Source organism: Dendropsophus ebraccatus, chromosome 3 (assembly GCF_027789765.1).
Source record: "Dendropsophus ebraccatus isolate aDenEbr1 chromosome 3, aDenEbr1.pat, whole genome shotgun sequence".
Lineage (NCBI taxonomy): Eukaryota > Metazoa > Chordata > Amphibia > Anura > Hylidae > Dendropsophus > Dendropsophus ebraccatus.
Window position 1 is genome coordinate 76,735,840 of NC_091456.1, and position 246,820 is coordinate 76,982,659.

The following is a 246,820-nucleotide window of genomic DNA, read 5'->3' on the forward strand; positions in this document are numbered from 1 at the left end:
CTGCAGCGATCGCGCTGCCGCGTGTCATTAACTCCTTAAACGCCGCTTAACTCCTTAAACGCCGTTTAAGTGTAAGTGACAGGGGGAGTCCCCTGTCACTTACCGATCGGGACCCCCGCAGTGTGACTGCGGGGGTCCCGATCGGTAAAACAGGCCGCCGGAGGTCTCTTACCTGCCTCCGTGCGGTCCGATCGGCGATCTGCTACACTGAGCCTGCACAGGCAGGCTCAATGAGAAGATCGCCGATAACACTGATCAATGCTATGCCTATGGCATAGCATTCATCAGAGTAGAAATCAAACTAATCTATGTAAAAGTCCCCCAAAGGGACTTCAAATGTGTAAAAAAAAAAAAGTTAAAAACACTAACACACTACCCCAAAACCCCTCCCCCAATAAAAGTTGAAATCACCCCCCTTTCCCATTATATAAATAAAACATATAAAAATAAATAAATAGATAAACATATAATATACCGTAGCGTGCGTAATTGTCCGATCTATTAAAATATAACAAGCGTCATTGCGAACGGTAAACGGTGTACACGACAAGAGGGAAAAAAGTGCGCGGATTACCGATTTTATGTTACATTATATATAAAAAAAAATATAAAAAGTGATCAAAACGTCCGATCTTCACAAATATGGTATTAATAAAAACTAGAGATCATGGCAGAAAAAATGACACCCCATACAGCCCCGTAGGTGAAAAAATAAAACCGTTATAAGCGTCACAATAGGCCCATTTTATTTATAATTAATTGCCAAAAAAAAGGATTTCATTTAAAAAAAATATATAACATTAGAGAATCTGTGTAACTTGCATATGGTTGTGTTCAGGCTGACCTATAGAGTAATAGTATCATGTCGCTGTTACCATATAGTGCATTACGTAGACACAGGAACCCCCCAAACGTTACCATATTGCATTCTTTTTTGCGATTTCACCAATTTATATCTTCATAAATAATATATTTGGAATTCCATCATACATGTTATGGTAAAATGAAAGAAACCATTACAAAGTACAACTTACTGTAACAAATAAGCACTTACATGGCTTGTAGATAAAAAACTGAAAGTGCTAGAGCTCTTAGAAGGGGAGGAGGGAAAAACGGAAACACTAAGATCAAAATTTGCGCGGTCCACTGGGTCATTTTGGGCCTGGTCCTCAAAGGGTTAATGCATTTGGTTTCTTTATTTTCTTTTAAAAAAGACCAAATGGCACTATCTGAACTGGTCCTGAAGGGGTTAAACGGATAGCAAAATCGTTATGTGAACCTAGCCTAACTATATCCAGAACATCAATAGGCTTGCAGCAGGGATTCTGACAGGTAGTTTTCAAAGTTTTGTGAAAATATATATTTACAGCTGTTCATAATTCCATCCACCTTGACTAAAGCCCCAGTTCCATCTGCAGAAAAGAGCCGTAAAGCATAGTGCTGCCTCCATTATGCTTCACTGTGGGTATGGCAATCTTTTTGCGTTGGCTTTGCACCAAATATATCTTTTAGAATTATGGTCAAATAGTTTAACCTTAGTCTTATCCGACAATGACACATTTTCCATCATGTTTTTGCTAGGTTTTAGCAAAACGTAGCCAGGTATGAATGTTTTTGTTTCTAATAAAAGGCTTCATCTTGCCTACCTATCCTGCAGCCCAGACATATGAAGAATACAGAAGATTGTCACAAACATTACACGTCCAGTACTTGCTATTTATTACTCCAGCTCTCTTAGCAGTCTCCCGAACCAATCTTCTTTTCTTCTCTTTTCATTACTTCAGTTATTGGTAATGTCACTGCCAAATTCCATCCACTTTTTGTTGACTGTATTTACTAGGTTCCATGGTATATCTAATGCCTGACCTTTCAACAGCAAAACCTCTTTGATGTGTTGTAAGCTGTTTAGGGACTGTGCCTTTTCCTGTAAAATGCAACAAAGAAAATTTCAAGAAAATTCTACTAGGATAGCTGAACTTAATATGAGGTTAATCAGAATAACTCTAAATGAGGGCAACTATATTGACTACCTGACTACTTTTTAACATGGATTTATATGTAATTGGCAAATTTTGAAGATGTTCAAACGTAGGCAACTTCATTATTTTGTTACTTTTATTTCCCCCTCTAAATTATTTTATTTTGCTTTTTAATGGGGCTGGGGTGGCAATAAATCTGAAATTATTATCGTCTGTTTTTTGGTTTTTTTTAATCTGCATGACAAAAAATTGCAATTTTATCAGGAGTGGGTAGGCTGAACACTCTGCATTTGATTACCAAAGGCTGGATGCAGCTCTGAGGCTTCCTGGAAAGCATGGATACAGCCATAGGCTTTGCTCACACACAGTATTTCTGTCAGTCTTTTTGATCAGTATTTTTAACCAAAACCAGGAGTGAAACTGACAGGGCAAAATGATAATGGAGAGATTTCCACACTTTCTGTGTTTTCAACCCACTCCTGGTTTTGGTTAAAAAATACTGACCAAAAGATTGACAGAAATGCTATGTGTGAACATAGCCATAGTCTCTATACATGTTTTCCAGAACTTCCTAGCGATGCATCAAATTTCTTCAGCCACCGGTAGAGATTAGCCAACCTGCCGAGGTTCGGGTTCATATGAACCTGAACTCTCGGCTTCTGACTGACGCTGTCTGCCCGCTCCGTGGAGAGGGTGGATACAGCCCGAGGACCGCCTGGAAAATTGGGATACAGCCTATGGCTAAGGCTGTATCCCAGTTTTCCAGGCGGTCCTCCGGCTGTATCCATCCTCTCCACCGAGCGGGCAGACAGCGGCAGTCAGAAGCCGAGAGTTCAGGTTCATACGATCCCGAACCTCGGCAGGTTCGCTCATCTCTAGCCACCGCTACTGAAATGCAGAGTAAAATTTAAAAAATGAATAATTTCAACCATGTTGAGGACATTTAATAACTTCTCTATAGGTTATAGCACATTGCTTAATAATGTGAAATGGCTATGTTTAAATAGTGACTTGTAGAATCCATACAGAAGCATGACAAATAAAGCATGCTCAGTTAAATAACCATTTTATTCTCTTTACACAACATATGTATATCAGTCAACAGAGGATATTTTTACAGTAATAAAGATGCTTAATCCTGTCACCGTTTATGCCAAATAAAAGACACAAAAAAGATTAAAAGAAATCATTTCAATGTCACATCTTCTTGCCCATTACTCATCATGTGGCAAGGATAACTCCAAATTTTCTTTTAGAATGGGAAGAAAGACGAAGAATTTCATTTAGGTCCCCAATAAAGTCTGAATAGGTTGTAGAATAAAACTTCTTTAATTCTCAGTCGTAAAACTTGGGTGGGCAGAATTCCCTCAATCCCTAGAGAGTTGACTGTTTTGAGTTTTTTACGAGGATGGATATACTGGTCTGTCTTTAGAAAGTGCTATTTTATGCTGTGACCCATCTTTCTCTATAGACAGTAAACATCTCCCTTCAAATCTTTCTCCTCTAAAACTTTAAACATTTATAGAGCTGGCTGGAAGCCATTGACCTAGATGGTGAATTCTTCATGATGGCAGCACAACAGCTCCACAATTTATGTGTATATCTTTTGTATTTTCTTTTCTGTCTTTCTTCTCCAATTTCCAAAAAATTGAAATGTAATCACAAAAATTGGTAACTGGGGAGTTTGTTTTTCGAAGGCTTCAAAACATCAATTTATAAATATGACATTTTAAATAATATATATTTCTGTTACTATAATAATAGTAACAGGAACAAGAATAGCAATATACAAATAGGAAATAGGAAAAAATAGGAAAGCCAAATCATCTGGCTACATCAGAGCTAAACACAGCTAAGTTATAGTTAACTACTGGCACAATTATTGGTGTCTATTATCTTATACCAATATACAGGGCAGTTTCTTGGTCATTTTGGCAACAGGGCGAATAAAAGCACCCCCCCCCCTTATCCAGTTCATCCCTAGGGAAAGAAGGGGGGTTACTCAGGTTACTAGGAAGAAGCAATGTAAGTATTATTATCATAGAGGTGGTGTTGCACCCCTACCAAATAATGTTCTATTGAATACAAAAATGTAATTCAGTGACTCACAGGTGACGTCTTCTTTGATCTGAAGTGTCACTTTCCTTTTCCTCTCCATCTGGCCCAGACCTACTTGATTATTTCTTCCAGCTACAATTCATCTCTTCAGAACCTGCCAGACAGACATTTTAGGCTTCACACTTTGCCAGTGACTTACTTCCCTTTTCCCACTCATAGGGTCCCAAACTGTAGTAATTCCACTAGGTGCAGTAAAGTCAGTAGGTATGTGGGTTGCCCCCTGTATGTAGCATCTCCTGCTGTGTCCCCATATAGTAATAATGTTTTCCACTGTCCTTTCATGTAGTAATAATGTCCCCCTACTGTGCCACCATATATTAGTAATGCTCCCTGCTGTACCTCCATATAGTAAATATGCCACCTGCTGTGCCTCCATATAGTAATAATGTCCCTTGCTGTGTTTTTTCCATAGTAAAAATGCCTCCACTGCTGTGCCCTATGCCTATATAGTAATAAGGTGCCTGCTGTACCCACCATAGTAATAAAGTTCCCCCTCTGCCTGCAATAAACCTACCCCCCCATACACACACTACCCCCACCTTACCCCTCCCACACACTATCCCACCTAACGCCCCCTACACACACTATCCCACCTAACGCCCCCTACACACACTATCCCACCTAATGCCCCCTACACACACTATCCCACCTAATGCCCCCGACACACATTATCCCACCTGACGCCCCCTACACACACTATCCCACCTAAAGCCCCCTACACACACTATCCCACCTGATGCCCCCTTCAAACACCATGCCACCTAACCCCCCCTTCAAACACTAAGGTGATAGATCTAGGTGGTCTTCCCCCTAGAGTTCCTAAAGAACTCAGATCTGCGATTGCTGCCCCCTGATGGATCTGTAAACCCAATCTGTATACCTGTGTTCCTGATGACTTGAGAATAGCCCATGTTATATGTATCCACAAGATTGGTAGTAAAGCCCAGTTAGATCAACATCTGTAGTAGTAAAAATGAAACACTTCTAAATAAGATAGGATCACCTAAAAAGCGACAATTTGATGGATCGAAACAACCATGGTTTTATTTCAGGCAGATTGTGTCAGACTAATCTCATTGATTTCTTTGACTGTGTCACAAAAGTACTGGTGTGGTGTCCCACCACAGGTGTTACTAGTATGATACACCCCTCGCAAAAGTCTGTACTTCAAGTAACTGTGGTATTGAAGTAGTACCTAAGTTTTGCCACAAGATGCCGCTTTTGTATGTAGCTGTACTTGTATTTTGCACAGCTCCAAGTAACTAAAGGGTTATTGTTTATTGTGATCTGTAAACCAATGAGGACCTTCTCTTCTTCTCTACCTAACCCTGAGCTTCTTTCTTTCTATGCTTCTCCACCACTCACAGGGGATATTACACCTTCTGTAGGAAGTTGTCACATGGTGAGAAGAAGTATACAACCACACTTAGTCCGTCTTAGTCTGGTTGTTGAGCAGAGAAGATGCAAAATAAGTTGGTCCCTGCTGTGGTCCAGCTGGGCCCTGGCTAATGATGAAGATGGTGGGGAGGAGGGACAGAGAGGTTGTGCCAGCCTGATGCGTACACAATATAAGCCCCGACCTTTGGGCACGGGGCTGCCAGTTTAAAAGTTGTTTTTCAGGACAATAACTGCATCACCTGCCGAACGGACCCCAGGACAGATCTTGGATTAAAAACAGCTATCCGAAGGTACAAGTGGTTTGGGGGGGGGGGTCAGATTGTGGGTACAGAGTCACTTTAAGCTACTCCAAGGAGAGGACAAGTCAGAGAAACCCCAACCTTCTTCGAAAACACATCTTAAGTTGCAGGACAGTATCCTGATAACAAGAGGAACTGATCCGGATAGAGCAAAGTTGCTAGAAGTCCAAGTACTCTATCTCGCAGCGCGGGTGTAACCAGGAAACCTTGGACACTCTGATACATGCACTGGAATTACAGTTCATTGAGCAAACACCATATATAAATATATCTATACCCTTGCATAAAACACATAAATAATGAACAGAAGAGGTATTGCGTACAACAATGAAAGTTTGTTATTTACAAAAATAGCCTATGACTGACAATAGGTAAATAGTATATCTCCAATCAGCACAATAGACAGTTAACTGACTCTGTTAATCAAAGGCTGACAGATCTGCCATTATTTGGAAGGTGAGGGAGACTTCCTGGGTCAGAGTAAAGTGCTGTAGACCACGCTGTGACGGCCATGCCCCTCCCCCACTCCTGCTCCCACCCAGTACAGGGAGCTCCTAAACCAAAGCAATGCTCTTAAACCAAGTCACAATTTTGAAAAACTGTGAGCTCTTGTTGCAAAACACTCTTAATCCAAGTTACTCTTAAACCAAGGTACCACTGTATATGTGATCTAATGATCGCATATTTAACTGTAAAAAAATTGTAAAAGAAAGGTTTAAACATTTTTTTTTAAACCCTTAAAAATAAACCCCAATAAAAATTTTAATTGCCTCCTTTCCCATTATAAAAAATAAAAATATGTAAATAAATAAACAAACTTAATAAATATTGTGGCATACGAAATTGTCTGATCTATTAAAATATACCAATATTGTTGTGAATGGTGTACATGAAGGGAAAAAAGCATACGGATTGCTGATTTTTTTAAATTATATATTAAAAAAATGTATAAAGAGAGGTAAAAAAATTTTTCTTGTACACCAATATGATACAATAAAAACTAGAGATCATGGCGCAAAACATGAAAAAAAAAAAAGCGTTACGGCTCTAATAAGGTGAGGAGGATAATGCTGCTTTATTGTGACCTGGACATCCGTGCATCAATTACCTTTGGGCATGAAGAGGTTAATGGAGTGTATAATGAGCAAAGACTGGTTACAAATGGTGGTCACAAGGGTCTGTTCTTGGTCCTATTCTTTTTAATATGTTTGTAAGTGACATAGGAGAAGGTTTGGTAGGTAAAGTTTGTCTGTTTGTTAAATGACACCAAATTGTGCAATAGGGTTGATATTCCTGTAGATGTGAGTAATATGAAAAATTATTTAGCAATACTAGATCAGTGGCAGACATATCACTTGTGCAGCCTCTTTAGCTGCACAGGGGCTCAGGCCAAAAGAGGGGCCCACCAGGCTCAAACTCTAAAGTCAGCTCAGCATGGCACGTGTCTGTAGTGGGCCTCCCAGGAGGTATTAGCACCCGGAAAGTGCGGGCCCCCTGCTCCTTGGGGGCCCACTTAGTCACCGGATGCTGTGTCGGGCCGGGGCTTGTTCTCCTCTCTCCTTCTGCATGCTGCTGCTGACAGCCCCTCCTCCTCCTGTACTCCACTGTCTGGCATACCTTGTGTGAGGAGGAGAGAAAAGAAAGCATATGATGACATGGGTCACCAGTGCAACCAGGCAGTAGGAAAAGCTAATCGTATGCTGGGCTGTATAGCTAGAGGTATAACCAGTAGGAAGAGGGAGACTGAATTGTTTAATAAAATAAAAACTGAACTCAACAAGAGGACACAGTGAGAGGTTACTTGGGGGAAAGATCAGAAGCTACATGAGAAAATATTACTTTACTGAAAAAGTAATAGATGCTTGGAACAAACTTCCAGTAGATGTGATAGATAAATCTACAATAACAGGATTTAAACATGCCTGGGATAAACATACATCTATCCTGGGATATTAAGAAAGTAAATACTAAAAGGGCGACTCTATGGACCAGGTGGTCTTTTTCTGAAGACAATCTTCACCTGCACATTCATCAGCTGCCACCACCACAGGTACTCTCCTCCATCGCCACCAGCATCTTAGCCTCTGGAGAGGTCACAGAACACTTCAGGTGCCTGAAAGCTCTTCAGATCAGAGTAAGAACTAGGGAATTCCTCACCACAATCAACGCTCTACACAAAATTGCTAGGAAAGCAAATTAATCCTGCCTGTCCCTGCAGGAAATCCACATAGGAGACAAGAATTGTAAATATAGTGGGGGCTATTTTATTGCACACATAAAAGAAACCTCTAAGTGTCCCATCTCTAATATACTGGCTGCCTATGCCTCCTCATTCTTATTATGCACGCTAGTGACCGACAACCATCCAGTTTAAAAGAACCAGCAAAACCCACAGTGACGGACTTCCGGATCCGGCGCTATGCTGTAGGGACATGTGGAGTTACAGCTCCGGGCTCGCTGCGCCTGATCAACGGTCATATACCCGCACAACTGCTTCCAACACCCTTAGCCATAGCCACACCGCTCCAGAGAGACTTTATGGACCGCTTTGTGCCAGCGATGGGACCTAAAAAGCGAGGCAAGTCGCTGGGCAAAGTCATAAAGCAAAAGGCGGAGGCGCCGAAATGGCAGACAGGCCGCCGTCCATTGCATCCCGAGACAGCTCTCCTGCACATTCGGGCAGTCAGGCCTCAGATGGAGAAGACTCCCAGAACTTGGACTATGAACGACTGTCCGTGGCGGTTGCTAACCGCCTCCTACCTACGATCCAGTCCAAAAACATTACCACGGTGACGGCCACCCTGAAGAAATTACAGGCGGAAGTCACACAGCATGGCGGACGCCAAGATGAAGCAGAAGCCTGCATCCTATATGTAGAGGAAGGTATGGACTCTGTTGTTCCCACGTTAAGAAACCTGATTGCAGACAATCGTAGATTCTGGAATAAAATCCAAGATATGGAAGACCACTCACGGCGGACCAACCTGCGGGTTATAGGGGCCCCGGAAACGGTAGCCCAACAAGATCTAGTGGCGCTGTGTGAAGCCACAATACCCTCCCAATTGGGACTGCCTCACAAATGCAAAGTAGAACGGGTTCACAGACTGGGCTCAGACACGAGAAACCGGATAAGTGGAGTATCGCTACCAACTCTCCAACAACGTACACGGCCTCGCCAGGTCATTGCCCGTATTTGGATTACTCCTATAAGGCAGAACTACTCCGGGCATTCCGATGTCATTGTGATGGGATACTATATGAAAACGTTAAACTGTTAATCTTTGCGGATTATTCCGCGGAAACCACTAGACAACGTAAGCAGTTCTCCCTGGTGTGCTCAATCCTCTACAAAAAGAAGATCAGATTTGCCCTCCTGCACCCTTCCACACTCCGAGTTTTTCATCAAGGTGGCTTGTTTTCTACATACTGATCCCTGGAAAAGGCCAAGGAGGACTTAGGCCTCTATGATGGTCCCCAACCGCGGGACAGGGACAGATCCACCAGACGCCGCGCTTCTCTGTCGCCCAGACACCGTGATGGAACACAGGCATCTACCCCTCCAGGAGATTGAGTGGTTCTCGGCACCCAAAGAACAGCGCCAAAGGAGATCTTCTTTGCCACCGTGACCCCTCTGATGATTCTGGAAAGAGACGACATTATGGAAGCAGTGCTGCAGGAGGGTGACTGTTAGTTTACGTGGGAGATTGTTTTAGGCTCCCTTGATTATATTTAGGATTTACCTAGTTTAGGGTTGTTTTCTGTTCTCTTACCTGATGGGCGTGGCGAGCAGTAGCTGTTTATCTGAGATAATTAGTATAATGAGGACAATGCCTTACACCATGGAAAAAAGTGGAGTCAGTAGACGATGCTCTCTGGTCACTACACAGCAGCTACAGCCACCAGAGCAGCTAGTCAGGTTGTTTATGTTGGGGGGGAGGGGGAGGGTCCGTTGGGGGTTTGTTGGGTGGGAATGGGGTGGGCTGCTCGCAGTTGGAGGGTTTCCTTCTTGTTTCCATAGATATAACTTCTGTATTGCTCCGGGCAGGAGCTAAGCTTAATTTCATGGAACGTAAAAGGGCTTAGGTCACCCCACAAGCGGGTTATGGTCCTCAAATAAAACCCGATTTGGTCTTGCTGCAGGAGACCCACTTGGGCGAAGAAGATTTTTTCCGCCTTAAGAAACTTTGGGTTCGAGACGTCTATGGGTCTCCTGCAGTAGAACGCAAAAGAGGAGTTGTGATTTTGACTAGTAGAACTTTTAGTGGAGAGGTTCTGGGCTCTGATCAGGATACTGAGGGACGCATTTGTTCCTTACAGGTGAAACTGTTAACTGAGGAGGTGATGATTTATAATATTTATGGCCCTAATGGGAATAATGTTGCTTTCTACACCATGCTTACCTCCCGACTTCTTGCTGATCCCACGCCTAATAAATTAGTAGCTGGAGACTTTAATGAGGTAATGTCCATTGCAGAAGACAGATCACGTCTCCGTCTGGATTCTGCGCCATTGTCTCAGAGAACTGCTCCACTAGAACTCCTAACCCTAAATGTGGGACTGTCTGACACGTGGAGATACCTGCACCCTGATTCACGTGAATTTTCCTTTTATTCCGCCCCTCATGACTCTTGGTCTAGAATAGACTATATCTTGTCATCCCAATCTTTCCTACCTAAATTGTTGTCCCACACCATAGAAGACCTGGTCATTTCTGACCATGCTCCCTTATTATGTACCTTCACGACAGATATGCCTCGGGGCAGTGACTTCCTTTGGAGGTTTCCGATTGGGTTGGCTAAGGATGACAAATTTAAAACATTACTTAAATGCTGGTGGCTGGAGTACAGTACTCATAATGCGCCTCACGCTGACCAACCCCAGTTATTTTGGGACGCAGCTAGGTCTGTTTTGTGGGGCCGCATTATGGCCTATAAGTATTCCCTCCAGAAGAGGCTCACGGACAGCATACGCAAGTATAGTACAGCACTTAGGTAAGCCTACACTCAGTTTTTGGCAGCTCCATCCAAAATGACTAGGAAAACATGGCAGCAGACACGAACAGACTATGAACAATGGATGGAGAGGAAGGAGACACTTAACAGGTCATATTTTGATGCCCTTCTTTTTAGGCATGGCAACAAGGCAGGCCGTATTTTGGCCAGATTTGCTAAGGGCCCCCTTCCTCCACAACGTATTACTGCATTACAGGATACTGTAGGGACAGTACATAAACACCCAAAAGAATTAGTGGCCATCCTCCAAGGCTTTTATCAAAACCCCTATGCTGATTCCACCTCTCCACCTGATGGGGATAAGGCCTCCTGGTTAAACTGTAATTTGCCTTCCCTGGAGGAAATATCAGGAGTCATTAAACATCTAAAATCCCATAAGGCACCAGGCCCTAATGGGTTTTTTGGAGATTTTTTAAAAATCTTAAACCAGGAAATCTCTCCCACTTTGTTATCACTATACAAAACCTATCTGGACGGGACCCCAATTCCAGGATCATCTAATACAGCACATATTAAGGTGCTTCTAAAACCAGGTAAGGACCCCATGATGCCGGGATCCTACCGCCCTTTATCCTTATTAAATCTAGATTTAAAAATAATCTCAAATGTTATGGCAGACCGGTTGTCTTTGGTTATGCCGGACCTCATATCACCAGCTCAAGTAGGCTTTATTAAGGGTAGGGCAGCAGTCATGAACATAAGAAAAGTATTGGTGGTCCTAGATGAGGTCAGATTTCGACCCAGAACCATCCATCCCCAGCTCTCCTCTTTTGACGCTGAAAAAGCTTTTGACAGTGTGAGCTGGGGATGGATGTTGGAGGTGATGGGGACGATGGGCTTTACTGGCCCTTTTCTCGCATATATCAAGGGCCTATATAAGACTCCTTTTGCGAGGATCCACATCCCTAGCTTCTTATCTCCATCCTTTCCTCTTTACCGGGGTACATGCCAGGGGTGCCCACTGTCCCCATTGCTCTTTAACTTGGCTATAGAGCCTCTATCTAGAAAACTGCAAATGGCCCCAGACATAACCGGAGTGCGAATAGGTGCGGGAGAATTGCGAGTGGCTTTATTGGCAGACGACTTGCTCGTTTTTCTGGATGACTACACGAAAGACATAGATAATGTGCTCAGATATCTAGAACAATTCGGCAGCCACTCTGGCTTTAAAGTCAATGTAGACAAAAGTGAAATATTATCCCTGTCCTCCGGGACGCTAACCCAGTCGGCACCTGCTAGGAACCTGTCAGTTAAGTGGGCGTCCTCTTCAATTAATTATTTGGGGATTAAAGTGGGTAGGGACTCCAGCTCCCTCTACACCATGAACTTCCTTTCAATAATTAGAAAAATTCACGGAGATCTCCAGAAATTGTCAAAACTACTGCTTTCTTTATTAGCACGTGTCTCTCTGCTAAAAATGATGGGCTTTGACAAGCTTCTTTACCCGCTGCAGACAGTCCCACTACTCCTTAAGCATACAGATGTTAATCTATTGTCCAAGGCGTTCAGCTCCTTCATATGGGCCTCAAAAAAAACACATATATCACAAAAAAATGACTCTCCCAAAAGATAAGGGAGGCCTCACCTTCCCTGATGTGTGCCTCTATAACTTGGCCTGTATACTACATTATGGAATAGATTGGGTGAAACATACTAGCTCGTACTCTAATTATGATTTAGAATCTCAATTGGTAGCCCCTTAGGACATTAAATAGTCTAAGTTTTAGGGCCCTACCCTCTATGGTTAAACAGAGCCTCCTTCTGAGGGATACGGTAAAGGCTTGTCAACATAGCCTGAAACTTTTGGATCTTCCGTTTCTGGTCAATGCTAATATGGACCTCTGGCGGCACCTGGAATTTTCCCAAGATCAAAAGAACCCTATGTTCCGAGTCTGGAGAACGAGGGGGGTGAAAGGGGTTGAACCGTCTTTGTTTAAATATTGGGGGGACAAGTTACCCCTTCCTGAGCTACCAGCTAAAATCCTTGGGCCATGGTATGAAGGGCTATTATATGTGAACAATGAAGGGGAATCCCAGTTTTGTATTCTACACCACGCTACCTATGGGTTTACATTTCCGAGAACTCCAGACCATCTGGACCGGATCATTGCATGCCCGAATTGTGGGGAACTCAGACCTGTACCACGGGTTATTCCCCTGCCCTCTGATCCGCATGTTCTCGGACGAACTTGTCTCGTTACTTCAAGACAAATTACATATAGCTATCCCCGTAGATCCTCATTTAATGATATTACACATCCCTCCTGACGGGAGTAGGTTGTCCTTATTGATTCATACATTTATTATGATTGCGAAACGGTGTCTTTTGTCTAGGTGGCTAGTCCAGAACATGCCTACAGTGGGACAGGTGATAAAACAGGTAAAACATTACCTACTTATAGAACAACTGGAGGCAGAGCCATCTAGAGAACAGAGGGCTAAGCCTTTCTTCAAAAAATGGAAAAGGTTCATAACCTCTTTCCTAGACTCAACTGAACGCCAAAAGGTGGTCAGACCCTTCCGCAACACTAAATGGTATCTTATGGCGGATATTGCTGCCAACCTTGGCAATTTAAGACTACAAGACTAAGGTGTTGGTATTAGTCTGTTGGGGGCAGGGAAGCCCTTTACCGCGAGCTGGGGGAGTGGGGGGATGTTTACTTGTTACGATGATGTCATGCTGTATAAGTTGGCAAAGATTGAGACACACTGTTTCTTTCTTCTCTTTATTTCATTATATTGTAAAATGAGAAAAATTGGAAAAAAAAATGATGTTTGGGGGAAAAAACTCACAGTGACAGAGCTCAACCTGTCATCTTTAGGGTCTCAGATGCAGCACAAGCCCATTGACTACATGACAACAAAGCTAACTGAAGGAGCTCAGTGGGATCGAATGCATCACTTTTTTACAGTGCCGGCTCTAGTTAGCAATTGCATTGCTTAGTTTACAGAATGCTACTATTTTATTAATCTTTTTTTACTCTAAGGAGGCTGCTTGTTCTTGCTTTAAGAGTCTAACCTGCTGATATCTCCCTTTTGCGCAGAAGGCGCTGAGGATGAAGGTAAATTTCGTACCTTCATCTTCTGCGCAATTTTCACTCTATTAAGAGTTTATTCTTTATGCTAAATACTGTAGATGTTTTGGTGCCTGCCCAACCCAAGCCAGCATGCTCTTCTGATATTCATTTTAAAGGGGTGGCTGGCGGCGGATGAGTGCACTGGGGGGTGATGGTCCCAACCCCAGTGCACCAAAACATTTAATTAACATAAAGATTAGATGGCATGAAAATGGCACCAAGGATGAAGGTATGTAACCTTGTGCGCAATAGGGACATATGACCAGGTTAGATTATTCTAACCTACTGATAGTTTCCCCTTCATTGAATACATTCTGTTTTTCTGTTTTCAGATCACCCCCCTCCATTTGCCCTCAGAAGAAGTAGACCACCATCCCCACATCATCTTCTGTCTGTACTTGCTCACTGTGATGTGGACATAAACTTGGAGCACATGATCCTTGTTGATTAACAACTGGAATAGGAGTAGTACCTTTACCATACCTATCCAGCAAATATATCCCTTGACTTATGTCTCATGGAACATGGCCTAATTTAAAACCCACTGGAAATGGGACAATCTTGGCAAGTTACATGCCCAGTGGATAAAGCAACATATCAGAGATTCCTACGCTACTAAAACTTAAGGGGTAGAAATGTTATTGGGGATTTACTTGCATAGACCTTAAAAAATATGCATACACAGAAGATATATGTACTTTCTCCTCTCTTACTATTAGAGACACCCCACACACCCACCCAAACACTACTTCATCTATCCGACATGGAGAGAGAGGAGCGGCTGCACATCACACCTATGGCTGATACTAATGCTGCTAAGCCTATTTTAAAAAACCAACTTCAGGATGTTGGAATATGAATTGATCAAGCCATATTCATCCATTCATACAACTTCATCTATCCATCCATCCATCCATAACTCTTCCATCCATCTACCCCCTCCCTTGGTGGAACCTGATGGACATATGTCTTACTATGTAGCTTCCATATTAATTATTTTCTGATTGGGGATATTCTGTTTTGGCTGGTGTCATTCAGTATTGAGACCATTGTGGAGTCAGACAATATGCTCATAAAACTGTCTGACTCTTGAACATTTCTAAAGCAGGCCAGTCCTGCCTCCCTCTGATGCAGCAAGTATACAGTGCTGTAATCATGCCCAGAGAGGTGTGATTACAGCATTGGACAAGCCCAACGACCATAACTAATTTAGACAGATGGACTGCTTAAATGTCTAGTTCACCCTAATTTACATATGAGGCAGGAAATTATCAAAGTAAGTTTTGGGGGCACAGCGGGCAGGAAAAAAGGGTTAGTTATAATTTTGGGCAGTGTGTGCAATCATGTATTTGGAATGTTTAATAGCTTTTACAGTGCTTTTGTACATAATTGGTTCCCTTTAAAAAAGTGAGCTATTTGATTATAGTAAAAGATTTCAGAATTAGGTGTTTTGTTAACCATTTGCAAGTAGGATAGAGCCCTAAACCCCTCGTCTACCAATAAAAGCTACTTTGCACAGAAACCCCTTATTCATCCATATGAGGAGATTTAAGCGGAAAGGACATCTGCAACTTATCAAATAATGCCAACGAGTGGGACAAGGAAGTCCGAAAATCACTGGAATATTTTTAGAAGGAGACTAGAGCATCAAATCTATCGAGAAGTCAGGGCATACCATGTTATCTATTGTAACCTATTGGGGGCCTGAGGTCCTGGATGGATTTGTTCAATTTGGGACAGATGGGCAGCCTGATCGTGTTTTCCAATCTTTAGCATTTCCAAACCACTTTATGGAGTGTCAGCAGCAACTCTAATTACCTTGGGTCCCCAGACAACCTTATATAAGCATCTGTGAAAATGCCCAAAAGAATTTGAGTTTAGACCGACTATGCAGGTCCTCACAAAGCACACTAAAGAGAGGCAGATAATTTGTTTGAGAGAGTAGATATATTATAGATATTATAGAGTGCAATGTTAAAATAGGACAATCTTTCCAGGTTCCACTTCAAGTCAAAGTTCATTTTCAGCAGTTTACTGTCATTTGGAATAACTTTCGTCATGTCATTAGTAGTGATGAGCGAGTACTAAAATGCTCGGGTGCTTGTTACTTAAGACGAATATCTCCCAATACTCGAGTGCTCGTTTCGAGTAACGAACCCCATTGAGGGTCGTGTGAAAACCTGTCAACCTCAGAAAATGATGGAGACACCACGGAAATTGACAGGAAACAGCAGGGGCAGCATGTATGGATGCCTCTGAGGCTCCTAATCGCACTATTATGCCTAATTCTGGGCAACAACTGTGGGATACAAACTGTTGGTGGCTGCACCTATACAAACTCTGTGACACCCCCTTTACACTGAGCAAGCAGTAGTGAACTTAGATATGCCTTGCGTAAGAAATACAGAAATCAGAAAATATAGTAGAGGGCCCACTAGTTTTTAGGGGGCTGTGGGATAAAATCTGTTGATGGTTGCACCTATACACACTCTGTGACACCCCCTTTACGCTGAACAAGCAGTAGTGAACTTAGATATGCCTTGTGTAAGAAATACAGAAAATATAGTAGAGGGCCCAATAAAATAGTACTGAGCACTTCTTTAGGGGTCTGTATGCAACACCTAATGTTCCCTTCCTGCCAGCAGCCGATCACCACAGTGTGCTGCTGAAATCGTGGTAGCTGCACTGCATGTCCCAGCCAGCAGTCTGCAGTAATACAATTTAAAAACGATTTGAAGCCCTTACAAGGGCTGTTTGATTGTTTCGCTAGTATTTCCTGCCTACTGGAGCGCTATTTCCCTCCCTTAAGCTCTCCCTGACCAGCAGCAGCTCTGTCCCTAATCTCTTTCAGCATACATGTGAGCCGAGCCTCGGCGGTTGAGATTTTTATATGGCAGGGTCATCTGATCTGGCCAACCAATCGCTGCTATCGACATGTATGGGTCCCACGTGATCGCAGGATGTACCAAAGAGTGTCCTGCATGTTTATTGGCTGAGAAAAAGCACCAAAACTTACAGGAAACGGATGATGAGATTTTCTCTAGTATCGCGAAATGCTCATCCGAGTAAAGAGTACCCTAATACTTGAAGGAGTACCGAGCATGTTCGCTCATCACTAGTCATTAGACAAATCAAAACTGTACTTCCTACAACTAAATTATCATCAAAACTTAGCCCCACCACAAAAAGTACAGCTCATGTTTACAAACAATTCATCCTCCGTGTCACTCTCTAGTCAGATCTCCCCTTTAGCTCCTTTAAGCAAACTCCCTTTCTATATCGATCTTCCTTATAGCTAGAAAGAAATCTGGTTGGACAACCGGAACCATACTTTATCAGAGGGATATGGTCCAGACCTAGCTGACCTATCATCTTCATTTCCAGATACAGCACAACACAAGCTCAAGTTTCTCTCGCTCTTGTAAGCATTAAAAAAACTTTAAAAAAGTACTACCTACCCTTCCTAGTTGCACATGGCTGGATAAACTGCTTTTACTTTACAAAAGGCCTAAAGGCTTAATGTCCCACATTTATAAATCGCTCCTATCTGACATATCTTCAGGAACTCCAAGCTATATTTTTGTTTGGAAGAAAAAGCTAAATATGAAGTTGACAAAGGAAGACAAAACTTTTGTGCTTACTCATTCCACTGGTTTCTCAAGATGTGTGAGAGTACAAGAAAACTTCTTTAAACTGAGTGCAAAAGAACACTGCAGAGACACCATCACATGTCTCAACGTCAGTGAACTAGCCAGACCTTCCTCCGGGAAAGAACAAACAAGCCAAGGAATGTCTCCAAATCAAGGAAACCACCCAAGCAAGGTATCCATCCACAGACAGCTGTTTCGGGGGATTTGCCCCTCATCAGTGTGGAGTAGGAATCTGGCTAGTGGAAGCAATGACTAGTAAGTGCATGCACAAGGATGCTAGTTGACCTCAGAGAGATCAACCAAAACACCGCAGAGACACCATCACATGTCTCGATGTCAGTGTATTCTAGAATATTGCCCTCTGGGAAATCAAATATGCAAAAGAACACTGCAGAGACACCATCACGTCTCAACGTCAGTGAACTAGCCAGACCTTCCTTCGGGAAGGAACAACCAAGCCAAGGAATGTCTCCAATCAAGGAAACCACCCAAGCAAGGTAGCCACTTACAGACAGCTGTTTCGGGGTATTTGCCCCTCATCAGTGTGGAGTAGGAATCTGGCTAGTGGGAGCAATGACTAGTAAGTGCATGCACAAGGATGCTGGTTGACCTGAGGGAGATAAACCAAAACACCGCAGAGACACCATCACATGTCTCGATGTCAGTGTATTCTAGAACATTGCCCCCTGGGAAATCAAATATGCAAAAGGACACTGCAGAGACACCATCACATGTCTCAACGTCAGTGAACTAGCCAGACCTCCCTGATTTCCCAGGGGGCAATGTTCTAGAACATCAGAACTCCCCATAGGACACAATAAAGCAAGCAGCTGGAGCCGCTCACTTGATTGTGTGAACTGACAGGGTTTTTCTATGGCCGCAATTCCCTGAATTGCGGCCGCAGAAAACTGACATGTCAGTTCTTTGCGGCCCGGCATGGGATCCCGGCCGGAGCGAATACGATGTGTATACTTTTACGTAGTGTGAACATAGCCTTAAAATGCACATAACACTGTAAGGCTAGGTTCACACTATGTATCTGTGCGGCTGTATTGCGGGCGGTAAATCATGCGTACGCTGAAATGAACAAGACCATTGTTTGCGGCTGGAACTGTGCAAATTCATGGCCGTGGATTGACAGGCGGTCCGTACGGAGTACTTCAAAAATAGCCGGCAATAATGCCGATGCCTCTAATAGTTAATATATTTAATTAATAAAACACATTTATTTTCTTTGTAATAAAGTCCCTTTCGTTGTTCAATAATTTAATTCTAACGAATCCATCATTGTGCAATTACATATACTCTTAAAATAAATATATATATATAAATAAATGTATATTTATATATATTAATTTTTTGACAGTATATTAAATTACACAATGATGTATTCGTTTAAATTAAATTATTGAACAACGAAACTGATTTTATTACAACGAAAATATGTTTTATTAATTAAATATTAATTAGTACAGGAAGCTCCATTAAGCCGTTAATTCATATTGCCGGCAATAGAGCATTCTGTACTAATCATCACTTTACTTTAATGAAAACATCAAATGTTTCTTCTAATTATGTTATCACAATAGCATTATTAGAAGAAACATTTTGAATTATATGTGCGCTCAGCTGATTGGCTGATCGGCTCAGCACACATATAATTAGCGGGTCCGCAGCACAGTGACTTCATTGTGCTGCGGACCAGCGAAGAGGCAACATCGGGGTGAGTATAGAGCTCTCCCCACCCCCTCCCCAGCACTGCACCCCTCCCAGCAAGGAAGGGGGGGTCAGTTAACCCCTTCCTTGCTGGGATGGGTGCAGTCTGACATCAGTCTGGCCCCCAAGGGGTTAAGGGGGATGCAATACATCCTCCCTTAACCCCTTGGGGGCCAGACTGTAAGCAGCCATCTGTAAAGATGCTGCATACTGTAAGGAGCACAACACCGCTCACAATGATGGGTGTTGTGTTTTTTGTGTGTTTCTCCCTTTTTGTTTTTCAGATATCGGTATCCTGTGGATTACGTCGGATTCGGTGGACTACGTCGATGACCAGGGGTTGTTTGGTGTTTTTTTTTTTATAAAATAGTCAATGAGGGGTGTGGGGGTGTTTTTATTTGAATAAAAAAAAAATTTCACTTGTGTGTTGTCTTTATTTCTTTACTTTATAGACTTAGTATTGGAAGCCGTCTAATAGATGGAATCCATTACTAAGTCGGGGCCTAGTGTTAGCCGGTATAAAATGGCTAACACTAACCCCCCATTATTACCCCAGTACCCAATGCCACCAGGGGTACTGGGAAGAGCCGGGTGCCAGTGGTCCCAGAGCGTCAAAATTGGCGCTCCCAGACTGGGCGGCAGCAGGCTGGTAAGATTTAGGCTGGGGAGGGCCTAAAACAATGGCTCTTCCCACCCTGGTGTTACCAGGCTGCTGTCGTTTGGTTTTTAACCCGGCTGGTTATAAAAATAGGGGGGACCCTATGCAGGGTTTTTTTTAAATAAATAAATAATTTAAAAAAACCGCATAGGGTCCCCCCTATTTTTATAACCAGCCGGGTTAAAAACCAAACGACAGCAGTCTGGTAACACCAGGGTGGGAAGAGCCATTGTTTTAGGCCCTCCCCAGCCTAAATTTTACCAGCCTGCTGCCGCCCAGTCCAGGAGCGCCAATTTTGACGCTCCGGGACCACTGGCACCCGGCTCTTCCCAGTACCCCTGGTGGTATTGGGTACTGGGATAATAATGGGGGGTTAGTGTTAGCCATTTTATGCCGGCTAACACTAGGCCCCGACTTAGTAATGGATTCCGTCTATTAGATGTCTTCCACTACTAAGTCTATAAAGTAAAGAAATAAAGACAACACACAAGTGAAATTTTTTTTATTCAAATAAAAACACCCCCACACTCCTCATTGACCATTTTATTTAAAAAAAAACACCAAACAACCGCTGGTCATCGACGTAGTCCACCGAATCTGACATAATCCACAGGATACCGATATCTGAAAAACAAAAAGGGAGAAACACACAAAAAACACACAAACAGGAGCACAACACCCATCATTGTGAGCGGTGTTGTGCTCCTTACAGTATGCAGCATCTTTACAGATCGCTACTTACAGTCTAGCCCCCAAGGGGTTAAGGGAGGATGTATTGCATCCCTCTTAACCCCTTGGGGGCCAGACTGATGTCAGACTGCACCCATCCCAGCATGGAAGGGGTTAAGTGACCCCCCTTCCTTACTGGGATGGGTGCAGTGCTGGGGAGGGGGTGGGGAGAGCTTTATACTCACCCCGATGTGTCCTCTTAGCTGGTCCGCAGCACAATGAAGTCACTGTACTGCGGACCGTCTCTTTATATGTGCGCTGAGCCGATCAGCCAATCAGCTGAGCGCACATATAATTCAAAATGTTTCTTCTAATAATGCTATTGTGATAACATAATTAGAAGAAACATTTGATGTTTTCATTAAAGTAAAGTGATGATTAGTACAGAATGCTCTATTGCCGTCAATATGAATTAACGGCTTAATGGAGCTTCCTGTACTAATTAATATTTAATTAATAAAACACATTTTTGTTGTAATAAAATCAGTTTTGTTGCTCAATAATTTAATTTAAATGAATCCATCATTGTGTAATTAAATATACTGTCAAAAAATAAATATATATATAAATATACATTTATTTATATATATATATATATATATATTTATTTTAACAGTATATTTAATTGCAAAATGATGGATTAGTTTAAATTTAATTATTGAACAACGAAAGGGACTTTATTACAAAGAAAATGTGTTTTATTAATTAAATATATTAACCATGAGAGGCATCGGCATTACTGCAGAGGATCGCGAACCCCGGTAATAGCGATTCATGTAAACTGTTTCCCTGCTTTCCCAGATGCATTCCAGAGGTGTTTGCATCACTTTCTAAAGATTTTATTTGTTATTTTTAGTTGAACCAGATTTCCAAGTAAATGACCGTATGTTTTCAGCCGCATGTCTATTTTTTCCCACGGCCGTAGTTTCAGCCGCACATTTCCAGCCGCATAAAAAATACAGCCGCACACATACATAGTGTGAACATAGCCTCATGGTGCGTTTACACAGACGGATCTTTAAAGCCAAAGCCAGGAACAGGCTATAAACAGAGAACATGACATAAAGGAAAGACTGAGATCTATCCTCTTGTGATCCTCTTGTTAAATACTTTCCTGGCTTTGGCTTTAAAAATCTGTCAGATAAATCTTTCTGTGTAAACCCAACATTAGCAGTTCCTATTAGAGCTGCTAAAGCGTGTTATTACCATACTTAGTGTGCAATCCTCCTAGGGGCGATGCAGGGATTATTGACAGGCAAAGAGGCCCATTAGAAGGCTCTTTGCCTCTCAATTATCCCTCCAGAGCGTGCCAAAAGGCAGAAAGCCATGACTAGCCACTGCCCAGACACCACCCAGATGACTAATTACGGCCTCACCTCTGAAGCGCACACCCTACAAGGATGGCACACCAAGTATGGTAAGACAACACTTTAGCAGCTCTATTAGGAGCTGCTCACAGCGTTATTTGCAATAAAATTATTATTGCTTCCCTTTATTGTCAAGAACCTCAGAGTTTGTGGAGTTGAGCTTCAGTCCATAGATGTCTGTGAACTTTACATAAGTTGGGCAGGTAAATCAATGGGGAGGATACAACAAAGGCTTATTAGCAACAGAACCACATTTATGCTCAATAGACACCTTAAAGGGGACCTGTCATCCCGGTTACGAGGGTGAAGCCTGCCCGAGCCCTTCCTCGAAGTCTCGGACCCCCTCCCGCCACCGAGAAATCCTTGTCGGAAGCCGTGCGTGTGCTCACCAGAGATGAGTCTGACACCCATAGAGAATGACTGCTCCAGAAATTCTCTATGGGCACCGGACTCATCTCTGGTGAGTGTGCGCTCGGCTTCCAATGGGGATTTCTCGGCGGTGGGACAGGGTCTGGGACCAGGACTTTTAGAGGGGGATAAGTATAAGGGGCTCCACCGGGGCGTCGGGCGGGCTTCACCCTGGCAGCCGGGGTGACAGGTCCCCTTTAATTCTTTTGATGTTTGGGAGAGTCCCAATAGCAGCTGCCAAGAGCTACACTTCTAGGCATAGGGCCAGATTCAAAGCCACAGATAGTAATTTTAGCTGCAGGGTTAGCATGAAGAGCCCTCAACAAGGCTAAGAAACCATGTCTCATACCCATTTTTGTAAAGTACAAAAGAGGTAGTCCACACTTATCGAATAAAGGGGCAGGCTCATTGACAAGGATACTAGGTTTAAGTGATCTTATAATGAGACTTTTGCTCAAAGAGAAAGAAAGTATTCAAAACTTTTGCTGCGCCGCCCCCCCCCCCCTCATTTCCATTACCTTTTTGTATTAAGTTGGGTTTTACTTCATATTTACTATGTACAATCTGATAATTTGAATATTATAACTCCTTTTTTTTTTTAATACTTACATTAAATAAACGAGATGCAGAACACAAAAATCAAGACACGTGGAAATATATATATAATTTAAATAGATACATAAAATGGTAGCAAAATAAATTTTTTTTAAATAATATAATTGTATATATTTTTATGTTTATAATAAACACCTGGTTTAAATAAAATGCAATTTTCTGATGGTATATTTCATTTAAGTTCATGGGAGTATTTTTTATGTGTAACATATGTATGCCGGGCTAAATGAAGAATGTTCATTTACAAGTCAGTAACTTGACTACAGAGCTCCAAAAGAACCAGAAATAGTTTTCTTTGCACTAAAGCCAGTATTAGTGACAGGTGCAGGTGCTCCCGAGTCATGGGAAAACAACTTTATTAGTAAATGAAGCTTTTTGACAGGTCCTCTGTCAGTAAAATATAAATGGCCTTAGACTCAGATAAAAAAAAAATACAGTTGTAAAATTTCAAACTAATCACATAAAGAATGCTGAAGGAGAACAGAGACAACTTATTCTTTGTGATTTTGCATTACAATTGCTATTTTTTTAAATTAATATTTAGTTAAATGTTTTTTAGTTTACGCAAAAGCCAAAATAGCCTTACTTCACTAAACAGTAAAACCCACCGAATTGCTAACAATAAGGCTATGTTCACCCATAGCATTTAATGTGCGTTTAATTAGCATTAATTAGGGCTACTTTGCAGCGAATTGCACAATTAACGATAGAATATTGTTATATTTGCCACAATTCCATCACAATTGCGGCAAAAATATTGCTATTTTACAGTGAAATTGCACAAATTCATAGCAAAATAGCACTAATTAACGCTAACGCTAAATGCTATGAATATAGTCTCATATAGGATAACATTAGAAATGAATACTTTACTTTTATTAAGGTTGTATTATTAGATTATTAGTTTAAATAACAAAATGCAGAAGTCAAAATTCCTTCTCACTTTATTGTAATACCAGCTAGGAATATAAAATATAGAAATTACAAGATTAGTAGTTAAAAGTATTTTACAAACACATTACAAAAAAACATATTACCTTTTTTTATCCAGAGATGTGTTTTCTTTATAATTACACCAATAACAATGGTAATGTGTGTTTGGCTGACATGCATTGTCACGTCTGAAGAGCGACCTCTACTGCCATAGAAATAGTAATGCAACACAAAATGTAATTGTGTTTATTTTACATACCCCAGAAATAATGTGTAAGAATTTTATTCCTATAAAAAAAACCAGCACAGGTTATATTAACCACAATACACCATTAAGTGTTACTTTCTTTAATAAATATAGACACAACCACCATTAAAAAGTTAAAATTAAGAAGAATAAGAGTTATAGCAAAAGAAACATATATAAACAATGTATATAAAATAGGTAGGAAATTAGTAATACCAGGAAGCAAGATACAATTAACCAGAATGATAATATAATACAATAAGATACTTGAGAAATGAAGTGTAGCTACAGGATACTACTGAGTAAACAGAGCATTTTTACCCACCTGGCATAGACAGCATGCCCTTAGACCACAATGCAAGTTTTACTATTGGCTTCATTTTTTATGGATATCAGGTATATCTGTTATGTTTGCACACGTTGGAGTGGAGCGAAGGATGGCAGAACAGCAATTAAATGTTTAATTACTGCAAATAAATGATGCCAGTGATATGCAATTAAGTGATGCCGTGTTAACACAGCTTAACCCCTTAAGGTCAAAGCCACTTTGTTTTTGCGCTTTTGCTTTTTCCATTTTATGTTTAAAAATGCATAGCGCTTGCATTTTTTCACCTAGAGACTTATATGAGCGCTTATTTTTGGCTAAACCAATTGTACTTTGTAATGACAGGCATTATTTTTCCATAAAATATGCTGCGAAACCGGAAAAAAATCATTTGCGCTGTCAAATTGAAAAAAAAAAACGAATTTGTTTTGATTTCGGGGAGTTTTGCATTTACGCCGTTCTCCCTATGGTAAAACTGACTTGTTATGCATGTTCCTCAAGTAGTTACAATTACAACGGTATTTAACATGTATAACTTTTATATTATCTTATGGCCTGTAAAAAATTCAAACCATTGTTAACAAATATATGTTCCTTAAAATGGCTCCGTTCCCAGGCTTATAGCGCTTTTATCCTTTGGTCTATGGGGCTGTGTCCGGTGTCATTTTTTTGCACCATGATGCGTTCTTTCTATTGGTACCTTGATTGCGCAAATACGACTTTTTGATAGCTTTTTATAAAATTTTTTCTGGATTTGATGCGACCAAAAATGCGCAATTTTGCACTTTGGAATTTTTTTGCGCTGACGTCGTTTACCGTGCGAGATCAGGAATGTGATTAATTCATAGTTCCGGCGATTACGTGCGCGGCGATACCAAATATGTTTATTTATTTGTTTATTTATTCATTTATATTTATAAAATGAGAAAAGGGGGGTGATTTGGACTTTTATTAGGGGAGGGGATTTTTTCTTAATTAAAACACATTTTTACTTTTTTTTTTTTTTACATAAACTAGAAGCCCCCCTGGGGGACTTGTATATAGACAGCACTGATCTCTCATAGAGATCAATGCTGTGTATATACACAGCAAAGATCATTGTAATCGGTGATAGATTGCTGCAGGCCATAGCAATCTATTGCTGAGCCGGGATCAGTGTCATTGCGACGCTGAGACCTGGGCCGGCCAGAAGAACGGATCTCCCCCCCCCCCCGCTATCGCATCGCGTTCAGAGCACCCCCCGCGGCACCATGACGTACCAGGTACGTCATGGGAGGCTAAGGGGTTATAAAGGGCCTAACTAATGAAGGAAAACTATTTCATAACAGTGAAACCGACTAGAAAACAACTGAACCTCGAACTTATATCAACATGAAAAAGTCTTTATTGTTTAAAACTACACATATAGACACAAGGAGCAGGAAAAAGCAATGAATCACTACTGGACAAGATATTAAAAGAAACAACAATAACGAACATACAAGCAGGGGGTAATGCAGGTGGGCCACAAAAAGGTGTAATGTAAATAAAGGTAAGAGTAATGCCCTATCTACTGAAATCAGAGGAACATACACCTATGTGTAGAATCACAAAGATAGTAAATATAAGTATAAAGTATCAAAAATAGGAAAGGTATATTACCAAAGTAAAAGTGGAGTGAAATGTCCACCGGCAGCCCCCACCCCTTTCACTCCACTTTTACTTTGGTAATATACCTTTCCTATTTTTGATACTTTATACTTATATTTACTATCTTTGTGATTCTACACATACTGTAGGTGTATGTTCCTCTGATTTCAGTAGATAGGGCATTACTTCTACCTTTATTTACACTACACCTTTTTGTGGACCACCTGCATTACCCCCTGCTTGTATGTTCGTTATTGTTGTTTCTTTTAATATCTTGTCCAGTAGTGATTCATTGCTTTTTCCTGCTCCTTGTGTCTATATGTGTAGTTTTAAACAATAAAGACTTTTTCATGTTGATATAAGTTCAAGGTTCAGTTGTTTTCTTGTCGGTTTGTCATTTTGTAACTAGAACCCCAATTATATTGTTCTTTTCACACAATACCTATTTCCCCATTCAGATTTGAGACAGTAATAGTCACTGATTGAGGGAATACTGCTTAACTGAATTTCGGTGTATATTTAATAACAGTACCTATCTACATATTTAATATGTAGGGACAAACCTACCTACCAACCTAATGGGCCAATTACCTACAATCACCAAATGGGGGTCATTAACCTACATAATAAATGGGGGTGGCCAACCTACCTAACAAATGGGGGTCCTACCTTTCTAATAAATGAAACCTACCTTTCTCCATGCAACCTTCAAATCTCCTCTCTCTTTTTATGTGGGACACAAAAGTGGTCTATTACTCTGTGTGGTATTGAGAGGGAAATTATTTCCCTGTGGGGTACCATTGGATATTGCGCTCCCCCTTGCCACATCCCTAACCTGACCATCCAACACACATCCCCCCCCCCCTCGTGCTACCCGCCCGATCTATTGCTCTTGTGCCCGCAAGCAGTGTTTTGCTTCCGGTCATAAGAGTCCGTGTTGGACTGGCCCCTTGGCGATGCCCGGCTCCCTAGGGGTGTCCCCGGGATTTCGGGGCAGCACACGCACCAGGGAGCTCAGTGTGCACCAGGGCTGTTACTTCTGGCACAGAGAGAGAGAGCGTGTTATAGACGCTCCCTGTGCCGGAATTAACAGCCCCAGTGCGCACTAAACTCCCTGGTGTGGGTGCTGCCGGGGAATCCCCATGACACCCCAAGGGAGCCGCGTATCGGCCAGGGGCCAGTCCAATATTGCAGAAGAAGAGATGAGAAGGGAGCTGCAATGGGGGAGCGAGGTGATAGGTGAGTTGTGTTTTTTTTCTTTGCTTTTATCTGCTTTGCAGGGAACAACAAAAGAGGGCATCTATAAAGGGGACAACAAAAGGGGGACATTTATATGGGGGGCATCTACAAGGGGGACAACATAAGGGGGGCATTATAAGGGGGGGCACTTATATGGGTAAAACATAAGGACGGCATCTATATGGGGGACAACATAAAAGGGGCTTGCTTAATGGGGCATGTAGAAGGGGACAATACAGGGCACAGGGGCCATCTATTAGGGGGGCAACATAAGGGGACAACACAGGCGGCATCTATAAGGGGGTTGAGGTGGACAACACAGGGGGTATCTGTAATGGGGACTACACAGAGGGGGCCATCTATAAGGGGGAATACACAGAGGAGGCAGTCTATAAGGGGGAATACACAGAGGAGGCAATTTATAAGGGGGAATAAACAGAGGGGGCCATCTATAAGAAGGAATACACAGAGATGGGCCATCTGAAAGTGGAAAAACACAGAGGGTGAGCCGTATACTATAAAGGATACACAGAGGGGACCATTTGTAAGGGGGCAACAAAGGGGTGATCTATAAGATAGACTACACATTAGGGGGCGTCGACAATAGGGCATGCGCAGAGGGGGCCAGTCTACTATAGGGGGACTACACAGAGGGGGCGCTCTAGGAGATGCACATGGGGTCATCTATATGGAAGACTAAGCAAGGGGCCATCTATAAGGTGGCTACACAGAGGGGGGAATATACAATCTTCGAATGTAGAAAATGCAAGGGCACTCACCAATTTGTGCAGTAGTCTTTATTATCTTCTTCTTAAAACATAGTATAGGTGTTTGGCGTCCTCGCCGCCTGCTATACTATGTTTTAAGAAGAAGATAATAAAGACTACTGCACAAATTGGTGAGTGCCCTTGCATTTTCTATATTCGAAGATTGTATGTGAAAGTGCTTGACTGCCGTTCAGCAAGTGAGCACCACCGTGCACAGCATAAAGAGTATACTACTTCACTCATTCTGGTGTGGATCCAAGCCGCATGGAGAGAGTTGTAGTGCCGGTGTCTGTGGCTTTGTAAATAGGAGGGGAGAATGTACAGTACTATAAGGGGATCACATAGAGTCAGCCTACCCACTAAATGGAGGCATAAAGGGAACAATACAGATGTGCAGTTTGAAGAGAGATGAGAATGGTGCCAGAGCGAGGAGTCTAATATGTTTGTCTGGCAGATTCTGTGGATTTGTGGCTCAGAGAAGTTCTCATAACTGCCCAGAGCAGATCAAGAAGAAGATGAAAAGGAAACAACTCTGATCAGAGAAGACGTCCCCTGTGAGTCACCTGATATAACTGCACTGTAATTTATATGGTGTACAGAACCTACCTCTATCTTTATATGACTGTATGAGGTAATAGTGATCTGTGTACTGTGGATTATTCAGTAGCAGCAGTAGCTTAAGTCAGTATGTGGTGGTATTATCTTTTACTTTTAATCTGGTACTGTGTTTTAGCTGATTTAGAAACTGGATTTGGTCAGTAACAATATAGTGGTGATGGTAGTGGTTGTGGTGTGGCAGTAATATTTCCCCCTTGTATACTGGTATTATTGGTAATATTTGTCTCAGTATACAGGATTTAGTCAGTAACAGTATTATAATAATATGTATGGTGATAATATTTCCTTCCTATATACTGGTATTATTGGTAATATTGGTCTCAGTATACAGGATTCGGTCAGTAACAGTATGGCTGTAATATGTATGGTGATAATATTTACTTCCTAAAGGGGGGACCCAAGTTGACCTCTTGCACCAGGGTCCAAGGGACATTAGTTGAATTCAGGTGAAATCCAGGCTTTGTTCATTTTAATAAGCGTCGGCCTGTCAGCGATGTCAGTTGACAGGTGGGTACGCTTATCAGTGATGATGCCACCAGCTGCACTGAAGACCCGCTCTGACAACACGCTAGCGGCAGGGCAGCCCAGCACCTCTAAGGTGTAAAGCGCCAGTTCAGGCCACGTGTCCAGATTTGCAACACAGTAGTTGTATGGAGCAGAATGATTGGGAAGGACGTTGGTATGGTCAGCAAGGTACTCCCTCACCATATTTCTGAAGGCCTCCCCCTACTCTGTCTATACTGGGGACGGGTCTTGCTGGGGTGCCATGAAACTGTCAAAGGCCTTGGAGAGTGTTCCCCTGCCCCATGACAAGCTGCCTGCTCCAACCCATCTCTCCTCCGCTTTTTGGCCCACAGAACTACGTCCTATAGCGCTAGTGGTGTCAGATGGGAAGTAAATTTTCAGCTTCTGCACCAGGGCCTGTTAATATTGATTCACTCTCATACTCCGTTCCTCAGCAGGAATGAGAGTGGAAAAGTTCTGCTTGTACCAAAGGTCCAGGAGGGTGAACAGCGCGTAATCGGTGTTGTCAAAAATTTTTTTAACCCGAGGGTCACGGGAAAGACAGCTAATATGAAGTCAGCCATATGCGTCATGGTTCCAACACGCAAGAATTCCCTTTCCTCAATAGGCTGACTCTCAATTTCCTCCTCCTCCTCCCCCAATTCCTCCTCTTCAGGCCATACATGCTCAACAGCTAAGGATTCAGCATGGGTACCCTCTTCAGTCGAGGCATCAGTCTGTTCCTCTTCCTCCTCCTCTACTTTGTGCTGAGAAACAGAAGTGAGGGTGGTCTGGCTATCTAGCAGCAGATGTTCTTCCCCTGTATCCTGAGATGAAGGCAAAGTCTCAGACTTCAGGTTGAGCAGGGAGGTTTGAAGCAGACACAGCACGCGAGATGGTGAGGCTGATAATGCCGGCATCGCCGCGGACCATCAGTGTTGACTCCTCAAAGGAGCCCAGTACCTGACAGATAGCAGACATTCACGTCCACTCCTCTTTCTAGATTTGAGGAAGCTGACTGACTTGACTACCGCTTCTTGCTGAGCTTGACATCTGGCATTTCACAATGGCTCTGCGTTGCTGGTAAACCCTGGCTACCATATGGAAGGTGGAAATCCACCGTGTGGGCACGTCCCACAGCAGTGGGTGAGCTGGCAGTTACAAGCGCCTTGGCACTGCTCTAAGGGGGGCAGCATCTGTGGTTGACTTGCGGAAATGTGCACAGATGCGCCACACCTTGGTGAGTGAGTCAGCCAAATTTGGGTAGGTTTTAAGGAGCCGCTGCACCACTAGGTTGAACAAGTGGCCATGCATGGCACATGTGTGAGGCTGGCGAGTTGCAGATCCGCCACCAGGTTCCGCCTGTTGTTACACACAACCATGTCTGGTTTGAGGTTTTGCGGCACGAGCCAAAGATCGGTCTGCGCCGTTATGATCTGCAACAGCTACTGGGCAATGTGCCTCTTGTCGCCTAGGCTCAGCAGTTTCAACACCGCCTGTTGGCGCTTACCCACCGCAGTGTTGATGCACCTAGCGCTACCAAATGGAGGCGACGTGCTCATGGAGGGTAATAGAGAGGAGGAGGAAGAAGAGAAGGAGGAGAAAGAGGTTTTGGAGGAAGAGGTATAGAAATCATGAGACACTGTGGCCGGCGGTAGGCCCCGCAATCCTCGGTGTGGGCAGCACATGAGCGGCACCAGGTTCAGACTGTGTCCCATCCTCCACCAAGTTTCCCCAATGTGCCGTCAGGGAGAGATAGTGTCCCTGCCCGCCAGCATTTGTAACCATGTCAGTGGTTAGGTGGACCTTGTCACTGACCGCGTTGGTCAGTGCACGGACGATGTTATCTGACATGTTCACCATTTTATGGACACTGCACTGAGATAGCTGCACTACAGATCACAGCAAGCCAAGAAAATATATTACTCAGACTAGTTTTTGCAGGTTGTCGTATAGAGTCTGTGTGTAAGTGGTGCTTTATGGTGTATGGCACCTGTAACACAGGACAATGAGCAGTGAGGTTGCATATGGCTGCACTAAGAAAGCAACCCTGTAGACTGGCTGCAGATGACAACAGATAATGGTCAGACTAGTTTTTGGAGGTTGTCATATAGACTCTGTGTGTAAGTGGTGATTTACAGTGTATGGCACCTGTTACACAGGACAATGAGCAATGAGGTTGGATATGGCTGCACTAAGCAAGAAAGCAACCCTGTAGACTGGCTGCAGATGACAACAGATAATAGTCAGACTAGTTTTTGGAGGTTGTCGTATAGAGTCTTTGTGTAAGTGATGCTTTAAAGGCTGGGTTCACACTATGTATATTTGAGGCTGTATTTGTGAGGCTGTATAGCAACCAAAACCAGGAGTGGATTGAAAACACAGAAAGGCTCTGTTCACATAATGTTGTAATTGAGTGGATGGCCGCCATTTAATGGCAAATATTTGCTGTTATTTTAAAACAACGGCTGTGGTATTGAAATAATGGCCGTTATTTACTGTTATATGGCGGCCATCCACTCAATTTCAACATTGTGTGAACAGATCCTTTCTGTGTTTTCAATCCACTCCTGGTTTTGGTTGCTATCAGGACCTGACATGAGGACCAAATACAGCCTCAAATATACATAGTGTGAACCCAGCTAATGGTGTATGGTGCCTGTTACACTGGACAATGAGCAGTGAGATTTTCTGCAGGTGTACTACAAATCACAGAAATACAATGTACAACAGCAGCAGCAACAGCCACAAAAAAAAAAAAAATAGTACTGAGGACTTCTTTGGGGTCTGTATGCACCACCTGCTGTGCCCTTTCTGCCAGCAGTCGATCACCACAGTGTGCAGCTAAGATCATGGCATCTGCACTGCAAGTCCCAGCCAGCAGTCTGAAGGACTCCAAAAAAAAAGAAAATGTTAAGCCCTTACAAGGGCTTTTGGGTTCTTTGTCTAGTATCCCTGCCTACAGGAACACTAATTCCCTCCCTAATGCTCTCCGTGACAATCAGCAGCTCTCTCCCTATGCTCATCCAGCATGCATGTGAGGCGAGCACCGCCGACGCAGATTCTTACAGTATATGCCCAGGTCATCTGATCTGGCCAGCCAATCACTGCTATCGACATGTAGGGTTCCCACATGATGCTACAAGCTCCCAAAGACTCTCCTGCATGATGATTGGCTGAAAAACATTCAGGAAGAGGAAGATGCTGTTGACTCGAGTATCGCGAGAGTAACAAGCACCATCGAGTATCCTAATACTCGAACGAGCACCAATCTCAGACGAGCATGCTCGCTCATCTCTACTTAGGATCAAACTACAGAAAAACAGCTCCAAGGAGGGAAATAAAATGGCTGGTGCTGAAATGCACAGCTCTGCCCCTACAGGAAGAATTTCATTTTTTCTTAAACAAATAATAAATCGGCAACACAACCAGCATGATACCAGCAGAGAGTGCTAAAGTCTAGCTTCTGGTCTTTCCAGGAATAAAGGAATGGATGTGCTGACTGGCAGCAGTCCATCAGAAACAATGACCATAGGAACAGAGTATTTTTTTCAGTGAGATAACTTAACTATAGACCATACACTCACACACTCATACAGGTACCCTCCCACTCACAGGACACGTAGTAGCACAGAGTTAATTTAGACAACTGTTACATCTAACATGAACCAATAAATTAAAATTTTGTCAAATTTCTTGGGGCATTTCTGGTTACTGTATAAAATTTGGTGTACTGGGACATACTTGTTCACAAGTTGTAGTCATCTGTTCATAGAGGGAACCCCAACACGCTTCCATTCCATGTTGATAAAACTAACAAACAATCTATAATAAAAATGGTGGTAATATGTCACATCCGCGGCCACGGCACATACCTCTCGCCGCGCCGCTGCTGCCCCATCTCCTGCTCTGTGCCGGGGCTCCTCCTTCAGCTCCCTGTCAGCCCGAAGGACGCGTCCCTGTCTCCTAGGGAGCGCGCGCGCCGGCTCTGCTATAACTTAAAGGGTCACTGTGCCTTTAATTGACTGCTGCTCTGCTCTGAGATTCTCCTATAAATTGCAGCCCTGCCCCACCACAGGTGTTGGAGCCTCTGCATGCTTCCTAGTGTGTTTAGTCCCAGCTACCTGTTTGTGCCTATCCTGTGTTCCTGCACATTGTTTCTGCTACCTGCGGTTCCCTGTATCCAGCTGCCTACCTGCCTGTCTGCCTGCTTGCCTACTGTTCCAGCTACACCTCGTCCGCCGTCACTAGCAAGCCAAGCCAGGGGTAGCGAGCTGGGGGTCGCCTGCCGCAGCAAGTCCATCCCACCTTGCGGCGGGCTCTGGTGAAAACCAGCAGCCCCTTAGACTCCGCTCCCTGGTGCAGCTTACGCCATCGCTAGTGACGGTCCAGTGGATCCACGACTCCAGTTGTTACAGTAGGCTCCAACCATGGATCCTGGCGAGGTGCCTGACATCCGTGACATCGTCAGAGTGGTCGCCCAGCAGGCTCAGCAGCAGTCCCAGCAGATCCAACAGCTGACTGCTGCCTTACAGCAGCACACCGCAGCTCAACGGCCGCCTCCAGCATCACCGCCTTCTGCGCCTGTGCCGTCTCCTCTTGGTCCGAATCTACGGCTTGCACTTCCATCCAAATATGGTGGAGATCCCAAGATGTGCAGAGGATTCATCACCCAGTGCGCTATGCATATTGAGCTTCTCTCCAACCAGTTCACCACTGAGCGCTCCAAAGTGGCGTTTGTCATCAGCCTCTTGGAGGGGAAGGCCCTGGCCGGGGCTACACCGCTGTGGGACCGAGACGACCCGGCTACTGCCAACCTCTGGGCCTTTTTGGCGGAGTTTCGCTGTGTCTTTGAGGAGCCAGCCCGAGCTTCGTCAGCAGAGACCGCTCTCCTTATCCTGCGACAGGGGAACTCCTCCGTTGGCGAGTACGCTATCCAGTTCCGCACGTTGGCGGCAGAACTTGACTGGAATGAGGCTGCCCTGTTTGCCACCTTCAAGAAGGGTCTGTCCAGTCGGGTGAAGGATGTGCTATCCACCCGAGATCTTCTGACCTCTCTGAACGACCTCATCCTTCTGGCTACCCGGATTGATGTCCGTTTCTCCGAGACAGAAGAGGAGGTCTGGCAAGAGCGACGACAAAGCTTCCGTCGTCGCACCTTCCGGCTGGCACCGGCCTTCCAGAACCCAGTTACCTCTGCACCCCAGCCTACTTCTGAGGAGCCCATGCAGGTGGAACAAGCTCGCCTGACCCCTGAGGAAAGAACTCGCCGTCGGGAGCTGAACCTCTGCCTTTACTGCGGTGCCTCTGACCATTTCCGTCTGAACTGTCCTCAGCGTCCACAGCGACCAGGAAATGCCCGCACCTAGGTCCGGTAGGAGAGGCCTCCCTAGGTGTGAATGCTTCCTCTCCAAAATTGTCCATGCCAGTTTCCATTTTGGCTCCTTCTGGGGAGAGCTATCAGTCCACTGCTTTCCTTGACTCGGGGTCTGCTGGCAGTTTCATAGCGGCAACGTTGGTCCAGAAATGGCAGCTACCTGTGGTCCAGCTTGCAAGATCTCTGACCATCTCTTCTGTCACCGGTGAGACTCTTACTGACGTTGTTTGTTGACCTCCTTCCCGGGACCTATCCCCCTCGTGGTAGAGTGTATCCTCTCTCCGTTCCAGAGTCTGAGGCCATGTCCTCCTACATTAAGGAGAATTTACAGAAGGGCTTTATCCGCAAGTCCACGTCTCCTGCCGGCGCAGGATTCTTCTTCGTCCAGAAGAAGGACGGTTCTCTCCATCCATGTATCAATTACCGGGGCCTTAATAAGGTGACGGTGAAGAAACGGTATCCCCTTCCGCTCATCTCCAAGTTATTTGACCATCTCCGTGGAGCTCGGGTCTTTACTAAATTGGATCTGAGAGGAGCCTAAAACTTGATCAGAATCCGTGAGGAGGACGAGTGGAAGACCGCTTTCAACACCAGGAACGGGCACTACGAGTATCTGGTCATGCCCTTTGGCCTTTGTAATGCCCCCGCGGTCTTCCAGGAGTTTGTCAACGATATCTTCCGTGACCTTCTCTACGTCTGTGTCATCGTGTACTTGGATGATATTCTTATCTATTCCTCTGATCTGCAGACTCATGTGGCTCAAGTACGCCAAGTGCTACGTCAACTTAGGGCTAACCGCCTGTATGCCAAATTGGAGAAGTGCGTGTTCCACCAGCCCAGCCTTCCCTTTCTTGGATACATAGTCTCCGATTGTGGACTGCAGATGGACCCTGTGAAGCTCTCATTAGTGCTTCAGTGGCCACGTCCCGTTGGACTTTTTCATTTTTCCACCCTGGTAGTGCCCATTGTGGCTCTTACAAAGAAAGGAGCGGACCCTAAGCGATGGCCTACTGAGGCTGAACAAGCCTTCACCAGTCTGAAGTCAGCCTTTGCTTCTGCTCTGGTTCTGTCCCGTCCGGATCCCACCAGGCCTTTTTCATTGGAAGTCGATGCTTCTTCTGTAGGTGCTGGAGCTGTTCTCACACAGAGGGACTCTTCGGGCAGGGCCAGGACCTGTGGATTTTTCTCTAAGACTTTTTCCCCGGCTGAACGAAACTACACCATAGGGGACCGTGAGCTATTGGCGATTAAGTTGGCCCTAGAAGAGTGGCGCCATCTTCTAGAGGGGGCAAGACATCCAGTCAACATCTTCACGGATCACAAAAATCTTCTCTACCTCCAGTCGGCCCAGCGACTTAATCCCAGGCAGGCTCGATGGTCGCTCTTCTTCTCCCGGGTTCAATTTTGTCATCCACTACCGTCCTGCAGAGAAAAACGTGAAGGCCGATACGCTCTCTCAAGCATCTGATGTCCTGGGACAAGCGGAGACTCCTTGCCACATCATACCCCCTCTCCGCCTAATGCCGGTCGCCACCTCAGCCCTTCGGAATGTTCCTCCCGGAAAGACCTTCGTGCCTGCCGCACTCCGTAAGAGAATCCTGAAATGGGGACATTCTTCCTTGGTTGCCGGGCACCCGGGGGTCCACAAGACTAAGCAATTGATCTCTTGTCTCTACTGGTGGCCAAATTTATCTAAAGATGTCAGAGATTTTGTGGCTTCCTGCACCATTTGTGCCCAAAATAAGTCCTCCCGTTTAAGACCAGCCGGTTTGCTGCTCCCCTTGCCAGTACCAGATCGCCCCTGGATGCACATTGGCATGGACTTCATCACCGATCTGCCCCCTTCTGCAGGGAACACAGCCATCTGGGTGGTTACAGATATCTTTTCTAAAATGTCTCACTTTGTGGCTCTTCCTGGTCTGCCGTCCGCTCCTCGTCTGGCCAATTTGTTTTTCCAGCATATCTTCCGTTTGCATGGACTACCTCAGCATATCGTCTCTGATAGAGGGTCACAATTTATCTCCAAATTTTGGCGTGCTCTCTGCTCCCAGCTCCAGGTGAAGTTAGACTTTTCCTCGGCTTACCATCCCCAGACCAACGGGCAAGTTGAGAGGGTCAATCAGGTCCTAGGAAATTATCTAAGGCATTTTGTGTCTGCCCGCCAAGATAAATGGTCCAGTCTACTTCCCTGGGCTGAGTTCTCATACAACTACCTGGACTCTACTTCCACGGGTAAGTCACCATTCTTCATTGTCTATGGACAACACCCATGTCCCCCATTGCCTCTGTCCTCTTCTTCCAAAGTACCAGCTGTGGACGAACTGGTGACTGACTTTAAATCCATCTGGGAGCGAACACAGCAATCCCTCGTACATGCTACAGGTCAGATGAAGGCTCAGGCAGACAAGATAAGGAGACCAGCAGTAACTTTCGCTCCTGGTGACAAGGTTTGGCTTTCCGCCAGATATATACGCCTCAAGATCCCTAGTTACGAGTTGGGCCCACGCTTCCTAGGACCATTTGTAGTGTTGAGGCGCGTTAACCCGGTCACCTACAAGCTTCGCCTGCCTCCCACCATGCGGATTCCCAACTCTTTCCACGTCTCTCTCCTGAAGCCGGTGGTCCTTAACCGGTTCTCCCAGAAGACCATCTCTATTCCTCCGCAAACAGCATCTTCTGACATCTACACTGTTAAGGACATCCTGGCAATGAAGACTGTTAGAGGAAGACGCTTTTTTTTGGTTGACTGAAGAGGTTTTGGCCCAGAGGAGAGATCCTGGGAACCTGAAGCCAACATCTTAGATCGGGATCTCATTAAGAACTTCCTGCAGGCAAGAAAGCGGGGGAGACCAAAGGGGGGGGTACTGTCACATCCGCGGCCGCGGCACATACCTCTCGCCACGCCGCTGCTACCCCATCTCATGCTCTGTGCCGGGGCTCCTCCTTCAGCTCCCTGTCAGCCCGAAGGACGCGTCCCTGTCTCCTAGGGCTCTGCTATAACTTAAAGGGTCACTGTGCCTTTAATTGACTGCTGCTCTGCTCTGAGATTCTCCTATAATCTGCATGCTTCCTAGTGTGTTTAGTCCCAGCTACCTGTTTGTGCCTATCCTGTGTTCCTGCACATTGTTTCTGCTACCTGCGGTTCCCTGTATCCAGCTGCCTACCTGCCTGTCTGCCTGCTTGCCTACTGTTCCAGCTACACCTCGTCCGCCGTCACTAGCAAGCCAAGCCAGGGGTAGCGACCTGGGGGTCGCTTGCCGCAGCAAGTCCATCCCGCCTTGCGGCGGGCTCTGGTGAAAACCAGCGGCCCCTAGACTCCGCTCCCTGGTGTGGCTTACGCCATTGCTAGTGACGGTCCAGTGGATCCACGACTTCAGTCGTTACATAATATCATTTATGACACCTAAGAGGCAGACCAGTGGGGTGCACACGGAGGGAAACTCAAAGTAATCAAATAAGAATTGTATAATAGATTACCAGAAGGGATGTATTTTGGAGCATTCCCACACAACATTCAGGAAATTTTCAACCGCTATCCCCCCACCTAAAACAGAGAGTGGATATACCCATCCTCAGTCATCGTTCTGTGGTACAGTCGTTTTTCTTTTGTAAAAACCTAAATAGTATTAGGCGGTCCCTGAAACTCACCACTGATGGATAGTATGTGTGGTCAACCACCTCTCAGAAACTCCAGGGGGAGACACAGACTGCCAAATTGAGCCTTGATAACATGTTGTAATTAAGAATATAGAAAGAAGGCCGTACAAAGGATATTATACAGCTCTCGTATTTGCTCAAAGAAATTTAATATGTGATCTGCTGAAAATAAATTTGTAAGATATGTAACACAATTCTTACCCCATAGCACCGCACCAGGGAGCAAAAGGAGGTGATAGAGATGTGGATTAAAGAGTAACTGTCATGTTTTTTTTTTATTGCAGAAATCAGTAGTATAAGCGATTTTAAGAAACTCTGTAATAGGTTTCATCAGCCAAAAAAGCCTCTTTCTGTACTCAAGAAGCAATCTCCCAGCCTCCCCCCCCCCCTGACTTCTTATCTGTGCATTATCAGGCAAACACGTCTTCATTACAGAGAAGCCAGTGAAGACGGGTTTTGCTCTCTCCATTGTAAGCCTATGAAGGGGGGAGGGGCTGATGGAGATGAGGGAGCAGGAAGAGGTGACATGAAGGTCAGCTGTTTCTAGACTGTCTGGGCACCTAAAACGCTAAATTCAGGTGTCAGAAAGGTGAGAAGATTGCAGGGTGTTGTGCTTTGCAGAAATCCTCCGTGCTCAGTCACTCCTAACAGCCCCTCCCCTCTCCATAGCCACATAATGGACACAGAAATCCTGCTTCATTTGATGTGAGGGGGGAGGCTGAGAGATTGCTTTTTTACTACAGAAGGAAACTCTTTTAGTACATAAAACCTATTTCAGAGTTTCTCAAAATCGCTTGTACTGTTGATATTTAATGTTTTCAGAAAAATGACCCTGAAATGACAGTTACGCTTTAAGCCACAAGGGGATTTCTAAAAGAGGCATGAGTGGGCCTTTGTGTTTTCCAATCCCAGTCTAAATTTTAGTCTCAGTCCTGACTAGGGATGTACGGTACCAGGAGTGTTGCCCCCTGCCCCCTGGCGTCACTTCCTCCTCCGTCCGCCCCTTCCTCCGCTCACTGCAGGGATAAGTTATAGCCGGCACACAGCGATCGCTAGTGCCGGCTATATAACTGTGCAGATGCCGCTGTCACAACTGACAGCGGCATCTGACCCATCCTGAGCCTCTCCAGAAGCAGTGGGGGTCGGCTACTATGTGTAACAGACCCCCGCTGCTAAGGACCAGCAGCCTGTCACACCTCAGCCTCCTGTCCCCCCTGTCATGCAGCCGGTGTGAGGAGCTGCGTCTAGGGCTGCTCTTCTCAGTGTGAGGTTGGTGAGGCTCTGATGCCGGCTTGCTCTCTGTCCATCCGCGGCGCTGTTCCTATGCATATTCATGTATGCACACTTTCGGTGGCTGCACTTCCTGACCGGCCTGAGTGTGCACACATGAATATGCAGGAGGAACGGAGGCCTGACAGCTGGGAGCTTCCCAGAGCTGAGGGGAGGGGGATTTGTAAAGGGAGCTTATTAGTTAGGGTAGCTTCACACGGGCGGGCTCGCAGCGAGATTCTCGCTGCGAGCCCGGCAGGTCCTGTCAGTTTCCATAAACTACATACTTGCTGCGGACCGCAGCGAGTATGTAATTGTACCGCGCTTAACCCCTTCTACTCCCGCCGGCTCCCCCGCTGTAAGCAGCATACATTACCTGTCCTTGCTGCACGGGTCCGGCGTCCTGCTCTCCCGCCCGGCCAATCAGTGGCTGCGGCTGGGCAACACACTAATTGGCCGGACGGGAGAGCAGGACGCCGGACCCGAGCAGCAAGGACAGGTAATGTATGCTGCTTACAGCGGGGGAGCCGGCGGGAGTAGAAGGAGTTAAGCGCGGTACAATTACATACTCGCTGCGGTCCGCAGCAAGTATGTAGTTTATGGGAACTGCCAGGACCTGCCGGGCTCGCAGCGAGAATCTCGCTGCGAGCCCGCCCGTGTGAAGCTACCCTTAAGGTGGAACAGACAGCCTGAATCTTGGCCAGCAGCAAAGGTTAATCTTCCTGCTGGCCGAGGTTCAGGCTGTCTGTTCCACCTTAAATAAGCTCCCTTTACAAATCCCCCCTCCCCTCTGCTTTGACAAGCCTCATGCTTTGAGTGTCCACAGGTACCGCAGTAAGTGAGAGCAGGGGATGTGTGTCCCCTCTAGTGTGCCCCCCACATCCCTGCCCTCTAGTGTGCCCCCCCCACATCCCTGCCCTCTAGTGTGCCCCCCACATCCCTGCCCTCTGGTGTGCCCCCACATCCCTGCCCTCTGGTGTGCCCCCCACATCCCTGCCCTCTGGTGTACCCCCCACATCCATGCCCTCTGGTGTGCCCCCCCACATCCCTTCCCTCTGGTGTGCCCCCCCCACATCCCTGCCCTCTAGTGTGCCCCCACATCCCTGCCCTCTAGTGTGCCCCTAACATTCCTGCCCTTACACCCCTGCCCTCTGACAGGAACTGACCTGCCAGGCAGAGTAACCCTCTCTTGTCTGTCCAGACCTGGCAAACTTCACCAGCTCCCTGCAGTGTGGGGGTTGTAGTCTGTACCCAGTGGCGGATTAAATGTACCCTGGGCTGTTCACCCAACCTGGACCCCCCCCCGTCAATCCGCCCACATTATAATCCACTACTGCCCCCCCCCATGCTGTCCCCAATAAACACAATGTTTGGTCCCTTGCTGCACAGAGGATGTCAGGAGAGGAGGGGGCCGATCTTAAAGGGGAGGTCACAGCAGCACAGAGAATGTCAGGAGAGGAGGGGGCTGATCTTATAGGGAGGTCACAGCAGAACAGAGGATGTCAGGAGAGGAGGGGGCTGATCTTATAGGGGAGGTCACAGCGTCACAGCAGCACAGAGAATGTCAGGAGAGAAGGGGGCTGATCTTATAAGAGAGGTCCCAGCAGCACAGAGGATGTCAGGAGAGGAGGGGGCTGATCTTATAGGAGAGGTCACAGCAGCACAGAGGATGTCAGGAGAGGAGGGGGCTGATCTTATAGGGGAGGTCACAGCGTCACAGCAGCACAGAGAATGTCAGGAGAGGAGGGGGCTGATCTTATAGGGAGGTCACAGCAGCACAAAGAATGTCAGTAGAGGAGGGGGCTGATCTTATAGGGGAGGTCACAGCAGCACAGAGGATGTCAGGAGAGGAGGGTGCTGATCTTATAGGGAGGTCACAGCAGCACAGAGGATGTCAGGAGAGGAGGGGGCTGATCTTATAGGAGAGGTCACAGCAGCACAGAGGATGTCAGGAGAGGAGGGGGCTGATCTTATAGGGGAGGTCACAGCATCACAGCAGCACAGAGAATGTCAGGAGAGGAGGGTGCTGATCTTATAGGGAGGTCACAGCAGCAAAGAGGATGTCAATAGAGGAGGGGGCTGATCTTATACGAGAGGTCGCAGGGTCCCAGCAGCACAGAGGATGTAAGGAAAGGAGGGGCTGATCTTATAGGAGAGGTCACAGCAGCACAGAGGATGTCAGGAGATGAGGGTGCTGATCTTATAGGGGAGGACACAGCAGCACAGAGGATGTCAGGAGAGGAGTGTGCTGATTGATAGGGGAGGTCACAGCAGCACAGAGGATGTCAGGAGATGAGGGTGCTGATCTTATAGGGAGGACACAGCAGCACAGAGGATGTCAGGAGAGGAGTGTGCTGATCGATAAGGGAGGTCATAGCAGCACAGGGGATGTCAGGAGAGGAGTGTGCTGATCGATAGGGAAGGTCACAGCAGCACAGAGGATGTCAGGAAAGGAGTCTGCTGATCGATAGGGGAGGTCACAGCAGCATAGAGGATGTCAGGAGAGGAGGGGTCTGATCTTATAGGGGAGGTCACAGCATCCCAGCAGCACAGAGAATGTCAGGAGAGGAGGGGGCTGATCTCATAGGGAGGTCACAGCAGCACAAAGAATGTCAGGAGAGAAAGGAGTGTGCTGATCTTATGAGAGGTCACAGCAGCACAGAGGATGTCAGGAGAGGAGTGTGCTGATCTATAGAGGAGGTCACAGCAGCACAGAGGATGTCAGGAGAGGAGTGTGCTGATCTTATAAGAGAGGTCCCAGCAGCACAGAGGATGTCAGGAGAGGAGGGGGCTGATCTTATAGGAGAGGTCACAGCAGCACAGAGGATGTCAGGAGAGGAGGGGGCTGATCTATGGGGAGGTCACAGCAGCACAGAGGATGTCAGGAGAGGAGGGTTCTGATCTTATAAGGGGGGGTTGTATTTTTTTTCGAGGTATCGAATTGGTATCGAGTATCAAACTAAAAAAATCGAGTATTGGTATCGAACTCAAAATTCTGGTATCGTGACATCACTAGTCCTGACCTGCTTTATAATATTAATGTATTGAAGCAGAAGTCTGGACGTTGCAAAAATCTCACAGCGGACTCCCCTGGTAGGAGCAGTGAAGAGAATAACAATCAATTATTGCTTACCTCTCCTCGTGCCACAATGTGCCACATGGCTGGACCCCGGGATCCCTGCCGGAAGGCATTTTCCTCAAATTGTAATGATTTCACCACTTGGGAGAAAATGCCTCTCCCGATTCAGTCACTGGCTGGCGAGCATGCAGTCTATCAACCAGGTCGTCAAAGTAATGATGGTTGACCACAGCTTGGCTTCTCAGAGCGATAGCACTTTTACTTTTTCCATTTTCCATATTTTACAGGCCTGGTTGAGGGCATCATGTTTTGCGTCACAATCTCTAGTTTTTATTTATATCATATTTGTTAATTTTTTTAAATATTTTTCTAATTAACTTTTTTCTGAAAGATAATGTGACAAAGGAAATCGGCAATACTGATGATCTTTTTGTTTACAATGTTCACCGTACGGAATAGTATTAATATATCTTAATAGAACGGACAATTGCACACGCTACAATATACTGTATAATATGTTTGTTTATTTATTTTTACATGTTTTATATGTAACTGGGAAAGGGGGGTTGATTTAAACTTTTATTGGGGTAGGAGTTATGTTATATGTTTTTTTTTAAATTACATTTATATTTATCTTTTTGTGTCCCCTTAGGGGACTATTACATGCAATGCGCCTCCACTTCCATGCAGCTGCCTCCACTTCTGAGATTGGCCACTGTGCTGTGCCGTCTCATCCAGTGACAGACAAAAATCCAACAATATTTAAGAAAAATGAAAGCTCACTAAAGAATGAGTCCATTTGTTTTCCGAGCAGAGTCTGCATTTAACCATCGTACTTCTTTTTGCAGCCACATTTATAGTCACCCCAGTAGCAAAGGGGGCAGGGCAGAGGGGGCCAGCTGCTTCCTAGGCCCACCAAGGCAAGGCACACTGACAGAGGCCAGCTTGTCCATGTGGTATTTGCCCCCGTGGGCCAGTCCCCCAGTGCTGTTTAGAGCCGCCACCTTTTGCACTGACCAGGCCATCAGTTTAAAGGGAGCCCTCAGGGGTCTGGAATCTAAGTTCCGGACCCATGGGCCAAAGTGACCTTTAGCTGTGCGTATATCTTTAAGATGAACGCACAATGTCCCAGAGCGAGGTCCAATGTCTTTTTCTAGCAACAGGTATAGGTTCGATACTGTGTGTTATATCCTTTGAGACTGAATTTTGTGTAATGCTGCTCTCCTACCACTAGAAGTCAGTTTATTACTGTCTTATCTGCATGGCTGATGGTGCACTACACTAAGGGTTAACTGATTTCCTCTATTTATTGTATGAGTTATGCCACTGTACGCTTGCACTACACTTTGTCCAATCCCTGAGCTAGTTACCTCAGGAGCTACTGGTCTATCATAAACTGCACTGGGTGGGCTGGCCCAGGAGGTAGGATGACATTTTTCCTCCCGGACTGGTCCCCCAGAAGATGTTTCAGGCCCCGAAAGTATAGGCCAGGGCCACCCACAGTAGTTTCTAGCAAGTATATATCTCTTGTTGTATGAGTTTACTTTAGGTTTTTTTCACAGTTGATACTAGTTGATTTTTTATATTGTTCCTTTATATCATAGGTGATAACTAGTAGGTATACATCATTTTAATATGCACATATATTCTAGGTTTATCGATAGTTTTCACCATTTTGGGTTAACTTAACCCCTGTGTGCAATAGTGAGGTCCATGGGGTGACAGTCTGGTCCACATGGGGTTAAATGAACCCCCTGTGGTCCAGACTGTGCTCCATTCCAAGTAAAGAGGGACAGCAGGGACACTATTTCAGCCTTTGATTGGCTGGAATGACGCTGGAGCATCGTCATATCAGCCAATCAGCGGCAGCTGATTCCCAGGCTCTATCTTTGAACGGTAGAGCCCGGCACAATTGTAGCTCGTGTGTCAGGCTCTGCAGAAGAACAAAGACGTCAGGGTGAGTATCAATACTCACTACACTGCACTACAATAGTTCAGCAATGCCACTTTGACACTTGAAACTGGGGAAAAAAAGCTATTTTATAACTTTTAGAAACATTGCCCACCAAAAAAACATTGGTTTTACTGTCCCAACAGTATATACTACAGTGTCTGCAGATCGCAACCTAATCTTAAGGTGGCAGGCTCCCTTTAATAAACCAAATGATGTTTGATTTGTTATAAGTTGGTATATGTTTTATTTTTTGGACATAAAAGCATAATCTGCCATAATTTTGTCTTCTGCAAATAAAAAGTGTACACAGAAAAGAAAACAACTGTCTGCCAAAAGGTTTCACCTTCTGCTTTAACCCATGCAAAATATTTAATATTATTTAGTATTTCCACAGTATACCCGCAGTGACCTCCCTTTTACTCAACTAGTGACTATGTTCTGTTTGCCAAACATTTTCTTTGCAGTCTACTAGTATATTATACTGTATCTATTTTACTTATTAAAACAAAACCTTTGGTGATGATAGTGATTTAGCTAAATTTACACATAAATTTACGTTAAAAGGTTTCTGTCCAGAAGATAGTGCTATAACTGTTAATATGATCAAAGAACAATCCAAAATTAGTTTGTTACAGTGAGTACAGTGTGCACTTTTGATAACCAGTGGATTTAAATTAGAAATTTGTAGATTTAGCTAATTAGCATACCTAAGAATAATATAGTCTTTATAATGCCAGAGATTAATAGCAATAGTTATGTCTTCCCTGTAGCAGTCAGTTAAGCAAAGCAAGTTGTAGTTACAGTATATGATGCACCCTACAAATGACTATAGCAATATATTTTGGTTTTCTCATAATAAAAGTGAATTTTTTACAATTCTACTGAAAATCCTGTTACTCTATGAAAAACTGTTCTTTTTTTTTAAAAGATTTTTTTAAAATCTGGATCTAGAGAAAGAAAACATTATGCAGTGTCTTCTTCCTACTTCTGCTGCAATTACACATCTGGCCACTAGCGTGGGCACGCAGCCAACTGCTCTGGGTTTATAGAGGCAGCTTGTCTCCACCTACTACTGCCATCTGCCAATCCAGAGCCACCTGCACCTATTTAAACCAGCTCCGAATCCTGCTTTCTGAATTCCAAGTGAAGATGTCTGTCTGCTATTCTGCTGATTCTCTGTGGATTCTGACCTGTGCCTGTTCCTATGCTTATTGTCTGACCTACCTGCACCATCTACCTCTGATGTTACCAGCTCAGATTGTCTCACCTGCCTCTGAAGCCACCTGCTCTGATCCTTCACCTGACTACGATACCTGGTCATTCCAAGTATACTCAACATGTTCCCTGGTGCCTTGGGAACCAGCTGCTGCTCACACCAGGACTGAATTTGTGGAGCGACCTGGTGACCTCTAGCTGCAGAAGTCCAGCTTTGTCATCCTGGATCTAGATCTGGATCTAGAACGGGTGAAAACCTAGAGGGCACTTAGACTTCGCCCCCTGGTGTGGTCCAAAGCCAAACCAGTTGAGTAGCCCAGCAGGTCCACGCTCACTGTCTGTTACACTGATTCAATGATGTATGCACTCCCAAAGACCTCAAAAGGTATCTTGTGGCACCAAGATGATAGCAGCTGATTCTTTCAGAGGTGATCCTGTTCGAGGTCTGCAGAGTGAGACGGACGCTCCCTTTCTCACAGGAGGCCAAATTAGCTTGCTATTAGTTTATAATTATTTTTTGGCCACAATGGGCATTGTTAGTACAGGGCCACAGGGAGCATTGTTGCTATATCGGGGCACAAAGTGGACTATTATTGTACAGTGGCACAAGAGGCATTATAACTGTATGGGGGCACAGGGGGCATTTTAGTGAGGCTACCATTGGGACATTGTTAGTGAGTGGTATGCACATTTGGGGTATAATTAGTGAAGAAATGTCATGGTATGGTAACCCCTATTTAGTAATGGATGCTGTCTATCAGACGGCTCAACTACTAAAGTGTAAGTATAGAAAATAAACGTAGAATTACTGCAGCATTCCAAATTTGAAAAAATGTTGTTTACTCAGAAAAACATGAGCTTTTAGCTCAACATTAGGTTTTTCTTTTCAAGCAGCACATGGTTTAATTCAAGCAATTTACTTTCACTCAGTATTTTACATTGACATCAAATCAATGTTCAGTTCTTGTAAGTGATACTGGCTGGCAGTAGTCAGACATCTGAGGTGTGTTCAAGACAACGCGTGACTAAACAGTTGTAGGGTATATTCAAAGAGCCACTTGCCTATAACAAAGTTGACTCCACCAGATTGTATTGATATTTCTTATGTGTACATATAGATTTCAACTCAACATTTGAATTAAGATAACAATCACCTGCCGGATTTACTGAGATGTGCAAACCTCTTAGCAAATCCGTCGGCACCTGTCACCGGAAGGTGCAGAAACAGGGGAGAAACTACCACTATAGCAGCCATAGCAGCTGCTACGGGCCTAGTAGGGGCAGCCTCCTAGTTTAGCAGTTCCCTGAGCCCAGCCTCTCAGTATACTCTTGCCTGTCATCCCAGTCACAGGCTCTATTCAGTAAGCTGGATAAATACCAGCATATTTTATTGAGACAGTGATCATGACAGGCAGGATGGTGTAGAGATGCAGGGCCCCCTCACCTGCACCTCTGCTATTCCCCCATCTTCTCACTATGTGCTCAGGCTTCCTCCTGCTCCCCTCCCATGTCAGAAAAGAGGATAAGGGATGATGAAGCCACACACAGGCAGCTGCTGATACAGGGGAAGAGGAGTCACTGTAAAAAAAACTGAACACCCCAGAGTTTCCCTACTTAACAAGTGAGCATACTTGTGTGTATGTACATGTGAATGTGTACATCTACTTATATGTAGTGTGCCTGTTTGTGTGTAGCTGAGAGGGAGCCCCAATCAAAAGTTTGCTATGGGGCCCAGCCATTTCTAGTCTAGCCACTGTGCAGAAATGTATACTTGCTCCTGAGTAAGTGTAGATTTCTGCCATAAATCATGATAAAATAGGTGCAGAAAGATGCCACTCCTTCTACTCTCTGCCTTGCATCCCTGCATAGCTTACTGTGATTAATCCTTCCTGCATTATAGAGTGCGGACACAGCCAAACAGAGATGCTAATTACACCCCACCCCACCAACGGGCACCCTCCCGGCGCCCACACCCCACCCCACCAACTCGCACTACCCCGGCGCCCACACCTCACCCAAGCAACACGCACCTTCCCGGCGCCCACACCCTTCCCCAAAATCGCACTACCCCTGGAGCCCACACCCCACCAACTCGCTACCTCCCGGCGCCCACACCCCACCAACGCGCACCCTCCCGACTCCCACATCCCACCCCACCAACGCGCACAATTCCAGCGCCCACACCCCACCAATGCGCACCCTCCTGGCGCCCACACCCCTCCCCAACAACACGCTACCTCCTGGCGCCCACACCCCACCCCAACAACACACTACCTCCTGGCGCCCACACTCCACCAACGCGCACCCTCCCAGCGCCCACATCCCACCCCACCAACGCTCACCCTCCCGGTGCCCACACCCTACCCCACCAATGCGCACCCTCCCGGTGCCCACACCCCACCAACGTGCTACTTCTCGGCGCCCACCCCCCACCCCACCAACCTTCACCCTCCCGGCGCCTACACCCCTCCCCACCAACGCGCTACACACCCCACCAACGCCCGATTCTGAAGGGGTTAAGGATAAGATGTCCTGTGTATGTATATGAGGAGAAGCACTATATCTGCCAATTTTGTCCCTAGTATATGCCATTTTTGCCCCACCCTGCCAACTCCATCCCTGTGTTTGCTTTTCCCACGTTCGGCTGCAGTTAGACTAGCCTCCCTGCTGGCTTCTATACACTATGGGTGAGATTTATCAGACTGGTGTAAAGTAGAACTGGCTCAATTGACCCTAGCAACCAATCAGATTCCACCTTTCACTTTTCAAAGAATCTGTGGGGAATGAAAGGTGGAATCTGATTGGTTGCTAGGGTCAACTGAGCCAGTTCTACTTTACACCAGTTTGATAAATCTCCCCCTATATGGACACTAAAAATGAGATCCTGCAATCCTACCTTACTGTAGCAAACCTTCGGATGTTCCCAGACCAGCACTGAGCAGTCTAACCTGTGAATCTAGTATTTGCTCTAGGCAGAAATCCTGCAAACTGCACAGGTGGTTTCTCAGCACTTCCTGCTCACTAATCCACCTTTGTCTCTCGCTTTCCAAAGGCTTTTAGGAAAAAACAGAAGAGCAAAAAATAAAATTAGCTTGGCCCTTAAAGGGTTACCATCCTTTTACACAGGCCGAATAGCAACATGGATTGTTTCTAGGAGCACTCAATTAGCCGATAATCAGGCTGCACATCTATTTATAAATAGGAGACGTGTGGCCAATAGCAATGAAAGTTAATGGCCACATAAACAATACAGTAATCGTTTGTGCAGAATGGCCATGGAATTTATATCAAAACACTGAACCCTAAACCCTGAAGCTACAGTGATGGCTCTGCCTAATCAGATACAGCAGATTATGTGAGGGCACACCATTGACCAATCTACTACTAAATTCTAATACAGTAGGGCTGGACAAAAGCAGAAATCTTAATAAATATATATTAGATGCCATTATGTTAATATTTATAAATAATCTAGGTCAGTTGTAGCATATATTATTGGAACAAAATCCATTTGTATTTTGTTTGAGTAACTTGGTGATAACTTTAAGCTGTGTTCTAGTGTGTCTAAATCTGGGCAAATCCAATTAGCACTTACAGCAGGGTTTTTAAAAAATATCATTTAAAAGAACTGAGACATGTGGACACTGCGGGTTTGAAATGAAGTACATTTAGATCTATACATGATTCTGAAACCCAAGCAGGAATGGAGACTTGACTACTGAGAGGTATTCTTTGAAATTACATACACTCACCGGCCACTTTATTAGGTACACCATGCTAGTAACGGGTTGGACCCCCTTTTGCCTTCAGAACTGCCTCAATTCTTCATGGCATAGATTCAACAAGGTGCTGGAAGCATTTCTCAGAGATTTTGGTCCATATTGACATGATGGCATCACACAGTTGCCGCAGATTTGTCGGCTGCACATCCATGATGCGAATCTCCCGTTCCACCACATCCCAAAGATGCTCTATTGGATTGAGATCTGGTGACTGTGGAGGCCATTTGAGTACAGTGAACTCATGGTCATGTTCAAGAAACCAGTCTGAGATTACTCTAGCTTTATGACATGGCGCATTATCCTGCTGAAAGTAGCCATCAGATGTTGGGTACATTGTGGTCATAAAGGGATGGACATGGTCAGCAACAATACTCAGGTAGGCTGTGGCGTTGCAACTATGCTCAATTGGTACCAAGGGGCCCAAAGAGTGCCAAGAAAATATTCCCCACACCATGACACCACCACCACCAGCCTGAACCGTTGATACAAGGCAGGATGGATCCATGCTTTCATGTTGTTGTTGACGCCAAATTCTGACCCTACCATCCGAATGTTGCAGCAGAAATCGAGACTCATCAGACTAGGCAACGTTTTTCCAATTTTCTACTGTCCAATTTCAATGAGCTTGTGCAAATTGTAGCCCCAGTTTCCTGTTCTTAGCTGAAAGGAGTGGCACCCGGTGTGGTCTTCTGCTGCTGTAGCCCATCTGCCTCAAAGTTCGACGTACTGTGCGTTCAGAGATGCTCTTCTGCCTACCTTGGTTGTAACGGTTGGCTATTTGAGTCACTGTTGCCTTTCTATCAGCTCGAACCAGTCTGCCCATTCTCCTCTGACCTCTGGCATCAACAAGGCATTTCCGCCCACAGAACTGCCGCTCACTGGATGTTTTTTCTTTTTTGGACCATTCTCTGTAAACCCTAGAGATGGTTGTGCATGAAAATCCCAGTAGATCAGCAGTTTCTGAAATACTCAGACCAGCCCTTCTGGCACCAACAACCATGCCATGTTCAAAGGCACTCAAATCACCTTTCTTCCCCATACTGATGCTCGGTTTGAACTGCAGGAGATTGTCTTGACCATGTCTACATGCCTAAATGCCGCCTAGTTGCCGCCATGTGATTGGCTGATTAGAAATTAAGTGGTAACGTGCAGTTGGACAGGTGTACCTAATAAAGTGGCCGGTGAGTGTATATTGTGATGCTCCATAATTTGAAACCCTTTTGGGATACAATATTTTAAAGTTTCCTATATAAATCATATGCTGCCTGGTCTTTAAGCATGGCTTTATATTCACTAAGCTACATTGGACCGGCAGCCTCTTCATTGGTTTTAGTGTATCAGATTTGCTCAGTCAATCGCAGCTGAGCAAGCTGAGTTATCCAACGAAGCTGTAGATGGGGGGCTAGCCTGACTGAGGGGTGGAAGAATTAGGCCAGCCTCAAGAAGATCAAACAAACCAAAAATAAAGTGCCCTAAAGGTAGGTAATCTGGATGGTTCAAATATCAAAACAAATTTATAAGGGCCAAAAGGCCAGATCACATACAGTAAACCTACCACTAAGTAAAACGTAACTTTTAATAACTTTCAAATAGAGATAATAAGTATAAAGTTGTGCTCATTAAAATCACAGAGCTTCCATAACCTTCTACAGTGAATCAACCTATATCTGTATAGTCATAGTAGCTGCAGACTACTGACTAACTCAGGGCATAAGCCCTCCTCCTGATGAAGCCCATGTGTGGGTGAAACTAGTTGAGGGGCTGTGCGGTTGATTTTAAATTCATTGCTTTCATAGCCCAGTTAGATAGTAATATACTACGAGTTAGTCAGTAGTCTGCAGCTACTATGACTATACAGATATAGGTTGATTCACTGTAGAAGGTTATGGAAGCTCTGTGATTTTAATGAGCACAACTTTATACTTATTATCTCTATTTGAAAGTTATTAAAAGTTACGTTTTACTTAGTGGTAGGTTTACTGGATGTGATCTGGGCTTTTGGCCCTTATAAATTTGTTTTAGCCTCAAGAAGAGTGACAATATTAACACAAAATGGCGCCAGGAGAAGAGGACTTTGTAATGTGTGTTAATTAGCGATAGAAAAGGTTTTACTGGAGTTGTCTTTTAAAGAGGTACTCCAGCGGGGGGCACTTTTTCGCTGGGACCGGGGACGAGGTGGCTGAGGGAAAAGACGTCCACTCACCTCCCCGGTTCCAGCGGCGGGTCCCGCATCGAGGCACTCCGGTGCCTGGTTCCAGGCCACTTCCTGGTGTCTGACGCGGGCCCGAGACATGACGTCTCAGGTCCGCTCAGTCAGTCAGTGAAGGAGGCGGGATCTGAGCGGACTTGCAACGGATCCCGTCTCCTTCACTGATTGGCTGAGCGGACCTGAGACGTCACGTCTCAGGCCCGCATCAGACACCAGAAAGCGTCCAGGAACCGGGCACCAGAGCGCCGCGATGCGGGACCCGCCGCTGGAACCGGGGAGGTGAGTGGACGTCTTTTCCCTCAGCCACCTCGTCCCTGGTCCCAGCGAAAAAGTGTCCCCCCACTGGAGTACCCCTTTAAGTTATACCTTAGACTTGTCTGCACAACACATGAAAACATGCAGCAATGAAGCAAGAAATGTCTGTAAATATATAAACTTGCTTGTTATTGACAGCCCAACTGGCATCATTGTTTCACTGACAGAATCTTGCGTATACTCTAAAGAGCCATAACATGAATTTTTAATAATGTATCGTTTTTTTCAGTGTTTAATATACCATCTTCCATATGTTTCCTTGAAATTCTACTCCATGTGCTGTATGTGGTTTACTGGACATGAAGTCTACAAATGGATTTTAGGATCAATTGTCACTTTTGTGTCCTTTCTTGATGATTAAAGATAAGCAGTATAAAATTTCTTGATGACAAAACAGCTTCTGAAAGTACTTTCCATTCCTTATGCAGATAAATATAAATAAACCATCTCAAGGAATATCTTGTCTATCTATGCAGCTGAATTTGTAAGCCTTGACAAAAAGAAAAAAAAAAGATGAATTGCATATACAATAGATTCTGTGGTAACTACAGGGAACAACTGGTATTATGTTGCCCAGGGCTAGCTAGGTGCTGTAGGGCTTTGTACAGTATGTGTCACATTGCAGGGTGATGTTGCTAACCCAATGTCCTTATACCAACATACAGCCCTAATATTTAGTATCTGTAAGCATTATAACCAATGACACACCACCTAAGAAATGCTGGACAAAAATATAAAATAGAATATACTTTATTGAATCAATCAAATATTAGGGAATGTGCACACTAAGGAATCCGGGCGGATCACCCGTCAAGGATCCTGCCGTTCGTCCCCGCTCGCATCTCCACCTGTGCCATAGATCAGTCACATGGTCAGTTTGATAACGTGACGTTCCCAGCTGTGCCCATAAACAAACAAAACTTAGATGATTATAGCCAAAAATGGCAATGACGTAGATGATTATAGCCCAAACCAAAATGGCCAATGATTTAAAGTGACAGTGCAAAATAAACATAGTGGAAATGAAATGTGCATAAGCGATCCACCAATGGGAAAAACAAAAAAACTGTGAAAATGAGTGTTGTGAAATTTTATACTTACCATGCAACATTGTAAGAATTTTTTTTATGTTTACAAGAAAAATCCAAAATATACATAATTATATTCAGATATAAGATATTAAACATTATTGCACACAATCAATCAGTTTATGTTTACCTAGAACATTAGGGCATGCGGTGGCAGGAACAACATGTAGTTGTGTTCCTTGTAAGCATAATATATTAATACCTTTTCTGTGCCAGTAGAGTATATATAGTCGAGGGTCAGCCCAGTTCTCAGTACATGTATATAATTGTTTACATATTTGTATGATTATTTATTTTGTATATACTTATATCACAGTACTGTAATATAAATGTATAGACATCATGGTTTACACACACCTTCAAGTGGTCTGTTACCGCTTTATTGCTGCATTTTAATTAATTGTATATTTTATCTTGTGTAATATTTGATTGATTCAATAAAGTATATTATATTTTGTATTTTTGTCCAGCATTTCTTAAGTAGGTAGGTGGTGTAACCCAAGTCCTTGTAGCAATGCACAGTCTTTATAAGTCTAATAAGTTGTTTCTGTGATGCAACGTGCAGGCGAACGATTTCTAGGATCCTTTGAAACAATTGTAAAACTGTACTGAACAGTCTCTGAGTAGCAATACAGGCAAAAACTGACTGAGATGACACAGGCTGTGAAGTATAAGACTTAGAGCCCGTTCACACTGAGCAAAAATGGCAGAATATCAAGCAGAGCTTGCACTGCTGACGCTACTTGAAATTCCGCCTGGCCTATTGTTTCAATGGTATTTCTCTCCGCTCTGCTAAAAGAATTGACATGTCAATTTCGGGGTAGCAATTAAGTTAAAGGGACCCCGTCTCCATGGAAGTGCTATCTTATCTATTAGCATCATGTTATGCTGGTTTCACACGTAGCAGGTTTTTTGGAAAAAATTAATTTGCAGTTTTGGGGCAAAACCAGAAGTGGATTCAACAGAAAATAGAAGTACAAGTGCTCCCTTGATGTTTTTTCCCTTTAGCAGTTTTTTGGAAAAATTACACTGCAAAATTGGATTCAAATGGTATGGAAAATATCACGGAAGGGCTTGTACTTCTCTTTCCTGTTGGATCCCCTTCTGCTTTTGGCACAAAAACTGCAGTGGCAGTTTTCCCAAAAATTGCCATGTGTGAAACCAGCATTATAGAGCAGGAATATTTGAGCAGATTAATATCCAAATGACCCTGTACAAACGTTTACATACCCCATTTCTTATTACCATGCATTGCCCCCTCTAACATCAAGGACAACTTGGAAGTCTTTTTTGGTAGTTGTGGATGAGGCTCTTTATTTTCTTAGATGGTAAAACTGCCCATTCTTTTTGGACAAAAGCTTCCAGTTCCTATAAATTCCTGGGCTGTTGTGCATGAACTACACACTTGAGATCTCCCCAGAGTAGCTCAATTATATTGAGGCCAGGAGACTGAGAAGGCAACTCCAGAACCTTCACTTTGTTCTGCTGTAGCCAATGACAGATCGACTTGGCCTTGTGTTTTGGATCGTTGTCATGCTGGAACGTACAAGTACGTGCCATGTGCAGCTTCCAGGCTGGTAAGTTCGCTGATAAAATGCTGCATTCATCTTCCCTTCAACTTTCCTGTGCCTTTACAGCTCACACATCCCCAAAACATCAGCGATCCACCTCCGTGGTTTTCAGTAGGAATGGTGTTCCTTTCATCACAGGCCTTGTTGACACCTGTCCAAATGTAACGTTTATGGTTGTGCCCAAAAAAAATTCGATTTTGGTCTCATTGCTCCACATTACCTTGTTTCAAAAGTTTTGAGGCTTGCCTTTGCGCTGTTTGGCGTATTGTAGGTGAGATACTTTGTGGCAGTAATAACTTTCTTCTGGTGACCATGGAGCCTATTTTCAAGTGCCTCATTATTGTGCATGTTGCCACACCGCTATTTTCCAGAGAGTCCTGTATTTCAGCTGATGTTATTTGTGGGTTTTCCTTTGCATCCTGAACAATTTCCTGGCAGTTGTGGCCAAAATTTTTGTTGTTATCATTCATATTCTCTGGAAAAAAAAGGACAAGAAAGCAAAAATTCTGCCAGGTAAACTGTAAACTTTTAAGCACAACTACATAGATATACATATATATTCAGAGTAACTTGTAACTTATTCATTGGAATCTCAACTCATTTCTGGTTAAGGGTTACATTCACGCGACTTTTTTGCTTTACCATTGGGCTCTACATCTGTATCATGTTTTAACAGCTTGCTGATGTGAAGCAGACACAGAGCCCTACAGGATATAAACTAGAGATGAGCAAATCTTTTAAAAAGTCTGTTTGCGTCGTTCACAAATCTTAAGCAAATATTCACGATTTTTGTGAATCTAATCATAACAAATCGCAATAAAGTAGTTAAACAATTGTAGCAACAATAGCGGGACTATTACAGAGTATAGATCCAGCTGTTGCTGTGACAGTGCTAAAAATGGAAAATGTCAATCTTCAGCCAGTCAATCTTTACATTTTCTGGTGGATCAGTGCCGTAAAATCAAGTTTTTTTTTCTAGGACAGCAGTTGATGGTGGATCAGCAGTGTTTATAGTACTTACCTTTTCTCCCTGGACAACAGTGGACATTGGTGGATCAGCAGAGTAAAATGATGCTTTCACCCAGAACAGCAGTGGATGTTGGTGAATAAGTGTGGTAAAATCAAGTTTGATCCCAGAACAGAGGTGGATGTTGTTGGATCAGTGGGTTAAAATGAAGTTTTTTCCCAGGACATCAGTTTGCCGTTGGCGGATCAGTGCCATAAAATGATGCTTTCTCACAGGACAGCAGTGGATGTTGGTGGATCAGTGGCATAAAATGATGCATTCTCCCAGGACAGCAGTAGACATTCCAAAGTGGCAGCACCATCATCAGCAATCTCTTAGACCTAAAGGGGCCTAGAACAACCACATGGAAGTGACAGCACCAGCAGTGGCACTTTTATAGACCCAGAAGGGCCTAGAACAGACACCTGGAGGTAGCATCGACAGCAGTAGGACCTTCTTTGACCCTTCAGGGCTTAGCATACAGATGTGGGGGCGGCAGTAGCAACAGTAGCACTCTCTTTGACCCTGAGGGGTTCGGCACATAGACCTGCAGGTGCCAACAGCAGCAGTAGGACTCTCTTTTACCCTGAGGGGCCTAGCACAGGGACCTGGAGGTGGCAGGACGTTTGTTGATCCTCAGGGGCCTAACACTTAGAACTGGAGGTGGCAGGGGAAGCAGTAGGACTCTCTTTGACCCTCAGCGGCCTAGCACAGAGACTTGGAGGTGGCAGCAGCAGCAGTTGGACTCTCCTCACTCCTGCGGGGCCTAGAACAGACACTTGATGCTGGAAACTGTAGTAGAACTTTCTTCAATTTTTTCAACTATAAAGGAAAAGAAAGCCCCCCCATGAACACCTACACTTAATACACTTAAATAGACAGGAAATCCCCCCTGCAAAAGCACGACCCATGTCATTGAGAAAGGAATAGAGAAACCATAGTCACAGGGATTTGTGTATGTATAATAATGTTCTTGGGGCATGGGTTGCACAGTGCACTTTGAAGAGTCAGTAAGCTAGTGTGGATACTATATGCCTGTGTTGGAAATGGTTTAATTGTCTTACAGCATTAGCACTAAATTTGAAGATGGATTTCTTTAAATATATCCGTATTGACTATGAGTATTTTCTATGGCATTATAGTATTAATTGTAGGTGAAAAGTTTCCTTGCCATCTTCAGCAGCTCCTTCAATTGTAGGAAGGAGCGAAGGAAACATTGTCCAATACGGTTCAGCAGTGAGCCATGCACTAAACGTGTGTCAGCCCTCCCTGTTGCGCTGCCAACAAACTATGTGGGGGGTGGAGACTATACTATGTGGGGGCTATACACAGTAAGGGGCTATACTATGTGGGCACTATATGGGGGCTATACTGTGAGGGGATTATACACTATGTGGGCGCTATACTGTGTTGGCATTACACACTATGTGCGGGCTATACTATGAGGGCACTATACACTATGTGGGGGCTATACTGTGTCGGGTTTACACACTATGTGGGGGCTATACTATGTTGGCACTATTCACTATGTGGGGGCTATACTTAGTGGGGATTATGTAATATGTGGGGGCTATGCTTTGTGGGAATTATACACTATGTGGGGGCTATACTATGTGGGCACTATACACTATGTTGGGGCTATACTGTGTGGAGATTATACACTATGTGGGGACTATATAGGGAGCACAGGGGTTGGCCTTACTACTTTATGGGGCACAGAGTTGCATAGTTAATACTACAATACAATCCTAGTGACTGGAGAAGACTGATGCAGCCTATGTATCCATCTTCTCCAACCATCAGCATTCAAATAAGGGGGGGGGGGGCATTTGCCCTCTCTGCCTAGGGCTCTAAAACTCCTTGTCCCAGTCCTGCTGCCCTTGGCTATAGCTTGAACTCCAGATGTCTGCGCTTAGGTGCACCCAATTAGAGACAGGAAGGCAAGGAGTTGCCACTTTTCTTCTGCACGTATGTGTGCAGAGCTGGAATTGCCTTGTTAGCCAAAAATGGCGACTTGGAACTCTCCATCTTGGTTGGGCACAAACCATGAGCTCCCTAAATGGCTTGGACTGTACTAACTGGAATGGGAGAGACTGCAGGGCAATCAACTTAGCCAGGTGTCCATTTAGCAACTGTCTCGTAGTGTGGGTGTTGACGTAGTGCTGTCTTTTCATCATGGCTTCAAATAGCGGCAGCTGTCTCAACAGTGGCGGTGTTTACTCATTGTGCCCAATGGAGAAGGCAGAGGTAGATGTAATGGACCTACTGCTGACTCTTAGTGATGGACTAGAATGTTGTTGAGTGCCACCACTGCTTTGGGGAGTCCTTTGAGTGCCTGGACCTTCCTGAAGACTACTCTGGACCGAGGAGCAGTGGATGGGACCTGACAATGGCTCAGTGGAACAAATACATCTTCATCCCCTGATGATGATGACCATGACATCTGTGGACCAAGATTCCATGTGGCCACATTTTAGATGGTTTTAATTTGTCTTGGTCTTTTTGCATACTGTAATAAATAAAGATTTATTTAATTTTTATTTATGATTGCTTGAGTGTGAAGTCTATTACGTAACATAGTCACTTTCTTCCTATTAGAAGGAACTCCAGGTAGAGGTAAAAAAAACCTGCTGCAGAAGCATATAGCATTGCTTACCTGTTTAACCCAATTTTGAAACTACCAAAATCCATTTGCTTTGAGGAGTTTTGTTCTGTATTGTGTGGCTGTACTTCCTGGTTGAGCAGTTGTACATGGTACTACGGAATGCATTGCTTTCCCTCAGCTGTTTATCACAGTCCTCAACCCTGCCCATTCCCTGCCCTAAATGGTTGTAGAACATCTTGGCTGTGTTCACAAATTGCAGTTTCATTGTGTTGCTGAATTAATTGCAGTACCTTATTAGGTCATTGTGGTCCCACATTGCACGCTGTTACTACCTATAATGCCGATAGTGGAATAGAGTAAAGAACTTTTTGAATTTAATTTAATTTTTTTTCTTTTTTTCTCCATGCACATATTATGATTGAGCATCTTTTGTCTTTGAGCCTGAGCCCCATAATAAGGACTTTATCCGATATTATCTTACATAGGATATACTGGTTATGCCTCTTTTGTATTTCAAGGTGGGATTGGCAGTGCCGACTCTGATCCTCTTTACCGTTTAGCATCATTTAATTGTGTTACTACATCAGATGCTGCAGTACTGCAATGAAACTCCAACATGTGTGAACATAGCCCTAATTTCACTGCAGACTTTTGCACAATCAGTGAAGTTGCAGCAGCTGTCACTCCTTGCCTGCTCAGGTGTAGGCTAAAGGCTAAAGAAGCTGGTCAGAGATGGGTAATCACTCAGGACATTGGGGGATCCAGCCAAGCCTCCAGTGACATCACGCTCTGCCCCCTGTCTGCATCATCAGCTGTTCTCAGCAAACACACACAATGTGAGACAGAGGCATGTAATCTTTTTCTCGTAAACGGGGAGAGCACAGGGAGCAGGAGGCAATATGGATTGGCACAGAGGCCAGTTTTCTTCACTTCCTGGATGTCAATCAGCTACCAATGTGGCAGTACCGCACAGATATGGTAATACATTATATAGACACATGTATATAACTTTTAATAGAAAAAAAGTTTTCCTTATCTGGAGTTTCCTTTTAAACTTCCATGTGGCATCTGCGACATCATCATTGTAGTCTGCGACAAATGTATCCTCTCCAATGCTTTCTTCGTCTAAGGGCATGTGGTACAATCCTGTACTTTTTGCAGAAGCTGCCCCTTCCTAACTATGCCCTATAAACCCCTGGAGTCTCAATGCTTCCTTCCAAATGCTGACTGTCCAAACATTCCTCAAAAAGATCTTCAGAGTACAGTGGCTGAGACTCTGGAGTGAGTGCTAGGCTTGCCAGAAGCTGTCATGCTAAGTGTCCTCGAAAGCTGACTTGCAGCCGAGACGCGACAGGAGACGAGGTGAGGAAATGCCCTGCCTTTGCCACGGAATGGTGGTAGCACTACTTAGTGATCACCCGTCTGCTCACTGATGGCTTTGGGATTGGCTACTGGCTGCCGTGGAGCTGGAACTTTGAAAGATCCATTCCACAATACTAGCCTGGCTGGTATTCACCTGACCACTAAGTGTTACTGGGAGCTGCACCCTTTGTCCAACCCTGTTGGGACCATTTCTACCACAAGCCTGCATTCCACCACTTTTATCACCTTGTGTGCTAAAAAGAGTTAGACTTGGATGCTTGTACATGGTTACTGTGGAAAATTCTACTGGAAGAACAAAGTTTTTTAATACGCTGTAAAGTGCCATTATTGGTGCCACACATAGGATGTGACAGGCCACGGATGCAGCCTGACAGGGGGGTCGCTGTGTTAACTTCACACAAGAAACCAAAAAATATATAATTTTGTAAACAAATTTAACCAACACCAAGCCTGGTGCAACACACTGTGCCCACGGCCACAGACACAATGTGGCAGGGGATCAAAAGGGAAACACACAGGGGGATGTGAAAGGGAAAGCTAAAGTGGGAATGAAAAGGGTTAAATGCTTTATTGGAAAGAGGTTGGATATACACAAGGGTTTGTGTACTTTTTTTTTTTAAATGTGTGATTTACACTGTATTCACTTCTCCCCTACTAAACCACTGCCTCTCATTTACCTCTCTTCCTCTACACTTTCACTTATCTGTAAATAATAGCAGGAGCCTGATACAGTCAGCCTATGAAGTGTTGAGGGGGGCGGGGTCACAGCCAAACAAGCATTTGAGCTGATTGGATGGCTGCAAGGGATTATGGATAATCCCTTGCACCCGGCCACTCTCTGTAATGCGCCAAAACAGGTGCGGCTATCATTGCAGCTGCCATGTTTTTCTGAATTTTGTTAAAGGGGTTGTACACCAAAATTTTCTTTCTTTCAAATCAACTGCTGCTATAAAGTGCCAGAGAGTTGTAATTTACTTCTATTAAAAAAATCTCAAGCCTTCCAGTACTTATCAGCTGCTGTATGCCCAGCAGGAAGTTGTATTATTTCCAGTCTGGAGAGCAGGAGAGGTTTTCTATGGGGATTTGCTGCTGCTCTGGACAGTTCCTGACATGGACAGAGGAGGCAACAGAGAGCACTGTGTCAGACAGGAAAGAAAACACCACTTCCTGCAGGGCACACAGCAGCTGATAAGTATTGGAAGACTTAAGATTTTTTAATAGAAGTGAATTACAAATCTCTGGCACTTTATGGCACCAGTTGATTTGAAAGAAAAAATTTTTTGGTGAACAACCCCTTTAATGAATCAGGCAAAAATTAGTTATGACAGCAAATTTTTGCTAGATTCGCTTTGCTCATCTCTAATACAAAAAAAATTTGAATGTGGCTTTATTGAGTGAAATATAAAATAAATAATTGTAACAGAAAGTGACAGGGTATAAAGCAAGGCCTGCACTTGGACTGTTCCTCAAGAGAAAAAAAAAACTAATGTGAAATAATTGTTAATAGGAATGTTTAAAAAATTGTTGTTAGCAGTTTTTACATGGATGCATAGATGCAACTGTACCAATTAACAAATTATATTAAAGGGGTATTCCGGATTTTTGGTAAGAAAAATAAAATCCACTTATCTCCCTGGCTCCTGCATTCCGCCACTCTGCTCCCCTGGTGTGCAGCCTCTTTCTGGTGTGGAGATGTATAAGGTTTCCCCCCTCTGAGACCGAATACATCACATCTCTATACCAGGAAGCAGCCACACACTGAAGGACTGAAACAGCAGAAAGAGGGTGGCAACCCAGGAGTTAGGGAGGTAAGTAGATGTTGTATTTTTTCACCCACCCCCTCCCCAGGAATTATCAAAGAAAAGGGGTCCCGACTGGAATACCCCTTTAATAAAAAGTGAGGGATACATTTTCAGAAAACTTTCCTTTTTTGTCCCTCAAGATTCAAATTTTTCATCCTGCATCCTTTCATAATGCAAGTCTTACAGTAATTTCTAAATTTAAATAACAACACATCAGACAATGCAGAATGCTTTTTCTTTACATAATTTATGAAATTATAGTTCCATTTCTAAATTGAAACAAAAAATGAGAAGAGTTCCTGCAGTTTGGTTTAGACCAGCACTTATCTTAATTATATTTGAATACAGTAAGCTATAAAATCATGTCTTGATCTGGCAATAATCATTAGACAATTTCAGGTCAGCTTTAAGCAAAACTGCAAACCCAGTGCTTAGTCAATACACTATTATAAGTTTAGACAGGAACTTCTTTATTCAAGGACACTGGGGAATCCATCTAGGAGTTTAAGGGTATATTCACACGAACGGGCTCGCAGCGAAGCACTGCTGAGCAAGTGGCAGTGGCGTCTGCTCTCCCGCCCGGCCAATCAGTGGCTGCTGCAGGGCAACACACTGATTGGCTGGGCGCGAGAGCAGGACGCCGGGACCCCGTGAAGCGAGGAGGTATGTATACAGAGCGGAGCGGGAGGCGGCCGGCATCAGAAGGGGTTAAGCGGCCGGCAGATTTACATACACGCAGCGGTTGTTCAGACCGCTGCGTGTATGTACTGACAGTGATCTGCCAGTACCTAGCCGACTCGCAGCGTTATTAACGCTGCGAGTCGGTAGGTGTGAAGGCACCCTAAGTGAAGAACTGCTAGGGGAGTTTTCTTTTAGTTAGCTGCATGGATTAGATTAAAAGGAGAAGGGGTTAAGCGGCCGGCAGATTTGATCTGCCAGGACCTAGCCGACTTGCAGCGTTATTAACGCTGCGAGTCGGTAGGTGTGAAGGCACCCTTAAAGGGGTTATCCAGCGCTACAAAAACATGGCCACTTTCCCCCCTCTCTTGTCTCCAGTTCAGGTGTGGTTTGCAATTAAGCTCCATTTACTTTAATGGAACTGAGTTTGAAACCCCACCCAATCTGGAGACAAGAGAGGGGGAAAAGTGGCCATGTTTTTGTAGCGCTGGATAACTACTTTAAGGATGTACTACATGGCCTGATCCAAGAGTATTACGTGGCTAAATAATCGCGCAGCCAGGGCTGCCATGTTTTTCTAAGCCTGGAAAACACCTTTAACCCCTTAAGGACAGCCTAAAATGGCCTTAAGGACAGAGACAAATTTTATGAATTTGACCAGTGTCAATTTATTCATTAATAACTTCGGGATGCTTTTACCTATCCGGCCGATTCTGAGATTGTTTTCTCGTGACATATTGTACTTTACATTTTCCAACTTTCCAACTTTGCAACCTTTCTGCTTATACAGAAAATGGTTATGCCACATAAATTATATATTAAATAGCATTAGCAACATGTCTACTTTATGTTGGCGGCATTTATTAAACTATATTTCATTTTTTTTAGACAATAAAAAGCTTAAAACATTAGCAGCAATTTTCTAAATTTTCAGTAAAATTTCAAAATCAGATATTTTTAGGGACCTGTTCAGGTTTAAAGTGTATTTCAGGGTCCTGTATGTTAGAAAGCCCCACAAAGCACCCCATTTCAGAAACTGCACCCCCCAAACTCTGCAAAAGCACATCCAGAAAGTTTTTTAACCCTTTAGGGGAGTCACAGAAATAAAAGCTAAATGTGTAAGAAATCAGAAATTTTTTATTTTCTGTGCAGAGATTTTATTGTAATCCAATATCTTTCATAATGATAAACCTATTAACAGAGAAATGCACCCCAATATTGATTGCTCCGTTTCTGCAGTTTATAGAAATACCCCATATGTGGCCCTATTGCGCTAATTGACGTAACCACAAGCCTCAGATATAAGGGAGCGCCTAGTGAATTTCAACGCCTCCTTTATATTTGGTCATTTTTGACCGTACCACTTCAGGTTGGCAGAGGCTCTGGGGTGCCAAAACCTAAAAAACACCCCTAAAGGGACACCATTAAGAAAACTGCACCCCTCAAGGAATGTAACAAGGGGTGCGGTGAGCATTTGGACCCCACAGGTGCTTCACAGATTTTCAGAACAATGTGGTGTACACTAAAATGTTGTTCTAGCCTTCATTTTTCATTTTTACAAGGGGATAAAAGAGAAAAAAAAAAACACCAAACGTGTAGCGCAGTTTCTCCCGAGTACGGAAATACCCCACATGTGGACATTAAGTGCCAAGTGGGCGCAGGACGAGCCTCCAAAGGGAAGGAGCGCCAATTGGCCATTGCAAGCTGGATTTTACTGGAATGGATTTCAAGGGTCATGTCGCGTTTACAGAGCCCTTGTGCTGCCAAAACACTGGAAACCCCCCACAAGAGACACCATTCTGGAAACTACACCCCTCAAGGAATCTAACAAGGGGTTCAGTAAGCATATGGACCCCACTGGTGGCGGGCACAAATGTGGAACAATGTGACATGAAACGGAAATTTTTCATTTTTTCACTTTCACGGCACAAATGTGGCCGTCATCAAGGGGTCCATATCATCACTGCACCACTTGTTAGATTCCTTGAGGGGTGTAGTTTCCAGAATGGGGTCACTTGTGGGGGGTTTCCAGTGTTTTGGCAGCACGAGGGCTCTGTAAATGCGATATGGCGTTTATCATCCATTCTGGCCACATCCAGCCTCCAAAATCCAAATGGCGCTCCTTCCCTTTGGAGGCTTGCTCTGCGCCCACATGGCGCTTTATGTCCACATGTGGGGTATTTACGGACTCAGGGGGAATTGCTCTACACATTTTGTGTGTTTTTTTCTCTTTTAACCTCTTGTGAAAATGAAAAATTTAAGGCTAAACCAACATTATAGACACACTATCACTGAAAACATGTAGATCTAAAACATAATAAATTTTATTAGATATGCATTAAAAACGTGGTCCACAATAAATAATTACCATATAGGTCAATCAGTTAAATATAAACAATACTAAACCAATAATTCATAATGTGTATCACAAATCGTGAAATGACACGTCATACCCCTATCAACAAGTGTATATATCTTGCATAATATCTGGTGGCCCCTATCTGCCACCTCAGTCTCTACGCGTTTCTCCCCTCCGGGATCATCAGGAGACAAAACAAAAGCAAGTAAATAAATATATATATGGGGTCAAAACTCCCACTACTCCAGCATGTCACTCTGGACAATAAAATATAGATAGTGGAATATGAAATATAGATAGTGGAAAAGCATTAATACTTCACCCTGTGGTGTCAAAAAAGCAACATACACAGTTCAAACGGGTAAAGAGTGTCATAATAGACAAACAGTGCAGGAATAAAAGCCAGGCTCACAGAGAGCCACTCACGATCCCCCCGACCAGATGTACGGTCTCATGTAGTAATGCCAAGGACGCCGCTGATGAGGCCCGCCCCTCTATTTCAACGAGCAATTCGCGCCAAAGGCAAGTCAGTGCCACCCCCCATACGTCCTCGAGCGCCTGCGTGTCAACCTGAGACGCAGCGCCACATACGCTTGATGCGTGCGTGTCAACCTGGAATGCATCACTAACTATACATCACGTGACCCAATGATCATGTAGCGTCAGCGTCTCAGGCCGCACAGGTATAGATCACACCTGCCGGAATGATAGTAACTCCCACCATTCCTCATGTGACTACTCCATGTATCAAACTAATGCAGTGAGTGTACTAGTACATCTGAAATAATGATGATTATGGTATGTTAACCCATATGATGCATAAAGGACATATGTATGAATTAGTACAACTAGCATAATAGGGATTCATGTTTCTCTCCATGACATGAAATAACATGGTAACAGGAATATAAACGGACAGGTGAGGGAACAGGCAGAATACCACAGAAGTCCAGCAAGGGTAGGATGAAGTGATACTAATGATCAGGATGGGAGAAGGAGTGACTCGGATCAAGAGTGTTCAAATAAATGATAAACTAGATGTTTCCCGATGAGGAGCTTCTATCTAGCCCTGAAACACCCTACTCTTTCCCCTAGTATCCTAATCTAATACGGAGCACTCGCCCTAAGAAGGGCGACCCCGTCCGGAACCTGTCCCTTCATATTCCTATCACTTACCCTGTGCTGAATGTCATCGGGAAAAAAATGGGCATAAGCTATAGGGGGGGGGGAAGAGGGGGGTAGGAAGAAGGGGGTCATTCAAATCTAGAACCACACACTAACAAGAGGGGGGGGGGTAACACCAGAACCCATAGGGTAATAATGATACTGGTCTCACTTTAGTAGATAAATATCTAAAAGAAAGGGACGGTGCTATCTCACACTATATTCCCTAGGCTGAAAACCAAAACAATCAAAAATTAGGCACTTATTAAAGGCATAAACGAAGCCAAACAAGCTGTTTATTGGAGGTCTGGCTACTAGAAAAAAAGAGGATATAATTCAGTCAAACCTGAAAAACTAGTCTAAAGCTACGTCTCAATAAAACAGGCCAGTATCTCCTCAAAATCTCTGTTACTGCTGCTGATTGGTTATCATACGTACCAATCAGCCTTAGGGGTTGTGCTTCGGGTGGTTTATCCCTGGGGGTAAGTAGCTCCTGCCGATTTCGATCCCTAGCCTGTTTGAAGGATTGGTTAAAATGTTTTGCGGATATCCCCTCTGAAGGAACCTTCTTTGTAGGTCTTTCGCCTGTATATGGAACTCCTCCATCTGGGAACAGTTCCGACGAACCCTCAGGTATTGCCCCTTAGGAATACCTTTACGGAGGGCCATGGGATGGTAGCTGTCCCAGTGGAGGAGTCCATTGGTGGCTGTAGGTTTCCAAAAAAGAGTGGAACAGAGTCGCCCATTCTGCTTCAGAATGGTCAGATCCAAGAACGCAATGCTCTCCCTCTGTAGTTCATGGGTAAACCTAAGTCCAAGCTCATTGACATTAATCAAAATCATGAAGTCAAGGAATTCTCCCTCTGTGCCATTCCACAGGAGGAGAATGTCGTCTATATAGCGTGACCAGGATAAAATCCTTGATGTCCACCAGGTCTCCTCGTCCGGGAATATTATGGTGTCCTCCCACCAGCCTAGGAGGAGATTTGCATATGCGGGGGCACAAGGGCTCCCCATAGCAGTCCCCCTAAGCTGGTGGTAAAACCGGTTGTCAAAAGTTGTGTGTAAGGATGTACATGACCAGTTGTAAGATAAACCCATTATGTGCTTTATAATGATTCCCCCGTGAGTTCAGGAAGGACTCTACTGCCCTGATGCCCTTATCATGGGGGATTGAGCTGTAAAGGGCCTCTACGTCGATACTAGCGAGTAATACGTTTGGCCCCACCTCTAAGGACTCGATCCTATTAAGGAGGTCCATACTATCTCGTGTGTATGATGGTAATGATGTTACAAACTGGCAAAGGACTCTGTCAACGTAGAGGCTAGAGTTCTGTGAAATAGAATTGACACCTGAAACTATGGGCCTCCCCTTAAGTGGGTCCAACCCCTTATGTATTTTGGGGAGCCCATAAAATGTTGCCGTTTCTGGTGTTTTGGGATACATACAGGTATACTCCTCTTTAGAAATCAGCCTATTGTTCAGGCCTTCATCTAGTATCTCTTTTAGTCTACCTAGATATAGGTGTGTGGGGTCTTGTCTCAAGACTTCATAACACCCCCTATCACCCAAAATGTCAAGACACATAGTTCTATACTGTGGGTGGTCCATTACAACAAGGTTACCACCCTTGTCAGAAGGTTTAATTATGATTGAGTCATCCCCCTCCAAAGTCAGGAGGGCCTTTAGCTCCCCGGTGGATAGATTATTATACAATCCTTTTCTAGGAGACAATTGCTCAATCTCCCGACATACCATTTCCAAGAAGATATCTGTCAGGATGGTATCTCTGCAGAGCATTATGCGTCCCTCTGCTCGTGCTGTTCGGCCGAGAAGGCACTGATTTTCTTGTATCCTGTTTCTGTGTTTTGTTTTGCTGTGTGTGAACTCTGGTTTATTGCTCACCTGGGTTGGGAGACACACCCGACTTCACCTGCTGAGTTCTATCTGGCCATGTCATGGTTAATCTGTGTTTTGGTTCTGCTGTGACTGACAGGTCTTCCTGCCAGTGGATCTGTTTTGTTCTCAGCTGTCTGTGCTTGGAGATCAGGGGGATGGTCCAATTATGTTCTGGATCAGAACCCTGGCCTCCTATATAACTACCTCAGTCTTGGATATCATTGCTGGTTATTGACTTAGTCTCTGTCTGCTTGTATCTTCTGTGTATTTGCTATTCCTGATCTTTGCCTTATTCCTTGACTTCCCTTGCTTGCCGCCTGCCCTTGACCATATTGCCTGGACTTTGACTACGTTTATTGGATATTGATTTTGTACTTTTGCTGCCCGATTGTTGTGACCCGGACTGTTGACTATTCTTCATTGTGTTTGTCTGTCTGTTTGTCTTGTCTTTGTGTCCCACCTAGCCAGTGCAGGGACCGCCGCCAAGTTGCTCGCCGCCATCTTAGGGCGGATTGTGGCAAGTAGGTAGAGGACAGTGGGCGGGGCTGAGCTTAGGGCTCATTGTCTTGTCTTGTCCTGCTGTCCGGATCCTAACAATATCTATATGTTCCGTATTCCCAATGGGTGGTAACCTTGTACTTTTCAGGTGGAGTTCCGTAAATGGGCCCTCCCCCAGGGGTCTGGACCCCTCTTCCAATAGGTCTGTAAGAGTCCTCAGACCCGATAAATCCTCAAGAGGTACCCCCAATTCTGCACAAACACGGCGATCATGATGTTTAAAAAATTTATGCCATTTCAATTTACGAATAAACAGATTTAGGTCTTTCACCCATGTGAATGGGCTAAACCGCGTAGTTGGGACAAAAGACAGACCCTTCTTTAAAATATTCTCCTCCAAAAACTGTCAAAGACCTATGTGACAGATTAATGATCTGCATTACATCCTCTGTGTTTAATATTTCCTGTATCCCCCACCTCTGTTCCTTCCTCTCCCCCTCCCTCCTCGTGGTGGTAGTGGTGGTCGGGGTGGTCTCTCTCGAAGTTGGTAGGTTGGACCTCTCCCCAAAAAAGGCTATTGTGCCTGTTCGGGGGGTAAATAATTCTGACCCATACTGCTCGTTCTTTCCAGGGGGATTGTGATTGATATGATGAGGTAGATGACCCATAGTTCCCATTGTTGTGTCCTCCCCATCTTTGTCTCCCCTGATTATGTGTGGGGTTAGTACCTTTACGTCGGGCTCCAGCTGTTGGAGCTGCCTCTGAATCAGATGGATCACAGTCCGAGGAAGAAACCTCTGATTCAATATTTGGGGCGCTTGGATCTGGTGAGAAGTTATATGCTTTCTTAGATTTAAACTCTGCCAGATCCTTGATAAAATGGTTATGTTTTCTTTCTTTAAGCTGCGTCTGATATTTCTCAATAGAAACCTTGAGAGTAGTCTCTCTCCGACCAAAGTCCGAGTCGGATTTCCAACATTATAGTGTAAAAAATGTAATATTTCATTTTCACGCCATATTGTTCCACATTTGTGCCCGTCAACAGTGAGGTCCATATGCTCACTACACCCCTTGTTACATTCCCTGAGGGGTGTAGTTTCCATAATGGGGTCACTTGTGGGGGGTTTCAACTGTCTTGGCAACACAGGGGTCTTTTAAATGCAACATGGCCCCTCGAAATCCATTCCAGCCAAATCCAGCCTCCAAAAACCAAATGGCGCTCCTTCCCTTTGGAGGCTTACCCTGCACCCGCATGGCGCTTTATGTCCACATGTGGGGTATGTCTGTACTTGTCTACACATTTAGTGTTTTTTTTATCTTTTTTACCCCTTGTGAAAACGAAAAAATCAAGACAAGATCAATGATTTAGTGTAAAAATTAAACATTTTTTACACTAAATGTTGGTCTAGCCTTGATTTTTTCCTTTTCCACAAGGGGTTAAAAAAGAAAGTGAACACAAAACGTGTAGGGTAATTTCCCCTGAGTACGAAAATACCCCACATGTGGACATAATGTGCCATATGGGCACAGAGCAAGCCACCAAAGGGACAGAGCACCATTTAGAGGCTGGAATGGAGGATGGAGGCCATGTCGCAATTAAAAAGCTCCTGTGCTGCCAGGACAGTAGAAACCCCCCACAAAAAAACCCATTCTGGAATCTTCACCCCATAAGGAATCCAACAAGGGGTACAGTGAGCATATGGACCCCACTGGTGACGGGCACATATGTGGAACATGTACCGTGAAAATAAAAAATAAATTTTTTTCATTTTCACAGCACAAATGTGCTCTTCACCAGGGGGCCATATCCCCACTGCCCCCCCTCGTTAGATTCCTTATCGGGTGTAGTTTCCAGAATGGGGTCACTTGTGGGGGGTTTCTACTGTCCTGGCAGCACAGAGGCTTTGTAATTGCATCATGGCAAGCCTCTAATGGGAATGGCGGCCATACCTATTTAGCTGGGGAAAAGGGACAATTCTAATTTATTTGGCGGTATTAGGCCAATTATTAGTTTATAAGGTTGAAAATGACAGGTGTCCATCAAATTCAACCTGTGTTGATCCAGAGGAAGGCAAAAAACCCTCGTAAGGCAGACAACAGTAGCCTCATCACAGGGGAAAAATTCCTTCACGACTCCATATTGGCGATCAGAATAATCCCTGGATCAACATGACCCCTGAAATAGGAATAAGGGACAGAATTTAGAAAATGTAGAACTCCAATGACGTGTGGTACGCCTTGAAGCGATCCAGTATGCAGAGGCCGGGGTGATCAGGACAGGTGTCACACTGGAAAATGGCATCCTTCCTGATCCCCCTGTTACGCCACACTCTGCACTTCTTCTGGGGTCTCCTGTTTTCCAGTGTGGGGGACGTCACCTGGAAAATGTTTCCCTGGTGCGATATGGGGTCCTTCATATGCAGAAGCGCTGGGTCTGCTCCATGGCTGCTAAATATTAGGGCTTTATTACTACTGCTGATATTTTGCTGCAAGCTACAGTAGCTCGTGCAGCGAGGGACCAGAAGAGGGGGTGCTGGTATAAAAGTTATCCCCGTACAGGTGGTAACCTTTATCCAGCAGTGGGAAGATCAGTTCCCAAACGATCTTCCCACTAACTCAGGGGGTGGTGGGGGGGGGCATCTGGGGGCTGGATTCGGCTGTCCCTTCCTTCATACACTCTAAGGGTACGTGTACACTGCGGAATGGCGAAGGATAACCCTTTGTTCATTCCGCAGCTGGCACCCACCGGCGGACTGATGGAGGCGCATACGTCTCCACTCGTGTCACACTCCATTCTATGCACGGCCGAATTCTGCCCTCTGTCCAAAGAATGAACGTGTTCATTCTTTGGACGGACAACGGAATCCGCCCGTGCATAGAATGGAGTCTATGACACGGGTGGAGACACGCGCCTGCATCAGTCCGCCGGTGGGTGCCAGCTGTGGAATGCACAAAAGGTTATCCTTCTCCATTCCGCAGTGTGCACTTACCCTAAATCTGTAAGTGTACCCTGAGGTACTCTCACAGATTTTGTAGAATTTCACACCATACCGTGATCTCTTATTGGGACGGTACTGGCGGGAAAGACGTGTCTGGGGGGCAGCGTACCCCCAGACACGTCACTGGATGATGAGGATGATGAGGATGAATGGAGGAAAGAAGGATTCCCCATTCATCCTCACTGGCTGTTTCGGTGTCGGAGGCAATAATAACGTATGCGTCCAACGCTGAAAAACACCCTGGGGGCCATCTTTATACGGGGATTGGTATATGGGGTATTTAAATGTGTAGTGGTGTAGTGTAAAACTTTATTTCATGTAGTGTGGTGTAGTGTAGTGTTTTTTACGTGTTTTTTTGACAGTAAGAAAAAATATCCCTACGCCAAGAAAGGATCTGCTGATAAATGCCGCACTTATGTGCGGCACTTATCAGCAGATAGTGGCGGTAGGATATAGGGGGGAAAAAACGCCCCTACGCCAAAAAGGAGGAGTTGCTGATCAGCGGCGCACTTACGTGCGATGCTGATCAGCACTCAGCAGCGTTAGGGCGCAAAAAAAGAAAAAAAAATTTGGTAAAAAAAAAAAAAAAAATCTTTTTAACCCAAAGCAACTGATCAGTGAATGATATTCACCGATCAGCCGCTAGGGGGCAGTAGAGCGACGCTGCCGGAGATTGCCGAGGCCCGCCGAACCCGAGGACCCGAGTGTTTCCGAAGATTTCCGACGCTGGCCGACCGAACCCGGAAGTGACCCGAAGAAGACGCGAGGACGGCGCGGACCGCAGATCGTCTCTCTGGACGCCCAGATCAGGTGAGTATGGTACACCTGCACCACACACACCTGTTCTGCACCCCTCAGCTACCTAGCTGAGGGGTGCAGAACCCGGCGACACTGTTTTTTTACAGTATGATCGCCGTGATGGGCCGGCCGGTACTGGCCAGCCTATCACGGCGATCGTGGGGGTGGCATCGGCGCCATCTTTGGTGGGGACACTAATGGCGATTGGTGTAATCTCGGACAGCACCAATCGCCATTGCTTTCCGGGTCACCGATGACCCGGAAAGCTGTTTTCAGCTGCTATATGCTGATCTGTATTGATCAGCATATAGCAGCGATCGTCGGCACGGGAGGGGTTAATCACCCCCCCGTGCCGACGAGCAGAGATGGCCTGCTATACATTATAGCAGGCCATCTTCCCTGACCGCTGTGTGTGAACACACAGCGATCGGGGAAAACATCGGGCGTAAGTATACGCCCGTTTGCGTTAAAGCCCACCCTGCGGGGGACGTATACTTAGGCCCGATGTTGTTAAGGGGTTAATGGATCATTGTAGTCTGAAACATGTTGACGTGTACTGCTAGCTAGTGACTATGTTTAGTTAATTTTCCAAACATATATTTTAATTTTTGCAGGACTCAATAATGAAGCAGTCCACACTGAAAAATTAACATATATATTCCAAAAATGTACTGAACATTAACCCTTTGAGGACCAGGCCCAAAATGACTCAGTGGACCGCGCAAATTTTGATCTTTGTGTTTTTGTTTTTCCCTCCTCCCCTTCTAAGAGCTCTAGCACTTTCAGTTTTCTATTTACAAGCCATGTAAGTGCTTGTTTTTTACAGGAATAGTTGTACTTTGTAATGGCGTCTTTCATTTTACCATAACATGTATGATGGAATCCCAAATATATTATTTATGAAGATATAAATAGGTGAAATTGTAAAATAGAATGCAATATGGTAACGTTTGAGGGGTTCCTGTGTCTACGTAATGTGCTATATGGTAAAAGCGACATGATACTATTACTCTATAGGTCAACCTGAACACAACCATATGCAGGTTACACAGATTCTCTAATGTTATATATATATTTTTTTATGAAATCCTTTTTTTTGGCAATTAAATATTAATAAAATGGGCCTATTATGACGCTTATAACGGTTTTATTTTTTCACCTACGGGGCTGTATGGTTGTGTCATTTTTTCCGCCATGATCTCTAGTTTTTATTAATACCATATGTGTGAAAATCGGACGGTTTGATAACTTTTTATTGATTTTATTTAATATATAATGTAACATAAAATCGGTAATCTGCGCACTTTTTTCCCTCTTTTCGTGTACGCCGTTCACCGATCACAATGACGCTTGTTATATTTGAATAGATTGGACAATTACGCACGCTACGGTATATTATATGTTTATCTATTTATTTATTTTTATATGTTTTATTTATATAATAGGATGGGGGGGTTATTTAAACTTTTATTTATTTCAACTTTTTTTTACTCATTTGAAGTCCCTTTGGGGGACTTTTACATTCACTAGTTTGATTTCAACACTGATGATTGCTATGCCATAGGCATAGCATTGATCAGTGTTATCGGCGATCTGCTCATTGAGCCTGCCTGTGCAGGCTCAGTGTAGCAGATCGCCGATCGGACCGCACGGGGGCAGGTGAGAGACCTCCGGCGGTCCGTTTCAACGATCAGGACCCCCGCAGTCACACTGTGGGGGTCCCAATTGGTAAGTGACAGGGGACTCCCCCTGTCACTTACACTTAAACGCCGCGGTCGCCGCGTTTAAGGGGTTAATGACACGCGGCAGCGCCATCGCTGCAGCGTGTCATTACCGGTGAGGTCCCAGCTGCTCACTGCAGCCGGCCCCCACCTCCTATGAAGCGCGCTCCGCTCCGGAGCGCGCTTCATAGCGGGAGAAACACCCAGGACGTACAGTTACGTCCAGGGTCATCTGGGGACAGACTTCCATGACGTAACTCTACGTCCTGGGTCGTCTAGGGGTTAATGCCTAGTTAACAACAATGGTCAATTAAATTATATGGGCCCATTGAAAGTACTCTGCGGTACACATTGACAACCTTTTTTGACAGGATTCTGGCAAATACTACCAGTGTAAAGGCAAAATGTAAGAAGAATAGAGCCTAAGCTTGAAGAGAAGACTAACTTTACATAGGTCTTATATAACATTTTCTCATAGAATATTTTCTTTGACATATTTGATTTATCGCCTTGCACATCCTGCCTTTGATTCTGTAGCAGTCGATTTCCTTTGAAGACAAAAAATTGTAATTGCAGCTACCAATCACCAAGTATATTTTCCCCTCTCTAAAAGCTGGAATTATGTTCTAAGAAAGTGTGAGTCAAAATATATCAGGACAGCAACCACAGCTCCCTTGTCACTTAGAGACACATCATGCCTCTTTCCTTCAGGAGGAAGACTGCTGGGATTGAAATGAGATTAAAGTGCTTATATAGAATGGCACAGCAAAACCTGTCAAGATGGCACATCAAAGCAATTACAGAATGTCATTGGTCCTCCTACTATCTTGTTCTAAAGTTAGAGCTAACAAAAGAATTTTTAGTTATATCAAATAAGAAGAATGTTTTAGCCACTGAGTATCATTTAGAGGAAGCATATTTCTCTTATCTTTTTCTAGATTGTATTTCTGGTTCTCTGCTGTTTCCTAGGCCAAGTTAGCGTTAGCTTTGATTACATTTTAACAAAGCCTAAAATTTCTAAAGGAAATATAACAAAAGCAAAAAAAAAAAAAAAAAAAAAAACACATTGCTAAAGTTGCATTTTAGTTATCAGTTCTTTGCTTATACTGTAGAACTCCATTAGGAATATAAGTAGTTGTAACCATAAGCTATTAAGCTATTAACTTCTTTTCCATTCAAGGTTACGTACAATAAAGATGTAGTTATATATTCTATTGTCATTCATTGTGATTTCAGAAATGACGTGGTTAATGCCAGCATTTTATTTGCGGTTTTCTTCTTAAAAAAATAATAAAACTTTTTTTTTTTTTCTAAGGGGTTTGCACCTGAGCATCTGTGAGCAAAGTCTGAAGTTTTACCTGGGGAGCCACAGCTCCTATTGAATTTATGTTGAACTTATTAATGTTTATGAATGCGCTCTAACTCATTATCCCATCTTCTTTGCTTTGATGTTTATGATTACACTGGGTCCCGATTGAAGACTTTGACAGTGAAGAGCTGTGGCCCTATTCTACTACATACTTCTAATAGTGTTGTGCCCAGGGGCGTAGCTAATGTCTCTTGGTCCCAGGTGCAAGAGGTCAACTTGGGCCCCCCTCTAACCACATACTGAATAATAACACCACATACTGACTAACACTACCGCTGCTATTGACTAATACCACCACATACTGACTAACACCACCGCTGCTACTGATTAACACTACCACATACTGACTAACACCACCGCTGCTACTGACTAATAACACCACATACTGACTAATAACACCACATACTGACTAACACCACCGCTGCTATTGACTAATACCACCACATACTGACTAACACCACCGCTGCTACTGATTAACACTACCACATACTCACTAACACCACCGCTGCTACTGAATAAAATCCTCTGTACATAGACCAATATCACTTCATACAGTCATATAGAGGTGGACGCACTGTACACAGGCTCTATACACCATATACTCACAGGGGATGTCTTCTCTGATCGGAGTTCTTCCCTTTTCATCTTCTCCATCTGCCCTGGGCCATTATGAGAACTTTTTGGAGCCACGAATCCACAGAATCTGCCAGACAGACATATTAGGCTCCTTACACTGGCACCATCCTCATCTCTATACACATTGCACATCTGTATTGGCCCCTTTACACTCTCATTTAGTGGGTAGCCCTTATACTATGTGATCACCCTTATAGTACATATCCCCCTATTGTATACACCCCCCATGTAGTCCACCTTATAGATGGCCCCACAATGTTTCCCCCTTATAGATAGCCCCCCATGTTATCCCCCATATAGATTGCCCTCATGTTATCAACCATATAGATGGCCCCCATTTTATCCCCCTTACAGATGCCCCCCATGTTGTCCCCTCCTCCTGCCCCTCCATCATCATACTACAACCACCTCCACCATAATACTACTACCCCTTCATCCTCCTGTCCTTTCATCATACCACTACACCCCTCATCATCCTCTTGTTCCTTCATCATCATACCACTACACCCCCATCATCCTCTTGTTCCTTCATCATACCACTACACCCCCCATCATCCTCTTCTTCCATCATCATACCACTACACCCCTCATCATCCTCTTGTTCCATCATACCACTACACCCCTCATCATCCTCTTGTTCCTTCATCATATCACTACACCCCCCATCATCCTCTTCTTCCTTCATCATCATACCACTACACCCCCATCATCCTCTTGTTCCATCATCATACCACTACACCCCTCATCATCCTCTTGTTCCTTCATCATCATATCACTACACCCATCATCCTCTTGTTCCTTCATCATCATACCACTACACCCCCCATCATCCTCTTGTTCCATCATCATACCACTACACCCCCCCAGCATCCTCTTGTCCCTTCATCATCATACCACTACACCCCTCATAATCCTCTTGTTCCTTCATCATCATACCACCACACCCCTCATCATCCTCTTGTTCCATCATCATACCACTACATCCCCATCATCCTCTTGTTCCATCATCATACCACTACACCCCTCATCATCCTCTTGATCCATCATCATACCACTACACCCCTCAGCATCCTCTTGTTCCATCATACCACTACACCCCCCATCATCCTCTTGTTCCATCATCATACCACTACACCCCTCATCATCCTCTTGTTCCATCATCATACCACTACACCCCCATCATCCTCTTGTTCCATCATCATACCACTACACCCCTCATCATCCTCTTGTTCCATCATCATACCACTACACCCCTCATAATCCTCTTGTTTCTTCATCATCATACCACTACACCCTCATCATCCTCTTGTTCCTTCATCATCATACCACTACACCCCTCATCATCCTCTTGTTCCTTCATCATGATACCACTACACCCCCCCCCCATCCTCTTGTTCCATCATCACACCACTACACCACCATCATCCTGTTGTTCCTTCATCATCATCATACCACTACACCCCTCATCATCCTGTTGTTCCTTCATCATCATACCACTACATCCCCATCATCCTCTTATTCCTTCATCATACCACTACACCCCCATCATCATCATACCACTACATCCCCATCATCCTGTTGTTCCTTCATCATCATACCACTACATCCCCATCATCCTCTTATTCCTTCATCATACCACTACACCCCCATCATCATCATACCACTACATCCCCATCATCCTCTTCTTCCATCATCATACCACTACACCCCCATCATCCTCTTCTTCATTCATCATACCACTACATCCCCATCATCCTCTTCTTCCATCATCATACCACTACATCCCGATCATCCTCTTCTTCCATCATCATACCACTACACCCCCATCATCCTCTTCTTCCATCATCATATCACTACACCCTCATCATCCCCTTAAAAACAAAAAAATCTATACTGTATGATTTCTGTAGTCACCCCAGGTCACACGAGCTGGCAAGCTTCCCCGGCGGGGGCGGGGCTTAGCGCGGAGGGGGCGGAGCTTCACGGGACCTGTTTTTTTTTTTTCCAACGCGATGCTCCCTGCGCTGAAAGTACTTCCCCCCAGCGCACACAGAGCTCACTGGGGAGCCGCAAGACAGCCAGGGGCCCCTGCCTCTTGTGGTCGCAAGCAAAACATTGCTTGCGGTCACAAGAGGGAGTGGGAGGGGAGCAGTGCAGTGGCAAGGGGGGGCCTCGCGGGCCCCCCCTTGGTAGCGGCCCGGTCGCGGCGGCGACCGCTGCGGCCCTGGTAGCTACGCCACTGGTTGTGCCTATTGTATGACCTTTTACCTGTTGACTCTGTTTACCTGGTGTAAACCGCACATGCAGCGCCATTCTTGCTCTTTTTCCTCTTCATAGTTAGATATCTAGTAAACAGTGATTTATATCACCAATAATATGTGTAATAACATAAAATCCATTATAAGTCTATGGGGCTGCCTGGAGAAAGAGTATTGACGGTGCTTCCGATTAGAGATAATCGAACATCAGGAAATCTTAGGTTTGATTGAACTCGAACATTTTCGAACGTGATATTCGATCATCTCTACTCCCGATCAGTGAAAGTCCCTGGCATATTAAAAATTTTGATGAAAACTGTGACAAAAAGTTTTGTCAAAAGTATTTTTTTAATGACAGTACGCTTTATTAAGGCGCCTCCTGCAGCAATCAGTTTGGCTATCAATCGTAATGCCTCTGCTAAGTAGAACTAAGCAAGCAGCAAGAATCCCAGGTTCCTAATCATATAGAATTTCCTGCCATGTGCATACCCTAAACACCATTAACAGCTAACATTTTGCACAACAGCCTCCTTGCTGCTATCTGCCCTAAGTGAAAAAAACAAAATAGCAAAAAGGAAGGCTAAATGGGTAAAACACCAATAAAACATCACTTTTAATAACAATCTTATAAAATAGATAACACCTCACACACATTTAATACCACAGCCGTGGTCCTTGCTAAAAATAATCAATTTAGCTACGCATCAATATCATGGTACTCTTTGGTCTCAATTCACACTCAAACGAATCTCTCTAGTGAACAGGAGAAAAAATGATACAATCTCACCCACTCCACGGTCAGTCTCAGTGTTTCTCTTCCTGGAGTCCAATACGATATGATGCAGGGGTACACAACCTTACCGGGCAGTCAGGATAACTCACCCTAAAATGCCCCTAGTTGCGTGTGTATGTTTTTCTACCCCTGCTCGCACAGGGTCTGCAGGGGGAATCGCCCTAATAAGGGCGACCCCTGCCCCGAACTACCCCTTTGGGATACAATCCCTATATACACCCTATATCCACATCCCTGTACCGTAAGGGGACTAGTTTGGTCATTTGACTAAATTTTGGATTGTATCTGCCCTAAGTGGTAGCATGCAACTGGGCGAAAGTCTCTGGCCTGGATACGTGAAACAAAAGACAAGATGCACGAACACAATAAGAATAGTAAGCAATCCAGGTCACAACAGTCAGGCAGCAAAAGTACAAAACCAGGATCCAATATCACAGTCTAAAGTCAGGAAAGGGGCCTGGGCTAGCAGAAAACAGGGAAAGTCAGGGAGGCAGCTCAAGATCAAGAATACAAGGAAATAGGTAACAGACAAAATAGCAGGCACAAGACAGTGCTCAATAACCAGCGAAGTACATGCAAACACAGAGACTTTAAAGGGGTTATCCACCTAAAAGCAAAAAAATGAAATGCTAGCTGGTCTCCCTGAGTATTTTTAACCGCCTCCTGTCTTTCTAGCTGCTGCCATTCCATGTATTCCATACTAGCTGATACGCACATGGTATAGCTATGTGCTTTATAACAGGCTTCTGTTTACCGGGGGTGGGGGTGTAGTGTAGGTTTAGATCTCATCTGTGCTTGCTGACTGTGAATGAAAACATTCTAGTTCCATCCATATTCTAAGAACAGCCATAACAATTACAATAAACATGGCTGAGACACAAAGACAGGTACTTATGCCTGCATTCACTGACAGCAAGCAGAGATAGAATTATAACTTTTGATATTACATAAACCTAGGCTCAGGGACACATAAGTCTATGGAAGCAGCACAGGTGCATGGAAATGATGCAGATAATGTCTCCTGAGGGTCGGGTTACCAAGTCAATATACAGTTAACCCAGTGTCCTGTGACTACAAAGGAATCAAGGGATGGAGCTGAGCATGGTCAGAGTGGACCTAGAGTATAGGATTTTAGACATCCAGAGTGGAAAAGAATGAGAAAAATAAATGCAAGATCATACATGTATATTACACATAGGGTGGTATTGGGAAGGGGGTTTGTTTAGAATATTTTGTTTTTGTTACCCGGATAACCCCTTTAAATGGAGAACAGGAACCTGGTCCAGAAGGTGATTGGACCACAGGTGGAACAGAAATAGCAAAGGTAATAGAGAGACCAGCTGGCGATCAATAAAAAACAAAGATTAACCATAAAGTGGCCAGAAGGAACTCAGCAGACACGGGTTAGGCTGGTAAAACAATTAGCAAAACAGAAGGCGTGAGGCAGTGTTCAGACAAAGCAAACAGAATAAATACAATTCAATGCCAAAAGCGGATTCTCAGTCGTACCTTATGCCCCGAGGACCATACCAATATCCCTACAGGTGTAGTCCTCACACTTGTCATTGGTTTCCTTTTAATACTAAATTACTATGCTTAACCCCTTAAGGACAGAGCCAATTTCGATTTTTGCGTTTTAGTTTTTTCCTCCTTGTGCTTAAAAGGCCATAGCACTTGCATTTTTCCACCTCGAAACCCACATGAGCCCTTATTTTTTGCGTCACTAATTGTACTTTGCAATGACAGGCTGAATTTTTGCATAAAGTACACTGCAAAACCAGAAAAAAATTCAAAGTGTGGTGAAATTGAAAAAAAAAAGCATTTTGTTTATTTGGGGGAAATGTGTTTTTACGCCATTCACCCTGGGGTAAAACTGACTTGTTATGCATGTTTCTCAAGTCGTTACGATTAAACGATATGTAACATGTATAACTTATATTGTATCTGATGGCCTGTAAAAAATTTAAACCATTGTCAACAAATATACGTCACTTAAAATCGCTCCATTCCCATGCTTATAGCGCTTTTATCCTTTGGTCTATGGGGCTGTGTGAGGTGTCATTTTTTGCACCATGATGTGTTCTTTCTATCGGTACCTTGATTGCGCATATATGACTTTTTGATCGCTTTTTATTACAATTTTTCTGGATTTGATGCGACCAAAAATGCGCAATTTTGCACTTTGGGATTTTTTTGGGCTGACGCCGTTTACCGTGCGAGATCAGGAATGTGATTAATTAATAGTTTGGGCGATTACGCACGCGGCGATAGCAAACATGTTTGTTTATTTATTTACTTTTATTTATAACCTGGGAAAAGGGGGGTGATTCAGACTTTTATTAGGGGAGGGGGCTTTTTACTATTAACAACACTTTTTTTTTTTACTTTAACACTTATACTAGAAGCCCCCCTAGGGGACTTCTAGTATAAGTGCTTTGATCTCTCATAGAGATCTCTGCAGCATAGATATGCTGCAGAGATCCATGAGATAGGCACTTGTTTACTTCCGGCTGCTGCAGCCGGAAGTAAACGAGTGCCGAGCCGGGGACGGCGCCATCTTGGAGCGGTCCCCGGCCGGCTTCAGAAACGGAGATCGCTCCTCCGGGATAACATCCCGGGGGAGCGATCTCCGCCACTAGACACCAGGGAACGGCTGAATCCGGTAATCGGATGCAGCTGTCATGTTTGACAGCTGCATCTGATTACTGTATTAGCGGGCACTGCGATCGGACCGTGCCCGCTAATACCTACGGTCCCGGGCTACAAGCGGCACCCGGGACCGCCGCGGTTCAGAGCGGGGTCGCCGCGCGGCCCCGCTCTGAACGTCCTTACCGGCATCAGGGCGTAAATTTACGCCCGATGTTGTTAAGGGGTTAAAGGGAAGTCATCTGGGTGGCTCCCTGCCCGTGTACAGTCACCACTCTCTGCCTGTCAGCGTGTAATGTACTGGAGGAGTGCAATAATAGGCTCAGATACTGGCTTTTGAAGAATATAACTTTACTAAAACTAGTAATATGAACAACGTACAGTCTTTACTTCAAAAAAGTAGGCAGTTTTGTTAGTTATTAACCCTGTCATCGGCCGCATGCCTTTGCAAAGAGAGTCTCCCTCTCCTTCACACGCCGTCTCACAGGCTTACGGAAAACACCAGGTCCCACACAATGACTACTTGGGGCAGTAAGGGTATGTTCATATAACGTTTTTGTCCACATGTCGAGCTGCAGCCCGCTTTTAAGTCCTGCACAAAAGCCGTGTACGTCCAGCAAATGAGCAGAACGTTGTCACATAATGACTCCGTCCTGCTCATTTAAGTCAATGTGGCCGTCGGCCGCACGGCGGGCTGCACGGCAGCATCCTTTTCTCACTGATTCCCGACGTGCGGACAAAAACTTGATATGAACATACCCTAACCTGTTTCTCTTCAGCTGAACCATACTCTCCCCTGTACTGAGCTACACTTAGTCTGTTCCCCAAAGTGTGGCTCCACTTACTCTTTGAGATCTGCGCACACCTGTAGCTGTACTGTGGCTGAACTACTTGTGGCTGGTACTGGACCACCTGTCTCCCCTGGATCTGTGCCACACGTTCTGCCAGATCTCTGTAGCTGCTGTTTGCAGGTGTCCTAAGCTGCCTCACACCTTGGGTTAAGCCTGGTTTAACCCTTTTCTCAGTCACAGGTCCTGCTGTTACCTCAGTACTAGTGATGGGTAGTTCGTGAGTGATTAGTTCAAAATGAACTAATCTTCAGAGTGAACTAGTTCATCTAGTTCACCATCCTGACAGAGATTAGTTCATTATGAACTAAACAGAAAGTGGGAGGAGACATTGATCCCTCATCCAGCTCCAGGAAACAAGCTCCCTGCTCTCACACTTGCTCTATAGTTCCTGATGCTGTAAAATAAGGTAGTAAAACACTATACCGCACACATCACATACAAATATAATAGTAATAATATTAATAACATTGAAATTGCACAGTAGACAGACACAGCCCATATGCGTGTATGAGAGAGAAAGTTCCTATGTGTGGTTCATGTCCCTCACCTGTCTTTGTGATTAAATCAGCCTCCTGGAGCCTAGAAGATCAGTCTTGCTAAAATCTTTACCCCATGGCTCCTGTTCTGTACTCAAAATGGTGGCTGCTGATCTGCTTCTCAGCTCCCTCATACACATTCATTATGAGTCAGTACTCTACACTACCACAGGGGGCAGTGCTGGGCTCAGTGATATGCATCACATTGAACTAGACTGTCCTGATTCACTCTCAAACCATTTCGTTCAGCAGTTCATCTAGTTCATTTAGTTCACAGGTCACATGATGCCTCTCTCTATCAGCTCCTCATAGGATATGGCTGGAGAATCAGCAGGCTGTTTTAGAGCAAGATTTTCTTTGCCCCCATAGCAACCAATCACCGCTCAGCTTTCTGATATTGCTCTGGCAAGTGAGAGAACTGGAGAAGGATGAAAGTTAAACATTTTTTTTTTTTTAAAAGTAAGCTTTCCAGTACTTATCAGTTGCTGTATGCCCCACATGAAGTCATGTAATCTTCCCAGTCTGACACAGAGCTCCTTGCAACATGACATTCTGTGGGACATACAGCAGCTGATAAGTACTGGGAGGCTTGAATATTTAAAAAAAAGAAAAAAAGAGGAAATTACTAACTTAAATAAATAACTTTTGAATTTATTTTCTCCAGAGTACCCTTTTAACAAAAGTTTGTTATATAATGATCAGATGTATTAACTATATCTGATCATTTTAACAAGACTATAACTCATCCAAGGAGCCACAGCTTCTGTGTAATGAACTAGAACTGTTCAATATCTTCTCAGCAGAATCCAGAGAAATACTGAACTAAATAAACTAATCTTTTGAACTAATCTTTTCAGTGAACTAGTTCATAGTAAACTAATCACCAAAACGAACTAGATTTCCCATCACTACTCTGTACATATACAGTACGTCCAGCTAACACAGCAGCACTTCCTGTTTTCTGGGCTTTGAATCTACCCTTCTCCTCTGGGTCCTGGCATCCCTCAGATTGCTGTATGCAATAAAAGCAGCTCCTTCTGCTAGCCGGGAGGAGAGACTGCGGCATTACAAGCGCACTCGGAGGGGATGATTGACAGGCAGACAGGGCATCCCCGCCGTTCATGCCGTGAGCTGCACAGCAGCTTTAAACAGTTATGCAGGGAACTGTCTATTAATCTCTTTGAGGACTCAGTAGTTTTTATCAGTACTATGGTTTTGAAGAGATTTCTTGATCGGTTTTCAGAATTTTTTTCTGATAAATGATGTGACCAAAAATCAGCAATTTTGCCATTTGGATTTAGTTTTTTTTTTTTACATATATGTAATTAACCATGCAGGATTAATAAAATATAGGTAGGTATACAATTCTGCATGCAGTGATACCAAATATGTTTACTTTTATTCTTGTATATACTCTCCTATATGAAAAATTGGAAAAGAGGATAATCTATTAGATATGCAAAAAAGGGGTTCGTGGACATTTTTTTTTATATTTGATACACTTCTTAATTCCCCCTAGGAGTCTATCACTAGATTGCCTATATTGAATAATGCAATGCTATTACAATGCATTGATCAGTAAGATCAGTGCTCTGCTAGCGGAGCCTGTCTGAGGCAGACTCTATTAATAGAGCTCATATAGCCAGCATGGGGGTGTAAAAATGCCTCCATCTGCCATATTAACTGATTGGCACAGCACAAACGCAATTACAGGGGTGTTGATCAGTCACCTGGTTCCAACAGCTGTCATTTAGCCTTTCAAATGCTGCCATCACATCATTGATGGCGGCATTTAAAGGGTTAAATGTCTGACATCAGTGGGATTGCTGATGTTGATCATTAGCAGCAGGTGTCTGCTGAAGATAGGAGCCGACAACCACTATGTACAGAGCTTCGAACTTCCTTTTACATCCACTCATTTAAATATACAGATCACTGATGTGAAAAGGTTAAAGGATTATTTCCATCTAAATGGAGGGAGATTTATCAAACATGGTGTAAAGAAGAATTGGCTCAGTTGCCCCTAGCAACCAATCAGATTTCACTTTTCATTTTCCAAAGAATATGTAAGGAATGAAAAGTATAATCTGATTGGTTGCTAGGGGCAACTGAGCCAGTTTCACTTTACACCATGTTTGATAAATCTTCCCAATATATTTAAACTTGTAGGGTAAGTCACAATAAATATTTTTGGTAATACATTCATTTAACAAACTTGCCTCCTTCTCATGAATCTGCTCTTTTTCTCCCATTTTTAATAGTTCGGCTTTAGCTACAGTGATAGAAAACCATAACAAAAAGTGTTAGTCCATTAGTGATACAAATTAAAACACAAACAAAACTGACAATACAATTAGACAACAGTATTCTGATGTATCTTGAAAATGTGTTTTTGAAATTGATTTTCTGGTTTATAATCTCTCTGCGAAAGGTTTGTACATGGGTCCATCTAAAGTACAAGCCGTCATGGACTGCATTAAGCTTAAGACCTTGAAAGCACTTGATTTCTTTCTTGCTTTTTCTAATTATTATCGTAAATTCAATTAAAATATTCTCAGAATTAGCAAAGCTAATACTAAAGAGGCCAATGTTGTTGTTTGAAAATCAGAGGATGTAGAAGCCCTTAAAGGGAATCTGTCAGACGTAATTCACATTCCCAACTGCTGGCACTGTGAGATAGCTGTTAGATTAAGGAGACACATGGTAACTTTAATATTTCTGTCTGTGATTTTAGGATGAAGAAAAACACTTTTATTCTACAGTACGAAGTGTCAAAGAGGCTTTCCCCAGCTAACGAAGTGCAGCAATCTGTAACACCTTTGTACTCCCACCTCCCATACTTAAGCCTACTTGGGAGTTTGGGAACACCTCTTTGACTCCTGGTACCAGAAAATAACAGCATTTTTCTAGAAGGACAGATGGCTATCTAAAAGGTACCATGTGTCTCCTTGACCTAGCAGCTATCTAACGATGTCAGTAGTTTGGTAAGTGAATTGTATCCGACACTCTCTTTAAAAAACCTTAAGGGTGCCTTCACACCTAGCGACTAGGTCCTGGCAGATCACTTTCACTACATACACGCAGTGGTCTGAACGACCGCTGCGTGTATGTAATTCTGCCGGCCCCTTAACCCCTTCAGCTTTGGCCTGGCTCCCGCTCTGTATATATACCTCTCCTTACTGCACGGGGTCCCGGCGTACTACTCTCCCTCCCGCAGGGATCTCCTGTCTCAGTCAGTGATTGGCTAAGTGAGCTGTCAATCCCAAAATGAGTTTCTCTCAGAAGTGGATGCAGGCATTTGGGACCCAAAGACATCGCAGGATTACACCAGGGGAGTGTGGAGAGGTAAACACAGGCACTTTATTATTTTATATGCAACCGTAGATGTACAGCAAATGTTTTATTGTAAAAGGTGCACAGAAAAAAATAAAAGCACTTTTTCCCACAGTGGTTTTGGATAGATTCTTACATCTATTTTTGGCCGTGTTACAGCCATAATTTTGGACAGCCGTCATTGTAAGACAAGAATATAGTCATATTATGCTAATTATGTCTGTAGTTTTGACTCCAAATGGCGGCCATCCATGAAGACGTACATAAGGCAGTGTAAGTGAATAAAAATACATTGCACAAACACACACATATATCATGGGATCAAGGAATCATAACATCCCTGACAAAGAATGGCATACATCAGTAAAATTACATTTCAGAAATTGCTAAACATTGTACAAAGCAAAAGCAAAAACTACGCCAGATTTGCTGTTGTTTTTGCATTTTCCCTCTATACAATTCAATACAATACTGTATGTACCATAAAAATGATTTCTGTAAAAATACAAATAATCTTGCAAAAGTCAAGGTCTTATAGTAACACACTTAAAGAGTCACAGTAGTGTTTTTTTTTTCTTTAAAATATCTCCAGTGGTAGTGATCGCAAGCAGTTTTGCAATAATACGTTTTTTTATTTTATTTCTCTGTTTAAAACAATGTTATATATATGGCCACTGGGTGTCTCCCTTCCAGTCAAACTGCGGTCCATGCTCCCTCCATGCTGATATTTTGTCTTTTCTCTGTTCAAAAAGAGAGAGCAAACATAGGAAGTTCCAGTTCTTTGCCCGCTCACAGACATAGATTGGTATTAATCAACAGCCATTCCTCAGCGCCCATGGACTGGGACAAATCTTTATTGCTGCCGATCCACATTCAGTAGAAGAGAATCCTGGGGGTGCTTGCACTTTATGGTCAGCTCTACTGTCACACAGCAACAAAACCTCGGTAACCACACAGTGATATACTGATTGAATAGCATGAACTACTGACAGAGAAACTGAATAGAATAATGTATCACTTACATCTTCTTGCGCAGTTGTTCCAGGGAAATCCTCCTGAAGAGCAAGAACCCTGACCAATGCACACTTATACTCTCCATTATGTGCACGCACTCAGTAGTCCTTGAAAGACCTGCTCCCTCAAAACACATGGCACTAATTGGCAGCTGTCTGGCTATACTGTAGTATATTATACTGTGTGTACATGTAGATGATAGCATTGCCATAAAAAGGTGAAGCTACATCCCTTCATCTGGGTATTACTATGAAATCTTTAGTCATAGCTATGTCAGCCCTGCCCCAAATAATTCGTACAGCATATACCAGTGATTTTCAACCAGTGTGCGGCGGCACACTAGTGTGCCGCAACACATGGTCGGGTGTGCCGTGGGGAAAGTTCCCCAAACTATGGTGCCCCTGCAGATCGCCCCGCTGCTGCTGTCCTCCTCACCTACTGGCCGCCTGTAGGGCCCGGACGTGCTCCTCCTATCCAATCAGCGGAGACCGGGAGCGTGGTGCGCTGCGGCGGGCCGTGATGCACGCATCCAATCAATGTGTGCGCTACGGCCCGCCGCAGCGCACCACGCTCCCGGTCTCCGCTGATTGGAGGAGCACGTCCGGGCCCTACGGGCGGCCAGTAGGTGAGGCGGACAGCAGCGGCGACCATCTCGGAGGAGGTGAGGAGGAAGAGGGGGAGAGAAACCTGGGGATGGGGGAGAGAAACATGGGGATGGGGGAGAGAAGCATGGGGAAGAAACAGGGGGGAGAGACAGGGAGAGAAGCATGGGGGAGAGAAACCTGGGGATGGGGGAGAGAAACATGGGGATGGGGGAGAGAAGCATGGGGAAAAAACGGGGGGAGAGACAGGGAGAGAAGCATGGGGGAGAGAAACCTGGGGATGGGGGAGAGAAACATGGGGATGGGGGAGAGAAGCATGGGGAAGAAACATGGGGGAAGAGACAGTGAGAGAAACCTGTGGATGGGGGAGAGAAACCTATGGATGGGGGAGAGAAGCATGGGGAAGAAACAGGGGGGGAGAGACAGGGAGAGAAGCATGGGGAGACAAACCTGGGGATGGGGGAGAGAAACATGGGGATGGGGGAGAGAAGCATGGGGAAGAAACAGGGGGGGGAGAGACAGGGAGAGAAGCATGGGGGAGAGAAACCTGGGGATCGGGGAGAGAAGCATGGGGAGGAACTGCAGGAGGCTGCCATCTGTCAGCTGGACCTGGGAGCGCTGCTACAGGGTACGAGAGTAGGGTAAGTTTACTTTGTTTATTATATTCCTGCACCCTCCTGCCTTGCTGCTTTTTTGTGGTGTCATGGTCCTTTAAATACTTTACTTGAAAAGTTTTGACAGCAGGATTCAAATGGCTAAGTAGCCGACATAGTGGCCCCCAGCTACTCATAACAGCCGGAGGCAAGCTGGTATAGAGAGGGGTCACGTCATGACCGCTCTCTTTACCCCTTAGCGGCACCACAACGCAACTGTACGTTGTGCTACGAGAAGGGGCTAAAACATACTTTTTATTGAGAGCGCTAGAATTCCACCAAATAAAGTGTTCCCACAGACCAATTGCCCAATCTGGGAATCAAAATAAGGACCTGGTCTGCTGGTCCTAGCAGTAATCAATAAAGGAGGTGGGCAAAGGCCTGGGAATACTACCCCTGATCTGGGAGTAAGGGTCCTTTTACACAGCCCGATATGGGCCAATGCAAGGATGCAAGCATTTGCCATTTGCAGTATCAGTGTTAAGAACTGTAAGAACAGGTAGAACGACACGGACAAGTGAGCCCTAAACTGACACCCAGACCTGTATCTATACCTAATTACCACACTCTAGCCTGAAAAGCAGCGGGTAACTTGGAGACGGTCCCTGTCCTGCGTAAGTTAAACGCTGAACAACACAAGACAGACAACACACAATAGAGAGAAGTTAATGGTCTTGGAAATAACTGACAGGTAGCAGAGGTACTGAATCACCAGGCAAAAGGCAAAGGCAAAAGTCAAGCAAGAGTCAGGACAGGCTGCAAACAAGAAAAGTCAGAACGTCCAGCAAGAGGTCAGAAATACAGATTAAATCACAAGAATAGGAGCAGGGTACACTGTACAAGGTATATACAGCAAATACTGCAGTCCCCAAGAACAACTCATAGGGAGCCAGGGCCAGAGATGATTGGACCAGGCTCCTGGCTCCAAACAAAAACACCTGAGCAGAGAAACTCTGGTTGGCAACATGGCTGTGAGTCAGTAAGGAGAGACACAGATGAAGGGAGTTACTAACAATCAGATATTCATATCTATAGAATAGTCCAATAGCTGTCCAATAGAAACAATGGCAAGCAGTCTAGGTATGCTTGCCATTGTTAATATCGAACAGCTATTGGACTATTTTATAGATATGAATATCTGATACTCAGTACCATTTTATAGTAATACACCCTGGAAGGCTGGGCACATTTATTATTATTTTTCAAAAATATTTCTTCACCCTTGGTAAGGGGTTGACCATTGACCTCAGGTATATAACAGTGAAGTGAGCTTCACTTTTTTGTTATTTATATCCGAGTTACAAATTTGGTTTGTTTTTATTATGTTCAATTGTAATAATGTGACCTCATGTGACCATGTTACTCATGTGACCTCCAAAGTACAAAAACTTGGGACTTCCTGCTCATTGTCAGATGCCATGTTGAACCTAGACAGGAAGAGAGGCTGCTGCAGGGAAAGGGAGGTTTTAGTTGATTTTAGGCAGGAAAAACCCCACAAGCCCTTGTTAGGGCTACTAGAAGACACAACACAGTATATTCTGTCCATGTATAGAGAGAATCGGCCGGCTACCTGTACAGCAGCTGCTTTATTCACACAGACAGGCAGGACAGAGGATGTTATAGAGGACGTGTCTGACCACATAAAACACACACACTAATCACTAACAATGATAGTTAGGGGTGGGTGCTGTTTGATTTCCTCCTTGCCTATGCCATCTGCAGTTGTCATAGGCAACGTGATTTAGAGGGGTACATGAAAACATTTCTTTTGCTTAAAATTTGGATTTATGTCCATGCTAAGGTAGACGACAGAAGGTTTCCTGGTGTTTGTTCAACTTCACATAGAGGTTATATTGTGTTTTGAGTTTATTGTTAAGAAGCCGGTATAGTGGCATGTTAGATGCATCCAGGCATGCTTCCCCTGCTGTCCCAGTTGCATTCTAGAAGTGTTGGAATCATTTCCTGAGGTGTCATTGTGGACTTAGTGACCTTTAAGTGGTCGAATTTTGATTTCCAGAGTCGAGCATTTGTCTCCCTTAGACTTAAATGAGATTCGATATTCGTTTGAATAGTCAAGTATCGGGGTCTACTCGACTCGATATTCGAAAATTTCACTACTCGCTCATCTCTAGTTAGGTCACGTGGCTGTGCCATCATGAAGCTTGTTAGAATTATACAATTGTTGCCATTATACTGCGTTTTGATGTGGTTTTACAAATAAAGGAGAACTTGTACATGCTGTGAATTATTTATTATTATGAATGCTGTGGATTAATTATTCCCTATGTAACAAGTAGCTCATGTGAATCCGCTGTGCTACTCAACTGGTTTGGCCTTGGACCACACCAGGGATCGGAGTCTAATGGGGGTGCAGAATTGCTGGTGCTGGTCTCAACTCTAAATTGTCAAGCTCAATTTTTTTTGCTGGTCTCAACTCTAAATTGTCAAACTCAATTTTTGGCTGGTCTCAACTCTAACTTCAAAATCAGTTTTTGGAGGGCTCACAGCAAGGGTCTCTAAATCAATTTTTAGAGGGCTCACCTTGTTTATTGTCACTGCTCCTCCGAGTTGGTATTAATAATTTTAATACCTTTGGATTTAGTAGCTGTTTCAAATGCAGAAGCTGTCTAGTCAACTAAAGGCCACTGTGTCGGGTGTTTTTTTATTTTCAATTTCAAAGAAATGTAATTCAATAAAAATTTTCAATTGAATTTTTTTTTTTTTTTATAAAATCTCACAACATGGTGGAGTTTTAAGAGGGAAAATCCAATGCTGGAGCTGAGCCTCAATATCTGTGTTAGTAGGACTAGTGATAGGCTGCCCCAAGCCAGTAAAGCGCTAAAACGGTTCAATAGGAAGACCCCTGTTTTTTGGCATTAGGAGATGGGAAAATATCACATTTGACTGTACATTTTGGGGAGCTAATGCAAAAAAAATTATTGAGAAAGGCCTTAAAGCATAACTATAATTTAAGTAGCCAAAAAATGAAATTTCTCAGATAAAAAGCCCACGTGTTACCCTTTAACCCCTTAGTGACCGCCATGCTGCCTTTTCACGGCGGCCACTAATGGGCTTTATTCTGATGCATACGCCCTTTAACGGCAGGCGCATAGGAATAAATTACCGCCAGGCGGTGGCTGCAGGACGGGAGATCAGCGGTCAGTGTGACAGCTGCCCCCCTCCTCTAACTGCCCGGAGCGGAGGATTCTCCGCTCCGGGCAGTTTAACCCATTAAATGCCGCTGTCAAAGCATGACAGCGGCATCTAACGGGTTCCGGTGTGTACTGGACGGCGTCTCGCGGCGCCGTCCAGTCCCTCCGACGTCTCCATGGTAACTCCGGGGGCCTAATGAAGGCCCCCGGGCTTACCATGGATAAGCCATCCTGCTGACAGGGGTGGCTGTGCTACTGCCTGTCAGCAGGATGGTCACATGATACAATACATTGTACTGCAGAAGCAGTACAGTGTATTGTATACTGTAATCTTACACTAGTCTTACACTAGTGTACAGTAATGTACACTAGTGTAAAAAAGTAAAAAAAAAGTGCACCAAACACAATTCCCCCCAGCCCCCCCTCCCCCATAATAAAAATGCATTACATTCCCCATACACCATAAAACATGACATAAAAGTGATCAAAAACACAAATCCTATACATATTTGGTATCGCTACGTCCATAACGACCCAATCTATAAAACGATATTAATAATTATATCGCACGACACACTGTAAAAAAATAAATAAAAAAACAGTACCAGAATAGCTGTATTTTATCAATCTGCTTTAGAAAGTACGCCATAAAAGAGATCAAAAAGTCATATACATATAAAACTTGGTATCAATAGAAACTACAGATCTTCCCGCAAAAAATAAGCCCAAAACCAGCTCTGTCGCGCAAAAGATAAGAACGCTATGGATCTTGCAATGTAGCGACAGTTTTTGTGGGTTTTTGCTAGGAAGATAGTTTCTATTGCGCCAAAGCGGTAATAGTTAAAAAAAAACCTACACAAATGTGGTATCGCCGTAACCGTAGTGACCCAGAGAATACATGTATTATGTTATTAGTGACCGACGATATTAATTTTTTTCCGGCGATCACTAATGGGCTCTATTCTGCTGCCATCAGCTCTTTATTGCGATGGCGCAGAATAGTGCAGCAGCGCCGGTAATGCCCGCAGCCCCCTCCTCTCAGCTACCGGAGGTCGCTGAGAAGTTGGGGCACAGTGTGGGCTCAGTCCGGGCCAGTCCCCGCACCGACGATCGCCGTTATTACCAGTATAACGATGGCCACCGGTAACGGGCACTGCATGCTTTCATCTCTTCTCACCGTTAATCCACACTGAGAGGAGATGAATGTCCCACCCTGTCCCCCCCGGAATAACCTTAGTGTTCACAGTCATTAATTCCTTAGGGTACAAACACACTTGCCGTAACGGCAGCGAGTTTCTCGCTGCGTATGCGCAGACTCGCTGAGGATCCCGGCCCTGGGTACTCAATGGCAGACAAAGTCGCAGCAGGGATGTACATCCCTGCTGTGAGTTTGTCCAAAGGCCGACCCGTTAACCCCCCGGCCGCCGGAGACTATACATCACCTGGTCCCGACTATACATGACCTGGTCCTTCGCTGATTCCAGGCACGTCCCGCTCAGCCAATCAATGCGCTGCCCCACCGCAGCACTGATTGGCTGAACAGGCAGTGAAGACGTCAGGAGCCCCGTAGCCGGGATCAGGTGACGTATAGTCTCCGGTGGCCGAGGAGTTAACGGGGCAAGCTGCGGACAAACTCGCAGCAGGGATGTTCATCGCTGCTACGAGTTTGTCTGCCATTGAGTACACATGGCTGGGATCCTCAGCGAGTCTCACTGCGAATACGCAGCCAGAAACTCGCTGCGGATACGACAAGTGTGTTTTTACCCTTAAAAAAAGATCAAACTCTCATTCTCTCCACCACCAGAGGTGGCAGAGAGCATGGGGCAATGATCAGGGACTAGCCGATGTGGTCCTGGCACAAGTGATCAGCGGTATATACTATATACCACTGATCACTTGTTCCAAATGCTTCCGCCACTTTTTGTCCCGTCACCAAAAATCATTGGTAACAGGATAAAAAGTCAAGTGCCCCGCATTACCTGAAACCACCCTAGATTACCTGTAACCACTCCGCATTACCTGTAACCACCCCAGATTACCTGTAACCACCCCACATTACTTCTAACCACCCCAGATTACCTGTAACCACTCCGCATTATCTGTAACCACCCCAGATTACCTGTAACCACTCCGTATTACCTGTAACCACCCCAGATTACCTGTAACCACCCCAGATTATTCATAACCACTCCAGTTTACCTGTAACTGCTCAGATTACCCGTAACCACCCCAGATAGCCAGTAAACACCCCCAGATTGCCTGTAACCACCCCAGATTGCCACAGGCTACCCATAACCACTACAGATTACCCCAGATTGCCCATAACCACCCCAGATTGCCCGTAACCACCCCAGATTGCCCATACCCACCCCAGAATGCCTCTCACTCCTCCCCCAGATTGCCCGTCACCACCCCAGATAGCCGGTAAACACCCCCAGATTGTCCGTTACCACCCCATATAGCCAGTAGACACCCCCAGATTGTCCGTTACCACCCCAGATAGCCAGTAAACACCCCCAGATATCCGGTAAACACCCCCAGATAGCCGGTAAACACCCCCAGATAGCCAGTAAACACCCCTAGATAGCCAGTAAACACCCCCAGATTGCCCGTAACCAACCCAGATAGCCAGTAAACACCCCCAGATTGCCCGTAACCAACCCAGATAGCCAGTAAACACCCCCAGATTGCCCATAAACACCCCAGATTGCTACAGACTGCTCGTACCACCCCAGATTGCCCATAAACACCCCAGATAGAAAGTAAACACTCCCAGGTTGCCCGTCACTACCCCAGATTACCTGTAATCTCATTTTTAAAAAAATTTTTTAGCACCTGCGCTATTCTAATAACCGATACTAGCTGCAGTTTTGCACCAGCAAAATGACGCTCCTTCCCTTCTGAGCCCTGCCCATACAGTGGTTTATGCCCACATATGGGGTACCGTTGTACTCAGGAGAACATGCTTTATAAATTTTGCAGTGCATTTTCTCTCCTGTTTCTCGTGAAATTGAGAAATTTCAAACTAAACAAACATATTATTGAACAAAAACATTTTTTTTTTCATTTTTACTTTCTAATTTTGAATCCTTTCCTCTAATACCTGTGGGGTCAAAATGGTCACTGCACCCCAAGATGACTTCTTTGAGGGGTGCCCTTTCCAAAATGGGGTGACTTTTGGGGGTTTCTCTTCTGCGGACACTACAGGGGCTCTGCAAACGCACCTGGCGCTCGGAAACTTCTTCAGAAAAATCTGTACTGCAAATGCTAATTGGCGCTCCTTCCGTTCTGAGCCCCGCTGTGTGCCCATATAGTGGTTTATGCTCACATATGGGGTACCGTTGTACTCAGGAGAACCTGCGTTACAGATTTTGGGGTGCCTTTTCTCTCCTGTTCCTTGTGAAATTGACAAATTTCAAACTAAACATACATATTATTGGAAAAATTCTAGTTTTTCGTTTTTACTGTCTAATTTTAAATACTTTCCTCTAATACCTGTGGGGTCAAAATGCTCACCACACCCCAAGATGTATTCTTTGAGGGGTTATCTTTCCAAAATGGGCTGACTTTTGGGGGGGTTTCACTTCCCTGGCACTACATGGGCACTGCAAACGCACCTGGCGCCTGAAAACTTGTACAGCAAAATCTGCACTGAAAATGCTAATTTGCGCTCCTTCCCTTCTGAACCCCACTGTGTGCCCATACAGTGGTTTACGCCCCCATATGGGGTACCATTGTACTCAGGAGAACCTGTGTTACAAATTTTGGGGTGCTTTTTTTCTCCTGTTGCTTGTGAAAATTAGATACTTTAATCTGAACGAACATATTATTTGAGAATTTCTATTTTCCATTTTTTTACGGCCTAATTGTGAATACTTTCCTCCAGCCCCTGTAGGGTTAAAATGCTCATTATACCCCTAGATTAATTCTTTAAGGTGTCTAGTTTCCAAAATGGGGTCATTTATGGGGGTTTCAAGTATACAAGCCTCCTAAACACACTTAAAAAAACAAACTGGTCCCTAAAAAAAATAGTTTTGGAAATTTCATGAAAAATTGGTAATTTGCTGATACATTTCTAAGCCCGTAACACCGAAGAAAAGTAAAATATGTTTACGAAATTATGCCAGAATAAAGAGGACATATTGGTAATATGACCTAGTAACTAATTTATGTGATACAACTTTCTTTTCTTAGAAGCAGAGAATTTCAAAGTTTGTAAAGTGCAAATTTTTCATATTTTTATGTTTTTCACAAAAAACACAAAAGATAGTGACCAAATTTTACCACTAATATAAAGTACCATTTGTTACAAAAAAACAAACTCAGAATCGCTAGCATATGTTAAAGCATCACTGAGCTATAAGCGCATAAAGTGAGACAGGTCAGATTTTGAAAAATGAGCCTGGTCATTAAGGCTCAAATAGGTTTGGTCCCTAAGGGGTTAAAAAGAGCCCTAAACTGTGTTGATAGCTTGTGTGCTTGCTGAGATATCCCCAGTTGTTTGGCTCAGAAGAATAAATGAATTTTTCTTCTGGCTGCATGAAAGTGGGCGTGGCCTATCCCTCATCTCCCTGGCTGGGTCCCTCCATTCACTGACCAGCACCTTAGCAGATGGTATCACACACAGTGGGATCAGATAGAGCCCCAACATACAGTATCACAATGTAAGATTAGATACAGAGCCCCAGCAGATGGTATCACACACAGTGGGATTAGATACAGTTATCTGCTCTCATAACACTGTAGCATAATGTCAGCTATAGAGATGGGGGCCCCTGCTGCAGACATCTGATAGTGAATGTTATATGTACTATGGAAGGACTACAGCTGTGTTGTGATGGCACTTGTAGTCCTCCCCTCAGTGACTCACCCACTCTCCCTCATGCAGTACACTGGAGTCATGGCTGGCATGTCCCTCCTGGTTGAAGCACTGGGTACTTGTCCCTCCATCCATCTCCTCCCCTGCGCTGCTCCACACACTACACCCTCAGCTCTGCTTAGTGGGCTGAGGGTGTAGTGTGTCGAGCAGCGCAGGGGAGGAGTTGATTTTCTGGGATCAGAAGGAATAAACGATCATACTAACAATCGCAATAACGATCACAGTAACGATCGTAACTAACGATTATTGTTCTGTGTAATATGGTGAATGATTTCAGGTTAACGATAAACAATCTTGTTTGCAATCGTTTATCGTTAGTCGTTAATTGTTAAAAATCGCTCAGCGTAATAGGACCCTTAGAGTCCGTACACTCTGTGCGAATCTGCTGGGAGGGGCGTGTCCAGCAGATTGTAGAAATAACAGAGTCAGACAGAGCTCTGAGGGGACATCCAGCTTAATGTATTTAAAAAACTGTTCATTTTAGCTTATTAATGTATATTACAAAAATTCTTATCATGACCTAGGCTAACTAAATTGAATGGTCAAAATATTTTATAGTTACGCTTTAAAGTCAGAGAATAGGAACTGATGATGAAGAACTTGTCTGACACAGCAAACTTTGCTTTTGGTATCCAGAGGCACATCAATTTGGGAATTCAATCTGACCCAAGCATAGGAATTTTTGGGCTGTATTTCAATGCGGATCTTGGGCAACCTTGATTCAATATTGCTGATAAGAAGGGCAAAGCTTGCACTATTGCTGCATAGCACAAAACTTTGGGGGGGGGGGGGGGGGGTAAACAGGCACTGGTTCCAATGAGAGTAGGATGGAATCTTCCTCCATAGAAAATTACCTTTTGAAATTATTAAAATTGATTCAGAATTCAAAGTCATCAAAGTCAAAATCAATTTTTGGAGGGCTCACCTCAAGTGCCTTAAACTCAATTTTTGGCGCACTAACCTTTGGCGCACTAACCTGCTCCAGTAAATCAAGAGTGCTAATTTACTTTCCTTATGCCTTTATGTGGAAGAACATAGGGGGACATTTACTAAGGAGTCTAATAAGTGCAACTATTCTAATGGGGATTGGTGTGTATTGTGTTCTAATATCTTGTGACTGATTCATTAAAATGTAGCACTGCCATAGTCAATGCATCTAAATAAAAAGGCGCAAAAAAGGCGCAACTATGAAAAAATTGCGCAGTTGTATTCACCTGGTTCTGACCAGACGTAAGCTTGCGCCTGTTTATGCAACTTTTTAAAAAGTCACAAAAGATAAATTGGGCGCAAATGCCGGATTATGCGAACTTTTGGGTGAATACTTAAAACAGGCAGATTAAAAAAAAGTCGCATTGAAACATATTCACCTGTCAAATACTGGTTCATAAATAGAACATAGACCAAAAATGGGTGAAATATGCAATTATTTACCAAAAATTAGGCGCAAACCCCTTGATAAATGTCCTCCATACTGTTTAGCAGGCAGGATCAATCAGGTCGGTAGAGGTGGTAGTAGTGTAGGGTAGGGTATTTTTTTTATCTTCAATTTAAAATTATATCAAATTCAATTAGAATTTGATGTCATTTTTTTTTCCAATTAAAAGCACTTAAAAAAATAAAACGTATCCTGGTTTGCCAGGGCTACCGCACTTGCTCCACATTCAAATTCCAGGGTCTCTTATTGTTATCAGTTCCCCTATAAACTAAATCACAAATTTCGGTTTAGTTTTTTTGTCAAAGTGACACACCCCTCGACTTATGCTCTTTTTTTTTTGCACAATGTTGACACACCAGGCTAAAAAAAAAGATTGCCCATGACTGTCATAGGACCTTGTTGTTTAATACTTGAAGCTTGGACACAGGCAAGTAGGCTGACCTTTAGGGTAAAGTGCACACATTTTTTAAATTTTCAGGAAAATTTAAATTTCTGATTTTATTAGGGACCAGTTTAGTTCTGAAGTGGATTTGTGGGGCCTGTATGTTAGTTACCCCAATAAATCCCCATTGTAAAAACTGCACCCCTCAAAGTATTCAAATTAACATTTCATAAGTTCATTAATACTTTAGGTGTTTTGCAGAAATTTAAGCAAGTTGGAGGGCAAATTTTAAATTTTCATTTTTTGGGCAGATATTCCATTTTAATGCATTTTTTCCTCTACACAGCAAATACTAACTGAGAAATGGAACTCAATATTTATTCCCCATATTCCAATGTTTCTAGAAATCCCCCATATGTGGCTGCAGTGCGTCACCTGACTCAACCACAGGCTGCAGACATGACAGAAGCTTTGTGTATTTTTGGGGTCTTTTCTTATTTCAGGTTTTTTAAAGCCATTCTATCATGTCACAGAAGCCTTGTGGTGCCAAAATATTTGTGTAAGACAAGTTGACGTTTCCATCTGTACCACTCTGGGGGACATGTGACACCTTGATCATTTTTTATTTAATTTTTTTATGAGGTGGTACAAATAAAAAACACAATTTAGCAGCAGTTTTTCATAATTTTTTGTACACCGTTTACTATACGTCACATATGACATGTTATTTGTTATTTGTCAGGTCGGTAAGATTACAGCGATATCCATTTTATATAGCTTTTGTTATAGTTTATGGCATTTATACTATAAATACTGTTTGTGTCTTGCATATTGTAAGACCCGTACTATTTAAATTTTTTCGCCATTGAAGTTATGTGAAGGATTTTTTTTTTTTGCGGCATAAGCTGACATTTTAAGTGGTACACCTTTTAGGTACATGCGACGTTTCGATTTTTTTTTCTATATTTTTTAGGGGGCGGGATTAACAAAAAAATTTCATTTTGTTAGTTTTTTTTTAATGGCATTAATTGGGCGGTATAATTAATGTAACGGGTTAATAGACGGGGTCATTACGGACGCGGCGATACAAAATATGTCTACTTTATTTATAGGGGATCATTTATAAAGGGGGATGGGGAATGTGAATATTTACTTATATTTATTTTCATTATTTATGTATTTATTTAATTATTTGATTTGTTTTATTATTTATTTATTTATGTGTGTGTTTTTTTTACTTCTCAGGTACATATATACAGTATAATACATTACAGCACATGTGTGCTGTAACACATTATACTGTATAGTGAATGAGCAGTCAGTGTTACACACTGACTGCTCATTCAAACGATCAGACCCCTGCCACAGTGCAGGGGCCTGATCGTTGTATATCATAGTAACCCAGACGCACCGGGAGGGAGATCGGAGTGGGGGGAGCGATCTGAGGGGTGGGGGAACGGGCCGGGGGCATATCAGGGAGTGGCGGCAGGAGGAGGTAACGTGCCGCAGCCTCCTCCAGCCGCCTGATCTCTCTATAGGCCACAAATCTCCCCATAGACTGCGGTCGCATTGACCGTGGCATCTATGGGGTTAACTGCCCAGGGGGAGGGCGGCTCACCTTCGGGCAGTGATAGCAGGCTGTGTGACACTTAGGGACAGAGGGGGGAGGCAGGGAAAGCATGACATTTGGGAAACGTCATGTTGCAGGAACTACCTGCTTTACATGACGTTTTCCAAACGTCATTTTGTGGCAAGGGGTTAATCTAATCTAGGTAAAATATAGCATCTCTTATAGCTCTTCATCTACAGCTGGTTGCACTATTGCTCGCCCTTGAAATAATTCTGTTAGGCTACATTTACACATCCGTAGAGCAGCTCGTGACCGCGGATCCGCGGCCCACACTATGAATGTGCACCTGTAGTGCTCCGTGCTTCACAAAGCACTACATTGCCGCTTTATTAGCGTAGCGATCCGCGCTGCAAAATGCGGTCCGCATTACATGTGCTTTTTTTTTGCAGCACAGATCGCGGCCCCGTACACAAGTGTGAATGACGGACGCTGTCTTCCTGCAATTGCGGACAGAACAACGGACGCTGTCTTCCTGCTTATCAGCTAACATGGAGCTTCGTACCATCATGGCAGTAACAAATACTGTAAGGACAATTATGAGGCTGTTGCTGGGCCACACAGGCACAAGGGAAGGAGTATTATTGTAATCACATATGCTGCTTTTGTAGCCCTGGCAACAGCACCATTATGATTTCCTTCCCAAGATGTGGAAGCAATATGCTAGAGAGTGACAGTGGCCAAGGATAGCAGGAGCTGTTCACAGGTGGCGATGAAGCTACATGCGGAGCTCAATGTGACCTGCTGCTGCTGCTGCTCCATGAGAGAAGAGGCTGAAGAGGACGCAGTCCCTGCTGTGACGTCACACGGGCAATGGGCGGGAAATGAGGGAATGACAGAGCTGTGCGGGGACTGATAACCTCTGTCATGAAAGGACGAGCACACAGTCAGTCAGGTGCATGACTGGAAACACTCTAATGGCACAGGCTTTACTAGTGCCACATAGCTATAACCGTGTTACACACTAGGAGATCGCTATAACATCTATCTATCTCCTATCTATCTATCTCCTATCTATCGAACTATCTATCTATCTATCTCCTATCTATCGATCTATCTCCTATCTATCTATCTCCTATCTATCTATCTATCTCCTGTCTATTATCTATCGATCTATCTCCTATCTATCTGCCTAATCTGTTGTATACAGCTAACCTGTAGCTTTCATACCTGCTGTATACAGCTAACCTGTAGCTACCGTACCTGCTGTATACAGGTAACCTGTAGCTACCGTACCTGCTGTATACAGCTAATCTTTAGCTCTCGTACCTGCTGTATACAGCTTCTGCTGCCGGCCGGGCTGCACACACACACGGCAGAGTACATTGCAGCGCCTGGAGCAGCAGGTAAGGACGCGCCTACAGTTTCCCATCTCCATGGAGTAAAGTCACCGAGTGAGTGACAGGGTAAGGCACAGGAGGGAGGTGTGGATGAGGCTCCATAATCAGGCTCGGAGCTGAGCATACAGAGGGTGTGGCAGAGGGAGGGAGGGACGGAGCTTCCACACATTGCCGGTGTATGTGATGCTGAGGCTGCTCTCCTATGTATGTGCACCAGGCAGCTGCCACATCCAACCCACAACTCCTGCCGGAAACCATGAGCGGCGTCCAGCCTGTGTGGCACACCTATGTGCGGTGACTGGACAGGACTGCCATCGGCCACTGGTGAGTGCTGTTCTCCTCATTGTCCCCTGGTCCTGAGCTGTTTACTGCCAGACACCACAATGCCCGGGACAAACTGCATCAGCACATTCACCCAACTTTTATGTCTGGCAGCATCTTACTGTGGTAACATCATGGCTTATTGTAGTCACTTCAGCAATACCGCTCGCTCATCACCAGTATAGCCATCTATTATGTATATACCAGCTGTCTGTCGTCTAGTTATCAATATATATCTGTCTCTCCCATTACAATACACCTAATGCTTTCTATGTAGATTGATCTGTTATTTATCTACCCATCCCATATCTATCTATCTCCTATCTATCTATCTATCTATCTATCTAGCTATCTATCTATCTATCTATCTATCTCCTATCTATCTATCTATCTATCTCCTATCTATCTATCTATCTATCTATCCATCTATCTCCTATCTATCTATCTATCTATCTATCTCCTATCTATCTATCTATCTATCTATCTATCTATCTATCTCCTATCTATGTATCTATCTCCTATCTATCTATCTATCTATCTATCTATCTATCTATCTATCTATCTATCTCCTATCTATCTATCTCCTATCTATCTATCTATCTATCTACTATCTATCTATCTATCTATCTATCTATCTACCTACCTATCTATCTATCTCCTATCTATCTATCTATCTATCTATCTCCTATATATCTATCTATCTATCTATCTCCTATCTATCTATCTATCTATCTATCTATCTATCTATCTTCTATCTATCTATCTATCTATCTATCTCCTATCTATCCATCTATCTATCTCCTATCTATCTATCTATCTATCTATCTATCTATCTATCTATCTCCTATCTATCTATCTATCTATCTATCTATCTATCTATCTATCTATATTCTATCTATCTCCTATCTATCTATCTATCTATCTATCTCCTATCTATCTATCTATCTATCTATCTATCTATCTATCTATCTATCTATCTATTATCTATCAATACACATCCATTTGTCTAATTAACACATGTAATATGTTTATATTGCAAATCTGTTGGGCTAATATCTATACATATAATATATATATTTACACGGAGCGATAATTTGCCCAATCGTACAATTAACGATTTCGAAGTAACAATTTTTTTTTAGCATTTAGATGGAACAATATATCGTACAGAAAATTCGTTTTGCGATCGATTAAGCCTATCTTGCACATAGGTAAAGTCGATGAACGACTGTTTACACAGAACGATCTGCGAATTTTTTGCACACGACGAACAACGATTTAAGAACATGTTGTAAGATCAAAATAAACAATTTCTCGCTCGTCGTTCGATCGTTCGCTGCGTTTACACATATGATTATCGTTCGAATTTGATCGTTATTGTGCAAATTCGCACAATAATCGTTCCGTGTAAATGCAGCATAATATCCATCCATTCATCCACCCTTATACACTTATCATATTGACACATTCTATCTATCTATCTAGCTATCTATCTATCTATCTATCTATCTATCTATCATTAATATATCTATAAATATATCTAATTTCTATGTAGGAAATAGCTATCTACCTATTTATCTATCTATCTATCTGGTATCTATCTATCTATCTGGTATCTATCTATCTGGTATCTATCTATCTATCTGGTATCTATCTATCTATCTATCTATCTATCTATCTATCCATCTATCTATCTGGTATCTATCTGGTATCTATCTATCTATCTATCTATCTATCTATCTATCTATCTCCTATCTATCTATCTATCTATCTATCTATCTTCTATCTATCTATCTATCTATCTTCTATCTATCTATCTATCTATCTATCTATCTATCCATCTATCTATCTGGTATCTATCTATCTATCTATCTATCTATCTATCTATCTATCTATCTATCCATCTATCTGGTATCTATCTATCTATCTATCTATCTATCTGGTATCTATCATTTCATCTATTTATAGCATTATTAACCTGTCCTCTATTGATCTAATGTCTATCTATGTTATTATTATATCTGTCTGTCTATATCTATAATATCTGTCTATTCTCAGTATGAAATTGCATCCATTACATTTATGTAAAATTCACTTTTCCCTGCACTTTGCAGGCAGGCTTGTAATCGCTTGTATAAGTAATAGAATCAGCCATCTGCTTCTATGTATATATTACAGTAGGTTCTTCAGTGTGCTTTCACATGTGAACTCTTGTTCTCAGGATTTGCTTGTCCTGGATGTCCAACGAACGAGTGACCTGAAGTGAATTAATAATCATTTAATCCCTTACCTCAAAATATTTTTTACCCTTGAAACCAAAGTTTTCATTGGTGGATGTGAATCGTGCATTGTGCACATATTACAATGTATTCTCTTGATATGTCAGCAGATTATTTTGTGACATATTGTATTAGAGTTTAGCTATTAAAGTATTGCTAATGTTTCTTGAGAAAGAAAAGGATGGTGTGGATGTAGTGAAAATGTACCCTTATGGGTGAGAAGCTTTGTGCAAGCTAAAAGTTAAACAGATGAAGATTAAACAGATTGCAGTCAATAAGTAGCTTACTGATTCTGTGCTCTGCAATCCACGTGAGATCAGAGTGGCTCCAGCTTTGAATGTCAAAAATCCACCAATGAACGGATACATATTCATCTACTGTAACCTTTATGCACTGTAAAAAAAAGACTATTGTTCAGGTCCAGTATAGATTATTCGGGACTAGCAAAACATGGGGGAATCTAATAATGTTATTCCACCTACCGTTTAATTTGCAAAAGTCCAATTTGCAAAAAAATTGCAGCTTTATAAATTTTGCTGCATACGTGTAAATATTTAATATATTTAATAAAAGTGGATATGGCTTAGTGGGGAGGGGTGGCCTACCATAGCTTGATTGACAAAGTATACTTTACGCCAGAAATTAACGTGAATTTTATTGTAACGCTACACTAGTTTATATCTGGTGAAAAGTGGAAAAGTTAAAAGTTGGTTTATTGGTTGATTGATGTTTACTTTATTGTAGACAAACAAGTACAAAGCTATTGGTATAGTACATATACATAAAGAATATTAAGTGTTAAATAGGCACTAGCATTATAACTTTTTTATAATTTTTTTTTGTTTCTTTAGTGATCATGCTTTAAAACAAAGCTATACTTACCAGAAATCCAAGTCCTCTTGAAGGAAGCTTTTTTGGTCTTGTGCTAATTGAGAAAAAGAGACCAAACACAGGTCATTTGTGCTCTCACAAAGAAGGAAGTCATTTAATTGATGTCCGCATTAAGCCGTGACACTCTACTGGCCTGGCATGTACTGTACTGGAAATCCCTTCCTGCATTTGGTCTATTTTTTTAACCAGCACAAGACTAAAAAGCAGCCTTCAGGAGATTGGACCTGGATTTCAAGTAAATATAGCTATGTTTTAACCCTTTGAGGACCAGGCCCAAAATGACCCAGTGGACCACGCAAATTTTGATCTTAGTGTTTTCGTTTTTCCCTCCTCCCCTTCTAAGAGCTCTAGCACTTTCAGTTTTCTATCTACAGGGCCATGTAAGGTTGTTTTTTACAGGAATAATTGTTCTTTGTAATGGCGTCATTCATTTTACCATAACATGTATGATGGAACCCCAAAAATATTATTTATGAAGATATAAATTGGTGAAATCATAAAAAAGAATACAATATGGTAACGTTTGGGGGGTTCCTGTGTCTACGTAATGCACTATATGGTAAAAGCGACATGATACCATTATTCTATAGGTCAGTCCGAACACAACCATATGCAGGCTCCACAGATTCTCTAATGTTATATATTTTTTTTAAATTAAATCCTTTTTTTTGGCAATTAGCTATTAATAAAATGGGCCTATTGTGACGCCTATATCGGTTTTATTTTTTTACCTACGGGGCTATATAGGGTGTCATTTTTTCCGCCATGATCTCTTGTTTTTATTAATAAATTTATATATAATGTAACATCGAATCGGTAATCCATGCACTTTTTTCCCTCTTTTCGTCTACGCCGTTCGCAATGACGCTTGTTATATCTTAATAGACCGGACAATTACGCACGCTACGGTATATATTATATGTTTTATTTATATAATGGGAAAGGGGGGTGATTTCAACTTTTATTGGGGGAGGGGTTTTGTGGTAGTGTATTGGTGTTTTTAACTTTTTTTTTACACACATTTGAAGTCCCTTTGGGGGACTTTTACATACATTAGTGTGATTATTCACACTGATCACTGCTATGCCATAGACATAGCATTGATCAGTGTGATAGGCGATCTGCTCATTGAGCCTGCCTGTGCAGGCTCAGTGAGAAGATCGCCGATCGGACCGCACGGAGGAAGGTAAGAGACCTCCGGCGGTCCGATACAACGATCGGGACCCCCGATGTCACAGTGCAGGGGTCCCAATCGGTAAGTGACAGGGGACTCGTGGCGTTTAAGGAGTTAATGACACGCTGCAGCGCGATCGCTGCAGCCTGTCATTGCGGTGAGGTGCCGGCTGCAGCCGGCCCCCACCTCCTTTGAAGCGCGCTCCGCGCAGGAGAAACACCCAGGACATACAGTTACGTCCAGGGACGTCTGGTGACAGACTTCCATGGCATAACTGTACGTCCAGGGTCGTCTTGGAGTTAAAGCATGATAATGCAAAAAAAATATAAATGTAAATGACAGACATGCTTTATTTTACATCCCCTGATGATTTTGATTTTTAAAGTTTTGATAACAGGTACCTTTTAACTAATAGTAATACATTAAAGTAAATCAGTCAGCTATATATGCAATGGATAGGTAAGGTGAGTAAAACAAATGGTATCTGTGTTGTAGCTGATGGTATTCCCCAAAAATGTATAAAATTGCATTTTTATCTCTGTCCAAATGTCTAGGAGGTTGGGCAGGTATGAGATTTGCAGACAGGGCACAGCATTGTATGACAAGCCTTGTGTGTACATTTTCTTCAATGTCAATCAAGGACAATATGATCACACAGAAATATTGTGCACACAACAGTTGTATTGCAGTACAAGCAGTAGCAATTAATAATCAAAGCTACTGTAAAATTGGGAGGGGGATTGCATGATTTATTTATTTATTTATTTATTTTCACATTATGTCATGTTGCAGCCTTCTATTAAAATAAAAAAAAGTCTTACATCATTCTAATCTTAGCACTCCTTAATGACAAAGTGGAAATAGAATGTTAGGTATGATGCCACAAGGTTTGCACACCTGTATTTAGATGTTTTCTGCCATGTGTTTCTGTAGATCCCTGCTTGCTCTGTCAGGTTGGGTGAGGACCATCGGTGGATAGCCATTTACAGGTCTCTCTAGAGATGTTCAATTGAATTCAAATCAGGGCTCTGGCTGGGTCACTCAAGGACATATACAGAGTTGTCTCTATGCGACCTCTGTGTTTCCTTGACCGTTTTTGTCTTGGCTGAACTTGGGTGAACTTTCGGCCCAAGCCGCACTCTGGATCAGGTTTTTATTAAAATAAATCCATCAGCACAATTGGTAAAAAAAAACAATTTAACACTCACTATTTGGTGCAGCTGCACTGATTTTAGTTAGTTAGCTAGACACTGCTGTGCATTCATATAGTTGTTGGGCCCTCTCTGTACATCCATGTAGGTAGCCCCCGCACATTAGCTGCTCACCTGAGCAGGTTGTGTATAAGGGCACTACGCTCTTTGTTGACTGTAAAAGGAAAGCATCCCACCACCTTGACTTTTTCCAAAATCCCCATTAGATAGATTTGTAAGTCACAAGTCTGGGGTGTGTAATGACGCCTATTTTTAGTGGGCCATTTTGAAAATGTAGCAGCTATAAGTTATAAACACCTCAATAGAGCCACAGAACAGGAGCAGTTTACTCAAGGACTTTCATTTAAAAGTGTTTTTTTTTTTGTTCCTGATGGGAATTATCTATGAAGGCAATAAAGACATTTTGAAAGTTTTTATACCTCTTTTATTTTCCCTGTGGATGCAGCAGATAAGCCACAGTCATGAATCATCATATGTGTTACAACCCCAGAAAGGGTTAGATAGAGAATAAATTTAGCTGTGGGTCACAGGGTGACCTGCAGCTCCATTCAAAACTAAGCGGTTGGGGCACCACTTTACAGATCCCTTGGATAGGCTCTTGTGGATAGGGGACAAATAATATTAAATCAGAAAACCCCTTTAATTTACTGGGTAAATAAAGTTTTTTAAACTACCAGATCAGCAGCAGTGCATGGGAACAGGCCCTCACCCTGACCCGGTGCCATCCTCAATGTCAGTTGGGTGGGGTGGTTGGTGTTGTGGAGCAGACTCTATGGGTTGGAAAGCCAGATGCTCTTGGCTGTATGCAAAGAAGGAGTCTGTGGAGCCTCGGTTGCGAGTCTCAAAACATAGGAATATATCCCATGCCTGTTGCCAAGGAGTGCCTCCAGATGGGGAGATCACCAAACCACCCTGACAGATAGCCCCTTAACCGCTTAAGGACATATGCCGTACCCATACGGCATATGTCCGCAAGAGGAGTTCAGAGGGGGGAGGGGCGCAGCACGACCCCGCTCTGAACTGCCGCGATCCCGACTGCTATCTCTATGGGAGATCAGTGTAGTTGTATTAGAAATCCCCCAGGGGTCTTCTAATTAATGTATAAGTAAAAAAAAAAGTGTTTTCATTAAAGCGGTATTCCCCCCCCCCAAAATTATTTTTGCATTAAAGGAGAAGTCCGGCGAAAACTTTTATTAAAGTTTTGTATTGCCCCCCAAAAGTTATACAAATTACCAATATACTTTTATTGTGAGAAATGCTTATAAAGTGCTTTTGTCCCTGCACTTACTACTGCATCAAGGCTTCACTTTCTGGATAAAATGGTGATGTCACGACCCGACTCCCAGAGCTGTGCGGGCTGTGGCTGCTGGAGAGGTTGATGGCAGAGTGACACTGAGGGACACAGGGCACTGGAGGGACACTGAGCATCCCTCTGTCATCATCCTCTCCAGCAGCCACAGCCCGCACAGCTCTGGGAGTCGGGTCGTGACATCACCATGTTATCCAGGAAGTGAAGCCTTGATGCAGTAGTAAGTTCAGGGGAAAAGACACTTTATAAGCATTTCCCGTAATAACTGTATATTGGTGATTTGTAAAACTTTTGCGGGGCAGTACAATACTTAAATAAAAATTTTCGCCAGACTTCTCCTTTAATACGTTGCCCATCCATAGCTTTCCATCTTTCCAATATAACGTTAATATGGATTCTGCACAGTTTTGCTGCTATCTAGGTGCCTTTACCCCCACCAAATGCATAGAATCATCAAATCCCAGTCCAACCTGACATGCTCCCTGCTCCTGGCCCCCACCCTCCGAGTCGGCATCATGTGTCCTCCATCTCTTCATTGGGCTGGGTTAGTGATTCTATCCCAGTCCAATGAAGTGAGGGAGGACACTGAGACAGTGACAGCTGCTGCTGCTGATCACTGTCTCCCTCTCTGACAGCAGCCCCCCCCCACAACATGTAACCTCCACCCGCCCTCTGCTTCATCACCATTACCATCTCAGCTCTGCTACATCACCATCTCATCTCTGCTACACCATCATCAGGCATAAGCATTGCATGACGGGAAATGTAGTTTCCTATCTTGATAATAAACCATCTTTTTTAAAAACTTGTAACTTGTAGCAGCTAGAAAGATGAGAGACGGCTCAAAATACTCAGGGGGACTTTGTGAGTAAGGGCTAGGTTTGGGTGCATTAAATTTTTTAGCTCTTGGGGGGAATACCCCTTTAATATAAAAAATCCCCTCCCCTAATAAAAGTTTGAATCACCCCTTTTTTCCCATTTTATAATTAAAAATTAATTAATAAATAATAACCATGTTTGGTATCGCTGCGTGTGTAATCCTGCGAACTATTAATTTATCACATTCCTGATCTCGCACGGTAAACGGCGTAAGCGCAAAGACCCGCCAAAGTGCAAAAAGTGCGCATTTTTGGTTGCATCAAATCCAGAAAAATTGTAATAAAAAGTGATCAAAAAGTCGCATATGCGCAATCAATGTACCGATAGAAAGAACACTTCATGGCGCAAAAAATGACACCTTAATCAGCCCCATAGACCAAAGGATAAAAGCATTATAAGCATGGGAATAGAGCAATTTTAGAGAAACGTTTTTTTTCTGTAGAAGGTTTTATCTTTTTAAAAGCCATCTAATAATATAAAAGTTATGCAAGTTGCATATCGTTTTAATCTTAGCGACTTGAGGAACATGTATAACAAGACAGTTTTTCCATAGGACGAACGGCGTAAAAACGAAAAACCCACAAAGAAAAAGAGTTGTGTTTTTTTTTTCAATTTTGCGCATATAATATTTTTTCTGGTTTCGCAGCATATTTTATGCAAAAATTAAGTCTGCCATTGCAAAGTACAATTAGTGACTCAAAAACTAAGAGCACATGTGGGTTTCTAGGTGAAAAAAATGCAAGTGCTATGGCCTTTTAAACACAAGGAGGAGAAAACGAAACCGCAAAAACGAAAATTTGCTCCGTCCTTAACAGAGATGTCAGCAGAGAGCACTGTATCAGACTGAAAATAAAACAACATTTCCTGCATGACATATAGTAGCTAATAAGTATGGGAAGAGTTGAGATTTTTTAATAGAAGTAAATTACAAATCTATATAACTTTCTGGCACCAGTTGATTTGAAAGAAAAAGATTTTCGCTGGACAACCCCTTTAACCCCTTAGTGACCGCCATGCTGCCTTTTCACGGTGGCCACTAATGGGCTTTATTCCGATGCGTACGCCTTTTAACGGCGGGCACATCGGAATAAATTACCGCCCGGCAGCGGCTGCAGGACGGGGGATCACCGGTCAGTGTGACCGCTGACGCCCTCCTGTAACTGCCTGTCCGCTCCGGGCAGTTTAACCCGTTAAATGCCGCTGTCAAAGCGTGACAGCGGCATCTAACGGGTCCCGGTGGATCTCGGACGGCGCCGTGGGTCGCTTACGTGATCGCGATGTCCCGCGGCGCCGTTCGGTCCTCAGATGTCTCCATGGTGATCCCGGGGTCCTAATGAAGGTCCCCGGGGTCACTATGGAGATGCCTCATGCTGACAGGGGTGGCTGTGGCTATTGCCTGTCAGCATGAGGCATGATACAATACACTGCAGTACATCAGGTACTGCAATGTATTGTATCAGTGATCAAAGAATTTTACACTAGTGTACAGTAATGTACACTAGTGTAAAAGTAAAAAAAAGTAAAAAAAAATGTGCACCAAACACAACACAGCCCCCTCAGCCCCCCCCCCAATAATAAAGATGCATTACATTCCCCATACCCAACAAAACGTGACATAAAAGTGATCAAAAACACAAATCCTATACATATTTGGTATCGCCACGTCCGTAATGACCCAATCTATAAAACTATATCAATAATTATATCGCATGACACACGCTGTAAAAAAAAATAATAAAAAAAACAGTACCAGAATAGCTGTATTTTATCAATCCACTTTAGAAAATACGTCATAAAAGAGATCAAAAAGTCATATACATATAAAACTTGGTATCAATAGAAACTACAGATCTTCCCGCAAAAAATAAGCCAAAAACCAGCTCTGTCGCGCAAAAGATGAGAACGCTATGGATCTTGCAATGCAGTGACAGTTTTTGTGGGTTTTTGCTAGGAAGATAGTTTCTATTGCGCCAAAGTGATAATAGTTAAAAAAAAGCTACACAAATGTGGTATCGCCGTAACCGTAGTGACCCAGAGAATACATGTATTATGTTATTAGTGACCATCGATACGGATTTTTACGGCGATCACTAATGGGCTCTATTCTGCTGCCATCAGCTCTTTATGGCGATGGCGCAGAATAGTGCAGCGGCGCCGGTAATGCCCGCAGCCCCCTCCTCTCAGCTACCAGAAGTAGCTGAGGGGTTGGGGCAGAGTGTGGGGTCAGTCCCGGCAAGTCCCCTCACCGGCGATCGCCGTTTTTACCAGTATAACGGCGGCCACCGATAACAGACATTGCCAGCGCAGCTGAACGCTTTCATCTCTTCTCATCGTGAATCCACAGTGAGAGGAGATGAGAACTGACCCTCCCAGGGCGGCCATCTGATCCAAGATGGCCGCCGCCATCTCTCTGAACAGACTCTGTTCACAGTGATGGATTCCTAAAAATGATCAAAGCTTTATTCTCTCCACCACCAGAGGTGGCGGAGAGCATGGGGCAATGATCGGTGACCACCCGGTGTAGTCCCAGTACAAGTGATCAGCGGTATATACTATATACCACTGATCGCTTGTTCCAAATGGTGCCGACACTTTTTTACGCCTGTCACCAAAGTCAAGTGCCCTGGATTACCTGTAACCACCCTGGATTACTTGTAACCACCCTGGATTACTTGTAACCACCCCAGATTACCTGTAACCACCCCAGATTGCCCTTCACCACCCCAGATTGCCCGTAACCACCCCAGATTGCCTGTAACCACCCTAGATTGCCTGTAATTTCCCCAGATTGTCCGTAATCTCCCCAGATTGCCCGTAATCTCCCCAGATTGCCCGTATCCCCCCAGATAGCCCATAACCATTCCAGACAGCCCGTAACCACCACAGATTGCCCATAACCACCCCAGATTGCCACAGACTGCCTGTAACTACCCCAAATTGCCTGTAACCACCCCAGATTGCTCGCAACCACCCCAGATTGCTCGCAACCAGCCCAGATTGCCCGTCACCACCCCAGATTTCCCGTCACCACCCCAGATTGCCCGTTGCAACCCCAGATAGACAGTGAACACCACCAGATTGCCCGTCACCACCCCAAATAGCCAGTGAACACCCCCAGATTGCCCATCACCACCCCAGATAGCCAGTAACCACCCCTAGATAGCCAGTAAACACCCCAAGATTGCCCATAACCACCCCTTATAGCCAGTAAACACCCCATAACCGCTCCATACAGCCAGTAAACACCCCCAGATTGCCGGTAACCACCCCAGATTGCCCGTGACCACCCCAGATTGACCGTAACCACCCCAGATTGCCCATAACCCCACCAGATTGCCTGTTGCCACCTCAGATATCCAGTAAACACCCCGAGATTGTCCATTACCACCCCAGATAACCAGTAAACACCCACATATTGCCTGTAACTAAAATGACACTCCTTCTCTTCTGAGCCCTGCTGTGTGCCCATACAGTGGTTTATTCCCACATATGGGGTACCGTTCTACTCCGGAGTACCTGCGTTACATATATTAGGGTGAGTTTTCTCCCCTGTTCCTCGTGAAATTGAGAAATTTCAAACTAAACAAACATGTTATTGGAAAAATTATATTTTTTCATTTTTACTGTTTTCTTTTGAATACTTTCCTCTAATACCTGTGGGGTCAAAATGGTCACCAAAACCACAAGATGAATTCTTTGAGGGGTGCACTTTCCAAAATGGGGTGACTTTTGGGGGGGTTCTATTCTGCTGACACTACAGGGGCTCTGCAATTGCACCTGGCGCTCAGAAACTTCTTCAGAAAAATCATGCACTGAAAATGCTAATTGGCGCTCCCTTTCTTCCGAGGCCTGCTGTGTGCCCACACAGTGGTTTATACCCATGTATGGGGTACCGTTCTACTCAGGAGAACCTGCGTTACATATATTGGGGTGAGTTTTCTCCCCTGTTCCTCGAGAAATTGAGAAATATCAAACTAAACAAACATGTTATTGGAAAAATTCTATTTTTTCATTTTTACTGTCTTCTTTTGAATACTTTCCTCTAAAACCTGTGGGGTAAAAATGGTCACCAAACCCTAAGATGAATTCTTTGAGGGGTGCACTTTCCAAAATGGGGTGACTTTTGGGGGGGTTCTATTCTGCTGACACTACAGGGGCTCTGCAAACGCACCTGGCGCTCAGAAACGTCTTCAGAAAAATCATGCACTGAAAATGCTAATTGGCGCTCCCTTCCTTCCGAGGCCCGCTTTATACCCATGTATGGGGTACCGTTCTACTCAGGAGAACCTGCGTTGCATATATTGGGGTGAGTTTTCTCCCCTGTTCCTCGTAAAATTGAGAAATTTCAAACTAAACAAACATATTATTGGAAAAATTCAATGTTTTCATTTTTACTGTCTTCTTTTGAATACTTTCCTCTAATACTTTTGGGGTCAAAATGGTCACCACACCCCAAGATGTATTCTTTGAGGGGTGCACTTTCCAAAATGGGGTGACTTTTGGGGGGTTCTATTCTGCTGACACTACAGGGGCTCTGCAAACGCACCTGGCGCTCTGAAACTTCTTCAGCAAAATCTGAACTGGAAATCCTAATTGGGGCTCCCTTTCTTCCGAGGCCTGCTGTGTGCCCACACAGTGGTTTATACCCATGTATGGGGTACCGTTCTACTCAGGAGAACCTGCGTTACATATATTGGGGTGAGTTTTCTCCCCTGTTCCTCGTGAAATTGAGAAATATCAAACTAAACAAACATGTTATTGGAAAAATTCTATTTTTTTCATTTTTACTGTCTTCTTTTGAATACTTTCCTCTAATACCTGTGGGGTAAAAATGGTCATCAAACCCCAAGATGTATTCTTTGAGGGGTGTACTTTCCAAAATGGGGTGACTTTTGGGGGGTTCTATTCTGCTGACACTACAGGGGCTCTGCAAACGCACCTGGCGCTCAGAAACTTCTTCAGCAAAATCTGAACTGGAAATGCTAATAGGCGCTCTTTCCCTTCTGAGCCCCGCTGTGTGCCCATACAGTGGTTTATGCCCACATATGGGGTACCATTGTACTCAGGAGAACCTGCGTTACAATATTTGGGGTGCATTTTCTCATGTTTATTATGAAAATGAGATACTTTAATCTTAACAAATATATTATTGGAAAATTTCTATTTTCCATTTTTTTCCTAATTGTGAATACTTTCCTCCAGCCCCTGTAGGGTTAAAATGGTCATTATACCCCTAGATTAATTCTTTAAGGTGTCTAGTTTCCAAAATGGGGTCACTTATGGGGGTTTCCAGTATACAAGCCTCCTAAATCAACTTAAAAAAAGAACTGGTCCCTAAAAAAATAAATTTTGGAAATTTCATGAAAATTTGATAATTTCTAAGCCCCGTAACACCCTAAAAAAGTGAAATATGTTTACGAAATGAATCCAGAATAAAGAGGACATATTGATAATGTGACTTACTAACTAAGTTTTGTCATGTGCCTTTTTTTTTTTAGAAGCAAAGAATTTCAAAGTTCGTAAAGTGCAATATATTTTGATGTTTTTCACAAAAAACAAGACAGTGACCAAATTTTGCCACTAACATATAGTACCATATGTTACGAAAAAACAATCTCAGAATCGCTAGCATATGTTAAAGCATCACTGAGCTATAAGCGCATAAAGTGAGACAGGTCAGATTTTGAAAAATGAGACTGGTCATTAAGGCCCAAACAGGCTTGGTCCCTAAGGGGTTAAGTCCCACTCGGTTTTGAGTATTGGAACATAAATAGGGAAACACCAGGGTGGCTGGTTCACGAAGTTCGCGAATATTAGAATCGCATACAAATCTTATTAAAACAGGAAAACTATAGTAGCTACAATAGTGGGACTAAACCAAATTATTCTGCAAATTATATTTATCTCTGATTTTCCTAAATGGTTGATGCACATGACAGTCAGTATATTAAAAGTCATCACCCGTTAGATTATAAATTGAATTTTATTGAACAAACCTCTCAATAATAACAGTACCTTCTTCAAAACAGAAAAAACTCAAAATGCACTGTTCCAAATTATTATAAACAGCAGAGTTTCAAAACATTTTATAGGTTTTAAAGAACTGAAAATGGTCATTTGTTGAATTTGCAGAATTAGTAGGTCACATTCACTGAAATCAAAAGCTATTTCAATCCAAAACATCCTAACAGACCAAGTAATATGTTAACATAGGAAACCTTCTTTGATATCACCCTCACAATTCTTGCATCCATTAAACTTGTGAGTTTTTGGAGAGTTTCTGCTTGAATTTCTTGGGATGATGTCAGAATAGCCTCCCAGAGCTGCTGTTTTGATGTGAACTGCCTTCCACCCTCATAGATCTTTAACTTGATGATACTCCAAAGGTTCTCTATAGGGTTGAGGTCAGGGGAAGATGGTGGCTACTACATGAGTTTCTCCTTTTATGCCCATAGCAGCCAATGACTCAGAGGTATTCTTTGCAGCAAGAGATGGTGTATTGTTATGCATGAAGATGACTTTGCTCTGGAAGGCACGGATCTTCTTTTTGTACCATGGAAGAAAGTGGTCAGTCAGAAACTCTATATACTTTGCTGAGGTCATTTTACACCTTCAGGAACGCTAAAGGAGCTTACCAAATCTCTCCCAATGATTCTGGCCCAAATCATAACTCCGCCACCTCCTTGCTGACGTCGCAGCCTTGTTGGGATATGGTGGCCATCCACCAACCTATTAATCCACTACTCCATCCATCTGGACCATTCAGGGTTGCACAACGCTCATCAGTAAACAAGACTGTTTGAAAATTAGTCTTCATGTAGGTGTTGGCCCACTGCAATCGTTTCTGCTTGTAAGCACTGATTAGGGTGGGCCGAATTGTAGGTTTCTGCACCACAGCAAGTCTTTGAAGGATCCTACACCTTGAGGTACGCGATACTCCAGAGGAACCAGTGTCACGGCTGCGGCGGCGTCCCGTGCTCCGGGCCGCCGCCGCAACTTTCCCCTGCCTCATGCAGCCGCCGGGGTCCATGTGCAGGGACCCGGCGATGCCACTAGTTCGGCCTCGGGGGGCGCCTTACCTCGCCCCGCTCCTGTCTCTGTCTGTCCCGGCCGGCACGCGCGTCCCCGCCTCCTAGGGCGCGCGCGCCGGCTGCCTCAGATTTAAAGGGCCAGTCCGCCCTTAATTGGTAGTTGCTCTGGTCACTCCCTATATAATCCAAGCATGCCCTACCACAGGTGTTGGAGCCTCTACATGCTTCCCATAGCGTTTGGCCCAGCTCCCTGTTGTTCCTGACCTCAGTTCTTGTTCCTAGTCCCCATCCTCTGTCCCGGTCCCTGGTCCCTGTCCGCTGCTTAACCATTGTTCCTAAGCGCTGCCCGCCACCTGCGGTCACGCCTACAGACCTCTGCCTGCATTACCATCTGCCTACTGCTCCTGCCACGCCTCGCCTGCTGTCACTAGCCAGGGGTAGCGACCTGGGGGTCGCCTACCGCAGCAAGTCCATCCCGCCTTGCGGCGGGCTCTGGTGAAAACCAGCGGCCCCTTAGACTCCACTCCCTGGTGCGGTTACCACCATCGCTAGTGACAGTTCAGTGGAGCCACGACTCCAGGCGTTACAGTAGGCCCCAACCATGGATCCCGGCGAGGTGCCTGATATCCGTGACGTAGCCCGAGTGGTCGCCCAACAGGCGCAACAGATCCAGCAACAGTCGCAGCTGATTCAGCAACTAACCGCCGCCTTACAGCAGCATACTACAGCCCAGCGCTCTCCTCCTCCTGCAACTCCTTCGAGACTACGACTGGCTCTCCCGAGTAAATACGGAGGTGATCCCAAGTTGTGCAGAGGATTCCTGACTCAATGCACCATGCATATTGAACTTTTAAAGCGTAACTGTCATTTCCAGGCCCAAATTACACCACCCCAGCCAAACAGTAGATTATGCATAGGTATAATCATACATCCAGTCATTTAGCTGAAATCATTTGGTTTAGTACCTTTTTCATCCCCTGTACATGCTGCAGCTGCCACCTCAGTAACTGTCCTGTATTTCGGCTGGTGGGCGGGATCCTCCTTTGATGATGTCTGCCCTTCCTTTCTGCCTCACGCAGCCTTCCCTCACTACCCATAATCCACCACAAACCAGCCGGGAGCGAGCACAGAGGACAGACCAATCAGAGCACTGCAAGCTCTGACACCCCCCCTCCCATTCTCATAGCACAGCCTATGCCGAATACAGTCACACCAGAATAGCTAGAAGGTACAGCAGAGAAATAGTGGACATTATGGTTAATATAATAAAATACGTTTGTTATACATACAGCACTTCCACAACACTAATTCTGATTATTGTTTGTCTCCAACTATAGTATCTGCAGCTGTAGCAAGACTAGCACTCCCATCATGCTTTCACATTCATACCATGATGGGAGTGGTAGTCTTGCTGCAGCTGCAGATGTCCTGCACACTCCTATAGTAATGAAAGAAGGGCAGCAGGACCCGTTCTTTCACTCAACTACTGAAAAGTAATGCCCCCTCCTCCATCCCCCTGCACTGGAATGATCTGGTCTGCATCAGCTCCTGGTATGGCTCCCTCTCTCCACACTAAACAAATCCACACATGTGACAGAGATGAAGATGCAGAAATCTGCACAGAGAAGCTGCAGCAGCAGCACCACCTCCATCCCTCTGCAGTGACCCCTGCTCTCTCCTGCTGCCGTGTATGCAATCCGTGCATAGGGGAGGGGGAGAGGCTGCACAGCAGAAGAGAAAGTGGAGATGAAGACAAGATGAAGCCTTGCTGGGCTGTCCGCATTCAATCTTCACAAAAAATCTCCCTGCTCTTTGAAGCTGACAGCTCCCTCACATGCCACTGCAGTGACTAGGAGAGGACGGACTGAGAGATAAGAATGTGATGATAACATGCCGGGAGTCTGGACAGCAAGAGAGGAGGGCAGGTCAGTTAACCCCTTTCTTGCTGTCCAGACTCCCGGCATGTAATCATCACATTCTCTCAGTCCGTCCTCTCCTAGTCACTGCAGTGGCATGTGAGGGAGCTGTCAGCTTCAAAGAGCAGGGAGATCTTTTGTGAAGATTCTGATTGGGACAGCAGCACCTCTCTCTCTGTAGTAGGAGCTATAACACAGCTCCTATGGCTCTGAACAGGCTGGGCATCGGCTTCTACACGGGAGCGCGCACGTAGGCTCTGAGGGAGGTGCTCAGAGAGAATCCGTCTTCACAAAGGCAGAAAATGTGAAGACGGATTTTATTGAAAAGCTGTGAAAGATTGTGCAGATAACAAAGGCTAGGGGGGAGGATAAAAGTCAAGATTAATTGGACTAGATGACAAGAAAAGCTGATAAAGTATATTAGTAATTAATTTGAAAACGCTTAATCTATGCAAGTAAAAAAAAAAAAAAAACATGACAGTTACACTTTAAGTAGTCAGTTTTCCACCTAGCGCTCTAAAGTGGCTTTCATCATCAGCCTACTGGAGGGTAGAGCTCTGGCTTGGGCCAAGCCTCTCTGGGAGCGAGATGACCCTGCTGCTGCCAATCTCCGAACCTTTCTGGCCGAGTTCCGCTCCGTCTTTGAGGAACCTGCCCGTGTGTCTTCGGCTGAGACAGCTCTCCTCAATCTCCCTCAGGGGAGTTCCACCGTTGGCGACTACGCCATCCAGTTCCGCACCCTGGCAGCAGAATAAGATTGGAATGAGGCCGCTCTAATAGCCACCTTCAAGAAGGGCCTGTCCAGTCGGGTAAAAGACGTGCTTTCCGCCCGAGACCTTCCTACCTCCTTGAATGATCTCATCCTACTGGCTACCAGAGTCGACAACCGGTTTTCCGAGAGAGAGGAGGAGGTCCGGCAAGAATGGCGACTAAGCCTGCCTCGTCGCCATCACCGGCTGGCACCGGTTTTCCAGAATCAAGTCACGACAGTACCCCAGTTAACTCCTGAAGTTCCGATGCAGGTAGAACGTGCTCGCCTGACCTCTGATGAGAGAGCTTGCCGACTGGAGCTGAACCTCTGTCTCTATTGTGGTGGCTCTGATCACTTCCGGCAAAGATGTCCTCAGCGTTCGGGAAACGCTCGCACCTAGGTCTGGTAGGAGAGGCCTCCCTAGGTGTGAATGCTACCTCTCCAAGGTTGTCTTTGCCAGTCTCCATCCAGACACCCTCAGGACAAACGCACCAGACTACTGCCTTCATCAACTCTGGGTCTGCAGGCAGTTTCATTACAGCCACATTGGTCCAAAGATGGCGGCTACCCGTGACCCAGCTAACCCGATCCCTGTCTATCTCCTCGGTCACGGGTGAGACTCTTACTGAAGCTGTACACTACCAGACAGCACCTCTAGTCCTCCAGGTGGGCGCCTTGCATCAGGAGAAGATCTCCTTCTACGTCTTGCGCCATTCCTCTTCCGACATCCTGCTGGGTCTACCTTGGCTGCAATTACATACCCCTAAGCTAGACTGGAGAACCGGGGAGATTCTCAGTTGGGGTCTAGACTGTCCTAACCGGTGTCTGAAGCTTCCTCAACCCAAGTGCTCTATGACGTCACCTGACTCCGTCAAGCCTCTACCCGGCCTACCGGCAGAATACCAAGACTTGGCTGACATCTTTTCTGCCAAAGAGGCGGACTCTCTACCCCCTCACCGGACATATGATTGTCCCATAGACCTCCTTTCTGGAACTTCTCCTCCACGAGGTCGGGTGTACCCTCTCTCCGTGCCTGAGACTGAGGCCATGTCTTCCTACATCCGGGAGAACCTACAGAAGGGTTTCATTCGCAAATCCACGTCCCCTGCTGGCGCAGGATTCTTCTTTGTGCAGAAGAAGGATGGTTCTCTTCGCCCATGCATAGACTATAGGGGCCTAAATAAGGTGACAGTCAAGAACCGATATCCTCTTCCACTTATCCCTGAACTATTCGACCATCTCCGTGGAGCCAAGATCTTCTCTAAGCTGGACCTCAGGGGAGCGTACAATTTAATCCGTATTCGTTAAAGAGACGAATGGAAGACCGCTTTTAACACCAGAGATGGGCACTACAAATACCTGGTCATGCCATTCGGCCTATGCAATGCCCCAGCGGTTTTCCAGGAATTTGTCAACGACATCTTCCGTGACCTCCTCTATGTCTGCGTCATTGTCTATCTTGACGACATTTTGGTCTTCTCCCCTGACCAGCAGACTCACGTGACACAAGTACGTCAGGTCCTACGAAGACTACAGGCCAATCATTTGTACGCCAAGCTAGAGAAGTGCATTTTCCATCAGCGCAGCCTTCCGTTTCTTGGGTATATCGTCTCCGACCAGGGTCTACAAATGGATCTGGCCAAGCTCTCAGCTGTTCTCCAGTGGCCACGTCCTGTGGGACTCAGAGCTATCCAACGCCTCCTAGGATTTGCCAACTACTATCGGCAGTTCATCCCCCACTTCTCTAACCTGGTCGCACCCATCGTGGCTCTCACTAAGAAAAAGACGGATCCCAGGCATTGGCCACCTGAGGCCGAGCAAGCCTTCACTAGCCTAAAGTCAGCCTTTGCTTCTGCTCCTGCTCTAGTCCGTCCGGATGCCACCAAGCCGTTTTCACTTGAGGTCGACGCATCTTCAGTGGGCGCTGGAGCCGTCCTCTCGCAAAGGGACGCATCAGGCAAGACCTGAACCTGTGGGTTCTTCTCAAAGACTTTCTCCCCTGCCGAGAGGAACTATACTATTGGCGACCGAGAACTCTTGGCGATTAAGTTGGCACTGGAGGAGTGGCATCATCTGCTAGAGGGGGCCAGGCATCCGGTAAATATCTACACGGACCACAAGAATCTTCTCTACCTCCAATCGGCCCAACGTCTCAATCCCCGGCAGGCCAGGTGGTCGCTTTTCTTTTCACGTTTCAACTTCGTTATCCATTTATGTCCAGCTGAGAAGAACGTGAAAGCCGATGCCTGGTGCGGTTACCACCATCGCTAGTGACAGTTCAGTGGAGCCACGACTCCAGGCGTTACAACCAGCAGCCTAAAATATCTGCTTGCTGGTTTTTAATGGCATTTTAGCTGCTGCTCTCAATCTGATGAACTTGCCTGGCAAAAATATTCCTCATTCTACCTTTATCTGCACGAACCCGTCTGTGCTTTGAATCAGCTACAAATCTCTTCACAGAGCGATGATCACACTTAAGTTTTCGTGAAATGTTTTATGTTTTCATACCTTGTCCAAGGCATTGTACTTTTTGACACTTTTCGGTAGCAGAGAGATCCTTTTTCTTTCCCATATTACTTGAAACCTGTGTCTTTATGACACTTAAATCCAATTTGCATAATAATTTGGTGTATTTTCCAACAACTGTTGCTGTGACAGTGTCAAATTTGAAAAATGTAATCTTTTAAAAAAATGTCATTCAGCCTGTCAATCATTCAATTTCCGCCATGGACAGTAGTGGACATTGGTGGATCAGTGGCGTAATATCAATTTTCCCCAGGGACAGCAGTGGACATGAGCACCCAGTGGGTTATAAAGAGGGACACTTTGTTTACTGTGACTTCCTATAATGCTTGCCCAGCACCCAGTGACTTGGTATAATGAAGAGCAGTCACTGGGGGACTTCACTGCCCCCACAGAAAATCAACCACAATCCACCCTCCTCTCCTCTCTGTCCCTTGTAAAAACAGATAAAAAAAATTCAATATCCAAAGTAAGAAGAAATTGCGGCACTTACCACTATTGTAGCAATATAAAAAACTTGTTCTTTTATTTCATTTCTTAAAAGACACAGCAGGTTAAGACGACAGTGAGGCAGGGCAACAAGACTGACAGAGCAGACAATGTAGATTATGGCTCAGGCCGTACTTTACATTGCAGGCTATGGTGATTTGAAATGCGAGCACACACAAATGTGCCTACATTCCAAATCAAAAGAAATTAAGTTCATCTAGGGATGACCTTCAATGATACCAACCATTCCCTATCACAGAACGGCCAGTGTCATATGGTGTGTGAACCAGGCCTTAACCTGATTATGTGCTGTACTCCATTCTGATTTTAAACCTGCTCCCATACACCGAGTGCTACCTTTACAAAACCTAGTGTTAGTACCCCCGGGGGTGGACATCACCCTGGTCACAATGACAAGTGCCTAGTTGTTACTCCTACACCTAGCCCACTGCTAAGAACATCTAGAAACCCCAGGTTACTGCATAAACACTTCAATATGTTGAAAATAATGGTCAAATTATTTTCATGCTACTTTTCAATAATAGCATATGCTGCAGATTAAAATTTTCCTTCAGATTATGGTGGTTTATAAACAGCTGCTTTCTGATTTTCAGCCAAAGTGATTGATTCTGCCATTTTTATTTGCGTGTGTATGGTCAGATTAAACTATTTGTATTAAATGACTTCACATATCACATTCAGGCTATGTTCAAGCCCCCTTCACATGTCCGTGTATCACTTTTTATTTTTAGGAAGTCCTGATCAGGAGGCCTTAAAAGGCTTCAGGAAACTGTCAGTATTCTCTGACACGAATCGGTTTTTACCTTCAGCAAACCATCAGGAATTACCTTCAGGATTTCCTGATTGGGAAAAAAAAAGTTTGTTTTTTAATATGGTATAGTATGCCAACATACATTCCACATGCATGACATGTACCCTACATGTACCATACCACCATTTCCCCCTTGTGTACTGTGTGATCCTCTAATCTGTTGCAGAACTTCAACTCCCATTATGTGCTGTAGTCCTGCATATTGCCACACACCACGCTGGGAGACGTAGTCTTGAATATAACCACACTGACCATGCTGGGGGAAGTAGTCCTGTATATTACCCCATAACCATGCTGGGAGATTTAGTCCTGCATATTACCACACACCACACTGGGAGATGTAGTCCTGTATATTACCCCACATACCATGATGGGAGATGTAGTCCTGCATATTACCACACACCATTATGGGAGATGTAGTCCTGCATATTACCACACACCATTATGGGAGATGTAGTCCTGCATATTACAACACACCATGCTGGGAGATGTAGTCCTGCACTGCCTCCCCCCTCCTATACTGTGCCATCCTCTAATCTGATGCAAAACTCCAACTATGAACTGCAAAAAGGGCTAGATGGGGGTTGTAGTTCTGCAAACTGGATGGCCACGACCCCCATGAACAGTTAGCAGGACATGGTGGAGGTTGTAGTTCATTTCAGGTTAGCTCACCTGTCCTGTTTCCTGCTCTGACCGCCACTGGTCCTCAGACCTGACGCTTGCATTGCTCTTCTCTTCTCCAGATATCAATCACTGCTGAGATCCTGCGGGGTGTAGTGTCGGGCGGCACTACTGAGGGTGGGGGGTCGGCTAATGGGCACCACCAATGAGGTCCGGGGGGGAGGCAAGGCATCACTGCTGAGGTCAAGGAGGGATGCTGGCATTGCTGCTGGTAACGGCAGTGTGCTCTAACAGAGCTTTCAACCAATACGGAATTGTGGATGCTGCATCAGGAAAGCGTCGGGAAATTCAGGCGCTCCCATAGACGTCTATGGGGACGTCCGTGGCGCAATTCTGGATAAAAATAGGACAGGATCTAATCTATCACTAATGTAATCATATGCTTCCAGGAATCCGGACGTATGAAAGGGGCCTCACACGTAGTATTTTCGGCAGTTCTTTGGTCATTATTTTTTAACCAAAGCTAGGAGTGAGTTAAAACATTTTTTTTTCCATTTTAATTTTGCCCTATTAGTTCCACTCCTGATTTTGCCTACAAATAGTTACAGAAATACTTACTAAAATATGATATGTGAACATAGCTAAAGGATATACCGGCAAATTCTGCACATAATTGCCACATTTAAAAAAAATTGTCTATTGTCCTGTTGTTGATTGTGGTGGAACATTCTATTATGTAGCAGCCAAAAAAGAAGCAAAGATAGAAGCACTCTTTTTACTGCAACCAAAAGTGATTTATTCAGCCGGCTAGCTGGTCATCGGATGCAGACAGATAACAGGCAACAGATGTTTCACACGACGCAGCATGCTCTGTCACAGCCCAAACGTTTTCACGTATACCTCCCCCTTATATACAAAACACACAAGTGTCCATTACCATAAAAACATTATTTGTAGAGATGAGCGAACCTGGAGCATGCTCGAGTCGATCCGAACCCGAACTTTCGGCATTTAATTAGCGGTGGCTGCTGAACTTGGATAAAGCCCTAAGGCTATGTGGAAATCATGGATATAGTCATTGGCTGTATCCATGTTTTCCAGACAACCTTAGAGCTTTATCCAAGTTCAGCAGCCCCAGCTAATCAAATACCGAACGTTCAGGTTCGGATCGACTCGAACCCGAACCCGGTTCACTCATCTCTAATTTGCATATATTTACAATAAAAGAGATTACTTCATTCTTGCTGACTGCAATATAAAACATTACATTTACTTACCCTATTCATAATATTACCAGCAGGTACCATGTATAGAGGATCGATTCAATCAATTCAATCCAAGCAGACCTAAGGCGTCCATTCTCAGGATTAATTCTGTTTCTTTCTGCAACAATTGAATTTGTCTATCCCCCCCTGCTGGTGAGCTCTGCAACCTCAACAATCCCATAAAGCGCAAGTCTGAACTGTTTCCACCATGGACTGAGCGTACATTTTCGATCAACTTCGGACAACCCTTACCTGTCCTCATCGATCGAACATGTTCTGCAAATCTCACGTACATTGGGCGTACAGTTTTCCCTATGTAATAGAGTCCACAACTGCAAATAATAACATAGACTACGAAAGGGGTTTTACAGGTTATGAAGTCACGTACTTTCCACCTATTACCTCCTAACTGCACTTCCTGTACATTATTCAATTGTGAACAATACTTACAACGGCCACATTTGTAATTACCTTGCATATCTCTGGCTCGTCCTAACCAAGTGCGTTTTTCTTCCGCTTTCTCCTCTAACCTTCCTCTAACCACTTCATCTTGGAGATTTTTACAGCGCCGGAAAGCAACTATGGTACGTGTGTAGAGATGAGCGAACCTCGAGCATGCTCGAGTCGATCCGAACCCGAACTTTCGGTATTTGATTAGTGGTGGCTGCTGAACTTGGATAAAGCCCTAAGGCTATGTGGAAAACATGGATATAGTCATTGGCTGGGATCGACTCCCGGTTCGCTCATCTCTAGACATGTGTGAATCACCCTCAAGAACATGCCAGTGTTCATAGATTGCTGCCTTAATTACATTATCCATAGGTCCGTGACCAAATGTGAACACGAACCTACAAGTGTCTGATTTTTTACATACACTAGATCTTTGGATCAACTCATTACGGTCAAGATTACGTGCCCTCTCCAGAGCTTCTCTAACCTCCCTTTGTGGGTAGCCCCTCTTATGCAAGCGATCACTCAATTCATGAGACTGTTGCTCAAATGAATCAATGGAACCATTTATACGCCGCAGCCGCACAAATTGTCCGTACGGTACTGCGTGTTTAACATGCATTGGGTGATCGCTTTCATAATTGAGTAGCATGTTAGTGGCCGTCGGTTTGTGGTAACCGCTTGTCTGAACATTATGTTATGTCTCTAGCTGCATCTGTACACTGAGGGGGACATTTATTAAGTCTGGCGTTTTCTGCGCCGAGCTTAAAAATGTCCCCACAGCGGCGACAGTATGCTGATTTATGTACAGCCGCACTGCCTCTACATAAATCCTGTGAGCACCAGTGTTTGCGCTGATAAAACCTACACAAGCTCAGAGCGAGAAAAATGATAAATTAAGCGGACCCAGAGTCCGTGCCCCCTGTTCCGCCCCCTCCAAACCCCCTTTCCCGCCCCCCCCCCCCTTGCGCAGAGGGCGGAAAATGGCCAGATGCAAATAATTATTCGCAAAATGGCTATTTGTGAATAAATTTATTTGCATCTAGCCATTTTCTGCCAAAAAATACACCCTTTTGGGATGATAAATGTCCCCCTGAGTGTCTAGACTAGACTGCCTTGCTCTCTTTCTCCCTCCCGGAGCTCCCACCCTACATGGGGTGAGTGTGTAGAGAGTAGGGATAGGCTGAGAAAGATAAAGCACCTCCTACTGGCTGGCAAAGAACACATGGTATAACAATAAGATTAGATTAACCCATTACTAACTTCAGCTGTGCAAACAAGAACATAAGCATATAAAGGATCCTGACATCTAGTGGCGAAACTGTAAAATACCTCATCACCACCTCCGAAAAAGTTGTTCTTTAGGACAGTAACACCCAGGGCCGATTCTGGGGTCTCTGCCACCTGAGGCAAACCTCAGGCGGCCGCCCGGAGTGATGGCCGGCATGCACCCCCGCCCCCCCCCCCCCCCCCTCCAGCCAGCCACTCACCTGTCCCACGCCGCAGCCGGCCCGCGCTCTCCGCTGTCTCCACATCCCGTCAGGTCCCGCTACGCCGCCCTGAAGCTGTCACGGACCTCCAGGCTGAGGTGAGTGAGTGGGGTGATCCGCGCGACCCGATCACCCCAGCGCGTCCCCCACCGACCCTGGGCACTCACCACAGCCTGGAGGTCTGTGACAGCTGCAGGGTGACGTCGCGGGACCTGACGGGATGTGGAGAGCGCGGGCGACGGGACAGGTGAGCGGCCGCTGTCATTTTTGTTAAGTGATACTGCCGGACAGCAAAATCTGCCGCCTGAGGCGGAAGGCTCATTCCGCCTCATGGCAGAAGCGGGCCTGGTAACACCCATCACATGCCAAACGGACCCCATGACAGATCTTGCACTAAAAGCAGCTATCTGACAGTACAAGTGGTTTGGGGGAGGGCGACAGATTGTGGGTACAGAGTTGCTTCAAGTAATGTGTGTTGGTATTACATGTCATTTAATTATTGCTTAGATGTATTTACAACTATTTTTCTGTTTTTAGGCATGAATGAAGGATCTGCAAAAGAACATCAATGTAAGAAAAAGCTTTTACTACTCTTAAGGAGCTACTAACAAATTGTAAAAGAAACAAAAGCATGTCAGTACATTGGATTTTACTATTTTTGTAATATCTAGCATTAAAAATGAGACTAAAAATGGGCCTCCATGAAAAATCTGCTGACAACATCATTGAGAGATGCTGCCCTGGAAAAACGTTTCCACGACACAACCAGAATCTATTTCTTCATAAGAAACTGAGACTTATTAGAATACTGGGTCTTGTATTCAGTATAACAGCCATAAGCACTTTGTCCACTTCAGTTGGTGCCTTTCTAAAGACAGAGCTTTACAGCAATGATGTGACCAGTGCTACAAACAGCCATACTCCACTGCAACGGCATCAACGAAATCTGATGGACTTTGCAGAGCAAAACCAGAATGATACCCCAGGGTCCACTATTTCCATGAACTATAAAAGTGGAAACAACAAATCTGTTTCCAAGGGGGAATACCCGGAAGACATTTTTTCTTTAGAAGACAGAAAGAGGGGTGCTGTTGTGCTCCATATATTTGGGATGATTTATATGTTCATAGCACTAGCTGTAGTTTGTGATGAGTTTTTCGTTCCCTCATTAACAGTTATCACTGAAAAACTGATGATTTCTGATGATGTGGCAGGAGCCACGTTTATGGCTGCTGGGGGATCTGCCCCAGAACTGTTTACATCACTAATAGGAGTATTTATATCCCACAGCAATGTTGGTATTGGAACCATCGTTGGATCAGCAGTATTTAATATCCTTTTTGTAATTGGCATGTGTGCTTTATTTTCTAAGGAGGTGTTAAACCTCACCTGGTGGCCACTGTTTCGAGATGTGTCTTTTTATATCTTGGGATTGATTATGCTAATAAGCTTCTTCTTGGACAATTTCATCCAATGGTGGGAAAGTCTCCTTCTCCTCATGGCTTATCTAACATATGTTACTTTCATGAAGTTCAATGTCCAAGTAGAAAGCTGGGTGAAGAGGAAACTAAACCGGAACAAGGTTGTTAAGGTATCGTCTGCTAATTCTGAAGGAAAGGTTGGTTTTGTTTAAGTATTTAATTAAATAATGTAATGTGTATAATATCAGGTGCAAAAAAGCATGTAATATGGGCAGGTATAGTATCAGATACAAAATATTTTAATCCAACAATGTAATGCACTACTATTAATATCACTTATATCACTTCTAACATAGAACACAAAATATTTTCCTTTTTTTAATACCCAAACATGTTTTCATGCAACGGGGTGGGGGTAAATACCACTTACAACAGGCTAAAACACAAAAGCAAATCTTGCAGAGCTACTGTCATAGGTATAGCAAAGATAAAAAAAAATTACTTTGTTATTTTTAAACACAAGGCTGGATATTCATCTTAAAAACTGTCCCAAAAATATTTCACTGATTTAGGAGATTATTATTCTCAAAGTTTATGCACGCTTTAATCTGTCTATAAGTTCCTGGTTAGTACTCATCTGCTGTCTGTTCCAATTGTTCTAGTCAGTCAGGATTATTCACAGCAGACATCAGGTCCAGTTCACACATAAGGTTGTCTTCATGCACAATACTCTCCCAAAACAATTATAGTAAATGGGAATGGAATGTCAAGCAGCACCAATAATGGCATTTTCATATAAGGTATTTCTTTATTGTACTTATAAACATAATCTTGTTTAAAAGCTAATAATAAAACACAGCCTCCTCTTGCGGCAGTATAAGTATTTCTTTTGAGTCAGTACATTAGTGCAAACTTTTAAACTGGAATTCTACGGACGTGTGACTGACCCCTAACATTGTTTTTCAAGCATCATCTACTCTGAAGCATTTTTCCTTGCAGGTTTATGTTCTGATCCTGTTGTGTAAGTTGACAGACACAGAAGGAGATTTAAGAAGTGGTGATGGGTATATAATATAGTGGAGTGCCCCAAAGCCTATTTAGCATGGAGACTGTAGACAAGGTAATCCTTCCCTGAGTGAAGGTAAATAAAGTCAATGAATTGTGTAGCAGATGACTTTAAATCCATATATATATACAGAGAGAGAGAGAGAAAGAAATACTGATTTTGATAAAGACGTTATCCGCAGCAACCGACTTAAACACTTCTTTACAACCAGATTGTTAGGTATAAAGTAAAAAAAGAGATGCAGATTTTGGTTGTTGTGTGTATTTTCTATTAGCAATAAGGTCTTATGTGCACACCAGAGCCATGTGCATGGAGTCCGTATGGAATCCCTTGGAGTCATTGTGGCTCTGTACTATGGAAAAATAACTCCATATTCCAGTATATGGTGCCTCCATATCTCAGCGCCTCTAGTGAAATATAAATCTGTAATATGGCAAAGAAAAGACCAAAGAAAAGTCTCTGAATGCCTCCATATGAAACCAAGAGCACAGTAGGATCCAGTAGATGTTTCAGAGGTTGTATGGTGTTATAACATGGACGTATGCATAAGCCCTAGGTTAAAAAGGGGTTTCATGAAGCAAAGTTGGTAAAATTAGTTGTTAGCCACCTACATATATGTACAGGAGTGAAGATGTGGTGTTTTAACCCTTTGAGAACCAGGCCCAAAATGACCCAGTGGACCGCGCAAAATTTGATCTAAGTGTTTCCGTTTTTCCTTCCTCCCCTTCTAAGAGCTCTAGCACTTTCAGTTTTTTTATCTACAAGGCCATGTAATGGCTTATTTGTTACAGGAATAGTTGTACTTTGTAATGGCGTCTTGCATTTTACCATAACATGTATGATGGAATTCCAAATATATTATTTATGAAGATATAAATAGGTGAAATCATAAAAAAGAATGCAATATGGTAACGTTTGGGGGGTTCCTGTGTCTACGTAATGCACTATATGGTAAAAGCGACATGATACAATTATTCTGTAGGTCAGCCCGAACACAACCACATGCAGGTTTACACAGATTCTCTAATGTTATATATTTTTTTAAAATGAAATCCTTTTTTTTGGCAATTAATTATAAATAAAATGGGACTATTGTGACGCTTACAACGATTTTAATTTTTTTATCTACGGGGCTGTATGGGGTGTCATTTTTTCCACCATGATCTTTAGTTTTTATTAATACCATATTTGTGAAGATCGGACGTTTTGATCACTTTTTCTAAAAATTTTTTTATATATAATGTAACATAAAATCGGTAATTCGCGCACTTTTTTCCCTCTTTTCGTGTACGCCGTTCACCGTTCGCAATGACGCTTGTTATATTTTAATAGATCGGACAATTACGCACGCTACGGTATATTATATGTTTATTTGTTTATTTATTTTTATATGTTTTATTTATATAATGGGAAAGGGGGGTGATTTAGACTTTTATTGGGGAAGGGGTTTTGGGGTTGTGTGTTAGTGTTTTTAACTTTTTTTTTTTTACACATTTGAAGTCCCTTTGGGGGACTTTTACATCCAGTACTTGGATTTCTACACTGATGATTGCTATGCCATAGGCATAGCATTGATCAGTGTTATCGGCGATCTGCTCATTGAGCCTGCCTGTGCAGGCTCAGTGAGCAGATCGCCAATCGGACCGCACGGAGGCAGGTAAGAGACCTCCGGCAGTCCGTTTTACCGATCGGGACCCCCGTAGTCACACTGCTGGTGTCCCGATCGGTAAGTGACAGGGGACTCCCCCTGTCACTTACACTTAAACGCCGCGGCGTTTAAGGAGTTAATGACACGCGACAGCGCGATCGCTGCAGCGTGTCATTACCGGTGAGGTCCCGGCTGCTGATTGCAGCCGGCCCCCACCTGCTATGAAGCGCGCTCCGCTCCGGAGCACGCTTCATAGCTGGAGAAACACCCAGTCGTCTGGGGACAGACTTCCATGGCGTAACTATACGCCCTGGGTCGTCTAAGGGTTAAAGTAAAGTAACTTTAAGTAAAATCCCTGTCGAGTTTTCTTCCCCATGGTTCTGATCACTTACTGGTGTACTCTATGAACTTTGCTGTTGGAGTGCAGCAGTGTACATACTTTTCCACAGTCCCCCGCGCTTGCATGTGCAGTGGAGAATAACTAAGCCACTACTGCCTAGACAGGCCAGGAGATTGCAGTTGAACTGAGCATGTTGTACCATAAAAAGTCATAACCAGGGGCATCAGGTCATCCCAAGGCACATGGGACTTAATAGTAAAAAGTGAGGTAAAGGGTGAATTCCCTTGACCACACACAATGTTATCCTTCAGACATTGGTCCTAAAACAAGTCAGCCCAATGAACTTTTATCATCTTATAAGAAGCATTGCCATATCAACTAATATAGTTACATGGGAATACCCCTTTAAGGGTTGTGGTTGTGGAAACATTCAGAACATTTCGGAGATCAGTCATTGCTGAATAAGACTTTCTGGCTCACAGTCAGCCTACCAATTCTCCTCAGAGGTGTGGTCCCTGTACAGCTTACATGTATGTGGGCTGGACCTGCCGCTCTCAATGGGTTCAGCTGTCAGTATAAAGTGTATGTTACTCTCCCAAGACTCCACCAACGGATTATGTTGATGGGGATAGGAATGTTTTGAAATTTCACTGCCCGGCCCCCTTGTTCTTGGAGAGATACACCGCACCTAGAGCTGTCTGGCTGCCGCTTACCCCTCCCCATAGAGAGCACAGTAACATTCAGCCGTGCCGGTCATTCATGTGTATGAGGAGAAAGGAAGAGATAACTGTTGGCTGGCGGTTACTAAGTGTATACGTACACCTTAAGTTGTAAAGCTATGGGTTAGTTTAATGACAGTGCCCAAAAGAAAAACTTACTTTGTTGCCCATAGGACCCAGGAAGCACAGGTTTCCATTATTTACCCTTTAACCTTCATATGAGGATCTGGACTTTGTTGCAAGAGATCACCAGCTTGCTACCTTAAGGAGTGGTCTTGATATAGTTGGCAATTAGCCTAGGGGCCAAAAGATAGGGGTGTGAAAGAAAGAGGGGTCTGGCAGGAAAGTATTTTGGTTCTGTCTGGACGGGCAGCTTTTGTTTGTAGTCAATAGATGGTCAACCAGGGGAAGTTTGTAAGTCAGAAACGGACTGACAGAGGAGATTCAGTGGATTTACAAGTCTGCAGTCTGTATGAGGCAAGCTGGGGTTATATACTGTAACAGAAAGACAGTACTGTGGAAAAGTTTTAGGCGTGTTTAGGCGGGTGTTAGCAGAATGCTCTCCAAGATGTTAAAAACAGACTTCCCGCCAAGTTTCTTCAAACCGCGTGCAAGTATACCTAGAAGAGGCAAAGTGTGGCCACACTAAATATTGATTTGATTTAGATTTCTCTTTATTTGATTGGCGTTGCATTTTGTTAACAGATAAAAATAAACTACTTAAATGGGTTATCCGGTATTAGACAACTTTAAGGCTGGGTTCACACACAGTATATTTCAGGCAGTATTTGGTCCTCATGTCAGGTCCTCATAGCAACCAAAACCAGGAGTGGATTGAAAAGACAGAAAGGCTATGTCCACATAATGTTGTAATTAAGTGGATGGCCGTCATTTAATGGCAAATATTTGATGTTATTTTTAAAACAACGGCCGTTGTATTGAAATATTGGCAGTTATTTACCGTTATATGGCAGCCATGCAGTCAATTTCAACATTGTATGAACAGAGCCTTTCTGTGTTTTCAATCCACTCCTGGTTTTGGTTGCTATGAGGACCTGACATGAGGACCAAATACTGCCTGAAATATACTGTGAGTAAACCCAGCCTAAAATGGGCACGAATAAATAAGAATAAATAATCAGCAGGAGAGTTGATATACTACATCTTAGCAATTTACCTAATTTTATTTTGTGTTTTTTCATAAATACAATGCTATACATTCAGCCACTATGTGTCTCACCTACTGGAAAACTGCAGGCGGGGCTCCAACGCTAGATTCATTTGGTCTCCCAAAAAAGAGACCAAATGCAGGAAGTGATGTCAGTTGGCCCAGTGAAGATGAATGCTGATTGGCCAGCAGCCATGTACATGCTGTACACGCCCTTGTGCACTGCTGCAGATGAGTAACAAACTGATAAAAATAGACCCACCAACCAGCTCAGAGGGAAATGCAGAGGCATATATTTGCTGTTCTTTTATATATCATGACACATACACATCAATATATTATTGCTGTTAGAAAACAAAAGAGCTTATGCTTACCTCTCTGCGCTCCCCCTGTGTCCTCTACAGGTCTCTGGTGTACCCCGCTGATCGCAGCCACCTCTACTTCCAAATTGTCTCAGGAGTGACAGCCCACTCAGCCAATTACTAAATGCATGGTGTACCTTCTCAGCCGGTGATTGGCTGAGTGGGCTGTCACTCTAAATATTAGTTTGTCTCGGTAATGGAGGCAGCTGTGATCAGTGAGGGACACCAGAGACCTATAGGAAGACACCGGGGGAGTGTGGCACATAGAATTTTTTGTTTTCTATATAACAGCAGCAGTATATTAAAAGTTGTCTAACCATTCCTCTTCCATTCTTTTTTAAATCATTCTAGCCTCACAGCATTTTCCCCATGCCTGCCTGAGACCGTGGGTGCTTGGTGGTAACTGGAGACAGATGTCAGTGTGTGCTAAGATGCACCCTACAGACAGAACCGGGAACAGTACTAGCGTGGGCAGGGGGAACCCGAAGGAGCTACAAATCAGACCCCTCTATACTGGTGGGAACTAAGTGGCAGCATTACACTGTATATTCTCTTAGTGAATTCCCTGTGTCAGTCTTCTACCTGTTCTGGCTTTTGTTGTTTCTATATCTAAATATCACACTGGGGCTGTTGCATAGCAACAGTCCGAATGAAGCTTCAGCGACACACTTTTTTTTTACCTCTATGGGAAACAATGTGTCACTTATATAGACACCCAAGCTTCCTGTATGATGAAACATAGATTGTTCCACAAAGGCTCTTCACGGTAAAGGGGACACAATTTTATCAGGAAGATGACAGTTCAGCCTTCCTGACTGTGTGTGTATGGTCTTGTATACAGAGAATAGAACATGGAGAGAAGGATATTCATGGCTCCAGCTGCCCTAGTGCTGCTGTGCTGAGGCATCATGGGGCGGACTACATAGTGCAGAAAAAAATGAAGATTGTGTTTGATCAGAAGCAGGAGGCTAAACTATACTCTATACAATTGTTTCCTGCTACAATATTTTCATCATACAGTAGTCTTTCCTGGGTCATTGTAACTCAAAATCAAGTTCTGTATACTTTATTATATGTCCAGGAGAGAGAGGGGTCAGCACCACTGCTATAGCAGCATAATGAATGAGCAATCAGCAAAAAGATTGTGTCTGAACAGACTCCTAGGATAGTGAACACACAGAGGTAAGGCAGTCTATAATAGTAAAAAGAACAAGACGTATGGCACTCACCCAAAAGTAGGGGATCTTCTATTTATTCGTGGACACAAAGTGCAGGCAAGGAAGGGGGAAGATGGCAAGATGACGTCCATAGAGGCAACGGTTTTACGCTACAGGTGCGCATTGTCAAGCCCAGTGCATGCTGGGCAGTAAGAGGGGGTGTGCCTAAAAACAGGTAGGTGAAAGACATAACAGGTGCAAGACAACACATAATTATTCAAATGAACATAACATACTACTAATACAAAAAAGAACACAAATCGTTACGTTCATTTAAACCAAGTGGGCCGGTAGCATTCAGGCGAGTGATCCAGGCAGACTCTCTTAATAGCAACTGTCTTAATAGCAACTGCCTGTCACAACCGCCTCTCGCGGCATCCACTTGTTCGAGACCAAGAAATCTCAAACACTTTGTATCACCATTATGAGCAGTGCGGACATGGTTAATGAGTCTGGGTACTCCTTTCACAGAGCGAATGGAATATAAATGCTCCTGGTAGATTTTGTTTTGTTTTTGTTGAAATGTGAGTTCCACGATTTCGTCCAGTATCTGAACGAGCGCAACACTGTGAACATGGCCTTTACTTATAATTTTGGAGGTGACAGTTTGGAATTTTTAGATGTCCTCGTTAAGATAGTAGACGGATGTATTAAGTAGCCACCGCTACTAATTCCCTGCTGCACTTCTCTAGCTCCCACCTGGAACACACTAAAAAGGCTGTTCCGTTAAGCCAAATGCTGCGTCTTAGGAGAGTGAACAACACTGACGCAGGGTTTGAACAGCAAGCTATTGAGCTCAAAAATCATTTTTAACTAGGGGCTATCCAGCTTCCACTATTGAACTTGCATACAATAGAGCCTGCAATAGAGGCATATTTGCCCCCAGAGCTAGACGTCCAAATCATAGCCTGAATAAACGTTTCACTTTTGCCCTATAAAACTCCCCCATGAACAATACCATAGCTAATGCCATAAAAAAACCCTGGTTCTTATTAGAGCAAGATGAGGACCTTAACCCCTAGAGGACCTAGGACGTACCGGTACACCCTGGAAGTCTGTGCCCAGACGACCCTGGGCGTACCAGTACGTCTTGAGCTATGAAGCGCGCTTCATAGCAGGTGGTGGCCGGCTGCAGTGAGCAGCAATTACCTCACCGTTAATGACAGGCTGCAGCGATCAAGCTGCAGCGTGTCGTTAACCCCTTAAACGCTGCGATCTATTAAAATATACCAATTGTCATCACTAACTACCCAGCATGCACTGGGCTTGACAAAGCGCACCTGTGTGCCATACGTCCCATTCTTTTTACTATTTTATACTTTATTATATAGTTTAACGGTAAAAAAGTATATTTGTGATTTATACTGATTTACTGTCTTGTAGCCCCTCTCTACAGTCCTTTTGATAGGTAGAACTGCTCCTTTGGTAACCAGATGAGGGTGTGCCATCTTATTTTAATAGATAGGATATCAAATATCTTTATTATTATTATTTTTTATTTATTTATTTATTTTAACATATTTTTATTTGTAAAATGGAAAAGGGTGGAATTTTACTCTTTATTGGGGTGGAGGGTTATAAGGGGTTTAGTACACTGATAGGCTATGTTCACACAACGTCTTTTCATCTCCGTTTAAAATTACGTCCGTCATTTTGAGTCTAAAATAACTGACGTTATTTAGTTGCCTGACCTCCCCTTAGTGCACTGACGGGTGTTTGTACATTATTCTAGTTTGGTTACTAATCGGCCGTTGGATGGGGCTTAGTTTAAAAGTCCATTGAATTTAATAGCAAAAACGAAGACAAAACAGTGACAAAAGAAAAACTGTGTGTGAACTACAAATAAAAAACATCCGCTGTTTGCAAAAGACGTCCGAAAATAATGTTCATGTTTATTAATTTGACGCCCGTGGCAAAAACGTCCGTTTTTCAATGCATTGTGTGCATTGGACGTCCGTCTTCCCATTGACTCCACTGCAATGGCATTGCAGTCAGTTAAATCTCAGCAAAAAGGGACGTTATTTTAAATATGAAAATCGGCTGCCTTTTTAATGTTTTTGACATTGTGAACATAGCTATAGTTGGGAAAACTAAAATGTAACTTTTATTTAACTTTTTCTCAAAATCCAGGGGTTTTGTAGCATTGTCCCCTCCTAGTGGACTTCAATAAGCAATCATTAGGTTGCTTATACTGATCTATGCTATGCCGAAAGTGTGACGACAGGTAAACTTTAAGCCTAATTAGATCTATTACTGCACTTTCCAAGAATAGGATTAGTAATTTGCAGTTATTTGTATTGCATTTTTACAATAACAAATAGTGATGGATGAAACCATTCCAGTGTAATTTTTCCTCTCAGTACAGATTACATTTTAGAAGCAGTTGTATATTTTTCACACAACCACATGACACCTGGATCTATCGAAAGCCTTTAATCTGAACTATAAATAGAAAAAGACAAGTGACATGTATTTTTACAGATTCTAATACATGTCACACTTTCACACTTCCCAGGTGTGAATTATTTAATTACATCTTGATTTAGCGCTACGTCATCTGTAACCCCTGATGCTTTTTTATAGACGATTGAATTTTTTTAGGCATTCGTGATAGATTACTGAATTATTCCAAAATACAAAACTTTACTCTTTTTGGAAATATATATTGTACTTAAAAAAATAAAGGGGTTGGCCAACTTTTAACAATTGTATGAGGGAGGTGCTCATATGCTAATGCTCTGCCTTAGCCCCATTTGGTATAATTAATTAGCTCTGATCCCCTTTCCCTGCATTCAGCCTGGCAGCTCTCCCATTCATACATTGTTGCCTATGGAGGAGCAGGTGACATACATATTACTGGGCCTCCTCATCTGATGTCCATCTTATTTTTTTTAACATTCACTAATACACAAACTTTTGGTTTCACTGCAGCACTGAGCTCGAAATTTTTTTTATTGTTGATTATGCTTGCATGTGTTGGAGATAGAGCCTGGGTAAAGCAGGACACAAGGAGCGATGAGCTGGCCTTATTTCTTTGTTGACATCGGCTGCCTGAGAACAGTGGCTGTGATGCCCTCAAGTGGTCTGGTCTCGTACTCGCTCCCACCATGGCCCCCCTGCTACCATACTCCACCAATATCCACCCCCGCTGAACCAGGAAGTGAGAATGGGGCGGACTGGTGCTAAGCTGAAAAGGGGGAGATAAGAAAACCCCATTTAATTGATTAATTACTGTAATGAACTGACGCAGTACTGCAATTAAACTACTCATTTCTTCAATTAAATAATATAATAAGGGCCGTATTAGACGGCTTGCTCCTCATTCCGTGCCATTACACACACTGTCACCAAAGGGGGGTGAGAGTGGATGTCGAGTAGCAGGAGGAGCTGCCCGGACAATCTTTAGATAGTCCAGGTAGCCCTTAGGAGATAGCGGCCGCCCCTATTACACGGAGTGGCGGCCAGCAGACTGTTACTGTTGTTATCTGCAGTTTGGTTCATGTAGGAAGACAGCGATCAGCCGACATTGTGCATGTCGGCTTATCATTGCCTTTCTGTACAAGCTACTACACGAAGTGATAATCGTCCGGAACAGCTGGTAATCAGCCAAGTACGGTCGATAATCACTTGTGTAATAGTATCCTAATGCAATAAAAATGCATGTCTGAACATAGCTTAAGAAAATGTTTCCGCTATGTAACATATGCATTGCATAGCCGATCAATTCTCCTATTGTATTCTGTGGACGGGTGAAAAGAGCAAATTAGGCGAATCTGATTATGTCAGTACTAATCATTTCTATTATAACAGTGGAGTGAGTGCAATGTGTACACAGTGCTGTAGAATATGCTGGTACGCACCCTGCCCAATGCCAGCGGTACATCTCTTTACAGTCCTGCATCTGAAGTTAATATATGGTGGATGGGGTTAACATTAGTTGATACATTTTTGTTTTGTTATACATCTTGTGAACTATCTTCACATATTTAACAACAACTGTCATTGTGTAACTAACATCCAAAATTCTAAGAATAACAGACGTTATTTGCGCAATGATGACCGTTGTTGTGCAAGACGGCTGTCATTTTTACATAGTGTGGACATAGCCTTGGGCTTTATTCACACGTCCCGTACCAAGTCCGTAATTATGGATTTGCAACTACGTACTCAAGTGATTTCTATTCACACGATCAGTATCTTATGAGTACGCTAAAAAAAATGACATGTCCTAGTACAGACCCAGTACAGATTCTCCAATCAAAGTCTATGGCATCCGCAATTTTTTTATGTCTATTTTTTATGTCTATGTCAATCCGACTTGCTGCACGGGGTCCAGGCTTCCCAGAAGCTGGGAACGACCCCATGAAGCAAGTCGCATTGAAGACAGGTAATGTATACGTCGGCAGCCTGTTAAGGGGGCGGGTGAATTACTTACTCGCAGCGGTCTGAAAGATCTGCTGTGAGTTTATATTCACAGGGAACTACCAGGACCTTGTCTTCAGGTAGCATGTGGTATTACAATTCAGCTCTAGTCACTTCAATAGGGTGGCATTGTGCACTGCTGCCTTTTAGTGCTGAGGTCCCAGGTTTACATCCAACCAAGGACTGTATGGTTAGATCTGCAAGTGTATGTTCTCCCTGTGTTTGCTTGGGTTTGATTGTACTGATTGGTGAATTTGGAGTTAAGATTGTGAGCTCGGTAAAGACAGTGGCTGATTTGAGTGATGACAATCTATGTAAAATGCTGTGAAATATGTTGGTGTTATATAAATAAAGGAATTATTATTGTAACTAGCAGGGTTTTAACAGTATATTCTGCCTCCAGCAGAGAAGGATAGTTATACTTTAGGGATATGCTCCCCACAATGTCTTTTTTGAGCATAATAATAGCCAGCGTTTGATAATGACGACCATGATGTCTATTGACGGACATTATTTTACATAAAAATACATTGTGGGGACATAGCCTAAAGGAGTTATCTGGGAATGTTTAAATAGAAGAAAAAACCCTGTACAGTGTGGGGTTTTTACTCATTTACCATGTTCCCTGCATAACCATTTTGAGAACTGTTTCCATTCCATAGGATAGGTATAAATGTTTAAATACATAAAAATTTTTAATTCATTATAATGTTTAATTCATTATAATTTTTTTTATATGGAAACTCTTGATACTTGTACAGCATTTAAGGATGTCGTATTGATGTTTTAGTACCTTTAACATTGTTGTTATGCTGCATACACTGGCATAATTCTACAAATCTACAAACTTCTTTTCAAATGTGTAGGATAATTGCCACTATCCCCATACATATAAATCTATACAAGTTATGATATTTTTCATGTTACTCTGTTGTGTTTGAAGGCACTAACAATAAAAAAAAATACTGTGGAGTTATTTTAATGTGCACTGTACCAACAACAAGTGGAAAATCAGCTAGTGAAGCATATAGTTATTCCGGCGTCTCTAGCAAATCTCATAGGAGCTTTGAATAAACGTCAAGGTGATGCAACTGTAGTCATGGCATAATAAAATGGAATTTCTGTTGATTTTACTCTCCCTAACTTTGGTGGCTCACATGTTTATGAGATTGTTCTATTGCAGGTTGATTTGGTACATTATCCACTGTCCCAGTTATTATTTTGTCATTTTCTTTCGTTCTAGTATATAAAAAGTCTACACACCTCTGTTAACATGTCAGGTCTTGTAAAAAAAAATCAAACCAAGAAGAATAATTTCAGCACTTTTTCCACTTTTAATATTTGTACAATTTACTTAGAAATTAACTGAAATCTTTTAGGGTGGAAAAAAAACCCTAAAAGAATAAATATGCACACCCTTTAATAATTAAGGCGAATACTTGTTCTTGCCGCAAGGTTAAAACTTAGCTTTTAATAATATTATTAAAATAGTGGTGATCAGTGTTTATACAGTGTTGATTAAAATAGTTGTGCTATATTCCTTTTGTGCCTGTATCTGTATAGTAGCTTCAGCAGACAACACACTAGTGGATTTGATGTGTAAAACTGTTATTACTTGAAAATCGGGGATTAGTTCACCTCCGATACAGATAACCTGTATTAAACCACACTCCAAAATTGGTTCATGCCACGGTCGTGTGCGATTCTCTGCGGGTGCTCCGCCAGAGAAGGGCACCGACGAATAGTGCACAGTAGCAGGCGTCCGATACTCTGTGCTACTCGGTCCGCTACCGCAGCGTTATTATATTGCCAGGCTGGCCGGACCTGGCTTAATGACTTTGCTGCGGTACAGTCTGAGAGGACCTGCTAGTATATAGTGCGGTATAGTTGCTATCTTGCTACATATTAAACAACAATTCTTTGCACTTAGGACCAGCAACAACTAATGTAAAACCAAGGCCTATATTCTAACTAATTTCATCGGTTTACCCCATTGTTCTCAAAGATACTCGCCAGTTCTTTGCAAAAACACTCCAAATCTGAGATTGTGAGGGCATCTCCTGTGTACCCGAAGATTGGATTTAAAGGGGTTATCCAGCGCTACAAACACATGGCCACTTTTCCCCCACTCTTGTCTCCAGTTCAGGTATTGATGAACCACAGCAGATTTGATGCTGTGTTCATTCATGTAGGCATCTCTGCTGCGGATCCGCAGCAGAAAATCTGCTGCGATGCGGTACGTCTTAAGCTACCCTTCATCGGATTCCCGTCTGGGCTCAGGCTGGGTGATTCCAAAACTGATCATCTTCTGGAAAAGGCATTATTTTGTTGATATGGAGGCATGCTATAGTTAGTGGTAGGGATGGTCCGAACAGAGTTCGGATCGGGTTCGTACAAACCCGAACCCTCGGTAATGATTCCCGCTGTCTGCCCGCTCTGTGCATCGGGCAGATCCAGCGGGAGGAATGCCGTGAAAACTGGGATATAGCCATAGGCTGTATCCCATTTTTCCTGGCGGTCCTCCCGCTGGATCCGCCCGCTGCACGGAGCGGGCAGACAGCGGGAATCTGATGCCGAGCGTTCGGGTTCATCCGAACCCGAACCTCGGCAGGTTCGGACCATCCCTAGTTAGTGGTCATTCCTAAAGGTGAAATTCCTCTTCATTTTCTTATTAGCAGAGGCCGGAATGGTTTCTCACTGGTGTTTGGAACAGTTAACAATTCCCTCCACTTTAACTAAAGTCTAGAGTTCTTGCTGCAGAAACATAGCCCCAAAGCATAATTCTGTCAACATCATGCTTTAGGATGGGCCCACATGTATCGCAGTGGATTTCACAGATTTTTTATTCCTCTGCGAGTATGCAAAGCCCCGCCCCGCTTAACCAACCGCTGCCCTGTGAATACCCTACCCGTCCACGCTCCGGCCTGCTTCTTTGGCTCCCGACTCCTGCGTCCTTGGGGGCTAGGTTCACACTATGTAACTGTGCGGCTGTATTTTTTATGCGGCTGTAAATGTGCGGATGAAACTACGGCCGTAGGAAAAAATAGACATGCGGCTCAAAACATACAGTCATTTACTTGGAAATCTGGTTCAACTAAAATAAACAAATAAAATCTTAAGAAAGTGATGCAAACACCTCTGGATGCATCTGGGAAAGCAGGGAACACAGTTTACATGAATTGCTATTACCGGGGTTTGCGATCCTCTGCACTAATGCCGATGTCTCTCATGGTTAATCTATTAAAATAATAAAACACATTTTCGTTGTAATAAAGTGCCTTTCGTTGTTCAATAATTAAATTTAAACTAATCCATCATTTTGCAATTAAATATACTGTTAAATTAAATATATATATAAATAAATGTATATTTATATATATATTTATTTTTTGACAGTATATTTAATTGAACAATGATGGATTCGTTAGAATTAAATTATTGAACAACGAAACTGAATTTATTTCATCGAAAATGTGTTTTATTAATGAAATATTAATTAGTACAGGAAGCTCCATAAGCCGTTAATTCATATTGCTGGCAAAAGAGCATTCTGTACTAATCATCACTTTACTTTAATGAAAACATCAAATGTTTCTTCTAATTATGTTATCACAATAGCATTATTAGAAGAAACATTTAGAATTATATGTGCGCTCAGCTGATTGGCTGATCGGCTGAGCGCACATATAATTAGCGGGTCCGCAGCACAGTGACTTCATTGTGCTGCGGACCAGCGAAGAGGACACATCGGGGTGAGTATAGAGCTCTCCCCACCCCCTCCCCAGCACTGCACCCCTCCCAGCAAGGAAGGGGGGGTCAGTTAACCCCTTCCTTGCTGGGATGGGTGCAATAAATAAATAAATAATAAAAAAAAACGCATAGGGTCCCCCCTATTTTTATAACCAGCCGGGTTAAAAACCAAACGACAGCAGCCTGGTAACACCAGGGTGGGAAGAGCCATTGGTTTAGGCCCTCCGCAGCCTAAATCTTACCAGTCTGCTGCCGCCCGGTCCAGGAGCGCCAATTTTGACGCTCCGGGACCACTGGCACCCGGCTCTTCCCAGTACCCCTGGTGGCATTGGGTACTGGGGTAATAATAGGGGGTTAGTGTTAGCCATTTTATACCGGCTAACACTAAGCCCCAACTTAGTAATGGATTCCGTCTATTAGACGGCTTCCACTACTAAGTCTATAAAGTAAAGAAATAAAGACAAGACACAAGTTAAAAAATTTGTTTATTCAAATAAAAACACCCCCACACCCCTCATTGACCATTTTATTAAAAAAAAAAAAAAAAAAGCTGGTCATCGACGTAGTCCACGGAATCCGACGTAATCCCCAGGATACCGATATCTGAAAAACAAAAAGGGAGAAACACACAAAAAACACACAAACAGGAGCACAACACCCATCATTGTGAGCGGTGTTGTGCACCTTACAGTATGCAGCATCTTTACAGATCGCTGCTTACAGTCTGGCCCCCAAGGGGTTAAGGGAGGATGTATTGCATCCCCCTTAACCCCTTGGGGGCCAGACTCATGTCAGACTGCACCCATCCCAGCAAGGAAGGGGTTAACTGACCCCCCCTTCCTTGCTGGGAGGGGTGCAGTGCTGGGGAGGGGGTGGGGAGAGCTCTATACTCACCCCGATGTGTCCTCTTCGCTGGTCCGCAGCACAATGAAGTCACTGTGCTGCGGACCCGCTAATTATATATGCGCTCAGCTGATCAGCCAATCAGCTGAGCGCACATATAATTCTAAATGTTTCTTCTAATAATGCTATTGTGATAACATAATTAGAAGAAACATTTGATGTTTTCATTAAAGTAAAGTGATGATTAGTACAGAAGGCTCTTTTGCCGGCAATATGAATTAACGGCTTATGGAGCTTCCTGTACTAATTAATATTTCATTAATAAAACACATTTTCGATTAAATAAATTCAGTTTAGTTGTTCAATAATTTAATTCTAACAAATCCATCATTGTGCAATTAAATATACTGTCAAAAAATAAATATATATATAAATATACATTTATTTATATATATATATATTTATTTTAAAGGAGAAGTCCGGCCAAAATGTATTTTTTATATGTTATTACTTATGGAAAGTTATACAATTTTCTAATGTACATTAATTATGGGAAATGCTCATATACTGCTATTTCCCTTAATTTAGTGTATCAGGAAGTGTTAGAATTCTCTCAGAAGCACTGACGTCACGACGAACAGTGTAATTCCAATGGAGTGTCCAGCAGGGGGAGCTCTATATATAGAAGTCAATGAGTACCATTGACTTCTATATATAGTGCGCCCCTGCTGGACACTCCATTGGAATTACAATGGATGTGTGTATGTAATCTAATGTACTGTACTTTGCGATTGAATACATTTATGGAATACTTTGGGGAGCAAGTGTCCTTGCTCCCCAAAGTATCCCATAAATGTATTCAATAAATACATTTGCTGGGCACCGAGCAGGGAGGGAGAGAAGTGCCATCTACCTCCCCCCTCCTTGCTTGGTGCTGGGAACATATACAAAGTACTACTCCCCGAGTACACAAGTGGAGCCGCCAGCTCCACCGCCGCCGCCGCTCACAGTAGTGCCCCCTCCTCCTCCGCTCCCCTTCCTCCTCGAAACACTATGGCCCCGCTGACTCCCCGCCGCCCGTGCCGCTCCTCACACTATCCAGCCGGCCACCGTTCTCTGCTCCTGCAGGCTGGCCGCGTCAGCCCTCACCCACACCGGCCTGAGACACCAGGAAGCACCAGGAGCGCCGTGCTGCCGGCCGGGGTGGGTGAGGGCTGACGCGGCCAGCCTGCAGGAGCAGAGAGCGGTGGCCGGCCGGATAGTGTGAGGAGCGGCACGGACGGCGGGGAGTCAGCTGGGCCATAGTGTTTCGAGGAGGAGGGGGAGCGGAGGAGGAGGGGGCACTACTGTGAGCGGCGGCGGCAGCGGAGCGGGCGGCACTTATGTGAGTGGCGGCGGCGGTGTGGGCAGCACGTGTGTGAGCGGCGGCGCGGGCGGCGATAAGATAGCACAGGTACTACTCCCCCATTATCTGCAGATAATGGGGGAGTAGTACTTTGTATATGTTCCCAGCACTGAGCAGGGAGGGGGGAGGTAGATGGCACCTCTCTCCCTCCCTGCTCGGTGCCCACCAAATGTATTTATTGATTACATTTACGGGATACTTTAGGGAGCAAGGACACTTGCTTCCCAAAGTATTCCATAAATGTATTCAATCGCAAAGTACAGTACATTACATTACATACACACATCCATTGTAATTCCAATGGAGTGTCCAGCAGGGGCACACTATATATAGAAGTCAATGGTACTCATTGACTTCTATATAGAGAGCGCCCCCTGCTGGACACTCCATAGGAATTACACCGTTCGTCGTGACGTCACTGCTTCTGAGAGAATTCTAACACTTCCTGATACACTAAATTAAGGAAAATAGCAGTATATGAGCATTTCCCATAATTAAAGTACATTAGAAAATTGTATAACTTTCCATAAGTAATAACATATAAAAAATAAATTTTGGCCGGACTTCTCCTTTAACAGTATATTTAATTGCAAAATGATGGATTCGTTAGAATTAAATTATTGACCAACGAAAGGGACTTTATTACAAAGAAAATGTGTTTTATTAATTTAATATATTAACTATTAGAGGCATCGGCATTCGGCATCATTGCCGGCTATTTTTGAAGTACTCCGTACGGACCGCCTGTCAATCCACGGCCGCGTTTCCAGCCGCAAACAATGGTCTTGTTCATTTTTTACGGGTCCGTTTACGATCGGGCCGTAGATTCATACATAGTGTGCACTGTGCAGCCGTATATCCTATACTTTCCAGCGTACGCATGAACCACCAAAAATACTGCCGCAAATACAGCCGCACAGTTACATAGTCTGAACCTGGTCTCATTCTGTATGAGTTTACATACTCGCAGCCTGAAATCTGCTGCGGATCCTGTACGTGTGAAGGCACTATGGGTATGGCGTTCTTTTGGTGTTGTGCAGTGTTCAACCTCAATTACATCAAACCATAACACATTTTCCCCACATGCTTTTGGCAGACTTTGTAAAAAAAAAAAAAGGTTTCTGTCTTGCTTCCCTAGCCCACAGCCCAGACATATGACGAATACAGGAGATTTTTGTCACATGCAGTACACAAGCAGTACTTAACCCCTTAAAAGAAACCAGTCAATCCCAAACTCACTAAACTCACTAAACCTATTAAACTTATTTTTATTCTTTCCCACGTTGCATGCTCATTCATTCCAATTAGCCATTGGGTGGCCATTAAAAGGTATCAACTACTGAGGAGTGAGGACTCTCAATTTTAATTATAGCTGTATCCCCGTCAATTGAGATGTCAAACTATTCAGTGGTGTCTAGAGATTAGCAAATTTACAGTACCAGCAAAGTGAAGCACTTTGCAAGGCTTGTTGGTCAGCCTTTCTTCGCTAGTACTGTAAATTCACTCATCCCTAGTAGTGTCCATTGGGGGATTTATTATTAGCCAACTTACTCGATCACTTACTTGCTCCTATAGTGAACAACACTTGGTTATTCCTTACACTCTGTTATTTGACGTTTAAAGTGTGAGGCTATGTTTCCACTTAGCAGGGAAAGGAGGCCTTTCGTAATATTGACATCTGTCTATATTATGAGACAGCCGCCTGTCCCCGCTATTTTTCCAATGTGGGAACATAGCCTGACATGAATCCAGTTTGATTCCTTCTTAACAACTAGGATGTAGTTCCCCTAGCATATAAGCAGCATCTGTCAGGGTATCTTTATATCATGGGGGAAAAAAAGTTTTACTGCAGGGCATGAGGCTGAGAGAGGGGTGTTAACCAGTCATCTAGGCAGGGATCATAATTAACCATGATGCTGGGAGCTCCCAAATCCAGTCCAAAGAACACCTTCCGTATATGAACAGAATTTTACGGATGTAAAGTAGTCTTTTACATTATACTCTGGAATTAAGTAATCCTCTCTATGCTTCAGCATGCACAGCATGTGTGAATGGGTGAGGAAAAAGCTGCATTTTTTGCAAAAACAAGTTGTAAATAATGCATGTTCATTATTTTTCAACCCATACTCAATTCCAGCCATTTTTCTCTTCACAAGAATAAGTATTTTTCATTTAAAATTACGGTCGTATTTTGGTATTATTTTATTGTTTGTACACATAGCTTTGGAACTTTTTATCCTATTTACAGGTAACTTTAGCCTAGAGGTAGAGGGCAGGGGAGGTGACTATGATTGTGGATATCAGACAAGCCAAATAAAGAGTTTCCAACACAACTTGCCGTAAATAGAACTGATATGATAAAATAAGAACACTTCTCTCTGTGGATCATTTTGTACAGGCTTATTAATACTGAATGCTTCAACAGGACTAACTAGTTTCCAAATGCATTAATAGAAACAAGCAAGTGATAATAACACATAAGGCCACAGGAAGTGGCAGAAAATTGCTCTATTAATACATTGCAACAAAATTACATACAAATTACATGCATGTGGATTTTTCATGTGGCTTTACCCTAGTTTTGCTAGTGGTTTCAGAAAACCATGGCTATGTTAAATATGTAAGAAAGCAAGCTGTATTTGCAAACTTTCTGGCATTGCATTCCGCACCACATAAACACATTTTGTCACAGACATTTTAAAATAGAGCAGGTATTTTAAAGTAGTACTGTAACCCCCTCCCTCTTAAAATGGCCTCTGTGTTTTCTGTTCCAAAAAGCATGCTTTAGTCGTCGTTGGACAGCGTCATGGAGTACAGGCATATTGTCCGTTGTACTCTCTACCCTGCCACAATCCCTGGCACTGTAAACCTGCCTCCTGGTCATGCTATATGGAAAACAGATCACTAATCTCAGGGAGATCAGCTAAAGATAACACTGTCAGCTGCTGGTTAAAGCGCTCCTAGGTGCAATGCTCCCTGGGAAATACAAATATGCAAAAAAGAGCATGTGGAGCCTCATTTAAAGTGACTCTGAACCCAGAATCTGTCTCCCCCAAACTGCTTGTACCTTCAGATAGCTGCTTTTAATCCAAGATCTGTCCTGGGGTCAGTTCGGCAGGTGATGCAGTTGTTGTCCTAAAAAACAACTTTTAAACTGGCAGCCCCATGCCTAATGGGTGTGGCCTAGATTGTGTATGCATTAGGCTGGCACAACCTCTCTGTCCCTCCTCCCCGCCCTCCTCATCATTAGGAATGCTTCACGCAGATTGCCTCCTATTCCTTATCTGTTTATGGACAGCACATAGGCTGGATCATTAAGACACCTGTGCAATGTTCAAACAGGAGAAAATGTTCCAGTGGAATTCCTAATGATGAAGAGGGTGGGGAGGAGGGATGGAGGGGTGGTGCAAAGCTAGGGCACAGATACTCCCGTAGGGCATGGGGCTGCAAGTTTAAAAGTAGTTTTTTAGGACAATAACTGCATCACCTGCCAAACGGACCACAGGACAGATCTTGGATTAAAAGCAGCTATCCAAAGGTACAAGTGGTTTGGGGAGGTCAGATTGTGGGTATAGAGTCGCTTTAAGAGTCTCAAAACACAGGACTAGCCAGATATCCCTCTGGGAAGGGCACAGCCAAGGGGTGGCTTCTGTAGGGAAACCACCAAAACCACCACATTAAGTGGCCCTATAAGTCAAAGTAATGACTTATGGTGATGCTGGACTATTGTCCCCTATGGTATTTCAAAGTGGACTCAGTTTACTTCACCTAGCCAAGCTTCACTAGGAGATGCTGCTTTAAAAAAAAGTCTGGTGATCTTTTAAAAGCCTGCAACCTGCAGGGGGAGGGGGGAAGTTCATTACAAGTAGGAGTTTACCTCTCCATGTGCCCACATTGAGCGGCTGCAGCGGTTTCGGCACCCCTACTTGAAGGCATTTTCCCCTGAGTTGTGATGGTTACAGGGAAAATGCCTGTCCTGGCTGATGGACTGGCCACTCAGCCAATCAGTGACTGGAGAGGCGTCCTGCCCCAGTCACTGACTGGCTGAGTGGCCAGTCCATCAGCTGGGTTGTGACATGGACACCCCAGAGATCCCAGAGCCTGGCGACCGCTCACCTTTGGCACAGGCAGTGGCGGATTAAATGTACCCTGGGCCCGGGGCTGTCCACCCAACCTGGCCCCCCCGCCATAAACATCTTGCCACCTCATCTGGTCCTTTGCTCTGCTTCCCCCCCCCCCCCCCAAAAAAAAAAAAACATCTTGCCACCTTGTTTTCTATTGTTGCCCTTAACATATGGTCATCTGGCCCCCCTATGCAGCCTGCCCCAATAATCATTGTCCGGTCCCACTGCCAGGCAGCCTCCCCCCAGCCCCCAATGGTCCATGTTTCGGTCCTAGCACCCTCAGTGCCAACACACACTGCTTACATGTTAGCAGGGCCGGACTGGGACTGAAAATCATCCCTGGAATTCCAGAGCACACAGGCCCACTCTCCGCGCGGTGATAAGTTATGAGAGTAAGGTTGTGAGCGCAGCACGGCTACATGTTGTATCATCACAGCCATGACTGGAATTACAGATAATAACACAGTAAATGGGGTCAGAAGCTTCCGTATCTGTACTGTGTAGCTGAGCTGCAGTTCCAGGTCATCACCACTACACAATGTACAGAGACAGAAGCTTCTGGCCCCGATCACCATGCTGAGTTTAACACCACCACCACATACTGACTAATACCACCGCATACTGACTAATTCCACCCCCTACTGACTAATACCACCGCATACTGACTAATACCACCGCATACTGACTAATACCACCACATACTGACTAATGTCACTACATACTGACTAATATCACCACATACTGACTAATGTCACTGCATACTGACTAATACCAAAGCATACTGACTAATACACCCACATACTGACTAATACCACCACATACTGACTAATGTCACTACATTCTAAATAATACCACCACATACTGACTAATACCACCACATACTGACTAATACCACCACATACTGACTAATTCCAACACCTACTGACTAATACCACCGCATACTGACTAATACCACCGAATACTAATACCCCCGCATACTAACTAACACCACCGCATACTGACTAACACCACTGCATACTGACTAATACCACCACATACTGACTAATGCAACCGCATACTGACTAATACCACCACATACTGACTAATGTCACTGCATACTGACTAATGTCATCGCATACTGACTAATACCACTGCATACTGACTAATGTCACCACATACTGACTAGTACCACGACATACTGACTAATACCACCACATACTGACTAATACCACCGCATACTGACTAATGTCACCACTAATAGTGACTAATACTGCCACTGCTACTGAATAACATCCATTGTACACAGATCACTATCACCTCATACAGTCATATAGAGGTACCCAGCTCTACACAGGTTCTGTACACCATATACATTACAGTGCTGTTATATCAGGTGACTCACAGGGGACATCTTCTCTGATCGGAGTTCTTCCCTTTTCATCTTCGCCTTCATCTGCTCTGGACCATCATGAGAACTTCTCCGAGCCACGAATCCACAGAATCTGCCAGACAGACATATTAGGCTTCTCACTCTGACACCATCCTCATCTTTTTACAAACTGCACATCTTTATTGGCCCCTTTACACCCTCGTTTAGTAGGTAGGCTGACTCTATGTGATCCCCCTTATAGTATATGCTTTCCTCTATGTAGCCCCCTTATAGATGGCCCCCTCTCTCCCTATGTTGTTCCCCTGCCCCTTATAGATGGCCCCTTCTCTCCCCCCCTTATAGATAACCCCTTCTCTCCCCCCCTCCCTTATAGATGGCCCCTTCTCCCCCCCTTATAGATGGCCCCCTCTCTCCCCCCCTTATAGATGGTCCTCTCTCTCCCACCCTCCCTTATAGATGGCCCCTTTCTTATCCCCCCCCCCTTCCAGATGGCGCTCTCTCTCCTCCCCCCCCCCTATAAATGGCCCCTTCTCTCTTCTCCCCCCCCCCTTATAGATGGCCCCTTCTCTTCTCCCCCCTATAGATGGCCCTCCTCTTCTCCCACCCCTTATAGATGGCCCCTGAATCGCTAATGCTTATTAGATGTGAGTCTCACCTCTTTGACAAACGCCTATCTCTATATTTGCTCTTTCCCAACGCCACTTGGCCTGTTTGCAGCGAATAGAGGTGGCCAATAAAAAAGGAAAACAAAATACCTGAGCAGGCTATTCTTTGCTCCCCTGATTCTATAACTCCCCTAGAAAATGGGAATTACAGAAACAGTTTCTGCAGCGCTAGGTAGTGGTCGTCCTTCAACTCAATGGGACTGCCATAGACATTTTAAAGGCCATCTGTCAGGTCCGTACCAGGTACAGAGCTGCAGACTCTGGTTGGGAGAAAAAACAAGTGATGCTTTTGTCTTGCAGTTGCACCTGGTAGGGACCTGACAGATTCCCTTTAATTGTTTTTACTTAAAGGGGAACTCTGGATGAGAAAAACTTGTTTTCTATTAAAAGTACATTAAAAGTTATATAGATGTGTCTATATAATGTATTACTGTATCTGTGCGGTTCTGCCACACTGGTAACTGATAGAAATCCAGGAAGTGAAAAATGGTCTCTGTGCCAATTCACATTGTCTCCTGCTCCTTCTGCTATCCCCCCTAGGAGACAAATATTCCTTGCCTCTGTATCACATTGTGTGTGTTTGCTGAGGACAGACTGATGATGCAGGCAGGAGGCTTGGCTGGATCCCCCAATCCCCTGAGTGATCACCCATCTCTGAAAGGCCAGAAGCAGGTGCAGCACTAATTTTACTGATTGTGATGGGTGGGGGACTGATGATCAGCTGAGGGAACACATTGCATTCTGGGAACTAATCAACCAGGAAGGACAGAAACACAAAACAGAAAAAAAAAAAAAACCAAACAAATGGATTTTGGTAGTTTCAAAACTGGGATAGACAGGTAAGTAATGCTATATGCTTCTGCAGAAGTTTCATTTTTTAACCTCTACCTGTAGTTCCCCTTTAAATAGAAATTGAAATCAATAAAATAAAATAAATAGGTTATGGTGAATGTATTATAAACATGGCATGCACAGAGTAGGTAATATTTCCTAAAGCTGCCCAATTCTCAGCTGCATTAAATGAATATAATCTTTGAAAATATATATTTTGGACTAATATAAATACAATTAATCTTGTATAGTTTCACAAAAAATACATACGAGTATGTGGTAATAGAAGTATAAACTTGCTGCTGCTACCTTTAAAAATGAGTCAACCCCTTTAAGGCCATGTTCTTACAACGTATATTTTCGTAAAAGTATGGCTGTTGTTGCCGATTGCAACAACAGGCGTGATTAATATGAAAATATACGTTACCATGCCGTCTATGGAATCCCGTCTGGAGCGTATACACATAGGGGGGCATTTATTAAGTCCGGCGTTTTTTACACCGGACATAAAAATGCCCCCGCAGCTCCGGCGCTACGGAGATTTATGTAGAGGCGGACTGCCTCTACATAAATCCGGTGCGCGCCGGATATTTTATTCACAGATCGGCCATTTGCGTATAAAAAAATATGCAAATCGGCACTTTCCGCCGAAAATCATCCGTTCGCAGGATGATACATGTGGCCCATAGTATACGTTCTGACCTGTGTAAACTCTGCAAAGAAAGTACTTTAAGGGGTGTTCAGGATATTTAAAAAAAATAATAAAATGCTGCTCTTTCATAGCAAAAAAAGTGTCTTATTTTCACCTCATTACACTCCCTGGGATCCTTCCATGTCTTTGGGTCTGAACGCTGGCTTTCAAGCGTTCAGACCCAAATCACTGACTGAAGTGATGCAGTTCCGCAGTCAGTAATTAGTTGAGCTGGCTGTCACTGCCAAAGCAATCCCATAAATTGGACAAAGTTGTGGGCCAACCTTGATAATTATTGAGCACATGCGGCGGTCCTGGCACTGTCAGTGGTGTGCGTCTCCAAGTGCTGTGCATTATGATAAACTACATAATAAATTATTAGGACATGATTAAACCTCAAACCATGTAGTACCCTACCTAACCAAAATTGCCCCACATATTGGCCAGCCCTTCCAATAGTGCCCAAATAGTAGCCAGCCCCCCAAGTGTCCTATATAGTAGCTAGCCCTACGCAATAGTCTCATATAGTAGCCAGCCCTCCTTAATAGTCTTATATAGTAACCAGTCCTCCTCAATAGTCTCATATAGTAGCCAGCCCTCCCCCATAGTCTCATATAGTAGCCGGCCCTCCCCAGTAGTCTTATATAGCAGCCAGCCCTCCCTAGTAGTCTCATATAGTATCCAGCCCTCCCCCCTTTTGTATTACTGATGGTAATATTTGAGACTGTGACCCCAGCTCTCTTCAGGTCATTGACCAGGTCCTCTCATGTAGTTCTGGTACACAGCCATGTACTTTTTCTGTGGTGTACCTAGAGATCAGTGGGGGTCTCAGCACTGAGACCCCAACCCATCAAGACTTCTGACATGTGTGACATATAAAATTTTATTTAAATGACAGTAACGCTGCATGCAGTCTGCAAGCCACAAAAATTAAGGCACAACTGCAGGTTAAAAAAAGCTGATGTTATTTACATTGACAGACTTCTTGCCTGTGTCTGCGATCGGGCGGCCGGGGCTGCGGGGGGGCGTGCGATCGGGCGGCCGGGGCTGCGGGGGGGGGGCGATCGGGCGGCCGGGGCTGCGGGCGGCTGGCTGGAGCATATACTTCACCTGGTCCCCGCTCCGGCTTGCTGAAGACATCGGGAACCGCCGGAGCCGGGATCAGGTGAAGTATGAGCTCCGGCGGCCGGGGGGTTAATGGGGTGGGCTGCAGGCAAACTCGCAGCAGGGATGTACATCCCTGCTGCGTGTTTGTCTGCCATTAAAAGTATAGGGCCGCAAAAACGCAGCATGGAGACTCGCTGCAGACCCGCCAAGTGGGTTTGTACCCTTAAAAGGAGTTTTATTCCGACGCGTGAAGCCGGGAGAGGGGCAGCAGCTGTCCGTGACTAGTCATGGCTCTATGCCCGTAAGCGCGATCTGCGGGGATGATTGACAGGCAAAGACTTCTTCCTCTCTGCCTGTCAGTCATCCACGCCGAACACGCTGACAGGCAAACTCCTTTTTCCCTGATGTAAAGCTACCACCGAAGACGTGGGCTGGTAGCCTTGGAGAGCTGCACAGTAGATCTATACTGTGCTGGTGGGAACCATATCAGCACAATCGTGCTAATTGGTTCCCTTTAAATTACAGTGCTATTATTCCCTGTTCCAAAAATATATGTCCATTAGGCTATGTGTGCAATGATGGCAACAACGGCCGTAGTTTTTGTGGGGTGGAACAAAGCCTTAGTTTCAATGGGATCCCGGCTGGAGCGTATACACATTGTATACGCTCCAGCCGGGATCCCGTGCAGCCCCGCAAATAAATGACAGGTCAGTTTTCTGTGGCCAAAATTCAATGAATTACGGCCGTAGGAAACCCTGTCAGTTCACACAGTGAAGCGAGCGGCTCCGGCCGCTGGCTTCACTGTGTGCAGGGGGAAGCTCTGATGTGGGCACCTAAGTACCGGCCGGGATAATCCGGGCAGAGACCGGCCGTTCCGTGACCCGGCCAGGGTCACGGAACGGCCGGTCTCTTTCGACGTGTGAACATAGCCTTATACTGTATATGTTAATTTGCTGTTGATATTTCATACTAAATTTTTAACCGCCTTGCGAAGAATGTTCGTCAACGGCAGAAATAACATTAAGATCCCCATTATCATGTGTCATTCATTCATTGTTACACTTATACTTGACTCTAACTGAAACTTGTTTTGTCCCTATACAAATTTCACATTTCACCATTCAACTAGTACAGGAGAGAGTTCTCTATGATTTTCTTTTGCTTGTTCCTTTGTATTACATTGAAAATGGGGGTTGTGAAAAACGAAAACTACAAAGAAAACATTTCACAGACTGTTAGACATCAACAATTGATGGAAAACCCTTTAATCTTTTTGACTTGGTATGAAAAGGGAGCCTTTTGATTTTTTTTTTATTTTTATCGGCAGGCCCTACACTGAAAATCCCATGATTCAGCAAGGTTAAGGTTTTTTTCATTCATCCGAAAGGGAAAAACTCTACAAACTGCTTTCTTTTCATACAGCCTGTATTCAGTATATACAAAATGTACTCGCTTGTAAGTAGAGAAGGAGAAAAGATGTAGAGAAAATATTTTCAGTTTCCTTGCTTGCCCCTGGTGTTTTGACACACGCAGCTGCAATTGTCTCATGTGTGTAATGGGAAGCAAATGGATGCGTGCATTTTGAATAACCTTTGGGTAAACTAGTTGGTTGAACTCATATTTAAGACTAGACCAAAAAAGGACAGCGTTTTCACCAAAAATTTGTAGCTATTTTCTGGTGATATTTATGAACCAGTATTTGACATTTAAATAATTATTAGAGGTCAGAGACAGGCTTCTCTGTCTATCAATCATCCCTGTACTGTGTGCAGAGTGCGGTGATTAGTTACTGGCAGCTACCCGGCCAGATAACCAGTTGCCTGCCCTTCTCCCGGCCACGTGCAGCAAAATAAAAGTACTTTTTCTCCTTACTAAAGCTACTGCTGCAGCAGTAGATCTATACTATCATTCTAGAAACCATATCAGCACAATAATGCTGATTGGTTCCCCTTAGGCTAGGTTCACACTACGTAAGTTTCCGGCCGTAGCGCGCTCCGTGAATAAGCGGCCGGAGATTTATGTAGTTTGCGTACAATGGAAAGTATACGATCTACGGCTGCACAGTTCACACTACGTAAGAACTTACGCCCGGATCGTATGCGGCTCCGTAAAAAATGAACCAGACCATTGTTTCGGGATGGAAATGCTGTAACTTACGCCCGTAGCGTAACATGCGGTCCCGTACGGAGTGGTGATTTCTTCTTTTTTACACTTTGATTTGCTGATCCAAAAGTTTCTGTGGGGTGTCCGGGGCTAGCCGAAGATATCCAAGTAAAATACCGCTGTCAGATCGCTACATACGCCGCTCGGGAAGTGTACGTAGGTTACGGGCTTAAGTTCGCGGACCGTACGTAGCCGGCCGCAACTTGCGTAAATCCCGGCCGGAGTTTTACACGTATATGTCTGGCCGCGAAAAATATGCGGCCGGACATATACGTAGTGTGAACATAGCCTTAAGACGCCACAGTGGCATGTTAGAATGACGGGTGCGTCCTGGTGCTTATACCCTTCCTCCACCATTTACCAAAAAGAACAGGCAGAAACACTGCTGTGCCCTTTTATTTCCATTTGGTGCAATTACACTCTCTTCTTAGAGTGGCCCAAGTGGTGTACAGATTTATAGAAAGTTTCACAAACTTTCCAAAAACATGTACATCACTCATGCTGCTCTCAAAGGAGACTCCATCAGTTCAGCTAGACAATGCTAAACCACATACTGCACACTTCACAACAGCATGGCCTCGCATGAAGAAGAGACTGGGTGCTGAAATTACCTGCCTTCAGTACAGACCTTTCACCAGTGCAAAACAGGCTGGGTTCACACTGTGTTTTTGCAATCCGTTTTTCTCATCAGTTTTATGTGAAAAACAAATAAAAACCTGATGCATTTGTGTGCATCCGTTTTGATCGGTTTTTCTATTGACTTCCTTTGTAAAAAAAAAAAAAAACGGATCAAAACACATCCTATTCTTAGTGTACACAAAAACGTGGTCGACCACTCTCCTGGCTAAAACATTTCTGTGTAACTTTTATAGCAAAGCTGACTGTATGCTTCCAACCTACTAGAGGTGTGTCCGATAAGAGTGTAAGGGAGTAAAATATCTGCATCAACTATATTCTGCAGGTGTTTTAAAAACATTCTAGCAGTTGAGACAAGAGATTGACCTCCCTAATACAGTGTTCTTCCAATGTCTGCATCTTCGAAATGCATTGCAGGTGCAGAGTCGAGAGTTGAACTTTACCATACAGTTCTCAGGTAAATTGATTATGTCCTACTGGCAGAGGACTCGAAAGGACTCCTATCTATGATGTATGCCAAAATACTGAGCTTGCATGTAGCGGAGTAGGAGGAGGTGTCACCCACAATTCCTGCACTTTTCATAAATGTGGTACAGCGGCGCTCCCAAGTATTTTTAGTGCAAAGAGTGTACAGAACACCACAGGTCTTAAGGCAGATGGGAATAAGGGAGAAAACTTGGTGTTTGAGATGTTCAAAGGTGGTAGCGGACGTTAAACCCATGTTCTGGAGTTGCAGAAAACTAGAAGGGCTATGGGTTTGGGTTACTCACCTGATACATAGAGTGTATGGTATGACAGTGCCAAACCCCCTCAGTTTACAGCTGTTATTAGCACCTTAAATACTTTAATATTGATTGAATTGAATATTGATTGAATGAAGGGTCAAATAAGTTTGATAAGATTTGTGGAAAGTGGCTAATGTATCCAGGTCTCCCCTCCGCACATCTTCTAAGGCTGCTCATTCTGGTACTGGGTAGGCACATGACTGGAAGTTAGGAAAGGAGAGGTAGATGATCAGAGGATTACATTTCATAATGGCATAGGTCATGGAGGGGAAGGGGGGCATGGGAGGGGTAAATGGGAATGTGGATATGTTTCTTCTGTTAAAAATGTGTTTTTGTGCAAATAGCTGTTGTTAACTAGTGCTACAATAGTTATGTAGTGGATGTCTTGATTTCTTTTGCACTGCCGAATTTTTTTAATAAACATGAACTGATTTAAAAAAAAGATGCATCCAAAGTGATCCTGACACCTGATTGGGGAAAACAAATAGGAGCTGGTGGAGGATTTTTTACATTTCATTATTTCCCTGGGAACCATAACTTTTTTGTTGCACGCCAAATCTTTCCTCAGTAGTTTTCCTAACCACATCTGCATTCTTCTGCACATTGTGGGTGCTGTCCTGAGACCTGTTGTAAGGCTACAACTTTCCCTATGCGTCTTGCTATCTCCTCCCACTTTCCCTGTGGAATACTCATTTGGAAGGATTGCGTTTCTATGGAGAATCCTAAAAACAGACTTTTGAGTATTTATCGTAAACCCTGTCTGGGTTTATTTTAGAAAGTATACTATTATCTGTCTCTGAAGGACTAAGGGCTGTATTACACTGCTCGATCACTAATGTAAGTGAGCGCTGATTTGCTAGATCCGCAAGGGCTGCATGGACGTTGCCCTAGTGTAAAATAATAAACCTTATACATAACTCTCCACGCTCCGCAGTTTTCTTCTTACATCTGCTGTCTGTCCACAGCCACTGGAACTCCTGAGCCGTTTTTGAAGTAACAGCCTGCTCAGCCAATCACTGAACAGGACAGCGCTGCAGCCAGTGATTGGCTGAGCGGCCTCTCACTTCAAAGATCTCAGAAGTTTCAGTGATAGCTGTGGTGAGCGGGCAGAAGCAAGAAGCACACCAGGGAGCGAGGACAGGTATGTAAAGGTTTATTAATTTTTTTTTACACAGTACTCAGCCGTTGGCCGTGTATCGCTATTACACGGAGTGATGCTTGTCCAGGCGGCAGTGATTTTTAGGCTGGGAATAAACAACAACCATCAGCCAATGATTGGTTCATGGGCTAATCATTGTCTTTATTACATGGAGCAATAATCTGCCGAATTGGCTGCATTTGGCAAATTATTGCTCAGTGTAATAGGGCCCATAGATCCTTGTCCTGGTGAAATATTAGTATGTCATCCAAGTACTGTATACCAGACACATAACCCCTTTTGTCCTCAGATAAGTAGTTAACCTCTCAGCACCCCTGTGAATGTATACAGTGCTACAGAAAGGCCAAATACCGTTACAATCTAAGGCCATGTTCAGACCTCATAAGAGACCGGCCGTGCAGTACCGACCGGGTGATCTTTCGCACCGCTGAGTTCTGATGCGGGTGCATCAGTGCGCACCCGAATCAGAACTCCCCGCTGCACACTATGGAGCGTGTGGCCGGAGCCTCTTGCTCCATAGTGTGCACTGACACGGTTTTCTGCAGCCGCTATTCATTGAATAGCGGCCGTAGAAAACTGACATGTCAGTTTCTCGCGGCGCCGCTAGGGATGATATACACTTCGGCTGGGATTCCATAGACGGCAATGTAACGTATATTTTCATATTAATCGGCAATAGGCAACAACGGACGTAGGTTTATGAAAATATACGTAGTGTGAACATAGCCTAATAGTAGGTGTCAGGACAGGTCAGGGCACACAAAGAGAACGCACACTGACACTGTCCCATCGGCACCCAATAGCTGTTGCTGGGTGGCTGCCTCCCATTGAACAAACATGATTGACCAATGCTCCATTCACACGGAACCCCCATTAAAGTAATCAGTGAAAGTCTCAGTGATAAAGACATTTATCACCTAACCTGTTGATATCTAAAAAAAAAAAAAAAAAACTTCTTTATTGGAAACCCCCTCAGTGAACAATTAAGTTCACAATTGATCTGATGTTTTAATAAAAGATTGGAGTGAAATAGTTTACTTAGTGTTAACAAGTAATTGTCTGAAAATTTCCCTGTAAGAAATACTTCTGTTACTGTAAAAATCTAAAATTTACTGCTATTGTGTCTTAGTAAAAGCTTTTAATAAGAATGGTTCCAAAAGCGTGAGATCCCAAGGTCACCTCCGGTTCCACTGTAACCTATGCTTTCATTTATTTCTTACCTAGGATCTTTAAACATTGTTTCTATCATGTGGACAAAATCAAACAATTCTTTTAGCCAGTATGCCTTGCCTCTAGTTGGTGTCTCAAAGGACAAAGGGAAGACAAAGACAAGGCCATGTTGCATTCAGGTTTTATACCTTGCACTTTGTTCTACAGCATTTTATTATAAAACACAAACGATTCTATAATGTTGCAAGAACCATCCTTTTATGATCTAAATATATGATTGATTTTATAGCCTTCTGTAAGAGTTTATTTATTATACACCCATTTATAAGATAATGTTGCCTTAGAATGATTTTTTCTTTATTGTTATCAACAGCAGATTCTATTTACCCTATCACATGAGAAATACAGTCCAATATCCACTCACAGGGGAACATTTATTAAGTCTGTTTATTTCTTTTTTCTACATAAATCCTGTGCTCACCGGAGTCTGTGCCCACAAAGTGAAACATACGTCTACGTCTGTGCCAGAACATGGCCTGTGCACCATATAATAAATGTCCCCCAGAGACATATATAAACTAATTCTGCTGAATATTTTCCCACAAAATGCATTATATTTATATATACATAGGGGGACATTTATTAAGTCCGGCGTATTTTACGCCGGACTTAAAAATGTCCCCGCATCTCCAGTGCTACAGGGATTTATGTAGAGGTGGACTGCCTCTACATAAATCCCGTGCGCTTCGGTGCGCACAGCCGAAAACCTACACCAGCTGAGGACTGGAGTAGGTTTTCGGCGTATCTTTTGGCGGAACGGATGGTGAATCGCGCAGACTCCGTTCCGCCCCCTTCACACCCCCTCCCCGCCCCCCGGCGTACTCGGCGGAAAGTGCCGATGTGCAAATATTTTATTCGCAAATCGGCCATTTGCAAATAAAATAATGCGCAAATCGGCACTTTCTGACGAAAATCATCCGTACGCCGGATGATACATGTCCCCCATAGTGTTTCCTGACCCCAGAAGAAACAATCCAACTATACATACAAATTTCCGCTGCACTGCAGGGGCATGGGGACAGGAGAGTATAGATTCTTTATTATTTGCCTGCCACCCCTGGATTTTTAGGTCATCCAGAGTTCTCCTTTAAGTACATGTGAACAAGACCCTGGTGTTTGTCCCCCAGACTAAAATATGCCAGCCTGCCCCCTGACTGTCTGTATTAGACTATCCACTGGACTTCTAGTCCCAGCATAAGCAGAGGTTCAAATTAATAAATTACTTTTTTTTAGTTCTGCTGAATCAGTCTGCTTACCAGCTCCTTTTCTCTAACATGCTGCTCACAGACTGGACTGTATGTTCTATGTGACAGGTTCCCTGTAAAGTATAAATAGAAGCATTGTGCAGTCAGGGCCGGTTTTAGACAAAATGTGGCCCTGGGCAAAGTTGAAGGTGGGGCCCCAAATGCTAAAACATTGTAGCAGCAATTTAAGGTCCCGATACTTTTTTGTCAGCGGTTGGCGCGCTGCTCGAGGTGGGGTGATCTTCTGTGACCTTAAATAAGACCCCTCTGTGCCCTATATAGTAGATAGGTCCCTCTGTGCCTCCATAGTACATATAGTCGGTATCCCTCTGTAGGTAATTCTTCTGGTAGTTACCTCCACCACCCAGTATGTAGTATCCACCAATATAGGAGGCATCTCACTGTAGGTTTTACACCTGTTAGCTAGCCCCCTGATAGTTGCCCCCTCAGCAGATAGCAGCTCCCCTGATAGTTACCCCCCCCCCCCCCCAGCACATAGCATCTCCCCTGTTCCCCCCCCCCCAGCACGTAGCATCTCCACTGATAGTTGCCCCCTCAGCAGATAGCATCTCCACTGATAGTTAAATGCCCCCCCGTCCCCAGCACATAGCATCTCCTAGGGCTGGGGTGATGTGGGCAAAAAATAAAATCTTGTTTTTTCTTTTCTCGATTTTTTTTATTTATTTTTTGATGGGTGTAGTAGTATAGGCATAGTGGATAAGGGGTGTAGCAATAGTAGAAGCATATAAGATGAGGGGTGTAGTAGTAGATAAGGGGAGTAGCAGTTTTGGGAGTAGTAGTAGTATCAGGAGTGGAGGTAATAATAGCAATGGTAGTAGAGCAGTATTGGGGGTAGTAGTAGAGCAGTATTGGGGGTAGTAGTAGTATCAGGAGTGGAGGTAATAATAGCAATGGTAGTAGAGCAGTATTGGGGGTAGTAGTAGAGCAGTATTGGGGGTAGTAGTAGAGCAGTATTGGGAGTAGTAGTAGAGTAGTATTGGGAGTAGTAGTAGTAGAGCAGTATTGGGGGTAGTAGTAGAGCAGTATTGGGGGTAGTAGTAGAGCAGTATTAGGAGTAGTATTGGGGGTAGTAGTAGGGCAGTATGGGGGTAGTAGTAGAGCAGTATTGGGGGTAGTAGTAGAGCAGTATTAGGAGTAGTAGTAGGGCAGTATTGGGAGTAGTAGTAGAGCAGTATTAGGAGTAGTAGTAGGGCAGTATTGGGAGTAGTAGTAGAGCAGTATTAGGAGTAGTATTGGGGGTAGTAGTAGGGCAGTATGGGGGTAGTAGTAGAGCAGTATTGGGGGTAGTAGTAGAGCAGTATTAGGAGTAGTAGTAGGGCAGTATTGGGAGTAGTAGTAGAGCAGTATTAGGAGTAGTATTGGGGTAGTAGTAGGGCAGTATTTGTGGTAGTAGTAGGGCAGTATTGGGGGTAGTAGAGCAGTATTTGGAGTAGTATTGGGGGTAATAGTAGGGCACTATTGGGGGTAGTAGTAGAGCAGTATTAGGAGTAGTATTGATGGTGGTAGTAGTAGGGCACTATTGGGGGTAGTAGTAGGGCAGTATTAGGAGTAGTATTGAGGGTAGTAGTAGAGCAGTATTAGGAGTAGTATTGGGGGTAATAGTAGGGCACTATTGGGGGTAGTAGTAGGGCAGTATTAGGAGTAGTATTGGGGTAATAGTAGGACACTATTGGGGGTAGTAGTAGAGCAATATTAGGAGTAGTATTGGGGGTAGTAGTAGGGCACTATTGGGGGTAGTAGTAGGGCAGTATTAGGAGTAGTATTGGGGGTAGTAGTAGGGCACTATTGGGGGTAGTAGTAGAGCAGTATTAGGAGTAGTATTGATGGTGGTAGTAGTAGGGCACTATTGGGGGTAGTAGTAGAGCAGTATTAGGAGTAGTATTGATGGTGGTAGTAGTAGGGCACTATTGGGGGTAGTAGAGCAGTATTAGGAGTAGTATTGATGGTGGTAGTAGTAGGGCACTATTGGGGGTAGTAGTAGAGCAGTATTAGGAGTAGTATTGATGGTGGTAGTAGTAGGGCACTATTGGGGGTAGTAGAGCAGTATTAGGAGTAGTATTGATGGTGGTAGTAGTAGGGCACTATTGGGGGTAGTAGAGCAGTATTAGGAGTAGTATTGATGGTGGTAGTAGTAGGGCACTATTGGGGGTAATAGTAGAGCAGTATTAGGAGTAGTATTCGGAGTAGTAGAGCAGTATTAGGAGTAGTATTGGGGGTAATAGTAGGGCACTATTGGGGGTAGTAGTAGGGCAGTATTAGGAGTAGTATTGGGGGTAATAGTAGGGCAGTATTGGGGGTAGTAGTAGGGCAGTATTAGGAGTAGTATTGGGGGTAATAGTAGGGCACTATTGGGGGTAGTAGTAGGGCAGTATTAGTAGTATTGGGGGTAATAGTAGGGCACTATTGGGGGTAGTAGTAGAGCAGTATTAGGAGTAGTATTGGGGGTAATAGTAGGGCAGTATTGGGGGTAGTAGTAGGGCAGTATTAGGAGTAGTATTGGGGGTAATAGTAGGGCACTATTGGGGGTAGTAGTAGGGCAGTATTAGGAGTAGTATTGGGGGTAATAGTAGGGCACTATTGGGGGTAGTAGTAGGGCAGTATTAGTAGTATTGGGGGTAATAGTAGGGCACTATTGGGGGTAGTAGTAGGGCAGTATTAGGAGTAGTATTGATGGTGGTAGTAGTAGGGCACTATTGGGGGTAGTAGTAGGGCAGTATTAGGAGTAGTATTGGGGGTAGTAGTAGGGCAGTATTAGGAGTAGTATTGGGGTAGTAGTAGGGCACTATTGGGGGTAATAGTAGGGCAGTATTAGGAGTAGTATTGGGGGTAATAGTAGAGCAGTATTAGGAGTAGTATTGGGGGTAGTAGTAGGGCACTATTGGGGGTAATAGTAGGGTAGTTTTAGGAGTAGTATTGGGGGTAGTAGTAGGGCAGTATTAGGAGTAGTATTGGGGGTAGTAGTAGAGCAGAGGAGAGATATGGGGGTACTTTATCATACAGGATACTGTGTGATTCAGCACCCACCTCCATCATGTACTGCTCAGGGCCTGGTGCCCATAGATACAGAGGGAGGAGGGCCCTGAACAGTATATGGTGGAAGGGGGGACTGCATCATACAAGATCCCCTGCCCCCTTCCTGTATACTGTTCGCTAGGCTAGTATATGGGGAGGGGGTTACTGTTTTATAAAGACACCCGAGGCTCCGCCCACCCGCGGCCGTAAGCACCGCCCTCTGGCCGCAAGTCCCGCCCCCAGTCTCCGTGACCCTCTAACCCCCCCCCCCCCCCTCTATTTCTTTACCTGGGCTTGCCGTTCCTCCTCCTCTGTAGGGCACAGGAAGCTCTGCAGGAGGGGCGCTCCATCCTCACAGCTCAGCTCCTTCGTTCATTAGTGGAGCAGGGGAGCTGCTTGTGCTGCTCTGCTTCCTGCTCCACTAATGAAGGAAGGAGCTAGGGGGCCCCTGGGGGATGGGGGCCCTGGGCAAGTGCCTACTTTGCCCCCCCCTAACGCCGGCCCTGGTGCAGTGAGAATGAAAGCAGCAGGAAGCGTAAGAAATTTAATAATTGCATTATGTACTCGAGTTCCTCCTATTTTTTATGTGTATTGTCATTAATGTTTTTCTATAGGGTGCCCATTTTTTAGATATATTACTTATAAAATTATATATTCCTAATATGTTTCCTTTTCTAACATTACTGCTATATAATTTTAAACTATTTTTGCATAATAAAATAACATATTGGTGCTAAAAATTAAAACCTTTGCATGAAAATAAAAAATGGGGTGTAAAAATAAACCCCATAAAATATTCAAAGCTTCCTGGAGTTCCACTCCTGCTACGTCATGTACCAGCTCAGAAATGGTCACTCACTGTGACACCGCTGCAGTCACTGACTGACTGAGTGGACGCTTTCCATCTAAATGTGACAATGCAGGAAGCCAGGAGAAACAGGAGACTGGCGGCTGTCAGAGAGCTGGTGATGATATTAGGGCATGGGAACAAAGAAGTATAGATTCTTTATTATGTTCCCCCCCCACCCCCCACCCCCCCCCCACCCCCCCCCCCCACCCCCTGCGTACACAAGATTTTTAGATTTGGCTGGAGTTCCACTTTAACATATTTCCCACTGTTAGCATTATTTATTTATGCTTCTTCTAGCCTCCTGCTTGCATTGTTGTACTGAAACGGTTAGAGATGTAAAGCGAGATGTTATTCCTATGATTTTCATAGGTTCTTGTTAGTATATAATAGTACATTAGTGTTTAGGGGTTGTCCAGTGTTTATGTATTTGTTAATGGATCAGGCTAGGTGGAAAAAATAGAAAACAAAAAAATACTTTGCCCTACTTTCCATAATAGTATTTTTAATGCCATTTCGTAATTTTCATAGTAGTTCAGTCCCTAAACTTAATCCCTTTTCTCAGGGGTGGACACAGACTGCATAGGGCCCATGTGTGAGAAATGTGCCTGGGCCCCCCCTTCCCCTATTGCCTCCCAACAACCTTTTCCACTTTGTGGCACCCCTACCAATGTTCTACAGAATACAAAAAACATTAGGTGACGTCTCAATCTGAAGCTTTCACTTTTCATTTCCATCTGGCCCAGACCACCATGATGATTTCTTCTAGCTACAGTTTATCTCGGCAGAATCTGCCAGACAAACATCTTAGGCTCTGCACTTTTTCAGCAACTTCCTTTCTTTTTTCCCACCTATAAGGTCAATAAAAGTCAATAGGTATGTGGGTTACACCCGTATGTAGGATTCCCTGCTGTGTCTTCCATATAATAATAATGCCCCTGCTGTGCTTCATATATTTATAATGCCCTCTGGCAAGTCCTCAATAGAGTTATAACGCCCCCTTCTGTGCATCCCCACATCAAAATACCCCCTGCTGTGCACCCCCCTAGTAACAATGCCCCCTGTTCTCCAACCCTATAGTAATAATGTTTCTGCTGTGCCCCCCATAGCATTCTCTCCCCCTTCAGCCCCCACTGCCAGGTATGATTACTGCAAGTTATTGTACTGACCCACCACCAGCTGCAATCCCCCCCCCATGGCATACTGCCAGTGAGTGAGTGCACTACCTGCATCTGTGGCATCAGATTCTAGGTGTTCTGCTGCCTGAGGCGAAACCTGAAATTGCGCCCCTCCCCATGCCAACTGAGAAAATCTGCAGCTTATAAAAATATGTGCATACACAACATACACAATCCAGCTCCACCATAATTTGCTTTTTTTATGCACTACCTTCCATCCTGGGTGAGGACAACACAGAAGAGGTTTCCAGGTTTTCAATACTGTATACCTCCCTACCTCCTATGTAGTTGTTCCCACATACTGTATACCTCTGTCTCCTTCTGTAGTTGCCCCCCCCCCCCCCCCATACTGTATACCTCCTCCCCTGTAGTTGTTTCCCCCAAACTGTATACCTCTGGTTGCGTGTGTGTGGACAGTTATTCAGAACTCATGACCCACAGCGATAATATTCATATTTACCTATTCAATATCATTCATTCCAACCATTGATATTCTTCTGCAGAGTCTACACAAGTAATGGCAGATTTGCCCCCCAATCTCTTGTGGGTGATTATCCCTTTATATGATTCCTTGACTATAGCTGAGGCATTATCCATTTATTTAAATTTTGACTCAGTATTAGATAAACAGTAAAGACAAGCAAACCTACAATTAATTTGGGTTTGTCCAAAGCCGATATGGGGGAGTTGCTCAGGTATACCTAGGTAGCAGTCGCAGACAGAGGAAAACAGGCAGCTTACAGTTCAAGGCTGGGTTCACACTACGTATATTTGAGGCTGTATAGCAACCAAAACAAGGAGTGGATTGAAAACACAGAAAGGCTCTGTTCACATAATGTTGTAATTGAGTGGATGGCCGTCATTTAATGGCAAATATTTGCTGTTATTTTAAAACAACGGCTGTTGTATTGAAATAATGGAAGTTATTTACCGTTATATGGCGCCCATCCACTCAATTACAACATTATGTGAACAGATCCTTTCTGTGTTTTCAATCCACTCCTGGTTTTGGTTGCTATGAGGACCTGACATGAGGACCAAATACAGCCTCAAATATACATAGTGTGAACCCAGCCTAAATCTTAGTGTTTATTCACACCACAAAAACAAATGGAACAAAAATCCAGCATTACCTTCATGCTGCCATAGCACATAAGTGTACAGTCCCAGCTTGGCTTTTTAGGCAGTAAAAAAAGTCCCACACAAAGTTCAAGGTGTTTGTTCACACCTCACAGCAGCTGCATTGTACATAGTCCATGTGTCTGAACATGGTCCAACCAGCCCTTTTAGGGGCCTATTCCACAGAGCGATAATCGTCTGAATCGGCCCGATTCGGCCGATTATCGCTCAGTGGAATAGAGAAAAAAATCAGCTGATGATCTTATCATCGGCTGATCGTTTATTTAGGCCCAAACCTAAAATCATCGGTCACCCACCATGCATCGCTGCGTGGAATAGCGGTGCGCGGCGGGTGACCGACGATTTGAAAAGCACCATACATTACCTGGCAGGGCTTCTCCTACGCTCTGTCTTCCTTCCCGGGTCCCGCGGCGCTGCATCAGCCATGGCCAGTGTTTGGCTGAGCGGTCTGACAGCTCAGTCAGGAGTTGATGCTGCGCCCCGGGACCTGGGGAGGAAGACGGAGCGGAGAAGAAGCCCTGCTAGGTAATGTGTGCTGCAAGAGCTGCAAGGACATCGGTAACGATGTCCCTGCAGCCCTCACTAACGATAGTCGGGCCATAGAATAGGCCCAGTAAATGAGCGCCGATCTAGCAGATCCTAGACAGGTAACATATGTGTACTCCACACTCTCAGAGCACACACCAAATCTCCTTTGCCTTCACTCCCAGCTGAGCTTTGTATGCTGGGAAACACCTAAAAACCTGTAATGGCCTGTTAACTCCAGTCCAGTCCTTGAATAGAGCTCTCTGCATCACTATGAGCAAGACAAGCTGAGAGGAAAATACCTCCCATCCAGCAACAAACCCCTGAATGTTTAGCACCGACCTCTCCGCATTTGACTCCCAGTGGCTGTAGAATATGGATGCAGCCCTAGGGAGTCCTGAAAAACATGAATACAGTCATAGGTTGTACCCATGTTTTCCAGGACTCCCTAAGGCTGCATCCAACTTCTCCAGCCATCATTAGCCAAATGCAGAGTGTTCGGGATCAGACGAACCTTAAATTACTGTAAGTTCGCTCATCTCTACTAAACAGTATGTTAATATGGACTTGATCTGCTGGTCTATCATAAGACATAAGACCTGTGTGAAAGCCAGTATTCAGAGGCCAGAGAGGTCAGTGCTGACTTCAGGGGCGATAGCTCTGTGATGTAGCTGTAAATTAACTCTCTGTTGTCCTGTTTTGGTGCCTCATCTCCCTCCACCCCTCCCCTGAGAACCATGAAGACAGGGGGGAAAGCTTCAAACTGCTTTTTCATGATAAAAATGCATTTTTTCGGCTAATAAACCCAAATGCAAAGTTTTTTTTAAAATTGCCTGTACTATTGATTTCTGCAAAAAAAATAAAAATAAATTAAACGACAGTGACACTTTAAACTTGGTAAACCTGTTTCTCTCTAGTGTCACAGGTTAGGACAGGTTGGACGCTGTTCCTTACTCCAACAACTAGATGTTACACGTTCACAGCAGAGCTGCAGATAACACTTAGGTCTAGCTGCATCTACACTTCATATCTTTAGTAACTACTTCCCTTTATAGCAGGCATGTCCAAACTTTTTTCGAAGTGTGCCAAATTTGATGAAGTGAACATGTGCGAGGGCCGACCATTTTACATGCTACATGCTATATGCTTTATAACACAGGCAGATAATAGCAAGCTGGATACCTGGGGGGCCGTAAAAGTTCGGAACGCGGGCCGCAAATGGCCCTCCGGCCGGACTTTGGACATGCCTGCTTTATAGTAACTACTTCCCTTTGGTCTGGAGTTAGCACCTGGCTACAGGCCAGGCAGGTAGTGTACAAAGTTTTTCCTGCACTAGCTCCTCAACTTTCATGGGGTGCTAGATTAGACTGCTAGGGTAACCGGAGCCAAGGGAGAACTGACCCTTGCCTACCCCGCTGATCCACCACTTGAATAGGACAGTCAACCTTAAAGAGGGATGGAAATGCCCAAGACCTAACCTACCGTAGAGCACAGTCAAAGTTCAGCTGTTCTTTACTGACAATCGCTCAGTTTTGTAGGAATGACACTACAAGCCAGCTCCACCCAGAGCAGAGACGTGGGACTCGAACTACCCTAGAGGACGGGTAACCCAACACTGTGGGGCAGATGGAAGTTAGGTGAGTTAATTAGACTTATCCATACGTGAATACAAGGATTTCTTTAAACATTCCTCAACACTTCACCACATCCTGGCAAAATACATTAGGTAAGGGTCCTCCTACCCGGTCCCTTTATTCTGTTGTTGTTTCTCATATCAACTATCAGCTCACCTATCTACGTGTTGAAGTATTGATTTAATTATTTTTGCACTAAGTACCTGAGCACTGTTTGCACAAACACCAGCAGGCCCCAACATCAGTACCAGCAACCTTGGCCATGGCATTTGTACAAATGGCATTTTATTTACTTATTGCATTATCCCTAAATGCCTTCTGAATTCTTTGAATAGTTTTCTAGGAGGAATGTACAAGCCTTATACAAAATGTGATGGAAATTTGTTGCTCTTCTTGCAAGCTTATTTTGAGTGTGCCAGCCACACAGTATACATGCTCATTCAACTATGTCTAGCCTTCCTCTGACTAGTACAGTGACATGTTCAGTGTTCATGAGTGTCTATTCTAGTCCACTGTTCTTGGCTGCCAAGTTACATCAATTTCCCACAAACTGTTCTCATTATATTATCAATGGCTGGAAATTTTCCGAACAGATCTCACATATGGGCACAGCTTGAACAAAATTTGTAATTCCCATCTGGTACCTTAGTGGAATTCAAATGAAACAAATATGGCCAGAGTGAAGCAGAAAGAGCTGCCTCACTCTCCTCTTCACTGCATTCCCCAAACTTCCTTCTCAGGTAGTATACTGCAATGGTAGTCAAAGGAATATTGTTTCCAACCAAAAGTCTTTATAATGCATTGTCTCCGGTGGTTATAGCAGGGATACCCATCCTCTTTTGTCTCATCAATTTACATCTTTCCACTAATATTTACAACAATTTCATTTCTTCCCATTGTGCTTTCAGCAGTTACGGTTTTCTCTAATAGTCAGAAAAAGATAGTTACAGGAACAACCCCTCCCCTTTGTACGGTATTTATAGCTAGATCCTCCTTTATGCATATAGTAATAGCAATGCTTTATCTTTCTGTTAGTAGAAAAAGCTAATAGGAAAAACTAATAGTTTTAGCTAAACTTCAACCCCTTCCACATATTCTTGTCAGCAGCCTGTTCTTAACTTTTTCCAATTTCTGTCTCGCTCTGTCCCCCCAGTAACCAACCCAGGTGACGTCAGGGCTGCTTAGCATTTGAATAGGCAAAGCAAGCCAGCAGGGAAGCCAGGCCAATCAGTGCTAGTGTCCTTTTTTACCTCTGGTGTTGTTTTTAGACAAGCAGCTGTGGGCTACAGCCACTATGATTGGTTTCCTTGCTTTTGCCTGCTGTTTTGAACTTTCACATACCCTTTTAGTTCTAGTGCACTTAAATGGCACCCTAACTATTGTCTGGATTCTGGATTTCTCACCTGGTCAGTCTGATAACCCCTGTGTAGTAGAAGACCTGTGCACTTGGGCTGCTTTGTCCCCCTACTCATAACATGTAAAATGACAATTGCTGTGTGCCAACGATTGTTGGCAGGAGCAGTCAGTGACCATATCTGCTGGGAAAGATGAAGCCAGATACTGTCACTATAAGCCCAGTTCTGAGTACCTGGCAATGGTAAAAGCAGTAAATGTAAGTAGGGAGCAAGAGTTAGGGTCCTTTTACACATTAGGATTTCTCGGCTGTAGAGGCCGCAAATGAGAACTGTTCAGTGAGATCAGTGGCTCGTTTGCAGTGCACCTTTTTCACAGGCCAATTATCCGCTGTGTCTCTAGTGTCCTACCCAGCACTGAAAATACAGACTGGTTAAAGCCTTAGGGCCAGTGTGCTGCTGTAAGTGAATGGAGATGGTGCGCGCTCATCTGCTGCCACCGCTCTCCGCTCAAAGAACTAACATGTTAGTTCTTTGAGCGGAGAGGAGAGGGAGCTGACGAGCGCGCGCCCTCTCCATTAACTTACAGCAGCACACTGAGCACAGCGGGAATTCCAATGATCTTGCTCAGTGTGAACTGGCACTTAATCACATTGAGCAAATGGGGCGGAATTCCACCTGCTACAGTGTCAGACCGCACACCACCATTCTTCTCTCCGCTCTCCGCTCAAAGAATTAATCGTCAATTCTTTTAGCGGAGAGCAGAGGAGAATGGAGGCCCATGAGCCCTCTGATAGAGACGCTGTCTGACACTGAAGCCCCATTTGCTCAGTGTGAACATACCCTTAGGGACCTATTCCACAGAGCGATAATCGTCTGAATCGGCCCAATTCGGATGATTATTGCTCCGTGAAATAGAGACAACGATCAGCTGATGATCATGTCATCGGCTGATCATTTATTTATTTGCAAACCTTAAATCATTGCGCACCGACCGCGCATCGCTAAGTGGAATAGCGGTGCGCGGTCGGTGCCTGATGATTTTAAATCATCATACTTTACCTATCCAGCTCCGAAGCTGCTGCTGCACGTGAGACCTGGGGAGAAGGAGCGTTGAAGAAGATCGGCAGCCTGGATAGGTAAAGTATGATGTTTTAACAAGGGCTACAATGTCCTTGCAGCCCTCGCTAAACGATTATTGGGCCGTGTAATAGGCCCAGTAAACAAGCGCTGATCTAGCAGATCGGCGCTCGTTTACATTGTTGATCGGGCCCCCATCGGCCCGTGGAATTGGACCCTTAGATACATTACTTGCAATTCAGTATTTCCATTTTCTATAGAGTACAAATACCAGATACTTTTTTTTAAGGTAAAGTAGTTTATTATAAACATTGCAATTATTGTCACCAGGTTAAAACGACTGAAGAAAATGTTTAGCATTTTTGCAGTTGTTCTCAACTGTCCATTCTAAATGTAAAAATAGAAGTTTTTTTTCAAGGAGTCCCAGTATAAAATATTATAATAGATTATAATATGTCTATTATGTAACCCTTTATTGTCTTTTTAACAGTGAGCCTGAGGATAGGAAATGATGAACATGCATATCAGAGTAACGTTTGCCACTGTAATTACACTTCAGTAAATTAGAGAATTTGCAATGTGTAGAGAGGAAATGATCAATACAGTCTATTCCACCTATCATGTTAAGGTCAAGGTCAACAAAGCATTTTCTACTTTATCTGTAGCATCGAGGTTTTGAATGGCCAAACACTTAGCAATAGATACATATCAGTTAGTTATAAAGTCTTTAGACATTCTATAACGTATGGAAACATTGTGAAGTATAAATCTGCTAAATATACTATAGCAATACAGCAGCTTAAGATATAAGGTATCACCATTCTCAGAACATATCTGCCTCTGTCTGTCTATAGCCTATCAGCGTAATCTTAGCACATAATAAAGAGTAACAAAGTTGTACAAGACAAAAAACGCCAAATCAAATAATCAATTGTAATATAATAAAAATACATCTAATGGAAATATGTAATAAACTGTGTAGAATTAAATGGAATGTCATTGCCCATGTAATATTGCTGCAAGCTAAACACAAAGTAATATGGCTCTGTGTAATAACAATTGTATATATATTTAGTTCCAAAGACTTTTTAACTCCTAACACCACTCAATGCAGCTGTCAATGCTGGCATCAGAGCCAACGCCAACCTGGCCACCTAGTAACAAGAGCCCTTGGCATCTAGGCAGTTAGACACTATGTTCTGGTCAGTTCAAGGAGTCTGATCAGTAACCCTTCAAAGGCCTTAATGGCTTCAATAATTTTAACCTATAGGCTGGGTGTAACAGGAATATCAGTTCTATCGCATACTTTTGTGTGATCAACAAATAGACATAACCTAACAAACCTTCTTCTATGCAACTTACAAACAAAAAGAACAGGACTTTAAACAGACCCTTGTGGCACACCACTTGTAACCAGTCTCTGATCAGAATACACATTATTTACCCCTTCTTACTCCAAGGTGCACATATATGTCCTGGGAGCCATGTCATTGGGGCACCACGGCATACAAGTTCATGATCACATATGGGTACTTCTGTACTGAGGAGAAATCACATAACTAATTTTGGGATGCATATATACCTATGTTTTTTGTCAAAATAGGTAATTTTGAGCTAATTGGAAATATTACTCGTTTTTACTGCCTAAGGCTACGTGCACACGGAGCAAAAGTGACGGAATTCCACGGCGGATGCAGCCAGCCTCCCTGTCATAATGACAGTCTATGGGAGGCTTGCGTGCCTCCTCTCTCCGCGCCAAAGAATGAACATGTTCTATTGCTGAATTCCACCACTTTTGCTCTGTGTGCTCGTAGCCTAATGTTTAAAGCTTTCCTTTAACACTTGTGCAGTTCAAATGCTCATTCCACCCTTAGAAGAATTTCTAAGGGGTGTACTTTTCAAAATAGGGTCACTTCTGGTGGGTTTCCACTGTACTAATGCTATGGGGGCGCTGGATGTCCATGGTGCCCAAAAGTGCAAATTGGCACTCTTACTCATGTGAACCCTGCTAAACTAAATATAATTGAATTGTCATTTTTCTTTCAAAAGATGAAATGTTTAAAGGGAGCCAATCAGCACAATTTCACCTTTACTTTGTTCTTATGCCTGTAAACCACCTAACAAGTTAACAAATTTCTTAAATTCTTTAAGGGGTTGCAGTTTTTAAAATGGGGTTGTTTATAGGGTATTCTAGCATACAGGCCTCTGGAAATGCACTTCAGAAATTAATTGGTCCTTTAAATAATGAATGTTAGAAGTTTTAATGAAAATTTGCTGATAAATTTGATGTCCTAAAAGTAAAGTAAAAGTAGTTGGAATTTTTCACAAATAATCGCTGAATATATCAGTCACAATTAACTCCTAGTATAAAGTACAATGTGTCACAGAAACAACCTCAAAATCACTTAGATATTATAATTCATCAAAAAGGTATTACCACATAAAGTAGGACAGGTCAGATTTGAAAAATAGAGCCTTGTCCTGAAGTCCAAAATGGACTGTGTCCTTAAAGAGACTGTCCCAGATGAGAATACCATAGCTACCTTTTCCCCCTAGAAACAGCACCACTTATGTCCTGAGTTTGTGTGTGGTATTGCAGCTTAGTTCCAGCGAAATGAATAAAGCTGATTTGTAATACCACACACAATCTGAGGTCAGGTATGGCTTTTGGGAAAAAAAAGTTGATGTGTTTTTGTAATCCTGAATAACCCCTTTAAGCAGTTAACAATGACCCTCTGATACCTATCTTTCAGCAAACCACAAATTAACTGAACTATCCATGGATTAAGTCCAATTCTCACTAACTTCTCTATCTGACAGATTTTTGAAGCCAAAGCCAGGAATGGATCTCAGTGTTTCCTTTATGACCTGTTCTCTGTGTATAGTCTGTTCCTGGCTTTGGCTTCAAAAATCTGTCAGATAAATCTCTCTGTGTAAATGCACCCTAAGTCCAGATAGGCGATATCTACGGCACCACCTTCATCCAGCACTTTTATGACAGATGTAAAGAAATCGCCTGACATAATTTGCCCACAGTGAAGCCATGCTAATTTGGATCCATCAAATTGTAGATTTTTAAAGTATCCATTGTTTTTATTACTACAGATTTTAAAGAGTCACTGTCGTATTTTTTTTTTTTGCAGAAATCAATAGTCCAGGCGATTTTAAGAAACTTTGTAATTGGGTTTATTAGCCAAATCTGCCATTATCTGCATGTAAAAAGCCTTTTCCCAGGTCCCCCCCTCCTTCCTCTTTTTCATCCACTCTGAAAAATCTGAAAATTGTGACTTGTTGCAGGAGACGTACCCTGTCTGTTCTAGGGAGAGGGGAGGGGGGAGGAGGAAGGAGGGAGTTAGCCGGCAGCAGAAAGCAGATAACAGAGGATTACAGGCACGGAGCTGGGTGACAGCTGTAATCCGAGCTCAGACAGGTCACTAGTGATGGTCAGAACAGATAACGGGTGAGGGATTTGTAGATTAACTCTTTGTTGTCCTGTTTTGGTCTTTTCTTTAGCTCTCTCCATAGGAGAACAATGAAGACAGGGGGGAGAGCTTCAAACTGCTTTTTCATGATAAAAATGCATTTTTCGGATAATAAACCCAATTACAAAGTTTCTTAAAATCGCCTGGACTATTGATTTCTGCAAAAAAAAATTTCACGACAGTGACACTTTAAGCTAACTGGCCTGTAGTTACTGGGCTCTTCTCTACTCCCCTTCTTGTGGATGGATATAATATTGTCCATTCTCCAATCATCAGGAACATCTCCTGTTAGGAGGGATTGGGATGTACAGCATCCTGAAATTAAAAAAAAAAAAAAACCTCAGCAAAATTATTAGTTCCTAGTATTTCTGGGTGTCCTGTTATTTCCCGCCGTTGTCAATTTCTGAAATAGCTCATAGACATGTCAGAAAATGGCAAATGTACAGAACTCCTCTTGAAGCACACAAACACTTTTGAGAGCTATTTATAAATGTGATAAGTCATAGTTATTTTAGGCTACAGCTTGATGTTTCCATTCGCTCAAAATCAGCAGACGTGCTTACATTTGTAATGTATTGTGTGCATGTTTGAACAAGTCATTACTGTATGTTGCATGCACAGCAGTGCCAAAATGAAGAGGTCAGCATTTACGAAGACCTCTGTAGAATTCTTGTTGTCAACATTTAATGTTGCCTTTGTTTATTTGTTTAATTAATGGCCATGATGGAAAACATTTCAGACTACTGGGACATTACATTTTCCAGGTCTGAAATTTTTTCTAAGCTAGTTACAGGATAACTTGCCCGAAGTCCCCTATTCCTCCCTACCCATGTGATTGTATGGCAGGGGGAGTGCATGTGGCTAGTTTCAGTAAGAAAGATGAGATTATTCTACGGAGCAAGACAATAATCATTCTTTGTAAGGGCCTTATTACATGGAACGACAATCGGCTGAATCAAGCCGATTAGGCAAATTATCTCTCTGTGTAATAGAGATAACGCTCAGCTGTTAACAGTAGCTAAAATCATCAGCCGCCGTTGCGCATCGCTGCATGTGATATAAATGTTTGTCCAATGGCTAACAATTGAGTAAACTGTTATACACTACATCTCCATGCTCTTGGTGTTGGTCTTGGTCTTCTCCTGACCTCTGCTTGCTTCCCGTGGTCGCAGCGGTAGCATTATAGTGGTCGCTAATAGAGATAAGCGAATAGTGAAATATTCGATAATTCGAAATTCAATTCGAATAGCTCCCAATATTCGTATATTCGAACAAATATCGAATCCCATTATAGTCTATTGGAGAAAAATTCTTGAGACCTGGAAATCAATATTCGACCACTAGGAGGTCACCAAGTGCACAATGAGACCTCAGGAAATGATGCCGACAAGTCTGGAATGCATATGGGACACCAGGGGAAGCATGCCTGGGTGCATCTAACACTAGTGATGTGCGAACATCCCAATTTTCCCAAGTGCACGCTGAACAAATTATGAACTTAAAGTAAAAGCGTACGTTTTGGTCTAGCAGTACGCACTTGCGTATGTGTCAGGTTAGGTGCAGTGTAAAATGTGTAATAACTACAAATCAGTAGTAGCAAGATAACAGGTATTATCCCGCAATCACAGTATACAGCCGTATACCGGATATATAATTGTTTTTTAAAATAATTAAAGGGCTGGTAAACCCTTTACAGGACACAGACTGCGCAAATCAGTAGTAGCAAGATATCAGCTATTATCCCACACTCACAGTATACAGCCGTATACCGGTTATATAATTGTTTTTTTTTTAACACAATAAAATTAAAGAACTGGTCAACTTCTTTGTAGGACGCAGACTGCGCAAATCAGTAGTAGCTTCTAATATACTTTTATCCTTAACAAGCGCTTTTGGGGGTGCCTTCCTACCTAACTTCACCTAAAAGCTTTCTCTCCCTGGTGAACAGCCTGTCCCTCTCTAGCTCCAACCAGCAACTGACACGAATCTAAAATCACTATTGTTATATTCAGGAGGTGACATAGTTTAGCCAGCCAATCACAGTTAGAGGTTTTTTTTAAAGTCTTGCCTATTCCTTGTACCTATCCCTCCCCCCTGCATCAAATTTTTACTGTGTTGGCGTTCGAATATTTGAATGCATTCGAATAGCTTGAATAACGTACTATTCGATCAAATAGTATTCGCTCATCACTAGTCTCTAAGCTGTCGATGTCCATGCAGCCCTTGCTAATCAATCATTGAGCTGTGTAATAGGCTCAGTAAACGAGCGCCAATCTTTACATTATTGATTGGGCCCTCATACATGGTGGTTTTGTCACAAATTGTCAGACAATCGTCAGACAAATTCACAAATGAATGATTTACTTAAACAGGACAACATTTTAGGGATATACGTCACATAGATAAGCCAGGGCAATAAATAGGACTTATAAATTAAAGCTTATTTAGAAGTCCAAGATTCTTGGTCAGTTCAGTCTTATCTGTGGAGTGTGTCCATGTAGTGGGTCATAAATCCAGGTGCCAGGTTTAGCCCCTGTGTTAATGGCTGGAATGTTTTTATCAATTTGAATTTCCACACTTTCTTCTCTCTGTCACTCTGGAAGTGACCTTTGAGGACCATAACCTTTAAATCTGTTATTCTATGGTCCAGTCCAGAAAAATGTTGGCCTACAGGGGTGTTGAGACTTCTTTTAATTGTATGTTTATGTAAGTTCATTCTAGTTTGTAATTTCTGTTTTGTTTAACCAATGTAAATCCCTGTGGGGCATCGTGTACACTTTATCATATAGACCACATTGTAGGGTGTACATGAAAAAGCATCAGTGATTGTATAGTCCCGCTGTGTATTGGGGATGCGGATTGTGTTTGATTGCAATATGTGGGGAGATGTGCTACATCTTCTGTTGTTACAAGGGAAGGTGCCAGTCTCTGGCAAGGAGGGTTCTTAAATTCAGGGGTTGTTTGAATGAAAGAAGAGGTAATTCTGGAAACATCTCTTTTAGTCTGTTGTCCCTCTGGAACAGATGTCTCTCCTTTCTTGTTTGTAACATCCCTAAAATGTTTTGCTGTTTCTGTAAGTCATTCATTTGTGAACTTGTCTGACTAAGGGATCTTTTAAATGCCGAAAGCTCAGAGCTCTAACAATTTTTTGTTGGCCAATAAAGGTATCACTCCTAAAATACTTTGATCACAAATATTTAACACAATATGGATTTTTCTGGCTAACACGGTACCATACTATACATTTTTTTCTAAGAAAAATAGAGGCAAATCAGAGCATAACCTATAATGCCCAGCAATCAGCCAAAAAAACAAGCAAACCCGTGATTGACAGATGATTGAATTGTTATGACCAACTAAAAAACTCTTGTTCATTGGCCAAACATCTCCCTATAGGGAATGAGCAGCCATCAAATAATAGAAGTAAAGATCCAAGCAAACAATCCAGTGATGAACAAGTCCTCCTGTCTGCCCCCAGGGCTGTAGAGTCGGAACTAGCTTTGGTCAGAGTCAGAAAAAATGTTCCAACTCCATCTTTAAAATAATCTTTCAAAATCTCATTACTAAACTTTTATATAATTTTAAAAATGTTAATCATGTTAATCATTAATATAGTTAATGCTTTTATTAATATAGGTGTCTGCTTTTTCTATTTCAAAAAAGACTTACTGTCTGTTATTGCCGCAATTTAACTGACTGCAATGCAATGCATTGAATTCAATGGGATGACGGACATCCAATGCACACAGTGTATAAAATGACGATGATCATGTCAATTATTTTCGGACATTTTTTGCAATCAGCTAATGTTATTTTTTTAGTTGTTCACACACAGTTTTTCTTTTTTCACAGTTTTTTCTCTGTTTTTAACACTCAATGGACTTTTCAATTAAAGAGACACCCAAAGGGCAATTAGTCCACCTAACTAGAATAATGTACCAGCAGCTGTTATTGCACTGATGGGCAGCCAATCCTCAAAATAACGGACGTCATTTTAAAAATTATAAACGGAGAAGAAAAAATGTTGTGGGAACTTAGCCTAAGTCTAGTATAGCCTAGTATAATATATCTCAGATACATTTAGTTAGAAAGGGTGAAGCATTTCCTCCATATATGAGTAATAAAGCACTTTCTTTTAGCAATTTGTGTCTGAGCTAGAAGAGTCCATTGTTTTGAGGAAGATCTGTGTTCTCTTCCTGAGTGCTGGATGATTGTATAAGAGCAGCAGTGTAATATGAAGATATCCTGTGTAATATAGGGAAGGAGGAGGAGAAGCCATAAGTAGTGTAGCAGTAACCTCTGTCCTCAGTGTGGTGTTTTCTCTCTGGGACGAGAGGGTGTGTTTTTCTTCAGTGTTCTATGTCTGCAGTAGCTTATGTGTGAAAAATCTAGGAGGTGCATGGGGAGGTGGGAACATAATACAGCAGTCCTACCCACCTGTCCCTGTGCCCCCGTAGCGCATTGTTACCGCTCATGGTCCCCCCAGACTCCCTATCCTGTGATGTCACAGCCCCTCTCGGAAATGCCCTCTGAGCCAATTTGTTACTGAGGTGGGATACAGCTGCAGTCACTGACTGGCTAAGCAGGTAATTCCTGTGGGTCCTTAATAAAACAGTAACTCAGAGGATTCAAGAGCCCAGGCACTGATAGAATACAGAATAAACATTTACTGCTAAGTCTTATCTTACTTTATAACACATGTGGGGATTTCTCAAGTTGTCTTGATGAATCACAGATCAGTTTTCACTTCTCGCATAGCACTCATAAAATGAAAGCTGAGCTCTGGTTGGTTGGAGTAAGCAACAAAGAGAATCTTACTATAAGACAGCTTGCTGCAAAAATGCTGCTGTTTGTGGCAAATTAAATATGGTATTGCTGTGCAGTTGTTGGCTGAGCAGCACACTACCACACCTTGTCTACAACCGGGCTGTATTTGCCATTAGGCACTCGTTCCAGCTAACCAACTGCTAGTTTCGCTTTAATTTATTTTAGATGAGCAAATAAAGAAATATTACTTATAGGCTTGATCTGAAGATGTGTTTTGTGTTTGGTCATATTCATGGAGGAATAACACAAGAAAATCATATTTCAAATCCTCTGATTTAACCCATAGCTGCACCAGGACGTTACTGAACGTCCCGGTGCCGCTATGGGAGTTCAGAGGGGGGGTCACCGTGATCCCGGGTGCCTCATGTAGCCCGGGATCACGGCTATTAACGGGCATGGTCCGATCGCCGTGCCAGCTAATTAAGTACTTAGAAGCAGCTGTCAAAGTTGACAGCTGCTTCTATATACTTGCTCATCTCCATCCCTGGTGGTCTAGTGGGGGGATCGCCCCCCCCCCCCCCCCCCGCAGCGCGATTGCGGGGGGGCCATCCCCGCATCCATCCCGGGCCGGGGTCTGCGCCGAGGCATTCTATTGCTATCGGCTGCAGCAGCCGAAAGCAATAGAACACTGATCTCATGGATTCATGCAGTATAACTATACTGCATGGATCTCTATGAGAGATCAGAGTGCATATACTAGAAGTCCCCCAGGGGGCTTCTAGTATATGTGTAAAGTAAAAGAAAAATTTATTTTTAAAAACACAAAGCCCCCTCCCCTAATAAAAGTCTGAATCACCCCCCTTTCCCCATTTTATAAATAAAAGTAAATAAATAAACAAACATGTTTGCTATCGCCGGGTGCGTAATAGCCAAAACAATTAAATTATCACATTCCTGATCTCACACAGTAAACGGTGTAAGCGCAAAAAAATCCCAAAGTGCAAAATTGCGCATTTTTGGTCGTATCAAATCCAGAATAATTGTAATAAAAAGCGATCAAAAAGTCGTATATGCGCAATCAAGGTACAGATAGAAAGATCACATCATGGCGCAAAAAATGACACCTCATATAGCCCCATAGACCAGAGGATAAAAGTGCTATAAGCCTGGAAATAGAGCGATTTTAAGGAACATATATTTTCTTTAAAGGGAACCAATCACACTAAAATTGGGCATAAAGGGAAGGAAACGTGCTGGTACATCAGCCAGCACGCTTCCTAACCATCCCCCTGTCCCCCCCGTCCCATGAACATTCAGCCCGCAAAGTTAATTTAATTGTGTCCTGCGCTCTATGCAAATTACCATACAAGTAGTCACGGTGGGCGGGACGGCTGTTTGAGTAGTCACGTTGGGCGGGGTCTTCGTCAAGTAGTCACTGGGTCCTGGGCCGGCTCCTGCGCTGTAATCACGCCCCTCCGGGCGTGTTGTAAAGCGGCGCCTGGTGACGTCACTCGGGGGGGGGGGCGGCATTGCACAACGACCACGCCGACGTCTTTACTAAGCTGCAGCCTGAGAAGACGCTGCTGTACTGCGCAGCGAACACAATTAAACTAACTTTGCGGGCTGAATGTTCATGGGACGGGGGGGGGGGCAGGGGGATGGTTAGGAAGCGTGCTGGCTGATGTACCAGCACGTTTCCTTACCTTTATGCCCAATTTTAGTGTGATTGGTTTCCTTTAAAAGGTATTAATTTTTTACCAGGCATCACATCAAATAAAAGTTATACATGTTGCATATTGTTGTAATCGTAACAACTTAAGGAACATATATAACAAGTCAGTTTTACCCTAGGGCGAAAGGAGTAAAAACAACCCCCCCCTCCCCTAAATTTAAAAAAAAAAACATTTTTTTTTCAATTTCACCACACATATAATTTTTTTCTGGTTTCCCGGCACATTTTAGGCAAAAATTACATCTGTCATAGGAAAGTACAATTAGTTGCGCACAAAATAAGGGCTCATTTGGATCTCTAGGTGGAAAAATGCAGGCGCTATGGCCTTATATACACGAGGAGGAAAAAACAAAAGCGCAAAAATGAAAACTGGCTGTGTCCCCTAAGGGTTAAATCACTACTTAAATGTCTTGTTTTTGTTTTTTTCTTCACATGGCAAGTGGGGAATTTATTTTCAGTTGTTTTGGTGGGGGGTTGTACAGAGAGATTTTACTACATGTTCTGTGGCCATGTTTTATTTGTTATATTTTTTTGCAGCTCATGGGGGCCCTTGGTTGCCCCAAATGAACCTACCTTAGGAAGGGCATGTATAATTTCTGTTATGGGATTTTTAACATGTTTCAGCTTCACTTTAAGGGCCACATGTATCATCCGGCGTACGGATGATTTTTGGCGGAAAGTGCCAATTTGCTTATTTTTTTATACGCAAATGGCCGATTTGCGAATAAAATATTCGCAAATCGGCACTTTCCGCCGAGTACGCCAGGGGGGGCGGAAAGGGGGCGGAAAGGGGGCGTGTAGTGGGCGGAAAGTCCGCCCAAATATACGCCGAAAACCTACTCCAGTCCTCAGCTGGCGTAGGTTTTCGGCGGTGCGCACCGGCGCGCACGGGATTTATGTAGAGGCAATCCGCCTCTACATAAATCTCCGTAGCGCCGGAGCTGCGGGGGCATTTTTAATTTTTAATAAATGCCCCCTTAAGTGTTTTCAAAAAGAGACTTTCCAATACTTTGAAGCTTTCAATTCACTATAAAACATCATGGAAGAATTGGAGGCCAGCTTTCTTTAGTTTTCAAAGATAGTCAACATAAACTATATTTGGAAAAATACATGTTTATATCCATCATCACTACTGTTCCACCCATGTCAGATATTCTAATAATAAAATCTTCATAACTTCTTTTAGTGTGACTCTCAGGTCAGGGATAATTTATATTTAAAGTGTGTAGCATCAGTTTCTTCAGGTCCCCTTGTATATTTTTCTAGAATCTAATTATGGACCCTACATTATAGTGGATAATAATATGGGTTGAAAAACTTAGTTTCTTGATAAATTAAACAATGGGAGTGTTTTAAGCATCTCTATTTACCTTGTTTAGTGACACAATGGTAAGGAAGTGTGGCAGCAGTGCATAAATAGAAGGGAAAGGAGGGAGTGAATGTTTTTTTTTCTACCCTTCCCTGCCAGCTGACCCTTTTTTGTAAGGTCTGGAAAACCCTATAAATCTAACTACAAGACTCCCCTTTGGTTAAAATAATGGAATTGGGGTTGTCTAGTTTGTTACACTATGTTTACATACAGCTTTATTTTGCCTAGTGTTACAAGCTTTAAAAAAAATCTGTTCCTTTCCTACAAAAAAAAAAAAAATGATTTTTTTTTTTTTTTTAAGACATTTTGCATAAAAAATGACTGGGCACAAAAATGGCTGATTTTGCTGACATTTCCGCAACCTCTTCAGTTTATAGATATAATTTTCGTATCTTCCACAGGAGCAGAGAGAACAACCAAACATCCTTGTGCTACAAGAAGAGCCAAGAAGTCCACAAGAGCATGAAGGGGTAGCAATGAACGTTCGACAAGGAGACAACGAAAGTGCAGGTTTAAAAGAGGTATGAGAAGTTTTTTTGTTCTATTTATGAAAACATACAAAGAAATTATAGTTTAGTGTTAGCATTCTTTGAAATGTTTTGCAAGAGGTTGCATGCAAAGATACTAAATCCTTAACCATTTGGGAAACCCAATAGAACACACACTTTTTTGGCATCATGTTTTCATGAACTGTTTAAACAGCCAAGCTTAGGGCTGAATTTAAAATGCAAGAAAAGTACTGTATTAGTCTTTGCTTTATAATTTTTTTTATCTGTAGTTTTTTGTTGTTAAAAAAAAAAGTGAAAAATTAAAAAATTATCACCGCAAGTTTCTCAAAATGTTGAGTGGGTAAAACCTGTGAGTTGTAGCCATAATACATATGCATATACACAGCCAAAATGCGTCTTTGTGAAGCCAGCAATAAAGGGGTACACCAGAGTGAAAAAAAAATTCAGATCAAGACAGATTTCCATTATTTCCATCTAAAAAAAATGAAGCTTTTCTGTGAAATGAAGCCACTGTATGCCTTTCCAATAAGACATGGTGCTCACTGCTGCCACTTCTGTCCATGCTAGTAACTGTCCAGAGCAAGAGTAAATACCCATAACAAACTTCTCCTGCTTTGGACAGTTCTAGACATGGACAGAGGTGGCAGCATGTCTGTTTGGAAAAACACAGCACTTCCTGTGGAGCATTCAGCAGCTGATAAGTACTAGAAGGTTTGAATTTTCTAAATAGAAATCATTTACAAATCTGTATCACTTTCTGGTGAAAAATTGATTGAAAAGCAGTTTTTTGTTCTCCGAATTACCCTTCGGTACCATGACAAATGAAATACATTCTGGCTTGTAGTTTCACAACAAACCCAAGGCCATTTGGGTGTGCAGTATAGCCACAGCAGATTTGTTATTTAATGAAGCTAAACATTCACATTTCCACTTGTAAAATAGTAATTAAACAGGTGTACTACCAAGGATTTGCTTGTATTTTTCACCTATTTGCTAAAATAAATTTTAGCAATGATTTATCATTCTTTGAAGTCTAACATTAGCATTCGCCAAGAATAGTTATATACTATATAAGCTATAAAGAAAACAAAGAGCCGTTCTTTTTTTGGACATCCTAATAGCTTAATTGGCCTTGAGGATTGCTATTCTTACGAGCCCTTTTGAGCCTGTCAAATCCTCTGGCATGTGCGTTTCACATGAGGGATCTCCCCTTGGAAACCTGTGAAGTTTGTGATTCCTGACCTGTAGTCACTGTGCATTACTGGGTTACACTTGTACACAGTGAAGTAAATGCAGTATGGTTTTTCCATTTCAGTAAAACGTTAGAAATCTTTATGAAATGTATTGTTGAAACAATAATAAATATATAATGAAAGTTAATAATATACACACTATTTGGCTATAACTACTTTTCGGCCCCATTCACATCATGTTTCAGGAAGTGTCATTGTTATATGCTGGACACCAGCAAAAAATATGCCAACGTATACTGTGGGATTCCACCTTCCACACTTGTAGACATTTAAATGACTAGCAACAATCTTCAGAATCTGCCAGCTATTCACAGTGCATTAATATTTTTTTGGTCAATCAAGGCAACATATATGTGTAAAAACCTGATGGAATGCCAAATATGAGAAATGTTGAAAGCTGTGATCTGAGTGTAGAATGTAACTGGAATAAAAGGGCTACAGTACTCTGTCAAGCACCATGTCCTCCTCCAGCCAGTTGCCTTCTCTTGAGAGCTTATGGACATTGTCAGTGGCCTGTACCCAAGTGCTAGGAGAAAGCCAACAGAAGCTGTAAAGGTCTACATGACATATCTAAAGCCTTTGTTCGCAATATTAATGTATTAATAGATATGGTGAACTTCTTCATGTTAGCAATATATTTATATACATTCCTACTGCCGATGCCCTGTGCAGTAAGAATGTATATAAATGTTCCTGCTGTGATGGGGTTTAGGCTTTGTCCACTCAACATATTAATTTCATTAACAATGGCCGTTCTTTTCAGTGAAAAGAACGCCCATTGGTAATCAAATTAATATGTTTGCATTGCAATGCAACAACGGCCATAGTGTATACACACGGCCATAGAAAATAATGAGCATGTCTATTTTCTATGGCCGCATTTCGGTAAACAACAGCCGTAGAAAATAGTTGTGCATACATTGAAAAGTACGGCTGGCGGCCATACTTTATATTGTTTTCAATGCGTAATTATATTGCAGGCACACCCAAAGGTGCCCCCAATCCAAATGGGAAAAAGATAATATTCCTGCCGCCGATATGGCAATGTCATCCGCAGGAACATATAAATGAGCAGCCATAGTTTGCAGCCAGATACAATGGGCGTAGTAAAATACAGTTGCTGTATTACAGTGTGTGAATATAGGCTTAACGTGGGCAAGGCCTCTTTAGTATGAGCAACCCTGCACACATTAGTGTTCCTGGAGCAGTAGCTGATTATAACAGGTCCGTTTCAGGCGGTAGCCCGGGGCCCTGAGCTCCTGGGGGGCCCATGGCCACCCAAAAAGACTTACACTTTGAGTGGTGTAATTGCTCCTGGTAACAGTTCTGCCATGATTTGCAAAAAATCGCTGCTTTTTTACAGCAATTTTGCATCATGACAATATCTATCCAGTATAATGAACTAGTGCCAGTGCTGCCATAGTTACAATGGGTTGGGGGGGCCCAGGCTTGGTCAACAGTCTGGGACCTATGGTAAAGTTAATCTGCCCCGGTCCTGGAGTTGTACATAATGGCAGGCAGCTGTGATAACGCATTCACCCTTTAAACATTGCAAGTCAGTGACAAGATAAGTACCTGTCACTGATTGATCGGGATCCCCCCAGCATGGCTTTCCCCCACCCTGTCTTATTATTGATCTTCTCATAGAGTCTGCCCTCAGGCAGGAGGGCTCCCTCAATAAAAGTTTAAAGTTTCCCATTTTGCAAATAAAAATATGTAAAAAAAAAAAAAAGCATTATGGCTCTCAGAAGGCGAGGAGAACACTGCTTGAGTGTGACCTGGACATCCGTGCATCAATGACCTTCAGTCATGGAGGGGTTAACAGCTTATTCAAAAGGTGGAAACTGTATGCTCAAAATTAGCAAAAATGTTGTTCCATTATTATTTAAAAACAATACACAGTGATAAATAATCATATGTTTGTTTTTCCTTTCATGCAGACTTGGACTGAGACCATAACATCCCCTAATAAGGTTAGTATCTCAAATTACATATGCCTACAGGTCGTCTGGCCTATTATTGCACCTGGCATTAATGTTATTCTAAAATGAATACGTTGGATTTGGTCTTCTTCATATCATATACAAAAGTGGTTCAGTACATAAAATAAATATGCATTTTGTGTAAAGGTTATAAAAAATGCCCTTAGGATGTTCCAATACCAGACCCAGACCTAATAGTACAGAATTATGCATTCCAAAGCATTATGTGAGCGATATAAAGATTGCTGCAACGAGTCCCCCATGGGTAATGAAAGTACTAAAATTTATTTAAATACATGTGTAAATTCAATTAAACCAGAAATAGATTGCTCAATGAATATTTTTGTGGCAGACTTTTCTGTTCACATTGTTTCTGATAAATTTTGAAAAAATCCATATCATAAACATGGATTCCAGATAGCATTAAAGGGGTATTCTCAACTAATATAGTTAAACCTGTAGGGCTCGTCAAGTTAAATATTTCATTTAGCAAACTTGTCTGCTCCTGATATGCTGCTCTTTCCCTCCCATTGTTGACTGCTCATTGTCTAGTTTGCCAACCATCACTCTGCTTTTTAAACTGGTCTGGTGGTTGTATACATAGATATAGTATAAATATTTATATATATTTTACAGTATGGCCCAGATTTGGTTGCTTGGGCAATTTAAACCAGTGTATATTTTACACCCTTTGATAAATCTGGGCCTATATCCCTATACATCTACACTATAGCTATATATACATCAGCCAGACCACTGTTTTTAGAGCAGAGTGGTGGTCGGTAACCTAGACAACAAGCTCTTAGCAATGGGAGAAGAAAAGCAGCATATCAGGATAAGGAGACAAGTTTGCAAAATAATTGTAATTGCAAAAATATTTTACTTGGCAAACCGTACAAGTTTAGCTATGTTTGTTGAGATTAGAATACCCCTTTAGGATGCGTTCTTCATGTAAGGCTATCACAATGCGCAAAACATACATTAAAGGGGACCCATCATAATGTTCCCTCACCTGATCAGCGTGCAGTCGCTCCTGCTGTTGATAGCTTTGGTAATTGTACATATGACCACTCTGGGTTGATTCTGTGCACAAGTCCCATTCTGATCCATAGTTACCTGAACTTCCAGTGTCACGAGCGTCTGCACACCAATCAGGTGAGGAACATTATGACAGTAATGGCAATTACTTATGCGCTGCCTCTGTAGACCTAGACATAACATTTTAGACCTAGACATAAAATTTGCGGAATTGGTAATGGAAATCAATACTGCAAATAGAGGTTTATGGTGAAGTGCAGAGGTTAGAAATGTCTGACACTGATTGAAAAAGTAATCCTATTTCTTTTTTTAAAATTGTTTGTACAGACAAAACCGAGATTACAACGGGGTGGCAGCTCAGCATCACTGCATAACAGTCTCATGAGGAATAGCATATTCCAGCTAATGATACACACACTTGATCCTCTTTCTGAAGGTATGTGAGTTACATATACCACTGACCATGATTTAACTGTTGTAACACAAAGTATCATATTTTACCTTTTTTTGCCAAGGCCATAAATTAATTGAATGGGCAGTGTTATATTTAGAGGGTAATGTACACAAACTAGGCTGGCACAACAAACAATAGTAGGAGGAGTGCTAGTTTCCACAGCCTAAACAACATGCAAAATTACCAACGAAACGGCTGGAAAAAGTAAACTGCACCTCCTGATAGTAGAAAAATTATATGCAATCTTTATTAATTATTCACAAATATGCAAGGGACAAACATTTAAAACCATTAAAAAACATACAAAAATACTGTTCACCGGTTCCAATCCAACACGGCAAAAACTGACCTTTCATGAGCAAAATGCAGGGAGCAGCAGCACAAGTGAAAGAAAACATATATGATCCAAAAGAAATACAACTCAAACCATAAGTACCAATACCCCAATATCCGAAGGAAAAATAAGGTGTTAAATACGAATGACCAAATGATACAAAGTACTCATACAAGGTATAAAGTGATGGCTGCCACCCCAGATACGGTCAGACCAGAATACCCCACGCGTTCCCTCACCAGGACTTTCTCACCCTTGACGGAACGCGTGGGGTGTTCTGGTCTGACCGTATCTGGGGTGGCAGCCATCACTTTATACCTTGTACTTTGTATCTTTTGGTCATTTGTATTTAACACCTTATTTTTCCTTCGGATATTGGGGTATTGGTACTTATAGTTTGAGTTGTATTTCATTTGGATCATATATGTTTTCTTTAACTTGTGCTGCTGCTCCCTGCATTTTGCTCATGATAGGTCAGTTTTTGCCGTGTTGGATTGGAACCGGTGAACAGTATTTTTGTATGTTTTTTAATGGTTTTAAATGTTTGTCCCTTGCATATATGTGAATAATTAATAAAGATTGCATATATATTTTCTACTATCAGGAAGTGCAGTTTACTTTTTCCAGCCGTTTCGTTGGTAATTTTGCATATTTAGAGGGTAATTCACTAAAAGATAGCATATGTTGCTGTCCATGGGGGGGGGGGACCAACAATACATTCCATACTTATTATTTAGCTGCTGCTTTCTACTAAACATGCAAAAAAAAAGGGGTCTGTGGAGCCTCGGTTGTGGGTTTCAAAACATGGGAATAGCCAGATATCCTTCCAGGGAAAACCTGTTGCCAGGGGGTACATCTCAGTGGGGAAATCACCAAACCACCCTGATACGTAGCCCCTTAAAGGGGTTGGCCACTTTATAGTAAAATAGGTCAGTACAAAGTATTAGTAAGTGTACTCACTGTATATACTGACAGGAGCTCCCTCTGTACCTCATAGAGCTAAAATCAGACTCCCCTTCACCAGGCTGGGCTGCCCTGCTCTGTTTTGTTTCAGTCCATAAAATGGCCGACATGGAGGAGCATGTGACCATGCCCTGTCCACTGTGTCCTCCATAGACATATACAGGCTCAGTGGTGGACACTGGGGGGCGGGGCCTGGTCACATGCTCCTTCATGTAAGCAATCTTATGGACCAAAACACTACAGAGTAGGGCAGCACAGCCTAGATAAGGGGAGTCTGATATTAGCTCTATGAGGTACACAGGGAGCTGCTGTCAGTATATACAGTGAGTACACATACTAATACTGTACACTGAGCAATTTTACTATAAAGTGACCAACCCCTTTAAGTACCACTTGGTTGTGAGTATTGGAACATAGCGAAATACCATAGTGGCCCCTTTTGTGTCAAAGTCTAACTCGGTTGTGAGTATTGCAACATGACAAGGGTTTACCATAGCCAGACATCCATTCACAGACAGCTGTGTGACTTTTTCTCTCCGTTTCTGCTTTCAACCCCCTCCTCCCCCCTCCCTTTCAAGACAGTCTCGGGAGGGAGAGGGAGGAGGTTGTTAAGAGCAGAGACGGACTGAACAGTGTACACACAATTCTTTGTGTCGTTGGCAGAAAGCAGCATGCTGAAAACTGGGGGAAAGAGATTGAATAGAAAATAACAAGTATGGAATGAATTGTATGTCTCACCATGGGCAGCAACATATGAAAAGCTATGTTTGAGAAGAATACCCCTGTAACCTACAGTATTTTTTGTAACAACTACTGCCTTTGTATTAAAACTAAATACATAAAGATCTACAATTTAAATCTAGTCTAAATGTGGTAAATTCAGCATGGTTTTTGATTATGTTTATACATACAGTATAGCTTAGACACTGGAATATGTATTGCACTTTTAACAGTTTATACAAACTTGCATAAATCAATAATTGCCTCATAAGTGTTTTTGCCTTCCTCTGGATCAACATGGGTTTCTGTTAATTGAACTTGGTGGTTACTTTGTATAAGTACAAGTGAAAAAATGATCTTTGTAATGCATTCTATTAGAAAAAATGCCTTCTTCTCCACTTATGAACCACTTCACATAGCCCCTTTATCCTTTGGCAGTGGTTCATTCTGAGTTCATTACTAAATCTTCCTGAAGGATTAGGTTATATGCTTCCCATAGATGTTTATGAGGAGAGGAAAGAAGGAAAGCTGGGGGTGCAACGAGAGAGAAGCTCTGCTGAGGAGTGCTACTCCTCATTTACCCTCACATGCAGCCTATTGTGTGCAGTCATCTGAAAGTACAGGAACACATTAAATTAAAGCCTAATATGCATGATGTTTCATAATTACAAGTGAAAAACTCAAAACAGGGTTAGAAAATGGGCATTCACTGGTGCTGAAACCTTTTACACTGTCATTTTAGTTTATTTACATTCATTGCAGGTTGCTATTTCTCATACTTTAAACCCTTCATTTACTGTGTGGGATTTGGACATAAGAGATTTTAAGTAATATGATTTCTGCAATGGGATAAAATATTTGATTTGGCCAAACAAGACTTAATAAAAATAAGCATGAATACTGTTTTTGTAAAACTTTCTGAAAAAGAACTTCTGTTGAAAGAAAAAAATATAGCAACAGTAATTTATGTTTTGTTAAGTGATACTATAATAAGCACTATTTGGGTTTTTTTTTGTTCATAAAAAGAACATGCTACAGTCAGTTTTATAATGCCTAAGAAGGCTCTTACTGTACGTTTAAAATGTTCAGAGATCTCTGGTGATTTAACAGCAGCATGAATGTATTCCATATGCCCCAATAGTTTTTCTATGTTTAATATTTGTTATTTAAACTCTGTGCTCATCCTTGCAACGTCCAGATTATATAGAAAGTCTGGTTGAAAGTGATGATGTGTGTCTATAAGTTTAGGGTTGTTGTCTTTCCCAGAAATATGATTGGGGACCATTAAAAATGTTTTCTTTGCTCTTGGCATTGCTAGCACATATGAATATTTAATAAAAGAACAAGTTAGACTTTATGGCCTCAATCCATTTGCTTGATGGGCTGTGAGTTCGAGGACAGTTGTCACACTTTCTGAATATATCACATAGAATTTAAAATAAACTGTTTTAAACAATTTACCTCCATTTGATTTTTGTCTATTTCCCCTCCTGTTTTACTAATTCTGCCTCATTTACTAATGGTGTGCGACACAAAAATGCCAGAAACTTGACACACTTGCCATTTTGTGTCTGCAGTTGTGTTTGAAATTGTGAGCATATCCTTTAAAACCCACCATAACCAACATATTTATTAAGCAAACCAATATTTTTTATGGGATTTCCATTCTAAGGCCATCCACACTACGTAAGTACCATAGTAATTACGGCCGTTGTAACAATAGCCGTGATTTCTATGGTACTTACATAGTGCTGCACCTACACATGGTATACACTCCAGCCAGGATCCCTAGCAGGGCCGCAAGAAACTGACATGTCAGTCCACACAATGGAGAATGTGGCTTGGGCTACATGCTCCATTTTGACCGCATCCGAATTCAGCAGTACCAGCCGCGATGATCTTCTCAGACACCGGCCGGTGTCTTACAAAGTGGGAACATAGGCTAAATATTTGCCACTTCTAGTGTAACAGAAAGTTCGGGTTTTAGTTTTGTCATGTGAAAAAACGCTTCGATTTACAAATGGATCTTAGGTGTAGAGTTCTTGAAGACCAGACAATCCCCCCTTTTCCCCTCCCTTTAGCTCTTTAGCAGCAGCAATAACAGCAGCAACTTAGCATTACCTTGCTTTGATCTTGCTGCTGCTGTTTCTTTCATTTCTGCTCACACCATGTAGCACCTTGCAAACAGTGCATCAGTAACCCCTCCTCTCTATGCCATCCAGAACTGTACTGTGTAAATTTCAGCTTAGCACAGCGCCAACCTGTTCAGTCTGGAGCACTTTCTGACGCACTATGTAACGTTATAGCAGAGAAGGCTATGTTCTGTAGAGTGATTGGTAAGAGATTTATGTGTACTGATGGCAGACAGCTCAGCTCTGGTCCCACCCCTAAAACATAGAGAATGAAAAATATCTGTACAACATGGAGGGACTCCATAAAAATATCTTCCTCTTAGAGAAATAAAATGGGAGTATATAAAGCACACTTGTTAAAGGTGAAAATAACACTGGCTGTTCACATGCATGGTGTGTATTATTTCAGGACTTTACCACAACGTCATGTGTCAGAGAGTTCCATACTTTCACTGCTCTTACAGTGGAGGATCTTCTATGTATATCATGAAGGAGATGCCTTCGTTTAGACATCTAGTTCGTCTAGACTAGATGTAAAAAGATTATTTCAAAGATCAAAGTATTGTCCATTCATGTATAAGGCCATGTTCACACAACGTAAGTTGTGTATTAATCATGGCCGTTGTTGCCAATGTGCAATGAATAGCAGTCACACAAGCCTGACAGGTAACACAATGGAGAGTATGGCTCTCCATTTTCTATGGGAGCTGCCAGACATACAGCATTCGCTGTTTCCATAGACCCCAAAGTAAATTAATGGAGTGGTGGCATGCATGTGTGATCTGCCACTCCATTCTAAAAGAAGACCTTGTCCCCATTATCAAGATTACAGGGCGCCACAACAGTCAGAATAGTTATCCGGAATCAGATAGTTATCATCTATCCACCAGATAACTTTACCAGTTGGGAAAACCCCTTTAGTTGCCTTGGTTGCTCTCTTCTGCACATGCCCAAATTCTGCCATTTCCTTGTTGTCCAAAATTGTACACAATATGCATGTGTGGTCTGACTAGTACTTTGTATAAAAGGCAAAAGTGTATTCTTGTCAGGAGACTCTATGACTCTTTGATTCTTCCAATGATTTTATTTGCCTTGTAGCTGCTGCCTGGCACTAGTTGTTAATGATTAGTTTAAAGCGTAACTGTCATTTCTAACAACTTTGCGAAAATCTAGAAATCAACTATAATAGAGGTGATTATTAGAAACTCTGTAATAGGTTTTATTAGGCAAAAGAGCTTGCTTGCTTCCCTACTTCCTTTCTCCAGCCCCCCTTCGTATCTGTTGCAGAGAAGCAAAATAAAGTCGAATTTGCTGTGTCCATTATAACCCATGGAGAGGGAGGGGCCAAGGGGGGTGAGTGAGCAAGGAGAGGAAAGAACCAGCCGCTGCAGTTTGCAGTATAGGAGCCAGCACATAACAACATCCTTTAATCTAACCTCACCATGTTCCCAGACCAGCACTGAGCAGTCTGACCTGTGAATCTAGTGTTTTCTGTGGCCAGACAGTCTCCAAACTGCAGGGCTGGTTCTCTCCTCTTCCTGCTCACTCAATGTAATGTAGACGAGTTTGCTTTGATGATGAACAGATAAGAATGGGGTGGGGGCTGGAAAACAGGTTTGTCATTAGGAAAGGAAGCTCTTTTGCCTAATAAAACCTATTATAGGGTTTCTTAACACTGTAAAATTTAACAATCATCACGAAACAGCCGGTGTGAGAGAAGATCATCACGGCCAGTACTGCAGTCATTACAGGCTGGATGCTCTTCACTGCAGTTGAATTCGAATGCGGGCGCATCCGTGCATGCCCGCATCCGAATTCGCAGCTGCACTTAATGGAGCGCGTAGCCGGAGCTGCACGCTCCATTGTGTGCACTGACAGGTTTTCTGCGGCCGCCATTTAATGAATAGCGGGCGCAGAAAACCTGTCAGTGCACGCAATGGAGCGTGCAGCTCCGGCTGCGCGCTCCATTAAGTGCAGCGGCGAATTCGGATGCGGGCGTGCACGGATGCACGGATGTCAGTTTTCTGCGGCACCAGTAGGGTTCTCGGTTGGAGTGTATACTATGTGTATGCATTCTGGCTGGGATCCCATAGAAGGAAGCACTACATAAGCTACGTAGTAATCATGGCCGTGATTACTACGTAGCTTATGTAGTGTGAACATAGCCTTAGCCTGTTCAGCTTGCTTCTAATAAAAAAAACTGCAGCTGAACAGGTCCCCCAATCCTAAACACTCATTACTGTGCTGAATCTATCCACATTAGCCGGGTACATGGACAGCTCCACTCTGCTCCAGTCTTCTGTTTTTCTACATAGCTTTACCATATGCCGTACCTAAGATTTAAGATAGAGTGCACTGGGTACAGCATCTGGAAAAGCTATGTAGAGAGGTATGTAGTATCAAAATGTTATGCAGTGCAAGTATTTTCTGACACTGCCCATAATACTAAGTATGGGCAGCAGCTGTTTCCAGTGTTATGTAGCTGTAAATACCACGTGCAGTGCAGGCATGGCTTTGGTATTCCCTCTTGTTGCCCATACTGTGTGGACAGCAGCAGAGAATAGCAGAGAAAGTTATTTGGATTTACATAGCAACAAGAATAGTTGAATGAGCAGTGCACTCAGCTGTTCCTATGGCTATGTTAAGTGCAGGAGCCCCTTTGCTATTCCCTGCTGCTACCCATAACCACCAGCATGGAAACCAGCAGGGAATTGCAGAGCCACTCCTGCACTGCATAGTCAGATGCTCCCAGGGCTATGTATCGCTACATAGACTTACCAAATGCAGTAGCCACTGCTCTAGCTTTAGGTACAGCATCTAATAAAGCTATGTAGAGAAAGGACTGAGAGCAGGGAGACAGTGTGGAGCTATGCTGCACCCATACATCAGCTGATGTGTATAGATTCAACATAGCAACAGGTGTTTGGGATTAGGGGGGCTGTTATGTACTCATAGATTACCTTTAAGGGTACAAACCCACACACCGTATACGCAGCAAATACGCAACAAATACGCAGCAGATTAGATCTAAATAACTGAACACAGCATCAAATCTGCACCTGCAGATCTGCTGTGTATACAGTGTGTGGGTTTGTACCCTTAGGCTGGGTTCACACACAGTATATTTCAGGCAGTATTTGGTCCTCATGTCCGGTCCTCATAGCAACCAAAACCAGGAGGGGATTAAAAACACAGAAAGGCTATGTTCACACAATGTTAAAATTGAGTGGATAGCCGCCATATAATGGTAAATAACTGCCATTATTTCAATATAACAGCCGTTGTTTTAAGATAACAGCAAATATTTGCCATCCACTCAATTACAACATTATGTGAACAGATCCTTTCTGTGTTTTTAATCCACTACTGGTTCTGGTTGCTATGAGGACCTGACATGAGGACCAAATACTGCCTGAAATATACTGTGTGAACCCAGCCTTAAAGCGCAACTATAAAATATTTTGACCATTCAGTTTTAGTTAGCTTAGGTCATGATAAGAATTTTTCCAATATACATAAATAACCTAAAATGAACAGTTTTTTAAATACATAAGGCTGATTAAGCCCTTATAGCCCTCTCTGGCTGTGACTTATTTCTGCATTCCTGCTGGACACGCCCCCTCCCTGCAGATCCGTCCTGAGTGTACAGACTCTGACAGGAGGATCAGATAACAGCCCTGTCACAGAGAGAAACATAAACAAAACCTCCTCCCCCACCTCCTAGCAGCACGTTCTCCCCCCTCCCCTCACAGAGGTGACTAAGCAGAGCTGAGGGGGTTGTGTGTGAGGAGCAGCGCAGGGGAAGAGCTGGAGCTGACATTATCCTACAGTGTAATGAGAGCAGATGACTGTATCTAATCCCACTGTGTGTGATACCATCGGCTGGGGCTCTGAATCTAATCTTACATTGTGATACTGTATGCTGGGGCTGTATCTAATCCCACTTTGTGTGATACATCTGCTAAGGTGCTGGTCAGTGAATGGAAGGACGCAGCCAGGGAGATGAGGGATAGGCCACGCCCACTTTCTCTCAGCCAGAAGAAAAATTCATTTATTCCTCTGAGCCAAACAACTGGTGATATCTCAGCGAGCGTACACGCTATCAACGCAGTTTAGTTTTTAAAGGGTAACACGTGGGCTTTTTATTTGAGGAATTTCATTTTTTGGCTACTGAAATTATAGTTACGCTTTAAGACTAAACTTCAGACAGAAAGGACCACAAACACACAGCCACTGAAAACCGCTGCTGTAAAGGCCTGACAGAGCATTAAAAAGGAGAAAACACAGCGTCTGCTGATGTCCATGAGTTCCAGACTTAAGAAAGTAATTGCCAACAAAGGGTTTTCAACCAAGTATTAGAAATTAATATTTTACTTACGATTATTTAATTTGTTCAATTACTTTTGAGCCCCGGAAATGAAGGAATTGCGTTTAAAATGGTTTAGTTTCTAACATTCTTATGCAATCATTTGTTCACCCCACTGCATTAAAGCTGAAAGTCTGAACTTTAAAGTGACTGTACCACCAGGCTTAGGCTGAAGCACTGGAGGCGGGCCAACCCACCCTTAGTGGGAAGAAACTCCAGCCCCTCCATGACGTGACTCCATTAGAATCAATGGAACCCTTATTATAGAGGGGCTAGGGTTTCCTCCCACTAAGGGTTGGTCGGCCCGCCTCCAGTGCTTCAGCCTGGGCCTGGTGGTACAGTCACTTTAAGGGCATCTGAATTGTTTAGTTTACAATTCATTGTGGTAGTGTGCGGGGAAAAAAATTAGAAAAATGTTATCTGCCCAAATATTTATGGACCTATTGTAACTGTATGTGTAAAGTCATTTGTTTTCTTTTGCGCATTGTTTATGTTTATTTTAGTGGAAAAATTTGTTCATTGTGGCATTGGATAGCATGGTGATGAAATATTTAGTTTCACAACAGGGACAGTCTCCTGTTGGAAAGGATTTGACAGTAATGCCATAAATGACTGCGTTGTCAAATAAAAGGAGGATTAAATATACATGATAGGGGTATATATTAGTATTTTGCAAACAGAGCTTTTTCACCCTGGGTGTTCTTCTCAGTCTGGGTTAGCTCATTCACTTGTGCTCATTGACCTTTCTGTTGCACCCTCCTCTCACCATATTCCTATCATTAAAAATTAAATATTTCAGGTCCTATTTTTGATATCATTACGTGCATAATTGGCTAAATGCTTTTAGCGCTTCCTGCAGAGCTAGAGCAGCATGAACAACAAATGCAGGAAATGATTGACTGTGAAAATGCTTCTTCACAAGTCAAGCAAGAAAATAGAAGTTGCAGTTTACTTAAATACCTTTAGGCTGGTACCTTTAAATACCTTTAAATGTAGTTTTTGTGGTAGTGCAGAATTTTAAGCCATATCCAGTGGTGGATTCAAAAGGAATGGGAAAAGTAAAGAAGGATTTATACTTTTAATGCTGTATTTACTAATTCATATTGAATCAAAAGCTGCATGTGTGTTTTCAGCCTTATATGTATAGATAGCAAGTGAAAGTGCAACAATTGTGTCCAGGTTGCAGAATATGCTTTCAAATCCCATGGCACCTTTGCTTGCAAGTTCGTAGTCAGCTGCTAAAGTAAGCGATCTACAGATTTACTGGCAGAGCCATAGTCTTGTATTGCGACACTTGTATATGTGTACAAGTGGGCAAGTGGAAAAATTTGAGCAACTTTGACAAATTGGGATCTGAGCATCTCTGCAAAATGTCAGTTGTAGTATGATGTTCTCAGTATGCAATGGTTAGTACTTACCATTGGTGATCAAAGAAAGGGGAACCAATGAAACATGGTCATGGTTATGGGAGCTCTTGTAGCATAAAATTTTAAAAAACAAAAAAATTATATTGGTTAATGATAAAAAGCAAAAAGTCGAGTACATATGTGTATCAAAACTGCATAGGCAAATGTGCAAAGAAGAGTGCCCATCTATGTGGGTTCGGACTTAAGTGCTGGGCTGTCTGCAGGTACATGAGATCCTTGTGGTCAGTGTAAATGGCCATCAGATGAGCAACTCCTCACGGGCTAGCTTAATAGCCAACAGTTTGTGTATATTATGCTATAAAATTCCCAGTCAATGTTCTAAGACTCCTAGATAGAGTGAGACTTGGTTTCAATGGACATCTCTTTGCTCAAGAGGTGTGAGAGCTATTTTGCATATCCTTTTTTTCCTAGAATTCCCAGTGGAGCAGCAATGGCCTGTAAGTCTCCACTTGACAGACTCTCCTTAAGGAGAATTAGTATACCTTAGACCCACGTTGATCCCGTTAAGGCCTATCACTAACTAGCCAACACCTTGCTCGGCACGAAAAAGGGGCAACAACCCTGAAACAGCTCTGTGCAGATTGGAAGGTTTTCCTTTTAAAGAGATTGCTTGGCTTAGCATAAAATCCCTAGATATATCAAATAGCGTGGTATGTAACACTAAGTACCAGATGATTCCAAAAATCCTAGCACTACAGACAAAAATAACAAAAAATAGGATATGCTTAAATAAGGAGTATTTATTAAGGTGACAGCTTCACCAATATTTACAGATATTTACAAATTAAGTAAGTTATGGAAATTCATGCACACGGTCGTGCTGTTCTTTCTCTATGTCGACATTGTTCAGTGCAGTCCAGAACCTTTGTCGGTCTATGAGCTGTAACCAGAGATAACGTATAGTACCAATCAATCAACTCTACACCGTGATGGCATCGACAACCAAGCGGTCCTGCAGTGGATCATTCTACATGCACAGGACAGCAATATATCCCTAGGAATATTGTGCACTCACATAGAAATAAGAGCATTGAGGGGACATTGGTCTACTGTAGCCACTGCTACCTAGGACCATCCCTCTGATTGCTCCTAACATCGGTATAGTAAGTTGCCATATTGCTGTGCCTTGCAAATGCTTTACAGTCCTCTAATGTTATGTGTACAATGTATTGTATTTAACCTTATACATACTGTCACATTTCATAACTAGCCTCGGCGCCCCTGATGAGGTCACGGTTACTAGTGACTGAAACACATTTTTGTAAATTGTATGGACTAATACTACATAAAACATGATTGGTTTGACTGACTACTATACTCGTAGACCGACACGGGACGGAGTAGCTTGGTTGTCGATGCCATCACTGTGTAAAGTTGATTGATTGGTACTATACGTTATCTCTGGTTACAGCTAATAGACCGACAAAGGTTCTGGACTGTACTGAACAATTTTGACATAGGGAAAGAACAGCACGACCGTGTGCATGAATTTCCATAATTTACTTAATTTGTAAATATCCATTAAATCCCTAGTGAATGTTCTAAGACTCCTTGGTAGAGTGAGACTTGACTTGAAGGGACATCTCTTTGCCCCAGAGAGAGCTGTTTTGCATATCCTTTCTTCCAATGCCTTACTGGTAAGTGAAATGGGATTCTACCCTTTCAGCCTTTCAGGATGATGACTGGGCAACATTATAGAATTCTATCTGTCAGTTTCCCATGCTGCAATCAATAAAATGATACAGCTTAACTTTATTCACTAGTCCTATCTTAGCCCATTGTGTTTACACAGGCTACCATCTTCTAACTGCCTCAGGCATGGGCAACACTATACTTGCAACTTCCCCCAAGAGACACTGTTTCTTGCAGGGAAGACAATTGTACTATAGGTCACCTCCCCTCAATTAGAATTTGGAAGCAATTGGTAAATTCTGTTATTCTCTATGAAAATGTAGCATATCAGCATATAACAGGTGTCCTCACAAATTTAATAGAATTTGGGGTGCCTGGAACCAGTCACCTTTAAAGGGGAACTCCGGATAAGAAAAACTTGTTTTCTATTAAAAGTACATTAAAAGTTATATAGATGTGTCTATACAATGTATTACTGTATCTGTACAGTTCTGCCACACTGGTAGCTGATAGAAATCCAGGAAGTGAAAAAAATGGTCCCTGTGCCAATTCACATTGTCGCCTGCTCCTGCTGCTTTCACGCCCTAGGAGACAAATCTTCCATGCCTCTGTCTCAAACTGTGTGTGTTTGCTAATGATATAGACAGGGGGCAGGGCGTGATCTCACAGGAGGCTTGGCTGGATAACCCAATCCCCTGACTGATTCACCATCTCTAACCGGCCAGAAGCAGCTGCTGCACTTATTTTTCTGATTGTAATGGGTGGGGGCTGTGATGATCACATGAGGGAAAGCATTGCATTCTGGGAAATGCCAAACCAGGAAGAACAGAACCACAAAACAGAGCAAAGCCCCTCCTCCCCCCCCCCCCCCCCCAAACAAAGGGATTTTTGGTAGTTTCAACTGGGATAGACAGGTAGACAGGTAAGTAATGCTATATGCTTCTGCAGAAGTTTCATTTTTTTAACCTCTACCTGGAGTTCCCCTTTAACTGCCTCAGAGCCTTCTATGTCATCCCCCATCATTGCCTTACTAACCCCTACACCGGTTGTGCCTCACCTGAATACTGATCTCCCCTTTCTGAAGTTTTATCATCTCATAGATGCTATGGTGCTGGATTGCTTTGAAACAGTTTTTCTTGTTTTTTTTTGCTATATAAAGTTCTGTATCTTGGATCCATAATGTTACATGTATAGTCACATGATTTTACTATTTTTGTATCCATACACCCTCCTGTGAAGAATGTTGTTGTTTCTATGACATGTTGCAGCTCAATTGTTTTTAAATGAGTAAAAATAAATGTGTGGAATGTGATATTTCTTTCTTCAGGTGGCATAAATAACTGTGAATAAAACTTGCAGCTTGTAAGTATGCAAATTGAGGAAAATAACATCTGGGTACTTTACATGTAGTTCCTGTAGACTAAGGGGTGTTTTCGTTGTGGTATGAACTAGACCGTGTATGGAGGTGAGGCAAATGCTGATGCCAGTTTTTTAATATGGGGTTGTAGTGTCCATCTTGGAAGTTCGGATTACCCAATAATGTAGAACAGGCGGGGTTCAGTTGAAGTTGGGTTCTGATTTTTTTTGCCAGAATTTCAATTAGGAGTTTTCTTTTGTCCAAGGAAAGTTCGGTGTAGGTAGCATGCAGTAGGTTGGGCACTCTAACCTGTGTGACACCTGTGCACTTGTCAGTGCTTATGCACAAACCTTCTGAGCATTGGAATTAAATTAAAATTTAGCAAGTCAGGCATAAGCAATCAACCTTAAAAACTTCTTATAGTCAGGTGCATTTCATAGTTCCACAAATATGATAATTGTTTAAACTGTAGAAGGCACCGTGGCAAGCATTGACCATCCAAAGGGTTGGGGTTGAGAGAGAATGATGCTGTGTATTCTGCTTCACTCACAATCATTGCACTTTCCACATTTAAGCGCTATACAGGAATGATGTGGGCAATGCAAAACCAGCAGAGAGTGTAGAACACAAAACAAAGACAAGATAGAAGATCAAGGGCTGGCTGGGGTCAAACCTAACTGATAATGAGAGACAGAATCAGGATTAGAGATGAGTGAATCAGATTTGTTTTGCTTCCTACAAAACAAAACTGATCTGTGCTCATATCCCTCAGGCTGGCAGCTCCCTGCAGAGGGAGGATACCACCTGGAAAATTCCTGAAAAACATGGACACATGTCTGTGTCCATGTTTTCCAGTCATTTTTCAGGTGGTGCCCAGGCAGTATCCTCCCTCCTTATATAAAGCAAAACTCATCTGATTCCCTCATCTCTAATCAGGATGCAAAAGGAGGAGTCAGAGATACAAGGGCCAAGATCAGAGTAACCAGATTAAGAGACACAGAGATATGCAACATAGGGTAGACTTAGGAGGCTAAGGTGAGACTAAATAGTACACATATAGTATAGAACAAACAGACACTGTATAGGAGGTCAGGCATCCAGTCCAGAACGTGGTTGGACCAGGCACACAGAACTGAGACTGACAAAGCAAAGGATGGAAAGGCAGGATGTCAATCACAAGTAAAACAAAGGTTGAAATGTTAAATAACCAGAGGGAATAGGAACAGGGAAGAGATGGGTGTGGTGGAGAATCAATTACTAGGGCAGAATCAATTGAGCTATGTTCAGACAGTGCTCTGACTGGTGTAACTGAAATCTATAATTCAAATACTAAATAATGACTAAGAGCACACATTTTTTTGGATCTGGCCTTAGATTTGCTGTTCAAAAGCAGATAAATGTAAATTTTAATAAAAATAATAAATAGATGTTATTTTGGATCATACTATTGACATTTAGGGACAGCTGTTGAATACTTCTCTTTCCCTGTAAATGAAAGTTAGGGTTGGGTGGTGTATTTGTTGTTTTCTGCAATTTATTAGATATAAAAGTATTTGAAGCTATAATGTTGCATTTATTGTGTTTTCTATCTCAAATATTTATGAGCATAGAATGTCTTTATATTTATGGACTAAAAAAAGGGATAAGTAGATGATAAATATCCAATGAAAATATTTATTTAAAGGGAACCTGTTACTAGTTTCATGCTGCCCAAACTATCCTTGAATCACAGGCAGAGCCTACCTTTTCTCCTCTCCAGCACTCCACTTTCTCTTCCCATCTGTCTTGATAACTCCCACAAACATGAGGGGGACAGGAGCATATTGCGGGCATTGCATGCGGACAAAACCACATCCACACGCAATGTCCAATAGCTGCCTAGTGTCGCTGCAACACTGGTAACATCGGGCAGTTATAGATCACTTTTATCTGCAAAGTATTAGCATGAACGAGCAGAGAGAGAAAGTGGAGTGTCGGAGAGCAGAAAAGGTAAGACCTTTCCTGCTCTCCAGATATCCCCTTTAATTATCAAGCAGTATTGCAGCTAAATGTCTGTTTATTGAGCGGCCATTGACAATTAAACTGCAGCTGAATTCAAATTAAAAACTGCACTGATTCCTAGTGATTGCAGTTTGTTGCCAAATTTAGGCTAGAAGAGCATGTGCAGTTTTTAGAATGCCATCATACAAAATCTGCCATTGCCACTGCAGATTTTCAGCCGAAATCAAGATTGGATTCAAAATGTTTTGAACCCACAGATTACAAGTAGGGCCCCAAATATCGTCAGCTTTAGTGAATACAGAATGTGTTATCACCGCAATATGATACCACCACATCATAGCCACTAAATACCACCATACCAGTAATTAAAAAAATCACTATACACAGAGCAGTAGAGTAATATTCACCACATACTGTGGACCCCCCGTCATCCTCCTTACCGTTGCAGCTCAGCTGTACAGCTGTAGGATAGGGCTCCAACAGCAGGAGCTGTTGCTGGTTGTGAGATTCTATAGTGAAGATGGATTCCAGGACAGTTGGGGGAAAGGAATTTTTGCAAAGAGGTATTCCCATCTTGAGAAGTTACCTCCTATCCACAGCACAACAAAATATGAGGTAAATTACAAATGGGATTGTCACAAACCCTGCAATGCTCAGGGGTCAGCAGACAGTGCACATCCCCATTCTTTCAATAAAAAAATGGAGCATCTGTCAAACACTTATGGCATATCCAAATCCATATGGAAATATGTGATTTCATCACAAATATGTTCAGATGACATTTTACCTGTGCATTATGAGTATACATCAGCAACCTGTCAACAAAGAATGCTATGCACCTTTCCCCCGTCCTTCTGTTCAGTGACTCAACTGCTGCAAGAGGGGACTGCAGCAGAGCTGGGGCCAGGCACAGGAGGAATAGGAGGAGATCAGGAAGAGATAAGTTATGTATGCTGCAGCTACTCTATCTCTTCCTGCTCTCAAGCATGTTCCCCTAGCCCAATCCCCATTCACAACGTCCCGTGTTGGCGGCTGTATGTAAAATAACCATCCTTTGCAGTGCAGAGCCAGAAAGTTTAATCACAGTCCCGGTTGCCCTGATGGGGATGGAGGCCCTAGGCAGTTGCCCAGTTTGCCTTCCCCTAATGTCGAGACTGAAAATAATACATGGTTTTAAAACTGTTTTAAAAATAAAAATCTGGATAGTGTAGCGTGCATTTGTATTCAGCCCTTTGTAGGACCAACTTTCACAGTTACAGCTGCAAGGGTTTTGCGGTATGTCTCTACCAGCTAAGCACATCTGGAGACTGAAAATGTTGCCCATTCTTCTTTACAAAACAGCTCAAGCTTAGTCAGATTGGATGGAGAGCGTCTTTGAGCAGCAATTTTATTGTCTCATCGCAGATTTTCCATGGGGTTAAATCTGTACCCTAAGAGTATGTTCACACTGAGGAATTGGTGAGGAACTGAGGAGGAAAGTTTTATGCTTGAAATTTCCTTTTTTTCAGCTCTGGCGGAATTGGCCCGGAGTTCGAGCTGAAAGTGAAAATTCACAGCCCCAATGACTTCTGTGGGATTTCTCTAAGGGAATCCATCCAGAGAATTGACATGTCAATTCTTTGGGTGGAAAGTGGATCCGCGATGGAACATTCCAATGCTTAAATTCCGCCGTGTGAACAACAGAGTGGGAATCCCATTGAACACAGTGGGACATTGTTCTGTACAGTCAGAATTTCAAGGGAATACATGTAAAATTAAGCACAGATTAAGCTTGAAATTCCACTCCTATTCCTCCTATTCCATACCTTAACTGGGCCATTCTAAGCCTCCATTGCTTCTGCCTGGGCCTGGTCGTACAGTCACTTTAATATGCTTTTATCTAAACCATGCAGTTGTAGCTCTGACTGTATGGTGTCCTGCGGAAAGGTGAACTTCTGCTCCAGTATCGAGTCTTTTGCAGCCTCCTAAGAGGTTTTCCTAAAGGATTGCCCTGTATTTAGCTCCACCTGTCTTCCTGTCAATTCCAACCAGCTTTCCTGTCCCTTTTAAACGTCGGTCTCATCTGACCAGAGCACCTTCTTCCACATGGCTTACTTTCAAAAATGACTCTCTTCTTTCCACTCTTCCATACAGGCCATATTTGTGGAGTACATGACTAATGGTTGTCCAGTAGACAGTTTCTGTCCAGGTGTTAGGCTATCAGGTTAGGTCAGAAATGAGTATCCTTTGGCCCTGTAGCTGTTGCAGAACTACAGTTCTCATCATGCCTGGACAGCCAGCAAAAGCCAAATGTTTGTTTTGGTTGTCCAGGCATGATGGAAATAGTAGTTTTGCGGCAGCTGGAGGGCTGCACGTTCTTCATCCCTCAGTTAGATGGGTGGCCATGTCTTGGTAGATTTGCAGTTGTACCATACTCCTTCCATTTTTTAACGATGGATTGAATAGGGTTTCCTGAGATGTTGAGAGCTTGAGATATCATTTTATAACCTACCCTGCTTTACACTTCTCCACAGCTTCAGCCCAGACTATAAACAGAGAAATGGTCATAAAGGAGAGCCTGAAAATTCTCCTCATTTCAAATCTATTTCTGGCTTTGGTTTCCAAAATCTGTCATATAAATCTCTGTATATACCATAATGTTCTCTAATAAACCTCTGAGGCTTTCACAGAACAGCTGTTGTCATACCAAGAATTAATTACATGACTTCTGAAGGTGATTGGTCACACTGCACTTTATTTAAGGGAATCAGAGTACAGGAGGCACATCACATACCACCAGATGTTTTTTTATTTAAAAATGTTGAAAGCCATGTACTGTATCTTTTTCTTTACAACTCACAATCACTTGCTACTTTGTGTTCGTCTATCACAACCCAAATAAAATACATTTACATTTGTGAGTGTATTGTGGAAAAAATGTGCAAAAATTCAAGTATAAATACTTTTGTCACGACATTGGCAAGAGTGCTGAGAGAAAACATATACAGAGGTTACTGTGCAAGAAGAAAGAGGAGCAGTCCCAAAATATTTTCACTGGTGGATCCTATGTTATTGGCCCCAAGGTTTGTGTTACCTTTTATTGTAATCCTGTCCATTTAAGAGTTGACTGCTGAAAGTAATCTCTACCCTCTAATCTCAACCTTTCTACCATATTCATGCCACCACAATCAGTGTGAACCATCTCCTAGAACAAGCATGGGGAACAGGGAGGCGCCTCCTCTGCCCAGAGCCTCACCAGGTTGCAATGCACAAAGTCCAAGAAAAGTTGTAGGCGATATTGCCAACCCTTTATAACCACTTTTTTATTCATATCGGGTTAAAATATCCATACAGATGGAAAAATGTGATGCGTTTCGACGTATACATGTCCTAATCACTGCAGTGATTTAGACGTGTGTACGTCGAAACGTGTTGGATTTTTTCCATCTGTATGAATATTTTAACCCAATATGAATAAAAAAGTGGTTTTAAAGGGACGGCAGTATCGCCTACAACTTTTCTTGGACTTTGTGCAAAAAAAAGTTGTAAGCCTACTGTAAGAGCTCAGTGGCCATCGTAGAAATTGTGGAAAAAACAATGTTTGATATGTTTACAAATGTTTAACCTAAAAAGTAGATTTAAACAATTGGTAATTTTAAATGTCAGCTGGTATATATTTTTTTTTATCGAAAATGATGCTGCAAAATATATAATGTGACAGTCTTATAAAATTTGCACTAGAGTTTCCAATTCCTTCTAACACCATGAGCAGCAAGATTTACATGCATTTTATTGTGAATTAGAGGACTACATTAGAAATCTCATTTAGATCTCCTTCAGATGAATGCTAGTCATTACATGGGGCTTTTTTTACTTCTTGTATTCATTTACCTGCAGTACTTTTATTTCTGGAACCTTAATCTTCTGTTTTTACTGTGATGTTGTAGAACTTGGAGCGTATGGAAAACTAAAATATTATGACACTATGACTGAAGAAGGTAAGATTTTTTGGAAAATTCACTAGCATTTTGTTGTTTGTTTTGGCTTATTTGTACCTTTTTATTTATGTGACTATACTTCTTCATCCCTGCATGGTTCACAGAGGCTGCTGCAGTTGTTGGTGTTGGTGTTGCCTGGTTTGATGTTGTTTGCCTCCAGTTGTGTTTCTTGTGTTGTTCAGATATACTGACCATTACAGTGATTACCTTTGGGGATTCAAGACTAGCATGTTTGGCTAGAAATGCATTGTATGCCTATTTTAACATCTTTGTTATGTTGTTTTAAAAAAGGAAGTTGCTTGAGGGTATTACTATTCAGGATATGTATTGCATCGGTTTTTTACATTTGACTTTCTGCCATGTGATCAGGGGCGGATTAACTTTACCATAGGCCCCAGGCTGTTCACCAAGCCTGGGCCCCCCCACTTCACTGTAACTATGGCAGCACTAGCCTGGCGTTCATAGTATAGGACAGATAATGTCTGATGTCCAGATTTGTGCAAAATTGCCAAAAAAACTGTGATTTTTTGCAAATCATGGTGGAAGTGTAGCCAGGAGACAGTACACCACTGAAAGTATAAGTCTTTTTGGGTGGTCATGGGCCCCCCAGGAGCTCAGGGCCCCGGGCTGCCGCCCGAAACGCCCCTATTATAATCCACTACTGCATGTGATAACAGAAAGCTGATTAGTAATTACAGTAAAGGCTTTATTATACTTTTGTAAAATAGATCTATATGCATTTATATTCCCTGTTCATTTATCTTTACTGACAGAGGTGTCATATTCTTTGAATAATTTTGAATATACTCTTAATAGATATATATAAAAAAAAAAAAGAAATATAATTTTCTCAAGAACACTGCTCTTGCACTGATCTTATCACATCAAGTAGAATATTTCTTCAAGGGTCATTATAAAGGTTAAACTAAAAAAATGTACAAAGATATATGAAATTCTTATGAAAAAAAAAATATATATTTAGATGCATCATTACAATAAAGTATGTAATTACCTGTATGTTACCAGTAAGGACTAATCATGGTTGAACTAAATTATATAGCACTTCTCAAACTTTTGTTCTACTGAAGCCTCACCAAAAAGAACAAAGCGATGACTGGGCCTCACCAGACTGACCAGTAAGATGCCTGGGCCTCACCAGACTGACCAGTAAGATGCCTGGGCCTCACCAGACTGACTAGTTGGAAGCCTGGGCATCAATAGACTGACCAGTCGGGTGCCCAGGACTCACCATCAGTGGTAGAAGTCCATGCAAAAAAATAAAAGCTATTGTTCAGTCTTCATTTGTATGCTTTACTCTGTATAACATAGGAAAAGTACAAAATGAGTCAATAGTGTTCCTAAACCAGAGATTATAGTTTGTGAAAACTGCCTCACCAGCTTCAATGTGCTTCACCAGCATGTAGGGGGGCACTTCACAGTGAGTATATATACATTTGCTATAGAGCTATATAAATTTGATATTGGCATAATCATAACAAGCAATATACAGAATAAAGAACAGAATAGTGGAAATGCTGTTTTTCCATTACCTTCTCCCCCCCCCCCCCAAAAAAAAAAAACAATAAAAGTTATTCAGTGTAGTATATGTAGCCCAAAATGGTTAGTTAAAAAAATATAACTTGTCTGATACAAATCAAGCCTTATTTAAATAGCATTAAATAGCATTAAAGTGTCACTGTTGTCATAACTTTTAAAATCTAAATCAACAGGGGATGTGAAATAGTTTGCAATTTACATTATTTTTTTTATTTTTTTTAGTTGTCATGGAAAACATGGCACCTCCTGTGTTAATACCCCCCCCCCCCCCTCTTTTTTTTTTTTTTTTTTTTTTTTACGAACATGAAGTCCTGTGTTTCCCAAATCATCTGCACTCACGGAGAAGGCAGTCACTTGATTGATGGAAACATTGAGCCGTGACTCTCTGTACAGGCCAGACTTCATGTGTTCAGTCTCTTTTTTAAACAGCACAAGAGTAAAAAGCTGGACCTGGGATTCAGATAAGTATAACTTTGTTTTAAAGCTAAAAAGAAAAAATAATATAATGAATGTGAATTGCAAATTTGCTTTATTTCACACCCTCTGTTGATTTAGATTGTGAAAGTTGTAATGACAAGGGACACTTTAACGCTAATAACATTAATTTTCTCCCCTTACGAATAATAAATATTTTGAGTGTTCTTGAAAAGATCACTAGAATTTGAACTGCATATTTTTTCCTACCAAGTACAAAATACTGCGATGCTTAAAGTGGTATTCCACTCAAAAATAACTTTCGATATATTGCTGTACATGGTGACACTAACAATTAATTCCATAATTGTTATTATCTATTCAGTCTCCTGCTTTCTGCTGACAACACAAAAATCTGTGTGTGAGCCTCTCTGTCTCCCCCTGGCAGAAAAAAACTAAATTGATAATAACAAGTATGGAATGAGTTGTTAGTGTCACCATGGGCAGCAACATATCAAAAGTTATGTCTGAGTGAAATACTGCTTTGAAACTTTGTAAAGCTTTAGAGGATTGGATTTTCATACAAGCCCTAAAATAGATAAAGAGAATAGGAGAGTGTTTTTGTTTGTTTGTTTTTCAAATTTAAAAACAGGGATCTATCAAAGTCTGATCTTCCCAACACGTGTATGTATCATCAAACAAAAGAGGTAACATGAGAACCTCAGAAGAACCATGTCTACAGGGTTTGGACTACCAATCCGCTGTCAGACACATTGGCCCAATTTTATCAAATTTTGTAAAATACAAATTGGTGTAAACTGCCCACAGCAACCAATCACAACTCAGCTTTTATTTTGCCAGAGCTGAAAGTGACCTTTGATTGGCTGCTCTGGGCAGTTTACACCAGTTTCCGTTTCACACGGCTTCAAAAATCAGGACCATTGTGTACAAATGAAGGAAATAAAATACCACTATTATCCTCCCCAGGAGTGCTTGACAAAGAAAGATCAAAGGCTTTGTCCACATATATTGATGCATACCAGCTCTACTAACCATACAAAAGATGACTGTTGCTCCATTTAGTAGTTAGGCCTCTCTTTGCCCCATATAGTAGTTAGTTCTCTTCTGTGCATCCATATAGTATGCTCCTCTGTGCAGTTAGGCTCCCAGTAGGTAGTATTATTCATGTAACTATTCCTCCTGTAGGTAGCCCCCCCCCCCAGTTATCGTATTTAATATGTAGTATTTGCTATGTAGTCATTCGCACTTAATGAAGTCCCTCTGGTTAGCCCCTCCCCCCAGTTGATACCACCCATGAAGATTATTCCCCCTGTGGGCAACCCTCCCAATCCTTGCCTTCAACCTTGTTTTAGGTAATTACCAGCAGGTATCCACCATTTAGGCAACATCTCTTGTAGGTTTGCAAGTATTCCCCTAGTAGTAACCCTGAACCCCCGCCTTTTTCTTTTTCTTTTACTTTGTGTGAACAAAGCCATAATGTGCATGGCAGAATTTAAAGGAGAAAGCTGCTGTTCTCTAAAAAGAACATTGCGGCCAATTTGCAGTGTGCTAAAGATTACCTGGACAAGCCAGTGGAACAATGTTTTAAAGATGGTTGAAAATTGAATTAAATTTTTTGTTGTTTTTAAGGAAAAGGAAAGGAAAACTGTGCATTCAAACATAAAACGTTATACTATTAGTGAAACCTGATGGTTTCATTCATTGTTTGAGACTGTTTTGCTTTGCTGCATCTGGGCCCAGTCAACTTGCCATCATTGTAGGAACAATGAAGTCCAAAATATATTAGCAAATTTTTAATAAAATGTCACGACATCTGTCCATGAGCTGAATCTTAACCATGAGTTATGCAGCAAGTCAAAGTCCTGACCTAATCCAGTAAAAATGTTGTGGAAGGATCTAAAGCTATCATATTATGGGAGAAAAACCACCAACATATGAGTTGAAGCTATTTTGTATGGAGGAATGGGCTAAAATTCAAGACGATGTGAAGGAAGTACTTATCCACAATTACTAGTAATACTTTGATGCAGTTATTGCTGCACAAGGGGATCATACCAGATACTGAAAGCAAAGGGTTATATACTTTTGCCACACTTTACACTTAAAGTGTCACTGTCTTTTTTTCCCCCCCAGAAATAAATAATACAGGCCACTTTAAGAAACTTTGTAATTGGGTTTATTAGGCAAATATGCCATTATCTGCATTCAAAAAGACCTTCCCCAGGTTTCCCCCCCCCTCCCTACTCTCTCTCATTCACTGCTGATTGTCAGAAAATCACGTCTTGTTGCATCAGATGTGCCCTCCTGTTCTATGGAGGGGGGAGGAGGAAGGAGGAAGATTAGTCGCCAGCAGAGAGCAGAGAACAAAGGATTACACAACGGGAGCTGTGTGAAAGCCTCTATTCAGAGGTTAGAAAGGTCAGTGCTAATTTCAGAGGCGATAGCCCAGTGATGTAGCTGTAAATTAACTCTTTACTCCCTGTTTCTGTGCCTCATCTCCCTCCGCCCCTGCCCTCTCCATAGAGAACAATAAAGACAGGGAGAGTTTCAAACTGCTTTCTCATGATAAAAGTGCATTTTTCGGCTAACAAACCCAGTTACAAAGTTTCTTTAAATTGCCTGTACTATTAATTTCTGCGAAAAAATTTAAACGACAGGTACACTTTAACCCCTTAAGGACCCATGACGTACCAGTACATCATGGATCACTGTCACTTAAGGACCCATGATGTACCGGTACGCGGGTCCTTTAAGAGGGAGCCGGAGGTCGCGATCACGGGAAGATGGCTGCTATTTACTATAGCAGCCATCTTCCTGTGTCACGTAGGGGGCATCCTCACACCCCCCTGTGACGGCGATCGCAGTGATTGGCCGTTCAATTCTAAACGGCCAATCACAGCAATATTCCGGTATACGGGCGGGTATACCGGAATTGAGCGGTGTTTGGTGCTGTCCGAGACATGTTCCTTTAGCACTGTGCCCCAGATCACCCTTGATTGGCCGGTAGCAACCGGACGATCACGGGCGAATCTCCTCTGCTCACCGAAAATCGGCGAGCAGAGAAGGATCGTGCCCACCTGATGCCGCCGCCTCCCTGTGTGTCCCCCTACTGCCCCCACCTCCTCTATGACGCCACCACCGCTGCCTTCTCCCCTTTGCGTCTGCTGCTGCCGCGTGTCCCCCGCCTGTCCCTCTGCCTCTTATTGCTGCCGCCTGCTCCCCGGTGTGTCCCCCTGCTCCCCCTTATGTGTTGCCGCCTCCTCCTCCATCTCCCGGCCACCCTCCCCCTCCGCTGCCACCCTTCTCCTCCTGGCACCCTTCATCTCCCTGCCACCCTCCCCCTTGTGGCACCCTCTCCTTCTGCTGCCACCCTTCAGCTCCTGCCACCCTCCCTCTCCCTGCCACTCTCCAGCTCCTGCCACCCTCCCTGCCACCCTCCAGCTCCTGCCACCCTCCAGTTCCTGCCACCCTCCCCCTCCTAGCACCCTCCCTCTCCCTGCCACCCTCCAGCTCCTGACACCCTCCAGCTCCTGCCACCCTCCCTCTCCCTGCCACCCTCCAGCTCCTGCCACCCTCCCCCTTCTAGCAACCTCCCTCTCCCTGCCACCCTCCGGCTCCTGCCACCCTCCCTCTCCCTGCCACCCTCTGGCTCCTAGCACCCTCCCTCTCCCTGACACCCTCCGGCTCCTGGCACCCTCCCTCTCCCTGACACCCTCCAGCTCTTAGCACCCTCCCTCTCCCTGACACCCTCCGGCTCCTGGCACCCTCCCCCTCCTAGCACCCTCCCTCTCCATGCCACCCTCCAGCTCCCTGCCACCCTCCAGCTCCCTGCCACCCTCCGGCTCCTAGCACCCTCCCTCTCCCTGCCACCCTCCAGCTCTTAGCACCCTCCCTCTCCCTGCCTCCCTCTGGCTCCGGGCACCCTCCCCCTCCTGGAACCCTCCCTCTCCCTGCCACCCTCCAGCTCCTAGCACCCTCCCTTTCCCTGCCACCCTCCCCCTCCTAGCACCCTCCCTCTCCATGCCACCCTCCAGCTCCCTGCCACCCTCCAGCTCCCTGCCACCCTCCGGCTCCTAGCACCCTCCCTCTCCCTGCCACCCTCCAGCTCTTAGCACCCTCCCTCTCCCTGCCTCCCTCTGGCTCCGGGCACCCTCCCCCTCCTGGAACCCTCCCTCTCCCTGCCACCCTCCAGCTCCTAGCACCCTCCCTTTCCCTGCCACCCTCCACCTCCTAGCACCCTCCCTTTCCCTGCTATCCTCCAGCTCTTAGCACCCTCCCTCTCCCTGGAACCCTCCCTCTCCCTGCCACCCTCCTGCTCCTGCCACCCTCCCCCTCCTAGCACCCTCCCTCTCCCTGCCACCCTCCAGCTCCTAGCACCCTCCCCCTCCTGGAACCCTACTGCTCCTGGCACCCTCTCCCTCTGCTGCCACCCTCCCCCTCCTGGAACCCTACTGCTCCTGGCACCCTCTCCCTCTGCTGCCACCCTCCCCCTCCTGCCACCCTCGTGCTCCTGCCACCCTCCCCCTCCTGGCATCCTCCCCCGCTGCCACCCTCCTGGCACTCTTCTTCCGCTGCTACCCTCTCTTGCCACCCTTTGTCCTGCCACCCTCTCCTCTTGCCACCCTATCCGCTGCCACCCTTTCTTCTCTTTCTTCTCTCCTGCCACTCTTTCCACTCTTCTGCCACCCTGTCCTTTTCCTGTCATCCTCTCCCCTCGCCTGCCACCCTCTCCTCTCTCCTGCTTCCCTCTCTTGCCACCCTTTGTCCTGCCACCCTCTCCTCTTGCCACCCTCTCCTGCTACCTTTTCCTGCCACCCTCTTCCCTGCCGTCCCTCTTCTGCCACCCTCTACTCTTGCCGCGCTCTCCCCTCTCTGCTGCCACACTCTCCCCTCCTGTCGCCCTCCTCTCTCCTGCTTCACTCTCGTGCCGTCCTTTGTCCTGCCACCCTCTCTTCTCTTAGCCTCTCCTGCCACCCTGTCCTTTTTCCTGCCGCCCCTCTCCGCTGCCACCCTCTCCTCTTACCCTCTCCTGCACCCCGAAGTAAAATAAAGTCAAAAACACACAAATAAAACGTGAAAACAGTGAAAACAGTTTTAAGGATGCTGCGGATCCAGTGTCAGTGCATCCCTATGAGAATACATATATGCAGCGGGAATTACATCCCGCTGCGTTTATGTAAGTTAACCCCCCGGTGGCCGGAGCATATATCACCTCCTCCCTGCTCCGTTTTGCTTCGGGGGTTCTCGGCAGGACGTCCTGCCCAGCCAATCAGTGGCTGCAGCGGTGCAGCACACTGATTGGCTGCACGGGATGAGCAGACGCCGGGAGCCCGAAGCAAAATGGAGCAGGGAGGAGGTGATGTATGCTCCGGCCAGCGGGGGGTTTACTGACTCACACGCAGCGGGATGTTAATCCCGATGCGTGTATGTATTCTCATAGGGATGCACTGACACTGGATCCACAGCGGATTTAGCTGCGAATCCAGTGTGAAATCCGCTTTGGATCCGGTGTGTGTGAAGGCATCCTAAAGAAAAACAAAAAAATGGCCCACAGGTTGTTCTCGGCTGAGGAGGCATTCGCCTGGATTGCCCCCAGTGATGATAATTTAAATTTTAGTGGTGATAAGCCCCCAAGGCGCCACCCCAGGAAGCCCCCTCAAGTGACCCCACCTGGACCCAAGTCCCTGACACATACGAGCCACAGATTCCTGAGATTGTTGGGGTCACTTGTGGTGGGTTTACAATGTTTTGGCAGCACGAGAGCTTTGTGAACCCGACATGGCCTTCATCCTCCATTCTGGCCAAATCCAGCTTCCAAAATCCAAATTGCGCTCCTTCCCTTTGGAGGCTTTCCATGCACTAGCTTTGCACTTTGTATCAACATGTGGGATACTCCTGTAATCTTGGGAAATTGCTCTACATGAATAGTGGTTTATTTTTTCTATTAACCCCTTGTGAACATGAAAAATTCAAAGTTACGCCAACGTTTTAGTGTAAAAAAAAAAAAATTTTTCATTTTCATGTCCACATTTGTTCCACATTTGTGCCTGTCACCAGTTGAGTCCATGTGGTCACTATACCCCTTGTTACATTCCTTGAGGGGTGTAGTTTCCATAATGGGAACACTTGTGGGGGGTTTCCATTATCTTGGCAGCACGATGGCTTTGTAAACCCAACATGACCTCCGTCCTCCTTTCTGGCAAAATCCAACTTCCAAAAGCCAAATGGCGCACCTTCCTTTTGGAGGCGTGTCCTGCGCTGTCATGGCACAATATGTCCCCATGTTGGGTATTTTTGTACAGGGGCTCTGCAAACCTGACATGGCCTTCGTCCTCCATTCTGGCCAAATCCAGCTTCCAAAATCCTCCTTCCCTTTGGAGGCTTTCCGTGCGCCGGCTTTGCATTTTGTATCCACATGTGGCGTACTCCTGTAATCGGGGGGATATTGCTCTACATGAATAGTGGTTTATTTTTTCTTTTAACCCCTTGTGAACATGGAAAATTCAAAGTTACACCAACTTTTTAGTGTAAAAAATAAAATTTTTCATTTTCATGGCACATTGTTCCACATTTGTGTCTGTCACCAGTGGGGTCCATATGCTCACTATACCTCTTGTTACATTCCTCGAGGGGTATAGTTTTCTAAATGGTGTCACTTTAGGGGTGATTGTTAGGTTTTGGCACCCCAGAGCCTCTGCCAACCAGAAGTGGTACTTTGAAAATTGGCCAATTGTAATGGAGGCTTCAAAATTCACTAGGCGCTCCTTTCTATCTGAGGCTTGTGGTTGAGTCAAATGCAATATTATATATTTCTACAAACTGCAGAAACAGGGCAATAAAAATTGTGTGCATTTCTCTGGAAATAGGTTTTCTATTATAAAAAATATTGGCTCACAATATAATTTCTGCAAAGAAAATTGAAATTTTCAATTTTCTTACACACTTAGCTTTTATTTCTGTGACTCACCTAAAGGGTTAAAACATTTTCTGGAATTGATTTTGAACAGTTTGGGTGGTGCAGTTTCTGAAATATACAGCCCCCTCAAATCCACTTCAAACGTGAACTGGTCCCTTGCCAAATCTGATTTTAAAATTATTGGGAAAATTTGGAAAAATACTGCTAAACTTTGAAGCTTTCTATTGTCTTAAAAAAATGAAGGCAAGTTTAATAAATGCCGCCAACATAAAGTACACATGTTGCTAATGCTATTTAATATATAATTTATGTGGCATAACTATTTTCCATGCAAGGAGAAAATTTCAAAGTTAGAAAAATGTAATTTTTCTAAATTTTCCACGTCATTTTGTTTTTTTTTTCATAAAGATTCATTATAATTATCGACTCCAATTTACCAGAAATATAAAGTACAACATGTGACGAGAAAACAATCTCAGAATCAGCCACATAGGTAAAAGCATCACAAAGTTATTAATGGATAAAGTGACACAGGTCATGTTCCTGAAATTTGGTCCGGTCCTTAAGGCCATTTTGGGCTCCGCCCTTAAGGGGTTAAGTGATATTAAATTATTTTTCTTCAATGAACAAGATGAACAAGTCTAATATTTTGTGTGTGCAAATCTGATGTAATTTTAGGTTGTTTCTTTTAAACTAAAAGGGTTCGAACACTACCATATTAATTGTCTGACTCCTTTAAAAGGGTAGTGCAGTGTAAAACATTATTTCACTAAATAACACACATTACAAAGTTATACATCTTTGTAATGTGTGTTATTTAAGTGAATAGCCCCCTTCCCCATGTCCCCCCCCCCCCAAGCTAGACCCGGAAATGTGATGCTGTATACTTACGGTATCACTGTCGACCCCGGCCGCCATCTTGGGACGAGGGCTGGAGCGGTCACAGCCCGCACAGCCCTGGGAGTCGGGTCGTGACATCAACATTTTATCCAGGAAGTGAAGCCTTGATGCAGTAGTAAGTGCAGGGAATAAAGTACTTTATGTGCATTTCCTGTAATAAGTGTATATTGGGGATTTGTGTAACTTTTGAGGGGCAGTACAATACTTTAATAAAAATTTTAGCCGGACTTCGCCTTTAAATACAGTTAGCAAATAAATTTTATTTAAAATCGGGGCTTTAATTTGAAAAATAGAATTTAGAGAGGGCATGGGCTCTCTCCTTACCTGTCTGTGTTAGTAAATATGTGTATTTTTCATAAAATAACAAATCTGGAACATCTTTTCATATAGTTCTGTGTTGTGCAGTTCATTTGTTACCAATGGTAGAAGAAGTTGGATGCAGCCTAAAGCTGCCTGGAAAACATGGATATAGCCATAGTCTGTATCCATGCTTTCCAAGACTCTTCAGTCACCGCCTAAATCACCAGTGATACCAGTGTTACCAGCTAGGGGTGTGTCCCTATTCTCACCGACATTGTCAGCTTTAATTGTCTCTGTCTCAGCTCTGCTCACACTACCTTTCTACATCCAGTTAAAGGGGTGCTCCAGCATGGGGGCACTTTCTGGGGGGGACCGAGGAGGAGGTGGCTGAAATAAAAGACGTCCACTCACCTCCCCGGTTCCAGCGGCGGGTCACTCATCGCGGCGCTCTGCTTCCTGGTGTCTGACGCCGCCCGTTACGCTACGTCTCAGGGCCGCTCAGCCACTCAGTGAAGGAGGCGGGATCCAAGCGGACTTCAAACGGATCCCGCCTCCTTCACTGAGTGGCTGAGCGGCCCTGAGACGTAGCGTCTCGGGTGACATCAGACACCAGGAAGCGGCCGGGAATCGGGGACCGGAGCGCCGGGATGAGTGACCCGCCGCTGGAACCGGGGAGGTGAGTGGACGTCTTTTATTTCAGCCACCTCCTCCCTGGTCCCCCCCCCCCAAATGATGCCCCCACACTGGATAACCCCTTTAAAAGGAAATTGTTATTATTTTTAGTTTGTTTTATTAGTTTAAACAAAAAAAACTTAATGTACCTTGTTGGCTAGGTTTATATCATTTTCATGGCATCAATTAAATTTTATTGGTTTTTTTTTTCATCAGAATGAGAATCTGAGCACTTATAATAGGGAAGGGGGAAGTTCACCAATAATTCCGTAGGGAATGTTTCCTCTCTTTCTGAGTTGTGTTCTGATCTTCCTTTTGCTCTAAATAGACATATGGGAGACTGGATCTCCCAAACGTGATGTAAACCTAGCTTAATCTTGAATAAAAAACAACAGTACCTCTCAATAGGATGCGTACACATGTTGTCAACAGAGCCCTAGAGACATAATTTAATTGAACACTCCCAAGATGATATTTTCTAATATAACATTAGTTTTAAATGTAAAAATTGTGACAGCTGCTTTGTAAGTGTTAGTGTACTGTAAATGTCCCTGAGTCTGTACTTTAACACCCAATGCAGAAGACATTAGGACTTACACATTTAATTGCTCTGTGCAATCTCTGATTAAGACCGTTTTTCCAGTTTATAACTCAATACATCTGAAACATCTGTGCTGACTGGAGGGTTGCAGCTTTCAATTCTGGCAATATTCCACTTACAGTGTTACCCTTCTGTTTAACCTTCATCCATAAAACTGAGAAGACAGAAGGGAAAGGACAGATGTCAGTCTATAATACTTTGGGGGAGGGTGTTGATAATTTTCATTGAAAGATTATTTATCAAAGACATTACCTGATTATTGTAAGCACATGCATATAATATATTTTCTCGTTGCCTTTGATAAACGTGTGCTGCATCTACTGAATACATATTTAGGCGTCTACATTTCTTTGTTGGAGTTTATTGATGTCAGGCTGGGGTTACACACAGACGTGTTATAGAGTATGACATCAATATGACAGCGTAAGGGTCAGGCCAGTACGTGAACCACACATTTAAGGGACTGAATAATAGTATGAAGCAATATCACAGGCAAGCAGGATTTCTCATTATAATTTATCTTTCATGTAACAGTTTTGCACTTTTATAAGGCTGCGTTCACACTACGTATATTTCAGTCAGTATATGTATATTTCAGTCAGTATGCAACCAAAACCAGGAGTCGATTAAAAACACAGAAAGGATCTGTTCACACAATGTTAAAATTGAGTGGATTGCCACCATTTAATGGCAAATATTTGCTGTTATTTTAGAACAACGGCTGTTATATTGAAATAATGGCAGTTATTTACTGTTATATGGCGGCCATCCACTCAATTTCACCATTGTGTGAACAGATCCTTTCTGTGTTTTTAATCCACTCCTGGTTTTGGTTGCAATACTGACTGAAATATACTGACTGAAATATACTGACTGAAATATACGTAGTGTGAACGCAGCCTTAGGGTACAAACACACACACCGTATACGCAGCGTATTTACTGCTGCGATACGCAGCAAATACGCAGCAAATATGCAGCAGATATGCAGCAGATTTGCAGCAGATTAGATCTAAATAACTGAACACAGCATCAAATCTGCACCATCAAATCTGCTGCAGATCTGCTGCGTATCTGCTGCGTATACGGTGTGTGTGTTTGTACCCTTAGGCTATGTCCACACAATGTCAAAATGAAAGAAAAGGCGCCCCATTTTAATATTTTAAAAAAAGTCTGTTTTTGCCGCGATTTAACTGACTGTAATGGCAAAGCATTGAAGTCAATGGGAAGACGGATGTCCAATGCGCACAATGCATTGAATAACTAATGTTTTTACCCCGGACGTCAAAATAATGAACATGATCATTATTTTTGGATGTGTTTTGCAAACAGCGGGCGTTTTTATTATTTGTTCACACAGTTTTTCTTTTTTCACCGTTCTTTCTCCATTTTTACTATTAAATTCAATTGACTATTCAATTAAGCCGCACCCAAAGTCCAATTATTAACCCCAAACTAGGGGAATCCAGACAGCTAAATGACGTCCGTTATTTTAGACAAAAAATAACGGACATTATTTTAAACGGGGCTGAAAAAACATTGTGGGAACATAGCCTTATTATGACTTGTGTTTTATTCTTCTTACAAGGTAATTTCTACTTTTCAGTCAGTTTTTTTTTTCCTTTTCTTATGTATTGATTTACCAAGTCGTGCCCAAAGTTTTTCTTTATTTAAGGGGAAACTAACAGCAGCTTAGATGCATCATAAAAAACTATTGCACAATTTTTGTTTGTCATTATTTTTATTGTAAAGCCTAACCTTTTCTAGATTTTCTAGATTTCTAGATTAAGTATGTGCACTACATGTCAAGACAAAATGGGCAGATATCCAAGATCCCAGTAGTGTCACATTTTATCTGGCTGATTGTAAGTCATTACCGTGTCTGAGTAGTATTCTGATTGCCTCTCCACTCCCATTGTACTGGGTCATGATGAAGCAATCAGTCTCAGTCATAATCAGCTGGATTGTTCTATTTGCATACTCAGCTCAGAGAACAAGTACAAGTGATCAGCAAAGCTTTATGATCTCACAGGGAACATCAGCTACAAAATATCCATTTCCGACATTGTTCAAGGACACTAGAATTTAAATTCAGTCCATAATAACGAGCAGCATATAACACAGATATTTACTAACAAACAGAAAATATAGGTTGCAAATCAGAAACAAAATATATTTGGTTTAGTGTGCAGGTGGCTGTTATGGGTCATTGTACATTGTACATTGACTTTATGCACTGATGAATCTTAATAACGCCCCCCTTACATGGATGTTGGTATTGGTCAGTAGCTTGCATCAGTATTTGTTAGGCTATCTTCACATCATGTTTTTACATCCTGTTGTTTTTCCCAAAATTTACCAAATTTGCCATAAAACAGGATAACAGAAGTCTATGGCAACAGGATACAAGGAGTAAAGTATCCTGTTGTAAATGTACTTCTATTGTAATTTTTTTTTTGGGGGGGAGGCCCTTTTTAACCCCTAGATGACCTATGCCATAAGGGTACAGCATGGACACCTGTGACCAGACGACCCATACCGTACCTGTGTACCCCAGTGTTTGCTATGGCGCTATGAAGCAAGCCCAAGAAATCATCAATGCTAGTCAAATGAATAAAACAGTTGCTGAAATTTTTACCACAAATCTATATGAGAAGATGTGAAGATACCATATTTTCACATGAGTCTGATCTGGAACAGATTTAGGCACCATTCCAAAATCTACATATTGCCAACATTCCATAAAAATATAGTAAATTATGGTCAATACATTAACTGTTTCTTTATGAAAAACTCTGAAATATCATTCAAAAATTGAAAAATTTGCATTTGCTTAGGTTTGAAACCTATGCAGACCATCAAGTACAGCAATAGGGAATGGGGATGACTAATAGTTACAGGAAAAGGGGGACAGTGATGGATATTAGCTACAGCAACATGGGCAACTATTAGGTACAGTATCAGGAGTTTGGGGCAATTATTAGATACAGTAACATTGAACATGGGATGATCAGGCTAGGAAGGGATTGATGTGTGCGTTTGTATATCCTTTTGCTGTAAAGACTGACCAATTGCAACGATCCGGACTTGCTGAAGTCACTTACAGTTTCATTCATTCACATAGATGTACATGTAGAGATGAGCGAACCGGTTTCGGGTTTGAGTTGATCTGAACCCGATCGTTCGGTATTTGATTAGCGGTGGCTGCTGAACTTGGATAAAGCCCTAAGGTTGTCTGGAAAACATGGATACAGCCAATGATTATATCCATGTTTTCCACATAGCCTTAGGGCTTTATCCAAGTTCAGCAGCCACCGCTAATCAAATGCAGAAAGTTCGGGTTCGGATCGACTCGAGCATGCTCGAGGTTCGCTCATCTCTATGTACAGTACATGCTGTTGTGCTAATGGGCAGCAATCCCGAATGGACATGTACTCATGGTCTCAAACATTTGATTGCAAAACATTCTACAAATGAATTCTTAACAAGGCATGCCTACTTTGAATCTTAAATTCTGATATTCTGATTTAACACCTTTTATTTACTACAAAATTCCATGTGTGTGTGTTCCTTCATGGCTCTCATGCCTTTAATATAAATCTACAATGTAGACAAAAAAAACAAGGAACACTTTGGAATATGTGTTTATAGCAGTTTTTGAATGTGACTTGCAAGTGAATGCAATAATACTGTAGTTCTTTGCACATAAGCCGTGGTGTATACACCCTGTATACCATACAGCTGTTGTTCTCCACGGCCACACACAAAAATTGACAGGTCTATTTTGTACGGCCACAGTTCAGTGATCAGCGGCCGTACAAAAAAGTATGGCTTCCATATGTACTTTACTCTGTGATCTATGGAAAATTCGAGTGCGGGCGCATTCCAATTAAAATGAAGTGATGTTCATCTGGCCGATGTTGGCCAGGTGAACGAGTCAAAAACAGCCGATGTTCATACACTGTGAACATGGCCTTATGCTGTTTTCAGACACAGCAGTTTTTTTAAACTACCACTGCAGGTTTTGTGCCAAACCTAGAAGTGAATTCATATGGGATAGAAAATGCAAAGGGAGGACATGTACTTCTGGTGTCATTTAAAAAAAAAATGCTGTGTGCATTTTTAGCCTAATCATAGCTATGATGTTGTTGTTTCCATACTGTTTTTATCTGTCCACAAATAAATGATTAAAGGGTACCTGGATTTTTTATAATGATCCTGTCGTGCTCCACATTGTTCTCCATACATTCTGCTGTATCTGTCTATGCACACTTTTAATTGTAAACCTATTAGATATTCCTGATATCAGTAGTTTTTTTGTCTTTGAGGAATTTGGTTTAGTCAACATTTTTAGGTTTTGTGTATAAATCGCTTATATAAAATTCAGTTTCTGCATACCAAGTTTATTTGATTGTTGTTCGGGTCCTGACAACAGGCATGCTCACTTTACCACCAACAGAGTTGGACAAATGAATGTCCACAAGATGTGTATATCATTGGAACAATAATTTTAGACCAGAACTAATAAAAACAGTTTTTTCTTAGATATTTTACTTACTCTAGCTCTACTCCAGCTTTTAACTAAATATAACAAAGTAAATCTGAACAAAACTTAGAGTGAACATTGACGAAAAAGAATCTCCTTAAGGCAATGTTCACACTGCGTACGAGTCCGGCGGCACTTCGTATGCCGCCGTACATGTGCGGCTGAAACTACGGGCGTGGGAAAAATAGACATGCGGCCGGATGCGTACGAACCGTGAACATACGCCCGTAGTACAGTTATGCTTCCCTAGCTTGTTTCGCTTCGAAAACAGGTCATTTACTTGGAAATCTTCGCCCAGCCCCGTAAACCACACAGAAACTTTTGGATTGAAAAATCAAGTTCAATTTGGCTGAAATAAGTATTTCGTACGGGACCGCATGGAAATCCACGGCCGTGAGTTTCAACATTTCCGTCCTCAAACAATGGTCGTGTTCATTTTTCACGGCGCCGCATACAATCCGGCCGTAAGCTCATACGTAGTGTGCATTGTGCGGCCGTATATCGTATACTTTTAAGCGAACGCATCAACCTCAAAACTACGTGCGTATATTCGCGGTAATATGTCCTGTCCTGGAGTTTTGCTGCCTACAGGCCATATTAAAGTGACTCTATACCCACAATTTGCTGACAACCCCCCCCCCATCCCAAGCCGCTTGTACCGCCAGATAGCTGCTTTGATTCCAATATCTACGCCAATAATTTTGGATTTTGGAATAGACAAATGGAGAACAAAGATAAAGTGTAATTTTTTTTCCTGTAGTCCTAAGCAGCAGCACGAATGGGGAAGATTCTATCTTCCTGCAATGATAGGACAGGTGGTAAAAAACAATTAAATACTTAATTGACCCGCCTATAAGAAACTGGCCTACACTAGGATCCTTTTTGTAATTCTAACGACAATACATGCATGACATACAGTGCATGGCGTTTTTTTCTGGCATTTTAGCCACGTTTTTGGCGCTATGTATGAAAGTCTCTTTGAGACTTTGGGCGTTTTTTGGGTCAGTGTTTTCCCCTGAACATGAACTTTAATGCTGGTGGTTTGGGGGGCGAGCAACGGAATTCTCAGGGAGTTCTCTGATAGAATTCCCTAGTGTGGACATACCCTGACAAAGAAGCTGAGTGATCCACTGAGATGGCAGCTCAAAAAGTAAAGTAAAAAATAATCTCTCTGAATACAGCAGAGCAGGAAAAACAACATATATAAACTCTCCCTCTCCACACGACCATGTTGAAAGGAGGAATCATTGGAAAGGGAAGCAAGACATAAACATATGCCTGAGCCTGCTCCATTTCCTACTACCTGTCCTACAGGAGGACAGAAAAAAACACAAGGAGCCTAGGGTAGGCCAGGTCAATTAAGTCTTTAATTGTTTTTAGCATCTATCCTATCATTAAAGGAAGATAGAATCATCCCCATTCGTCGTGCTGCGTAGGACATAAGGGAAATATTTATAAACTCTGTATTGTTGTGAAGATAGCATGTAAAGTCAACATTTTATTTACAGTGAACACCCTAATATTAAACTTCAAGATGGAATTGCAGAAACTGGCAAACATTTTACATAGAATTTTTGACAAACCTCTTAGAAGATGCAGGTCTGTGTTGAGTATTTTAAAGTTTTCTGGCTATATATAGCTGCCAAGTTATACCAGAGAGATTTAGTAAGTAGCCCCATAGGTGCTATTTACAATGACTATAAACTGCATAGTACACTACTTGTAACACCAAAGGACACTCGGTTCTTCTTTTACAGCATCAGACCTTATGTCCTCCAATAAAAGCAGACAATGACAGTCTGTGCAGGATGTGTTCTATAAATGAATTCAGTGACTAAATTGTTCCTATATTCAAACTCTTCCTTTGGCTTATTCATAATTTTGTTGACGTTTTGTGTGATTTTGAAGAAAAGATTTAGCATAAGCATAAGTCATATGGGCCAAAAGGCACAAAATTTTCTGCAAAACCTTAACTATGGTCCCACATCTACTCCAAAATGCAACAACTAAGAGCTAAAGCTCACTGTACATAAAAGCTTTTCAACAGCCTCACTGATGAAAAAAAGAAATGATTGTTGGTAAGAATATGGTGATGCAAATCAATTTGTTTTTACTTATTAAAACCAGGGCTGTGGAGTCAGTGTCGTGAAGTTGGAATCAGAGTCTGAGGTAGTTTTGCCTGCAGTTGGAAAAAATGTACCAAATTTAGCTTAAAAAATAAAATCTTTAAAATCTTTTAAAATTTTAAAAATAAAATTGTAAAAATGTAGGTTTTATATGTATTTTATAAACTTTCCTAATTAATAAAGGTTTATGTTCTATCACTCAAAGGACCTTATTTTTTTAAACTAAAAAACACTTTCTCACATACATTTAGTTACAGAGAGTGAAACATTTCTTCCATAAATCAGTAATAAAGCACTGACCCTATTAGACAAGGGTGGTCGGGGAAAAGTGGGCGGTCTTTATTTGGCAGTTTGTTTTTGATCTAGAGGCTGCAGCGGGCCGAATGGTATTTAAAAGAGAGAGGCAGAAATTAAAAGGATATTCTGGGCAACAGTGAAAAATCCAGGAAGGGCAGGGTGTGGTGGGGACATAATAAAGAAGTACTATTTACCCATCCCCATGCCCCACAGTTAGCTGGGCAGGGTCAGCAAGACTTTGGTCCAGATTTATCAAATTGTATAAAGCAGAGAAATTTGTTAACTGTCCACATATCACAGTTCAGATTTTTTTTGAAACATAAATTTTTATTTGTCGCAAAGTTCAGACATAGCAAATACATAAGGAAAGACAGTAGCATCATAGTAGAGCAGAGCATAAAGCATATACTAGACAAGAGTTTTTAAGGTATAACTATAGCCCTCACCATGTGCAGGCCATGATAAGTAACAGTAAAACATAGGCCAACAAGGCCCTTAAACAATCAAAAATGTCAAACAGTGACAACATTTACTTTTCCTGACTAGCCAAGACAACACTATAATGGAAAATAAACAAAAGACAATTTGGTGATTGGTAATAGGGGGGAGTTGGTCCACTTACATCGTAGGAAATCAGGTTCTTTGTGCAAACTGTTGTGGGAGGCTAGTGACTGCTCCATAGAGCATGGGAAATTAAAGCAGTGAATAATTTCTGATTTGGACAGTATATTACTAGACCTCCAATTCTGAGCTATCCCCGCTTTTGCTGCTAAATATATGAAATATAATAATCTGGTCTACTTTAGTAAGATCAGCTATCCCTATATACAATAATGCTAAAGGAAATGCTAGTTTGATCCCTAGATACAGGAGACCCCCCTCCACACACGGAAAAGGAAATTGGGCCTTTAAAAGTGTAATAAGGGAATCGGGGAGGAAATCAGGAAGAACAAAAAATAAAGGGTAAAGGGGGCATCCTTGTTGAGTGGTGTTAGCAATTTGGCAAGCAGAGGATAAATGGCCTGAAGTATATGCTTTAGTAGATGGACAAGCAAGGACAAACAATTGTAGGACCTGCAATTAAAGAGCTGGGAGTACAATGCCACATTTTTTCAAGACCTCCTGCAGAAACATCCAAGGTTGTTTAATAACAAAATTGGTCTGAATTTACGCAGTTTATCTAGGGGTTTCCCGGGTTTAAGCAATATTACCACTAGGGCTTGTAACATTTCAGAAGGGATAGTGCCAGAGGAATGGATAAAGAGAAAGGTTTTAGAAAGAAATGGAGGAAGAACTGGAGCAAGGGAATGTAATAGTCACTAGAGAAGCCGTCTGGGCCTGGGGCTCAGCTTTTTTTTTTTTAATTCAGTGAAAACTGAGCTGTGGAAAACAAACAGAGCTGTATGGTGAGGTCCTCAGGTAGCTAGTTATGTAAAATGCTGATATAGAGGGGTAAAATATTTACCTATTGGCTTAATTTTATTGTAGATAATATAAGAATCGATGTATAATAATCATATACAGTAGAAAATCAAATACAGTCAAATGTTTTACTGTATTTGATTTTCTACTGTATATGATTATTATACATCGATTCTTATCTCTATTATCTGCAATAAAATTAAGCCAATAGGCAAATATTTTGTCCCTCTATATCAGCATTTTACATAACTAGCTACCTGAGGACCTCACCATACATCTCTGTTTGTTTTCCTATCCATTTCCCTCTGGTATAAGGGCACGAGGTTAACCTCGGTAACTATAGGTTGCAGTTGATCTCGTACCACTCTCCATATTTCTTGAAAACTGAGCTATGATTGATTGCTATTATCAGTTTACACCTGTTTTTATTTTACACTATTTCATAGATCTGAGCCTTTGTGAGTTATTTACATTACAATCCAATGAACATGAAATTTACCAGTGATTTTTTGGGGTACTCATTCTCTGGATTTTCTAGATGTCAGTATAGCAATAGTAGATGGTCGATTACACACTAAGGCTATGTTCACACTATGTAAAACTACGGCCATTGTTGCAGATGGCAACAACGGCCGTAGTTTTTGCGCAGCGGAACACAACCTATTAAGCAATGGGATCCCAGCCGGAGCGTACACACATCGCTCCGGCCGGGATCTGTGCGACCCCGCAAATAACTGACAGACCTGTCAGTTCACACAGTGAAGCGAGCGGCTCCGGCCGCTCGCTTCACTGTGGGCTATGGTAAGCTCTGATACGGGCGCACGCCGATGCGCCCGCATCAGAGCTCTGCGGCCGGAAAGATCACCCGGCCGGTACTTAAGTACCGGCCGAGATGATCCAGCCAGAGACCGCCGTTCCGTGACCCGGCCGGGTCACGGAACGGCCGGTCTCATACGTTGTGTGAACATAGCCTAAAGGGTTATGGCAAAATGCACCAGTGTCCTAATATGTAAAAAATATAACCCTGAACATGTGAATTGATCAGTACTAGAGATGAGCACAACGCAATCGTGTTTCAGTCTGACTATTTGTTATTTTGAATACTGGTTGGATGCAGCCCTAGGGAGTCTGGGAAAACATGGATACAGCCTTTGTTTTATGAAACTAAATGAGCAGATACTAAATAAGCATAGTTTTTTATTATAGCTGTGATATTTTTACAAAGTAAAAGTTGCATCTAGTGTGGTGCGTTAACAGTTCTTGCCAGGGACAATACATTTGCTTGAAGAGATTATTATTAATATTAATAAGATGAAGAAAATATCATAGGGCTTAATTTACAAAATAGTTTATGGTTCACATATACTAGGCTAAGATACAATAGGACAGAACATGATATAATCAATAGTGCATATACAGTACCCTTATTCTATTATTATCTAAGCTTCTTTATTACACTTATGTCATAAGATGAAACATTCTAAACCAGTGCTTCTCAATTCCAGTCCTCAGGCCTCACCAACAGGTCATGTTTTGAGGATTTCCTTAGTATTTTACATGTGATATAATTATACTCAGTGCATCAGGTATTATCACATCCTTTGTATGGGATAGCCTGAAAACATGACCTGTTGGTGAGGCCTGAGGGCTGGGATTGAGAAGCACTGATCTAAACAAGTGAAAAGAGTGAGTTTTGTGTTGTCCCATGTGGCTCTTCACTGTATATATTTAAAATGATTGATTTCCAAAATTATTTTAGATTTCCACATTAGCAGTAATGCTTGAGTTCAATGCACTGATATACAAGCTGCTATACTGATTATTATTTTTGCAAATATTTTAAGGAAAATTTAAAGAGAAGGCCTCAATTCTACACAAAATGGCAAAGAAGAAATGTCAGGTAGACGACAGTGAACGATTAAATGGAGCAGCCAACTATGTGGGTAAGTATAGTTACAGGAATAAACACTGCCAGAATGCATTTGTGCATGTTTATCCACATGTTAAAATAGACTAAAACATTTGATGATCAAAATAAGCCAGTTCAGATTTGGAGAAGGCAAATGAAAGTTAAAAAATATATATTTTTTTGTAAATTGTCATTAGTCTTTGCGCTATGTCACAGCATAGATATACTGTGTACACCTGTTGTTTTATATCCATGGACCTTTACTTCGGAATTACACAGAAAGCCCAATGCAATTTAGATGTGAAGACAAATTGACTTTTGTCATTACATATCACAGATGGAGGTGGTATGCAACACTTACATTTTGCTGAAAAAGAATATTTACCCCAATAAGGTCATTGTATTTCAGACACAGTTCTCACAAATAATAAGTTAATCAGGTATTGTTAGTTATAGAGATGAGCAAACTGTTCAAAAGCTCGGTTTAGCAGGTTTGCAGAATTTTGGGAAATAATTTGGTTTGGACCGAGTAATTTCCAGGTGAACGTGTCAAAATATAGGGCCATCGGCCCATAACACACCCTGACTGGCTCCCACCAGTCCAAGACAGGAACTGTCCAAAGCAGCAGCAAATTCCCATAGAAAACCTCTCCTGCTCTACCCCCTGTATGTAGGACTCCCCCTACAGGCAGTTTTTCAGTTGTGTTATGACCCCCCTCTGATTTTTTTCACTATAGGCAATTTTACTCCCTGTAGATTTTTTGCCTCATAATAGTTTTCCCTTGTATGTAAGACATACCCTTGTAGGTAATTTGCTCCCTGTCTTTAGGACCCCTTGTAGGTAGTTTACTCCAATTCAGCTAGCAAAAACCTTTCTTCTGCTCCCCCAGTCACTGGCCGATGCTTCACCCTGCTTCACAGCTGTAGTAAGCCTCTTCCTGCCTTCACTAGAGGTTAAGAGAGTCTCTTACTAAAGCCACAAAACTGAATGACATAGCATAGAGCCAATGCCAGTTATTTTAGTCAAAGCTGACAACTGAGAGATGCATTTAACTTTAAGGGTGTCATGGGACACCCATGACTGTGCCACTGATGACATTGAAAACTGTTCAAGCGGGTACTTGGGACTGCTGTGCTCTTCTTAATAAGCTTATATCAGTTAGCATTCAAGTATATACACAGTAAATGGGTAGTGCTCAGCAATGAAAGGTTCTTATTATAAAAGTTACAATGGGGGAGGATAAAAAAAGATGCAAAAATGTTTTTTTTTTATATGCTTTTATTTCAGAAAAAATTGACCTTCCAAATACGTCTAATGTTGAGGTTGAAGTGACACCACCCAAAGAATCTGCTGGTCCAGTTCAAAATGGAAATGTCACTCATAACATTGAAGCTGCAGAAACACAGGTGACATGTCTTCCTATGTCTCATTTTGTTTATCAAACAAGTGTTTTTTGTACACAGCAAAAATTATCATAAGCTGGAAAACTCAATTTGCCATACCTCCCAACTTTGGCTGAGAGGAAAGAGGGACATGGAGACTCCCCTACCCCCCCCCCCTAAAGACACGCCTGTACCCCCCCCATGCCCCATCCCCCATATTACGTCTTTCACTGTTTTTCACACAATCATAGGGTAGTGCCATACTGGTTTTCTTGCAGAAGAAAATGGATTGACCAGGATGGTAAGTATGGCCCTTTTCTTTTTATCTCAATTCCTTCTGAGCTAACTCTTGGCTTTGGCTCATTTCCTCTGCAAAAAATCTTTTTAATTTCTAAAGACTTTAGCTGGCAGTAAGTGATAAAACATATTATGGATTACATCCCCCTTTTTTTCTCCTAACCTGGGTAACTATGAGAACCCCTTTGTTGTGTCTTCTTTCAGCTGTACTATATAACTAGATAACTAGGTAACATTGGCTTCTGCATCAAACCACACGTCACACATTCATTTATTTCTGCAGTTTTTCCCATGAGGCAATTGTTATATTTTAGTCCTAGAGGAGCTGCAGAGTCTCAGGTGTACAAAGACAGTGTGGGACTACAACTCCCAGTGTGCTCTGTCTGTCTATGCAGCCTTTGCCCCATTCAACTCTGAGTCATGGAGGAAAGCGGGCACACAGACAGCAGCCAGACCATGCTGGGAGTTTTCGTCCCACATTGTCACAGCTCCTGAAGAACTAAAACCCCTTTAGAGCTTACACACAATCACTGCTCTGTGTAAGCCAGCAGCCCCAACCACCCAGACACACACACACCACACACACACACACACACACACACTCCTTATCAGTGACAGTGTTATCAGTGTTGTACATACTTACATAAGGAGCTGTCACTGAGGTCCCGGCAGGAGAGGGTTAAGGGGTCACAGGTCATCATGCACAGACAGAGCGGCCTCCAGCTGCAGAAGCAGAGAGTCTCCTGTCTAATAACTGCCGAGGAGAGAGGTAGGGGGAGCGCAGGGGCCTTATCTCCCGACTCTCTCTCTCTACATACTCTTCACTGACGTCTGTGACCCCCGCCCCGAAAAGATGTCAGATTGACCGGCATGTCTGAGAAGGAGGTGGAGGGGTGAAAAAAATAAATAAATAAAGAGGTTTTTCCCCCCTGCTCCCTGGTGCCGCCCCTGCAAGCTGGCGCCCTAGGCCCTGGTGATCACTCTGCTGTCTGACTGCACCGCCTCCCCCCTCCGACCCCAGCCGGAATGCATAGCAGTCAGACAGCAGAGTGATGAAGACCCCCCCCCCCCAGTGGTGTCAGAATGAATACGCACATACTCACTCTCTTCTGTTCTGTGCTTCAGCCCTCCAGCAGCGTCTCCTTCTTCTCGGCTCTGCTGGTGACGTCACTCGAGTCCTGCTCCGCGCCGGAACGCAGGGGATGAGAGAGGCCTCTTGTGACCGAAGGCAGAATGCAGCTTCCGGCCACAAGAGCGAGCTAATCGAAGCCCCGCATCTGTGAGCGCTCATCAGGAGCACTCGCAGTTAAAGGGCCGGGTATGTTTTGGGAAGTGGGACACTTGGGGCCCGTCCCGGGACGGCGGACATGACCCCGAAATCGGGACTGTCCCGCCGGATCCGGGACGGTTGGGAAGTATGATTTACCCATAATAAATTGCTGTTCATTAGACTTTTTATGAAGTTAACACTGAATTGACAGTCGCAACTGTGGTCACTTATGAAGTAGACCGTAAATTCTGTGTAGTCTGATGCTGCATCCATGTTTAAATTAATCTGTCCCCAAATAGAGGCATTAGAACACATAGATTTTGTTTTCTGACATGGAATTGCATATTTAGCTATATTTTCCTGAGTTCTTGGAAATAATAAAAGTTGTGACAAGCAGGGGACTGAAAGACTCTTGAGTGTTATTATATATTTTTTTCTTCACTGCAACCACAGCAACATACAAGTACATCTCAATAAATTAGAATTTTATCAAAAAGTTTGGATTTTTTTTTTCAGTAATTAAATTCAAAAAGTGAAACCCCTATTCTGTTTAGAGTCATTGCTAGAGATAAACGAATCACTCATCTAAATGAAGTGAAGTGCTCCCTGTCGTTCCACCCTGGGTGCCGTGGAAAAGCTAAATCCAAACCTGAGAAACTCCTCCCAGTTTCCCAGGTTTGGATCCAGCTTTTCCTGGCATCCTGGGACGAGTGTCAGGGAGCGAAGCAGAGCTGAAGGGCAGTCTGCTTGATCAGCGGAGCGCTGATCAAAAAAAGTACTTCACTCATCTCTAGTCATTACAAACAGAGTAAACTTTTTCTAGTGTTTAATTCTGTTAGTGTTGATGATTATGGTTACAGCCAACGAAAACCCTAAATTCAGTATCTCAGAAAATTTGAATAGAATTTACCCAAAACACCTGCAAAGGCTTCCTAAGCATTTAAAAAGGTCCTTTAGTCTGGTTCAGTGGTGACACAATCATAGGGAGGACTGCTGACTTGACAGATGTCCAAAAGGCAGTCATTGTAGAGGAGAAAGGACTGCACTCTGGCAGCCGGTGGGGCTCGAGGTGAAATAAACCAGAAATATGTAGAGAAAAGCCCGGCACTAACCAAATCAAATTTTCTCCATTTATTTAGTGCAAAATGCATCAATATCACAGTAGAACGCATTTTGGCCCAGCATGGCCTTCATCAGCCAAAGCTGTGATAGGTTGCTAACCAGAGGAGGGACCTTCTTTGAGTTACCTTGGACAGAGATAGACCAGCAGCATGTACAATGTTAACTCTTTGCATTGATACTTTCAGTAGCGCTTTTATCATAATGGACAATACAGTGAGACACCTAGCGGTGGGAGTGCAGAACACAGTTTACTATCCACAGAATACCCATCCTATAGCTCCCTGTAGTGCCGGCCTACCTATACTCAGAACAGCAATGGCACATGGAGTTCTGGGACATTGCACCATGTGTGTTCAATTTTTAATTTCAAACGGCACAGTATGTATTATCATTTAAAACAGGGAGTGCAGCAGCGCTATGGCAATGCTGAACAGCATTGGAGTAGGGTGCCAGCATTCCGCCAATGTGATATTGATGACCTATCCTGATGACCAAATACCCTTCAATATCAGACAGAATGGTGTGTATTATAGTGAATTTAAGGGCTTTGTGAGAATTATGATAAATTCAGGGGCCAATTGTGTAATCTAATACATTTAAGAGCATAGTGTCAATTATAATACAGCTCAGGGGAAAATTGTGTATTATAATGAATTCAGGGGACACAGTGTAGATTTTTATTATTATTATTATTATTATTATTATTATTATTATTATTATTAAAAATAATAATAATAATAATTGATAGAGACACTGTTTCATCTGGAACAATGGCTCACATTTACTAAAACTGTCTAAATGCAAGATTAGATTAGACAATCTTTAAATGTGCCAGATTTATAAATGTGGAGCAGCCTGTTCGGTAAATCTGTCACATTTAAAGACTGTCTGCCAGAATTTTCAGCCAGATTCTGGTGTATTTGCATAAGACACACCTTTTACTAGGCGGAAAAGTGTCTAAAATACTTAAAATAAATGTGGATAAAGGCCCTGTGCACCACTTTTTCACCCAAAATGTCTGAGACACATTAGTACATCTGGGCCAATGTCTGAAGCCATTGTTTTCAAAGGCAGTATTCGGGGAACAGTTTGTGGAGCTACTTTTTCAGGAGGTACAGTATGTGGCAGTACCAATTTTTAGGAGTCACAGTGTGTGAGTTTTGATTGTAGAAGAACTGTTGTTGTGTGTAACTGTTGTTTTTAGGGGGTACATTGTGTGCCAGTGCCATATTCAGAGGGTGCAGTGTGTTGCACAGAAGCTGGTCTTAGTATAGAGGATGAGTGTCTGCTGCAATGTAAGGAGCCAAAGATGTCTTATTTGCAAACTCTGCAGAGGTGAATCATAGGTGATGATGGTCTGGACCAGATGGAGAAGAAAAGGAACAACCACAGAGAAGATGTGACCCGTGAGTCACTGAATATCAGTATGTTTTCTGCCTGACTGTGTCCTTTTAATGCTGCCTTCACCTGTAGGATTTTCAGCAATGATTGCTCAAACTAGTAGATTCTAGCAGGAAACATTTTATGATAAGCAAGTCTGTAGTTTGGTTTCATCTAGTAAAAGATGATCTTTTCTGTGTAAATACACTACCTGATTCACTTGTGTCATCCTCAGGTTACAGCTGCACAGCCTCCTGATGAAGGTGACCATCCTCTAAGCCTAGCATGGCCTGCTAAAAAGCGTAAAAGAGCTGTTTACCTCGCTGTGTTACCAATTGTATTCCCTTTGTGGATTACATTACCTGATGTCCGAAATGCAGTGAGTACTATGTTTTGTATTGTACAGTAAGGTTACTTTAAAGGGAAACTATCCCTTATTGTTCATTAGGGTTCTTTCACAAGGCACAGGTAGGATGCAGGTTTTACACAGCGGACTTGAGTGCAGAAAATCCACAGCATAATACAATGCCAGCATTGTGAATGAAATTTTAAGAAATCTATTTCACACATTGCAGAAAACATCTGTATGAAACCTATGGATGAATAGATTTGTGGTGGAAATTTTAAATTCATAGCATTTCAGTTCATTTAAGAGACACATTGCAGATTTTTCTTATTGACGAAAAGGCTGATTTTTCTTTTTAGTTCAACATAAACTATTATTATTACTAATAAATAATAAAGTAAAGGCTCTTAACTAAAGACCCTATTACACAAATACACTTCCCCTCATCTGACAACAAAAACACACTATTTATTTTTTAAGTAGATTTGACTGCACTGATGTTTGAATGTGAATTACAACCTAAACCATTTCGATAGGTAATTTGCTTACTTTATTTCTACTGACTGCAGCAAGTTATTTCGGTAATTTAATGTACCACAATACAAACATAAGGAATGGTTCCCATATGCTGTTTGTGTACATTTATCGTCTAGCAATATAAAACCTTATCCAGTCTGGATGAGAATTAAAAACACAACAGAGACGGTGAACATCAAAGGGATAATTGTGCACAAATATGGATACAGCTACAGATGCACAACAAAGCTGAACATTTTCCACAAAAGTCTATGCATATTGTACATATGGCCTGCTTGGCAAATCCCTGAAATGACTGCTGCTCCTCGAACATTTGGAGAGCTGTTCCACTTAATTGTTATGGAAATCGGGCCCTGATAAGTGCATTGGAGATAAATATCAGCTGATACATTTTTTTAGCAATTTAGCATAATGGTATCTTTATTTACATAAAGTAGATATTCATTTTCTCATAGTGCTTGAGTTTTGAGTAGAATGTAAAAATGTATTGCTATTTAATGAAATTAACTTATCTTATTTCTGTGCCTGCAGTCTTCAAGAAAATTTTTCCCTTTAACATTTTTTGGATCAATCACCTGGATTGCAGTTTTTTCCTATTTAATGGTATGGTGGGCACATCAGGTAAGCATACAAGAGCAATGAATTATTGTTTATTTGGTTATGTAGCATAAACATTTTTATTCTGTTAAGTGTTCTTTTTATTACTGCGGGCATTTAACATAATAAAGATCCTATCCTCTCCTAACCACACTCCCCCAGGGTTCTCCTGCGTTGTGTAGGCATAGGGCTCATGCACACTGAGCAAGAGTATGTGCACACTGAGCAATTCTCGAGGAATTTTAGCTGAAAAATTTCTGCTTGAAATTCCTCGCCTATTCTGCTCTGGCAGAATTTTGAGTGGAATTGAGCGGAATCCACGCGGAAATCAAGCGGAATGCAAGCGGAATTACCAGCAGAATTCAAACCCCATTGACTTCTATAGGATTCCTCTAGAGGAATCCGCCCAAAGAATTGACATGTACATTCTTTGGGCGGAACACAGATTCTGTGCGGAATCCGCACGGAATTCTGGACGGAAATTTACTCTGTGTGCACGGGCAGTCGGAAATCCCATTGTTCTCTATGGAAGGAGCAATGTTGCATTTACACGGGCGGAATTCCACGTGGATTCCGCCCGCTTTTTATGGCGGAATTCGGGCAGAATTCCGCTAGAATTGCTCAGTGTGCATATACCCCAAAAGGCGAGGAATTGAGGAGGAATCCGCTCTTAAATTCTGCTTGAAATTCCTCCCGTAAAAGAATGAACAGGGTAATGTCTCATTGTGTTCAATGGGATTTCCGTCTTTTGTTCACACTGCAGAATTTCCAAGCAGAATTTTCTGCCGCAGATCTGCTTTCCGCTCAAAGAAGTTTGGGTATGTGCACACGGAGCAATTCTCGCGGAATTCCGCCCGAATTCCACCATAAAAAGCGGGCGGAATCCGCGTGGAATTCCGCCCGTATAAATGCAACATTGCTCCTTCCATAGAGAACAATGGGATTTCCGACTGCCCGTGCACACAGAGTAAATTTCCGTCCGGAATTCCGCGCGGATTCCGCGCAGAATCCGCATTCCGCCCAAAGAATGTACATGTCAATTCTTTGGGCGGATTCCGCTAGAGGAATCCTATAGAAGTCAATGGGGTTTGAATTCTGCTGGTAATTCCGCTTGCATTCCGCTTGATTTCCGCGCGGATTCCGCTCGAATTCCGCTCAAATTCCGCTCGAATTCCGCTCGAATTCCGCCAGAGCAGAATAGGCGAGGAATTTCAAGCAGAAATTTTTCAGCTACAATTCCTCGAGAATTGCTCAGTGTGCAAGGGCCCTAAGGGCCCTTGCACACTGAGCAATTCTCGAGGAATTGTAGCTGAAAGATTTCTGCTTGAAATTCCTCGCCTATTCTGCTCTGGCGGAATTCGAGCGGAATTCGAGCGGAATCCGCGCGGAAATCAAGCGGAATGCAAGCGGAATTACCAGCAGAATTCAAACCCCATTGACTTCTATAGGATTCCTCTAGCGGAATCCGCCCAAAGAATTGACATGTACATTCTTTGGGCGGAATGCGGATTCTGCGCGGAATTCCAGACGGAAATTTACTCTGTGTGCACGGGCAGTCGGAAATCCCATTGTTCTCTATGAAAAGAGCAATGTTGCATTTACACGGGCGGAATTCCACGCGGATTCCGCCCGCTTTTTATGGCGGAATTCGGGCAGAATTCCGCTAGAATTGCTCAGTGTGCACATACCCACAGAAGTCAATGGGGGGGGCTTAAATTCTGCTTGAATTCTGCCTGAAAACTTTCTGCTTCAATTCCTCGAGAATTGCCCAGTGTGCATATACCCCTAGGGTGGGTTCACACTACAAATTCTCGCAAAACTCTGCAGAATTTCGTCGGTTGTCCACACGCATCGCCGAGCGCTTTCCGCCAGCTCCATAGACACCATTCTATGGGCCGGCTGATTCTGCATTCCGCCGAAAGAAGTGACATGGGGAAGAGAAACCGTTACAAAAAAAAAAAATACTTCAGAAATAATTTTGCTGTTAGCGTCTCATTTGCTACTCCACTGTCCCTTATCAATACCATATTCTCTTTCAACCTTTCACCCCCTTTTCTAAGTTCCAATCTCAATATATTATCCCCCACCCTTTTCTACTATATAAGCTGTGGAGTACGTGCTGATGTCCAGTTTTTCACATTGCAGGGTTGACACATTTTTATATGATATTACATCTAATTCCCAATGACTGATACAGAGGATACCCAGTAGGTCGAAATGTTTAATGGGCTAGTATTAACCCCTTAAGGACAGAGCCAATTTCGAATTTTTGCGTTTTCGTTTTTCCCTCCTTGTGCATCAAAGGCCATAGCACTTGCATTTTTCCACCTAGAAACCCACATGAGCCCTTATTTTTTGCGTCACTAATTGTACTTTGCAATGAGAGGCTGAATTTTTGCATAAAGTACACTGCGAAACCAGAAAAAAATTCAAAGTGTGGTGAAATTGAAAAAAAAAAAACGCATTTTGTTTATTTGGGGGAAATGTGTTTTTACGCCATACGCCCTGGGGTAAAATTGACTTGTTAGGCACGTTCCTCAAGTCGTTACGATTAAAACGATATATAACATGTATAACTTATATTGTATCGGATGGCCTGTAAAAAATTCAAACCATTGTCAACAAATATACGTCACTTAAAACTGCGCATATACGACTTTTTGATCGCTTTTTATTACAATTTTTCTGGATTTGATGCGACCAAAAATGCGCAATTTTGCACTTTGGGATTTTTTTGCGCTTACGCCGTTCACCGTACGAGATCAGGAATGTGATTAATTAACCCTTTGAGGACCAGGCCCAAAATGACCCAGTGGACCGCGCAAATTTTGATCTTAGTGTTTCCGTTTTTCCCTCCTCCCCTCCTAAGAGCTCTAGCACTCTCAGTTTTTTATCTACAGGCCATGTAAGGGCTTATTTGTTACAGGAATAGTTGTACTTTGTAATGGCGTCTTTCATTTTACCATAACATGTATGATGGAATTCCAAATATATTATTTATGAAGATATAAATTGATGAAATCGCAAAAAAGAATGCAATATGGTAACGTTTGGGGGGTTCCTGTGTCTACGTTATGCACTATATGGTAACAGCGACATGACACTATTATTCTATAGGTCAGTCCGAACACAACCATATGCAGGTTTACACAGATTCTCTAATGTTATATATTTTTTTTAAATGAAATCCTTTTTTTTGGCAATTAATTATAAATAAAATGGGACTATTGTGACGCTTATAACGGTTTTATTTTTTCACCTACGGGGCTGTATGGGGTGTCATTTTTTCCGCCATGATCTCTAGTTTTTATTAATACCATATTTGTGAAGATCGGACGTTTTGATCACTTTTTATTAATTTTTTTATATATATAATGTAACATAAAATCGGTAATCTGCGCACTTTTTCCCCTCTTTTCGTGTACGCCGTTTACCGTTCGCAATGACACTTGTTATATTTTAATAGATCGGACAATTACGCACGCTACGGTATATTATATGTTTATCTATTTATTTATTTTTATATGTTTTATTTATATAATGGGAAAGGGGGGTGATTTCAACTTTTATTGGGGGAGGGGTTTTGGGGTAGTGTATTAGTGTTTTTAACTTTTTTTTTTTTACACATTTGAAGTCCCTTTGGGGGACTTGTACATAGATTAGTTTGATTTTTACACTGATGAATGCTATGCCATAGGCACAGCATTGATCAGTGTTATCGGCGCTCTGCTCATTGAGCCTGCCTGTGCAGGCTTAGGCTGGGTTCACACTACGTATATTTCAGTCAGTATTGTGGTCCTCATATGGCAACCAAAACCAGGAGTGGATTAAAAACACAGAAAGGATCTGTTCACACAATGGTGAAATTGAGTGGATGGCCGCCATATAACAGTAAATAACAGCCATTATTTCAATATAACAGCCGTTGTTTTAAAATAACAGCAAATATTTGCCATAATATGGCACTCAATTTCAACATTGTGTGGACAGAGCCTTTCTGTGTTTTTAATCCACTCCTGGTTTTGGTTGCAATATGAGGACCACAATACTGACTGAAATATACGTAGTGTGAACCCAGCCTTAGAGTAGCAGAGCGCCGATCGGACCGCATGGAGACAGGTAAGAGACCTCCAGCAGTCCGTTATACCGATCGGGACCCCCGCAGTCACACTGCGGGGGTCCCGATCGGTAAGTGACAGGGGACTCCCCCTGTCACTTACACTTAAACGCCGCGGTCGCGCCGTGATCGCGGCGTTTAAGGGGTTAATGACACGCGGCAGCGCGATCGCTGCAGCGTGTCATTACCGGTGAGGTCCTGGCTGCTCACTGCAGCCGGCCCCCACCTCCTATGAAGCGCGCTCCGCTCCGGAGCGCGCTTCATAGCGGGAATAACACCCGTGACGTAAGGTTACGTCATGGGTCGTCTGGGGACAGACTTCCATGACGTAACCCTACGTCCAGGGTCGTCTAGGGGTTAATAGTTCGGGCGATTACGCACGCGGCGATAGCAAACATGTTTGTTTATTTATTTATTTGTTTACTTTTATTTATAACCTGGGAAAAGGGGGGTGATTCAGACTTTTATTAGGGGAGGGGGCTTTTTATTGACAACAACACTATATTTTTTTTTTTTACACATATACTAGAAGCCCCCCTAGGGGACTTCTAGTATATACACTTTGATCTCTCATTGAGATCTCTGCAGCATAGATATGCTGCAGAGATCCATGAGATCGGCACTGCTGCAGCCGGAAGTAAACGAGTGCCGAGCCGGGGACGGCGCCATCTTGGAGCGGTCCCCGGCCGGCTTCAGAAACGGAGATCGCTCCTCCGGGATAACATCCCGGAGGAGCGATCTCCGCCACTAGACACCAGGGAGACGCTGGATCCGGTAATCGGATGCAGCTGCATCTGATTACTGTATTAGCAGGCACGGCGATCGGACCGTGCCCGCTAATACCTACGGTCCCGGGCGACAAGCGGCACCCGGGACCGCCGCGGTTCAGAGCAGGGTCGCCGTGCGGCCCCGCTCTGAACGCCCTTACCGGCAATAGGGCGTACCTATACGCCCTTTGTCGTTAAGGGGTTAATGTGTTGGAAACCATCCCATTTCTGATGGTTTATTGGAATATCACTTTTTAGCCAAGAGGCAAAATATTGCCTTATTTACCAGGTATATCTCAGCAGTATAGTATCTAAATCCGGATCATTTGGCAGAATGAAACAAGCAAAAGTAATATATTTTGAATTTGTGCAGATATCATAATACACTTTATACTATCGTCACCGAGTTATTTTCACTTATTATTTATTTCAGGTAGGTGAAACTATTGGCATAACCGAAGAGATCATGGGGCTCACAATATTAGCTGCTGGTACATCTATTCCAGACCTCATAACAAGCGTCATTGTAGCACGCAAAGGCCTAGGAGACATGGCAGTATCCAGCTCTGTAGGGAGCAACATTTTTGACATCACAGTTGGGTGAGTAGTTGTTTCATCTCTTCATTAGACTCAGCTCACACTGAGCATAAATGGCGGAAGTCCTGCCATGCTCAGTGTCCTGCAGTATCTCTATGGGAGGGTGCGCACGCCTCCCCACCCCTTTGCTCAAAGTACTGACATGTCAATTCTTAGAGCGAAAGCGGCAGCAGCGGACGCGCTCGCCCTCCCAAAGACATAATGCAGGACACTGAGCATGGGATTCTGCAGGGGTGAGCTCCGCCATGGAATTCTGCCATTTTTCCTCAGTGTGAACTGGGCCTTAATGTTGCTACTGTATGAATGTAGGCATTGTGTTATTAATACATTATCTGTTTTTATTTTTTAAACAGACTCCCTATGCCCTGGCTCCTGTATTCCATGTTTAACCACTTTAACCCAGTGGCAGTAAGCAGCAATGGCCTCTTCTGTGCGATTGTCCTTCTTTTTATTATGCTGCTGTTTGTTATTATGTCCATCGCTTTGTGCAAGTGGAGAATGAACAAGATCTTAGGATGCATGATGTTTGGTCTTTATTTTGTTTTCTTGATCATCAGCGTCCTTCTTGAGAACCGCATTATCCTATGTCCAGCTACTCTCTAGAGTTATGATTTGAAAAAGACTGAAACTGATGCTGATAAAGTAAAAGCAAGAAGCACGGCTTCACCTGCAGAAGGCCAAAAACATTGTTGATGTGCACCCTAAATTAATTTCTTCAGTGGTTATAAAGTCAACTTGTGGCTCTTTTACTAAAGATTTTAGGATCTATAGAAACTGTACATTTTCTAATGCACACTGTATTCCTGTATTACTCTCTTTACATATAATATATATATAAATATAAGTATATTAATATGCAGATAATATACAACAAAGAGAGACGCTAGAATAAACTGAATCTACATATAGCAAATAATAACATCACATTGGAATTGATATTTGTCCATTAGGTTTGAATAGTGAGAGCACATCATTCCATCACCCTGGTTGTATTTCAGCACTACTATAGAATAGTCTGGAGGACGTGTTATGCAACAAGACATGTATTTAACTCAGTAGTAACAATTCTGAAATGAACACAATGAAAATGTGGCCAACTGTATGCCGAGGATGGAGGGTTCACAAAAGATTTGGCTTACTGTCTAGAAACCTCTCATTTTACTTGCTATATATTTATGGATGGCAGTATTGCAGCACTTTACTGAAAATAAATGAGTGTAATGTATCTTAGCCCAGAATCATTTACAATCAAGCCTGGTGACTTTGGTGGAAATTTAAGACTGTCTGGTTATTATAAAAGACTTATGATCAAGAATTTCTGTAACACAGTCTTGTGATTTAATGTACCAACTCAAAGTAACATTTTGTAGTTCTGTTCTGATTGCAAGGCTGAAAAATATCTATAAATTAATAAACATATATATTAAGGCTTAACAATGAGTGATATATTCTTTTTTGTTTTGTGTTCTCTGGGTAAAGGCCTACCAGTAGAATACTCATATAAAATGTTTATCAGCAACCAACATAGCAGTTACCCAACTCATCCTTGGTTGGGGACCTTTTTTTTCTCTAAAGGGGCTAACACATGCCCACTGCATTTTTAGGCTATGTTCACACTACGTAAGAGACCGGCCGTTCCGTGACCCTGGCCGGGTCACGGAACGTCCGGTCTGTGCCCGGATCATCATGGCCGATACTTAAGTACCGGCCGGATGATCCGTCCAGCCGCAGAGCTCTGATGCGGGTGCATCAGCACGCGCCCGCATCAGAGCTTCCCATAGCCCACAGTGAAGCAAGCGGCCGGGGCTGCTTGTTTCACTGTGTGCAATGACAGGTCTTTCTGCGTCCGGAATTCACTGAATTCCGGCCGCAGAAAACTGACATGTCGGTTTTTTTCCGGCGCCGCATGGGATCTCGGCCTGAGCGCATACGATGTGTGTACGCTCCGTCCGGGATCCCATTGCACATAAGGCTATGTTCAACTCCTCAAAACTACATCCGTAGTTCTGCGGCCAGAACTACGGTCGTAGTTTTACGTAGTGTGAACATAGCCTTAGATTGACTATGCTACTGTTGTGGTTTTTATGCATTTTTACTTTATGGATTTCACCTAAAAACTCATGACTTTTGTTTAACCTGTGCTTATATATTTAGAGCTTTTATATAAAGTTGAAGTGTCATGTAACTTTTGAATAAAGCAGTTCTTTTATTTCTAATGTTTACATATTATGCATTATGAAAAGTGGCTTAATTGTACTATCATTGTTTTAGCAGCATGGCAATACTTTTCTAACTTTATTCCATTTACCATTTTCTCAATCACTTGACATTTACTAAAAAAAGCATAACATATCTGGAAAGTCTAAGATGACAAATCAATAGCTTCTAATACATCGATTGTTGAAACATTATAATTGTTGTACATGCGGTATCACTACAGTAAAGCCAAGGGCAAGAATGATAGCATCTCAGTGTTTACACAGTGGGGGAAAAGTCTTGAGTAGAGATCAGCAAATTTACAGTAATAACGAAGCCAAACACTGTTATCTGTGAAATCTGCTGATCAGCCTGCCTACTTTTAACTGGCTGCCGCTACGCTCCTCCCCTAGTGTTGGGGAAAGCTGGATCCAGTCCTGGGAAACTGGATCCAGCTTTTCCCAGCACTGAGCGGCAGTCAGTTAAACAATAGCAGGCTGATGAGCGGATTTCAGAGATAACGAAGCGCTTCAGTTTATTATTACTGTAAATTTGCTGATCTCTAATCTTGAGAAACATGTTCCAGAATTGGCCAACTTTTTTTTTATATGTTTCATACACTAGCCTCCCTAGCCATATTTATCTATAAAGAATCTTTAAGATGTCCTTACTTAGCTGTTTTGATAAATAATTGTATGTGTATTGTAATAATCTGTGTTTCTAGAAATCCTCCATATGTGGCCGCAGTGTGTCACCTGACTCAACCACAGGCCGCAGACATGACAGAGACCTGGTTAATTTTGGGTCCTTTTGTTATTTCAGTTTTTTTATAGCCATTATACCATGTCACAGAGGCCTTGCGGTACCAAAATATTTTAGCAAGACAGGTTGACATTTATATCTGTACCATTCTGGGGGACATGTGACACCCTGATCATTTTTTATTTAATTTTTTTTTGAGGTGGTACGAATAAAAAACACAATTTAGCATCTGTTTTTCATAATTTTTTTGTACGCCATTCACTATACGTTACACATGACATGTTATCTTTATTCGTCAGGTCAGTACGATTACAGTGATATCCTTTTTATATAGCTTTTGTTATAGTTTATGGCATTTATACTATAAAAACTGTTTGTTTCTTGCATATTGTAAGAGCTGTAATATTTAAAAAATTTTGCCAATGGAGTTATGTGAGTGCTTTTTTTTTTTTTTTTTAGCGGCATAAGCGGATGTTTTTAGTGATACACCTTTTGGGTACATTTTTTCTATATTTTTTAGGGAGCGATATTAACAAAAAATTGTAATTTTGGTTAGTTTTTTAGTTAGTTTTTTTATGGCGTTAATAAGGTAAAATAATTAGTGTAATAGACGGGGTCATTATGGACACGGCGATACCAAATATGTGTATTTTATTTATAGGGGATCATTTATAAAGGGGGTATGGGGAATGTGTATATTTATTTATTTAATTTATATTTATATATTTTAATTATTTATTATGTATTTATTTAATTTATTTATTTTAATTATTTATTTATGTATGTATGTATGTGTTTGGTGTTTTTTTTGCTTTCACTTTTTCACATATAATGCATTACAGCACATGATAGCACAGCAGCACAGCACATGATAATATAATGCATTACAGCTGACAGCTTATTCAGATGATCAGGTCCCTGCCTCAGTGCAGGGGCCTGATCATTAGAAGAAATAGCAACCCAGACGCACCCGGCAGCGTCTGGGTTGTTATGGTTACCCTGCTGCTGCCGCTTCTATTCCACGGAGCAACGGCAGCAGATCGCTGCAATCACAGTCGTTTGTCTTTCAACATGTTGAAAGACAAACAACAGCAACGATCAGCCGACATTGTTCATTGTTGCCTTCTATTACATGGGAAGATTATCGGCCGGTATGGGCCGAATACGACCGATAATCGTTCCGTGTAATAGGGCCTTTACTTTGCCAAGCATATACAGCACCTGCTCACTGTTGTTCTCTGTTATCAGTCATTATCACAAGATTGTATCCAAAGGATAGCTACACTGTTGTTTTCTGTTTTTAGACATTCCTGTCCTACTTTAGGTTAGAAGGGCATAGTGGAATTTTTTATGACGGGCTCTCCTTAAAGGACAAGTGCCATGAAAAACTTTTTCCTAGTAATTGAAGCACATTACAAAGTTATATAACTCTGTAATGTGCTTCAATCACCTATCTGCCTCCCTTCCCTGTCTTTTCCCCCCCTCACCGTCACCAAGCTCTTCTCTCAGCTCCTTCTCCTGTTACAGCAGCCCCCCCCCCTCCCCTGCCTTGTCAGGTGACTCAGCTTGCTCAGCTCCCATTGGCTGAACAACTGCAAGCCATCACTTGGACTGGGGAGGGGGGGCTGCTGTAACAGGACCTAGAGCAGCCCTCCTGCTGATGACTCATCCTCACTAGAAGGAGCTGCCTGGTGACGGTGATGGCAGTCATTAGGTCTGTGTGAGTGAGGACACTTCCTGGTGGGGGGTGGAGGGGGGAAAAGACAGGGAAGGGAGGCAGATAGGTGATTGAAGCATATTACAGAGTTATATAACTTTGTAATGTGTTTCAATTACTGGGAAAAAGTTTTTCATGGCACTTTTCCTTTAAGGAGAGTTATTACCCCTTTGACTGTGCACTAAAAGAAGTAGAACTTATTTTCTGTTGCATTGTTAATCTAGTATCACAGGAGTGTAATATGGACTACTGACCACAGGTTGATTGACCTGAAATATTGTAGAAATAGCAATCATCGATGCTGTTATCAGACCACAGGATTTGAGGTTATCATATAGGCATAAAAGTGGCCCGCATTATATCAGTGTAAAGGCTGCCATTGTTTGGCACCGTCTCCATGATTATTTAATGCTTCTAGTATATACGGGGGTAAATAAACAGGGTGTAACTGTCAGGGATAATCATAATGTGTAGATAACAATCGCATGGTATAAAAAGGTATCACACCCTTATGCTCCTCCCAAACATATATGCAATGCAGATAAATTAGCTAGATAATACAAAATACCACTAGCTATACACAAAACATATAAAACATTAATAGTTTAGCAATAAATCTAATCTATGGTTGAGTCCTGCGGGAAAAGATGTATCCATCATGAGTATCCAGAAGCCTTCTTGGTTACGAAGCTTCTGTTTTCTATCTCCTCCGCGTTCAGGGTTAAACACTTTTTCAAAGCCAGTAATG

General features: G+C 43.0%; 1 protein-coding gene across 9 annotated transcripts; it reads left to right on the forward strand.

Moving 5' to 3' along the window:
* The first annotated feature begins 100,725 nt into the window (after positions 1-100,725).
* On the forward strand, positions 100,726-242,996 carry SLC24A2 (solute carrier family 24 member 2). Of its 9 annotated transcripts, none has more exons than XM_069962036.1 (12): positions 100,726-101,289; positions 127,193-128,273; positions 183,561-183,680; positions 186,862-186,894; positions 188,269-188,377; positions 207,254-207,304; positions 228,920-229,018; positions 230,273-230,391; positions 234,672-234,815; positions 235,851-235,940; positions 241,234-241,400; positions 241,751-242,995. In XM_069962036.1, the coding sequence occupies exons 2-12, from the start codon at positions 127,335-127,337 to the stop codon at positions 241,998-242,000; spliced, it is 2,121 nt and encodes a 706-aa protein (XP_069818137.1). In that variant the 5' UTR covers positions 100,726-101,289; positions 127,193-127,334; the 3' UTR covers positions 242,001-242,995. The 9 variants fall into 9 exon arrangements, with proteins under 9 accessions (XP_069818137.1, XP_069818138.1, XP_069818143.1 ...); XM_069962037.1 differs by having other exon boundaries at positions 100,726-101,229; XM_069962042.1 differs by having other exon boundaries at positions 127,193-127,225; positions 241,751-242,993.
* The last annotated feature ends 3,824 nt before the right edge of the window (positions 242,997-246,820 follow it).

Excerpts from the sequence above, each read along its gene's own strand:
- SLC24A2 (XM_069962036.1), top strand. The coding sequence starts at position 127,335 with ATGAGACTAAAAATGGGCCTCCATGAAAAATCTGCTGACAACATCATT. Across the intron at positions 229,019-230,272 it reads TGGAGCAGCCAACTATGTGG|AAAAAATTGACCTTCCAAAT; the intron begins GTAAGTATAGTT and ends CTTTTATTTCAG. Across the intron at positions 241,401-241,750 it reads ATTTTTGACATCACAGTTGG|ACTCCCTATGCCCTGGCTCC; the intron begins GTGAGTAGTTGT and ends TTTTTTAAACAG.